Raw genomic sequence first — 212944 nt, 5'->3', positions numbered from 1 at the left:
TGCACCCCCAGAGCCCGCTGGCACCCGCTGCCTCCGAGCCCTGGCAGCACCCAGCGAGCTGCGTGTCCCCACGCAGGGCCCTGCAGCGGCCCCGGGGGGCCGCCCTGCCAGCATCCCCCCGCCCAAGGTGGCCTTGTTTTGCTCAGTAAAGGTGGATGGGAGCCACCATCTTCCAAGCAAAGAGCATTTTTAATCTCCTGCTCCCGCTCCGTGCAATTAACTTGATTCCCTCCCCTCGTTTCCTGCAGAGGTTTAATTAAAATGCATTGTTCGCCTCGCCAATTATTTGCTCTGTCCCCCGGATAACCTCTGTGCAGCGGCAGGGCTGTTGGGGCTTTTTTTTTTCCTTTCTTTCTCTTTTTTCCCCCCTTGTTATTGAGGTTTCTCTCCGCTCCCCCCTCGGCAGCTCCTGCAGAGTTTACCTGCCCGGGAGAGCGGGATGGGGGAAGTATGCGAAGCACGGCAGCCCTGCATGCACAGGGGCGAGCGGGGGGCTGCAGCATCCCCGCGGTGCTGGGGAGGGGGAGGCACATGGAGCTCTGTGCCCCCGAGCAGCTGAAACAACAAGACCTTGTTGACTTGCCTTTGAGTTCCCCAGCACTTGGCAGCTGCTGCTCCAGCAGGTGATAATTGAAACCGGGAGCAAACCTGGATGGCGTCAGGGGTTGAGATGTAGTTCAGGCTTCATCTCCCCCCCGCCTCCCCCCCCCGCCACCACTCCACTGCCACCACGGTGCAGTGAAGCTTCTGTCACCGGGACCCCGGGGGAGATGGATGGGTGACACTCTGCTCCCCTCCCCAAGGAGAGGGGCGGTGGGACTGGGAGCCGAGCGGCTGCAGCACCGCAAGGTCATACCTCAAGGAGTGATTTCGGAGAAGGGGTGTTCAGCGCTTTCTAAAAATAACCCCGGCACAGGACCGAAATAACAAGCTGCTCTCAACCAGTGCTGTGCTTGAACCTGGGCCAAGGCAGCTGCTGCCGGGCCGGCGGTGGCCCCTCGGTGTGCCGCGCAGCTGGCCGTGGCGGGGGGGTGCCTGCCGGTAGTCGCCCCCACCGGCAAGGGCTGGGGAAAGGCCAGATTGGGGGCGAGCGTCAGCCGTGGGATGGCTTTGAGAGATGCTGTTGGTCAGCCCTAAAGTGCATTATAGGAGCCTGGAGGAAGGGCAGGCGTCTGCTCTTGCAAAGGTCCCTTGGGAAGCAGGGGTTGATCCCCGCCCCGAGGAGCCAGGTTTTGGGAGGAGGGCACAGCCACGTGGTTTCCCGCTTTCCAAATGGGTCCAGTTTGGAAAGCAGGACCCACGCCTTGTCTGGGTCTGTTGGAAGACGCCAACCTCACGGGGTGTCTGTGGGTCGTTAGTGTCATCTCCTCCTGCAAAGTCTTGCTAATGCATCCCCAAAGGCTTCTCTGCTCCTCTCCCAGCAGCGTTCCCCTTCTCGCCTTTCACAGTTCCCTCTCCAGTTCTTGGCTTTCCTTGCCGGGGTTCTGATGAATGTCATCTTTGTGGTGGTCCCACGAACTGGGATTTACTGGCTCACTGGTTTCAAGGTATGGGTCCGGGCTTGGGGCGTGTTTCATCAGGCTCCATGCAGCTCCAGGCTGCAAACTCTGCTCCCATCCCCCCAGGGGCTCCCTAGTCCGGCACCCTGGAGGGATATCTGGGGTTGTTTCACATGTGAAATCCCAAGGGAAGGCATGTGCTGTGCCCTGGTCTGTGATGATGTGCTGGGAAGTCCATCCCTAACTATGGGGTGGCATCCTCTTCGGCGACGATGCGTGCTTCTCCCCTGCCACCCGCTAAGGCAGCGCCTGGCTCCATCCTGGGATGCCTCGCTGCAGGCAGGGTGGTGGAGAAGGGAGTTTTGCACCTCTGGAGCAGCTGGAGAGGCGCCCAGGCTCCTTGTGCTGCAGCCCTGGGGTGAGCTGGCTCCAAGCCCCCAGCTCCCGCATCTCGCCATCTCTTCCCCAGGAGCGGGAGGAGATGAGGAACGACAGAGGATGAACCCAAATCTGCTCCTGCCACGAAGCACATCGGTGGCCCCCCAGCCTGGCTCCAGCTGGGTACCACCGTGGTGCTGCCCTCCCACGCGGTGATGGGCAAAGCCCCTGCTTGCTTTGATTTCAGGCTCAGGACCTGCTGCGTGTCACCATCACCCAGTTGACAGCCTCTGTCTCCCTGATGGACTGTGAGAAGCCTGAATGGTGTGGGTGGGTGATCCTGTCAGCTTCTGGGTGCTTTGGGAGACACCCCAGCACACTAATGCCATGCTGCCATAAAGACACCCACAAGGCACAGGAGCCATTTCCCTGCGGAGGACAGGATTGCACCCTCTGCTCGAGGTCGTGTCGTGGCTGCCAGAGCTAATTACCGCTCGGTGACGAGTCTCAGCCCTGGGGTAGTTCTGGGAAATCAGCGCCAGTCGGTGCTTCATCCTGAGACCAATAGATTAACTTCAGCTTCGCGCTCTGCCGACAGCCAGCGCGGTGCTCGAGGATGGAGCAAATTGAACGCAGCGTGGCGTTTCCCCCGCAGGAGACCTTCCTCTGGCAGCACCAGGAGAACCATCCTGAATGCCAGCGAGCGGGGCTAAATCTGGCCTCACCGGAGACTGCTCCTGGAGGTGATGGGGAGCTGTGGCTGTCGCGGTTATTCAATAAATATCTCCTGTGGCCAGCTGGAAGGTTTTACTTTGCACATGCAATTGCCTCCTCCAGAGCGTCGTGCTCCCACACCGTGCTTGTCGTGCGGCGCTGGGCTCTGGTGGGAAAGCTGGATGAAAATTTGGTGCAGGTGAGCCTTGGCGCAGGGGCCGGGGATGCACAACAGGGAGGATGAGAGGGACAAACTGGGAATAAACCTGCCACGGTGCCAGGCTGGTGGGGAGAGCGGGCTTGGAGAGGATGCTGATGCTGTGGTGAGATGCCAGAGGGAGGAAGGCCAGGCTGTGTTTTTATGCTCCCTGGGGTGATTTTGGGAGCTAACGCTGCTCTTCCTGCAGGTGGTGGGGTCTGTTGGCATCTACAAGGGTTTGGTGGGGGGACAGGATTCAGCTGTTTGCGGACCTCTGCTCCTTGAGGTTCCAACCCAGCAACCTGGTTGAATCTCAAGGAGGCATCCCTGATAGATGTAGGTTGAAGCTACTCTTAAATGGTGTGGGGGTGAGCTGCTCTTGGGGCTCCAGGGTGAGCAAGCATCCCTCCCGGGGCCTTTGCTGGGCCCAGCAGTGCTGAGCTCCCTGTTCTCCCACTTGCCTTTCCAAGTCTGCTGATGAAACTTGGAGCAGTTTCCAGTCTAGTTGCAGCCCCAGAGTGGGAGTCCCCAGCCCTGCAAGGAGGATAAATGTTCTTTTATCCCTCTGGAAGAGAGTATAGCAATAGCCTGGGGACCGCAGCCCCGCTCCACGCATCCTCCCTGGGCATCCTTTGAGGGAAGGGTCCAAACCTGCACCACATTCCAGCTTAAAGCCTGGCCTTAAGTTCAGCCTTGGAACCTCCCCAGGCAAGACCTACAGGGCTGATTCTAGGTGAGGGAAGGGCCAAGCTCCATGTCACAAGCTGTTGGCATTGAAGTCAGACCAAGCACGTGCACAGTCCTCGTGGTCCTCTGTGGTCCAGCGGGGACGTGGCTGGCCCCACTCCACCTAGCCAGGCAGCAGACAGTCTTTCCAGGGACAGTGTGTGCTTCTGAGTGTCCCTTATTTGGTTTTGTAGGGTTTTTTTTCTATTTTTTAGGCTTAAAATCCATATACCTGGCTGTTACTGCATTTATATGTATGTGCTTTATAATTGAAAACTCTCAGCTGTGCGCTTCTCCCATGCAAAGCGAAGGCTTCAAAGCAGCAGGTGGAAATTGAGCTGATATCTCTGCTGCCAAAGTGAAAATTTGAATGAAAATTTAATTTTTCCTCCTCAAAGCGGGGAACTGGGTTCCTAGGGCCCCGGCCAAAAGCCTGCCGTGACCTGGCCTTGCAGGGGCTGCGACACCGTGGGAGCAAGCCCCGGCTCTGCTTCAGGTATGGAGAGATGTGGGTGATGCGGTGAAGGAGAAGGTCTTGCTGGACAATGTCTTGGCCATGGAGTTTCAGATGCTGTATAACGGCAATGTGACTTCCCGATGAGTTTCTGGGTTCAGGAGGGGACTGAGCATCGCCGGGGCTTTGAGCATCACCAGCAAGGCTCTGTCCACCCCGCAAGGAGGCTCGGCAGCCTCGGGGCAAGGTGTGGGCCCACTGATGGCATTGAGTGGTGCTCCACGCTCAGCGAGCCAGACGTCCGTGTGTCCTTCAGCTAGGCGCTTTTCTGCAGCATCGAGCTGCCCTTGATCCTCGTCAGCACGCTGCTCTTTGCTGCCATCAACCTGGTGGCCCAGGACTTCATGCTGGCCGCCCTTGTCACCTGCAGAAGGTAACGATGACATTGGTGTCATGCAGAAGGTAAAACACTGCCATGAGCATCTGCTCCTGGGTTGGGGCTTTTGGGCACCCAAAGGGTCCCTGGGGCTCCCAAGGGCTGGTTCCCCCACGCAGGGTGTGGGGCAGGAGCTCCCAGTCCCCCTGCCCTCGCTCAGGGGGACCCCTTGAGGGCATGAGTGGAGGGAAGCGAGAAGAAACCTGGCTGTGAAACCACTGCTGGAGAGATGCTACCTGAGCCAGAGCCGTGCCGCTGCCGGCTGTGCGAAGGAGGAGTGTTCCCCCCAGAGGGGCTGGGGCTTTTGGGGGACACATGGCCCCTCGGGAGCATTTTCTCGCCTCCCACACAGACTTGATTTCACAGCCCACGGATTCCTTTCCGCTGAGCAAAGCCCACGGAGCCGCCTGCATGAAGGAGCCGTGCGGCCGCAGCAGGCGGGTTCCTCTCGTATATTATTTTTTGTTTGTTTTTAATTGAAAGACAAAAGACCGCGTGCTGGAGGGAGCCTGCCTTTCTCGGAGCGGCTTTGTCTTATGTCTTCATGGGAAGAGGAGAAAGATGTGAAGGGAGCAGGGCAGCCCCCGGGCCACCGATCACCGCCCATCCCTGGGGCCACCGTCCCCCATTCCCACGGGACCAGACCCCACCAAGCACCAGCTGCCCCTTTCCTGGAGAACCGGCTTGAGACGGGGGCGAAGGGGGAGCAGCTGTGGGGCACAGGGTTACGCCACAGGCAGGTGTGCCTATCACTTGTGCTCTCCTGAGCTTTATTTCTCTCTTTTCTTTTTTTTTAATCCCCTCGAAACAAAGGAAAAAGGGCAGCTGCACCCTGCAGAGCATCCCGCAGCAGCCTGTGGCCGCCCGGGCAGGACTGAGGCTTCGCTCACGCGCCGGATCTCAGCTTTGCAGGTGATTCCTGCCCCATCTCTTTGCGAAAGCAAACCCTCTCACTGGCTGGGGGGTTTCCAGGCAGGTCGGGGCATTAGCCGGAGTAGGGATGTTTTTGGGAGCAGCCGCCAAGCTGAGGAAAGCAGCCCACCCCGCAGCGCCTGGGGCCGCCCAGCAAAGGGGTGGCTATTTATGGGCTGAAAAAGGAAAACTGTCCAACTGCCGAAATTGGCAGCGAATCCCATGACTATAATAAACAGCTTCCCGGCCAAGGGCCCTGGCTATTTTCTCTCTGTTTTGGCTCAGGGAGGAAGATTTATTTTGTTTGCCGCTTGGAATTCTTTTCCCCTCTCTTTTTTTCTTTTAATTCTTCCTTGGGGGTATTTAAAGACAAGGAACCCCCCCGAGCTCGGGCTGGGGTCGCTGCTCTCCTGTCCGTCTCTGAGTCCATGGAGGTGTCACTGCCACCCGTGGCACTTGAAGTAGAGCCTTTTGGGGCGAATCCAAAGCCCACCCCTTACAGACCTGCAGGGCATTTCTACCCTCCAGATGAGCCTTGATAGTTAAGAAAAAGGTTAAAAAAACCCCAAAACACAGAGCAGAAAAGCCCCCACAGGGCTCCAGGAAGCGTTTTCCTGGCTGTGAGGCTGACCGATGGGGCAGGAGGGTGGATTCTCTGTGCAGCCCTTTCCTTCCCCATTTTCCCCAGGGAGGCGTGGGCTGACAAAACCCAGTTTGGGAGCCCCCATGTTGCTGCGGTGTCCCTGGGTGCCCCTTTCCCCATCCTGCAGAAATGCCCCCAGCTGCCGCATCCCATTCCCATGGGATGCAAAAGGCATCAAGCCGGAGAAATCAGGCGTAAGTGGCGGGTGCATGTGCAGCATCTTGGTGAGGTGACGGCTCCGGTGGTGCAAGGGACCCTCAGCATCCCAACCCCCGTGCTTGCAGCGGGCTGGAGCGGCAGGGGTGAGTTATTAGGAGTTGAAAGCCATGTTTTAGGGCAGCCCTTGCTCTGCACATGCGATGCAGCAGCCACGGCAAGGGACCACCAGCACCCAAAGCTGGTGAAACTGGGGCAGCTCCTGGCTCAGAACTCTCCTCGCAGCCAGAGTGGGAGGATGCGGTTTGCAGCTTGTCATGGCAGAGGCTGCTCCCCTCTGTTTGTTGACGTTAAAGCTGGGTTTACTCTCTTGGAATGACTTTTTTTCCCTCCAGCTAATAGTTCCTGTCAGGTTTCCTGCAGCCCTGCATGGTTTGCTCTCCGGCCGGGGGAGCAGGATAAGGTCCAGCTGTGTTTTACTTTATACCAAGCCCTCGAGGTGCTCCCAAGGACAGATTCTCACCAGGTGAACATGAGGGTGGCCACAGATGGGCAGGGACAGGCCAAAGGCACTGGGGAAAGCCAGAAAAACGAATGCAGCCTATAGCTTTACTGCCTGAATATCAGTGGTACCTGACTTCAAAGCATCCCTGGCCAGCTCCCTAGGAAACCTTGCACCCCTGCAAAGTTTTAAACCCACCTTTGCACGACCAAAAGCAGCACAAATGTGGTTCGGGGGCAGCCATGCTGTGGGGTAACGAGGTTTTGGGCAGAGTGGCGTTGCAGGGTACGATGCTGCAGCCACCCCTGGTCCCACGAAGCCACCACCTGCGGCAGAGGGGACCCCCTGGGGGATCCCTTGGGATTTTGCATGGGATTTCTTTCTTTTCCCACAGGAGCCAAGCTTGCCAACTGGCTGTTGTTATGCCAAGCGTGGACATCTCCAGGGTCTCTTCCTGATGGAGGAGCCGCATTTGCCCATAAATTTCCCTGCTCCAGGGCCATTCCGAATTGTCCGAGCTGGTGCATCCTTGAGTTAATAGGGGTCAGTTCTGGTTGGAGGTGAAGGACTGGCCATGCCAAAGCAGGATGGGGCAGCTGGGGTCGGCAGCATTTCTGCAGGGGTAGCACCTCCCTGCAGAGAGCCCTGCGGGGCACGAGGTGCGTACATGGCGGGATGCATCAGCACGACCCTCATCTGGTCGGCATTTCTGCGAGCGCTGAAAGCCAGTTGGGAGGCACGGAGCACTCCCAACCCCATCGAGCAGCTGTGGTCCCTGCACTGGGAACGGGGCCGGGCTGAAGCTGTGCAGAGCACGTGCAATGAGGAGGCCAGGTCTCAGCACAGTGATGGGAAAGGCTTGTGGGGGCTGGCGTTTTGCTGAGCTGGCTGTGCTCAGAGCTCTGTTTTCGCCTCTGCTGCAAGTGGATACGGTGCATTTATATTGGCAGCTCATCTCTTGGCACCCCAAAGGCATATCTGCCCCCCCTATAGCTGCCAGCATCGAGAAGCGGATGGCATCTCAGCGTGACAGCAAAACGGGACCCCACTCCTGAAGGCAGGAGGGTGAGAGCTGGGGCTCAGATGAGCCCTGGCTGCCTTTCCCCCATGAAAGGGGGGTGCAGTTCCATCCTGACCCCCCCCCACAGAGGGACTGGAGGCTTTTGCACAGCGCACACCTGCAGCCCAGCCTGCGCTGCAGGATCAGCCCTTCCTCGGGTCTCCCCGGACCCAGAGCCATGCCGAGCCCCGCAGGATTTGCAGCACCTCTCCGGCACGCTGCAGCCCCCGGGGAGCCGGTGCTGACACGAGCCAGATTTCGGAGCACTGCGCAGGAGGCTGGCGAGGGCTCGCCTTGGCAGAGTGGCGAGGGGAACAGCTTGCGGCAGCCTCTCTCCCCCTCCGAGCGCCTGCTGGGGTGCGTTCCCTAACCTTTCCTGCCTCCATTCCACTCCTGTGTTTCTCTCTCTCTCCTCTTTTTTTTTTTTTTCCTTTTCCTTAACTGTAAATGCGCCATAAAAATGGATCAAATTGCTTAAATCACTGTCATTAAATCAGTGTGAGTCCCCCCTCCGCCCCTGTGCTCGAAGCCTGGCAGAGAACATTTGTTCCAAAGGCTGAACAGCCGTCTTATTGCTCTGAAAGCATATTTGCTGCTTGATGGAAGGAGGAGAGGGGGAGAAAAACAGCCTGCAAGGGAAGGAGGAGGGGGGTGAAACCACCGGGGGCTGTTTCTGTTTGGACACGGGGGGGGCCTGAGGGCCCTATCCTGCAGGCTGGGTCCTCCCTGCTGCAGGGTGGGGAGCTGCTCAGCTGTCTGTCACTGGCAGGTGATGGGGTGGCAGGGCTCAGGGGACTGGGGACACCCCTGGGGTTTGGCTTTGATGCTGGAGTGTGGGAATTTCATGCTATAGGGGATGCTGGAGCGGGGTCATGGGGAAGAGGGCAGTGGCAGCACAGACCCGACTGGGAGCCTGCAATCCTGCAGACGCTGGTGTAACCGCTCTCCATTCCGACTGGATTGAAACCCAGCAGCGAGCTGGGGCATGCTGGCCGGCGGGCTTGCTGCGGCAAAACCCCTCAAGCTTTGGAGTGGCAGGGGGGAGTTTGCTGGGGCTGGACGTGCTGTCATACGGCTCAGTCTGGTGCATGCATGGGAGGGAAATGTATTCCTGGTAAACAAGGCAGGTCAAGCTGGTGAAGCTTTCTGAGCCCCTGGGTTGATTAAGCCCTGCCGGTCCCAGCTAAAGAGCGGCTTTAGACCTGCTGGTGTTTGCAGGTCTGAATAAAAGCATTTGGAAGCCCTCACCATGGGCCCCGCTGGAGCCAGCAGCTCAGAAGAGCTGGGGAAAAGCAATTGCTCTGGAAATGCAGCTTATTTTACAGGCCTGGTTTGGCATGGGAGAGCAAGTCAGCGATGGAGGCAGAGACAAGGCTGACTCCAGGAGCTGCCGTGCATTCCCACGCCGACATCGGGCCGCATGGGGGAATGCAGAAATGCTTCTACCCAGGTGGTCTGGAAAATCCCTACAGAGAGAAACCCAGGCAGCAAACGCTGGGGAGAGCTGGGAGCTGGAGGCGGATCAAAGGCCAGGGCTGGGGAAGGGGCTGCTGCAGGTGGCAGGAGCCGGCACGGCGAGCATGTCTCAAAGGCATTGCCGAGCACATCTCAAAGGCACTATTACGCTGAGCCCTCCTGTTTTTACAGAGCTCCAGGCCAGCATCTTGCAAAGCTGTTGCCCTCACTAGCGACTTTCTGGATTGGTGCTGAAAGCAGTTTTGTCCCCAGGAAGGTCTCCTTGAGGATGCATGTTCCCTCCCCATCCATCATCCTCTACCCTGCTGAGCTGGGATGTTGCCTCCTTCCCTGGGAACTGCCTCCTGGGCTTTGCCTAAGCAATAAGGATGGGACTGGGGTTTTCCTCCAAGACAAAAATATGACCTTGGAGATGCTGTGCAATGGGGGCTGCCCATGGACTGCAGCAGGATGGATGATGGGCTGGTGGAGCAGAGCGGCCGTGGATCGTAGTCTCCTGATGCTGCACAGATCTTTGCTCAAAAGCCCTAAGAAAGGTTAGATGTGCTGGTACAGAGTCCTGCGTGTGGGGCAGAGCCGGTGGGGACAGGCAGCCTTGATCCTGCCTCTGCCCTGGATGCAGTAGCTAAAAGCCAGCCGAGCCTAAATGCAAAACAGCTCAGAGGGCTGGAGAGCTGCCCGAAGTTCTACCGCGCCAGATTAAAAACGCACCAGCTTGCAAAGGCTGCCCGGAGGCTGGGGGGGGGCTCAGCCTTCCCGAGGCACCGCACGCTCCGGCTGCCCGCCGAGATGGCCGGCATGGGGCTCAGCTTGCCTCCGGGTATTGCTTCTGGGGAGCCAAGGTGGTCCTCCCCATGCCCTTGAAGACCCCGTACGTGGCAAGTGGGGAGCCCCCTGCCAAGAGAGAGGGGCTTGCTTTCAAAGGTCCGCCTTGGCAGAAGGAGCGTGGAGAGGGCAATGCAGCCATTCTCTTCTCGAGGGCTTGGCAGATTAATTATTCCCAGGGTAAAGAGCTGCTTAATGACTCTCCCCCTCCTCCCCCTTCCCATGGGAAACTGCAGGGACAGCTTCTCCTTGTCCCTCAGGGGCGATGCATGTCAGTCTTAATCCCTGAGCATCCTGCTGCTCACTAGGGACGCTCAGAGCTGATCCTTGGCCCTGGTGTAAATCAGGAATGACTCCATTAAAGGCAGTGGCAGTGAGTTAGCCTCTCCCAGCGCTGTGGCACATGAATGCTCCATGGGGGACCATGTGGGAAAGCAGGGCTGATAGGAATAATCAGGTTTTGTTTAACCATATTGAACTTCGGGGAGAGGGGCAACCCCCCTCTTCCAGGCTTTTGGTCTTTACTTTGGTTTCTGAAATGCCTGCGGGCAGCAGATCTGTCTCGCCAAAAGCGCTAATGGAAAAAAATGGTTATTTATTCAGGGGAAGTGCTTTCAGGCAGGGAATCACCTCTGTAACGACCGTGAAGGTACGGGAGCCATTCAGCTCAAAGCAGGACCGGCAGTTTTCCCTCTGGCTGCATCCTGGACCACGAGGATGCTGAGGGACAAAGCTCATTTCAGGCCTGTCCCCTCTGTCCTGGTCTCATCCATGCCCTTCCCAGACCAGCTTCCCACCGTGTGGAGCTGTCTCCTAGCGGGGCTGGGCAAAGCAGCTTACACCAGGGCTTCCCCGGGTATGCTTCAGACAGGTGCTGTAGATCTTCAGGGGCTCAACACTCTCCATGTCCAGCCTCTCCATCTACAAGGAAAGGGGATGTTGGTCTGCCAGGTAAAAAGGTAGAACAAGCACGGACAGCCAACATGGTTGGCCAACAGCCCGCATGGTTGGCCCAGATCCAGACCTGGAGGTGTCCCAGCTGGTGATGCCAGCCAGAGCATCTAAAAGACCCACTTACTTCCAGGTACCATGTACCACGAGGCAGTACAGGGGAGAGGGTCGAATATCCTCCCTTTCTACCCCAAAATGCTCTGAGAAGCAGAGATGGGCCATCACCTCAGGCAAGGTCCAACTCTTGGCTTGATTTCTCCCCAGTGGGCTGAAGGACCCAGCCAGGCATCACACGAATGGGCATTTCTGCCCATGGATGGTGAGGGCAGGAGGGAGCGTGTTCCTCCCCAGCGAAGGCAGTTGCTACGGTGCTGCAGAGTACTTGCAACTCGCTTTACTGCGGGTGTGTGTTTATTGCTTCCTGATGGGAAGGCCCACATCTGGGACCTATTTGCTTAGGACCTTGTTAGGGGGTTGTGGTCTCGACCCCTCTTTACCTCGGCCTGCCTGTAATCCCGCACTTTGCCTAACTCCCTGGCACAGCCCTCCGCGGCACGAGGCTCACGGTGTTGGTGCAGTCTGCAAGCTGCTTCACCAGCAGGTCCATCTCGTTGAGGAGGTTGAACACCTTCTGTGTGTAGGAAGCCGTCAGGGTGCAGAACCAGCCAAGGACCCCTCTGTGTTGGCCACCGTCCTCTCCATGAGCTTCACCCAGCTGTCCCTGGCGGGGGGACACACATAGGGGGTGGCTGGGATTGCTAGCAACACCGGTCTGGGCTGGGAATTTGAGCCACGATGTTCCACAGTGCAGCCAAGGAGCTCTCTTTTGCACGTCCTCAATGGCTGGGCTGCCATTCTCCTTGACCACTCACTTCCCAAGCAGCGATGTCCGTCCATCAGACAGACTGCTGAAGCTGTAAAGCCAAGAGTCCAGCAGACACACGCCTGGCCGAGGCTGGCAGGAGCTGTGCTCACTCCTCCAGGCTCCCCATTGCTCCTGCCTTCCCCCAGTGCACAGCGCTGGTGGTGCTGGTGGCTGTCGACTAACAGGATCTTAAATTTCCCAGGTTCTGGAGCTCCAGTGAACTGCTGCTCCCCTCTCCCTGCTTTCAGTGACCCTCTGCCAAAAATAAAGCATTTGCAAGCCACGCTGGTTCTCGGGTGGGCGGTAGTGCCCTAAGCAATATGGGGTCATGCCCAGTTGCCTGGATGAGCTGGTGACCAGTGAGAAGAGGGAACCGGGACCAATAAGGGAGAGGGGGGAAGAGCTGAAATGCAAGTGGAGGGTAAGGAAAAGCTCATGAGGCTGAGGGAAGGTCTGGGGGATGCTCTTGTCTCCAGAGACAAGGAATGTTCTTGCAATAGCAAGATGCTGAGCGGCTTGGGTGCTGATGGGAGGCACTGCTTGAAGCCATGATCTCTCGGGACCACCACCACAGCCAGACCTAGCAGCTCTCCTTCTCACCACAGCTACCTGCTAGGCAGCAGGGTGGTGGGGATGAAAAGGCCCTCTCTGCCGGGAGGAAGACCTGGGGGAGGAAGGAGGCTGCAGCCTGGTTGTAGCTGCCTGGGAACCTCTCGGACTCTGGTGCTTTTTCCTGATGAGGCCCCGTGAATCCCACAGCGAGACCTTGGCTCGAGTTGCACAGCGTAACGTATGGATCCAATATAGCGCAAGCCATCTTTGTCAGAGCAGCCTCTGAGCTCCAGCAGATGCAAAGTTTTTAGGAAACTGTGGTTTTTGCATGGGTCTTTAACTGCCGAACCCAAACAGGGTGTTTCTCCTTCACCTCTCGCTCTTGCTGGGAGGTAGCAGGACAGCATGCTGCTTCCCTCTCTGCTTTCCTCCCTTGAAAGGGATGCAGGAGGGGCTGCATTTCCAAACACATGGCTTTCCTCGGGAGGGTGTGCTGCCACTTATGCTGGTGGGAGAAAAAAAACCAGCTCGTGTATTTGGGGAGCGAAGCCGTAGGACAGCCATCGTGGCAGCCAGCTCGCAGGTAGCTGCGGACAGGCATGATTGCTGTGCTCGTTTCCAATTAAAAGCTGATTTGCTACAGACCTCTCCTGACCTTCAGCCTGGCAGACTGCTGTTTTGCAGGGGAAAACAGCCCCACTCTCTACCTCCCTCCCTCCAAGCTCTCGTTTCCTTCCACCGTGCCTGAGATAACACCCTGTCTTGCTCTGTCATCATGTCTTTATCTTAACCCTACAGATTTTTTCCTTCCCTAGTGAGCTGGATGCTTTCTTAATGCTTATTGACAGGGTTTCGCAAGCACGATATAGGACCTGGGTGTAGGACGTGCAGGAACCCAGGTGGTGGTCCTTGCTCCCATCTCGGGGAAGGGAAAGCTATTTGGGGCGGCTCCCTGTAGGGTTGGCCCTGGGGGGTTCCTGGAGCTCAGCACAGCCCTGTGCTGAGGTACTGTGGCAGGAGGTACCATGCACATACAAGACCCTTGGCTCACCTAACTGCAACCCACGGGTACGCCCATCCCCAACCCCTGCAGCTGCTGCCGCTGCCAGTGTTGCTGCCACATAACCAGGGTCCAAAGAGATTCCCCTTTCCTGGGGGTCCTGAGGCATCTCCCATCCCCACTGCTCCCAAAGCATCCCTCTTCCCTGTGTGCTTCGGAGATTTTGAGGCCGTTGCATGGCCAGGAGCCAGGAATTGCCGGGCAGGGTCTGGCTCAGCGTCCCCAGTGCTGAGCCTGGGGACCCGCAGGCAGGGCAGCTTCGGCTGGGCCCTCTGCCAGCACTGTGACTGCAATGACAGCTTTGAATTTAGCAAGCTGTGGACTTTGCCTTCTGGTCGCCAGCCTCTGAGTACCTCCTATTGATTTGTTTGTGAGAAGGAAAAAATATTGAGCTTGGAGAAAGGGAAGGAGGAGAGAGTTACCTGTCGGGATGGAGAGCTACTGCTTGGGGGGGGGGATAGAGATGGAGGGGTGGGAGGCAGGGGTGTCCCAGGGGCCCTGCAGCAGAGGAGGTAGGTTGCAATCCCCTGGGGATAGAATTTTTATTTATTTCCCGGAGATTTGATTTATTTCCCACGTGAGACCTGTCCCCCAGCTCAGCTGAGTGTCTCTGCTGGTTCAGCCCACAGCGGTGCCTGCAAGAAAAAGCTTTACATGAGAGCAAGGCAGCTCGAACAACATGAGCTTGCCGAGGCAGTGGCAGCCTGGCTGAGCACGGATGCATTCAGTGCACATGTGACAGCAAGGGACAGCAGGGTCCCTGCCGGCAGGGAAGCCAGGCCTGGGGTGCGAGCCGGGCTGTCCCTGCTCTCCCAGCCCCTGGGCCAGCAGAGGGCAACAGTGAACTTTGCAACCGGCTGTCCCCAAAAAAACTCACCCTCCCTGCACAGGGGCGGCTTGGCCGGTGCATCCCGGCTGCAGGGGACAGCGGGGTCCCGGGGTGTCCCATGACAGCAGGTGGGTGCACTGGTCCTTCCCTGCAAAACATGGGTTTTCCTCATCTTCTGCTGTCAAAGTGGTGGGGTGCATGCTTGACCTGGCATGGTAACCCCATCAGTGGCATGATAATTCCCACCTTAGAGCTCATTAAGGGGCTCACCTCATTGATAGGCTCCAAGGTGGGGATCGTTACCCCATCATCAGGCTCCCGGTGGGCTATATAGCAGGGAGAGCTGCTCTGTGCCTAAGTCTTGGGCCTAAGTAGGGCTGGCCTTGCTCCTGGTACTGCCTTGGAGAGTGATGGTGTTACTGCTAGCAGCACCACTGTGCTTCCTACACCGTGCATCCTCCAGATGGATGGGATTTCAAGTAAGCGCCACTATAATACTCCTAAAAGAAGTTTGAATGCTTCCTTGAAGCCTGAGTTGCAGCTATCTTGGGAGGTTTGTGGGTGCCAATCTGTGTGGGGATGGGCAGTGGGTTATGGAGGAGGTGGTGGGTGGTGGAGCAGCCCTTGCATGGGTGCTGGAGGAGGGTTGGGATGGGGGAGATGGTCACAGCCAGACCCAGCTCAGCTGTATTTTGGAGGCTGGAGCAGAATGTGCGCTGAGGAACCTGAAACCCGGAGTGGATGTGAACCAGCAACCCCAGTTCTCAATTACCAACTGCTCTGCAGTTAGTCTCCTGAACCAGTCAGCAGGCTGAAGTTGCAATTTTCCTGATGAAATAGCTCAGTACCTCGGCCTGCATGAAGGTCAAACCCAGAGCGGTCATTAGCCATCGCATCGACTTCCCATTAACGCCCCTGAGCTGCTGGGAGGGAGAGTCTGGCAGCCGCTGTCCTGCCACCCTGGCCAGCCGGAGGGGCGGGCGTGGGGGCCCCTTCGATCTTCCCGCAGATGTGGGAGTCCAATCCATTTGCTGAAATGAATGGGAAATGGTTGAAAGGCTAAACCTCAAATTAGGTATTGACTATCTGCCGAGCCGGGCAGCGCTACCTGCTGTAAACCGAGTCATGCTTCCCATTGCTGTGCACACACACGTGTGCCTGGGGTGGCTGGACCCCCTGGCCATGCCAAGGGGATGCTGGCATCTCATCTCGTGGCTCAAAGGGATGCTGGAGCTGGCTGGGCTTGGTATCAGGTTTTACCCTGCCCGCTAGATGAGCTCGCTAGGGAGCCGGAGCCCTCGGCGAGGCTGTGCGCTCCGAGGCGAGACAGTTGGGCTGAAATCCTGCCGTCACGCTTCGGTTAATATTAAACCATTAAATGTGCTCAGCTCTTAATAGAGGGGCTGGTTGGAGCCTTAACCCTGTGCTCACTGGCAGTTGGTGATCATCTGTCTCTCCTCTTGTGGGGATGGCAGTCCTGGCCCTGGTTTGCACATCCTTGCTGCTAAGGCCTGTTTGCTCTGCAGGCAATCTCCATCTCTGCCCCCCCCCCAAAAAAAAAAAAGATATTCGCCTGCCTCCTTCCCTGGTCATAAATTGAAGGCCACCCCACAAAAATATGTTTTTTAAAACCCTATTCATTCAAAATCCCGTGATACTTTGCAAAAATGATGTTTGAACAAACTCTAAATTGTACTTTAAAGAAAACACAGCTGTTTAATTACAGCTTGAATGCAAAGCAGCCTCCATCATGTGAGTGGTAGGAGCTGGGTGCTGACTGTGTGTTTGGCCTCTGATCCCCTTTAATCTCTGCAGTCAAAGGATTTTGGTTTGATTTCCTTTTATTTCCCCACCCAGCTTGGAATCTGCAACCAATTTGTTGTTGTTGTTTGGGAAATAAACCCCAGGGAAAAGGTCTGGATCCGGCGCAGCCGGGCTTGCACCGGCTCTGCCGTGCTGCCTCCTGGTTACCCCAGCGCCAAAAAAAAAGTAAAATCAATCTGTTTTCCCTTTGCCTATCCCACTCTGGGTTTTTTTGGCCTTTCTCTGCCCCTCCCCAAAGGAGCCGATGACTTTAGCATCTGCTGCTGCATCTGTTTTACCCATTGGGTCCAAGCACGGAGATAACTTCAGCTGGGAATGGGAGTCTGCAGGCGAGCCAGGGCTGGGGGTGGGGTGGGGGGGAAATTTCCTCTGAGCCCATTGCTCTGGGAGGAATTAAGTGCGAAGAAATGTGGGGGTATGTGAGCAGCTGGGCACCCTGCCAGGGGCTCGGGCCCCTTCGGAGGTGATAAATCCAACCTGGGATTTTAGGATTTGATGAGGATGCTGGTTGCACTGAGCCAGGCTCCTTCCAGAGCATCAATTTTTTTTGGATGGGGAGCACTTGGTGAGGCTGCCGGGCTGCTTGGCTCACGAGGACACGGTGATGCATGTGGCCCCAGGTTCATCCCTGGTACAAACCCATTGCTTCCAGGCCTGGGCTCTGCCTCCGCCGCGGCTCTTGCCCGAGGGGGATCCAATAGCAGTTAGCAAAAAGGCAAATAAACCCCTGGCCCTGGATTAAAGCACAAAGCTCCCAGGCAGGTCCTGGGTTTGCATCACTGGTGGCGTGGCTGGGGGCTGTCCCTGAGCCGCAGGGGCTGGTGTCCCAGGGGATTGCTGGCTCTAGACCAGGACCCCCCAAGGCAGCAGGATGAGCTCCCTCGGATCTAGCAGCTGGTTGCTTTACCACAAGATGTGGTAAAGGTGGGAGGGCTGAGCATTCCCATGATGTCTGGGGATGCCAGCCGTTGGGGGCAGTGGGTTATGTCTCCCTCTGGCTGCCTGGGCTCCCTGGGGGGAGTTTTTGCTGCTGCATTAAGCCAAGGGTGGCTTTGGCCGGGCTCTCCTGTGGCTGTGGTGCTTCAAGCAATGCAAACCTTTCCCTTTGCCTCTCCTTGTCCTGCTGAGCTTTACCCTGCACCTCCAGCCTGGTCGGCTCCAGGCCGGTCCTGTCCAGACCCTGCATCCCTCCATGGGCTCTGAGCTGTGCTCAGCTCCAGTCACTGCCTTTGATTTCTCCTTGGAGGCTGCACCGGCCTTTCATTTTGCTCTCCTTCCCGTGCACAGTGCCTGTGCCATAAGCCTTTTCAGGCGAACATTAAAGCCTTTGTCTGGTTGGGAGCACGGAGCAGACCATTTAGGAGGAATTAGTGGTTACATTGAAAGGGGAAAATAAGGGCTTCTGGGTTAAATGCACTTTAAATGTCTTAATAATTGCAATTGGCCAACTTGTTCCTCCCCGGAGCCAAAAGCCTGTAATATGGGAAGCTTTTCTCTAATCAAGAGCAGTACTGATACCTTATGTAGGAAGCCACATAGGATGGAGAGAATTATTTCTCAGAGCTCAGCTAGCAGAGCTGCCTGCCTGTCTGTCATCCCCCAGCCGCCCGCCAGCCCCTCCAAACCCACCAGTCACCAGTGCAGCCGGGATGGGGCTTGGGATGGCTGCGTGTCACCTTCATCCCAGGTGATGTGTCCCCATGGGACCCTGACCCAGCTCTCTGCTCTGAGCGAGGGTGGCCCTTCCTTTCCTGGTGCAAACCCTCCCCAGGGACCCCCAGTTGCCCCCCGTGCCTGGGAAGCACCGCGGAGCCCCGGCAGCCGCCGTGTTGCTGGCGGGGAGCCTGTTAGTGCCATCCAGGTGGCTGGCTGAGCCCCTGTGCAGACACATCCCGGCTCTCTGGCTCCAGCCACTGTGCGGCCACGTCATCCATCAGCGATGACAAGCTCCTTTTGCAAGGAGCCTTTGTTGGCACCCTGTGCCGAGCTGGGGAGGGGGGGAGGAAAACAGGCTCACTGGCTTGCGGCAGACCTCCAAGGTGAGAGCATCGGCCCCGGCAAGGAGCAGCCCCCTTCCTGCCAGCAGCCCAGGGAGGGAGGTTAAAAGGTGCAGCTTGGAGGAGCTTAAAAGCAAAGCAGCTTTTAATTTATAACGTGGCCGAAAGAGAAATTGTAGCCAAAAAAGATAAAGATGTTGGAATAGCTGGAATTCTCCAGCCGCTGTGACTCCGAAGGGTAAAGCCGCTGGAATGCATGTGTGTCGGGGTGGGAGGGTTCTGCTCTGTCCCCCCTGGGGTCTCCCCCACGTCCCCTCTGCAAGAGGAGGCGGCTGCCTGGGGGTGCGGCAGGAGGGATGGAGGCAGCGATGCCCGGGGATGCATATGCACCCGCACAGCTGCAGCAGGGATGGGTCTGCGGGGGTGCAAGCCTGCCCTTGCCCTCCCCCCAGCTGCTTTCCGTGCTGATCCGGGACCTGCTGCTGCGCTGGCTGGGCGAGGGCAGGCTCGGAGGCGCTCACAGGGAAGGGATGGGGGCCAAAGCGCCTCCGTATTTGGGCTCACAGCTTGGCCTGGGGTTTCTGTGAAGTGCAGGCAAAATTGAACAACTGCCCAGGGAGGATGGACCAGGCAGCTCCTGCCCTGGAAAGCAAAGAGCAGGGGCTGCTGCCCAGTCTTCACCCCACCAGGCTCCTGGGGCACCCCCACTGGCAAAGTGGGTGGCAAAGGAGCGCAAGCCCAAGGGGAGGTCTGCTCCTTTAGTGGTGGTGAGGGGCTGTGAGGCTGGGTCTACCCTTTTGCAAGGTCTTTTGCATCTCAGGTTTCTCTGATCTGGGTAACCTTCAAGCAAGGCTGGCCTTTAGCACCTGGCTGTATCGCTCAGGGCTTGGGCCACCAGCCTGCGATGAGGATGAGCCCGTTCCCCATCTGCTCCCTTCCCTCTCCCTGATCTGGTTACAATAGCCCATTCACAAAACCTTCCCAGGAAATATCCCACAAAACCGTCCTCTCATGGAAGAGAGGAGGAGGGAAAGAGCCATCAAACCCCCTATAGATGGGGAAAACCTGTAGGAAAATGGGTGGAAGCACTCTGTCCCCTCAACGCCACGCTTGCATCCCTGCTTGGGGGCTGAAATGCCTCCAGTGGGGAGGCTTGAGATGGAGCTGGTGCTGCCTGTGCCGCCTCCCTGCTCCATGCCATCTGCTCTGCGCTGGGAAAGCCGTCTGGAGCCTTTGCAGGGGTTTGGGGACCAAAGGAGGACAGAGGCCCCCAGCACACCATGTGTGCGCCGGCATGCGCGCAGCAGCGCTGCCCCGAGGATGCTTGGTGGGAGCCGTTTGTGCCCTGGCTCCGTGCTGGAGCATCTGTGGGTCTCCCTGGACCCGGCAGCATCAGCAGACATGGGTTGGGGGAGAAAAAGCTGTTGGAGCTGTGCAAAGTGCAAGGCCTGGGTGGGGATTTATCTCCTGGCGCCTGGCAGAACAAGGAGTCCCTGTCTGCTGCTGGCAGCGCCGAGCTGGGGCAGGCGGCTCAGCTAGAGGCGCTGGTTATTTTTTTTTCTGTAAGCAGCTTCAATCTGCTCTCCTGGGGTGAGCTGGGGAGGATGTCCGTGCCCAGGCTGGTGGACCGGGGCTTGGGCAGGTCCGAGCCTCCTGCCCCAGCCTTGCCAGCTCTGCCTGCACGGATGGATGCCCTGACCCAGTTATTGGCTCTTTGATATTGCAAACTCCAGCCAGGCATGAAAGCCAGAGCTGGGGCTGCCTTGACAGAAACACGGGAGCTTTGGGGTTTTGTTTTCCATACAGAGCTGGAGCGAGGTCAGCCCCATAGCTGGAGGCAGAGCCAGTCCTGCCCAGCCCGTTCCCTCCCAGTACGGTACAAAATCACCCAGGGCATCCCGGGTGGTGCCGACCTGCCCAGAGCTGATCTGGGTTGCTGCCACTTATTTCAACGCCCTGATTTCTCCTTTTCACAGTTTGCTTCCCTTCATCTGGGAGACAGGACAAAAAGCTTCCTTGATTATTTTTTTTTTTCCATGGTGTTTGTAACAGCAAATCTTGCACCTGTGGCTGCTTAATGGGAATGGTGTTGGAGCAATGGCGTTTATTTGTTGCTGCACCTCCAGGCTGCCTGGCATCCCCTCCCCAGCGGGGTTAGAAGCAAAATCTAGGTTGGCAGCCAAATTATCCGTGCTCTGTTTGTGTGATGGGCAGCAGCCCCCAGGATGACACAACCCTGCTGTCGGGGCAGAGAAGCCTGGGATGCCTCCTTTTGTGATGTGGGTTTTGCAGGAGGAAAAAAAAAAAAAACACAAATATTTTCTGCTTTATGCTCCAGAGTTTTGCTCCCAGCCTGCATACTGGGAGGAGCAGTGCTGGTGAAAGTGGGCAGCCCCTTATTCCTGTGGGTGTTCAGGGAGCAGAGATGCTGCTCAGGGCTTCTGGGTCTGGGTGGCAGCTCCCAAAAGGCACTTTTCTCCCCGAGCTGCTCCCAGGGCTCAGAGACAGACCCCAGTAGGCATTTGGCATCACGGTTGGGTCTGAATGCGGTTTTGTACAGCATGACAGAACTCCTGGGGTGGAGGAGACCCTGCTATTAAATTCAGGGAGGAGGGAGTGAGATTATATCCCCCTCTAGGGAGAAAAATTCTCATTTTTTCCACTGCCTACAGTGGAATGTGAAAGAGGGGGTATGTATTTCTCCCCCTCCCCACCACACTTGCACAGTCCCAGCTTCCAGCATCCTCCCAGCCACCAAGGAGCCTCTTCCCCTGCCTCCCCTCCAGATCAAAGCTGAGGTCTGCATGGGCTGTGTTCATCTCAGGCCTGGCTTTAATACAAATAAGATCATTACCAGGAGCTAATGGGGCATGTGTGCCATGACTTCCTTGCTCCGTTGCTGCACCTTCCGTATTTACTTTGAGTTATTTAGGAGGAAAAAGAAGTAAAACAAGGGCCAAGCCCTCCCCCATTGCCAGGGCTGTGTAATTAGTGTTACAGCAAAACCGCTAATATCATCGCTGGAACAGGAACTCCTCCAGCTGCTGGCCTGCGAAACAAAAGGGATTTTTTTTTCCCCCCATGGCTTTATTGTTGTGGGAATACCCAGTGCCCCAGCTCAAAGCTCTGTCAGGCAGATGTCGTTGGCCTGCCTAGGTCCTGGCTCCTGAAATCCCATTCCTCTTGCTCCCAGGCTTCCCTACTCTTCCCTTCCTCTCCCTGCGATGGAGGTTTGCCCCTGGTTGGCAGGATGAGGATGCAGCTCCTTCCCCCTGCACCCATCCCCAGCGGCTGCTGGTCCTCAGTAGCCTGAACTGGAGCAGACGCCAGAGGAAATCTCCGCGGAGAAGTGGTGATGGGGAGGGTTGCTTTCCCTGCTAGAGGCTTGTTTTGCCGCTGAAAAAGTGGCATTATTTTACCTGGGGTAAGTAACACCCGAGAGCTTTTCTGCAGCAAAACTCTGGTTGCACCAAACCCAGCAGGTCCAGCCCTGGGAGGATGCCTGTGGCCTGTCACAGGGAGTTATTTCATGATAAAATGAAAGCAACTCATCTCTGCTCTGTTTTCACCCTGTGAGGGCTCACAGGCACTGCTGAGCTTTTTCCCAGCTTTTTAAGCTCAAGTCTAAGCTTTGAAATGGCAGCGCTGTCCCTGCGCTGGGACACCGGGTAAAAATAATGCTGGGGAGATGAAAGGGGATTTGCCATTTTTAGTTTAACTGCTGGAAGTTCTGCTTTTTGGCATGTTGTCAGGGCGTTGCAAGAGGGGGGTCAGTTCCCGTTATTCCCCCCGGCACGGGCTGTTGGCTTTGGCGTGGTGTAGGCATCGTGCATGTGGAGCTGCCTTAGCAAAAGCGAGTGGTTTTGCCAGATGGGAAACGTGTTGTTTCGCAGCCTATGTTAAATAATTTCTAATCTATAATCTGTTAACAAATAAGAGCTCTGTGGTATAGGGTAAGGCGATGCTCTGGGTGCTGCATCAGGAACCGCCTGGGTGCTGCCCTGCTGAGCATCGCTCGTGCATTGCAGCGTGCCCATGGGCTGCAAAAACCTGCTCTGAGGCTCCTCTCTTCTTACCAAATTGAGCAAACCCGCTGGTTTTTTTCCAGTGGTTGGGTATCAGGATGGCAGCAGGGAAAACTTACCTTCAGGTCTGACTGGATTATGGTTCTACAGCCTGAGATTTCCTCTTACGTCTGTGCTTTTTATCACAATAAATGTACCCGTTGATGCTCTCGCTGTCCATATAACTGCCTAATAGATATTTATTTGTTGAGAAAGGAATTAGTCCATGACTTTAATCCCATTGAGCTTCTAGCTTTGCAGCTCTACAGTGGTGAGGAGTCCCTCAGGTTAGCACTGAGCTTGGTTTGGGGGACAAAAGGGAAGTAATTTTCTTTCTGTGGGCTGGCTCCCCCTGCTTAATATTTCCTCCGCTGCTTTTCTGGTTGTCTTTAACCCCATCACCAAAGGGTTTCCTTTCCTTTATTTTCCCTGCTCTTGCATTTCAGCACTTGGCTTTGCACGAAGGAGCAGCCGGCAGTGTTGGGCGCAGAGCTGCCTGCTCTGCCCGCTACCCTCTGCCTGCTCCAGCCCCTCCTCCTCCTCCTCCATCGCCTTCGCTTCCTTTCTGGTTATGCCTCTCCCCGCTGGCGTGCAGCAAGCCGAGTGGTTTGCATTGATCCGTCTGCCGCCACACTCAGATCTCCTTCCCGAGGGATTTTGCCTTGTTTCGAGCCCGGCAGCGTGCAGGAATTGCTCGCTCCATCTTTGATGTGCCTTCCTCGATGCTGAAACTCATCTGCTGCTGGCTCACCCAAGGGCCTTCCCCAAAACCCCACAAACCTGCTCGGTGCCGGCCCCACAGCCCCTTCCAGCATGCTCCTGTGTGCTTGGCTGGATCAGGCCTCCATTCTTTCCCGCTGGAGCTATTTGCAGCCCTCCCGATGTCGCTGACCTCCGTGGAGGCTGTGGCAGCATCTGGCAGTGCTCTGCATCCTTTTCCCCCCGCTGCCCGCCTTGCAGCCTCCCACCTCTGTGCCCCCTGCCATGCACCGGCTGCGGCATCTCCCTCCGTGCACGCATCCTGCTCAGCCCCTGGCGTGCTCCTGTGCCAGAAGCCGTTAGTGGGAATATCTTGGCTTGGCCAACCTCTCTAATGCGAAGGTTTGCATCCAACACGCCCGTGTTGGCGCCCAGCGCTGCGTCTGGGCTGCTGCGTGGGTGGTGGGGAGCAGGTTCAGATAGTTTCCCTTTATGGGGAGGGGAAAAAAAAAGCTTTCCTGGGGATTTTTCAGCCATAAAGCTGCTATTTCTTTTCCATGCACTCTCCAGCACTTACAGAGCCTGGGACATCCTGCTCTAGTACAGCAGCAGTGAGTGATGGGAGAGAGTGGGGCCCCCAGAGCATCCCCCTTTCTGCAGCCTCCCAAGCACCCTCTCCCAGCTGGTGATGGTGGCCTGAGGTCCCTAAACTGGGGAGGGGGATCCTGGACCATGTCTATCCCGGTGTTTCCAAAACATGGAGGGTTTGTCTACGCATCCCAGCTTCCTTCCCCGGGTGTGCTGCTGCCTCCTCCTCCCTCTCCGCGAGTGCTTGTGCTGGGGGGGATGCTGGTTTCCCAGCAGGAAGGGGTGGCTTGAGGTCTGGGGGTCCCCTCTGCCCTGGTTGTGGGGAGACCCTGGGAGGGTCTGGGCTGATATTTATAGGAACTGGCTGTCTCAGCACTGGTTTGAAAAACCCCACGTAGCGCTGCGTTGGATCCGTGTTCTCTGGGACTTTCCCTCCTGCATTTGTCAGTGTCAGCAGCAGTAATTTCATAAATATGCTGGGAGCAGGGGTGGGGACTTCACCCAGACTTTACGTCAATGTAAACAGCCCTAATTGGTGCTGGAGCCTCATAATTCCAGGATTTCCCCCCCTCCTTGCCCGCATGCATCGAGGAAATTTGCAGTGCCAAGGCGAAGCGTGTTTTCATTCATAAATCCTGGGGGTGGGGGGAGCAGGGGCTCACTGGTGTTTCTTGCCTGGGGGTGCTTTTTATTTCCCCGCCCCTCACCCTCCCAAATCTGACTTATCACTTTCTTAAAGCGGTGGCGGAAATGCGTACATGTTAATGGTGCGAGTGCTGGGAAGAGAATATAGCCATTTACTGCTCAAAGGCCGCTCCGGGGGCTGCCTTACGGCCCCTGGGAGTCTTCCTGCCTTCTCACAGTTAGTCATTTGATGGCGTACAAGCTGGTTGTATGACTGTAACCATATGGTCTTTGTTGGGAGGCGGACCCGCCTGCCTGCACCCAGCCTGGGGGCTGCGATTGCTGCAGGTCACTCCCCGGGACAGGGCAATGAGTCCTGGCGAGCATCGCCCAGGGGGCTGTTTGTATTTGCAGTGAGGAGGGCTTAATGCATCCTGTGCTGGGAACCAGCTGGGGTGGGGGTGAGGTTGGTGGCTGCGTCTAGCAGGGTGTCACAGATCTGGGAGCACCCGCCTGCCACCCGTGTCCCAATTTCTCTGCCCTGGCATGAAGGTGAAGCCACCCATGTCGTCTGCACCCGTGCATGGGCTTGGAAAGTCAGGTCAAGGCTGTGCGGGGGTGTCTGCCTTGCAGGGCACTGTCCAGCCATGGCTGGAGCTGCGTGGCAGGGTGCTGGGCTTGCTGGTGAGAGCAGAGCTGAGAGTGATGCTGCTGTCCCCTTACCAAGCATCTTGCAGCATCTTTGAGCTCCTGAGCGCCAAACCAGGCAAGGCTGGGCAGGTCCTGGCATGAGCTCAAGCAGACATCAACTGCCCACTCCTCCTCCCCACCTGGGAGGGTGTGGGGATGCGATTTGCCTGCGATTCCTGTGGGATCCAGCTTTTCCCATGTGTGGGGTTTTTTTTGTTGTTTTTCCAAAGGGCTTGGAGGAGGAACTGGTTGGCTGGGCAGTCTCCCCGCTTGCCTTTCTCGGCCTCCACTGTGCAGGATTTGCAACCTGGCTGAGCTGGGGAGCTGAAGCAGATAAAGCATAGCTGGGGGGGCTCCTCCTTGGCAGCCCCCAGCACAGCGTTCCCAGGAGCTGGCTGTCAATCATCCACTTGCATTAAAGGCTCTTTCCTTCCTATGAAATTAGGCTCATAAAAGCAAGAACTTGGCAGCAGCCAGGACAGAGTTACGCTCAGCTGCAATTGCACCCGGCGGCTGCCACGTCCCCCTGACCCACAGCGAAGGTCAGCAGCCTCGGGATGTGGCTCTGGTATGATGCTGCCTGGCTGTTCTGCTGAACCGGGAGTGGGTGTGAGTGTGGTTTTTGGGGGTCCCATGGATGGCAGCATCGCCCCCGCTTCTCCTTTTGAGGCTCAGAGACTGGCTTGGCAGGCGCGGGGTGGTGTGTGGGAGGGGTTGTGGTCCCTTTGGTCCCTTTTCTGTGCTGCTGTTTCACTTCTGGTGCCTAGAAATAGACTTAAATCCTTCCCCCTGCTGCACCCCCCCCACACCCCAAAGCGCTGAAGTGAAATCCAGAGGAAATCAGCCATCGTGGCCGCATCTGTGGTCCCATGCTGGGGGCTGCTGCTGCCACCCTCCATCACAGCTGCCCTGCTGGCATGGGGTGAGCCATGGGGATGCAATGCAGGGAGGGATGTGGAGCAGGGGAATACACCCCAAAACCCCCCATGGGGATTTTTGCTCTGGGTGCATGCCCAACTTTCAGTATCTCTTAATACTGGGGCACAGATGGGCTTTGCTCCCTGTCCCTCCTTCATCCCGGGGTGAAGGACCTGCCCGCTTATGCAGAGCGGGAGCAGACTGCCCCCTCCGGGGTCTCTTCTGGCTTTTGCAGGCTGAACAGCCCCCTGCTCGCATGTACCAGGGGAGCTCCGGGTCTCCTGTAGCGCACCACGGGGCCACCTTTCCCTCTGGGTGCCAAGAGGAGAAATGCTGGCTCTGCCAAGGAGTCCGTGAATGGATCAAGGTGTTAATGACACTGTAGAAGTTGAAGATTTCATCTCGCAGACCAGGAGTGGTCCTGGCAGGGCTGCACCAATGCTGCAGGCACCTCGTAGCCTGGTGGGATGCTGCTTAGGAGGCAGTTGTGTCCAAGCCGTTTTGCTGAGGATGTGTAGGAGGGATGAAGCTTGCAGTCCTGGGATCGTGTGTGTGTGGTGGGAGCTGGCTGCATGTCTGGACACAAGATCCCTCAGCCCACTGGGACCAGAGTTGTCCTTAGCTCTGCCTGGAGTGTGATGGGGTCCGGAGGAGCGCACGCTCGGGCTACAGCCATGCCTTGTACAAGGTGCTTGCGTGCACCGTTAGCAATGGAGATGGTAGTGCCTTTGCACAGCTGGCAGTCAGGCCCAAAATGCTGTCCCCAGCCTGGGACACCAGCACCTTTGTCCTGGTGTGTTGTTTCTAGCAATAGCCAGGACCTACCTGCACAGAAAAATCCCATTTCCATAGTGGGGTTTGCTGTTTGCTCCCCAAGGTGGTGGCTTCCGTGGAGCCAGGGGTCTGTCCATCTCACAGCTCCGTTGCTGGTGTGAAGTGATGCCGCTCACCCCCCTTATCCAAGTCCCCAGGGGCTGTAATGGGTGGTAAAACCATGCAGCCAAGGTGGGGGAACCCAGCTGGCCCTGGGGGGCTGCGTGTGGGTCAGACCCCTCCACTGGCAGCACTTGCCTGGAGCCAGTGCCAGGAGGGTGTGGGTGCAGCTGAGATGTTTCTGACCTGCTCTCAACACCTGGGATGCTGCCATGGGTGTTGGATTTGGCTGGGGTGGGAGGGCTCAGTGGAGCAGGGGCTGGGGGCTGCTGGGTACGCTCCCACCCGCGCTCCAGGCTTGCCGGGGTAAATCCAGCATTGAACAGAGCTGGGCTCCATCCGCTCGTAACTGGCTCTGGTGGGAAAAGCAGCCTGTTCATTTAAAGCATGTTTTAGTACCTCTGGGCTCTGCCACTGGAGGGGGAAGCCCCAGGAAGGACAGTGGGAAGGATCCAGGTGTCCTCGAGTGGGACCGGCTGCTCCACGGCCAGAGGCTCCTGCCCCGGCTTGGCCGGCGCCGGGCACAGGGACGTGCTGGGGCTCGTGTCGCCCTGCCCTCCAGCACAACGCCTATTTACGCCTTCGTCCCTCTCGCTGACTTTGACGTATTGCAGATGTTTTCTTTTCAGGCTGGTCAGTGGAAGAGGAATGGCTTCGTATACATCGGAAGCACCGTAAATCACTGCGATGGGTTTCTCAGAAGGGCTTCCAGCCAGGGCCATAAATGTATTGCCTTCGGCCAATATGACATCCGTGGAGCTCCCTGGCCGTCCACCCGGCCGGCGTGCAGCTCAACGGCGCTCTCGCATCCAGCTAGCACTCAACAGCTGATAACTCCCCCCCCCCCCCCTTTTCTTCCAAGAGTTGAGCTGTTCTTCGAACTAAAAAGCTCAAAAGGGCCTCCAGCCAACAGCTTAAAGCCCAAGACGTAGGTTTTGTGAGCTGGGTGGTTTAGTGGTTACAGAACATATGTGTTGGCGTTCAGGTTGCTCTGGGACCCCCATCATGGGCCAGGTTACCCTGAGCAGGAGCTCGGTCCTTCCCCAGTGAGCAAAAGGTCTGGTAACTCTGGAAAAGGTAATTTATTTCTACTGGCCACAACTCCCGCTTCTTTGGGGGAAAAGGTTAAAAAAAAAAATAAAGAAAAGGAAAATCTTTGTGCACAATTAAATTTTTTTTAAAACCATAGTCCTCCCCCTCTGTTCTTCACAGTGTTTTCCCACCAGCAGGATTAGGAAATCGTGTTTCATGTCACTTTGGCTGCCGACCCTTGTGAGAGGTGCTGGATTTTAGACAAAAGAGCTGGAAGGGGTCTTCTGAGCTCACCTCAGCCTAGAGGAGGGGAAGTCCTTTCATAAAGAGGTTTAGTAAGCAGCTTGGTCTAAAGAAAATGGCATGGAAAAAAATCCTGGGCAATGGATGTCCCGGTTATGTTGTGGAATATGAAGCGTTCTGCTGGGGAGAAGGTGCTTCCCTGTGAGTGCTGCTGCTCTGCGTTTTGGGGACACTGGGTCCTTCGGGACCCTCGGGGAAGGGTTGCCCTTTCCAAAAGTTTGCAGCGGATGGGGTCCGATGTGGGGGGAAAAAAGCAAATTGGGGATTTTAAATTAAACTCATCAATGTTTAATCACTGCAAAGGTGGTGTTTTCATGCACAGGTTGCAGCAGCCTCAGCAGGATGGCCGGGGGGCACAGGGGATGTGATAGGGCTGGGACCACCGTGGGAGCAAAAGGGTTTTCCATCCCCCATTTTCTGGGTGTCTTTGAGCCCTGCTGGTGTTTGTAGTAGGGTCTGGCTGGGATTTTATCCTGGCTTCCCAGTGGGTCTTTCCATATGTGTGGCTGCTTGGCATAAGCCCCTGTGCACAGGGGAGCTGCCCGCCCTCGGGATGCTTGTAAGAGCCGTAGCTTGGCCCCTAGACAGGTATTTGCTGCCCTTTAAAGGCAAGATACTGGCTTTGATGCTGTGTCCCTCTACCCTGCAGCTTCTCTGTGTGTGCTGACCTGCGGGGTTTGAGGACCTTTCCATGCCCAGGGGTTCTGGCTGGCAGGCGTTGCACGCAGCATCCTCACCGCGGCTGCCGGCAGCCCGGACCACCGCTGGCGCAGGTGAGCTGCTGGCGGCAGAGCAAGCCAGGAGCTGCTCCCCCCTCCTGCTCTCTCTCCCTCTCTCTTTCCCCGTGGAGCATTTGGACAAATAAAGTTCGGAAAAAATCCGAGCTGGAGCTGCTGACTCCTTGTGCAAGCGGTTTAAAATAGGCCACGCTGTTCCAGCCCGGCAGCAGCCAGCTGGCCCCACGGCCTCCCCGCTGGAAAACAACCGGGAACAATAACACGGGAGCCCCGCACCGAGGCTGTCACCGCGGCACAGGCAGCGCTGGGACGTGACCCGCTCCCACCCTGCCTCCCTGCATGGCCTCCTGCCCAAACGCAGGTCCCTGGGGGCATCGCGGGGCTGGCAGGAGCAGAAGGGCTGGTGGTGGTGGGGAGGAGGGCAGTTTCGTGACATTAATGAGTCATTTCCCTTTGCTGTGCAGGTGGGATGTCACCGGGAAGGGGAACCGAGGCACCGGCATTGGGGGTGTGGGGCACACAGAGGAGCATCTCCCCTGCAATAGCATCTCCCCTGACCTCGCACCAGCTGTGCCTGAGTGTCTGCCTCCGAGGGGGTCCTGGGCAAATCAACCCTCTGCTCCTATTCCTGTATTTTTAATACAAAGTGGCGCTGCTGGCCGGGAGCCCGGGGGGAAGCGGGCCCCAGGTGGGCTGGACAGCGAGGTGCCGTGGGGTAGGACCGCGTTCCCCCCGGGGCCGGCTGGTGCCGTCAGCCCGCGGTGCCTTTTCCGTGCTCGGCGGTCCTTCGGGGACAGGAAGGGCTGCATTGTAAGATGGCCTTCCAGGATTTCCTCCAGCAGCCCTCGGAGCAGGATGCGGCCACACACTGGCTTCCAGGGGAACCTGCAGCCTGCGTGGGTGCTGGGGTAGCCTGGGGACCCTCTGCTGCTCCTTTCCAAGCTAGCCCTGGGGCAAGCCCAGGTCCTTGTGGTCCTGGTCCTGTGATCCCTGCAAAGCATCAGTCAGTTCCCAAGGCACGAAGGAGGGCTGGGAGCTGGCAAAGAGGTGGGAGCCCCATCAGCCCTGGCCTGATCCAGCACAGCTAACAGGCTCATTCACCACCCTGGCCCAAAAGTGTTGTGTAAAGGAGGCAACAGGGTCCCCGGTGCAGGCAGTTTAGCTCATGTCTGCTCCTAAAGATGATCCTTGAGCACCCTTGGCAGTCTTGTGGACTGGCGTGCCAGCAAGGGCTCAGCCAGACATGGAGCAAGAGTATGGTCCCCCCAGGGTAGATCCCAAAGTGCAGGCACTGCGGTGCAGCTTATGAGGATGTGAGCAATGCACCGGTGCTCCCAGGGGTCCGGGGCCATCACCCCATCCCAAGCCTGCATGCAAACACAGGGAGCACCCCATCACTGTCCCTGGCTTATTTCCTTGTCCCTGGCTGCCACTGCTGGCATCTGCTTTGCTTCCCATCATCGTGGTGCTTTCTGATCTTCCTTCCAATGTGGTCTGGGAAAACCCATCTGTGGGGACACAGTGGCCAGAGCCATCTGCTCTGGCAGCATCACACCAGCCCAGAGTCAGGGCATCAACTGAAACCTGAGGGGTGCAGCATCCCCCCTGCCACTGGCGCCGGCTGTGCATGACATTGGCGGTGCCGCTCATCCTCTTGCGCCTGCTCCCTCTGTACCGGCTGCTCCAAGAAGGACAATTCCTTGTTGCGAGGATTAATGGTTGTGTGCAACTTGCCTTGAAGAGCTCAGCACCTTGGCTGGAGAGAGGAGGAGGATTTGGCAGCCAAGAGCAGGGGGATTAGCAGAGATTTGTTGGATCTCAAGGGGAGAGGTGCCAAGTTTTATTTGCCGGAGTAGAAGTCCCGCAGCAGGGGACCCCGAAGGATGCTGCATGTCCCTATCAGCTCGCTGCAGCACTCGGGGCCTGCCGAGGGGGACCGGGGCTTTCTGTGTCGGGGAGCCCATGTGCCAGCGCCGCAGGGAGATGCCACGGAGCCAGCTTTTTGGCTTGTGTGGTGCTGAACAGGTACCACAGGCGCCTCGCTGGCACGGCCAGGGTCATGGGGGTGTCCGTGTGCCTGGAGGATGGAGCTCTCTGGGGCAGCATGAGATGGATCAAACGCAACGCTCCTTGGGATGTGCAGGAGGTTAAAACCAGCTTGTGTTTAAGCCGAGCCCACGTGGTGCTGGTGCTAAAATACCTTTGGGAGTTCAGCCCCACGCTGGCGGGGAAGGGGGTGAGCTCGTACCGCCAGCGCTTCGCTGGGCAGCACGGCGAGCCTGCAACATCTTGTGTAACAAGGAGCGAGCATCAAAGGGAAATGCCTGAGCGAAGCAATAACCCACGCTAACAACAACAACAAAAAAAAACCCCTCTCCCCTTTCATTTCCCTCCCTCCCCTCTTGACCTTGAAGAATGGTGGAAGGTGTCATGTCATCAGCATTTCCCAGCCGCTGGGAGCTGGAGGGGGGGGGATTTTTTTCTTCCTTCGGGGCACCCTGCCAAGAATAACAGCCGACTCCAGCAGGTCGGCACAGGAAGGGAACGGCTGGAACCTGATTTGCAGTCAGACGCTCAGAGAGGCAGAACGCGTTTTATTGAAGAGGTCTCCAGGGAGGCATAAACCTTTCCCCCCCGCAAAAAAAAAAAAGAAAGAAAGTTAAAAAAAAAGCCTTTCCGATGAAGCTGTATTTTTTGTTAATATGTATTTTAAAAAGCCTTTAAGATAAACTTGCTTTTAGTTCATGTTGCTGGTGTTGATGTACTGCAGGGGTGGGAGTGGGGAGGAATGAGGAGAGGTCAGGACGGGGACCCCATCCCTGGTGCACCCTGATTTGGGGCTGGGCGTGCGTGGAGTCCCCTCGGATGACTGTGGTTTGGCCCGGTGGGATCAGCCTTCATCTCTGGTGGCAGGGCGAGCACATCCCTTGGGATGGATGCGTTTAGCAGAAGTCAGAGGGAGACACAGAGGCGCAATTCCTCCCAGGAAGGGGATGTTGCTTGCCTTGGATACAACCTGGGCACAGGTCAAGAGGTTCAGTGTCCCCATCGTAACCAGTGCTCCTGAGTCTGACTGTGCTTAAACACCCTGCGGCTGGAGGCGTGGGAAGGTCCCCAGGGCAGGGACCGCTGGGCTCTGAGAGCCTCTGCATGGCTGGAGGGGGCAAATCCCTGCTGGAAGCCCACATTTGGTTGCGAAAGCAATTAGAAGGACACAGGGACGTGCTTTAACTGGACAGACCGGACAGGAGCTGGCAAAGGGGGAGGTGCCCGGCCCACGTGGAAGCTGCAGGAGGATGGAGGGCTTCACGGCCGCAGAGGTACCTGCCAAGCTGGGGAGGGGGCTCTGGGGACTGGTGATGCCTCTTGACAGGCATGGGGGGAGAAGGACTCCATACAGGGAAGGGATGAACTGGTGGCTATGGGAATTTGGGAGGTGTGGGCTCACACTCCTGCAGATTTGCCCCTTTGCCTCAGTTTCCCCAGGCGTGACGGCTGCATCTTGAGTCTGAAGGGATGTCTGTCGCGGCTGATGGGCTCCAGTGGCAGGCAGGGAAGGTGAGCCCACAGCGGCAGGAATGAGTGGCTGCTTCAGCTGCACGGCCAGCACCTTTCCCGTGCATCGGTGCTTTCCACAGCGGGGCCGGACCCTGCATGGGCTGTGCTTGCCGCTGTGGGGCTGCGGGCTTCTGCCCCATTATTGCCAAGAAAAATCTTGCCCATAAAGTAGTTTCTCTTCTCACCCTTTGGCTGCAGAAGGGACAATTGATTCCTGATTCGCTCCAGCCTGGTTTTACCAACCTGTTTTCAAAAAAGAAAGAAAACAAACCCCGTCCACTGCTTGGCCATACGAAGGCACAGGAGAACCTCCCAAACAAGCACTTCCACCAATTCTTAGAGTGAAGACACCAGCAGCAGCCCTTGATCTGCAGCCCCTGCAGATCAAACCTGCTGAGCTCCTGGCCCTTGGTCTGCTAATCTCGTGCCACAGCTCGCTAAATCCTGCAAGATGTTCCCAATAACAAGCACAGGCTGGACTTGGTTTGTTTGCAGAGCTTCATCCTTGGGGACGTCTAGTACCCTTGGCTCCCTTGAGCTTCAGATAAGCAACAATCGGCTTTGTGGGAGCCTGGACCGTGGGTGTTCGCACCTCGGTGAGACATCCTGGGGTGATGTTTGGGCCAGGGTAACAGTCACCAGTGCCGGGATCTCAGGGTGCTGCTGGCCGGGTGCTGTGCTGACAGCTCGGCTTCTCCTGGCTGATCCGCATCCCTCTACCGGGAAGCACCGGGGAGGAGCGGGGTCCTTGCTGCCGGCTCGCAGCCGGGGCCGTGGGATGTGGTGAAGCCGTGCAGCTCTCCAGCTCCCTTTTAATTCTTTTCCCAGCTGCGTTGCCTCATCGCCATGACCAGGCTGTAACCGGAGCGGGTCAGCGTTTTGCTGATGGAATGTTTTTCCATCGGGAAATACCAATTTCTGTGGGAACATCTCCATTTTGACCAATTTTTTTTTTTTTTTTTTTTTCGGGGGAGAGAGAATACTTAAAAACCTGGCCTTTCAAGGAGGTTTGCTTTCCTCCTAACACTGCTTTTGAGGCAAGCCCAGAAGGGCGGGGTGTGGAGGGCGCAGGGTGCGTGCTGATGTGGGAGTAAAATCAGGGCTGAGCAAAGCCCGAGGATTGCTTCAGAAGGAGTACGCTGGAATATTTTTTAAAAAGTCAAAATGGAGTAAACTGGCGTATTAACCTCAGAAAGACTTTCAATCTGCGTTTTGGAGCAAGATTCAGTCTTTCTTTACCGCTCCCTCTGTATTTGCCTTTTCTCATGCTCTGCTACTTGGGCATCCCAGGCACCGCTCCATCCGCTTGGGTTTGACATCCCGGGTACCAGATGTCGGCAGGGGGAGAGGCAACACCAAGGGGGATTTTCAGCTGGGTAGGAGCTGTAACCTCCACCTGCTTCCCAGGAGGACGAGGGTGCCTAACTCTCTTGGGATCTTTTGGAGCTCCACCAGCTGCGGACCCGGCCCCAGCTCCCCGTGGCTGCCCAGCAGGGCAGATGGCATCTTCAACTGGTGAATAACGGGCTGGGAATAGAAAGCTGAAACAAGAGACTGCGTCTTCCCGTTGCATCTTCAGCGTCATGTGAGAGGCTCCTTCCCTCCCATCCTGCTCGGCAGCGGCCAGGGATTGCCTAGAAATAGCTCCTGGCACTCACGCGGCAGGACCTCGACCTGCCCTGCCGCGTGCCGGGGAGCCGATGCCATGCACAGCCCCACCGCAGCTCCCTGCGTCGGGGCCCGGTGGCCAAGCAGGAGCAGAGGGGGCTGGGAAAACACTTTGAGCTTGGAAAACACTTTGTGCTGCCCACAGCGGGGATGCCAAGTTGCTGGGATGGGTTTGTTCCCTGGGCTGCTGGGCCCCGAGCAGGACACGGGGTGCAGAGTCCCTGCTTGGTGCAAGCCCCCAGGGGCACTGCGGGGCTCAGCTGCTGCTACCGAATTTTTACTGCTGTGCAAACTGTTACTATTTGCACTGACAAACCTTTTCTTCCTTTCTCCCCCACCCCGCCTCTCCTCTCCACCCTTTTTTAATAGCAGCCTCTAACAGCCACACTCATTCTTCTATGTTGACACGGCCCTTTGGCATCAGCGCTTGGCATTTGCAGAGCAGCTCGTTCTGGAAAGGAAGAGAAAAAAAAAATTTAAAAAAAAAAGTGCAACTCGGCCCTTATGCCTTGCAGGGGACGTGGCTCCCTCCTGCCTCGCAGGGCACGGTGCCACCGGGTGAATCAGCGCCCAGCCCCGCCGGGGGTGAGCCGGGAGGTGCGGTACGAGGTTAACGCCACCAGATGCCCATGCAGGGACTCGGAGCAAGGGCTGAGGGTGCTGGGTCTTCACTTTGCTTCCACGTGTGTTGGTGCACTCCCACAGGTGTGTGCACACTCATGTGTACCCCCAGGCTGGCCCCGGGACCCAGCCACCGGCGGCCACCGGGCCAGGCGCCGAACGCGTCCCCGCGATGGCTTTGTCCTCTGGCTGTCACAGGAGCAGCAATTCCTTTGCCGCAGCATCTCCGAAAGCAGTTGGCGGAGCGGAGCAGCTCTGGCTCAGCCGCAGCATGTCCCTGCAGGGCTGCGGTGGCTCTCGGTGGCCCCTTCCTCTCCCAAAAGTCATCTTTCTCCATCCTGCCTCGTGGGGACCGTCCCAGCAGCATCCCTCCCTGCCAGGCACGGACCACCCTGCATTATCCCTCACTGCAGACCCCATGCTCCAGTCCACGGCTGCGGTTTCAGCACAGGGCGGCTGCCTCTCCATCCCCTCCGCTCGCCCCACAGCTCCCGCTCGCCCGCACGCAGCTTCTTTTGGGTCATCTTTTTTTTTTTATTTCAGGTTCCAAGCCACGCAGAGGCAGATGTTCCTGCTCGCACCAGCCGCGATCTTGGCTGAGAGCATCCTTGAATCACCTGCACGGCCACGCGAAGGACTGGGGGAAATAGTTTACAAGCAGGAGAAAACCTGTCTGGGCTTTTCCAGCAAAAGGAATAGAAGGGAAAAAAATCAATTATGAAAGTAAAAAAAATTCAAAGAAAGGTTAAAGCAGCAGATAAAGGATATATCCTGACTATTTCCATGAACCAGCCCTATCTTTTCCATCTGAAAGTGCAGCACCAACCAAGTGCAGAGATCAGCCCTTTTTTTAAAAAAAAAAAAGAAAAAAAAAAAGCTTGCAGAGACAAATACAGCTGTTGAGTGCAGAGTTCAAGGTCGTCGAACGCCAGGCCAGTGCCCCGGTGTCCCGCGGCCGTGTCCTGCTGGCCTTGCCCCGTGCAGGTGACACCGTGGTGCTCAGCCTGGCTGCCCCGTGCCTCAGTTTCCCCAGGGGATCGCCACCCGTGCCTGCGCGTGGTGGCTTTTATAGGTCTCTTGAATTTTGAAGAGGGATGACAGCGGCGCTGGGCTGCCCGGCACGGTGCCCTTCCCCGCCTGGGTTCGCGCTCCGGCAGGACGCCGGGAGCCCACGGGCAGAGGTGGGAGCCTGGTCAGGCGCCACGGCCAAGCTGTTCCGCCTCCCTGGCTGCGCACGGCTGGGAATCGCCTCCTTGGAGAAATATTCCCTTTTCAAACACCAGACCCCGTGGAGGATTATCTAGAGGGGGTGGCTGGGGGAGCAGTCACGCTGTCTCGAAGGCACTGTGTTGTTTGAAATGCTCTTTAAGGCACTTGATGACTCACAGCAACAGCTGGAAGGAATAAGCAGTTGGTAATTTCCATATTAACCTCCCAGTCCTGGGGACTGGGGGGATCTGCAGCACGTGCCTGCTCATGAGGGTGCAGCGGCACCTCGCCGGCGTGCTGTGGAGTGGGTGCTGCTGGGCACCGTCCCGCAGTGCCCGAGGGGCTGCGGGGATGGGGATGAGGATGACCCCAGCACCGGGCAGGCCGGTGGCGTACCCATCCTGAGCCCCTGCCCAGTGCAAGCCTGGGGAGCGCCGTGCTGCGAGTCTGCCCGTGGCTGGCTGTACAGCACCTTGCACAACCAGCACTGAGTCCTGATGCAATAGGGTCACGCAGCAGCTGTCTGGCCCCTGCCTTGTAGGGGACATCTGTCCCTGGGGCTTGCCTTTGTGCAAGGGGATGATCCTGCACTGCAAGCCAGCGAGGAGGTCTAAGATGGGTGCAGCGAGGACGTTTACCTCCTGAACCCGGACTGAGAGAGGAGCAGAGGAGCCATCCTGCACCGCGTCCCGCTCCGTCTGCATTGCATCCTGCTACCCCCACGGCACTGGGCTCGGAGGAACGGACCTGGCTGTCACCATCCCCAACCCTCGGGTCTCTTTAAAACGCCAACTCCAGCAGGAGGGCTGCGCGCCGGCGGGAGCCGCGGTGGAAAATCCTGTGCTAGGCTTGCCTTGAACCCCGCGCGCCCCGGGGGACGCGTTTGCCGCCAGGGCATATGTTTTCAGTTCTTGCCGAGGCCGACTTGAGAAATTTTCTCTCCCTCCCAGCTTCTCTGTTGCAAACAGCAACCGCAGGGCCGGGGCGGCACAGGATGATAAATGAGCTGCTCTGTCCGTGTGCAGCCAAGGCCCGGGAAGCTGCACCGAGGCAGGCTGCATCCCGACGGAGCATGGGGGGAGACGGGGGGCTTGTGGCGCCTCCGGAGAGGCTGGGGAGCTGAGCGGAGGGTTGGTGTTTTGGGGCAGGGTGAGGAGGGGGGGTCTGGCCCTGCTGAGCTCTGGTCCTTGAATGCAGCACGTTGTTTTCTCGCCCATCTGTGGAGCAGGCGGGAGAGCATCTGTTGGCCGTGCTCGAAGGGTGGGCTGAGCCGGCGGCTGCATCTCCCCTGGGGAGCTCAGGCTGGGCAACCGGGGGCAGCCCGAGCCCCTGCTCCCCAGGGAAAACTCAGAAGCAGCAAAGGATGCACGGATGTGGTGAAGCATTCCCTGACCCGGTGCTGGCACCCGGGGTCACGGACCCCATCCTGCCCAGATGTCCCCTTCCCACCTGGGAAAAGGGGTGACACTGAGAGGCCACATGCACCTTTAAAGAACATCTGAGTCATGTCCACTGCGACACGCTCAGCCCTCCCAACGCCCTCGGTGCATAGAGCAGCCGCCACATCAGGCCTATAAATAAATAAAATATAACGAGGCCCTGCTGTCTTCTGGAAACCCCTGAAAAAAAGCCCTGCGGAGCCAGTTCTCCCAAGGTATCGTGTTCCCCGCTTTGTGGGTCGCCTCCCACCTCCCCCCCTTGCTTCTTTATTGCCGGAGCCATCTGCATGGAAACTAGAGCCGGGTCCCCGAAGAGCCCTCCTGCCCCCTGCCCGCGCTCCAGCTGATGTCACACAATCTGTTTGATCTCACGGCCAGTTGCTGGGGAGCGCCGGACGCTGTCACCCTGCGGTCTGGGTGGGAGATGACATCAAGTGTTGGTCAACCCAAGGCGGGGGGGATGCAGCTGGGGTGCCCCGAGGGCCAGCATCGTGCTCGCACCCCCTGATGATGAGGAACGGGGATGGTGTGGCTTCTCCGCATCAGCCGGGTGGCCCGACACGTGGCTCGGGTGTTCAGCCCGCGGTCCCTCTGTCCCCCTGTCCCCGTGTCCTATTGCAGTTACCAACCTTGCCTCTTTGGCTTTGAACCTGTGCAGCACCCTCCTTCAGCTGGGCAGGCTCAGGCTTTGCAAGGACAGGACCGAGGATGTTGCAGTGGCTTGTGACGAACTCAAACTCACCAGTACTGCCGGGCGCAGGCTTCCTCCTAAAATGACCACTTGAAAAATATCCCTACAGCTACTAATATATATTTTTTTAATCGGGAGAGCTGTGCTGCGCTGGTGGGCATGCTGACTAGATGCTCGGGCGGTTAATAAGTCAGGTTTAATTGTGGCTGGACCTCGGTACAGTTTGCACTTCCGCGGTGCCTATTGTCCAAGGACAGCAAAGTGCTTTACAAGCATTAAATCTTATCGCAGGCTGCAAGGCAGGTAAGGATATACCGGGATTATTGCATGCGTCGCTGAAACGCGGCCAACTCCGGCTGGGAACACATCAGCTATTTACCAGTGAGTGGCAAAACGATGCAGCATTTTAGGACCGAGCGGGAAATAGAATCTGGTATTGAACTGGAACAGCAGCAGGACTTTTAAAATGTGAAATAAATTACAGGGGCTGATCGTGGGTCGGGACACTGAGTTAAGGGCTGGTGGGCAACGCTGTGAAGGGCAGGGACGTGGCCGGTGCTTTCGGGGAAGCGCCGTGGGATCTGTCCCGCCGGCGTTTACACGGACACGGTGGTGGCTTTTCCATGCTGCTTTGGGGAGGGGGAGCCGCACAAAGGGCACGCCGTGGCGTGGGGAGGGGGCCGCGGGTGGAAGAGCGGTGATGGAGGGGGAGGGAACAACGCGTGGAGGCCCTTTGGGGGGGTTGGGGTGCGAATCCCCGCGTGGGGCCGGTTCTAAACCACCCTCCCGGGGTGGGTTTGTAAATCCCTTCCCCCCCCCACCCCCACCCCCGCGTGGGGTCCCGTCGCACCCCCCCCCGCCGCGGCTGCCGCCGTTCCCAGCCGGGCTGGCGGCGGGCGGGCGGCCGGGTGGGGGGGGGGGGGGGGCGGCAGGGACTCGTTCCTCCCCCCGGCTCCCCCCTCGCAGGCAGGTCGCGGCGGGGGGGCCGGGGAGGAGCCGGGCCGGGGGCGCCGGGGCCGGGAGGCGGCGGGCAGCCGCCCTTCCTCCGCGCCGCCAGCGGGACCCAAACTTTCGCACCGAACTTTTTATTATTCTTTTTTTTTTTTAAAAAATTATTCTTTGGGGATATTTTTGGTTGGGTTTGGGGTTTGTTGTGGTTTTTTTTTTTTTTTTTTTTCCTTCTCTCCTTGCCTTCTCGGCGGCGGGAGGAGGCGGGCGGCAGCGGCGGGGGGGGGGGAGAAGGGGGGGGAAGCGCTTTGCAAACCCGCCCCCCGAGCCTGCGTGTCCGGCGGAGCCGCGGGATGAGCCGGGGGCGGCGATGAGCTCGGCGGGGCCGGGGGCGGCGGCGGCGGCGGCGGCGGCGCCGCTCCTCTCCCGCAAACAGCGGCTGATGGCCGCGCTGGCGGCCGGCGAACCGGCGGTGGCGGGTGGTCCCGGGGCTCCGCAACCCCCGGCCCCTCCGCTTTGCTGTTTTATTTGCGGCGGCGGCATCAGTCGCGGTAAAGAGCTAAAGCTTCAAGTGCGACCCCCCCGCGACCACCGACCCTTCTTCCCTTTCCTCCAGCACCAGGAACCGGCGCCCGGCGCCCGCGCCGTCTCGGCGGAGGGCTGCGCCCTGGTCTGCGCCGTCTGCCGCTGCTTCCTGGGCGAGCAGTGGGACTCCTTCGAGCGCAGCCGCACGCCGGTGGAGAAGCGCATGTACTGGCTCAAACGGCCCCATCAGTGCGAGGCGGCGGCGGCGGCGGCGGCGGCGGCGGCGGCGGCGGCGGGGGGAACCGGGCTGCGCAGGGGGGCCACGGGCTGGGACCCCGCCGCGCCGCCCCGCCGCCCCGCCGGCCACGAGGAGGAGGAGGAGGAGGAGGAGGAGGAGGAGGTGGAGGAGGAGGAGGAGGAGGAGGAGGAAGAAGGGCCGGCAGCCGGTTCTGACCTCTCCGAGCTCTCCGACGCCGAACCCCTTTCGGAGCCCGAAGGGGCGGGGGGCGCGGCGCGGACCCCCCCGGTGGCGGCGGGGGGCAAGAGGGGGCCGCCCTGCTGCTCCTCGGAGGACAGCGAGATCAACATCACCAGCGAGGAGGAGGAGGAGGAGGAGGAAGGCAGCGAGCGGCCCGCTTGGGCATCGGGCACCGCTTGCTACATCTGCGGCAGCCCCTTGTCACCCACCACCCAACACCGCGTCCACGTGCAGAAGCAGGAGAAGACCTCACCGGCACCCTTCTTCCCCTTCCTCTGGCTGCACAGCCCCCCGCCGGGTGCCCAGCCCCTCTCGCCCACCGGCAGCACCCTGGTGTGTCCCTGCTGCTTCGCCTCCCTCATGCAGCAGTGGCAAAGCTTCGAGCTGGCCAACGTGCCCGTGCTGCAGCGGCTCTACGTGGTGCCCCTCAACGCCGGTGCCATGCCCGCCAAGGGCCGGCGAGGGATGAAGGAGGATGGAGCGGGCGCCCCGCCGGCACCCGAGGCTTGCTACCTCTGTGGGGAGGAGTGCGGCAAGGAGGCGAGGCCGGTGGCGGCCAAGATCACCAACGGCAACGCGAAGAGCACCATGCATTTCCCCTTCCTCAGCCTCCTGCCTTGCCCGCCCAGCGCCAAGGGGCTGAACAAGCACTGGGAGGTGAGCAGCTGCCGCAAGTGCTTCGGGGTCTTGCAGGACCTGTGGGCCATGTACAGGGCCTGCCACAACGAGGAGCTCATCACCTCGGTGCAGAGCTTCCTGGGGAGGTACCACCAGGTCTTCTCTGCCGGTGACCCCGGCGGCCTGGCCGGCCACCCTGCTGTCAAGCCCGGTCCCACCTCCGTCTGCTACATCTGTGGGGCCGAGCTGGGAGCCGGCAAAGAGTTCCAGCTTAATGTCAACCCGCCGGGACGATTTGGGGAGAAGGAACCTTTTTTCCCCTTCCTGACGGTCTACCCGCCTGCCCCGCGGGCCAGACCGGCCGACTCGACTGGGCTGGTGGCCACCTGTGTCCTCTGCTACCATGACCTGCTGGGACAGTGGCTGCAGCATGAGGGCAGGAACTCCCACCACCCTAGCAGCGCCTGGTCCCGGCAATACAAAGTGGAGACCTTCGTCTGCTTCTTCTGCCGGCAGGAGAAGAAGCGATGCCTTGGATTAAAAGCGGTTCAAGTGGCCAGGCTCCCCGTCTTCCTCTACACCCTCCGCGTGGCCAACAGCTTGCTGGTGGATGACGGGAAGCAGCTGACCATCGGCGCCTGTGCCGAGTGCGGTGCCGTGGTCCTGGCTGGCAAGAGCATGACCCCGCCGGAGCTGCTGGCGGCAGCACCCCCGGCTCTCCTCCCCAAGGTAAGGCGTTTGGCCTGGACCCCACCCCTCCCCTCCTGGCGTTTCCCACTTCTGGCGTCAAGGAGGAGGAGGAGCGGTGACATAGATGGATGCTCTCCTTTTGGGTCTGGTCCCTGGGGGTGAACATTAATGGATGGGGTGCCTTTAGCAATGAACTTTTGGAGCTGTCAAGCCGCAAAGGAAAGGATGAAAATCCTTCCAAGAGGTGGGGAGAGCCAAGACCTGTCCCGTTGCAGAAGCGTGTATCTGTGTTATTGGTGCCTGCTGGCTCGCAGCCCTGCGTGAGGGAGGTGGGGGCCAGCACGGAGGAAATCCTGATCCCGTACCGCTCGCCGTCAAGGGTGATCAGAGGTGCCAAAGGGGAGGGAGGGCTGCCTGGCCTGCCCACCGCAGCAGCATCCTCGGGAAGCTCGAAGGAGCGCGTGGCCTCTGCTGCCATGGGAAACTTCCCAAGTTATCTCTGGTTTTATAAGGTGCTTTAATCAAATGATTTCCCCTTGGAGAAACCCCAGCCCTTCCCACAGCCAGGGGGCTGATGTGTAGGCTCGGGGCTGGGTGCCCCCCACCTGCGCTGCTCTGGTTATCCTGTGGCAAGGGTCCCCCGGGCAGCGTCGTCCCCCGCCTCCAGCCCCCTGCGCCCCCCAGGCCGCTGCGATGGAGCCCTGCAGCCCCGAAGGGTGTCGTGGGTGTCATCGCCCAGGTGCTGCCAGTTTCCCGGGTTGCTCTTTTCTGCACCTCCTGCCGGGGTTACGCAGGGTGCTTCAGGGGCATCACCTAGAAAGCAGCACGGCAGAGCCAAGGTTTAGTCGTCACAAGCTCGCTTTTCTCATGGGATGGGGAAATAACTGCTTTTACCCCCCAATTTCCAGCTTGCAGGGAGCGTGCTGGAGAGCCGCCGCTCTGTATCTGCAAACCAGGCCCCAGGCTGGGCTCTGTAAAATGCCGGCACCCTAAATCCCCGAGTTCATTTTCAAAGCCTTTTGGCTCCGTTTGTAGCCAGAACCCTGCGGCTCTCCGAAGCGCTGGCATTTTCTTTAGAAATGTAAACCAGCCCTTCCAAGACAGCGCTCCTTTTCTCTCCGTTTGCTCTCCCTTGGCTGGTTACAAATATAATTTTCCATTCAGCCGTGCCGGCTCCTGAGCTGGGTGGGGGGGACACGACGCTGCTTGGAAAGCCACCAGGCGGGAGCTGCACGCACCGGAGGGTCGGTGCGCAGCGCCGGTGCGGAGAGTGCCAGGATGGCACGGGAGGTTGGGTTGGCACCGGTGATGGGAATCCTCTGGAAGCCATTGCTTTTGGGCGGTTTCCCCCAGGCTCTGTCGGGCCGAGCCGGATGGTCCCGACATCGTTGCAGGTCATTCGTGGATGCAGATGATTTATTTTCAGGCTCGCCTACACGGGAGCCTGCTTCCAGCCAACACAACTTGCTGCGTGCGGAGGGGTCTGAGGCGGTGGAGACTTACTGGGTGTTGGACCTGGTGCGGGGCTGCATGGGTTGCGGTGCCCATGTGGTCACAGCTATGCTGTCCGTCTGTCTGTCCCCTTGGTCTGTTGGCATTTGCAAGGTGCTGGAGCCCTTAGCGACTGGTGTCCGCAGAGGAATCGAGAGGCAGGCGAGCATCCTCCGGTGCTAACGCAGGGGTTGATGCTGTGGTGATGCTCCAGCAGAGCCCGGATGGGTGCAGCTGGTGAGGAGGGTGGCATCCGCGAGCCCACAGCCAGTGTTTCATACCTCTGCCCTGTTAGTGTCCCCTGGCCATGCCAATGGGACGTTATAGACAGCAATTCTATCCCAGCTCGGATGCCAGTGTTGGGTGCTCGGGGGTGCTTCCTGCAGGGTTTGTTAGTGCCCCCCAGAGCCTGGCATTTCTCAGGCACGGCAGTCCTCATCCCCGCTGGCCCCAGCCCCAAACTCCCACTTGGGCTCTTGCCTGCAGCCCTGTCTCTCACCCGAACAGCTCTGAAAAGCTTTTGTGTGGGGCTATGAAAGGCAGAGGGGGAGGAGGAGGACGTGGAGGGTGTCCCGGGGAAGGGATGCTATTCAGTTCCTCCCTCTTGTTCCCGGGTTTGCTAATGAGCAAATTAAGCTGCTACAACGGGCAGGGTGGCAGAGGCAAGGCAGAGCTCTTGCACCGGGGAGCTGTCTGGGGAGACCACGGCCGGCCTAGGGAGCATTGTGCTTTGCTGGGCTCTGCCATGTCCTGGTGGTGACTCTGCCTGGCCAGAAGGTCCTCTTGCCTTTTTCCTCCCCATCTCCACACACTTCCCATCAGGCTGGGATCTCAAAGACGTCAAGGTTATTTAAAACATGGCTTAATCCTTGGGTAGGGTGCTCGGCTAATTTAACTGTACCCTCATTGAGCCGCGCTGCCTGCTGGAAGTCACCCCGGATGAGCCTTTCACCCTTGTGTGACACCCAGGTCCCTGTTCAAATGGGACCAGGCAGGAGGGAGTAAGCCCGAGGGGTTAAAACCATCTCCCCATTCCTCCTTGCAGCTCTGCAACTTCATTTTTTGAATGTACGTGCTTTTCCACACACCCAGGATTGACACACACCCTCCCCCCCCCCCACCCCGCATGTAGGGCTGGTGATTTGTTGCTGTCCTGCCTGCAGGTGTTTGACCCAGATGGCTCAAAGTTTGAGGCACCAGGTAAATGCACAAAATTCCACCAGACACCCCCACATCCCCCTCTCTTAGCAGGGCAACAACAGCAGGAGGGGCTTATGCCCTCTCTATAACAGCTTGGAGGTGCTAATGAGGGAATCCCACATCTGAGGCTCATCAGGAGGGTGGAAGCTCCCGTATTTTGGGTGGGGTGGTGCCTCTGCTGCTGGTTTCGTTTGGGGAGTGGTGGGGTAGGTGATGCTCTGTGGGGGTGTGGTGCTGCCTGTGGTCCTGCCTGCTGCAGGAGGGTCTCCTGGAGGTGAGCTCTGTAGGCAGAGGGGCTGCTGCAGAAACGCCACTGTTGTTGGCTTGTGTGGGGTTTGTGTTCTCCCACCAAGAAAAAATGGCACTGCTGAGCTTTGGTAAGGGTACCCTGGCATGGCTGTCCTTTGGCTTGTCCCCCTTGGTCCCCTCCAAGGCATGCAGGTGTGCACCATGTGTGTTTTCTTTCCAGCTGTGTTGCTTGCAAAGGGGACCTGTGCCGATCTAAGCACCCGTCAGTGCAGGGCTCCTGAGTTTGGGGTGGCTGCTGCCACCAGGTATGATGTCTTGTCCTCTTGATCTGGTGAAACCCGCTGCATCCCAGCGTTGAGCCCCTGCTGCCGGCCGGGAGGAGCTGGCTCCCTGGGGCACTGCGGGACAGGCGGCTGCTGCGAGCGGAGCAGGTGTTGAGGCTGATTGCTTTGAATAAACCATAAAACGCCCAAGCTTGGCCTGTGTCCAGAGGCGATGCTGACCCGCGTCGCCGGCCGGCCGTGCCTGCTGAAGGGGCCTCTGGGGCCACCCCTTGAGCCCTCCTGCCCTCTCTAAAGAGGCAAAGCGCCGCGTTGCTGGCAGTCCCAGGTCAAGGGCTGCTTGTGCTTGACCTAGCTGGGGTTTTCTGTGCTTGCTCCGATCCTTTCTCTCTGCCAGCACTGGGAAGAGCGTCCCCTGCCTTTCCGACTTTTCCCATCTTCGCCTGCCACTGCTCTCGCTGCAGTTATGTCCCTGTAAAAGTGAGCTCTGTTGGTTTTGGTTTTTTCCGCCCCACCCACCCCGGCATGCAACTTTCTGCAGATACATTCAGATTTCTGGGAAGCTCTCAAATCCCTCCGTAACTCGAGCAAAGCTGTTCAAGTTTCCTTTGGGTGCCCCACGGCACCGTGTAGAATTTGCAGCTGGTGCCATCCCGCTCCTTGGGAGGGCTGAGCACTTGCTGCCGTGTCTCCAGCCCTGTCCTCAGGCTGGTTCCTGAGCATCGCCCAGTGTTTTCCATGTCCCGTTCCTGCTTTGTGGGGGTCCCTTGGGTCTCACTGCACGGGGCTGTGTCTGGCGGGGCGCAGTCAGACTCATGGGACCGAGTCCGCTGCATTTATTGCTTGGCAGTGGCGGTGTTAGCTCAGCTGGGGATTTGGCCCCTTTTTTTCAGGTTACAAGCTCCAAAGGTCACGCTGCATTTCCAAAACGCTGCGTTGAGCTTACAGCTGTTGTTGGGCATTTTCTCTTTGCCTTTTGAAAAAGGTTTTGGGCAAACATCAAAGAGTTCTTGTGCTCTTGACTAAACCTTGTCCCACTGATGCTGAGCAGCCGCAGAAACTCCGGGATGCCACAAAAGCAAACCCAGGAGGTGGAGGGTGGTGCCTGACCCTCTTCCTGCATTGCACCGGGCCATATTCCTGGTATGGGTATGGATATTTGGGTGTATCGCAGCATGAGACATAAGAAGCCTGTGCAGGAAGGGTCCCAGGTCATGGCTGGACAGGCAGGACCTCTGTCTTGTTTGCATCTTTTATTAATTTTGAAGAAAACAGAAAACCTTCTGGCGACTGGCAGTGTTTTGGGTGGTTGCACTTTCTCTGCCAAGCTGATGGCTCCTCCATGCATCCCAAGCCCAGGCTTCATGTGTGGGCTCCGGAGGGGTGGCATGAGCTGCATCAGGCTTCTGCTTGTCCCTTAGACATGAGGGAGGAGCAGTGTCTGTCTCACTCATCTCAAGTTTTCAGCTTCCAGCTCGGGTAGGCTTTGGTGGTAATATCTGTGCTTGTGCCAATTTTTGCCATCGCTAATTCTAGCAGATGTAGAGCAAAATCAGGCCAGGGTATTTTAAGCCAACTTCATTGGGATAAACCTGGTTTGTTTGCAGCATATGTCTATGTAAAGATGTTTTTAGCGAGGCTTACATTGCCTTTCAGTAAAGCAGCTTCCTCCGCAGCGCCTGCTGCGGCTAACACCGACTGGGTCTGGCATTTTTCGGATGAGATCTCAATCCCGGCACGGAGGTGGCAATATAATCATGATATGACTTCATGTCTTGGGGCACGGCATCCCGTAGGATCGTGTTCCCAGATGGCAAACAAAGAAACAACACGAGAAAAATGTGCCGCTTACTTTTTCCTGCCGATGAGGTCAGGGTGGGTTTGGTATGTACCCAGCCAGGCTGGAAACCTGCACCCCTCCATCCCTCCTCATCCTCATCTGCCACTTAGGTTGTTTAAAAGTCACCCCATGGGCTGGTGGCTCTTCCCCCCGGGGTCTCCGGCCAGGGGTGCATGTCCTTCAACTGTGGCGGAGGGGGGAACAGCAAAGGGGCCTTTTGCTTTGGCCAGGCTGACCTTGCTGTACCAGCTGTCCAAAATACCAGGGCTCCCGCGCCGCTGCCAGCCGCCGTGTCCTCCAGACCTTGTGCTGACTCCACAGCTCACCAGCTGGCTGCTATATATTTATTTTTTACCCACCCCCCGCCTCTTGCCTTTTCTCTGCCTTTCCCAAAAGCAGCAGCGGAGGACAGGCAGCCCAAGTGCTGCCTCTCTTCTGCAGGCACCTGCCAAAAACACTGGCCTGAAATGTGTGCTGCCCAGGAAACCCTGCCTGCACCCCCTACCCCCCGAAATATCCCCCACAGCCTCCCTGGGGAGAGGAACTGGCTCCGCTCAGGACCCCTGCAGTGAAAATGCTTTCGCAACCACTGGAGCATCTTGCAGCAGCCTCCCTGTCGGCGCCTCGTACGAAGCTACGGCCAAGTCGGGAGGTGGGGTAGAGGGACGGACGGCTCTGGCTGTTGCGGACAGACAGATGTTTTGTCCAGATACTTGGCCTTTCTCAGCTGTCCGGGAAGCACGGTCACAGAGGGCAGCCCAGGATGCTCGTCGGACGCTTCCCAGCGAGGAGGAACCTCCCCGCAGTAGCAGTGTGGGTGCCTGATTTTGCAACCGTGCCAGTGATGGCAGGAGCTGGCTTTTCACTGACCTCTGCCCCTCGGTGCTCAAGCTAGGTCCTGTGCCAACACCCCCGCTGTCATCGTCCTTGGGTGCTGAGCCGGGGCCGAGGAGATGTCTTAATCTCCTGAGCAGGTTTTGGGGACCTGGGAGGTTTTGGGACTGCCTGGGCACAGAGCACAGCTGGTTTGCTGGGAGCCTTGTTGGCTGCGATGGGTGTCCACTGTGCCCTGGGTCTGTCCCCGTGCTGGTTTTGGGTGGGGGGGGATCTGTTTGCTCCCTGCCGGCATGCACTGCTCAGAGAAGGGTGCTCCCTGGCTCCCCAGAAAGGGCTGTTGTCCAAACAGCTCCTGTGCTGCTGGGCAGCATCTGGCCAGATGTTGTTCTTCCTCCCTGCAGCAAAAGGCCTGTGCTGCACGCTGGCATCCTGGGCTTGAAGGGGTGGTATGGAAATGTCCCTCTGTTGGGGGGGACGCTGCCCTTCTTGGGGACTGCGAGTTTGGCGGCTTGGGAGGGACTTTGCAGGGGTAAATCCAGGAGGATGGTGGGGCAGGAGCACCCTGTTGCGTGGGGAGCAGGGTGGGAGCTTGAGAAGGAGCCACCAGAGCTTGGCTGGTGGTGGCAGGTTCCCAGCCACGCTGGGCTTTCCCCCGACGTGAGCAGCTGGTGATGGGAGCCCTTCCAGCGGCACAATCCTCCCGGGCCCCGGCCCAGGGCTCTGACAGCTCCGGGTACCCCGCCGCCAAGGCGGGCAGCAGCAGCACCTCGAGCGTGCCTTGGCTCCTTGCAGAGCCGATGCTGCACGTTGGCAGGTGCTAGCCCAGCTTTCAGGGATGTGGTGCTGCTTCTTACTTGTACCCCTGTTTGCAAAAAGCATTGCTCCCGGCCATCAGAGCATGGTTTCCCTCCCTGTGCTGTGGAGAGGATGCCGGAGCCCTGGTGCCAGCCAGTTTGCTCCCAGTGCTGGGTGAGCAGCTGCTCTGGTGTGGTGCCGGTGGCCCCGCCAGCCTCTCCCCCCTCTCCAGCCACTCCAGCACATGCGAGCCTTGCTGCGGCATGGCTGGATAAACAGCCTCGTGCAGCTGGCCTGGCCTTGGCATGATGTTTTTCTCCCCCCGCATCTTGAGAAGCTGAGTCGGGAGGAAGGCGACAGCTCTGGGAGGGAGTTTTGGCTGGGCTGGGCGGAGAAGGACATTACCTGGGTGCACTTTGCAGCCTGGCATGAATATGATGCTGCTTCTTTATTTTCCTTATTTTCCTCCCCTCCTTCCACGTTAGTGCAAGTGCTGCCGGGCTTTAGTAGCTCTCGGGAGACTGAAGTCATCTGTTTACCCGTGGAGCTGGCGTGCTCGGAGCAGCAGCTGCCCCGGCTTTCCTCCTCTAACCTGCTGGCCCGCGGCGAGGTGCCTGTGCCGAGCGTGCTGTGACCTGCACCGGGGCAGAGCGAGCGCGGCGGCTGCCCCGGGCTGCCTCCCATCGCACGCCGGCCGGCGGCACAGGCGCAACGGGGCTGCCTTGCCGCAGGTGTGGGAGCTCCCTCCAGCCGGAGAACTGACAAGACTCTCTGTTTCGGTGCCTATATACAGGCACCAGTGCTGGATGGGCCATTCCCAGTTGCATCGGGGACCCACTGCAGGATTTACCAGGGCTTATTCAAGCCCTTGCACACAAACTCAACTGTCTGGCCCGCTGCTGCCTCTTCCCGCTGGGTTCTGGCATCGCCCGTCCCAGTACCTGGGGAGAGGCAGGTGCTGTCATGGCTGGCAGGGGTATTTCAACCAGGGGTGCATGGGGAGGGTCCTGGCACCCCCCCTGAGGGATGTGGAGTGGGGCAGGAGGGCTTGCAGGGGCTGGTGTGCACCCCATACTCTCTCCCAGCTCTTCCTGGTGATCTTTTGGCTTCTAGTTTAGAGCTAAAACAAGGCTGAGACCCAGCTTGGATGCAAAGGAGGGTCATATGGGGAGATGGGTGGTGCTCCCTGCAGCCAGGAGCATCCCCTTTTTGCTGCAGGGATGGGGGGCTGCCTGCTGGGGCTGGAGGGCAGGAGCGCGGTGGTGTTTTCCAGCCAGGGAGGATGCCGGGGCTGACTTAGCACAGAGCTTAGGCTGCCTCCAGGGCTGCCTGCCCCTCTGTGACCCCACTTGAGGCTGTGTCCTGGCATGCTGGCACCCGATGCGTCCCCATCTCCTGCTGCTTTTGGGGCTGGCGACTTCCATCGTGAGGGCATTTTGTTCTTTCAAGCCCCAGCTGGGGCTAAGTGCCTTTCCCTGCAGGACCCACTGCACCCCAAGGCACAGCCCGGGCTCTGTTGCAACCCCGTGCAGGGTGGTTTCCACCACTGACTCTCCAAAATGGTTTTGATCGTCCCTCCCTGGCCTTCCCCCCCGCTGAAGGGGGGAGCTTATCAGCTGATGGCTCCAGAGGGTCACCAGCAGCCGTGTCGGTCCCTGGAGAGCCAGACACAAGGACACTGTGGTCGCTGGAAGGGACCTTGGAGCTGGGAATGTTTTGGCGACAGCCGAGGCGTCAGCCTCTCGCTCAGCAGTTTGCAGCCACGGCAGGGTGGACAGACCCAGGGAGGGAGGGACGGACGGACAGGCAGACAGCTGTGCAAGGCGTCTCGGGGGCCGCGTGCGGGGTGTTGGGCGAGGAGCAAATTGCCACCGTCGCCTCCCATCTGCCTGCAGCATGTTTCTGGAAGCGGGCTGACTTCAGTCGGCCGTGAAGCTTTTCATCGAGTGATGATCAAGTGCTAGTGATTTCAGTTATTACCCTGGCCAGAAATAAATATATAGATATGTATGTATGTCTCCTGCCCTCCCTCCTTGTCTTCACTGCTAAAACAGCTGCATTTTCTTCCCTCCATCTCTTCTCCCCCCTCCTTGGAGCAGGCAGCATGAGTTATCCTGAAGTGAAAACACAGTGAAGACAAGGCCCTTCAGTTTTCCCGGGAGGTAACCGTGCCAAGGTCAACCCGGCGCAGGGACGGGGCCCTGGCTGCCGCCCTGGCTCTCGGGCGTGGGTGGCACCCCGGGGGGCTCAGTGTACCCTGGCCGTCCCCGGTGTGGAGGACTCCCCCGGGGAGCTGGGGGGACGCCGCTTCTGCCTGCAGACAGAGTCCAGATGCCCTGGCTGCGGCATCTCTGGAGGGGGAGATGAATTCGCTCCTGCCGTCTTCTGTTTTCAGTCCAGAACATCTGCACAGTAACTGGGAAATCTGGGCTTTCTCCTGCTTCTCGGCCAGGTCCTGTCAGCCCTTTCCTCTTCCAAAAAGGGGTTTGGTGGGTGTTTTTTTTTCCCCTTTCCCTCTGTTGCTTGTGCTGTGTAACCTGCTCCCTGTTGTGTATCCTGTTGGGGCTGTGCCTGGATTTTACTCTGTGCAGCTGCTGCAAAGCAGGGGAGGCTTTTGGGGGACCCCCTGCCTCTGCTACCCCCCAAGCAGCCGGTTTGCTCCCCTGTGAGCAGTTTTTCCCATGGGACTGTCCCCAGCGTGGGTGACTGGTGGCATGGGGATGCAATGGGGTTGCCCAAGCTGCTACATCACTTATTTATTCCAGCTGGTTTTCCTTTGCTGATTCCCCCATCCTCATGCTTTCGGGCCTGATGCTGCATCCCCAGAGCCCGGGCACTGCTTGCAGTGTGTGTGGGGCTGTTTAACCCCTTTGCACCCGTGTCTCCCTCCCAAGAGCTTGCACTGGGAAGCACGGAGGGCTGCAACAGGGTGGGGGCCACCCTGGTCCCAAACCAACCCCCCTGGCTCCCTGGTATTTCCAGCAGCGAGTGGCTTGGCGAGCCTGGCCCTGGGCTGGCCAGGCTGGCTCTTGGCTTGGCAGCATCCCGCATGGGTGAGGTTTCTCCTGCAGCCCTGCTGCTGGCTCGGGCTCTTGGCAGGGCTGTGCATGGGTGCTGGGTACCTCCTCTTCCTCACTGCTGCTTCCACAATGCCATGATATGGGGACCCTCGGCAATGCGTTGCCCCAATATTTGCAGCCCTCAAGGAAGTAAGTCCTGCTGCATCTCGCCTCCTTCCTCCTCTCCCTGTGCACGGGCAACCCCTGCCCTCAGCATCCAGACCTTCTGCACCCGAGCTGCTGGGGTCTGGCGAGCCCTAACCCTGCTCCATCCTTTATTGTATCTCCTTCTCCTTCATGCACAACGTTTTCCTCCCTCTCTGCTTGCCTCTTTGTCCCTTTGCTGTGTTCCCTCCGCCTCGCTGCCCTATTTCTGGCCGCACTGGCCCCGTGCCCAGCGCCCTCAGCTCGGAGCGGAAGGAAGGACTCCGGGGGAAGGAGGGCAAAGCCTGGGTGAATCCAGCAGGGGTTTGACCCTGGCTTGGAGAATGGACCGACTGCTCAGAAGGTGTTTGGGGCCACAGATATTGTGGGTGCCATCTCTCTCATGGGTACCCATGTGCAGAGCCGGCGGCTGGGTTGCAGCCAGGGCAGCCCAGGGCGAGCTGGGGTCTTGCAGCACCCAAAGAGACAGGGGAGGAGGGTGATGCCACCCCTCTTTTGGCACTTTGGGGACCTTGGGGCAAGCGCCTGAATATGCAAGTGGCGCTGCCTACTCTTGGGTTTCCTGCTCCTGGAGGAGGGGGCACCCCTCGGGACAGGGTGGTTTTGGGTGGGCTTGAGGGCTAGCATGTTCCTGGAGGAGATGGCCGGGCAGGGTGGCTTGGGACTGGGGCACCCCTGGGCACCTGGAAGTGACGTGCACCCGATGTCCTTGTCCTGGGGACAGCTGTGCAGCGCTGGCTTCACAGCTGCTATTTCTGGCCAGTCCGTGGCCTCTGTGCCACGGTCTCCAGCACCGGGGCAGGCAGGGTCTTGCTGCCGGCAGCTGCTGCCCGTTTCCTTTTCATTCCCTCAGACCCGTGGGATGGATGGGGACAGGATGAGGAATCCCCCCTGGCGTGGGCAGCGATGGAGAAGCTTGAGACCTCTTGGGATCTACCCCCCCCCCCCCCCCAGCCCTGTTTCCCTCCCATTTAAACCCGGCATACGTCTCTGTTTGGTGGGCGGCTGTAAAAATAGCACTTGGTTTGAGTTAGGAGGGTGGCGGGGAAGGGCTGGGAGGGGGCCGCGGTGTTGGGGGGAGGTCCGGTTTCTCCCTTTCCTGGAGGAATTAGGGAGGCCACATGCTGCCAGGAGTGTTTGGCTGGTAGAGGCAAGCGGAGGCTCCGAGGAGGCGAGCAGGCGTCCGCACAGATGGAAATTTGATCACCCACGGCTCAACAGATTGTTTGATTTATTTTAAAATCAAGCAGATGGCTGCAACAGGAGTTTGTTTAAGTTCAGCTCCGAGCTGGGCCAACGGCCAGGATACTCGGGGGTAGGCGTGCCAAAAAATGTTCAATGACTTTGGTCATCACCCACCTCTCCTCCTCCTCCTCCCCTCTCCCTCACTCCAGCGCACACACCCCGGCTCCCCCTCTTATCGCATCCTCGCCTTCATCTCTTGGCTCTAGCATTTTGCTTTGTCTCTCCCGGGGCGGGAGCACACACTTGCCCTCCACTTTTCCTCCCCATCAACTCACTCAGGAGGGTTTAACTCTTCCCCATCCACCCCCTTGCCCTGGCTTTCTTGTGTTGTGGGGGTGCAGGGAGGGCCCCCCCAATGGAGAGAGGGAGCAGCCCCTTCTCTGGGCTCCCTCCTCATCTCCTTCTTCTCTGGGTCTGGCTTGGGGTGTGGTGCTGGCGGGAATGGAGGGGTAGGGGTCCTGGCTGGGTGCCCAGAGGGATGCCCTGACCCCCCCACGGTCATCCCTCCATGGTGGGGAGGGGATGGATGGGTCCTGGTGTCCCCCCCACCCTGCCCTGAATCGGTAGTGGCCTGAATGGAGATGGGGTCTCAGCAGCATCACGTGCTGCTGGATGGGGGGCCATTGAGCGCTTGGCCTACATCCCCCATCTTGGGGTGCAAGGGGTGACCTGGGGATGGAGAAGAGACCCTGATGCAGCACGTGGTGGTTCTGGATGTGTTTCTGGCCTCGCCACCATATGGCCGGCAGGGAAAGGGCTGGAGGAGCTGGTGGGAAGCAGCCTGGGATGTGCTGAAGTGTTGTAAACGGGACAGGGGAGGCTGTACTCAGGGCTTTAAATAGCTCTGCACCACCAGGCTGGCTCTGCGTGGGGGGTCTGGCCACCCCAGGGAGACACAGGGTCCCCAGCACATGCGGCCGTGTCCCCTCGCCCTGCCAAGAGGTGTCTCAGATGCTCTCTGTCGCAGCAGCAAGGAGCTCTGCATCTCCTGGGGCGAGCAAGCGGGATGCTCCAGGAGCACCAGGTGTCCTGCTCCTTGGTGGCCTCGGCATGTCCCTTTGCCCTGCGCCAGCCCCGCGCACCTCCCGGCACCGCGGCAGGTTCGGCGCACAGCCGGCACGTCCTCTCGCTGTGGGTTTTCTCACCGGGGAATTGCCCGTCATCCCATTTCTAGGAGCAGGGAGGCTGGGCGGTGGGATGAGGCTTTTCCCTGGCACCCAACCCCTCTCTGCGGTGGGGCTGGGGGCTGCAGGTCCCACTGGGGAGAGGGGCTGGGGCTGGAAGGGGTTAAGGAAGGCGAAGGAAAACAAGAGTGCTGCAGGGCCTGGGTGGCTGACAAGCCAAACAACTGTTTTTGACTCACTGTTGCTGCCTTGCCAAGTGCAATTGCTTCCACATTCTCATCCCCTGGCTGGAGGGGCGCGGGGAGACATTGGCTTTTCGCGGTTGGGAGGGGAAGGGGGATGCCGGGGGGAGCGGCAGTGGGAAGGGCTGGCTCCACACTGCTTTTTCTCGGCTCTTCTCTCTTTTATTCCCCTCCCTGTCGAGCGGCAGGAAGGGGCAGGGGGTGATGCTGCTGGGGGATGATGCTACCAGTGTCACTCGTGCCAGCTCCTGGTGGAGCATCCCTTCCGCCGAGCCCCAGAGGTGCGAGAGGGAATGGAGGGGGGCTGAAATGCACCCCCAGGGTTGGGCTGCCTTCCCTTCTCTTGCTAGTTGTCTGCAGGGGGGACCCCGAAAGGCAGCTCCTTCCCTGCCAGGGGATGCTGAAGGGTGCTGGGTGTGCGGCAGCATCCCTTTGCCCTCTCTCCAGCTCCTGTTCCCCCTCGCCCTGTGGCAGCCGGGGATGGAGCCCCGCATCCTCGATGTCCCTATTGCAGACACATATAGGGATAGAGAGTGACCCCGTTGCAACTCTGCTCGGAGATGTGGGGTCTCATGTGGGGCCAGGCCCCCCCAGTGCCTGGCCGAGGCAGCGAATGGAGTGTGCTGGAGGGGGGCAAATCTGCCAGTAGGGTTTTGGGGGGGATGTTAATAAAATCCCCAGGACTCCGAGTGCTGGTGCCGTTGTGTTGCAGACAGCAAGAAATAAGCCCTTGGAGAAGAGGCTTGGTAGTTGCAGCGAAGATTTGAGCTACTCGGGGTCGCTGCTTTGTGGAGTTAATTATCATCTGAGTCTGGGTTTTTGGTCGGTTTTTTTTTTTTTTTTTGTTCCTAGGGATTATTTCTTGGCAAACGAGGCGTCATTTTAAAGCACTGAGCTCTGCTCCCTCTGAACTCCTGGCTGCTAAGTGGTATGTAGGAGATCCTGGTCTTAAAAAAAAAAAACACAAAACCAACAAAAAACCAAATGAAAACCCCCAAAAACACACCCTCAAAAAAAACCCTGCTGCCTTTGCACTGCAAATATGAGGTCTGGGGCAGCTCAGGAAGATTTTGTATGTGTTCCTGGAGCTGTTACCTCAGGGGAGCTGGAGCAGCAACCTCCCTCGGGGAGTCCTGGTGCAGCGCATCCCTCCTGGGCGGCACTGGAGCGGAGCGTGGTGCTTCCCTGGGAGCACCACGCAGCACTGGGCCGGCTGGGAGCGACTGCGCTGCCGAGGGGCTGGCGGCAGGGGAGGATGCAGAGGTCCCCTGGGAGCGGTGTCTGGGGAGGTGTTTGGTCCCTGCAGGGCTGGGGGCTGTTTGGTCCCCCACACAAAGTCGAGCCTGGGTTAGGGTGCCTGGAGGGAAACCCCCAGCCTTCGGGAAAGCGTGAGGGTCATGCTGCGAGCTGGCCCTTGGACAAGGAGGGGGATGCCTGGGGCATCTTGGCTGGCAGCCATTTCCCCTGTTGGGATGCTGCAGGGTTGGGACATTGCTCTGGCATCGCATACCCCTGGCCTGATGGCTCCTGGGGCTCTGCATCCGCCTCTTGCTGCTTTGTAGAGGTTGTTTCCCCGCTCCCGGCTGCGGTGAGGGGCCATGTGTGCTGGGGGAGCCGGGGTTGCGGTGCAGGGGAGCTGGCCTGGATGCTGTCAGCCGCGTGGGATAGACGCGGTCCCCTGACGGGAGGGAAGGCAAATGCATGCCTGGCTCCCGCTCTGCCCCCAGAGCCACTCCTGCGGGGTGCGACACTTCGGAAGGACTCCTCTCCCTTCTGCCACTGGTACCTGTTTAATCTCAGCCTTGCGTGCTGAAACTTGGGGGATTGGATGCAGCAGCAGCCTTTGGGTGTTGCAGAGCAGGAGCTGGCAGCGATGGAGGTCAGGAAGAATATCCCTTCCTTGTTAATGCTGCAAGAAGGACTTGCAGAGCTTTGCCTGAAACATCCTGCGTCTGCCAGGGATGCGGGAGAGCAGCTCATGCTCTGGTCCAGCAGCTGTGATGTTACACCACTGGAATAGACCCACTGTCCATCATCCTTGCACCAGGAGGGCTGCCTGGCCAACCTCTTCCCGTACCCCACGTGCATCTGCACCATCCCGTGGGGTTCATCCCCACTGCGCCCATCACCCTGGCGTCACGTCACCCCAGGCAAATCCTCCAAACTCCATGCTGGGGGCTTTGCAAGGGAAGCAAAAGGCCCTCCTGGTGCTCCCCCAACCACAAGTGACAGGGGATGCCCGCAACCCCCTTGTCGGACACCTTGTTGGCTCCTAATCCGGACATGAGAAGGCAATTAAGGCCCGGGATCCCCTTTCCGAGGCAGCAGATGGGGTGCGGCGACGTGCCGTGGGGCTGGGGAGCAGCGGCGGAGGGGCCGGCGCGCAGCGGCTCTGCCTCCTAATGTGTTTGCAAATCCTCACCAGCTGAGGGGATTAAAGCCGGCATCTGGCTCGCTTTATAATATTAAAACAAAGGGAGTTGTAGGCGCCATGATCGGGGGCAGGCGAGGGAGGGAAGGGGCCGCTGCTCTGCTTGCTGTGCTGGGAAAGTCTGCAGGAATCCCCCCCCCAAGGCCTTCCTGGGAGGTTTTCCCCGGGGAATAAAACAACCGGGTGGGGGTTTCCTCGCCCCACCGGGCTACACAACTCTTCTTGCAGCAGGGTGCAGGAGCCAGCCCCCCAGAACGAAGGGCAGTGCTGGGGATGCTGGAGGCGGGTGGGCTGCGGGGGCTTTTTGGAGGGGGGGTGGGGGGCAGTTTAGATCTGCTTTTTTCCACCCCGTTGCGCCGCTCTGGAAGCAGCAAGAATTCAGGAAGCCGGCGCGCGGTGAGTGCCAAGTCAGGCTGTACCGCAGCCAAGCCCCTGCTTGTTTTCTCGTCTTGCTGGAGCCAGTAAGTGACCTTATTAGCTTAGGGGGCAGCTGCCTTATTAACACACATCTGGCGGCGAGGAGGCCGCATAGTCCCTATATTGTCTCCCTGCTTGCTCCTAACCCAGCGGTACGTTGCTGGGGGGGCTCACCCCCCGCCCCCCACCCTGGTAGCAGGGCTGGCACCCAGGCAGTCCTGCTCCCGCCATAAACCCAGTGGGGTTTGTACTGGGCGGGGGGGCAGGATTAGGCAGATGGGGTTTTGGGTCTGTTGAAGATTATAATATAAGATTATAATCTCTGCAAGGTTATAATTTGTGGTGGAGAGGATAGGGAGCCCCCCCCGTCCAGCATAGGGACTGTGCTGCTGACTTTCCCATGGATGCCATGCCATCTCCCACAGTCCTTTCTTCTTTCCTACAGGGCAGGCTCTCCTTTTTGGGGTGCAGCATCACCCCTCGGGACAAGGGATTACTCCGGGGGGCTAGACCACCCATGCAGCGTCCTCGCCTCCCTGCCAGCAGCTGGGGTGGGCACTAGGATTCCCCTCTGGCACATGGCAGGGATCAGCATCGGAACATCCCTCACCAAGGAGAGCTTCCGACCCGCTGGCTTCGGGGATTTTCCAGCAGATTTGGCCCTTGAAGGGGGCAGGTTCCTGAGTGGGCGTGAGCTTGGCCAGGATGGGGAGCTGGGGGCTTCGCCACATGCCAAATCACCCCGGGCTTTGCTCTGGGCTGCCCGGCGGGTGCACATCCCACCCGCAGCCACCCATCATCCCCGTTTGGGACCTGCCTGGGGAGCCATCACCAGCCCCATGCCTGGCACCACCGTGCTTCCTCTCCCTGGCTATAATTAGAGCCGAGCTGGAGGGGGGCCCCGGTGCCGCATCGCCCTGGTGCTGCGCATCCCGGGGGACGGAGGGTGAGCCGGGGTGGGGGGGAGCCAGGGCGCTGGGTGCCTGCCCACGCCTCCGCTGCGCAGGGATGCCCTTTGTCCCTCTTGGCGTGTGGGGGAACTCGGCAGCTCTTGGCTTCTCCCTCCTGTTTTGGAAATTCAAAACATTTACAGGGCGGCCCACTCGCGCCCTGCCTGCCACGGAGCGAGGCACTTGGCTGACTCCTCTGCTTTCCTTGGCCGCTTCTCCCTCGCCTTCAGGCTCGGGGGGGGGGCTTTTCTCCACCCCCTCCCCCCCTTTTTTTTTTCCTTTTATTTTTTTCCTATACTATAAGCTTGAAAAAACACCACCATCCTGCAGGAAGGACCATCGAGGGGGGACGGGAGGCAGAACCCGGGGCGAGTGCGGTGGCGATGCCGGTGCCGGACGGCCCCTCGTGCTGACCTTGCTCTCCGCCGGGAAGGGCGGCTGTGCCGGGCAGCCAGAGCAGCCCTGTGCTGCACCAGTGCTAATGAGCTCTGCCTGAGCAGAAGGATTAATTAGCTGCTGGGAGGGGGAGGGCATCCTGCTGCAGTGACTCCGGTGCCGCTGGGTGCAGCGGCGGAGCCTGGCACATGGTGCCTGGTGCTGCTGTACCGGTGGTGCTTTTGCTCAGGGCTGGGGGCTGCTGGGGGGATGCTCTGAAAGGAGCCGCGGTTCTTCCCAGAGCAAATGCCATGGGTCAGGCAGGGAGAGGAAATCCCTGAGTGAGCCAGCGCTGGGAAGCTGCGGGAGCTGCCGCTTGCCTGCCCTCTTTTTTCCAGGTTTTTTTTTTCCAAAAAAAGCCGTGCAGGGTTTTTTCTCCATGGTTGTTCCTGTGCTGTTGTCCGCCTGGGAACAGGCACCGAGGTTGGGACCTGGACGTGGCAGGAGTGCTTAAATATGTCCTGTGAGGTCTAAAATGACCCTAAAGGGACGAGGTGGCAGCTGGCCTGGAGTTGTGCATGGGCAGCGTCCAGCTATGTGCTGCGGCTCGGTCCTGGCCTCGATTCTGCTGCGGCTGGGCTCAGGGATGCTCAGGAGCATTGTGCTGGGGACTGTCACCCTCCTGTCCCTGGGAGGGGGACACCAGGCTTGGCTTGGGGCTTTTGGTGTCCTGTTTAGCTGGGGGTCTTTCTGGGGGGCCTGTGGGGCTGCTCGGTGCCCATCTTCCCACCGGGTGAGGATGGGGTACCCCTCTCCCCTCCGGCAAGCAGGAGAGCCAGGCACAGGGGGGACATTGAGGGGGGCCCAGAGAGACGAGCAGGGACATCATGTGGAGGCCGGGAAGGTCGTGAGGACACAGAGCTTGAACTTGAAGTAGATGGTAATTGCGACATGCCTAATTACAGGGAAAGAGCAAATCACTCCGGTGCTTCATAAAGTGCCTGACATGGAATGACGAGGATAATTAGCAATCAGATGGGAAGCTGCTACCTCCCTGCTTGCGTGCTGTCCCCTGAAAGCCTCGGGGAGCCCTGCTCCCCCTCCTGCCTCGCAGGTCCCACTCTGCAAAGCATCTGCCCCCGTACAGGGTGGTGACATCGCTTTTGCCCCTTCCCAGTGTGGGACATGTGCCCCCTCCGCCCCCCCCCCCGGCGTGGGACATCTGCCCTGCAAAGCCACCCGTGCAGGGATGGGGTGCAGCCGCTGGCCGTGTCCCCCTCCAAGGGGGTCCGGTGGCCGTGCCAGGCATCCCCGCATGCGTCCGTGTCCAGCAGTGCTGCTGCACGGCGCTGGCAATGCATTAATGCTGGCTGACGCTAGAGCGCACCAGAAGCATGCCGTGGCATCCTCCCGGGGACACGGCACCCAGCGGGGCCACCTGCCCCGGCCACCTGCCCAAGGGCACCCTGGAGTGGCCCTAGAGGCACCCACTGCCACCCTACTGGGGACCCCGGCAGCCCTCGGTGGCTGCAGAGGATGTCATCGTTAGTGGATGTCAGGGCTGTGATTGATGCTGCCTAATTGCACGTGGGGCTTCACCCCTTGGAGAAGCCGGGAGCAGTGGAAGGACATGGCACTCTGAAAAACACCCCTGCCCTCCCAGCTCGGCCAGTGTCACCCGCAGGGGACCAGGAGGAGGACGAGGAGTGTCCAGCTCCCAATTAACTGCACCTTTTAATGATGCTGTAGTTGGCTTAGAGAGTGCATCCCCCTCAGGGAGGCTGTGCTGTGCTAGGGGGCTCATCCCAAACCTTGTGTCCCCCCATCCCAGAGCAGGGGGGCTGGAGGAATATCTGCCAGACAGCATTGCCCCAGGTGGGGGCTGATGCCACAGCTTCCAGGCACCCCCAAGCATCCCCTGCCTGCTCCCCCCATGTGAGACCTGTCCACTCCTGCCACCCAGGGAGGACTTGCTGCCCTTGGGCAGGTGACAGGCACCCGAAGGCTGAGGAATAACCGCCCTCCCAGGCACAAGGGGACCTTCCAGCCCCAATATGCCCCCCATTCAGGGGGTGCTAGGCTGCTTCGGTGGCTTTGCTCCAGCTCCTGCTTTCCCTGGAGGTCCTGCAGCCACCTCGCTCCTGTCCCCAGCCGCAGCACGGATTGTCACCCCCAGGGACCATCCCTCTGCCCTCTTCCTGGCACCTCTCAGGAAGCCCGCAGCGGATCCCAGCACCGTTTTCAGACTGGTCCCACCACCGGGATTGCAGAGAGGGCTGGGCACGCCGGCGGAACCGCAGGGATGGGTGCGGGTGTCCCTGGGTGCCGGGGCAGGGTGGAGGTCACCCTTCCCAGCCTGTCCTCCTACGTGCTCATCTCCTTGCCATCTCTCCTCCTGTTCCCCCCCTCTCTTTGAGCAGCTGTTCTCTAATAAGCTGTTAATGATGATACAGTAAGTAGAAGCGGAGAGTCCTGCGGGAGCTGCCACGATTTGTGTAATTGGTCTCGGAGGAGGCAAAAGTATCTAATATTTACATGCCGGTATTAGTCCCCTGGGAGCGCTGTCTGGGCTGGCACAGGGAAGGCAGCTCCCAGCCTCAACCTGTCTGCTCCCAGCTGATGGATCGTCAGATCTCTAATGTATGGAAATTGCTGCGCGGGTGGTGAGGGGGGGGACCCTGTGCCATGCCGTCAGCCGGGGATGGAGGACCCCCCCGCCCCCCGAGAGGTCAGGGACAGCCGAGCATCCCTGTGGCATGGCACCCAGCCTGTTTGTGGGAGCAATGGGGTTTGGCTGAGCTGCTTCCAGAGGGCAGAGGGAGGATGCTTTGGTGCGGGGAGCCCTGCGCTGGTGCGGGATGGAGGCAGGAACCAGCCTCCGCCTGGGTCAGGGCTCCCCAGGGTGGGTTTATGAGGGCTTTGGCCAGGCTCATGAGGTGTTGGTGGCCGATGCCTGGAGCGAGGAGTGGGAGAGGGGTGCTTGCAGTCCCTCTCCCTTGTGCCAATAGGTGGGGTGGCTCGGCCGGGTCTGCCAGGAGCTGTGCTGGAGCTCCTGGATGGGCAGGTTCGAAGGCAGCACTGGCGTCTTGCTCCCAGCTGGCCAGGTGAGCCGTGGGGCTGGGCAGCTGCTGGTAAAACGGCCTGTAGTGTTCCTGCCTGCAGTTGGTAAGGCCTTAATGGCAGGGGAAACCGAGGCACGGCAGGGCTGGGGAGCAGCCTGCCCTCCCTTCTGGCAACCCTGACCCTGCTGGGGCCCTACCCTGGGCCCCATCCTGCACTATCACACGGGCAAGGTGCCCACTGAGGCTTTCCCGCTTCCCCTGGTACCCCGAGCCCCTGAATGCGGAGTGTCCCCAAGGCTTTGGGGTTGTCCCCTCTTGCCGGGAGTCAGACACTGGCTGGGTTTGCCTCGGTGTCACTGCCACTGAGACGAGCTGTCCTGGGATGCCGAGGCTGCATTTGCTCTGTACCCACATTCCTGCACCCCCACACCTGCCAGCGCTCCCCCCACCCCGAGGGAGAGATGTCAGCGGGAGGGGGGTGGCATGGAGGCACCCAGCCACAAGCAGAGGGGCCACCGTGGATGTAGAGGTGGGTGCGTCCTTATTCCCTGCCTGGGGCAGAAGATGGGGGGGGATGGGTGCCACAGCACCCCGACCTGCCTCCTGTTGCACACTGGGGCTCTGGAGGGGGGGCCCCGAGCACCATGCTGTGCTCCCGCATCCCTGCGGGATCGCATCCCCCCTCCTTTTCCACCTAGATTCCTGCTTTCCCATTGCCGTGGCAACCTCAGGCATGGTAACAGAGCCTCCTGCAAGGGGATGTCTCACATGTGCCCTACGCATCCCTGGGGTCCCCCCCTGAGGGGGGGGCGAGGGGGGCTGGTGCGGGTGGCTGGGGGAGGGGGTTAGTTTGCAGGGTGCCAGGCTGGGCATCGCTGTTTGCCCTGAGCCGCCCCGCCGCCCGCAGAATCAAAGGCGCAGTGTTTTTGCAACAGCTTAAAAGGAGAGCGGGCAGGTTTGCTTTGGAGGCTGCTGGCCTCATCCTGCCCGCTGGGGCCGGGCTGGGTGCTGCCAGGACCTGGCAGCTGCGGCTGGGGTTATCCGGGGGCTCCAGGGGGGGCTGTGGTGGGAAACGGCTGTGAGGTGAAGGTCGCTGAGCCCTGCCGAACTCGTGGCAGGGGTGGAGGTGCTCAGGTGGAGTGTCATGGGGTACACACTGGTGTCACAGTGATGAGAAGCCGTTGGCTCCTGTCCATCCAGCAGGCCCTCCATCCCTTTTCGGTTGTCCTCTCTGCTCTTGGTCCGAGATGCTCCAGCCTCTCCGTCCTTGGCCTCCTGCCAGCCTTTTCCCACAGTCCCTAATCCCAGGCTCCAGTCTGGGCTGTTGATGCCACCTCCCAAGCGCTGGGAGCAGCTGCTTAAATATCCCCCAGCCGGGGAAAGCGGGACCTGGCCCCTGACCTCCTGGAGAAGGGGGCGGTGGGTGCTGTGCAGGGGTGGTGGGTTTGGCATGGGGACAGCATGCAGCCTGGGTGTCCCCAAGTCCCCTGAACCCCGTCCGGGGCAGGATGGGTGGACTTCATGTTTGCAAAGGGTTTGGTGCACACTGGCTGCATCCTGAATGCTCTGCACCCTCTGGGTGTTTTTCAATTGTTTTTTTTTCAATTTTTTTGATTTTCCTAATGGATTTGGCCCCAAATTTCCAGCAAATCATATTGTGGGTGTGCTGTGTGGTGCACATGGGGAGCAGGGCAGCATCCCCAGCCTCTCATGGCTTTTGGGGTGTGTGTGTGTGTTTTTTGCCCTCCCCATGCCCCTGCTGTGTGTGTTTGGGGGGGAGAACCCCCCGCCCCCCTTCCCTCCCTCCCTCCTTATCTGTTAAATCTGCTAAGCAGGGGAATCGGTGCAGTCGCCATCTGTGAGCCTCCCAATAATGGGATTAACTCTTTCCCCTGGCCGGGGCTGAGCCTTGCGGCGTTTCTGGCACCCCTTTCCCGGGGTACCCCCTTTCCCCCCCAACTCCTGTCTCCCCAGGAAGAGCCAGCCTCACGGGAGATGCCAGCCGTGATGTCCTGGGGTCGTGAGGACATCATGTCCCATGGGGAGATGGTGTCCCCATCCAGATCTGAGCCACTGGCGTGGACTCAGTCCCCGCCTGCCTCAGTTTCCCCGCCTGCCAGGCAGGGGGGTTTTGGCCATTGCAAAGGGCTCTGGCAGCACAGGAGCCACTTTTCCTGCGTGGGGGGGGACGCACATGGTCAGGGGGGGCCATGCTAAGCCGTGCTGCCTGGCTGTGGGCTCCGGTCCTCGGGGCGGTGGGAAGAAGGGATGCCCACCCCATGCCCTCCAGGGATGCTGGGTGTCCTCTGCCCGGGCCTGGGGCAGAGGTGGGACACCACGAGGGGGGGACACCCCCTCCCCAGCCCTGCAGCTTCAGGCCTGTATCCCGGGGGAGGGGGGGCGGGAGTCGGGAGCCGCCCCCGTTAATCCTCTTAGGCGCTGGCGGTCCGTGCGCCCCGGAGCAGCTGGCGAGGCTGGATCCGGCCGCTGCCCATCCTCCCCTCCCAACAGGTGCCCCCCCGACCCCCCCCCCCCGGCCCCCCTGCGCTCCCGGGGCCGTGTCACCACCCCCACCCCCCCTTTCCCCGTCGGGCCAAGGGCTCCCCGCAGCAGGCAGCCCCCTCCCCCCGAGGCCGGCCCGGGAGCGCTCATTAATTATCTAATCTTCCCTTTATGTTTAATTTACAGCCCCGCGCGGCTCTGGCCATATGCTGCTTTTGTTGTGTCTGGCTCTTTGTTGTGGCAGGCAGCGGGGGCTGGCGAGACCCCCCCACCCCCCAGCCTTTGATCCCCCCCATCCTCCCCAGCGCCACCCTCCAGCCACCCCCGCGGCACGGGGGCGAGCCCCGGGGAGGGGGTAAGTGCCTTTTTCTCGGTTATTAATTTCCCTGACCCCCCCCCCATCTTTAACCGCCCCATCCCCTTCCCCACCGTGCCCCCCCCCGCCCCCGCCGCCTCTCGCCCGGCGGCTCGGGATTTGATCGTGCGTGTGCGTGTGCGCGGCGCTGCCTCCTCCCGCTCGCTGCCGCCGGCGGGGCTGCGTGGGGTCACCGCTCCTGCCCGCACCCCGCCACCGCGCCCGCCGCTGCCGCACAGGTAGGTGCAGGGCAGGCAGCTGCCTGTACCTCCCCCCCACCCCCCATCCCTGTATGGGGGGGGTACCGCGCCAGCCCGGGGGGGTCCTTGCTGGGGGGGTGCGGGGTGGTGTGGGAGGGTCTAACCCCCTCCCTGGACTTGTTGCGTGCCCCCCCCTTCCCACCCCACAGCGAGGTTTTGGGTGGGTGAGGGTCCCGAGGTGCGGGGGGGTGGCCGGGGGGCTGCCCCTGCTGCGGGGGGGTGTGAGCACATGATGGGGGGGGTGTGCTCAGCGGTGGGACCCCCGCGGTACCCTGACCTGCCGTGAGCACCCCGGGGGGGGGCTTCCACGCAACTTGCTGCAAACTTTGCTCAGTGCTGGTGGGCCGGGCTCCCTCCGCTGATGGAGTTTATTTTATATTTAAAAAAAAAAAGGCAAAATGGTCTTTCTGCACCCCAGTAGGCCCGTGCGCAGCTCTCCGGGGGTGCACGGGGGGGGTGGGCACCCCAACTGAGGGGCTGCCCCATGGCTATAGCACATGCGCTCATCCTCGGGGGAGTCGGGTCTGGCTTCTTGGGGGGCAGCGGTGCTTGGGAGGGGGGTGAAGGGGTTTGGTCCACATGGCTGCTGCCTCCCTGGCAGCTCTGCGAGGCTCTGTTTGTGGGTGATGGGGGACAAATTTCCTCCCCCACTCTGACCCCCAGGGTGCTCGGCTGGGTGCGCTGAGGTTGGAGCCGTCTGTCCCCGAGGGATGCTCGGAGCTGGGTGGCCCTGGGAGCAGGCAGCGCCAGGCAGCATCCCTGCAGGGCTGCCTGCACCCAGGCTTTGCCAGGTCCTGGCATGGGCAGGGGATGCCCAAACCTCCACCCCGGGGCTTGGGGCAGCGCGCGTAGGGGTCTGTGGTCTTGCTGTCTGTCTGTCTGCACCTCCTAGGGGTGCTGCCCGCCTCCCTGCCAGCCCCGGGGGGAGAGGAGGGCGGATGCGGGGTGGGAGCTGCGGGCAGGCGGCAGGCAGGGTGGGTGCCAAGCCGCCAGCCTGCCTTGGCTGCAGAAGCCGTGTGCCGGGCCAAGCGCTGGGCTGGCGGCAGAGCACGGGCTCTCTCTGCAGCGACACGTAAGGTCACCGCGACCGCTGGGGAGGTGGCCCTGCCAGGGTGTGCTGGCTCCAGTAGCGGCTCCTGCGTGCCGGGAGCCACGAGGTGGTGGCAGGGGCTGGCCCCGAGGGCCACCGAGCCGCTCGCCAGGTGAACAAACTCCCTTTCATGCTTGCCGGAGGTAGCTGGCTCGGCACGTGTCCTGCTGCGGGGTATCCCAAGTGTGGTGCCTGCTCTGGGGGTCTCTGGGGGCGGACAAGGGACACCTCGTCCCCGGGGGCTGCAAGGGGATGCAGAGGCTGGGGGACCCCCATGCCCTGGGGTGGGATGTGGCACCGGGGGACAGTGCCAGCTGCTGGCGTGGCCTCAGCAGGGTCAGTGGCACGGGGGCAGTGACCACTGACCCACGCACGCGTCCTGGCAGCGAGGTGACACCCCTGCTGGGGAGGGTGGGACAGGGTGGACACCAGTCCACTGACACCCCACGTCCTTGCATTTGGGGCTGGCTGTCCCCACGCAGCCCGCTGTGCCACCGGGGTGGCCTGTTGGCCTTTTTCGGGGTTGTTTTCCACCCGCCGGCTGTGGGGAACAGAGGAGGGGCCGTGCCACCGCGGCGGCTCGCGGCAGGTGGCCGCTGCCGCTGTCTCGCCGGGGCCCATCCTCATACAAAGCCCCCGCTCTCTCCCTCCCTCCTGGCCCCACGCCGCGGGGCCGCTTGCCAAACGAGACGCCGAGGCTTCGCGCCGCGGCGGGTTTGCACCGCGTGTCGCAAGAAGGAGCCGGGACACGGTGCTGGGCTCGCCCCCGCCATGGCTGCCCGCCCCCTGCCCGTGTCCCTGGCATCCCTGGGGACTCCTGGGTGCTGGGGAAACTGAGGCAGCGGGGCAGGAGGCAGCTTGCCCAAGGGAGCCAGTGCCGGGGCTGGGGAGGGAAAGCAGGATTCTTGGCACAGGCTGGCGTTGCCACGCTCTCTGCCCGCAGGCGAGGGTTGCTCTTTGCCGGGTGTTGTAGGCTAGCTCTCCCTGCCGGCGCTGCGGCGAGGCTCGCTGCTGCTCTGAGCCCCTGCTTTTGCGGGGCTGCCCTGCACGGGGGGCACCCTGGGGACCGTGGCTCCGTCCCTGCAGGTGACACCCCCCCCCTCCTCAGCGCTGGTGAAAGAGGAGATTGTTCCCTCCCCCACCCCGGGGGTGGCTGGCTGGCCCCCGGCGCTGTGTGTGGCGGGGCTGGCGCGGGCAGCGGGTTGGCCTTGGCCCCCTGCCCGCCGCCGTGCCCTTTTTCCAGAGGCAGCTGCCTGTGGGCACGGCTTGGCAGCCGTCCTGCCTGCAGGCTCGGCCGGGGCAGGACCCGTGCTCCCCTGGGCCTCCAGATCACCTCTGCGCGGGGTTGCAACACCCTGGGGCTGCAACACCCGGGGCTGGTGCCACAGCTGTCACGAGTTTGCAGTTCTCAGCCCAGCGGTGGCTTTTCTCTGCACCAACTCCAACCCTAAATCAGAGCCTGACCAGAGCAGGCTTGGATGGGATGAGCAGGGAGCCGGTTCTCCCTGTCCTGCCAAAAAGTCCCTCTGGAGAGGTGCCTGGTGGCTTCACCCCTGCAGAAGTGATGTGTCAGCTCTGAAAGCCCCTGATTTTCCATCCTGGAGCTGTGTGTGGGAGCGGACTGTTCTGCCCCTGCTTCCTGGGCACACTGGAGCTCTTGGGAGACCACAGTGTCTCTCCCAGGGGGTTTGTGGGCATCCTGCAGCATGTAGGCTGGTGAGATTCCCCAGTCCACGCTCAGCTCCCCCCGCCGCGCATCCCTCCCCTCCCAGCTCACTTGTCAGCTAATGGCGCAGCTTATTCCTATGGCTTTTTAAGTGCTTAATGGCGCGCGGGGCTAATGATGCGGCTCCCTCTGTTCGTGCTGCCCGGGTAGATGGATGGTGTCAGGGTTTGGCGCTGCCCGAACCTGCGGGGATGGGGACAGGGACAAGAAGGGGCCCCGCTGGTGCCCCACGGAGCTGGGGGCTGCAAGCGGGCGTCCGCCTGCCCGCCTCTCCTCCCTCCTCCGCATGGCTGCTCCAAGCAGTAATGTCACCGTAAACGATATTTATCACGAGGTGATAAAAATCTATTTCCAGCGACCTCTTGGAAATGGCCCTCGTAAAACCAGGCAGCAGACGGAGGCAGGAGGCAGACAGCGGGGAGGGGGAACGGGCAGGGAAATGGCTGTAATCAGCCGCAGAGCAGGGGCTGGCTCTGCCGGGGAGCCAGCCCTGCCGCTCCCAACCCTGGTAAATCGATGGCAGCCGCGAAGGCCCGAGGGCTGCCCGGGCACGGCTGGATGGATGCTTGGGCATCCCGGGGCTTGAGCATCATGAGGATGCAGCACCTCTCTCCAGGCTGTGAAGGGAGGACCAGAGTGACGTTTGTGTTTAAGTGAGCGGAATGGGGATGGGGGGGCTTTTGCGTGCCATAGCTGCATCCCGGGGCTGTTTGCTGGAGCGTTCCCAAAGTGACACCTCGAGGGACCGACTCAGAGATGAGATGCTGGGCCAGAGCTGGTCCCAGAGGAGCAGCTCAGGGATGGGATGCTGCTGTCAGTCCCACAGCCCCCCTCAGCTCAGGGCTGCGTGATCCCCCCACCTCCAGCTCCATCCCTTTGGTGCTGACTGTTGGGTGCTGATTCAGCCATTTCCCTCCCGGCACTAATTACTCAGCCCGTCGTGGAGTCCTGGCCGTAAATTCTCCAGCAGGAGCAGGCCAGGAGGCGGAAAGCCTCCTTGGCTCCTTTCCCCGCTGACCTGAGCAGGGACCTGTAATCCGGTGTAATTCATCGGCGCGCTGAGTCGGCAGGCGGCTGCCCCGTCCTCCTCCACTTGCCTTTGGGGTGCGTTGTCCCCTGCCAGCATCCCTCCTCCCTGCTGAGTGGTACCCGACATCCCTCCCATCTCCACCGGATGCTCAGCCTAGCTCTGTCCCCCCCATCACTAGGGGCAGCCCCACATCCCTGCAGTGCCCTGGGTGATGCTGCTGGCCTGGGCATCCCTGGGGGCTTTGCCAAGCTGGAGGGGGCAGAGGGCACCTGGGCCAACTTTGTGGGGTTGGAGAGGTGGGATTTGCTCCTAAAAATGGGGACAGGGCAGGATCCCCCCTGCCATGCTGTCTGCTGGGGGAGGAGGGAGGGCTGTGGGGGAAGACAGCTCCTGGCTGCAGGGTCTAATCCGCTGTCCTGATGAAGTAACTCGTAATCACTTAAAGTAATTAACCAGGTGGGAACACCCTGAGCGCCTGGGTGTCCCCTGCCTGGGGGCGGCTGCCCCAGGGGGGACACAGGGGCTGGTGAGTAGGGGGCTGGTTGGGGCTGCAGCTCCAACCGCAGCCAGATGTGGGTCGTTGTGGGGCTGTGGCGGGAGGGGACAGCGGGGAGGATGGGGACATCCAGCCTGGGTACCACTCGCACATGCAAAGCCCTCGAAATCCCCGCTGAGGAGCATCGTGCCGCTAAGGGACTTCGTGCCACGGAGGGGCTTTGTGCCCACCCGCCTGGCATGCCCGGGGCGCGCGGTGACACGGCAGCCTGTGTGCGGCAGGTATTATCCTGCATTAAAGTTTCCCCTTGCAGATGGTGCGCGTTTAATCTGCGGCTTAACGAAGCGCCGGACCTGGTGGTAAGTCCGTCTTTAGATGGCAGGCAGGAGCTGAGAACCGGCACGCTAAGCTGCCCGGCTGGATAAAGAAGGGGGACACGGGGTGGGGGGGGGAGGGATGATTGAGGCTTTAATGCCACTGCGTCGCAAGCTGATTGCCTGGCCGGCGTGTGGCACTCGCCGGGACCCGTGCTGAAGCAGGCGAGGGCTTTTGCCATGCATGTGATTGCCGTAACATGCCCCTCCTTGAGTTGGATGGGGTCCTCTCACACGGTGCCATCCCCCTGCTCAGCCTTGCACTGTCCTGGCTGCTCTTCCCTGCCTCAGTTTGCCCCGTGCACGCCATGGGGCTTTGCACTTGTCGGAATGCCCCGAAAACATGAGCCGCTGTGGGGCGGGTGGGATTTTCCAGAGTGAAAAGCCCCTTGGGGCAGTCACCTCTCCCTGCAGCAGGTATTTAGGGTGGCGGGGAGAGGACGCAAGGATTTAGGGTGGCAGGGAGGGGACTGCGGCCGCAGACTGCCTGGCAGCTCCGGAGCTGGAGGTGGGTGTGCTGGGCACCGTGACAGCTTGCAGGGTCATGGTATCCCCAAGATGGGGAGTGTGGGGGACGGAGCAGGGTCCCGGGGCTGAGCAGCAGCATGTCCCGTGTGGTCTCTGCAGAATTTAGGTCCAGGTCCTGCTCTGCAGTTGGCTGCATCCCTCCCCTCCTGGCCTGGGGCCCCCTACTCCTGGGGAGACACAGGCAGCGGTGGTCTGGAGCCGGGGCTGTGGTGTGGAGGGAGATGGGAGCTGCAGGGACAGCCCAGGCCAGAGGGTCACTGCTCTGGCCAGGGTAGTTTGTCTCAGTGTGGAATGGCACTATTTCAGCTGTTTACTCTGGAGTCTAATGATGGTGGTGTTGGCACTGTGCTGCGCAGTCTTGGGGAAATCCTTGCGGATTTGAGAGGGCTGGTGGTTCTCTGCAGGGCCAGCTCCCCTTTCAGTGCCAGCAGTGGAGGTGCTGCTGCCAGCCCTGCTCTCCGTGCACGGGCAGGATGCTCACATCCTTCCCTGCCTCAGTTTCCCTGCCTTGAAAGCAGTGTGGGGGGAACATTTTCCACCCTGGCAGGGACCGGCAGGTGTAGGCAAGGGCTGTGTGTCCCCACAGTGGGATGGGGGCTGCTCTGACACTGAGCAGGGCGCGGGTCCCGTCCTGCTCAGCCCAGCCTGGCTCTGGGGTGACAGGGTGGCAAGCACGGGGTTGGTCTCGGTGTGGAAGCGGGGTGGCACAGGACCCAGCACCGCCCGGGTGGTGGGGTGGAGGTGCTGGCATCCCCCAGGGCCTCATGCATCGCCACCAGCCATGGCTCATCCCACAACTTGGGGCAACTGAGGCACGGAGGGGGACGCGGTGCGGCCGGGGCTGCTGGAGCAGCGAGCGGCTGCCAATCCCCACGCCCAGAGCCCCGGAGGAGTTGAGGAAAGCCGGGAGCGAGCGGCTGCGCGGCCCCCGCCTCCCCCTCCATCACCTCCCCGCTTGCTGGCGAACAAATGTCTGTTCTTGCAAAAAAAAGAAGTGACAGGGGTCGGCGCAGCGCTTTCCACATGACCTGCCCGGGAACAGAGGACGTCTTTGTTAATCCAGCGAGCTGTCAGTTCAGCCTCTTCACAAAAGGCATAAACCACTTATTGCTGCTCTCACCCCTGACCCCGGATCCGCCTGCGCGCCCTCCATTGTGCCGTCTCGAGGAAGCTGGCAAACAATTTCGGCTCCGGCTCCCCTCCCCGCCGGCGGCTGCGCGCGGGGGCCGCCTCTCGCCCTGCTGGCGTGGGGAGCCGCAGTGGGGGACACCCCCACCCCCCCCCATCCCACCCCGCCACCCCTCCCGGCCGCATCTGCGTGCTCGCCGCCTCGCCTGGCAGCTGCTGCGAGGGGACGGGGGCTGCCACAAAGGGATGGGGGCCGGCGGCAGGACCACCTCCCTCCTTCCATCCATCCCTCCCTCCCCGGGCTGCCGGAGCAGCTGGCCGGAGCCTGCGGGCTGCAGTGAGGGGGTGCCGGGTGCTGCACCCCATGGCCCCCCGGCTGAAACCCCTTAATGAGAGGGGACAAAAGCTCCTTAGGGCCCCTGGCTGGGACGGGCTGGGACGGCAGCTTTAGCCAAAGCCGCTTATGGCCCGGCACAAAGCCAGCAAGAACAGCCCTGCTTCCTGGGGCCAGCGTGGGATGGGGCGATGCTCTCGCCCTGCCAGCCTCGGGGGGCCCGGTGGGTCACGTGGGGTGACGGCCGGCGTGGGGGGACAGAGCACGTGCCGCCTGCCCCATGCCTCTGTGCCCAGCACCCAGACCCCGCGGCGGGGCCGGTGCGTGCTGGAGCAATTAGATGCAGTCACTTTGGGGCTATATATAACCCAAATTGCTGCCTGCAGCTCGTTAGCTGGCTGTCAGAGCCGCTGCGGCCGCAGCGGGTGAGATGGTGTCGCTTGGGGGGGGGGGGGGGGGGCGGAGGGTGGGTGACGCAGGGACCTGCTGCTCCCTGGGAATGGGGGCACAAGGGGGGGGATGTGGCCACGCTGGGGTAGCGGCAGGGTCAGGCCCTTGCTGGGGACGGGGTCCTGGAGGCCGCCGTGCTCCACCCCAAAAGCAGCAGTGAGTGGGGCGGTGCTGCACCCGCTTCCGCCGGGAGCTTCCTCCGCCATGCCGGTGGTGGGTGGTTGCAAACCTGCTTTGCCGGCGCAGTGCAGGGGGGGCTGTGGTGACACAGGGGTCAGGGTCAGGCCTTTCCCCCTGCCTGGTGTCCCCCAGGCTCGTAGCACAGCCTGGCCCCTGGGTCAGGGCGCTCGGGCACGGGACGGGGGGGGGGTTGCGGGTGCATCTTTTCGTGGTGCCGGCGGCGTTTCCAGCATCATCTACCCATGTGGCATCCAGCTTGACCGCAGTCTCTGGCGCTGCCTGTCCAGCCCCCTCCATCCCTGCCTGCCCCGCTGCCGGTCCCCGCCTGGGCTCGCCGGCGCGTCGTGGCTCTGCCGGCACACACCGGCCCCCGCGCCGGGGAGGAGCGCGGCACCTCGGGCTGTCTGGGGGCAGCTGCGAGATGAGTGCGAACATATTGTGTGGGCTCCTGCAGCAGGCGTCACGGTGTCGCTGCTGGAGAGCGAGCAGGAACCGCAGCCTCGCCGTGACAAACGGCTCCGGCACAGCCGCAGCCGTGCCCACGCGGGCGCCGCCGGCGGGCTGGGCCATGCCGCGGCACAGCCAGCTTCGCCGCTGCACCGGGACCCGGAGGGGGGATCTGGTTGAGCAGCGGTACCCACGGCTGTGGGGATGGACTGACCCCCGGCACACAGTGTCACCGCCAGCTTCCCGCCACCGTGCAACGCGTCCCCACGACCGTATTAATTTGCCGGAGGGGACCACCTGGGCTGGGCACATCCCTGGCTTGGGAAGGGTTAACGGCGCTGTGTCTCTCTCTGGAGCCTTTTGTTTCTTTCCCATTTTTTTTCTCCCCCCCTTCCCCTTTTTAATGAGGGGTTAGCACAGCTGTAATTGCAGGTTCCAACTTTCCGCCAGCAAACACGGCTGAGAAACTTTAAACACGGTGGCGGCGGGGATGTGCGGATCCAGCCACCGCCCCTCCTGTGGGCACCCAACGGGGTGGCAGGGACCCACAGGGCGCTGAGCCGTGCCGCCGGCGGGGACCCCTGCCGCACCGGGTCTCCAGGCACAGCCTGCTTGTGTGGGGGAAAACCCTCTGGTTTCAGGACTCGAGGAGGAGGAGGAGGAAGATGATGGAGAAGGCAAAGGCTTCCTGGAGGGAAGAGCAGCTGAAACTGCCTGGGTGAACATGCTGCAGGGGCTGTGCCTGTGGCGGAGGCGATAAAGCCCCAGCGTGAGTCGGGGGGCTTGGCAGCCTCACTGACAAAGGGAGCTGCGGGAAGCCTGCTTGCCGCAGCCCTAAACACTCCAAAACCACCTTTTATTTTGAGGGCTGCCTCGCAGGCCCGGGGGGAAGCAGGGCGATGGGAAGTGGCGGGGTCTTGTCCCCCTCCAGCCTTGCAGTTGGGTGCTGGGGTGCGCTGCTCCCCCCATGCCAAGGCTCCTCCTGCAGCCAGCTCTCTGCAATCCCCCGGGAGGTGCAGGATGCGGCCCCTCGGGCCGAGCATCCTCCCCACCTCGGCCCTCGCTCGCTCACAGGAGCTTGCACGCAGGCTGTGCCAAAAACCATTGCTGGTGCAGCTGTGCCGGTGCTTGCCGGGCTCCGTGCCCGCCGCCCTGCCGTGGTGGTGCCAGCCAAGAGGCAAAGCACCGTCACCCCATCCACCCCCGGTGCCCTGGCTGCCGGGAGCATGGGGACTTTCCAGGGTGCTGCCACCCGGGAGGGTGGAGGCTGGGGCTGTGCGGGTGCGATGCTCCCGGGGTGGGGTGGGCTTTGCTGTGCCCATGGCACGCCGTGGGCGGCATCGCCGCTGCAGGTGCTGCAGCCCGCCCCGGCGGCAGGCGAGGCACAGGGGAGGTGGAACGGGGAAGCCGCGTTTTCTGGTGTCCCGAAGGCACAGGAAACGCGCCGGTGACGCCGCCTGCGTGCCGGATCCCTCACCAGAGAGCCACTGCGGCCCTTTGCTTTCCCGCTCCGTCACCGCCGTCCTGAAGCCGGGGCCGGGGGGAGAGCCGAGTGCCGTGGCAGGTATTTATCCCCGTGACAGGAGCAGGAGGAATGTGCCCTTGGCGGGGAGAGACGGACGCAGGGACACTGCTCCCTGCCCTTGCTGCCATCGTGTGCCCTGGCTGCGAAGCTGCCTGCCCTGGGCACCGAGCCGAGGGCCGGTGGGGCACCGTGGTGCTGCCATGCCCGTGGTGGGGAACACGGGTGACACAGGGTCTAGCAGTGCCTTTCTGTGCCTGTCCCTCGAGGCCACCAGCTGTGTTTTGACCCTGCTTGAGCTCGCCTTTGTACCGGGGACCTACAGAGACAGAGGCAGATGCCACACGGGGTTTTGTGGGAGCACCGTGCCGTGGGGCCATCTGTGCCAGCTCCTGTTGGAACCTTTTCTCCCCTGGTTTTGTCACCTGTGGAGCTGCCCTGCCATCCCTGCCCACCTCCCCTGGCTTGCAGCCCTTGCCTGCGTGCAAGCTCAATTTTTCCCATGTTAATAACATCGCGTAATGATGTGACATTGATGTCACCTTGTTGCACAGCTACCTTGGACCCAGACACTGCCCAGGGTGATGCCCTGTGGCCCTGGTTCCCCGCTGGGGCTGGGCACAGCCGGTGTGTGCTGCAGAGCTGTTGCAGTCCCTGAGTTCCTCTGTCCATGTGCATGCTGCCTCGGTGCGTTTCTGCAGGCAGCCACTCATGCAATGAGCGGGCCGGCCTCAGCTCAGCACCATTTGGCAGGTGCAGCCAGCTGGTCCCCTCTCTTCACCCGTGGGGACGTGCATCTCCCCGAGCCCCAGGCTGGGCCAGGCTGAGCATCGCCGTGGTGGGGTGTGGGGGGGGATGTCAGCCCTCCCCTTGAATTTTGGCACTTGGTGACAGAGCACCCTTCCTTCCTGGCGTCTGCCTGAGCGCCTTGGGGTGCTGCTGAGCAAATTAGCACCCAAATCAACCCACTCGCCTCTAATTGGGGGTGAGTCTTTGAGGACGTGGTTGGGGAGGAAGGCCCCCCCCCCCTCTGAGGGGCTGCCTCGATGCTTTATCTGGGTGGACAGATCCCTCCTAATTGAGCAGATATTCCGTGTTCGCAAACAGATGGCTCCTTTGCATCAATTATTCCTTATCTGTGTAACCGGGGATGATTTGCTGACAGATAGCGCTGGGTGAAGTTAAAGCAAGGAGGCGGCCGGTGCTCCGTGCTGGCTCCGGCTGCTGCCTGGGGGGTCCCAGGGGGCATGGGCAGGGATGGGGGATGGATCCTGGCTGCCCCTTGGGCAGGTGGGACCCGCCTCTGGTGCTTTTGCATCTCAGCATCCCCTGGCAGGAAAATGAAAGTGGTGGGGGCTGTGGGCTGCCACCGGCGTGGGGCTGATGGTGGGTTGGGGTCTGGGGTGCTGCTGGGGCTCCCTGGGGAGCAGGAGGGTGCCAGCCTTGACCTGTCAACCGCTGCCAAAATCCACCTTCCCCGCCGCGACCCCGGCCCAACTCGCCGCTCCCTGACTACATCTTGCCCAATGCTGCTGTGACGAGTGACGGGGGATGATTAATGCTAATTAATGATTAGTTGCTCCGGGTATCAAAGTGTGCCCCAGCCCTTTCCCATGCCCACAGGTAGGGGATTGCTGCCTGCTGCTGCCTGTGGCATTGCCCTGGGAGGAGGAGCAGGGCATGGCATCTGTCCTGGGACCCCAGAGGGATATCCCTGCCATCTCCAGGGATCCTGCGCCGAGCTTTTGGGGAGGGGGACTGGTCCCTGGGCTTGTCCCCTGCCCACTGTGAACATCATCTTCTGTTAATCATTGGGAAAGAGAAGAGCATCCCGCCATTGCCGGGGCAGCCGGTGGCACCCCGCCAGTTGGAGCCGGTACGTGGTGGCACTCGAGGACTCTCAGGATATGCCGAGCACTCGCGGTTGTGCGGCGCTGCCATATGGATTCCATAAATTAAACCTTTCCAGGAAGCGAACGGTAAATTTATATGTCCGCTCGCGTGCGTGGCTCATTGAGTCTAAGGGCTTCCCAGCAAAAAACTCACCTACCATCCATCTCGCTTTGGCTCTCCATGTTTATAGGGCTAATGCTGAGAAAAATGGGATCAGCTTAAAATCCTCGCTGTGCTGGAACCCTGACCCTCATGTCCCCAAACTGGGAGCCGGGTGTCCCTATGGGTGTCCTCTATGGCAGGAGTGGACGTCACCTGCATCCTGCCATGCCTGGGGTGGGTGCAGCATCCCGGGAACCAGCTTGGACCCAGGGCTGGGTTGTCCGTGTGCCTGTCCCAGAGCAGCGTGGCGGTGCCGGGATGTGTGCGACGTCGCTGGCTGTCGCTTCATTAAAGATAAATAGAAGCGGCGACAGCCCAAGCTGTGTGCCTGGGCATGCCTGACGCAGGAGGGTGACAGCTACAACAAACACGGGGGCCACAGCAGCACCCAGGGACACCCGGGGTCAGGGTCCCCAAACCGAGCGAGAAACAGCGGCAACGCCGTCCCCATCCCTGTGGCATGTTCGCCTTGCCCGCCAGGCAGGGATGGCGATGGGGGGGTTGTTGATCTCGAGTAAACACTGCCCGGTTGAGTAATCAGGAGCTGCCTAACCGGCCAGCTGCCGCCAGCGAGCAAGGGGACGCCGCTTTGATTCATGTCCTCTCCCCCCCCTCCAGCCTTTCTTGTCTGGCCACGCTGGGAGCCATCGGCCAGATCCAGCTGTAGCCCCGTGGTGCGGGCTGGCGTGCGGCTCCCCGCGCCGGCCACGTGCACCGGCCGGCAGGAAAACAAAAGCATCCTGTGTCTGTGCGCCCTGGTTCCCACCCCCGTGCCCCCCACCCGTGCCGGTGGTGCTCCGGTCCTGCCGCGCTCAGGCTGGGGAAGGGAAAAGCGCTGAGTCTCTGTCCTGCTTCTCTTCCAGGCGTCCTCTTCGACCGTCGAGACAGCCGCCACCAAGCCTGCTGCCGGCGAGCACCGGCACCGGGCGGCCAGTGCCGGGGAGAGCCCAGGGACGGGCGGCAGCGCTGCCCCAGACATCGGCCAGCGGACGGCTTTGGATGCGGAGGGTGCGGACGCTGGAGCCACAAGTAGGTGATGCCAGGGGATGCTGGGGGGTGTGGGGATGCCGCCCCCGAGGACCGTCCCCTGCCCTGCTGCGGGGTGCACCGCCAGCCTGGCGTGCCGCCACGGTTTGGGTCTCCCGGCGAAGGTTTGCGCCCAGCGGTTTGGGGTTGGGGCTCTGAAACCCGCAGCGCTGCCGGGGAGGTGACCCTGATGGCACCTCGGTCCCTGCTTGCCATCCCTGAGGCCGTGAGTCAGGCCACGGGCGCCAGGGAGAGCCGAGGCGTTGGGCTGGCTGTGTTGGGGAGCTGGGGGGGGCCCCCGGGGCTGGGCCAGGCCGCGGCTCCCAGGACTCGGCCGCCCCGTCCGTCAGGAGCGGCAGCATTTTTGGGAGAGGTATCATGCGTGCTTCCCGCCTGCCGCCTCCCTGGACCGGCTTGTTTGCCAGCCCTTCCCGGCGGGCGCGCCGTGCCGCGCCGTGCTGTGCCGTGCCACGCCAGGCTGCTTTGATCTGGCAGCAACCGCCGATGCCGGTTCCTGGCGCTGGGCTGGGGAGAGCCGGGAACCGCAAGGTGCAGCGGCGCAGGGAGCTGGAGCGGGCAGGGAGCTGGGGCAGGTAGCGCTGCCTCCATGGGGCGAGGGGGCTGCTTGCCGCAGGGGGGGGTTGGGTTGTGACCCCCCCCGCCGTGTCGCCGAGGAAGGGTGCTTCCCGGGGACATGGTGGCCCACGTCAGCTGTCAATCAGCCCCGTGGGGGTTTGGGCTGGGTTTGGGACCCCGCAAAGTGCTGTGTCCCCCGGGGTAGGGGGGCTGTGAGGCATTTGCAAGCTGCTCACAGCCCAGCCAGCAGCGGCACGGAGGCAAGCTGGGAGCCGTGGCCTGGAACGGGCCCGCTGGAGTCAGCTCGGGATTTATTACCCTGCCAGTGGCTGCCGGGCAAAGGTGACAGTGACTAATGGCTTGTTACACGCCTGCCACATCTCATCTGCGCACTGCGGCCGGCTGCTGGCGCTCCCAGCCCTGGTGTGCGGGCAGCCTGCGCCCTCTCCCTTCCCCGGGGGGGGGGAAGAGGTGAACCCCACTGTGCCCCCGTGGGGACCTCGGCCAGAGCGGGTGACGGTGACAGCTGGCCGGCTTGGCACAGGAACCCATCCCCATGCAGAGGATGGGGAGCCGCTCCGGCAGCATCCCCGCAGCACTTGCCGCCTGCGCCGCGGCCGGGCAGAGCCGGGCTGGCATCCCCAGGGGTACCACCAGATTTTGGGGCTTCCCATCCGGTGGTACATCCCAGGATGTCCTCGTGTGACACACAGGACTTTCCGGCATGTGAAACTCTTCCGTGGTTGCAAAACCATGAGCTGTGCTTGCTACTGCTCTGCCGGCACCGTGGCAATCCCATGCCGGGGTTGCCGGGCTGGGACGCGGAGGGGCGCGGGCGCGTGCGTGCGCGGATGGATGCTGACAAAGCCACAAATGCATTCACTAGGAAAATTAAAAAATTAACAGGCATTGGCTCGCTCTAGATTAGTAAAGGCAGGGAGATAAAAGCGGCTCTTTATACCTTGTGAGAATTGCTGATAAGGGCATTTGTTCCTCTGTATTCTTTAAAAAGAATGCAATAAAAATTTAAAATAGAACGGGAAAAGGGAGACGGAGGGGAGAAAGGACTGGTGCTGCTGGCGAGAAGGGCTGGGGGAGGCCGCAGGCAGCGCCGGCGTGGTGGGCAGCTGGGCCCGCTGGAGGAAGAGGAGGAGGATGGAGGGGGAGCGGAGGTGAGGGGGAGCCGCGAAGGGGCTCGGGTGGGTGGGTGTGTGTCGCGGCGTGGCAGCTTGCTTGGGGATGGCTGGATGTCCTCGACGCGGCCTGCATGTCCTCCAGCAGAGCTGCAAGTTCATGGCTGGCAGAACCAGGACTGAATTCCTCACCGGAGCCTCCCTTCTGCCCCGGGAAGGCCGGGGTCCTGCCTTTTGGAGCCTGCCGAGCCTGTCCGGCGTGCGGAGCTGACCGGCATGGCTTGTAATGGCCGGTAAACGATTGGCAACTTCCTCCGCTTGCGAGCGGCCGAGCCCTACCCCGCTCGTTTCACTGGTGTCTCCAAACTCAGCTGCGGGCAGAGCCCGCAGGGTGACGGTGAGGTGGCACAGGGGTGACCACCACTGTCCCTGTCTGGTGGGGACGGTGCTGGCCCCAGTCCCACACCCAGCGCAGGGGGCGCAGGGGGCATCGGGGTGCACGGAGGGGGCCGTGGTGGGAGCACCCCTTGTCTCCGCAGGGCCCAGACTCAGGACTGCCCTGGGCGCTCGCCGCGACGGGTCAGGATATGGGTCAGGCTGGCACCTCTGACCTCAGGGGTGTCCCAGAGCCCGTTTGGAGGTCCAAGCAATTTTGGGGGGTTGGGTCACCCCAACCTACAGTGCGCCCCTCGCCCTCCACTCCGTCACCCCCCAAATGCAGTGCTGGGGCGGGGTGGGGGGAGTCAGGGCTGTCACCTCCCCATCACCCTAATTCTTGGGGGCGGGCACCTTTCCCGCTGGTGCCCCGTGACCCCCATGGGACGGGGGTGGGGTGTTCTCCATCTGAAAGGAGCATCCCTTTTGGGGGACCCCCCCCCTCGGCCCCTCCCTTCCCCGGGGGGAAGGTGCCAGCCCCGGCCCCCCCCCACCCCCCCGCCCCGTCGGGGCCCTGCCCTGCCCGGCCCGGCCCCCGGTGAGTCACGCTCCAGCCGTGCGGCTCCCGGGGCGGCGGGCGGGCGCCGAGGGAAGCAGGAAGCAGCGGGGGGGAAGGCTCGGCTCGGCTCGGCTCGGCTCAGCTCAGCTCGGCTCGGCTCGGCTCGGCTCCCTCCAGCGCTCAGCCCATGGACGAGCGCAGCCCCCGCTGGACGGCGCGGCCGACGGGTGAGTGCTGCCACCCCCGGCCCAAACCACCGCCCCCCTCCCGGGACCACCCCCCCCCACCAGCGCCGGGGGGAGCGGGACATGGGGACTGCCGGTGACCGGCTGAGCTGGAGGGGTGGGATGGGTCCGGTGTGCCCCCCCTCGCCCCGCCTCAGCCCCTTTGCCTCTGCTGCTGGTTGGGGGGGGGCTCCGGCACGGGGGACAGAGGTGGCCCTGGGGCTGGGTGGATGGAGGGCACCCTGGGTTTGGGGGACCCCGTGGCGTGGGGGAAAGAGGTCACCCTGGGGTTGAGAGACCCCATGGTGTGGGGGATGGAGGTCACCCTGGAGTTGGGGGACCCTGTGGTATTGAGAGCAAAGGTCACCCTGGGCTTGGGGGACACTGCTGTTTGTGGGATGGAGGTTACCCTGGCCTTGGGGGACCCCATGGTGTGGGGGACAGAGATCGCCTTGGAGTTGAGGGAACCTGTAGTATGGGGGATGAAGGTCACCCTCGAGTTGGGGGAACCCCATCATGTGGGGAGCAAAGGTTACCCTGGGCCTGGGGGAACCCACGGTGTGCGGGACAAAAGTCAGCCTGGGGTTGAGAGACCCCAAGGTGTGGAGGATGCAGGTCACCCCGGGGTTTAGGGGTCCCTGTGATGTGGGGGATGGAGGTCACCCTGGTGTTGTGGGACCCCATGGCACAGGGGGCCCCGGAGGGCGCCCTGGGCTTGAGCAATACTGTTTTTCGGGGGATGGAGGTGACCCTGAGGTTGGGGGACCCTGTGGTGTGGGAGATGGAGGTTGCTTTTGGCTTGGGGGATCCCATTGTGTGAGGGGTGGAGGTCGCCCTAGGCTTGGGGGACCCCTATCATGTGGGGGAAAGGGGTCGCCCTGGGCTTAGGGGACCCTGTTGTGTGGGGTTTGGGGGACCCCACGGCGTGAGGGTTGAAGGATGCCCAGGAGCCGGGGGATGCTGGGGGGCGATGAGACCCGCCGGGTGCTGTGGGCTCCGGGTCCGGTGTTGGCCGAGGCGCTCGGTCCCCGTGTCCCACACGGCCACAGAGGCCCTTTGGGTTGTTTCCCCTGGGGGGGAGCCCGGCCGGCGGGCTGGCAGCGCACGGGGGTGCGCAGGGCCGTGCTGGGGCTCAGCCAGCAGCACCGACCTTGGCATGTCCCCTTGCCTTGCTGCCTGTACGCTTCCTGAGCCGAGTGCACGGGCCGTGCCTCAGTTTACCCACGCACCGCTCCACCTGAGCCTTGTATTATCCGCATTTCTGGACGCCTGGAACCGCCGGAGCTGGGGAGGGAGGGTGTTGCCAAACAAACCGCGCAGCTTGACGCGGGGAGGCTGGGCACCGCACGCCGCATCGGGGTGATACCGCAGCCCCGGCGTCTCGCCTGGCCCATCATCACACCGCTGTGTTTATTGCTGTGTTCCATCCTTGCTCTTCCACCCCTGCCTGCGCCGCCCGCCTTGCCCTTCGCCCCCGGGGCCCGGCGGTTCGCTGCGCTGTGCTTGCGCCCTGTGTTGTGCTACGTCCCAGCGACTACTTTGCACGGTGGAACCGGTGCCAGCGCCCGGCTGCTGTGCCCGAACCCCGGGCAAGTGCCTGCTGCCAGCCCTTGGAGCAGCAGGGCGAGCGCCGGGCTTTCTTCCTCCTCCTCCTCCTCCTCCTCCTCCTCCTCCTCCTCCTCCAGCGCTGAGCCGCAGCAGCGGGCACGATGGTGGGGTGGGTGCCAGGGTGCCGGGTGGGTGCCGGGGTGCCATGTGGGTGCCCGTCGGGCCACGAGCGGGAGCCACGGAGGGAGTTAATGGAGGGAAAAAGGCAGCGGGAAGCCAGCGCCTCTTCCTGCAAGCACGCGCGTGCGCGCCGGCCCCCCGTGCGAGCATCGGGGTGAGCCGTGTGGTTTGTGGGTGTGCCCCCGCGGGGCCGCGCGCGGGCGAGGTGAGCGTGCGCCAGGCTGCGTGTGCGCTTGGCAGCCTGTTTGTGTAACCTGGTGGGGAGGTGTTGGGTGTTGACGACGACGGCGAGCGGCGGCGGGGCTGGCCGGCCAAGGCCAGCGGCTCCTGTGGGGCTGGCGGGGGGAGGCGAGGCGAGGCGTGCGTGGCGGAGCTGCCTGCGCACACGCGCGTGCATGTGTTGCACGACCCGAAGGTGTGCCGGCAGCTGCTGGTGCACCTTGTTGGGTGCACGCCGGGGTGTGCGTGCACGCGAGCGCGTGCGTGCACGCCCCTGTGTGCCTGCGCTCGCCTGGGGCCTTTTTTGGGTGGTGGGGCATTTGGGGGTGTGTGTGTGTGTGTGTGTTGGCTGCAGGGCAGCTAAGACAGTGGCTTTGGTGGGGGGCCAGGCTGCTGGGGGGGATGTGGGGGGGTGCCAGAGGACAGTTTATCGCGTCCTGATGTGCCAGTGCCCGGGATGGGACTGCAGGTTTTGGGGCAGCTCAAGGGAGGGGACGTTATTTTTAATTTCCACTGTCCTGCTCCTTCCTCTGGCCCCCCAGCCCTCTCCCCCAGGCACTGCCCCTCACCGTGGTGTCTGGCAGCGACCCATGGGAGGTTAGGGTCTGGGTGGGCTGTGCTTGGGGGGTTTCTGCTTGCGCCGGCCGTGCTCCAGCTGGGTGCAAGGTGGTGGTGCTCCCACCCCGCATCGGAGGGGGCGCAGTGCCATGGGTCACACCCCTGTCCCCGAGCCCCAACACTGATGCCAGTCCTGGGTGCAAGGTTTGGCATCACAGCGTGGGCAGGGGGAAATGGCCTTTGCCTGCCTCTGCCATCGCGCGTCCCTGTGGGCAGACCCAACCCAGACTCCTGCGTGCTGGCGTTGCTCGAGTGCATCATCTGGCAGCAGGGTGGTGGGTGTCCCCGGGGGGCCACAGGGGAGCACCACCGAGCCCCAGCTCCCCCGTCCAGGAAGGGGCAGCTGGGACGGAGCTTGGCACGCCACAGCCGCCCGGGCAGGCTGCCAGGGGGATTGCCCTTGAAATAGCCCTTGCTGTGACTCCTGCCTCGGCTGCCCTGGCTGCTCGGCCACGGGGCCGCTCCATGTCCCCGCAACCCCCCGCCCCCTGCTCCCGGCACCCCACTGCCTGCCGGCGGTTGCAATGCGGCGCGGGAGGAAGCGTGCCCTGGCACTCCCGCGCCGATAACGGCGGCCGCCTTATCGCGGGGCCTTCTGCAAGGGCGGGTGGCACGGCCCCCCATGGCCCTTATCTGCCTCGGCCGTTGGCCCTGGCTCGGCTCGCAGCCCCCCCTTCGGCACCCGAAACACCCGGCGTAGCGCCTGCGGGGTCGTCCCTTCGGGGGCGGCCGCTTGGCAGCCTGCCTCCTCTATCCTTTTTGAAGTTTAAAATCCATTTAAGTCAAGAGGAGGGAAAGTTATTGCCTCTAAAGCCCCTTGCGTTGAGCAGTAAATCCTCTTTGCTGTGCTGACTCCACCTCATAGCATCCATGGAACTGGGGGTGACTCCTGGCGGGGGGGCCAGGCTGTGTGTCCCTTTCCCCCAGCCCTGGCATCCTGCAGCTGGGTGCTGTGGGTGCTTTTACAGCTGGGAGAGAGCGGGGAGCCCCAAGTGCCCCCTCTAAAGCATGGCCAGCATGGGGTTGGGGTCCCTTTGATGCCCCCCAGCCTCTCTGAGCTGGCAGGAGCATCCCTGCTGCTTGCTTGGTGCTTGTGCTTGTGCAACGGGGTGCTCGCTTGCCACTCGTTTGCTGCTCGCTCACCATTTGCTCACCACCTCCTTGCTCATCACATTGATTCAGCCCAGAAAGGGGGTTCTCCTCGTAGCATCGATGCCCTCGTGTCCCCCACAGTGTAGCATGGCACGGGAGCCTGCCCCCCCTCCCCGCTGCTGTGCACCTGGAGGGTTTTGAGGCTGGTGGAGCGGGAGCTTGATGCACTGCTGGCACGCCAGCGTTTTTATTTGATTTCCCTTCTCCAGAGCTGGCAATATTTAAATATTAATGCCTGCCTCTAATTGCTGTGTCAGAGGAGGGGGTCGGTGTGGGAGTGGGTGCAGGGGCGGCAGCGCCGGCTAATTTTGTTGTCTCGGGGAGTGTTTGCCGAGGAGAAATGTTTGTGCACACGCACACACATGTGGATTTTTACTCCCTTGGGATTTGCTTGGCCCTGGCAGCGACGTGCGGCAGCGGTGCCACCAGGGTGGAGTGGTCTCAGGGCCTGACGCCCCCCACCCCCTCTCCCATTTTGCAGCCGGGTTTGCAATGGGGTGCCCCCAGCATCCGGGCACCCCTCTCCCACGCCTGGGGCGGGAGGGTTAATGGCAAGAGAGGGGGGTTTTCTTTGGGCAGAGCGGCGTCAGATGCTTGCATGCTCGCTTCCTGTAATAAAGCGACCGCCGGCGCGCTTGTCACCTGCTCTCTGTTGTGCTGCCAAGCGGCAGACATGCCGCTTCTTGCTGCGGGCCCTGGCGCGCTCCCCACCGCCGCCGCTCCTCCTGCCCGCCCCGGGCGCTCGCCCTGTGCCAGCGCGGCATTAGCAGGTGTTTCGGGGAGGGTGCGACGGTGCCTGTTGCCGCACGCCCTGTGCGGGTGGGGGCCCCGCCTCCCCCGGGGCGTAGCGGCGATGCTGGAGCTTGGCATTTGGGTGCTCGCACCCCGGGTCCCCGTGCCGCCTCCTCTCCTCTGGGACCCGCCGCCGGGGTGCCGCGTCCTCCCTGCGGCACCCTGGCTCCGTGGCCCTGCTGCTCCCCAGCATTTGGGGTGCGGAGCCCCGCTGGGAGTTGGCAGAGCCCCGTGGCAGAGCTAGCTAAGCTACAGGCAGGTGTCTCCGGTTGTCTGCGGCTGTGCCGTGCTGTGCCGCACAGTTGGATCAAGGGGGTGCACGCAACATGTGCCGTGCAAGCTGCTTGGTGCTGCTGCTGCCTGCTGTGCTGGGCCGTGCAACCCCCTCGGACGCACGGCCCTGGTGCCAGCATCTTCCCACGCTTTCCAGCCCTGTGGGGGGGATTTTTCCCCATTGGGGGTTAGCTTTGCTCGCCCTGATGCCCTCTGGATCCCCAGCCGTTGCTCCCTGCCTGCTCCCGCCGAGGTGCCAGCTGTGCAATCTCCTTCCTCCCACCCGGCACAGCACGGCGGCGGCACCTCCGTCCCCATTAACCCTGCGGCGAGGTGCTGCATTTACTGGGGTCCTGCTCCCGTTAGCCCCAGCTGCAGGGGACTGGCACCACCGTGACCTGGCAGGGAGGCTCACTGGAAGGAGCTAACGTCAGATCTGCTCCCAAGGGACAGCCGGTGCCTCTCCCCAGCCACTCGCTGCCTGGAGCATGGTGGGTGTGGGGGGCAGGGAGGTCTGGGGGTGAACTGCACCCGAATATCCCCCGTGGAGGAGGCAGGATGGGTTTTGCTCCTTCCTGCCCCGGTCCAGCCCCAGCTCCTGGCACCGGCTTTGTTTCCGCCGTATAACAAGATGATGGGTTAGGGTCAAGCTGTGGGTTCATAACTTGTTGGAAGACTTTGCCGAACAATAAAGGTGTCTGGCTTTATATCTGCTCGTATTTTATCCGCGCCACGGCCTTTCCCCAGTGCCGGCCGGGATTTACGGCGGGGGATATTTGAACGTGTCGAGGCGAGCTGGGGAAGCCGAGGCCGACCCCCCCCTCCCCTGCCTTTGCATTCAGTGCCTGTGCGCTGAAATATTTACCTTCCAGCTCCTCTGACAGTTCAAGCCGTCTCGTGAAGCAAAGGTTATTGAACTGCGAATGTTATGACATTACATTTTTGTGTCTGCACTTTCAAGATGCGTGATGCAGCCTGAATGATAAGTGATCTTGGGGTTAAGGGTGGGGTGGTTTTTTTCCTTCTCCTTTCCCTCCCTCCTGCTCTCCTCCCCGCCTCGGCGCGGGCTGTCTGCTCTGCTGGGGCTTGATAACGCTCCCTTTTATTGCCCTGCCTTTGCATTCCTGCAGCTGGCCTCCCTGCAGTTGGGGTGGGTGCTGGGGAGGCTTCTAGGAGGTGGGAGAGGGACATTCCCAGCACAGAAGCTGGTCACACGGGTGCATGCCTCAGTTTCCTCAGCCCTGGGCTCATCCCTCATGCTGTGGGGCACGCCATGGTGGGCAGACCCCTGCGCAGGAGGGCGACGGTGACACCCATGCCACCCATATCTGAGGATACTAATGCCGACTCGGGTACCCCGACCCCTCCCGCATCCCGACGCGGAGGGAAACGCGGCATCCCGCATCCTACCGGGACTGTGCCGCGGGGCAGAGGAGGTGATGTGCCAGGCTGTGCCCCAGTGCCGACCTTGCGGCTCCATTAGCGGGGTTTTGGGGAGCTGGCGGGACTCCAGGCTGGGGACCCCAGCCGTCTGGACTTTGAGCATCTCAGCAGCCAGCCTCGCTTGAGGCACAGCATCCTGCGTGGCCCTGGGGACATGCGGGGAGGGGGACAAGTGACAGCGGGTCTGGCCTGGCTTGTACACACTAGAGGGCAGCAACAAACTGGATCAGCGGGCTCTGTTGGGTCCCCGGGGGCGTTGAGGGGTCTGACCCCCCAGCTTTGCCCTTGCACGGCGGGTTTGCAGCGGGGGAGCTGCTTGTTTTTAAGGGATGCTTAAACAAACCCATTTGCAAACCGAATTCAGTCGAGCAGCAGGACGAGGGCCCTCAAACCAGTCCGACCCGTGGTGTCATGTCATTCCGGGAGCAAATTAATTAAGTCATTCCATAAATTTGGCCGAGTTCGCTGCCAGTGAATCACATCTGCCCCCTGCTCCCTCCTTCCTTCCCGGGGGTCCCCCTCCCCGCTCCGTCTCGGCTGCCTGCTAGAGTCAACATCTCACCCCGCAGCGCCTGGAGATTTCTATCGGCTCGGGGCCGGCCGAGCATCCCGAGCATCCCGGGTCGGGGCTGGCCGCCAGCGCTAACAGAAACCAGCTGTGCGGGAGGGCAGGCAGGGGGGGCCGCCGGGGAGGGAGGAAGGGAAAAAAAAAGAGGTCAGGGCCTGGGAAATTAAATGTTCATAAACGTAGGCCCGAGCGCTTAAAAAGTAGGGCAGTGCCATTAAATCTCATTAAAGTTTAATACCTATCAGTGCCACTTCAGGCAGCCCTTGGACATTGCTTTAATTTGATGGGTGTTAAGGGAGAATTATCAAATAATTGTGCTGGCTGGGGACTTGCTTTTATCATGTTACATGGAAAGCTCTCCCGGCTTTGTGCCGCACATCAAAACAGCTGCGGATAGGTATTGTTCTGAGAAGGGGCTGGGGGGAGTCTGCAGGGGGGGTCCCTGCCATCCCCATCGCCCTCGGCGGTGGCAGGAGGGATGAGGGACACCGGATCAGGTTGTCACAGGGATTAGCAGCCCTGTGGGTCTGTTTTTTTCTGGCCCAATTTAACCCATCTGCCTGCGGGAGTGGTGGTGGGGGATCTGCTGCCCCCGAGCCAGCATCCCTGGGGGTGGCATGGGGACAGCGAGCATCCTGCCACCATCCCCATGGGTCCTGCCGGTGTCCCCGTGTCCCAGCAGGGTCGTGCCGCCCTTCCTGCACTCGCTGCCTCGGGATGCTGCTGCAGACCTGTGGGTGCTGCTAATTAATACTAATTTTTGGAGAGGCTCTGGGGGCCGGAGGGAATTGCCGATGGGAAGCGCTGAGCACGCTGGGGATCACCGGCTCCGTGCGGAGGTGAGCACATGAGCCCGTGCATTTTTTATAGGGTGCACCCAGGGTTATTTTTATTTCTTTCTATTTCCTCCCTCCTCCCCTTGCTGTTAAAGTCCCGGTTGATAAAGAATTAGTGCCAGGTCGTTAGTCCCGGTTTTTATGAGATAAACCCGGGCGCAAGGTGCTGTTGTGTAAATGCCGGGGCCAGGGGAGCACAGGGATGGGGAGAGCGGAGCTGCTGCCATGAATTATTCAGCAGCGCCTGATTTCACATTATTCTCACTGATACTTTTACAACCTGTCAGTAAATAAAAAGATTCTACATTATTTATAGAAATGGACCCGAATTGGTTAGGAGAATTTACTGTTGCTATTATTAGGGGCTGCTCAGAACCGTGTTAATGAGAGCCGGGTGATGGCAAATGCTGCTTCCCGCCGGCTTGGCGTCCCCGACGCCCTCCTGGGCTGCCGCCTTGCTCCCCAAGGCTGGCTGCGTCCCCGTGGCCTTCACCGCTGCCGGCTGCCTTGGCTGGAGCCCGGTCATGCGTCCCCAGCTGCAGGCTGGGCACGGAGGGATGAGGGTCTCCCTGGTTTTGGGCTGCTTGAACCAGGGATGTCTCCTTCCCGGGGACATCTTCTTCCTGGGGACATCATCTTCCCAGGGACATCTCCCTGCAGCTGATGCCTGCCCAGGGACATCTTGATGAAGATGTCTCCTTCCTGGGGGTGACATCTTCCCAGGGATGCCTCCTTCCCGGGGATGTCTCCTTCCCAAAGATATCTGCTTCCTGGGGACATCTTCCTGGGAACATCTCCCTCCTGGGGACCACATGTTCCTCCCAGGGATGTCTCCTTCCTAGGGACACCTCCTTCCCAGGTGCCAGCCCTGGGACACACGCCTCTGCCGGAGGGGGATGCTTTCCAGGCATGGTGCAGTTAGCCTTTCTACCCCCCCGGTGAAGCAACCCCCCCATGCATGTGCCCTCCTGGCTCTGCATCCCAGCACAGCGCAGGAGTCCGGGGGCTCCAGCGCTTGCCTGTCTCCCGAGCAGGAGCCATCCCACCCACGCACCCACCAGCCCCCTGGATCCCATCTGGGCTTCCCGCATCCCTGATGTGACAGCTCCGGAGAGGTGGAAAAGCATCGCACGGGTTTGGAAAGCCCCAGGGAGGGGGGGGCTTGGCTGGGGTTAAACTGAGGCATGGCAGCGATGCGCCGCACGGACAAACGGATGGAAAAACCAAGAGGAAACCCAAGAGCGTAATGGTTTGTCTGTGGTGTCCTAAGGTGGCTGCTCCCAGCCTGCCGGTGACAGGTTTATTGGCAGGCAGGCCGGGCTGGAAGGATTGTCGGCTATTTACAGTGCTGGGGCCGTGACTTTGCGAGCAGACAGTTAACATAAATTCACATGATGGATCAGTTATCACTTCATTGAACTTGTGGCGGATCCATTGAAGGCTGTGCAGTAACATACTGTTTCCTGGCTCTGCGCAGCGCTGGGATACATTAAATACACTTTATTTATAGCTTACCATTGCTGCACTGTGGGCAGGAGAATGCAGCTTTTGCAACTATCATCTAATTTTATGATGAGCATTAAAGCAAGGCCTATAATTTGCACCTTTTTATTCATTAGACACTGGTGCAGCCATAAGTCAAGAATGCCCAGGGATTTAGATGCAGATCCAGAAGATAAACTATTGACAAGCCAGATGTATTTTTACATTAGTGTGCCTTTACAATAGTTTATGTTGAGAGTGGAATATAAATTGCATTATTAAATACGAACCACTCTTGTAACCGTGGCTCTGCCTGCTTCTGTGCAGGCAGGGCAGGATTCGGAGCCGCAGAGCAAGGAGGCTTTGCCTCAAGGCTCGAGGTTGGGTGGGGGATTTTTGTTTTGGCTCTATTTTAGCCCTGGATGCGCCCACGCAGCGGAGCAGGGGTCTGTCCCGGGGCTGTCCCTGGGAAGAGGCGGTGGACCTGCGGGATGTCCCCATTCGGAGCAAAGCCATAGCAGCCACGTGCCCCCGCCGGAGACCTCCGCTCGGCCGCTGCCACCCGGCCAGCAGCGAGTTAAATCCTTTTGTTTCCGAGGCAATACAGTTTATATTATGAGCATGAATAAAAGATGGTTGTGCTAGGGGTAGCTGTCAGGATCTTCGCCGCCTATAAAGGCTTCTACTGTAGCTTGACAGTAAAAGACTGTGTTTGGGGACTGATGTGGTTTCTCAAAGGAGCTAAATAAATAAGGGACGCTTATTTTTACACCAGTAAAGGCTGCTGGAAATTTAAAGCCCTGTTTATCTCGCTGAAATCACGGTGTTTATTGTTATCTCATGGAGGGGGAATTTGCATGTTCGCTAATAATTAACCGAACCCAGTGCTTCTCCCTCCTGTACGTGCTGCGGCCCTGCTGTTATCTGGGGGGAGGAAACGCTTGCAAATCAAATGCAAATATTGACCATGCCTGGGCCAGGCGCGCTGCGATGGCCGGGTGCCCCCTGGTACCCCGTCCCGTGGCCGCTTCGGGGGGCGGGGGGCCAGGACAGAGGGGCTGGGTGCTTGTGTGCAGCACGAGGGCGCTGATGGGAGCCGTCCCCATGGCCACCCCGTCCTCATTTCCACCCCTTCCTCATTTCCACCCCATCGCCACCCCATCCTTATTTCTGCCCTGTCCCTGTTTCCACCCAGTCCTTATTTCCACCACACTGCAATGCTGTCGCCGTGGCCACCCCATCCTTATTTCTACCCTGTCCCCTTTGCCACCCTGTCCTCGTTTCCAACCCATCGCCACCCCGTCACCATTGCCACCCCATTGTCACCCCATCCCCACCCCATCCTTATTTCTCCCCTGTCCCCATCGCCACCCCATCCCCATCACCACCCCGTCCCCATCGCCACCCCGTCTTTGTGCCCGGCGCTAACAGGCGTCCCGTCCCGGTTGCCGGTCCCTGTGCCACCAGATGCTGCCGCTCCGTGTCACACCATCATGTCACTAGCGGAGTGTAACGGGGAGAGCAGTCGGTGCCTTTGTTTCTCCTGCTCTCCGCACAGCTGTCACTTCCAGTGATCAGTAGAAAAATCATCACCCCACCGGATCATACATATGGAACGGTGTCTGTGCGGAATATTTATTGTAACATGTGTCGGGGCCGCGCTGGTCACAAGCCCCGGGCTTGGCTCGTGCTGCGCCAGCCCTGGAAGGATGCTCTGGTCCCCCAGGGCTCTGCCTGCCGGGGAGGTGCACGTGTCCCCGCGGCCGTGTCACCGTGGTGGCGTCCCCGTTGTGGCTGGGGGACTCCGGGCTAATTGCGCTCGGTGGCCTCGGGCTGTGCAGCATCCTTGTGGGGGGGCGGGGAAAGCCCTCCTTCTCCCAGCCTGTCCCCAAGCCGGGGGGGTGGCTGAGACATGGGGGTGTGCAGAGCCCCAGTGGTGAAGCTGCAGGCTCCTTCCTTGGGGAGCAGAAGCCCAGGGGCTGCCCCTTGCTGGGGTCACCTATCAGGTGGCCTTTGGGGTCTCCAAGGGCAGGAGGCGAAGGCGCTCGGGAGCCTTGGCCTCATCAGTGTCTCGGGGAGCTCTCTCCCGTCTCCGGAGCTGTCAGCTCGGCACCTTTCATGTGTGATGGGTAAACAGCGCGGCGCGCCCGCCGGGGAAGGCTGTTGGATCCCTGCTGGTGCTAAAACGGCGTCTGGCAGGGATGGGGAATGTGCCGTCGCCTGCGCGAGGCACGGCGGACGTGACGCCCCACTGGGGCTCCTTGCGGCTTTCCCAATGGGGGGGAGAGACCGAGCCACCCCAGTGCCGGGAGTGGGGCGAAGCAGTATCCCCTGGAGACACGGGTGCCAGCGTGGCAGCCCCGGCAAAGCGGCTCCCATCACCTCCCGTCGCCAAAAAATGGTACCCGCATCCCCATCCCATCCACTGGTCGTTGCGGGGGGCACGGAGCTCCCCCGTGCCCCATCGCTGTGTGTTTTCCCTTGCTGGGGCAGACAGATGCCACGCGGGCAGCGGGCGGTCACCGGGTCCCCCCAGCACATGGCTGGGGGAAGGTGTTGCCGTCGCCTTTTGGCACCCGCCGCCACACGAGCGCGCTCCTCTGACAGCTTTATCAAGCCTCCAGACTTCCCAATTCCATTGTTCCTGACATCTGTTTCGGTAAGTGATTAATTGCAATTAGTGAACGGTTTGAAAGCCCGTGGAAGAATATTCAGCAGAAAACTCGTCAAGATTAATGAGTGGTGGCAGTTGTCAGAAGGGCTGCTGCCTTGCCGGGATGTGGCGGTGGCGGGGAGGTGCGGGAGGCTGGGCGAGCGAAGTGCCCCCCTCCCCGTGCCCGTGTCCCCCCCCCCCCCCCCGTGTCCCCCCTCCCGGAGAATAACACAGGCTGATTTTTCATCCGAATGCATGAATTATCTGCTAATGCGCTATTAATAAAGCGCTGTGGAGTTTCACCGAGATTAGGTCCTAAATCATGCAGAATGAATTTTAATCAGACCGAAAGACACTGGTGTTAGCCACTCCCGGGGACCTGTGGGAAACCAGGCTGAATCCAGCCGGGATCTGCTGCCTGCACCTTTGCTCCTGTGCCCTGCCGTGCCGTGCCCTGCCGTGCGTGTGCGGCGGCAGAGCCGGGCTGCCGTTGTGGGGTGCTTTCAGGGCCAGGGGGGGTTTGCAGGGCATGAGCTCTGCCGGCTCTCCGAACCCCACCGCCTGCGCTGGCGGGACAGCCGGCGTGCCTCGCAGCAGCGCCGACGGGCACCCTGCCCAGCCGGCTGCGCGGGACGGCCGTGGCTGCCGTGCCTGGGGTGCTGGGGGGGGGACCAGGGATCCTCTGCGCTGCCGCCCCATGTCCGAATTCCCAAAGGAACCCCATCTTGGCGGGGGTGTCACTCCTGCAGTGAGTTTCCCAGGTCTTTGCAATGCGCCTTTGCTCTCAGCCTGGTTTTGCCCCCAGCTCGGTGCGAGGGTCCACCCTGAGGTGCCGGGGGCTCGCAGCGGTGCCGAGCCGCAGGGGTGATACACCCATGGCCCCGGGGGAGGGAGGGTGCAACATCTGCTCCTGCAAACTGTTTGCCACGCTGAGGTCAGGGCAGCTCGACAGCCCCGGGTCCTGTGAGCAGATGGCTCCGGCACACTCCCCAGCCAGGCTCCGTGGTACCGCACCCATGAAATTCCCCATTAATAGGCTGTGACCGGAGGGTGTGGTGGGGGAAGAAGCATCTTTCACCCCCCTGCCTGATCGTGCTCAGCCTGGGAGCGTGCACGGGCTGCGCCGGGGAGGGGGGATGCCCACCCATGCTTTGCACAGCCTTGCCGATTTGGGGGGAAGGGCTGCAGAGCAGTCGGGGTTCACCGCTTGGGTGCAGGGGGTGCACCTACGTGTTGGTGGCGGAGGGAGTCCCCATCCCCGCCTGCCAGCCCGTCCCCATCTCATCCCTTTGATTTATTGCTCTTTTGGCAGAGGGGCTGGCGGAGGGCAGGGGGTGGCAGGGGTCAGCAGGGGCTGGCAGGGGTCGGGAGGTCCCGCCGTCGGCCGCCCTTTGTTGGTGTCCGGCACAATGACCCGGCGCAGGCTGTTTGCTCGGCGTGGCGGGTAATTACCGTGCTGGGGGAGGATGGGGGGTGTCAGGGCTGGCGGAGCTGTCGCGACCCGCCGCCGGCGAGGTCCTGGTGTGGCAGTGGCTTGTCCTTCCCCTGGCACCATCTGCTCGGAGGCGGCCGCTCCGAGTGGCGGGGCTGTGGCTTCGGCGGCGGCGCTCAGACGGACGGACAGATGGTGGTGGGTTTGAAGAGGTAGAGTGTGTACTTTGTTCTGGAGAGCTTTGATAAGAAAAAAAAAAAAAAAAGGAGGAAAAAAAAGAGAAGGAGAGGAGAGGGAGGGGACATCTTCCTGCCCTGTCCCCCCTCCCCCAACCTGCCACCGTCCCCCACGTCGTAGAGGCAAGCTGGGGATTGTCACTGTGCCAGGGACGGGGCTGTGGATGCTGGCACCTGCAGCGTGCCAGGGTTTGAAACGGTGGTGAGCGGGGATGGGTCCTGGTGGCTGCTTGCACGGAGTCATCACCTGTCCTGAGCGTCCCCAGCCCGTGCTGCCTCGTGCCACCGTCCCCAGGGGATGCGGGGGTCCCTGCGGAGTGGTGCCAGGGATACCCTTAAACCCGCTGCGTCTCTCCCAGGGTCCGGCGCCGGCGTGCTCCCTGCCTCCTGCCTGCCGGCACGGCACGTACCTACCTGCAAGCGGTGCCAGCTGGGCCGGAGCTGATGCAAGCGGCGTTCCCGGGCAAGCCCGGCCGCTTCCCAACCGGCTGGGGCGGCCGGACGGGGGAAAAGGCGCGGGCGTGGGGTCCCTGCAGCGGTGCTGCGGACGCCGGGTGGCAGGCGCAGGCGGGGCGACGCGGCGTTCGGCGGCTCCCCGGGGCCCTCCCGACCCGCTGGACCCGCTCGGGGAGCGGTGGCGTGGGTTGGCGGTTTTGGCTTTGGTGCAAAAGGTGGGGCCGGCCACCTCCGCCGCCCCGCAGACGCCTTTTCCAGCGGCGCCTGCCCTCCGCGTCCCGGCATCGCCTCCCGCCGCTCAGCGGACCTCTTTCGACGCCCATGCAACGGTGCCTCCCCAGCGCCCACGGCCAGGGCGGGGCGCGCCGGCATCGCACCCAAGCACCCGGTTCGGCCCCAGGCTTTACCGGAGCACGCCGGCGCCGTGCCAGCAGCGGAGGGGTGGCAAAAGGGTTTGCTGCGAGCTTGCGGGGGCCTGGGGCCGCGGCGCGTGGGCCAACGTCCCGGCGCGGGGATGCGAGCGCCCCGTCTCGGGGGGCTCGCCAAGGTGGGTTTCCCAGGGGAGCCAGGCCTGCGTTTGGGTTGCCCGACGGCAGCGTGGGCACCCCGGCCCGCGGCCGTTGCAATCCTGGCTTTGCCATCTCTTAATTACCACCCGCGCCAGGCCTGGCCCCGCGTTACACTTCATTACGTGATTGTGATCGGGGCCGCTCCTCCCTCCTGTCCGACTCCGGCTGGATAATTAGGTGTGTTTTCTCCCGTGTGCAGACAGACACTTACTACGGCTTTAATCACCTGCTCCGGCGGCTCCCACCCACTGCCCTGCGCCCGCGCCGCTGCGCTGCTGCTGCCCACAGACCGCACGGATCGGGGGTAATTACAGGCTGCAGATGCCCGGTGCAAACGCCCTGCGCAAATACCCGGTGCGGATGCAGGCTGCAAACGCCCCATGCAAATGCCTGGTGCAGATGCCCAGCGCAAACACCCCATGCAAATACCCCGTGCGATTGCCCGGCGCAAAGACCCTGTGCAAACGCCCGGTGGAGATGCACGGTACGAACACCCCGTGCAAACACCCCATGCAAATGCCTGGTGCGGATAAACGGTGCAAGCATCAACACCCGGTGCAAGCACCGCCCGGGCTGGGATTCGGCTCGTAAAGGGGCGTTGTGGTGCTGGCAGGCGGTGGTGCCCGGCTCACCGGCCGGCAGAGCCGGAGCAGGCGGCCCGGCGGCTCCTCGCAGGTGTAAGCACAGACTCTGCGGCGTTCGAGCTTCTGTGTGGCAGGCGCGTGCCAGCACACTGCTGTGCCTTGCGAAGGTAGCAGCCATCTGCACTGTGATAAAAAGCCCTGAGGATGATAAATAGACAAGTAGCACTTTTATTGGATTGCCGTTTCGAAGCAGCCACTTTGGGTTTGGCACGGCGCTAACGACAGACTCGCCGCACGCTGCGCCCAGCCGCCCCGGCCGGGGGAAAGGGGCTGCCCGGCAGCAAAGCCGGCACCCAACCGGGCACCTCGGCTGCATCCCGGAGCGCTCCCGGCTGCCTCTTCCCCCCCCCCCACTCCATTTTTTAGCGGTGACATCTCTGGATGCGCGCGACCCGGAGCGGGCTCGATGCCAAAGCGATTCGGGGTGCAGCGGATGGAAAGGGCATCGCTGGCGGCACCGCGCCGGGGGGCAGGAGGGGCCGAGCAGGGCAGGCCAGCTGGCACGGCACGGGGCCGGTGTGTGCGCCGGTGCCCCAGCTGCTGCGCTGGCCTCGCCATCACCTGCGCGAAGCAGCTTGTTTGTCAATAATGGAGCAGAGAAAATTGCAGCCGAAACGCCTCTCGGTTCTGCTTTGTGTTGCCTTAATGCATCCACCCCGGAGGTGCCGGCTCGGAGGCGGCACAAAGGCTGCCGGGAGGGGAGGAAGGGGCGGGGGGGGCTTGGCGAGGCTCTGCGGGGGCTTTGCGTCCCCCTGCCCCAGGCAGACCCCCAGTGCTGGGGTGAGAGGGCAGAGACGGGCTCTGAGCCCTGCGGTTGGCACCGTCACGCTACCACGGCTTGGCCGTGCCCCATGCCAGGGACATCAGCCCAGTGGGATCGGTCCCAGAGGGCCGTGCATTTTGGGGGTACCTTTGGGTTGGGCAGCATCGCATGGCGCCTGCCCAAAACACTTGCCGCTGCTGGTGGGGAGCTGGCTGCTGGCTTAGGGGTGAGCGGTGGGGGGCTGCCGGGGTGGTTTCTGGCCGGGTGGAGAGCTGGGGTGAGCATCCCCACCTCGCCACGCCGGGACATTGGCCTCGGGGCCGTGTTTTCCAGTGAGTTCCCTTTGCATGAGTCACGGCTGCGCTCGCTGTCCCACCCCAGCCTGTCCCACCAGAGCCCTGCTGTGGAGGTGACGCCGGCTTTAGGGGGGGCAGGCGGTGACCCCCTGCTCACTGGTTTGGGTGGGGAGACATTGGGGTGGGTGGCTCTTGCGGGTGAGCGTTGGGGTGGTTGTGAGCATCCCCGTCCCTGTCCGTGTCCCCCTGCGGTGGCGGCTTGTGCCCGGCACAGGGCATGGTTTGGGGGTGCTGTGGGATGGGGCAGGTTGGGGACATCAGTTCAGGGGTGCTGTGGGATGGGGCAGGTCGGGGACATCGTTTCAGGGGTGCTGTGGGATGGGGCAGGTCGGGGACATCGTTTCAGGGGTGCTGTGGGATGGGGCAGGTCGGGGACATCAGTTCAGGGGTGCTGTGGGATGGGGCAGGTCGGGGACATCGTTTCAGGGGTGCTGTGGGATGGGGCAGGTCAGGGACATCGGTTCAGGGGTGCTGTGGGATGGGGCAGGTCAGGGACATCGGTTCAGGGGTGCTGTGGGATGGGGCAGGTCAGGGACATCGTTTCAGGGGTGCTGTGGGATGGGGCAGGTCGGGGGCATCAGTTCAGGGGTGCTGTGGGATGGGGCAGGTCGGGGACATCAGTTCAGGGGTGCTGTGGGATGGGGCAGGTCAGGGACATCGTTTCAGGGGTGCTGTGGGATGGGGCAGGTCGGGGACATCGGTTCAGGGGTGCTGTGGGATGGGGCAGGTCGGGGGCATCAGTTCAGGGGTGCTGTGGGATGGGGCAGGTCGGGGGCATCAGTTCAGGGGTGCTGTGGGATGGGGCAGGTCAGGGACATCAGTTCAGGGGTGCTGTGGGATGGGGCAGGTCGGGGACATCAGTTCAGGGGTGCTGTGGGATGGGGCAGGTGGGGGACATCGGTTCAGGGGTGCTGTGGGATGGGGCAGGTCGGGGGTGCCATTTCAAGCAGCAGTCCCCATGGCAGGGGGTGCCAAGGGGAGGCTGGATTGGCGGCGTGGGGACTCGGGGTGCCCGGGGGGCTGTCCCCACACCCTGCCAGCCCCCCACCTGCGGGGCAGGGGCCATGCGCAGCTGCCTGCCCGGGCGTGCATCCCAGGAATTTGGCAGCGCGGGGGGGCCGGCTGCTTCCCCTGCCCTCTGACCCGCTGGGATGATACAAGCCCTCTTCTGTTTCTCCTCAGCCCGCCGGCAGGGTCAGGACGACGGCTGGCGCTGGCTCCCTCGCCGCGATAAAACAGCTCGTCTGTCACGACACAATAGATCCGTCAGGCTGCTGGCACGGCCAGGGGGGCACGGCTGGGGGGGACACACGGTGCTGGGCTGCTCTTGCAACCCCAGCGTGACCGCGCTGCAGCTTTCTGGCGTGCACACAAGTGTCATGATTTCTGCAAGGACTCAGCAGGGGGGTGGCCAGGGCTGTGCGCGGGGACAGGACCCAGATGTCCGGGCCGATACCCTGCACCCGTGCCCGAGCCAGTCCCCGCTCTGCTGCTGGGAGATACAGCCATGTGTCTTGGCTCCCTGCCGTGCCCGCTGCCCTCACTCCTCCTCACCATCCAAAAATACATCAGAAGGCACCGGCGTGAGGTGCCCCCCACCCTTCCCAGCCTGGGGACGCTCCTGGGGGGAATCGCTTGCCTCTTTCATCCCCCTCCTGACTTTCCTCCTGACTTCAGGGCCTTTTTATCCCGTTGTGCATCACCTTTGCAATAATTTCTGCCCGCACGTGGGAGCCCAGCGGCCAGGGCACCAGTGGGTGCGGGCAGGACGCTGCATCCCCCTGCACCAGCACCACCCAGGATGGGTGCAAACCCCCCGCCCCCCCACCCCCCAGACCCTCCAACCCTGACATGGCGGCTATTGAGAAATAAAAAGCGTCTCCAATTAGAAGCGGCGGTGCTGCAAACTGGCGGCGAGGCACTTGAACTGTCACTGTGCAGCCTTAATTAGCAGCGGCGGGGCAGGGGTCAGCAGCAACTCAGCAGTCTTGACAAGGCTGCTATCAAGTGCAAGGAGGGAGGAGGAGGGAAGGGAGGGAAAAGCAAAGCTCCCCGAACTCAGGACCAGCCCTGGGCGACGGGGAGGGGGAGGACGAGTGCGCCAGAGACGCAGGCAGAGTTAAAAGGGAATAAAATGGTCGCTATCTCCCACCGGCGGCTCATCGCCGGTGCTGTGCATCCCAGAGCGAGAGGCCAGTCACGGGCTCCGCCGGCAGCCTGAGCTCCGGGGTGGGGAGGGGGCCTTGGGACCCCCGCGATGCTGGAGATGAAGAGCTGGTCATCTTTGCTGCAGAGCCTCAGTAAGTGATGGGGGCTGCGAGGCTGGGGGCTGTGGGGATACCCCCACCCCCAGCGCGGTCCCCACCAGCCGCCCCCACCCCCGGTCCCATCGTGCAAGGGGAATCGGGTGGGTGGCATGGCTGGGGCAAGGGTCCCGCACCCCCTGGCCCCGCGTGCCGCCCCGTCCCCTCCCTGGCGTCCCCCTCCTCGGGGTCAGTGCCCGACCGCAGCCAGGCTTAACCTCTTGCCCTTTCCCTCCTGACCTCCAGCCCTGTTAAAAAGGGTTTAAATGCAAAGTTATTTGATAGCTAATCCTGGCCCAGGGCCAGGGGCAGCCCTGGGCTTTGGCGCTGGGAATCGCCCCGAGCCGGGACCCTCCGGCGTCACCGCCGGCATGGACGTGGTTTCACCAGGGTGGAGGTCAGGCAAACGCGACGATTAAAGGCCGGCGGGTGAAAAGAGCTTAAACAAATCCCAAATCCCTCAGCTGCCAGATGAGGCTGTTGGAAATTTGCTCAGGAGCTGCTGCAGGGAGGGGGAGAGATGCTGAAACCCCCCGGAGCTGCATTGCCATCCCTGTGGGATGTAGTGGGGCCGCTGAACTGGGAGCACTGGGAGGGCTGGAGCTGCGTGGGTGCTAGGAGGGCTTGGGGCTGGGCAGGGTGCTCGGTTGATGTTATGGGGGCCAGGTCTGCGTTTGGGGGGCCCTGTGTGCCTTCCTGCCCTACAGCTGCTGGGCCAGGAGGGACCAGCATCAGGGAAGCCCCCGTTTCACCATCATCTCCCAATTTTTGCCCACACCCCTCCTCCCAAATGCCAGTTTTGGGGTGCCAAGGGGAGACCCTGGGTGTGTGTCCCCACTGCCGAGCAGTCACCCCCCAAGCTGCTTGTTTGGGAGCAGAAAATTCTTGATTTTTTTCCCCTTCCAGGCATTGTGCCGCAGGGATGCTCGCTCGTTCCCAGGGCTGTGCTGCTCCCGTGCCGCAGAGCAGGTCATGAGCCCCCAGTTTGCTGCGTCCCCTCACCTCCTGGTTGGGTATGGGGGTGCTGGGGGGGTGCTGGGCTGCAGCGTCATCCCCAGGGCCAGCAGAATGGGGACCGAGCTGTCCCCGGGGAGCCAGACCCTGCCGTTGCCATTGCAATGGCATTAGGGAAACTGAGGCAGATGCAACCAGGAGGTGCCGGGACCTGCTGCGTGGGGTGGGATGGCTGGGATGGGGCCCGTGGGTGGGAGGCAGCTGGGTGCCGAGGGCAGGAGGAACAGGGGGGGCTGGAGGTGCCCGGACAGGCTCTGCCCCCTCGGTCCTTACCCATCCCCCTTGGTAATGAGTCCCCAAACGGCTGGCCAGGCCAGCTGAACCCCAGCCCTGGGACAAGTGGGGAGAGGCTGGGGCGAAGGTCATCGGTGGTGTGGCTGCGTGGAGCCGCACAGGCCTGTTAGCCCTTTAACTGGGGAGGATGGATGGGCTACAGGAGGGGCTGGGGACCTGCTGCCCTCCCTGGCCGGCCACCGTGGGGTGCCCTGCTTTCCCGTGCCAGCCTCTCCCACACGTTTGCACGCTCCGTCATCACGCCCACGCCGTCGTGCAAGCTCCATCATCGTGCACGCTCTGTCTTCGTGCACGCTCCGTCACTTTGCATGCTCCATTTTTTTGTGTGTGCTCCAGCGTTGCCCACGCTCCGTCGCCTTGCACGCTCCCTCTTCGTGCACACTCCATCACTGTGCACACCCGTGCAAGCTCCATCATTGTGCACACTCTTGTCTTCACATGCATCATGCGCGCTCCATCTCTGTGCACGCTCCGTCTTCGTGCGTGCTCTGTCGTGCGTGCTCCCGTCGTGCGTGCTCCGCTGTCGTGCACGCTCCATCGTTGTGCGCGCGCTCCTTCATCACACCCACGTGTGGCCACCGAGGAAAACCCTGAATTTAGGCAGCCGGTGGCAGGGTGGGCTCTGCGTGGGGACCCATGCCCATCGCTGGGGCACGGTCTCCATCCCCCCAGCCGCTGCCTCCCACACATCCCTGGCCAGCAAGGGTTAACACCGGGGAGGGGAAGGATGCCTGCGAGCCCTCGTGCCAGTTCAGAAATGAATGTTGCCTTTAATATACCATCCTTCAATCCTTATCTCTCCTAATTTATTGGACATAACTGGTTGCGCTGATGGATTCGTGGCTTAGACCTTGGCTTCTAAATTTCAGCATTAATAATCTGCCCCTTCATTCTGCTCTCCAGATGTCTTTCATTTATCTGCTTATTCAGTAGGGGTGCAACCTCGTGTCCTCGGTGCCAGCGCTAATGTGGCCTGGTGACAATAAATTTGGACTTGTAATAACATGGCCAGATGAATGAATTGACCTCTTGGTGACTGTCACTCCCAGCCTCCCCCCTCGTTAGGTGCCGGTGGGAACGAGCGGGCCCCTAATAACGGATGCTGGTGTCAGCCCCCTCCTCCCCACCTCCTTTTTTCTCTCTTTTTCTGCTTTTTTTTTCTTTTCTTTTTTTTTTTCAAAGGGGAAATTTGTAGCAAAGTGTAGACAAGGGAATTGCTTAATCTTTAATCAGCTTTGGAGTACAGGGCGAGAGCAGCCGTCCCCATCCCTGGGGAGAGCTCCAGCCCTAGTAACAAGGAGCCCTAATAACGCCCCCGTAACCCACCCACCCCCTCCCCCCCCGGAGGGCTGGGACCCCTTGGCCAGGCAGGGATGTGGCGCCGGCATCTGCGCCGTGCCGGGATGAACCGCGACGGGGCAGGTTGCACACCTGAGAGCGTGCCGAGGAATGTGTTTGCTTAATTAATTGGCGGCGGGAGCGCGCCGGGGGTGTAAATCTAACGTGGGCCTTGGCAGCCTGCAGTGCCGCGCACGCAAGACTAGACTTTAAATAAGGGTGCAATTATTGTTTGAATAATTGACGAACAACGGGCGCGCATCGGCGCTCAGCCTAATGGGCTTTGATCGCTCGCCAGGGCTTCCCGGCGCGCTGGCATCCCACCGGTGAAGGATGCTCGGGGTCTGGTGAGGGGCGTGGGTGGGTCAGCGGTGGAAATCGGGGTGCTGCTTCCCTCTGGGTGGGTGCTGTGGGGTCGGTGGTGGAAATTGAGGTGCTATTCCCTCCCTGGCCGACCCCGCGGCGCCGCGGAGGGGCAAAGCCCCTCCGCGGCGCCGCGGGGTCGGCCGGGGAGGGGGAGGACCCTGCGTGTAGCAATTGATTTAAATCATTTTAGAGAGGACCTATGGAAAATAAAAAGCCTTTAATCACATTTGTATCCATTTCCAGCCTCCGTAAATCAATTTGGATTGAGCTGGGTGCCACAGTTACAGCTGATTAGCGCACGGCGGATGGGGTCAAATTAATGCTAGCTCGGTTCGCTTAATGGGGTCACCATCGCTAGCTTCTCGTGAGCATCCCTCCTCAGGGGTGGTGGTGGGGGGATGAACATCTCGGTTCTACCCATACCATGGAGGGTTTATCTGGTGAGGAAGCACCAGGACTCGGGCTCTGTGCCGCTCCGTGCCTCAATTTCCCCTTGCATCAGCCATAACCATTGCAGAGGAGCTGGCGAGCAGCGTCGGGGGGCATTTGGGCTGTCCCACCTTCCTCCTCCCAATCCCACGGGGCCATGCCGGTCCTCGCCCTCATCGCCAGCATGCCAGAGAGCCGCTCACGTGTCCTCCCCACCACCCCGCGGAGGAGCCGTAAACAGGTCCCTGCGCCCCGGTGCCGGTTAATTTGTTTTCAATAGGTTCCAATCAATTAAGTGTGGTCCCGGCGAAGGGAAAAGTGCCCCGGTAATTGGTGAGAATAAATCACTCGTCACGGCCCCGGCAGAGCTGCGGTGGTGGCTGGGCTGTGTCCGTGTGGCACCGTGGGGATGGGGACACGGAGGACGGACCCCACTTTGCCTGGCTAGCATTCACATGAGGCTGGCTTGTGATCCACTGGGGATGGTGTGCTTGCAAGCTCCCGGCTCGCTTCCTAAGCATCTCCCTCCCTGCCTCGCCGGCTGCTTGCACGCGATGCCTGCCTGCACCCCGGGGCGAGGGCGATGCCTCCCTGCCCGCTCCCTGCCCGTCCCCGCAGTGGGGAGCATCCCCCTGCATCCCTTCGCCCGGGCACCGCCGCCTCCCCCAGCCCCGCTCCAACCCGGGCTGTAATTACCGCACACGGCGCTTTGATTGCTCCATTCCAATTAATTAAACCCGGCGGTGACCCAAATTATGATCCCTTGTCTTGTTGAGCGCTGTATTTTTAACCTTAACCGGCTGGGCTGTGTTTAGATTTCCAATCCGGGCAGAAATGTCACCCGGGGAGAGTGACTGGCGTTGAACCCAGCCTTCCCGTGACGAACCCCATAATTAGAAACCCTCGTGTCCCCGAGACGGGTCTTTAAAGCTGTCAGAAGCCAAGATCCAGCCATTTGATACAAGGCTATCATTAGCTGCGCCCAACCTATTAGCTGCAGGTAAATAACAGGCTGTACCAGAGCTAGGGAACAGGCGGGTTGGGGAATTGGTTGGTTCTTAATTAGGAGAAGCGGCGCAAGGGATGCTTTCCCCTCTAATTGCCTTCGTTAGGAGCCCTGGGTGTGTGTCCCCATGCCTGTATCCCCTTTGCCGGCGTGGCGACGGCTCCTGTGTCCCGTTTTCCCATCGCGGTGCCCATCCCACCTGCCGTGGCGATGCCGGGACAGCGGGTGGGATGGGCACCATGGTGGGAAGACAGGGACGTTAAGCAATTTACCAGGGATGGATAGGGATTGATGGTCTCCGGTCCAAGTGGAGGATAAATCTGGGCTTGCTTCAGCTTTCTGAGGGCTTGTCTGGGTGACATATTCGGTTGGTTTGAATGTCTGGATGGAAAATCAATCACCGGGGCTGTTTCCGTCCCCCCCTTTTGCACTACGTTTTAATTTGCCAGGCTGCGGGGTTCGTACATCGAGGATCCATCTATATTTGTGTCAAGTGCCGGCGTCTTTGTCTCCCTGGCGCGGCATCGTCCTTCCCAAGCCTGGCATGCTCTGTCCTGGGCACGGTGTTGGGGTGCAGATGGGCACCGGGGGGCTCTGCATCCCTTCTGGGGCTTTTTCCTGGTGCGGAGCTGCCATGGGGGGTGGTAGCGGTGCACGGGATGCCCTGTGTGGGGAAACTGAGGCACGGTGCAACGCTGTCTGCTCTGGGCTCTGCTTTCCCCGCCACCCGGATGGGGATCCCATCCTGCTCTGCCCCCCGCGACAGCGGGAGGGCCCCCATACCCCCCGTATGGGTTTGGCCAGCGCCATGGGGGGCCAGGAGAGACCCGGCGGTGCCGCGGCAGTGGTGCCGACCGCCTGGCCCTCGCCGGCCTGCCCCCGCCTGATCCCTCTCCCGCAGACGCTCTCCCTGACACCGGCTGACAAGAGCCATTTCCAAGATGGATTGATTCAATTTAGCACCGATTTTTTGCCGGGGCTGGTGACGTACGGCTCCCCAGCCGGTGCTGGGCGGCACGTGACTCCCCAGCGCCCGCCGTCATTAGAGCAGCTCAGCACCGGCTGCCGCAACCCGCCTCGCCTAATCAGCCCCGCGCGTGCCGCCGGCACGGGAGGGGGCCGCATCCTGCCCTGGCGCGGCTCCACGAGACTGCCTGTCCCCAGCATCCCCAGCAGGATCCGGCCCCCGGGGCGCTGGGGTGGTGGGAGAACCCAGGGGTGGTACCCAGGGATACTGGCGGTGGTACCTAGGGATGCGGGTGGGGTACCCGAGGATGCTGGTGGGGGTACCTGAGGATGCTGGCGGTGATACCCAGGGATGCTGGCGGTGATACCCAGGGATGATGATGGTGATACCCAGGGATGCTGGCAGTGGTACCCAGCGATGCTGACGGTGATACCCAGGGATGCTGGCAGTGGTACCCAGCAGTGCTGGAAATGCTGGTGGGGCTGTGCGGGGGGGATTTTGTTTTGTTCCCTCGCTTTCTGGGTTTTTCTCCAGGCTTGATGAGTACGTCTGGTTCTCTCTCGCTGTCTGTCTTCTCCTCTCTCCTTCCTTTCGAGGCAAATGGCTGACTGATTGCTTTTCATCTCCCGCTCTGAGGAGCTGTAAGAGCTACTTTATACAAACATCAATTACAGGCACGTAATAAATTAAGGCTCCCTTACACCGAACCCATTAGAGTCCACTCTCATATCAAAGCGCTCCCATCACACACGGATTGGGGTGGAGTGGGGGGGAGGAGGGAGAGGGAGGAAAATGTCTTATTAGCCAGCAGATTGTTAGCAGAACACTGATTTAATTGTATCCCCGCGCCCGAGCGCGGGAGGAGGACGCGGGGTGCAGAGGGGGGGCACCCGGGGCCTGCCAAAAAAGAAATGGCCGGGGATTGTTCCCTTCCCTGAGGGGCTGGGGGGCAGCCTCCCTCCCAGGCTTGTCCCCGTGCCAGCGCCGGCTGCCAGCGCTTCTCCTGGTAACGGCCAAGGGGGCTGTGTTTCAGAGGTGCCCCCAACCCCAGCTCACAGTGCCGAGCGGCAAAGCGCAAGGTTGGGTGCCTACCCTCCTCCTGCTCCCAGCTGCTTTTGGGGTGCCACCTCCAGACCCTTGGCCATGAGGCGGGCGATGCCGAGGGGTGCTGGGGATGGGGGGAGCGTGGCAGCCTTCCAGCATCCCCGCATGCCTTGTGCCAAGTCCTGCCGTGGCACGGTGAGCATCGGGGCTAGGACCCCCCAGCTGGGAACCTCCCCAGTGCCTTCCTGGGGTTCAGATGGTGCATTGGGGCACAGAGGAGGAAAGAGGGGCTGGGGGGAGATGGGGGGCAGCCGGTGGAGGCGACGAGCAAACTTCCCTGTAGGACAAAGGCGACTGCATCCGCCAGCAGCTCCCGCTGCCTCTGCCTGCGAATAAATAGCCTCCAGGCTGTCAGTCTGGCACTACCCCCGGGGCTGGAGGCTCTCGGAGAGGAACCGAGCCCAGGAACAGCAGGCATGGCTGGAGCGCTGCCCGACGGGGCTTTGCAGGCGCTGGCACGCCGCGTCGGCGCGCTTCGCCCAGGCGGGGCTTCCTCCCAAACCAGCAGCGCCCGGCCACGGCCCATGGCCTCGCCACGCGTCCCCGGGGACGCGCACGGCCCCCGGCCGGCGGGCAGCGAGCGAGGGTGGGGGGCTGCGGTGGGGTGCGCGGGGGTCCCTGTGCTGCGAGGGCTGGTGGGCGCGCGTGGGTGCACGTGGGTGCGCGTGCACTCCTCGGTGGAGGGGTAGTGCACGGATGCGTGCGCACGCACGTCAGTCTGCTGAGGTTGTCTGTCCTTCTGCAGAGGTGCTGATGGTGCATGCACGCATCCCGCTCCGCAGAGACGGCGTGTGTGCGCACGCAGGCACGCATCCCGCTCTGCATAGACCATGTGCACACCACGCTCCCCGCTGCAGCAGCTCTGGCCCAGGTGAGCGTGTGTGTGCACACGTGTGTGCCCCTGCCTCCCCGCCCCCCCCCCCCCAGCTCCTGTATACCCACGGGTGCGGGGTGGGGGTCCCGTTCACCCCCCTCCCTTTCAGGGCAGGTTTTATCTCCCCTGCACGGCTCCCGCAGCCTGCCGTTCCCTTGCTGCCCTCCCGAGCCTGACATTTACATATTAATATTTTCCAAGGGAGGCAATGCGTTGCGGTGCAAGTGTCTGCATTGTGGTTGCACATAATGTAAAGTGAGATAAAGCGCCCAGCTCCGCTATGAATAACTGCAAATGAAAACCCATGTGGCCATAAAAGCCTTCACATTTGCCCTGTCAGCATGTGGTACATCGGCTAAACAACTGATTTAGCTTTTCTTTTTTTTCAAGGTTTATCGCCACTTACAGAGGACATGCTCTTTGTGTACTGCCTGTCGCTTTCTGCTCAGCTTCCTTGTCACTTCCCCTCGGCGTCCTCCGAGCCGGGCCCCGAAACGATGGTCTGCTCCTCTAAACCGCCCTGACAGCCCCTATTAGCTCCTGGCCGAGTACAGCTTGGCGCTGCTGGGGCTATTTATCTCGCCGGCGCAGAGGGCTGTTATCACCCCCGCTCCTTACAGCCCTGCTCCTTTGCTTCTGCTGATGGTGGGGATTTGGGATGGGGTCCTGGTGGGGTCTGGGGGGAGAGAGGGGACCTGGTAACGCTTATCCCTCCTCCCAAAGGGGCCAGATCTGGTCTTCAGGCTTTGCTTTTGGCCATGGTGGCTCCTCATCCCGGTGCAGCCAAAACCGCTCGGGATAACCCCGCGCGCCATGGGGTGGGGATTATTCCTGCTCCTACGCGGCGCGGCCGGTGCCGTCCCCGTGGCGGTGGCCCCGGGCGGGGGTGATGTCCCCGCGGTACCGCTGGCTCCCGAAGGCGCCGGCTTGGGTGCCAGACCTGAAATACCGGGTGGGGAGCTCGGTGGGGTGGTGACGCCAGGGAGCGGGACAAGCAGCTCCGTGCTGTGCCAGCGGGAAGGGGGGAGGACCGGGGGTCCCCGCTCGGCGTCCGTGGAGCCTCCTGGCCCTCGGCCAAGGGCCCTGGCACCCAGCCGTCCCCCGGCACTGCTGGTAACTGGAGCTACCTCCCCTCGCTGTTATTTCAGGAGGTGGGGGCAGATCGGTTTACGTGGCCAGGCAGATGCCTATCGGTCCCCTCCTGCTGCATCGTCCCCGTGCCGCCGCCACTGCCGCAGCCGCCTTACCAGGGGTGGGCATCACCGGTGATGGCGATTGCGACCCAGTGCCCAGGTCTCCTCGCCTGGGCACGCTGCCCTCTGGGGTGTACCTGTCCCCGCCACCGGCTCGTGCTGACAGAAGGACCGCAGCGTCAGCCGGCATGGCTGGCTTTGCTCCGTGCCACCGACGGGTACCACGCCGGCTCGTCCCCTTGAGTCACGCCTGTAGCCGGGGCGGTGTGGCGGGCGCCGGCGAGGTGTTGTCCTGCGAGGCCGGCTGGGGCTGGTGCAAGCTCTGCGTCACCCCACGCCCTGCCCGGGGTGCCAGCGTCCCTGGGGGCCGGGCAGGGGCTTGGGGGGGGCCCCGTCCCCCCACCGGGGCTTGCGTCAGAGCATGGAGAGGGGGGTGTTTCACAAGCGCTTTCCTGTCTCAACCTGCCCCTGGCCGGTGCCTGGGGGGGCCGTGGGGGGCCGTGGGTGGGAATCGGGGGGCCGGGGGGAGGGTTGTTTACAGCCACAGAGCTTGTTTCCTTCCACCTGCCTCGGGGGAAGCAGTTAGCGATTTGTTAGTCAAACCAGATGAGCCTTCCTGGAGCGGCTTCCTGCCAGGCTCAGCATCGCCCCGCCGGCGGGTCCCCCCACGTCCCCCGGCTCTGCTGGGCGCCCCGGCGCAGTGCCGCGCCGGAGCCTGTGCGGGCAGGATGCGGGGAGCCTCGACGCCGTTTCCCACCGGCAGCTTCCAGGGTTTACCGGTCGGTGCGGGCACCCCGTGAGCCGGCCGGGTGGGAGCGCCGGAGCCATGCTTGAAAAACCGGGGCGGCGCTTGCTCTCAGTGCCTCTGCCCGAGTATCTACGGGGAGGTTGCGCTGGGCACGGTGGAACTCATGATGGTTTGGCAGGACGGCGGGGTTGGGGGTTGCTCTCCTGCGGTGCTCGGGCGATGGTTGGGTGCTTGGGTGATGGTTGGACGCTGCCAAGCTCGCCCTGCCACGCTGCTGGGCGCTGCCGGGAGCGTGATGCGCTGAACGCCGTGCCATGTGCACCACGCGCCAAGCACCGTGCATCGTGCACCGAGCGCCATGCGTTGTGCATCGTCCTCCATGCGCCAAGCACCAAGCACCGTGCAGGCATCCAGCACCGTTGCCCGAGGAGCACGGGCACCACCCCTGCAGAAACGGGGCCCACGCATGGACAAGGAAGTGCCAGCCCGCGCCCCCTCGCTAATCGAGTGGCGCCGGGTGATAAATAAGGAAGTTAACACCCAACCCGGGCTGCTAATTAGCTTTTAACCTGTACTAGCAGTTAACTACAAAAGGCAGTCATTTGTTCCGGGGAGCTGGTAGCGTAGAAAGAACGAAACACGGCCAATTTTGTTCAGGATGAATTAAGACTTGCAAATGTAAAATGAGTTCATCTATTTAATTAAGTAGCGGCAATATGGATGTTAAATTAAGTTAATGGCAGGCATGCCAAAACAAGGTTATAAAAATCTTGTCCTGGCGGGGTGGGTTCCGGATCTGGCCCTTGGGTGGGGGGTTACGGGGGCTCTGCCCTGCCCGCGGGTGGCCCTGGGGTGGGCTGGAGGCTGCTGGCTGGTGGCCCTGGGGACACCCCTCCGGCCACCGCAGGGATGGAGGGAGAGGGAGAAGGAGCTGGAGAGGAAAAAAAAGCAGGAGGAAAGGAAAAGCGTGTCTCACCCAGCGCCACAATCTTATCAGGGCTGAACTTTACTCTCCTGCCAAAGATATAGGATACTTTAGGGACATCGGAAAGAAATAATAACCCTCTGATTTGTAGCTCTTGGGCTCTGGCAGCCGAGGGGGAAGGAAGACTGTCTTCTGCCATTACCATTTTTTGTATGAACTATTCCCCAAAGAAATCAAACCCTTGTACAAGCCCTCCTGTGCGGCAGCCCCTGCTCCGGCGCTGACCCGAGCCGTGCGGATTATCACCGCGCATCGCAGCCGGAGACAGGAACATTCATTAAAATTTGAAACACAAATGGAAAATTGCTACTTGAAGCCTCCTTGCCGGAGAGCCAGCCGCTTGATCAGAGACCTCATTAATGTATCTAATGTGTAAGGAACAATTAGACTTTTCAAAGACATCCTTTTCCCAGCCAGGGAAAAAAAAAAGCAGCAGCTTGAACCGCCCCCCCCCCCAAACCCAAACCGGCCTCGAGGGTCCGGGGTGCACAACCCCAGCGGGAGCCTATGAGCCGCCGGAGAGTCTCGGATCCATCCCGGCACCCGAAATGCCCGTTTCTCCTTAAGTTAGATGGGGAGGAAAGTGGGCTGATTAAAAAGCTGATTTCTTTTCCCAGCGACCGGCGGGGTTTTGCCATCCTCCCGTAATTAGCCGGTTACGCGGCCGTATGTTTTATTTATGAGCCGAGGGCGGAGGGAAGGGGAAGCGGAGGAACGACCGTGCCCTATATATCTGCAAATAAAACACTTCATTTCCCTCCTGGGGAATGTCACCTCGAGAAACCATCGCTTTCCTGCTCACTGCCCCGTCCAAATCGCAGGCTGTAAATGGCTTTGTGGGCCTGGCTGGCGCTCAGATGGGTTTAAAATATGGATTTATGTCTTTATTCTGCATAGTCAAAGGTCAACAAGAGCAGGAAATCATCGCTGAGCCGCTTATTTACAGCAAGAGGCGGCCTCTCGCTCCTCTTCTTGCTCGTGCATCCCCGCCGATGGATGCTTTTGGGGTGCCAGGTTGCGGGGAGCGCGGTGGAGCCCAGCGCCGGCTGGCGGAGACCGGCCGTGCCTCAGTTTCCCCAGGGTGGGTCGCTTGGGGGTGGGCATCCCGCTGGGAACCGCAGCCTGGATATCCCCAGCACGGCTGCATCCCCTTCCTTGGGGACACCCATGGGTGGGTCGAGCATCCCCGAGGAGGTCGGGCATCCCCGTGGCGAGGGTCCTGCGTGGCCGAGCGAGCCGGGAGCGCCCCGTGCCCATCCGCCATCGCCCCGGCTCGCTCGGGCGGCGTGGGCAGGGCTGGCAGCGCGCTTGCCCGGCCGGCCCCGCGAGCTGCGCTCTCATGCTTTGCTAATCCCGCCTGGCACCTGCCCCAGCTCCCGGCGGCTTCGTGTGAGCAAGGAACCAATTAATCCTCCCGGCGCTCGGGGAAGTGGGTCAGGCTCGTCAAGCTCTCCCGCTAACGAGGGGCGAGGCGAGGTGCAGCAGAGCCGGCTGCCGGGTGGCCGGGCGGGTGTCTCACGCCGGTGCCCTGCGTCCCGTCTCCCGTGGGGGTGGTAAGTGGGTAAACTGAGGCAGGGCGATGGTCGCCGCCGGTGCGTGCATGCAATCGCCCGCAGAGCGGGGACAACCGAGGAGGAGGAGGAGGAGGAGGAGGGTGGCGGGTAAATCGGTTGGGCCGATGTCGCAAAGGGCCGGGGGTTGGTTTCCCAACGGGGCTGCCCAGCTGCCGTGCCTCGCTTTCCCCATCGCAGCGAAGCAACGAGGGCTCCCGGTTTGGGGTGCTGGCGGGGTTAGGGCTTTCTTGGCGGGGTGGGGAGCGCAGGCAGCGCAGGGCAGCGTGCCCCTTTGAAGTGCAGCCCAACTTCCAGAAGTGAAGCAATTCTCGTTTGCATAATGAACAAAGGGAGCAGGGGGGGAGGCGAAACCCCAAAGCCCGAGCTGGCAGGCAGGCCTGCCCTCCCTGCCTGCCCTCCCTGCCTGCCCTCCCTGCCTGCCTGCCCGCTCCCCCAGCCGCCTGTAATTACAGGTTTATTGCCTGTACAGCTATTGTGTAATGACATGTTTGCAAATTAATTTTTACGGCTCATGCCATGGAGGTGGGGGGGTGGGGATGGGGGAGCAAAGGAGGGGTCCCCCGGTGCTTGTGTGAGCCCAGCGAATTAAACCCCCTATAAAATTGTGGGGGCTGCGAGTGGGGTAGCGATGGGGGCCCGGGGCAATTGGGTGACATGGTGACCCCGCGGCCTTTCCAGCCCCCGGGGTATGGGGTCCCCCTTGCACCCGCACTATGGGCGAGGCATTGGGTTTGGGGCTCCCAGAGCTGTGTCACCCCATAAGTGACACTTCCTAATGCACCAGCAAGGTGTGGGGGGGGGGGGGGTTGGCTGGGGAGGGGGGAAGCAGCGACGGAGCAGCAGCACCCAGCACCCTGGGGCTGGGAGCATGGCGGCGCAGGGGAGCTGCCTTGGAGGGAGCGGGACGCGGGCGATGACTCAAGGGACAGGCCAGAAATACTCTCAGCGCCGATCTTGACAGATGTAGGTTAGGAAGGAAGAAAATACATAACAATAATCCCCCGACCTGGAATTAGAAAAGCAATATTTAACGTGGGGGACGGGGAAAAGGAGTTTTTCACCGGCTCCGTCTTTGCCAAACGGGTTCCTGGGGAGCTCGGCTGAAAGGGTGCGTGTGTGCGCGTGTTTGCACGCGTGTGTTTGCAGAGCACATGCATGCGGCTCTGCATGTGTGCATGCATGCGGGTGCACGCATACGTGAGTGTGCATGCACGCAGACGTGCAGAAGCACGCACATGTGTGCAGTTGCAGCCAGAAGACTTTTTTGCAAAGGCCCTCCCGCTCGATTGCGCCCTACACCAGGGCCACCCTCCCCGCCATGGGGCCGGATGGGCCTGGGGGAGTACCGGGACCCCCGGGGCCCCCCCCGGCCCCACGCGGGATGGGGAGCAGGCAGGGGCAGGCAGCGGGGGCCTGGGAATGCCCTGTATCTTTAAGCTGTTTGAAGGGCTGGTCATTATCATACAGGATGTGGCTTCTCTTGCAGGGGCGAGATATCACACGTCGCCTTCACGAACTTTGGTGTTAAAAGCAGCCGGCAGTTTGGGAAGAGACGGCCAGAGATTGGGGGGGGTGGGGGGTGGTGGGGTGTTTGGGGGCAGGAGGGGGGGCCGCGAAGCGCACACGCACACAGCCGTGCCCGCGCCCACAAGCGCGCACCCGTGCAAAGGCGCTCCCGTGCAAGCACGCACCCGTGCAAGCGCGCCCATGCGTGCCTGGAGCGCGCAACGCTTCCCCCCCCACCCCCCCTCCGCTTCCTTTTCCACCCCGCCTTGGCTGATCGTTTGCTTAAAGCAAATTAAGCCGGGCCCTCGTTACTATGGTGCAGCCAGGATCTCCAGCCTCCCTCGCTCTCCCCGTAATAGCATTTATTAGCCCTATTTGCCTGCAAGCATGTCTTCCCGGATCTGCTAATGCATCAGCGGAGAGGGAAAGGGGGAGATCCTATCGGGCGGCTGATTACGGCCCCATGGGGCGGGCAGGGCCAGGCAGGGGGGATTTGGGGGTGCAGGGGGTGATGGAGGGAGCTCGCCCCCAGCCCCCCGTGCAGGGGTCGGGGCAGGCAGCCTTCCTGCGCCTGCCTTTTGTGAAGCAGCGGGCAGCTCCCGGCAGGCAGGAAAGTTGGGTTATTTATTGTTTTATTTCCTAAAGCGACTGGGGGGCTTGATTTTCTATTTATTTTATTCTCCCCCCACCCCCCCTGCCACTCCTCGGCAGCTGTTTGAAAACAGCATCCCGGAAAAGACAAAAAAAAAAAAAAAAGAAAAATAAAAATAAAGAAAAATTATTCTGTCTTTAGGCGAGGAGGAGGAGGAGGAGTGGGGTTTGAGGGGGAAGGAGGCTTCTGCTGCCCTCCTGTCCCCGCTGGCGGGGTGCCCCGGGGCTCGCCTCCCCGAAAACGCTGGGGATGAAGGCTGAAGCCCAGGGGAAGCGGGGCGGCGTGACGCGGGGAGGAGGGTGCCGGGGCGAGCAGCTGCCTGCCGCTCCCCTGCCTGCTCCCCTTCATTAGGGGAGACAAATCTGCTGTCAAGTAGCCAGATTTCCAATTTACCGATAATGATTCTTGCATGAAAATTGATCGAGGGGCAAGTCTGCCGCCTCTCGCCCGCCCGGCTTGGCGCAGCCCAAGGGAGCCTGGGCTTTCTGCTCGCCTTGGGACGCACCGCTTGGACGGACGGACGGACGGACGGACGCTGGCTCGCAGCCCCGTGTGGGCCACCCACCCCACGCCACCAGCACCCTTCTCTGGTGTAGGGGGGGGACGACCCCATTGCACCATCCAGCTCAGGGGGTGCGTCCCCCCCACGCCGAGGGTCCCACCGCTGCCGCCGCCGCCTCCTCCTCCTCCTCCTCCTCCTCGCTGGCTTTTTGTGTGCCTGCGATTCGCAGCTCGGGGCTCAAGCGGCAGGAAAACCCCCGGGAAGGCGTCACGCCATGGCAGCCGGGCTCCTGCCCTGGCCCCGCTGGTGACAGCCGCCACCGCCACCCCTCCGCCAGCGCCCTGGGCTCGCTGCTATTTCAATTTTTATTTTTCCTCCTCCCCCCACGCACTTGATTCCCCCCGCTCCTCCTCCTCCTCCTCCTCCTCCTCCTCCACCTCCTCCTCCTCCTCCTCCCCGTTCCACCGTATTTTTTCGCCTCTGGTTTATTTTTCCAACCCCCTCCGTGTGGCTTGGTGCTAATTTTTTTGGTTTTTTTTTTTTTTCTTGCTTCCTGACACATCCTCTTCACCTTGGGTCTTTTATTTTTATTTTTATTTTTTTCCTGGCCGCAATGGAACTGTAACATAAATCATGTTTGGGTTGAAACCACCTCTCTATTACTTACCAGGTAAGGCACCGTGCGATGCTGCCGCCGGCCCTCCCCAACCCCTCTTCCCCCCGGGGTCTTCCTGCGGGGTCCCCCCCAGCTTGGGGACACCCCTTTGTCCGCCCTGGCCAGCAGTAGCCAAGGGGAATTTGGGGGTGAAGTTACTTTCTCCCAGCACCTAATAGGGTTTTGGGGGTCTGGCAAGCTTTATGGCGGGGGGAGCAGGCAGCCCCAGCATGGCACTGCAAGGCTCTGCAGGGTTTTGGGGTGCTTGAATCCACCCCTCTTCTCCTGCTGCTGCTCCCCTGCCGTGGGTGGGGGGTTTCTCCTTTCCCTGAGGATCCGGGAGGGTTTCTAGCCAAGGAGGGATGGGGAGAAATGCCGGGTGCGCCGTGTTTTGGGGTGGGGGTCCCCGCTCACAGCCCCGCTGCTGCCGGGGCGTGGGGACTCGGGGCACCAAAGTTTGCTGTGCTGCCGCAGCCGGCAGCACCGGCCCCCGCGGCAGCCGGCGAGGGAGGGGGGACCCCCCTCTCTCCAGGGGCGTTTGGGGTGTTTTGAGAGCATCGGTGGCGAGGGGGGCTGGGGTGCGACCTCGGGTGCGCGCTCGGGGGGGGGGGGGGGGGGCGTGCTCAGGGTGCATGTTTGGGGTGCGCGCTCGGGGTGCACACTTATGTGCGCTCAGGGTGGGAGCTCAGGCTGGGAGCCCGAGGTGCTCTTGGGGTGCAGGCTCAGGGTGTATGTTTGGGGTGGACACTTGGGGTGCACACTTGGGGTGCACGCTCGGGATACTCAGGCTGTGAGCTCAGCGTGTGACTTCAGGCTGGGAGCCCGAGGTGCTCTTGGGGTGCAGGCTCAGGGTGTATGTTTGGGGTGGACACTTGGGGTGCATACTCTGCGTGCACCCTCCGGATGCAGCCTTGGGCTGTGAGCTCAAGCTGTGAACTCGGGGTGTTCTTGGGGTGGAGGCTCAGGGTGCGCGCTTGGACTGCGAGCTTGGGGTGCTCTTGGGGTGCTCTTGGGGTGCACGCTCAGGGTGCACGTTCAGGGTGCACACTCTGGGCGCACGCTCCAGATGCGAGCCTGGGCTGTGAGCTCAAGCGGTGAGCTCGAGGTGCTCTGGGGGTGCAGTCTCGGGGTGCACGCTTGGGCTGCGAGCTCGGGGAGCGCTTGGGGGTGTGTTCGGAGAGGCGGGGGGCTGTGGCGGGGCCCCTCTCCTGGGGGGCCATGCCCCCGCACGGCGGTTTCCCCGCGGAAGGTTGTTTGTTTCAGGAAATGGCTTTTGCATGTGGCAGTTGTTAGAGGAACGAGTGGCTCTGCCCAAGCGCGCCTGCGCCGGAGCGTGCGAAGGCGAGCCGGGAAGGGCGGCAGAGGGGCGCCAGGGTTGAACTTGGGGGCCCCCCCCTCCCCCAGGAGGGGTTGCGGTGTGACATCCCCCCCCAGAGCTGTGCCACGGCGGGGATGTGGGTGACTTGCTTGTTCATGGCACCCAGGACACTGTGCCTTCCTCCCTGTCAGCTGTGGGGGTCCCGCTCCCTGTGCCCCCCCATGACACCATCCCCTTGCCTGCTCCTTGCTGGTTCTCAGCTGCTTGCAGCACCCGCGGGCAATTCCTGCTTGGCCTCCACGCCATCCCCCCGCGGCGGGGACTCCTCCAAAGGCTGCAGGTGCAGGGAGACGGGTTGGGGGTTGTATTTTTTTTTTTCCCCGTAAATTCCATATTTAGCACGCTCCGGTCGAGCGGGGGTTCCCGGCGGCGGCTCCTGTTGCGTGAAACTTCTGGCTTTGCCGTTGTTGCTAATGCATTAATTCCTGCGCCCTGGAAAACCCTGCTCTGGCCAGCTCTTTGCTTTCCAGCTGCCTCAGAGAAGAAATAAAAAAATTGGAGGAGAAAAGCAAGACAGAGAGGAGCATGGAAGTGTCAGGCTGTGAGATTTAAAGCAATTAAGGGAAATTATGTTTGAGGCGCTGGCAAGCAGAGAAATCGCCAGCGGCAGCTGCCGGGGCGTTGGGAGATGCTGGTGGGCCAGGTCGGGTGGGAGCAGATGGAGATGTGAACCTTCCCCCTCCCCGTGGGCTCGCAGGGGTTTCACGAGCGCTGGGCTGGTGGCGGTGACTCAGCGGCCCAAGTCCTCTTGGGGACTGTCACCACCTCGGGCACTGCCTGGCCGTGGCCTGTGTCACACGTTCCTCGCTGGCTTGCTTGCCCGGCTCAGCTGGCATGGGATCCGGCTGGCTCCTCTGTGTCCCCTGCGTCCCTCTGGTCACCGATGCTTCTGTCCCCTGCATCCCTCTGGTCATGGGGCTGGAGACGTGCAGCAGGGCTCAGCCGGCTGCGAGGGGACACTGGGCACGGTGGGGACGTGGCATCAAGCATAGCTGAGAACAGGGGGCCAGGGAGGGGACGCCACTCTGCTGGTACATATGGGAACCATGCTCAGTCGCAGTTGTCACCCTGCGGCTGGTGGCAGCATCCCTCGGGGACGGCAGTATCCTTTGGGGACAGCGGCACCCCTTGGGGACACAGAGCATCCCCAGAGGGCCTGGCTGCCTGCTCCAGCACGCGTGAGGGTGGCACCCAAATGCACGCAGCCTTTTGGGGTCCCCCCTCCCTATGGGTGTCCCCAAATCCCCAGCAGCCCCCCGGTGCTGGAGGGACCCCAGGGCTCCTGGCGCATCCCCTGGCGGGGTGGGACGGGGTCCTCTGTGCCTCGGCGTGCCGGGGAGGGTGGCAGCGGGTGCCGGCGGCGGATGCTGCTGACTCAGGACCTTCCCAAATGGTTCCTATTTTTACACCGGGGACAGTAATATTTAGCCCGTGGATCAAAGCAGATGGAGGGAGCTGGGTGATGCCGTGTAAACACCCGCTCGGCGGGTGCCGCTGGAGCGAGGCGTGAGTCACCGGCGGCTTTCAAGCAGCGCCGGGCGGGGACAGCCACCCCCAGGCTGGATTTGGGGTGCTCGGGGCTGAGCCCTGCTTTTGGCAACCCCACAGCTGGGCGCTGGGGTTGGGGGCTGCCCTTCCTCATCCTCGCTTGGTTTGTGGTTGAGGGGTGCTTGAGGGTGATGCTCATGGGATGCTGGGGGGGGTGCTGGGTGATGCTGGGGGGTCTATACTGGGTTGAGGTGTCAGGAAGCCCTCCTGCCTTCTTCCTTTGCCCACCCCACCATATTCCTCCTCCTCCTCCTCCTCCTCCTCTTGCCAGTCCTAAATTCGGTCGTCTTGGCAACCATGTCAACCACTTTCCAGCTTCCCCGTGATGGTTTGAGGAGGGGAGGGGAGGGAAGAGGGGAGCCAGGGGAAGGGGGGTGGCGGGTGAGGGCTGCACGCGGGGAGGGGGACTGGGCCATCGCTCCCGGATCGGGGCTTGGGGTGACGCTTCCCAGATGGTTTTTCCCCGCTGGGTTCCGTCTGGCGAGCGGGGGTCGATGCCAGCCCTGTGCGTGCCAAGGGGTCAGGGCTGGGGGTCCTGCTCTGGGGAGGGGGCCCAATCACAGCCCTCCAGCTCTGAGCAGGCAGGTGGGCACCCCCAAAATTCGGTGCCTATCTGGAGCTATCCTGCTTGCGGCAGGGCTCCAGTCGTACCCAGGACATCAGGAGCCACCCGGCTTGGAGGGGAATGAATTATTCCCAGACACCCCTTTTTTCTGCTGCTTTTCTTCCCACCCCCCCTCTCCGTAATCTCTTTATTCCTGGGCTAAGCCTAGTTCCCAACGGTTTTAAAGGCAGATTTGCCTGTAGCTATATAGGACAGGGTGTAAAGCCGGGCGGCTGCGTGGGTCGGTGTGTAACGCCAGCGCCGGCATCACCCCACGGCGGGTGGGTGCCCGGCTGCCCCCCGGGGATGGCTTCACCGGTGCAGAGCCACGGTGCTGCCAGGGGAGAGCAGGTGAGGTGTAAATTACCCCAGCAGGAGTTTGGCCCGTGATGAAAGCGGGGTACCGCTGCCGCCTCCCCATTGCCATGCAGTCGCCGTCCCCACCTCCCCTTCCTGGCGGTGCCGGACCCCGATACCCGTGGGTCCCCGGGGTGCTGCGGGCATCGCTCACCTCCAAACCCACGCCGGATTTTGGGGGGGCTGGGGGGAGCAGGTGCTTTCTTGCTTTGCGGCGTGTCCCCCCCTACTCCCTTTCCTTGGCACCGGCTGGTGGCACCTGCCAGGGACGCTCCTCCTTGGCATGGCACCGCGGCACGTGCGCGGGCACCGCCGGCGGCTGCCGCGCTCGAGGCGCCGGGGGGGGAGCGGGGCCAGCCCTGCCCTGAGCCTGGCAGTGGGGTGCATATGTGTGTTGTCCCCCCCCCAGTTTTATTATTAATTTTTAACTTTATTTCCCAAACACGGCGCTTAATTAAACGCCGCCGCCTCTTGCTGTGAGCCGACGCGGGGTATTTATTACTTCAAACGTCGATGGGAAGGATGCTCCCCCGCCACAACACCCCTCCGATGGATTATTTCACCGGCATTAAAAGGAGGGGGTGACACCCCAACCCACCCCCTCCCAGCCCCCGCAAGGGGCTTTGGGGGGGGAAGAATGCTGCGTTTCTGCATCACCGAGCTTTCTCCTTCCCCCCTTCTTTTAATAATAACGCTTTAAAGATGTTTGACATCTGTAACAAACAGCTGGCATCCTGTTATGGAAGAATGTCCTTTTATTTCCGAGCAGGTTGAACTGTCATTAATAGTATAATTAGGTGATTATCGGCGTACAGCAGAAAACTGCTTAATTGCACAGCCAGCTTTGCGAGGATCCCCGACTCCTTTATTGCTGGATTTGTTTTAGCCGCCTGAATTTTTTCGCGCTGTGTTGTTGTTTTTTTCCACGTTGATTATTATTTTTTAATGCGCGTGGCAGCTGGGGGAGCGTGGCGGCACCGGCGGCGCCGGGGAAGGGGGGGACGCGCCGGCGCTGGCACCGTGTGCGTGTCCCCCCCCCCCAAGTCCCCAGGGGATTTATTTTTAACCCTGTGCGTGCTGAAGTTGCTGAAAGGGGTCTCAGAGGTGGGGTTGGTGGGGTTTTGCTGGGTGCAGCACCCACGGGTGGGAGCACCCGTGGGTGGGAGCACCCATGGGTGGGAGCTGACCGCGTGCAGGATTATTTGAGGGGATAAAGGAGACATCTTTGTTAGCAGCTCCATGCCATCAGCGGCCGGCGGGGAACAGAGCCGCGGCACCGCTCGGCGCTGGGTAGGAGGGCACCCATCATGCCGGGGAGCCTTCACCCACCCTCACCCATCCCTGCAGGCTGGGACCCTCCTATCGGAGCACTGTGCCCCTCTCCAACCCCACGGCGCGTGGGGCACGCACGTGGCTCACTGCGGTGCTTGGGCAGCTGCGATGGAGTCGCTCCATCCCAATCCCCATCCCCAGGATGCGGCGTTTTGGGGGGTAGAGCAGATTTTTTGGCGCCCGCCAGACAATAGCGCTTTGTATCTCCCCCCGGTGCCGCCAAACACACTTGTTAGCGCCGCAGCTTTGTGCTGTAAATTTCCATGGAGTAATTACGTCTTAATTTATGATAATCCCGGGCGGGCGATGGAGGCAGGCAAGCGCCAGTCAAGTTTGGAAGTTGCCTGCCGGGGCCCGGGGTCCCCCGTGGCTCATGCCGACCATGAACTTCTCCATCCCGGTGCAAAGCCAGAGGATGGGGAAAGCGTCCCTGAGCGGGGACCGGGGCTGTCCCCAGGGGAGCGGGGGACAAGGCCACGTGGGAGTTGGGTGTCGGTCCCAGTTTGCAGAGCAGGAGCATCCCCAGCGCGGTGATGCTGCCCGTCCCACCGCCCATCCAGGACTCCATGGGTGCATGGGCTTGGGTCATCCCGGGATGATGCCGGGATGCGGTGTGTGTCCCGGTACCGGCTCCCCCAAACAGGAGGGAACCTTTCCCTTCCTTCAAGCCCCTGGCACCACTCCGGCATGGGGCCGGACCATTCCTCCTTCCCACCACTGAATGGCTCATCTCGCCTTTGTCTGGAGGGCTTATTACCGGCAAAATAGAGGCTCTTTTCCCTTGGCCTTCCTGGCGGGCAAATTAGATGCTTTGGCAATTTTCGAGGAGGATGACAGGGAGGGGAGGAAGGCTCTCATCGCTCGGCAGAGGACCCCAGTGCCAGGCAGGGTGCTGGCACTCTCCGGCAAGGATGTGGTGTGGGAAGCGAGGGTCTCCCCATGTCACCTTCAAAGCCATCGAGGCACCTCTGGGACCTGCCACAGGAATCCCGTGGGATTTGGGGAGCATTTAATGCATGCCCAATGGAGGGAGGCAGGTTTGGGGGACGCGTGCCTGGTGCCACCAAGCATCCCCTGCAGAGCTGGGAGGGTGTTGGCGCCCCTGCATCCAACCACCCATTGCTGACAGGGGCTGTGGGTGCTGTGGGCACCCTGTCCTGCACCCCAGGGTGGGTTTTGCCCCCTGGAGAGGGATGAAAGCCCAGGGCTGCGCCCACTGCACCTGCAGCCGGGTCCCCGGGGGAGGCAGTGCACACCCAGTGACATTTGCCAAGCGTAAAAATTCAATTAATTCCAGCAGGCAGATTAAATATAAGTGAATTTTAATAATTTGCTCGAAAGGCTGAGGATTACTGTAGGCGAAAAGGGAAGATGCTGCGTGCGTGGGGGCACTGGCCAGCCTTGGTGGCACCGGCACGTGGGAACGCCGGTGCTCATCGCCCTAAATGCTGGTGTGGGAAAGGGGGGTCTGCTCCCCTTGGTGCCGAACCCCCAGACCTGCATTTTGGTTGATCTCCCCCTCTGATGAAGAACATGCTGGAGCCGTCCCAGTGGTGCTGGCAGCGTGCTGTGCCAGCCTCCGGCACAGCCTGGCTCTACGGGCACCGCTGCTGCTTCAGAACCTCCTCGGTGGTGCCCATTTCTTGGGGGGCTTCACGGAAAGGGTGGGACCCATCAAGGTGATGGTGGGAGCCTGGGCTTTCCTCTGGGGACCCCATGGGATGTTGCGTGGGGCTCCAGGGTGAGGAGCAAGCCAAGGTCTTGCCAAGACCGCCGCAGCATCTTGTAAATAAAAAACCGGTGACGTGGGGCACCAATTGGTAGCAGATGGCGCCGGTATTAGGAAAATGAAAATACATGCAGTAAATTTGCCGTTTGCCAGCGTTAATTTCTTATCCCAAGGTAAAACCTTCCCTCTGGCCCGTGCCGGGCCATCTGCACGGTCATAAACCACGGTGCTGCAGCGCGTTTGGGGGGACCCCGGGAGCACGGGGGGAGACCCCCCATCCCGCCCAGCCTCCCGGCTTTGCTGGTGGCACAGTGGGATTGATGGAGATTGCCCATGACCTTTGCTAGGACACGAGGTATTACCATTAATACTTCTGTATTTCCGGAGTTCGTGCCATGCATAAATCTCATATCAAGCCGGGCGGGCAGAGTAATCTGCCAGGCGGCGTTATTAATACCTGTTATGAATACCCATTATTAATACCTGTTATTAATACCCACCGCCCCGGAGCCCTTCGTTAGCTGCTCGTGGATGAGGGGTGGGGGCTGCACTGTGTAACCCCCACACACACCTTTTTGGGGTGCAGCCAAGGCAGGTGCTGGCAAATCCCCGGTGTCGCCTGAGCCACCAGCTGCTTTCCACCGGTGGTGGGGGGTCCCCTGCGTGCACCCACCCGCATGGTGGGGGGACAGTTTTTGGCTATGGACCCCCTTGGCTCTGCCGGGGGTGGACGGCAGTGCTTCAAAGGCAGCAGGGTGGCAGGAGGCATCCCCTCGCCTTGCCCTGGCACCTCCCAACTCTGCCCCATAGCCCCCAGCTCAGCTGGGTCCTGGCCCCTGCCCCTGCCTGCAGCCCCCTGCCCTGCCCCTGCCTCCCCCTGCCCCGCCAGGACCTGCCCCATGCAAGATCCAGCCTGCGTGAAACTCTAATCTTCAATTTTATTCGCTCGGCTCCAGCCGATTTGCATAATCCACATAATCACCCTGGTTTTAATTGCCCACAACTCTGCAGAAAGATCATGTGGTTAAGTGGTAAATCATAATTAGATAAATAATTGGCTTGGCCGCAGCAAGCTGCTTTGTTATACCTGCCATCTGCTGGGCAAGGGCTTCTCGCGCCGAGAACAATGCGCCGCTGACGGCAAAGCCTGCGCTGCCCGCGGCGGGGCTGTGCCGAGCTGCCGGCGTTGGGGATGGCGTTGGGGGTGGGAGGGCAGCCTGGCTGCCCTGGTCATCGCCTGCTCCTGGCCTGTGCGATGCCCGCTAGCACCGTGCAAGGCCCAACAGCACCGTGTGATGCCCGGTTCTGACCCACGTGCTGCCCAGTAGCACCGTGCGATGCCCAGTGGTGCCGTGTGGTGCCCAACAGTGCCGTGCAATGCCCAACGGTGCCATGTGATGCCCAACGGCACCGTGTGATGCCCAACGGCGCCGTGCAATGCCCAACGGCACCGTGTGATGCCCAACAGCACCGTGCAATGCCCAACGGTGCCGTGCAATGCCACGTGGTGCCGTGCAATGCCCAACGGTGCCGTGCGATGCCCAGTGGTGCCGTGCGGTGCCCAACAGTGCCGTGCAATGCCCAACGGTGCCATGCAATGCCCAACGGCACCGTGTGATGCCCAACGGCGCTGTGCAATGCCCAACGGCACCGTGTGATGCCTGCTAGCACCGTGCAAGGCCCAACGGTGCCGTGTGATGCCCAACGGCGCTGTGCAATGCCCAACGGCACCGTGTGATGCCCAACAGCACCGTGCAATGCCCAACGGTGCCGTGCAATGCCACGTGGTGCCGTGCAATGCCCAACGGTGCCGTGCGATGCCCAGTGGTGCCGTGCGGTGCCCAACAGTGCCGTGCAATGCCCAACGGTGCCATGCAATGCCCAACGGCACCATGCAATGCCCAACGGCGCCGTGCAATGCCCAACGGCACCGTGTGATGCCACGTGGTGCCGTGCAATGCCCAACGGTGCCGTGCAATGCCACGTGGTGCCGTGCAATGCCCAACGGCACTGTGTGATGCCCAACGGCACCGTGCCATGCCCAACAGCAGCATGTGATGCCCAGTGGTGCCGTGCAATGCCCAACAGCGCTGTGCAATGCCACGCGGTGCCGTGCAATGCCCAACGGCACCGTGTGATGCCCAGTGGCGCCATGCATTGCCCAACGGTGCTGTGCAATGCCCAACAGCGCCGTGCAATGCCCATCAGAACCGTGCAATGCCCAACAGCGCCGTGCAATGCCCAACAGTGCCATGCAATGCCACGTGGTGCCGTGCAATGCCCAACGGCACCACGCAATGCTCGGCAGCACCGTGCAATGCCCAGTGGTGCCGTGCAATGCTTGGCAGCACCGTGCAGTGCCTGGCCCTGTCCCACACAATTCCCAGTGGCACCGTTCAATGCCTGGTGGCACTGTGCAATGCCCAGCAGCGTCGTGCAATGCCCGTCAGCCCCATGCAATGCCCAGCTCTCTCCCACGTGATGCCCAGCAGCCCTGTGCAGCACCCAGCCGTGTTGCATGCCAGGCACCCACCTGTGTGCCCCACATAGCCATTCACACACCCCCCAAGCAGCAGCCCATGCAAAGAGGAGGGGTGGTGGGCTGTACCCTGCTTCTCCCAAAGCAAGAGGGGGGCCTTGAGAGATGTCTGGCACCCGGATCCAGGCAGCAGGAGCTGAGAAGACCCTCCATCCCAACCTGGATGCTGCAGAGAGGGGCATGGGGGGCCAGCAGCATCCTTTGGGCACAGGCACTTTATTTTTGAAGCCCTCATCTGACTCTGCCAGGGGAGAAATGGGGAAGAAAGTTGCTTTGAAGTAAATTTTTCACTGGCATGATTTCCTACGAGCCTAAAAAGCACCTGGGGCTGGTTGGTTTGGGCATGAGAAGGCAAGGAAGGGAAAAAAATAATCTCGCGTCATGCCGGCCCTGGCCCCTTCTCGGCGCTGTGAGCTCTTATTAGTTTGCTTGTTGTCGTTTGCCAGATCAATGGTCCATGGAGGAGTGATCGATGGAGACCCAGCCGGCTAATAGTGCCACGCGCTTGGATGCTCGGGGCCGTGCCGGGCTCCCTGGGGCGCCCTGAATCCCATCCCTAGGTGGGAAGGTGCTCCTCATCCCAGGGGGACCCATCCGGACCCCTCCAGGAGTGCTGGGGAGCCGGCCAAGGTGGGGGATGCTCCCAGCATGGGTCCTGCCCTCTGCCCTGAGGACCCCAAAAATGAGCTGTGTCTGCATCTCTCCATCCCTGGGGACACTTGGGGCCACCAAGCCCGGCCACCTCCCTTCGTTTCAGCTCCGTGCTGGGCGGTGTGGAAGGAGGGCAGGAGCGCGGCCTCCGATCGATCAGTTAATTCATTAATGGAGCGTGTTGTAGGTGCGGCGGCAGAGCTGTTTTAGTGAGGGGTGGAAGATGTGCGATGGCTGGGTGGGACATCACCAGGAGAGGAGGTGGTCCCCACTGCCTGTCCCCTGCCTGCTGGCTCTCAGGCGGGTGACGGGGTGTATGGCAGGGGGATGACAGGCACGCGCTGCCCCTGGCTGCCTGCCCTCCCTCCTGCCCGCACAGGCAGCCGCCGGGGCCCTGCCTGCTGCATTCAGGCAGCGCAGGGGGGGCTTGACAATGCGAGGCCATTAGCATTGAAAATCCATGCAAAGCAGCTGTTCCCCGCTCGGAGCGTGCAGCTGGATGCGGCTCCGGAGCGGGAACAGAGGCGCCGAGAGGAGGAGAAAGGACCTCGTGCCGTGGAACATCACCCCAAATCCCTCAGGGACCCATCCAGGGCGAGCATGGAGGGACCGGGGTCCTGCGCGGTGGGTGCGGAGCCGTCCCGGGGGAGGATGCAGGATGCTCATCTCTCCCTGCTCCCTCGGCCTCCCGCCGCGCTGGGTTTTTTTCCGCTCCATTTGCCAGGGGCTGGAGCTGCTGCCTGATCGTATTTGGTAATAAATTATTAGTTCCAGCGCTCAGGAGCCCGGGAGCTCAAAATAGCTGCTTTTAAAGCGGGCGGCTGGTGCAGGTTGAGTTCAATGGCAATCTGCTCTGAAGGGCACTTCATGCTCATTAGGGGCCTTTCAAGGTGCTGGGAGGGGGGTGAGCTGGAACCAAGGTGCTAAACCTGCCTGCGCCGCATTTCCCGGCAGCTGCCTGCAGCAGGGATGGGGAGGCAAGGGAGGGCAGCCAGCAGCAGTTGCTGAGACCCCTGCCCACATGCCTTTTGCTCCGCCGGGAAGGACCCTAGGGTTTCGGGGTGCTGGGAGCCTGTGCCTGCCCCAGCACTGCCCGCTCCTGCCTGCCCACGGCGGCTGCCGGCGTGTTTATTTGTCTCCAGCCCCACCAGGCAGCCAGACTGGTTCTGCTCTCGCTGCCGGAGGAGGCTCCCGCTGCCAAAAAACCCGCCAGCGTCATCAGGAGCAGATGGAGAGAAGATGGCACGCTCCCAGCTCCCACCTCGAAGCCCTGCGCCGGGGATGTGGGGGGCCAAGGGGGTGGGAGGGGGCCGGGGGACAGGGTCATCCCCCCCCTTTTCCCCAGGAGCTTGGGGTCCTGCACCATCGGGGGTGCCAACCCCATGGCTGGTGCCATGTGCGGCACCACGGGGAGGCGTGCGGGGACGCGGGGTGGCCCAGGGAGGGGTGAAGGGGACACGGCGATGGCCCTGCCATCCCCTCCTCCTCCTCCTGCCGGGCAGGGACGTGCCCTCTCCCGCGGGCAGGCAGCCAGCAGGTACCGGGAATGCCAGACACTCCCTGCGCCGCTGTGCCCGGGAACATGCTGTGGGAGGGACGGGGACGGGGTGGCACATCGCCTGGACCACGGTCCTGACCTCCCCCGTGGCCTCAGCAGGGGACCCAGGTGCCCTGCGGCCCCCGCACCCCCCACCTTGCCTTGGCGTGGCGGGGGGGTGTACAGGCAGCAGCTGCCTGCCCGCAGGGGCGAGGGCAGCAAGCGGTGCCCGAGGGCAGGTACGTCGGGGGGTGCCAGCCCCTCTCCCTGCCCCATTTCGGGGTTCGGCTGCCCACCCCGGTGAGGCAACTGCTGGTGTGACCCCAGGCTGCTGCCAGGCTCTGAACTTGACCTGGTTTTCCGCGTGGATCTGCCTGCTGGGAAAAGCGGGGGAGGGGGGGAGGCGGGGGGGGGTGAGAGCTGACTCCTCGCCGTGGGGCGGCGCGGCGTCCCCAGCCCCTGCGGGGACGGCGGCACCCGCAGAGCTGAGTGGCACCCACGCTGCGCCGGTGACGGTATGCCGGGGGGACGCGGCGTGGTCCCCCATCCCCACGCGGATGCTTGTGCCCGGCCGTCTCTCTGCCGCAGCGTGCCTCAGTTTCCCCAGATGGCAGTTCTCCCGTGGAGCAGCCTGGGGACACCCGGACAGACGGACGCCACCTCCGTCGGGGCAAGGCGGGTGAGCGGAACTGCTCAGGCCCCAGCCTGGGTGGAGGCGCCGATTTTATCACCGGACAGGAGCGGCAAAACTGGTTTGGAGCCTGGCTGGGGCAGCGGCACAGCTCGGGTTAGCGAGCCGGCCCTGGGAGGGGAACGTGAGGTCCCCACGTGCTTCCCAGCGAGCTGCTGGCTCGGAGCGGCCCCAGGCTCTCCCAGCAAATCCCAGCAGGATCATGAGTTTGTTGGGAGGCGTTTGGGGCCGCCAAGATCAGCTGAGCATCACACGGGGGATGCTCCGCCGCCAGCCCCGTGCCCCGGCGAGCGTGCGCGAGCGTGCTAATCCCCACTGGCGGGTCAGCAAATGGTCTCCTGCCTTAGATTGGGGCTGGGGGGGGCGTTATGCCGGGGTTAATAGCTGGGGAGAAGCCGGGGGGGCACAGAGCAGTGCCCAGGGGGTGCAGGGCTGTGCCCAGGGGATGCCGTGCTGTGCCCAGGGGGATGCAGGGCTGTGCTTAGGAGATGTGGGGTTGCATCTTGGGGGTGTGGGGGTGTCCCCGGGGGGGTGTGGGGCTATGCCCAGGGCTGCAGAGCAATGCCCAGGGGATGCCAGGCTGTGCCCGGGGTGCTACAGCCCCTTCGGACGGTGCATGGGCACGTGGTGCTGCAGGCAGAGCCAGGTGCCCTGCTCTCCAGGGGGGCACCCAGATGATTATCTGGGGGTCCCCAGGCCAGTGCAAAGCCCAGGGGTGCCTGGGCCCGGCCGGCACGGCGGGTTGGCTTCCCAGCTGTTCTGGTAATGAATTTACATGAGCCGAGCGTGTCGACAAGGCGGCAGTCAATGGCTGAGAGCACCGGAGTTAATAAATGCTTGTATAATGAGGGCAGAGGGGAGCGCGCGCCGCCGCGCCGGCCGCCTCTCCTGGGGCCGGGGGGCAAAGATTAATCAACACTGAGTGGCATTCGCGGCCCCCCCGCCCTGGCTCCTGTGGCACCCGGCCACCCTCTGCCGCGGGATGCTCCGGGGTCTCCGGCATCGCCAGTGCCTCGAGTTTCCTCCAGCCCTGCTGCAAGCTGGGGGGCTGCCCCTCGGCCCCCCACCCGCCTGCCCACCAGGGAACTGGGCTAATTTTAGGCTGGTGTTAATGAAGCTGCTGGTTTGGAAGTCTATTTTAAGGACCTTGACATCAGCAGTTGCTATTTTGGGAGGTAGAGAGCCCGGGAGCGGCCGGCCGTGACAGCCGGGGTGGGGGGCACAGGGTGGGCTGCACGCTCCTGCTCAGCAGCACCCCCACCCCCACCCTTAGAGGCCACCGTGCCCTATAGCTGCTCCGTGCTTTGGGGTGCGACGATGGGGACTTGGGGATGCCATGGTGAGGATTTGAAGGTGCATTGGTGGTGAGCTGGGGGTGCCATGATGGGGATTTGGGGGTGCGATGGTGAGAATTCAAAGATGCAGTGGTGGAGATTTGGGGTTGCAGTGCTGGGGACCCAGGGATGAAATATTGGGGGTTTGAGGGTTCAGTGGCAGGGTTTTGGGGGTGCAATGGTAGCAATTAGGGGTGCAGTGGTGGTGCTTTGGGTTTTGGCAGCACCGTGTGAGTCAGGGGGCTGCCCCGCTCCCCATGGCCTCCATCAGGACGCTGAAGTCCCTGTGTGTCCGCCAAAACACCCTTCTCCCTCCTTGTGGGGCTTCACCAAGCCGCCCCGTGCTGTTATCTGGGAGCAGCCCAGGCTGTGGGGTCAGCGGGGCCGTGGGACGCCGGCAGCCGCTGCTGGCCCACGCGTCGCCTTGTTTGCCGCAGGCGAGCAGCCCGGGCACGCTCGCTTTGTTAGATAAGCTCGTGCCCACTTGCTCGCTCCCCCCCATTGCATGGGCTCGGGGTGCGTTTTGGGGTGGGGGGGATAAACTAGAGGGGAGGTCTTGCTTGTCCTGGGGGTTGTTCCTTCTCCCTGGGGGATTTGGGGGTCCGCTCTCCCCGCTGCCACCTCTGTGTCCCTGTTTAACGCGGGCTGCTCTTGTTTGCAGGCATGAGCCATGAGCCGAAGTCGCCGTCCCTAGGAATGCTCTCCACTGCCACCCGCACCACTGCCACCGTCAGCCCCCTCACCCCCTCGCCGCTCAACGGCTCCATCGTCCCCAATGGCAGCCCGGCAGCCAGCAGCACTTTGTCCGTCCAGGCAGCACCTTCCTCCAGCTTCGCCGCTGCTCTCCGCAAGCTCGCCAAGCAAGCCGAGGAGCCCAGAGGTAGGGGACAGGGGTGGGGATGGGGACAAGGGCGATGCTGAGCATCAGGGCCTTTCTGCTCTGCCACCCAGGAGCTGGCGGATGGTGTTTTCTCGCCATTTCCTGAGCTAACATCTTTCCTCGGCGTCATGTCTCGAGGGGGCATTTTAGAAATTCAATTCAGCCGGAGTAATCCAAATGCCGTATCACTCGCTGTACCCTGGGAGAAAGTCTGGGAGAGTGCAGCGTGGCGGGGGGGGGGCCCTCTCCCTCCCTCCCTGCCCCCCCAGCCCCGCTCCTTCCTGCTATGCTTCACCGAAATGCTGTTTTTTTTTCTGGAAGCTCCTCAACTCCCTTCCTCAGCTGAATTGCCTGGCTAAACAGCAAATTTAGGCGCTCCCAGGATGTCCCCATCCCTCGTCGCCCTGTGGTGGCCTGGCCACAAAATCCTCCATTGCACCCCCCCCATCTCTGCTCGGGTGCGGGGGTGCAGCTTGTGAGGGGGGCTGTGAGGTGCCGCGGTGCCGGAGCACTCCAAGGTCCCTGCCACCCTGTGGTCTTACAGGAATCACTGGGGCTGTCCTGCACGTGCAGGGGGAGGCAGCCTGTCCCTAGGCGGCAAAGCGTTTCACTAGGAGTCTGCTGGTATCCTCAGTTTGCAATGAACTAGTATTTATCCCTGGTATTTCCATTGGTGGGTGCTCCCCGTTGGGTCGTTGCCCACTGCCCAGGCGCTTTGGTCCCTGGGGAGGACGCCCGACCCTTTAGGAGGTGTTTTTTTCGCAAAGCCCTGTTTGCAAGGACTTTTTGGAAGACCCTTTTTGCAAGATCCTTCTTGGAAGACTCTTTTTGCAAGGCCCTTTTTGCAAGACCCCTTTTGCAAGGCTCTTTTTTGGAAGACCCTTTTTGCAAGCGCCAGCCGTGAAATGCCCCTGCACGGCCGTGACCCAAAGCCTCCGGCATCGGCTGCTCCCGAGGAAGCATGTGGGGACGCCAGGGGCCCGTGACATGGAGGGGACCAGGTGTCAGTGATGCTTCAGCCTCTCTGCGAGCTCCAGGCTCTCCCCAGCTGCCTGCTCTGGAGCCCATCGGCTTCCTTCAGGGCATTTGATTGGGTTTGGGGGGGGATTATTTTGCCTTTTCTTCCCCCTGCACCCCATGGCTCGTGCTCCCGCTGCGCTGCTCAGCCCATCTGAAGGGACGTCAGTGGGTTTTGGCATGGGTTTTGTGGCGCTGGAGAGAAGAAGCCGCAGTCCCTTTGGATTTCCCCTTAATTACCGCATAGTTAGTTTGCAAAAAAACCCTGTCCTTGTCCATCTGGGTGCCCGAAGTGGCTTATCCCAGAGGTTTCTAATAGGCGTGGATTTGGGTGCATGTCGGGAAGGGTGTTTCTCTCCACACCATGGTTTTTACCCCCCAGGGAAATGAATTGCTTTGCCCCCAGATCCTCACCCCCCCGCCCTTCCCACGATGGGAGATGCTCCGCCGTGGCGGATGCAGCCGACGGGGTGATGCCATCTGGGATCGGTGTCTTTCTAACCAGCTTTATGGACCGGCAGTTGTGCCACCGTGGCTGGGGCGTCCGTAGGTAGGGATGTCCCACCCAGCTGAAGGGTCTCCTCCTGACCGACTCCACCCCAGCAAAACCCTAAGAAGCCACCGAAGCCATCGCCTGGCCGGGGGCTCCTACCCAGGGCTGTCTGCAGGGTGGGTTTTATTCCCCCCACCGCCTTCCTTTCTATTCCACCCCCCCCCCTTCCTCCTTCAGGGTCTCAGCTGTTAATTACATTTGCCTGTCAGCCTGGGCTGCTAATCTGCTATCGCCGAGCGGAAAGCAGGAGGTCAGAAAACAAAGGTGACACCATCACATTGTGCCTCTTGTCATCTCCAATCCAGATTAGTTTCATTGACTAACTCCTGGCTGAATACCACCAGTTAATTATAACGATCACAAACCCTCCCGTTTAAAGCCACACAGCGAGAATTAAGGTTCTGAAGTAAGACTTTAGCTTCATTAATTGCCGGGCTCATTGTGATGGTATTGATTGTTAACGCTATCGCGTGGTGAGTAATGGCTTCCCAGCTCAGAGGGGATTAGGCTGCTAATTGTTGTTGGCCTTGCGCTGACAAGATAGACTTCAGTGGGTGTCAAATCCGTATCGGCGTCTTCCTTTGTCGCGGGCAGCCTTTCTCTTTCCCCGAGTCTTGCCGCTCTTGAAATGAAAGCGATTCGGAGCGACTCGGGAATAATTAATAAGGCAGGGCGGCCGGCAGCGGGCGGCCCTGCTTGGCCTCTCTGCTCCGCCGAGCATCCTTCCCGGGGCCTGGGGATGCTCCTGCATCCCTGCGGTGTTCCCAGCCCCCTCCCAGTGTTACCCTGGCGGTAAGCGTGGTGAGGAGCGCGTGGGGTGTTTGGAGGGGGGTGGAGATGGGTGGCAAGGAGCCGGCTTGTACGCTTAGAGGGCAAGGGGCTGGCTTGCACGCTCGGGAGCCGAGCTGCGTGCTTGCAGGGCGAGGAGCCGCCTTGCACGCTCCGGGGAGGCAAATCACACACTTGCAGGGTGAGGAGCCGGCTTTCACACACAGGAGCCAAATTGCATGCTTGCAGGGTTTGGAGCTGCTTGCACGCTCAGGGAAGCTGCCTTCCATGCTCAGGGGTACCAGCTTGCACACTTGCAGGGTGAGGAGCTGGCTTGCACACTCAGGGGAGCCAGCTTGCACACTTGCAGGCTGAGGAGCTGGCTTGCACGCTCAGGGGATGTGGCTTGCAGACTCAGGGGAGCCAGCTTGCACACTTGCAGGGCGAGGAGCTGGCTTGCACGCTCAGGGGATGTGGCTTGCAGACTCAGGGGAGCCAGCTTGCATGCTTGCAGGGCGAGGAGCTGGCTTGCACGCTCAGGGGAGCCAAGTTGCACACTTGGCAGGGCGAGGAGCTGGCTTGCACACTCAGGGGATGTGGCTTGCACGCTCAGGGGAGCCAGCTTGCACACTTGCAGGGCGAGGAGCTGGCTTGCACGCTCAGGGGATGTGGCTTGCACACTCAGTGCAGCCAGCTTGCACACTCAGTGGAGCCAGCTTGCAGACTCAGGGGAGCCAGCTTGCACACTTGCAGGCTGAGGAGCTGGCTTGCACGCTCAGGGGATGTGGCTTGCAGACTCAGGGGAGCCAGCTTGCACACTTGCAGGGCGAGGAGCTGGCTTGCACGCTCAGGGGAGCCGAGGCCTCTCTCGGTGCCAGGCTCAGCGCCGTGATGGGGGAGCATCGTCACCTCTCGGCTGGCATCCTCTGGTGACCACAGGCCACCCCTCGGCAGCCAGTAGCCGGTCCCTGATGGCGTGTTGGAAGCCTTCCCTCAGCCCAGACTCTGGGCTGGTGGGAGGAGGGTTTCGGGGGGTTGGAGCCCCCCGAGCTGCCTGGGTGGGGTTTAGGAGTGGGTGATGTGCCACGGGAGCAGATGCCGGGCGCCGTGTGCCCTAGTTAACGTTGAATTTGTCTTTCTGCTCCAGTTCTGCTTTTTCTCCCCACATTGCACTTTCTGCTTTAATTCCATTTTTATTTTTCCTTTGCAAATATCGCCAGCATCCCCGGGGTGGGTATAATTTAAAATACAGATGTATTATGCAAATAAAGCCAAAGCCTTGCCCAAGGGTTACGGGGAGTGACTCCTTCATCCCAACATCTCCGAGTGCCCTGGCTTGTGCGCGGCGACTTTTGCAGCCGGATTAAGGAGCCTGTGGGTTCAGCTTGAGAATACGTGGCTGCCCAGGGCTGGCATCGCATCGGTGTTGCTCGTGCCAGGGCGTGGGCAGGGCTTGCTGTGCCCATAAAGGGATTTATGGGAGGCTGGGGGGTTGGCAGTCCCTATTAGATGGAAGCAAGAGGGTGCCTGTCCCACTGTGTGGGGCAGAGACTTTTAACACTGGGGGGGACCTCCCTTGGGACAGGGCTCCCCGGGATCCCCTGGGATGGGAGGATGGGGGTCCAGCCTGGGGGCCAGAGGGATGCCGACCGCCCTATGCGCATCCCCATGCTCCGTTCCTGGTCCCTGCAGCAGGGCATCCCACTGGGGATGGTGTGGGATGGCTTCATCTTGTTTGGGTGGGGGGCACATTTTCAGCCGGTTAATCGTTTTCCCCGCTGATTTTAATTTCTCAGGGTCCTCGATAAGCAGCGAGTCATCCCCAGTCTCCTCGCCGGCCACCAACCACAGCTCCCCCGCCAGCACGCCCAAGCGCGGCCCCATGGGCCCCATCATCGTGCCCCCGGGGGGGCACAGCGTGCCCAGCACGCCGCCCGTCGTCACCATCGCCCCCACAAAGACGGTCAACGGGGTCTGGAGGAGCGAGGGCAGACAGGTACGGCCGTGTTTGGGGGGTGCCCGGTGACCCCGGCAAAGGATGGAGGGTGTGGGATTCCTTGCACGGCACTGATTGTGCCAACCGAGGTCCGAGGTGCCAGGAGCCGCACCGCCATGCTGCTCCCGAGGGACCGTGGGGCTGCCCCCCCCCATTTTGTCCCTTCTCCTCCCCGCCACGTCCCTGGGCTGCCACTGTCCCCAGCCTGCCACCGTCCCCGGGCTGCCATCGTTGCCAGGCTGCCATCCAGAGGGAAGTGCAAAGAAGAAGGGGGGGGGTGTTGGCTAATTAAGAAGCATCGTTAGTGGTTCTCCTCTCCTCTGCACGCTACAAGCAGATTCCCGGGGGGATTATGCCACTTGGAAAGACTAATTAAACCACAAAGCGGCGAGGCAATGGGAGGGGATGAGAAACGCCGAGGGCGGAGGGAGAAAAAGAAATTGAACGATCTCCGGGCACTCGGAGGGGTGTGTGGGGTGTCCAGGTGCTCCCCACCCCCGTGTCCCGTGCCCCCCTGCCCCCCCCCCCCGAAGTCACCCCCCTCCCCAGTGACCCCCGCAGCATGGGGGTTAACCGAGCGTGGGTTATTGTCTGGCAGAGCCGCGCTCGCAGCGTGATGCCCCCCGAGACGGGGAGGTAATTAGAGCAGAGCCTGGCACGCACAATAAGCCTTAATGCAGGCAGCGGAGGCGGTGGGGGGACGGGGGGATGCCCTTTGTGCTGGCCGAGGTGACCTTGGGACTGTCCCCTGATGGCCGGGAACCTGCAACCTGCCCGGAGGGTCTGGGTGCTGGGACTGGATGGGGAGGGGATGCACAGTGGGGGGGATGTGGGGGGCCGCCGCCATCCTCCTCCTATAGCCACTGAATGGGAAGATGCCGTGAAAAATAACCATTTTTAAACCCAACCTTGGCTTGCCGGAGGTCACCCCGTAATTACCAGACCCTGTGGGGTCCCTTGTCACACCAATGGGTCTCCCCTTGCCAGGGGTCCCTCCCCAGCCAGCGCAGGTGTGAGGAGGGAGCGACCTTCATCCTGGCGCCGGGGATGGGGAGTTGATGGGAGACGGGTGAGACCCCGTGGAGGGGCAGGGGTGCTGATGCTGGCCTGTCCGTGGGACTGGGGGGGGTGCCGGGCTGACCCCCGTTTTATGGCTGTTAGCAAAGCCCTGCTGGATTTCCATCGGCCGTGTCTGTATCCCCTCTGGATGATTAATAGCTCTGAAGAACAAAGCGGCCTGTAAACCTCCAGGGAGGTAACGTGGCCTGCCATCAGCACTGCCCTGGCTTCAGGACCCCCTCTCCTGCTGGTGCCCCCCGGAGTAGCCCCGCCCAGACCCTCACACCCCTCCAGCCCGCCCTTCGACAGCCTGCATGCAGGAGGATGCTCCGGCAGATGCATCCTCCCCTGGGTACCAGTGCCAGCCAGGGACCCCATGGGCACGCTGGGGACCCACCAAGGGTCTTGGGGTGGGGAGACAGCAGGGTCCCCCCATCCTTCATGGGGTCCCCACCATCCCTTAACACCCGGTTCTTTGCCTTCCAGCAAGAAGCAGGGTCACGAGGCAGCAGCAGCAGCAGCGGCCGTGAGCGCCTCATCTCAGAGCCCCCCCTTGTGCAGGAGAAAGCAGGGGGCCCCACCGTGCCCTCCCACCTCCTGGGAACACCCTACTCCTTTGGGCTGCCCCCCAGCTCCGTGGTCCAGGACTCTCGCTTCCCACCTCTCAAGTGAGTCCAGTGGCAGTGGATGGGGGCGGGTTGCAGGACACGGGCGTCCCCTGCGCGGTCTGGTCCCAGGGAGCATCCCGGGGCGGGGGGGGTGACATCTCCCCCAGGGGACAGGGTGGCATGGTGACCATCTCCCTGCTCCCCACCAGCTTGCAGCGGCCGGTCCACCACGTGGTGCCTCCCAGCGCCGTCACCGAGGATTACCTGCGCAGCTTCCGTCCCTACCACACCGCCGAGGACCTCCGCATGTCCTCCCTGCCGCCCCTCGGCCTGGATCCAGCCGCCGCCGCCGCTTACTACCATCCCAGCTACCTGACGCATCACCCCTTCCCGCACCCCGCCTTCAGGTGGGCATCGCCGAGCTCGGGCCTGGGGGTCCTCAGGGGATGCCGGTGGCCGGAGGATGAGCCTTGTGGACAGGGGAGGTGGGAGCTTGGTCTGGGGAGGATGGTTGGGCTGTGCTGGGGGAATTTTGGGGCACTCCAAACCCCTCTCCCAGCAGAATGCAGCCCCCATCCAGCCTGGGATCGCTCCTAGGGAGGGGAATTGGGGGTTTCTTTTCCCCCTTGAGCAGCACAAGCCACTGAGCATCCCCATCTCCCCAGGATGGACGAGTCGTACTGCCTGTCGGCGCTGCGGTCCCCCTTCTACCCGCTGCCGGCGCCGGGTTCGCTGCCGCCCCTGCACCCCTCAGCCATGCACCTGCACCTCTCGGGGGTACGGTACCCCCCCGAGCTCTCGCACTCCTCCCTCTCCGCCCTGCAGTCCGAGCGCATCTCCAGCCTCACCGCTGAGAGGTATGGGGGGACGACGGCCGGGGGTGGGGACAGACAGGGCACCCCAGGGGATGCTAACAGGCGTCTGGGGTCATTTGGGGTGGTTTTTCTTTTTTTTTGGCTTTTCTTTGCAGGCTGCAAATGGACGAGGAGCTGCGGCAGAGGGAGCGGGAGCGGGAGCGGGAGCGGGAGAAGGAGCGGGAGCGAGAAGCCGACCGGGAGCGGGAGAAGGAGCGGGAACGGGAGCGGGAACGTGAGAAGGAGCTGGAGCGGGAGCGGGAGAAGGAGCGGGAACGGGAGCTGGAGAGGCAGCGGGAGCGTGCCCGGGAGAAGGAGCTGAGCATGGTTAAAGCCATGGAAGGGCCCTTCCTCCCCGTGGCTGAGCTGCACGGGCTGCGGGGGCACCCAGCCGAGGAGCGGAGCAAGCCAGTGGAGCCGCTGGTGCCCGGCAGACCAGGTAACATCCCCACGGGTGACACTTGGGAGGGCTGCCGCCTTGGGCACAGCTTGCCATGGTTCCCTTTCCCCTCCAGATGGCAAAGCCAAGGGGGTTGGTGGCCCCGGGAGGTGGCTCGGGATGGAGCTGGGCTCTCCCGGCTGCCAGCTTGTGTTGCCAAAAGCCCAGCTGCCGCGGCTGTCGGAGAGGCAGCGCGGTGCCTGTGCCATCTGACTCGGTCCGCGGCGGCAATGCGCCCGGTGCCGCGGCACGCCTGGCAGCTGGGCTGGCAGCGAGCAGGCAGCGCCGGGCTCTGGCTGGCGGCTGCCCCGCAGCTCCGGGTGCCTCCCACCCACAGAGATGCTTGGGGAGGAGGGGGGCCCTGCGCACCCCAAAATGCCCTGATAGCCAACAGATGGCCATGGGTAGCCCTCCCTTTCCGTGCTCTGACTCTCTGGCACCCCCTTTCCAACCCAGAGAAACTCAAGGACTCGGTGTTGCCGACTCCAAAGCCCATCCAGCACCCGCTGCACCCGCCGCCGGCCTCCCATCACCCCGTGCCCAGCCTCATCCCCAACCACAACGTGTTCCCGCTGCCGGGGAGCAGCGCGGCCACGGCGCTGCTCATCCACCGCACCAACGAGGAGGAGAAGTGGCTGGCACGACAGCGCCGACTGCGCCAGGAGAAGGAAGATCGGCAGTCCCAAGTCTCAGAGTTTCGGCAACAAGTGCTGGAGCAGCACCTCGACATGGGGCGCACCCCGAGCCAGCCTGAGCCCGAGCATCGGCCTGAGCACCCCAGGTAGGGATGCTGCCAGCCCTGACCCAGGGATGGAGCTTCCCCCTATAAACCTAAAGTTGCATTTTTCCCACGTCGCAGCCATCCCTGCTATAATACCTATAGGGTTTTCCCCCATTGCCCTGTGGCTTTGCACCCCCGTTAGCTGGCTCCAGCCCCCCCGTTAGGTAGCCAGCATCCCATAGCCGTGCCCCTCACTCCTTGCACATCCCTGGGAGCAGAAGCCGCCGCGCTCGGCCGGTGCCAGCAGGTCCCTGTCGCGCGGTGCCAGCCGGGCCGGCTGCGCTGGCAGCGCCGGGCATTGCCGGTGCCCGACATCTGCGCGGCGGCAGGCGACCAGCCTGGGAGGTGGCGGGGGGCCAGCGGCGAGCGGCCAGGTGCTGCCCAGGCACCCGGCACTGCTAATTGCACCTCCCCGCCACGCAGCGGACCCAGGCGGTGGGATGCGCCGTTTTAGGGGGGCACCCACCCCAAACCCAGGTGGTTTGGTGGGGCAGAGGAGCGTGCATGCACCCCCTGATTGTCGGGGGCTTGCTCACCCCCATTGCTGAGTGCTTAAGCAGTGTGGGCTCATCCAGCCGGCTCTGCTGCCAGCTCCCTTTGTTACTTTTGGGTATCCAGGGGATTAGCGCGGCTCATCGAGGATAATAAGGAGCAGATCGTAGGGAGGCACAAAGGCGAGTGCCCGCTGCAGGCGCCCTTCGCCGTCCGCTCCTCCCACCCCAAACCAGAGAGGGGAGAGCGAGGTCACCCTGAAACACCTGCAGCTGGGGGATACCCCATCCCCATTCTCATCCCATCCCCATCCTGGCGCTGCCCACATCCAGCCAGGAGGGAGAGAAACCGATCCCCGGCAGGGCAGGTGACACTTCCCACTGGCAGTGACACCGTGCCGGGGCAGCGGATGGCGGCGCTGAGCTGAACTCGCTGCTTCGCGCACGGAGGTCCAGGGCGCTGGAGCGGAAAAGCGTTAAATGCACAGCTTGGGCACATGAAATATTTATCCTGCTAACGGGCTGGCTCCATCCCCGGCTGTTGGAGGAGGGTTGCAGTGAGATGCTGCCTTTGCTGTGGGGAGAGCAGGGCTGTGCCAGGACCGGTGGCTCTATTGTCCCCATGGTGGGCAGCCGGGGGGCTGAGGCTGGGGTCCGCTGCCCAGCGCCCGGGGATGCGGCCACATCCCTGCTCAAGCCGCCTGGAGGCAGCCTTAACTCTGCCCCCCTGTCCCTCCTGGCACAGGAGGGGATGAGCGTGGCAGCCCCACGCACACAAATCCCTCCGGGTGGTCCTAACTAGCGCATTTCTCCCCCAAAAGCAGTCCGCTGCCGGGGTGCGGCCGGCTCTCTGGCGACGTTGCAGTCCCTCACCTCTCTGGTCCTCTCCTCTCCCCGCAGGTCGGGATCGAGCCGCCACGAGCCAAGCAGCCGGGAGCCGGCGCAGCACTTCGGTGGGCCCCCACCCCTCATCTCCCCCAAGCCCCAGCACCACCCCGTCACCACGTCCCTCTGGAACCCCGTCTCGCTGATGGAGAGCCCCCCCGAGCCCCCCCGGCGCCTCCCCGAGCCCCACGCTCTCCATGGCCACCCGGCCCCTTTCGAGCCCAGCCGTCAGGGCATCCCACTGGTGAAGGTGGAGAGGGTCTTCTGCCCTGAGAAGCTGGAGGAGGGGGCAAGGAAGAGGGATGCTCTGGAGAAATACCCCCCGGGACGGGAGCCCGGCGCCCCGGAACACGGGGGCTTCACCCACGCCCCATTCCTAGCTGAGTTGGAGAAGTCCACGCAGAGCATCCTGAGCCAGCAAAGACCCCCAGCCACCCCCTTCACCGAGGCCAGCAAGCCCAGTTCACCCTACCGGCCCCCCCAACCCCGCGCCCAGGACCCCATGTACATCTACGACGAGTTCGTGCAGCAGCACCGCAGGCTGGTCAGCAAACTCGACCTGGAGGAGCGCCGGCGGCGGGAGGCCCGCGAGAAAGGTGAGATGCCGGGTTTGCACCGCGCTGGGGACCCCCACCACCAGCACCGGGAGCTGGCGGTGCTGGGGGCGGCTGGTGGGTCTCCCGGGGATGCCGGCAGCCCGCAATGGAAACGCTACCGCAAGCCGAGTGGCTCGGTAAATCCTCCACTCTAGACATGCCCAATTAATAAATGATGAACTGAGGCTAATAAGAGGGCTTTAAATATTAATGGGACTTCGCGAGCGGGGATAAGAACAGTGGTGAGAAGGAGATGGAGCGCTTGAGGGGGGGCAACAGGCGTTGCCATCCCCCCTCCAGTGGGGATGGGGGCTCAACCGCAGCCTCCCCCTGGCCATGGCCCATTAACCCGCCTGTTGAGCTCTTGCCACCCATCCCGAAGTGATGCTGAGCAGGGATGCTGGGGTGGGTGACAGCCTCCAGGGTCCCACGGCTGGCAGAGCAGCGACAGGGCTCTGTTGGGTTACACCCCCTGCCCCGCTGGGACCCACACTGGGCCCCCACTGCTTCCCAGCATCCCGCCTCGCTGCACCAGCACCCTGTCCCCAGCGAGGTCCCAGCGGGTTCCCCAGGGCATATTCCCTGGGGTCCCAGAAGGTCTCTGGAGTCCCCACGGGGTCCCCACGGTCTCCCCAGTCTCAGGCCAGCCTCTCTCCATCCCCAGGTTACTACTACGACCTGGACGACTCCTGCGACGACAGCGACGAGGAGGAGGTGCGGGCCCATCTCCGCTGCGTGGCCGAGCAGCCCCCGCTGAAGCTGGACACGTCCTCCGAGGTACGGCCGGCACTCGCCATCCCCTGTCCCCCTGTCCCCCTGGGGAGCAGCCCCTCCTCGGGCACCAGCTCCCAGTGCTCCGGTGCAGCCGCCGTCCCCAGCCGGCTGCACAGGCACCAGGGGGTCAGGGATGAGGATGAGGATGGGGATGGGGAGCGGTCTGGGGGTGACCGTGCTCTGCTCTCACCCTCGGCGCCCCAGAAGCTGGAGTTCCTGCAGCTCTTCGGCCTCACCACGCAGCAGCAGAAGGAGGAATTGCTGAGCCAGAAGCGGCGCAAGCGGCGGCGGATGCTGCGGGAGAGGAGCCCTTCGCCACCGACGGTGCAGAACAAGCGCCGCACGCCCTCCCCGCGCCTCCCGCTCTCCACCCGCTACAGCCCCGACGAGATGAACAACAGCCCCAACTTCGAGGAGAAGAAGCGCTTCCTCACCATCTTCAACCTCACGCACATCAGTGCCGAGAAGAGGAAAGGTAACAGCCATGCCCCGTGCATGCTCGGGGCCGGCCCTGGCTCGCGGGAGTCCCTGCTCCCTGGTTTGGGGGGGTGCCAGGGAGGGGTCCCGCCTGGGTCCGTGACCTTGCTCTGCTGAGCAGAGGCTACACTAAACCTCAGCTTCCCATGCCGCAGACAAGGAGAAGCTGGTGGAGATGCTCCAGGCCATGAAGCAGAAGACTACACCGGCTGCCGTGGTGGTGAAGAGCTCCCCACGGGACAGCCCCAGCGGCCCCGCTGCCGGTGAGTGCCCCTGCTCCTTCCCTGGCTCTTGGATGGCCGGGAGCATCCCCTGCCCGGCGCGACAGGGGATACGGCTTTGCCCTGTGGGGGACACGGAGCCCTGCCGGCGGCCGACTCTGCTCCTCCTCTGCCCAAAGAGCCACCGGTGCCGCCGCTCCTGCTGGATCCAGATAAACCCGTGGGCATCGCCGTCTCCGTGCCGGAGGCGCAGAAGACGGTAGAACCCAGCAGGTTAGACCAGCTGAGACCTCAGGAGCTACCAAGGGCTAAGGAGTCGGCTGCTGCACCGGTGGAAAAGCCCCGGCTGAGCGATGGGCACCCCGGGAAGAAGGCGCTGAGCATCCTCAGCTACGTCAGGGGTCCGCTGCCCAAGGACATCCCGGTGCCACTGTCCCACAGCATGAACGGCAAGAGCAAGCCTTGGGAGCCCTTCATCGCCGAGGAGTTTGCCCACCAGTTCCACGAGTCGGTACTGCAATCCACCCAGAAGGCGTTGCAGAAGCACAAAGGTACCAGCAGGGAAGCGGGGAGCAGGCTGGGTAGCATCCCTGTGGGGTGGGAGACCCACCCTCGTACCCCCCCCCCCGCCGGGGTTTGGCACCACTGAGGGCACAAAAACCACCGGCAAGCTTGTTGCTGGAGCATCCCAGGGGCTTAGTGATGAAGATAAATATAGGGTGCTGGGATAATAAGGCTCCATTCCCCCCAAACGTCTTCATTTCAATGAGGGAGGAAAATAAAGTTACTCCAGTGCATGAAAACCCACATGAGATGCTGCAGCCCCTCCCAGAGATGGGCTCTGGGGGGTGGAAATTAATACCTTGAGGGGAGTGTATGTCTCAGTGCAGCCTCAGGGAGGGCAGCGCTGGGGTAGGGACAGGGGATGCGGGCAGGGGATGCAGGGAGCGGGCAGGGGATGCGGGGAGCGGGCAGGGGATGCAGGGAGCGGGTGGGGACACGGGGAGCAGGCAGGGATGCGGGGAGCAGGCAGAGGGGCTGACGCTCGGTGCCCGCAGGGGGAACGGCAGCGCTGACGGCAGAGCAGAACCACAAGCTCGACGCCTCCATCCACTACAACATCCCTGAGCTGCAGGCGTCCAGCCGCCTGGCCGCCCCCCCGCACAACGGCACAGCCGAGGGGCCGCTGCCCCACCGGGCGCTGCCCCCACTGCCCCACGACTCGGCCTCTGAGGAAGAGGAAGAGGAGGAGGAGGAAGAGGAGGAAGACTACCCCAGGCCCAAGTGGCAAGGGATCGAGGCAATTTTTGAAGCTTACCAGGAACATATAGAAGGTAGGGGATGGGGGCGGGGGTCAGGGCAGGGGCTGGGAGGGTAAACCCCCGTGTCGTGCCTCAGTTTCCCCTGGGCAGAACCACTCTGTGCCCTGACCAGGCACCTCCAGCTCCCGCTCGGACAGGCTGGGGAAGCACTGGTGGCTTCCCAGCGCTGCAGGAGTGGCATAAAAGCAAGAGGCGCTGGTGAAAATTGATGTATATGTGAAAAATTAATGTATACACGGGTGCCCAGCGCCCTCCCAGTGGGACCTGGAGGTTCCCCACGGGCAGCGCGGGCGCCAGGGATGCTCTGGGGCGCTGGAGCCTTCGTCGCCGGCTGCGCAGAGCCTAGCGCGGGGCTGGCGTCGTCTGCGGTGGCACCGTGGTGCTCGGGCATGGTCCTGCGGCGTGCACGGAGCCGGAGGGGCTGGCACTCACCCCCCCCTCGCTCTCCTTTGGGCTTTGCAGAGCAAAACCTGGAGCGCCAAGTGCTGCAGACCCAGTGCCGGCGGCTGGAGGCCCAGCACTACAGCCTGAGCCTGACGGCAGAGCAGCTTTCGCACAGCATGGCGGTGAGTGGGGACGGGGCGCCCGGCCTCTGCCGGGCAACCAGGCCTCCCGAAGCGCGCCCGTGCACCTGCGGTGTCCCCCCTCCGTGCCCCCGCACAGGCACCCCGCGGCCCCCGTCGGGCACCCAGGCGAGCCCAGCACCCCATGAGGGACCCCAGCCTCCCATGAGGGATCCCATCACATCATGAGGGATCCCAGCCTCCCACGAGGGATCCCAGCCTCCCACGAGGGATCCCAGCTCCCCATGAGGGATCCCATCACCTCACAAGGGATGCCAGCACCCCAGGAGGGATCCCAGCCCCCCATGAGGGACCCCAGCACTTCATGAGGGATCCCAGCCCCTCCCCAAGGGATCCCAACACCCCACGAGAGATCCCAGAACCCCACAAGGGATACCAGCCCCCTATAAGGGATCCTAGCCCCCCACAAGGGATACCAACACCCTACAAGGGATCCCAGCACCCCACTAGGGACACCAGCCCCCCCATAAGGGACCCCAGCACTTCATGAGGGATCCCAGCCCCCCCATAAGGGACCCCAGCACCCCACAAGTGATCCCAGCCTCCCATAACGATGGACCCCATCACTTCACGAGGGATCCCAGCCCCGCCATGAGGGATCCCAGCCCCGCCATGAGGGATCCCAGCCCCGCCATGAGGGATCCCATCACCTCACGAGGGCTCCCAGCCCCCCACGAGGGATCCCGTCCCTGCGCCGCTGGCCCGGAGGCAGCCTGCCTGCCCTGACCGTGTCTTTCCCCTTGGCTGCCTGCAGGAATTAAGGACCCAGAAGCAGAAGATGGTCTCGGAGCGCGAGCGCCTGCAAGCCGAGCTGGATCACCTGCGGAAGTGCCTTGCCTTGCCTGCAATGCAGTGGTCTAGGGGTTATTTCAAGGGGTATCCCAGGTGACGCTCCTTGGGCTAGGCCGAACATATAGTCTAGAAATAATAATCTATTTTATTACCTTGAATATTTAATATTTTTCACTGGGAGGTTTGAAGCTAAAAAAATAAAATTAAAAAAAAAAAATAAAAAAAATAAACGGAGAATGTGCCATGCATGAAGCAAAGGAGCACGGGAGCCGGGAGCCCACCCGACGGCGAGCAGACCCCCGTCCCGTCCCGTCCCGCGCCACCGGCCCTCTGCAAGCAACCGCCAGCCCGGCTCGGGCTCTCCTCCCGGGGGGGACAGGGCGCTGCAGCCCCCCCCCCCACCCACCCACACTTTATAGTGCTCAATTTCTGTTGGTTTTGGTTGGTTTTTTTTTTTTAAAAAAAAAAAAAAGAATTACAGTTAAAGACTCCACCGACAACACTAAAGCCGGAGGAGCCCCGCGGGGCCGGGTGCGGGACGGCCGGCCGGCAGCCGCCAAGCCCCCCCGCCTTCCCGGCACGGCACCGGGAGCCTCCCCCCCACCCCAACCCCGGGGCTTTCCACTGGAAATGCACTTCGCTATAAAACAATAAAGTCAATAAACTGGTTGAAGGTACCTTTTTGTTCCTGTTTGGCGGGGAAGGGGCACAGACACGCGCCGGCGGTGGGCACCCGGCGGCGTTACCTTATCGGAGCCAGTCGCCGTGGTTTTGTGATTTAAGAGTCAAAAAAAAGGTGCTTCAGCCTTGTACTGTGTATATATATTAAAAAAAAAAGTTTTGTATGTTTTTATTACTTTAATTATTGTTATAAAAAGCTTGCCTTTTTTTTTAATACGTTTCTGCTTTTTTTTTGCCTTTTTTTCCTTCCCCCTCCCCTTTTTTATTTCCTTTTTTGTTGTTTTTTTTTTTTTTGGCAAAAGGATTAACTTGCTTTTAGTGTTTGTACTGCTGCTGGTCAGGACAGAAAAGATATTGAATTGTTTAAAAAAACCCACAACCTTAAAAACAGGAAAAATGAATCCCCTTTTCCAACGGGGCAGGTGCTGTCGCACCGCCAGTCCCTCAGGAACCCAGAGCTGAGCCCTTCCACCACCCTCAACCTCCCGGGTTGTGTTGTTTTTTTTTTCCTTTTTACCCTTTTTCTTTGGTTTCTGAGTCTTTTTCTGGTCCCTCTGGGCAGCTGTGGGTGTTGCGGTGCCGGGCAGTTTCTCAGCCTTGCGCGGGCTCCAAATTAAAAATATAAAAGCAATTGCGCCGAGAGGGCTGGAGGGTTTGGGGACGGGTGGCACCGGGGTCTCCTCGTCCCCCCAAACTACCGAGACAATCAGAGGGGTGCTAAGGCAGTTGGGGCAGGGGGAGCCGGGGTTCGCCCGCAGGCGGCACGGGGCTGGTGGCACGAAGGGGACAAGCCGTGCGGAGCTCTTCCTGCCCGTACCTCGTGCCCGCCGGCGGGCAGGAGCTGCCTGCGGCTCGCTGCCGGCACCGCCGCGGTGAAGCGCGATGGCAGCGCCGGGCCCGGGTTCAGGCTTGGCACCACGCGCTGCCCTCTGTAGCCACTTTCTAATCACCGCCCGCTCCGACTCCCCAGGGAGGCTCTCTTTTTTTTTTTTCCCCTTTAAATTTTAAATTATTTATTAATTTTTTTTTTTGTTCACCACGAGACAAGCTCACGTCTATGGGAAAAGGTGACCTCTGCTTTCTGCTTTAAATTCCCTTGTTGCACTCGCAAAGAAAGCATTAACCCCCCCTACAACCCCTTCCCCGCTCCCTGGTCTCCCATTGGCTTCACCAAAAAAAAAAAAAAAAAAAAAAAAAAAAAAGCCATGCAAGATTAAAAAGCAAAATGCCCTTGTGACAGAAATTAGTTTAATCTTTTTTAAATCCCCAATTGCATCGCCAGCCTCTGGCCTAGCCGCTGCCAACTCCGGGCTTCACAATGAATTTTAACACGGCAAAACACGCTCGCTGCTCGACTCGCTTTTTCCCCTTCCCATGTGCTGTGGGGGTGGGGGAAGAAGCTGGGGATGGAAAAATCATCCGCAATTTATCCCTCGCCGCCGCCGCGCCACGGTGAGGCCGTGGGCAGGAGCCTGGCTGGGATGTAGCCTCGCTTTGTAGCAGCTCCCGCACTGAGACTTTTCCCCCCCTGCCCTCACCAGCCCGTAATTGGGAATTTTGGACCTATTCTCAGATTTATTCCTGCCGGGGCTGTGGCGAGCGGTCGTGTCTGCACGTACGCCCCCCGTGGAATCGCTCGAGCAGCTACGCCAGAGCCTGGGAGGGCTGTGAGGATGGGAAGGCAAGGCAGAGCCCGCTGGGGGCAGTTTAGATGCTGTGAAAGAAAACAAAAACCCAAAAAAGGAGAAAAAAAAAACCCCTAAACATGTTCTAAGTGTACTTGTTTGAATTAATTGTAATGTAATATATTATTTGTTGAATGTAGTAATTAGGTATTTATGAATATATTGCTGTAATTTCTGAAAACACCCAAGAAAAAATAAACTCTTCCACAATGATGGCAAAGGATTCTTTCTCCCCCAGCGGCGATGGGAAAGCAGCCCCGCTCCGAGCATCCCCCAGCCTCCCCGGGGGGCAGCTCCTGCCGTCGCCCCCTTGGCAGAGCCCTTCGCCTGCGGGCAGCGCCGGGGGAAGCAGCCGAGGCAGGCAGGGCACAGATGGCAGGCAGGAGCTGCGCGGAGGCTGGCCCAGATGCTCCGGGAAGGGCACCGCTCGCGGCTTGCCACCCTTGGGTTCGAGCCGGCGCTTCCCCCTCGCCCGTAATCATTACATCTGCCATCAACGCAGCCCGACGCCGGCGAGGATCCTGCCCTCGCCTGTCGGTCTGCCGCAGGGGAACGGGGCCGGAGCCAAAGGAGGAGAGCTGCGGGTTTTTCCGAGCATTGTTTAACCCACGTACGCTTGATGCGCACCGTGCAACAAAACACAGGGGCTAATTTTGATGCTGTTCATTCAGCTGCAATTATTTTTTTTTTTAATATTTTTATACACAGTTTCAGATAAAAAAAAAAGAGGCAGATGTGTGATATTACAAGACAGCCTGGCTTTGGAGAGGAAAAGCCATTTTCTTTTGTCCTTCTCCAAAGAGCAGATGGATCTGCTTCCCAGCTGATCTCCCCAGCAGAGTAGCAGACACCTCTCATTGCCGGCACATCTCCCTTTTCAAGGCTCTGAGAAAAATTCATGGCGAAGCACCGCCTATAAATTTATTGCTTTCAAGCCAGTGTGTGGCCCGTGCTGCCCTCAGAAGTTCCCTCTATGAAGTACACCCACACTCTCCAGGGCAGAGAGATCCGCCTGACATCATTAGACAAGAGCCAGGTGCTGGCAAGCCACCACCTGCACCAAGCAGATCTCTGAACCCGAGAGGGAGGCCCACCTTCGCAAAGAGGGAGCGTGGAGGAGCTACCGTGCAGGGATGCTCCCGTGCCATCGGCAGCTCTGGACCGATTCCCGGCCTGCCACGAGGCTGCCGGCTCTCGCGGCTTTGGGAGATCGGTGCAGGGAGGCGGAGGCTGGCCAGATGAAGGTCCAGGGGCGAGGAGCAGAGCCTGCTCCCTTCCACTGCCCTCTCCTGGGAGGTTTGAGGGCTAGCGTGGCTAGTACCTCAGAAATCCTGGGAGTGGGCACTCTCGCCAGGCTGAAGGTTAGTCCGGAGCTTGTACATGTGATCTAAGGCTTGAGTAAGGAAAGTCCCCGTCGTGTTGATCTCCATCAAGGTTAAGTTATCCAGCTAAAAGAGAAAAGAGCAGAACGTGGGGAACCGGCCCTACCGCAGCAGGGGACAAGGAACTTGGGAAGCAGCTCTGCAGCACACGTTTTCCCTTCGGTGACACAAGGGACTGACCCAGCTGCCACCCCCGGTCAAGAGAAGCACACAAGCAACCAGAGCACTATTTCCACAATGCACAGGGAGCTGCAAGCAGCCCATAAAGCGAGGTTTTCAGCATATGGCTTTAGTTCCCAACTGACGTACTCACAACCCAGGAAAAACATGCCCCAACCAGCATTTTCACGAGCAGCTCTCATCAGTCACAAGCCCACGCAATCACACGGCATCTGGAATCCTCCCAGCACAGAGCTGGCAAGCCTCTCCCCGCGCGTCCCCGCCGCACCTTGGCGTGAGCCTCCTGCTGCCTGACGAAGCTGTCCGCAGACAGCCGCAGCTTGGCTATCCGGGTGTCCCAGGTATCCTTCACCAGCGTTCGAATCTCATCGGCTTTGGGGATGTTGTCTGAGGCGCTAGAGGAGGAGAGAGTGGATCAGAACAGGCTGCAAGGGACTCGTATGTTATGTCACCGGCTTAAGTAATGTTGGCAGTTCTTCAGCCCTCTGAGGCATAAGCAGAGCAGTTTGCTATAGAGAAAAAAACCTGCAACTCAACATTAAAATCCAGCGTGGTACTTCTGCTGCTGGGATTTTTGGGATAGTTTATTTACCCAGGAATGCTCAGCTTTGATGCAGCATCTGGTTCTCGCTAGAATCCTTCTGCTCTTTAATTGCCCAGCTGGTACGAGGTACACAGAGGGCCAATAACCCGGCCAAAGTCACAGGCAGCCAGGGAATTGAAAGGACGCGGCTGCGATTAGAGCCCCGGCTCTGTGCTCTCGTGGCTCTATCAGAGAGTATTAAGTTGAAAGGACTGTATGAGTTGTGCCACATCCTCCCATTAAGGCAATTCAGTGCTGCCATAAGGACCTTGAGAGATCAGATCAATTCACATGGACAGAGCTATCACGGTTATTCTAGCGTGAGGGAAGGAGCCGCACGCCAAGAGCATCATCTCCAGAGGAAAAGCCAGCACTTAAATGACCGCCCTGCCGTAATCGAGGGCTTAAAGTCAGAAGAGTCCGTGCTGAGAAAAATACCAGCCAGCACATTTCACAAGTGAAATGCCTCAGCAGGCAGGAGTTCAGACTCGGAATATCCCTGGTCTCCTGCTTCTCAGGCCGAGGGAAGAGGAGCTTTTCTCCTGAAGGAGAGCCAAGGAAGAAGCCTGGAGGGTTTAGGCTGCTGAACAGATTGCAGCCATGGAACGCGTTGCTGATCCTCAAGGCCTCTACGCTTAGCTGCTGCTCAATAAAGCGGCACAGCCCCAATTATCAGGCCGCAGAACAAGCAATCCCCAAGTTACTGAAATGCAAAGTTACCATGAGAAAACTGCTGCAACGAGATCTTGGCACGCTGTGAAATAAACCTCCATTAACTCTCACTTTCCCACCGCCCTCTGGGGTTGCTGCCAATGAAAGCTTGAAAAATTGTCTATGCAAGCATGTACTCTGGCGGAAACTGTTACAATACGTTTCCTACTTACTAGTTTAACAGCAGCTTTGTAAGTTCCATATAATAGGGACTGGGCATTGGAGTGAAGGTGTCCTCTTTACGTTCCTGGTCCCGGATTTCCTCCAGTTTTTCTAAAACACAACCAGGAATGGTCAGGCATCGCCAGACTCTCAACACTCCAGGCACATTTTTTACCCCCTAGGAAAACCCACATGCTATTTCTGGAGGACAAGCTCTACATCCAAGCTTGAATCAATGTGCGGACAGAGAAAACGTTTCCGTAACGAAGCACACAAGGATGCTGAGAGGGACATCGAAGCCGCGCTTAGCACACCACGCCGGGAGGCTGGATCTGCACCACCTTGATCCCCAAACCGGTCGCCTGTTGGGAGATGGTCCCTTCACTCACAAAGCACTCGCGCTAATTAGTGTTTATGGCCTTGAATGAATAAAGCAGGAAGGCTTGGTGCGGGTCTCCCTCTTACTGCAGCTCCATTAGTGTTTACTTCTTCTCCCTCTCCATTCCCTTTGAGATGACAAAAGGGAGGGTGTCGTGATTCTCACTTTTTACAGTGAGATGACCTCCCATTTCCTATGCCCTTGAGGAAAACGATTCCACAGAGTGAATGAACCAGCGATCAACATAAATATACGCTCTCCAAGGTCTCCCTCCTCACAGAGTGTCACCCGAGTTGCCCAAAGCTCTTGCTGAACAAGCCTTGCAAGAGATGCAAGTGCTGCTCAGAAGGGCCAGCAGCCGCTGCTGAAGACAAATGTCAGGGCTGGGGATTCAATCTAACCCTCGTCCTTCCTCCTCCTCAGAGGAAGAGAAGTTAAATACCTGAGTTAACTGGGAAGATTACATCTCCTGTAAATATAAAGAATTACCATGGTGGAACATTAAATCCTTCTCTCAGAGTTACTTTGTGTTTGTTGAATTAAGTTTCCCACTAATGGTAAAAACCAGAGATCATTTTTTTTTTTTAATTTCATGTTTCTCCTGCGCCCTCTGAAGCCCAGGGCCGACGCCGCCATCCTTACCAACGTCCATCCATTCTGGAGGAATCAGGCGACACTTCTGCCTCTGCTTCAGATTAATGGCCAACCAGACAGGCACTTCCACCGGCAAGCCGGGATTGAAAGGACCCAGATCTCCCTGGAAGACGAATTGAAGACGAGAGTCAGGCAGCAGCGAGGGCTGAGACACTGCAGTACTCATCTGCTAATTTGGCCTCGGCCATCTCTAGAGAGCATGAGCTTCCAGGGGATTTTGAAAAGCCCAAGTCAAATAGCATCTGAATTTTCTCCTCTCGTTTCCATAATGCTTGCTCTCAGACTTCTCCTCTCCCTTGAGAAGTAATAACTAACGTCTCCAATGCATTTTCTATTTCAAAGCATTTCACAGAAGTTGTAGCCAGAAATTACATCTCTCCTGGAAACGCAGCTGCCCAGGCTCAGGCCAAGGTGCTGTCGGAGGAGCACAGCTCGCACCACCGGCGCTGCCAGAGCTGGGGCTCAGTGGGCAGCCCTTCACCCCCCTCCAGCCCTCAACCAAGGCTCAGCTGCGCGGGACAAAGGCAATGGAGAGGTGGGGGACAGCGCTGCCCCCTCCGAAACCTCCTGGGGGGCTGCCCTGCCCCCTCCCAGCCTGCTTCCCCTCTCTGCCCCTGTCCCCCATCCATCCTGCCAGACCCCCGAGCCCTCCTGCTCCATCCCCACACCCCCCAGACCCCCTCCCCAATCCCAAACGCTCCAGCCCATCCCCAACCCCCTTAGCCCCAATCCCCCAATCTCCCCAGCTCCTGCCCCTCGATCCCAATCCCCCCTGCCCCGAGGCCTATCCATAAGCCCCCCAGACCCTGTCCTCAATCTCCCCAGGCTCTGGCCCCCAAGACCACCAGCTCTTGACCCCCAAACACTGTCCCAAAGCCCCCCAGGCACTGACCTAGATTTCCTAGAGCCCTTGACCCCCCAGGCCGTGTCCCCAAGACCCCCAGGCCTAGACTCCCAAACCCTGTCCCGAAGCCCCCCAGGCCCTCCCCAGGCCGCGTCCCCGAGACTCCAAGGCCTGATCCCCCAGCTCCTGAGCCTCAAACCCAGTCCCCAAGCCCCCACGCCCCCCAGGCCCAGCCCTTGATCTCCTAGAGCCCCTGACGATCCCCAGGCCGTGTCCACAAGTCCCCCAGACCCTGTCCTCGCTCTCCCCAGGCTCTGGCCCCCCAGACCCCCAGCTCTTGACCCCCACACCCTGTCCCCAGGCTCCCCGAGCCACCCAGACCCCGTCCCCCAGACCCCCCCCGGGCCTGTCGCCGCCCCTCGGCCCCGCCGACCCCGATGAGGTGGATCCGGTCGAGGCTGAAGTTGGGTACGATCGTCACCAGCTCCTTCTCAGCCAGGAACTCCGCCTCGGCCGGCTCCATGATGGCGGGGACGGGTGGACCCGGGCCGGCACCGAACCGGGACCGGGACCGGAACCGGAACCGGCATCGGGCCCGGGCCCGCCCTCCCCATTGGCTGCGCTGCGGCGAGGCCCCGCCCACAGGGCCCCGCTTCCCGGCGCCAGGCGCGTTTTCGCGGTCTCGGCGTGGGGGCGGGGTCTGGGCCAGCTCGGAGCACTCTGACTGGTTCCCTACGAGCGGCGCTGTCCGGCCATTGGTTATCATGGCGCACCCTTTTCTGATTGGCTGTGTGTGTGGCGCCGCGCTCCGGCGGTGGCCCCCGCGGGCAGGCCCGGCGGGGGGCGGTGTCCGGAGGTCGCAGAGGGACCAATCACGATGTCCCCCCGGGGGCACTCGACCAATCAACGCTCAGCACTTGTTGCCGGGCTCCGCCGTCGCCCCAGCACACCCGTCCTCTGCGCATGTGCGCGGCGCCCACCGGCGCCTCCTGGCGGCCGGGAGGGGCAGCTCCCCGCGGGGATCCCGGGGCCGTGGGTTGCGGGGGTGGACGGGTGGGGGGGTTCTCGGGGCCTGCCCCGGGCCCGGGGGACCCTGGCGCGGCCCAGCCCCACCTGTGCACCCTCCCTGCTCCACATGGAGCAGCACTAGCCATCCGTCTGTCCGTGCAGTTGTCTCCATGCGCCCACCCATGCTGAGGCACCCACCGTCACCCATCCATCCCTTCCCTCCATCCATCCCTTCCCTCCATCCATCAGCCCGTCATCCATCCATCCATCCATCCATCCATCCATCCATCCATCCATCCATCCATCCATCCATCCATCCATCCATCCACCCACCCATCAATCCATCCCTCTGTCCCTGCCGTCATCCACCCATCCAGTGACCCACCTGTGCCTCCACTCACCCACCCACTCACCCACCTGTCCATACCTCCATCCATCCACCCACCCACCCACACCTCCATCCACCCACTCACCCATGCCTCCATCCATCCAGTGACCCACCCATGCCTCCATCCACTCACCCATGCCTCCACCCACTCACCCACCTGTCCACGGCTCCATCCATCCACCCACCCACCCACGCCTCCATCTACCCACCCACACATCCATCCTCCACCCACTCATCTATACCTCAGAGCAGCACTCAGCCCTCATCTTGCTGTCTGTCTGTGCACCACATCATCCCCACCTCGAGCCATCCCTCATCCATCCATCCATCCCTCATCCCTCCCTTCATCCCTCATCCCGCCATCCATTCATGCCCAGCCCACCCGAGCGGCCGAAGACACTTGTCCCTGCCACTCTGGGTGATTTGGGGCTGGGGGGGGGCTGCAGCCTGGCTTGCAGGTTGCCATGGAAACAGAAACCCCCCCAGACTATGCCTGCTCTCCCCAATCCCCCTCCTCAACCACCTCAGGCACCCATGGGAGCGCCCCCGACCCATGGGGTGAGTGTTGCCCCAGGGGCACCCCTGGGCTGGAGGGCCAACCCCTGGGTCCCCCCCATCCACCCGCCGCCGGGGGCTGTAGGAGGAGTCTCCCACCGCCACCCTCCTTCCATTAACCGAGCGGCCCCCGCCGCGCCGCCGGCACACGCCGCGGCTCCACCAGTCGCTCTATAAACGGCTCCTTCCATGCTGCGATTCCACTTGCGTGTCTTTTGCCATCTGCTGCTGTCATTAAAAAATTAAATTTCCATCTGCTTTCACACTCCCGCCGGCTTCTGGTGCCGCCGCTCCCCGGGAAGCGTCGCCCCCGGCTCCCTCCCCAGGACGCGGCTGATCCCACGGGGCCACGACAGTGGGTTGCAGGCGACACCGAGTTCATTTTTCCGGTGCCATTTGCAACCGGTTTCTTCAGTCCGGGCAGAAAGGTGGGATTGGAGTGTGAGGGTGTGTGTACCCCACTTTTGGCCCCCCCATCCGGCACAGGGCTAGCTTTGGGGGGTTTTTTTTTAGGGGGGGGACACAGCCCACCCACTGCCCCGCCAACACAGCCTGAGGGAGGCGGTGGGTGCCAAGCCAGGGGGAGCGACGCCCCAGGGGCTTTATTCACCGGGGAGGAGCTGTGCACTGCTACCCCCTCCCCAGCATTTTTAGGAAAAAAGAGAAAAACCAGTCACTGGTGTCCAAACCCACCCGTGTGGTGGGTGCTCCGCGTGTCCCCACAGAGCTCCTGGGGTGCTGGATCTGGCCAGTTCGCATCCCGGTGGCTGCGGCTCCATCCCGGTGGAGCGGGGAGAGATCCTGCTGGGCTGGCGTCCCCCCTCCCCGGTCCCTGAGCTTCAGCACTGGCTGCACGGCAGCGGCCCCCCCACCCGCCGGGCCTCGCGGGACAGCATGGTCCCTGTGGGCGTGGGCGGCGTGACGATGATGGAGGGCACGTGGAGGTGCTTCTCGCCCTGGGATGCCGCCGGGGTCCTGTCGCTGCCGTTCCCGCTGCTCACACACGTCTTCAAGCCTGCAGAAGTTGGGGAGGGGGTCACCAAGGGGAAGAGGAGGTCAGGCACGGTGCTACGGTATCCCCTACCTCCCTGCCCTTTTGCATGCCCAACTCAATGCCTTATGAGCCACTAGAGAATCCACAGCCACCTCCGCAGCCAGGTGCAGCCTCGCACCCCCTCCCCACCCTGGATTTTGGAGTGTTCGATAGAGGCAGAGACCGCAGCCACCCCCCAACCGCCTGCCCGCCCCCCCCCGGGGAGCAGATCGCTTTAATCTGCTTTTTTAATCAGAAGAAAAGCCCTGCGCGGCACAGGCAGCAGCCAGGGAGGTTTCAGCTCTTCCCAAGCAGGAAAATGCCCGGAGGGGATAGACACTGATATTTTTAATCTCTTTTTAATTAAGGATAAAGCCTTGCCTTACGTAAGGGGGCTGGAAGAGGGGGGGATCTTTTATTTTATTGCAGACTCCAAGCCCGTCTGAGGGGTTTGGAGGAGCGGGGGGATATTTTGGGCTCTGCCTTGGATTTGGGGCAGGACAAGGACTCCCTGAGTGCCTCAGTTTCCCCTCTTAGCCACCCTGTGTTGGGCTGGGGGCAGTCTATGAGTCCCTCAAATGCCCCAGACCCCACATCACCAGCATCCCTGACACGGGGAGGGGGCAGACAGGCGCAGAGCTCAGTTTTGGGTGACACATTCAAAGCCATGCCCATCACAGCCAGCATCTCATGTAGCGTTTGTGCTTGGGAAAAGCCAGGAAAGAAGCAGCTCTGTGTCTTAGAGAGGCATGCTCGTTAGCTCCCATCCTTAACGACTCCAAGGATGATTAATACGAGCTGCTCAGGGGTCAGTGCTGGGATACGGAGCTAATGGGAGATGTGATATCCAGCCTTTGCCCCGCTCACCCGATGCAGTGAGGCCAGGAGCATTAAAAGCTCCTGCTTTTCTCTCCCGGCAGACAGCGCTGCCGCCATCCCCAGCCTAACTCCATTAAGAAAATTGAAGTTTGGGAGAAAGCAGAAGGATAGAAAGCTCCTGGGTTGGAATATCCCTGGGGGAAGCAGAGCAATGAAGGATGATGGGAGGCTCCCAGCCTCCGGGCTGGCCCCGAGCACCCCATCCGTACCCCGGGCATGACATCCATGCTGGCTCTTTCCCACCTGATTTCTTGACGGATACCATCAGCCCAAGGATGCTCAGAGCAAAGGATACAGGAATGACAAGCGGAGGACCAGACCCTTCTATTTTTTTATAGGGTAGGGGATGGGGAAAGCAGCTCTGGGGCGATGCACGAGCAACGTGTCACACATGGGACTTGCTTAAATGCCACCAGGACACCAAACCACACCAGTCCTGCCCTCGGCAGAAATACCTAAGGCTCTTCCATGTATAACCACCCCCAGATGCCTTCACGGAGCAGGAGAAACCCCATCATCCCCCCAAACCTACCTTTCAGGCAGGATAACTTGAGCCCCATGTTTTCATCCTCTTAGCAGGACCCAGCTCCCCAGCTGTGCCGCCGGTCCTCGCCGCTGGCGCTGCAAAAGAGAGGCGAGGGTTGTGGGAAGCGATGCCGGGAAGAAGGAGAGCAAACTTGATTGCTTGCTAAAAGCACGCACCTATGCGTACATATATATATATGTATATCTGTGGGAGCACTGGGCATAACAGGAAGCACGGCTGCTCGCTAGCAAAAACCGCTAGTGATGTCACGGTGTTTTAGTGACTCAATCTCGGCCACCGAGTTTCAGGAGGAACTTTTTGGGAGGGTGGAGAAGGAGCCTGTGGCTGGGTGGGGAGTCCCATCCCAGCTTCTCTGCTCCCAAACATTTGCAAGCGAGAAGGTCGTGAGCAGGAGGAACCAGGTTGTTATTTATGAAGGCGAATGGTGTTTGCAGAGAAAAGCCTGAGCCGACGCGCAGGAAGTAGAGGGATGCTCGGCTGCAGCCTCGTGCCCGGGGCCGCCTCCCTCGGGGCCGAGCCGGAGCAGCCGCTGGCAGTCGGGGGTGTGCTGCCAGGGAGCACACGGTCCTGCTCCGTTTGGACATCCCTGATGACCTGAGGACTTTTGGGTGGATGATTCCCATTGCGGGACATTGGTTTTTTGGTTTTTTTTTTCTTTTAAGATACTGAAAATTATTCTGGGCAAAAATCCTTTTGCTGGGAAATCTGCATCCGTCCTGCCCACAGCTGCTGGGAAAAGCTTATTGGGATGAGGGTCAGTGACTCATTTTGGCTCTTCCAAGCTCGGGGCCCACAGAGAGCCAAGTAAATCCTCCACCCCCTCCCCAACCCCCCCGCATGACCTCCGCCGTGGCTTTACTTTGCCTTTCCAAGCAGCCCTGAAGTGGCCCAGCAGCAGCTGGCAAGGGGAAGCGGGAACTTGCCATTGCTGGTTTTAATTCTGCATTTTTTTTTTTTATCAGCTCCCCACAGGCACCCTGAGCTGTGACACCCCCGCAGTCGGGGAGCCGTGCCAGGGCTAGGAGCAGACCCCCCCCGGGACCCCCTCTTTGCAGCTATCGTGGCAGCTGCCCAAATATCAAGAAACCTGTTTTGAGGCGAGTTCTCTGGTTTTTGGCACCTGCTGGTGGGTCACACCACCAGCCACCCGGGGCCGGAGGAGGGTTGGTCAGGGCAAACCCAGTCCCAGGGCACAGGGAAGGTCTTCTATAGGACCAGACCCCTGTGACCAAGCCCTTGCAGGACACAGCAGCCCCCTCCCCACCGCCACTGGCTTTTAGCCCCACGTCCTCACCACGGCCAAACACCAGCACCCCTTGCTCGCACTGTTGGGAGAGAAACCCCCCCCCATCAGTATTTCAGCAGGACTTCTGGTGGTGCGTGCTAGGGCTTCAACTTTGCTCCCACGCCGGCACCAGGCCAAGAAGCATTTGCATTCCCGACGAGTTCACGCTCCAAAAACCCCCAGACGCTCATCGCAAGCGTCACTAGAGCGGCGGCCGTGCTGCCCAGGCGGCCGAAGGGGGATGCTCGGCCGGCGTGCGGGGCTGGGGGTGTGCCAGGGAGGGGGAGTGGGGCCGAAGCCGGCCGCGGTGCTCTGAGGGGGTGACACTTACCCGGTCCCGGGAGCCGGAGGCGCGATGCCTGCCGTTGCATCCCACCTCCCCACCATACCTGGCTGCTCTGGGATGCGGGAGGGGAGCGGGGGCGTGAGGCTGGGGGGGCGGGGGTCCCACTCAGGACCAGCCGTACCCTGGGAGGGCAGGAGGAGGTTGCAGCGAGACGGCTTGGATTTTTGCAAGGCTGGGTTTTAACCTGGTTAATCAGGTTAGTGGAGTCCCGGCTCCTCCCATCCATCTCCCCCTCCAGCCCCATCCAAGCCCAGCAAAGCCCTTGGGGGATGAAGAAACGCTGCTTTACTCTCACCCCGCTGCACAATCCAGCCTGGTGCTTAGAGAGAGAGGAGCAGGAGTGCCCCTGGCCTGCAGCTGAAGCCACTGGACCACCGAGCATCCCTACACACGGTCAGATAGGCTACCGAGTGCCTAGAAAGGCAAGTACTGGTTTGGTATGGGTGTATTACACCCAGCTCCAGCAGGACCCATCAGCAGCCCTGAGGTCCTAATGTCTAGAGAGCAGCAATGCTCCCAGCCTCTGGGAGCATCTTCCATCTTCTCCAGCTCCCAGAAACAGGTCTTTCTCCCCTCCCACCAGCCCTAAAACCAGCCTGGCAGCAGGAACAGCACCAGGCAGAGGGTTTCTCACCACCCCCAGGATGAGAGCTCTGGGTCAGGTACCACCCTGCTGTGAGGATGCCTGGGCGAAGGCTCTGCCTCCAGAGCAGCCGCCTTTGCCTGCATTAAGCGCAGCCAGAGTCTTTTTCATGTTCACCTCCTCCACAATTAGGAGGCAAGGCCCTGAGACGGCTCCTTTTCAGACAGAGCTGAAAAGCAGCGGTTCACATCCAGGGCGCCAGCGTGCAGGGAATGCTGCCTGCACATTAAACACCCCGTGGCTGCAGGCAGGAAGGAAGGGAAAGCTTTGAACTTCGCCTGGGGATTTGGAGCAAGCTGATCCCAGGAGCTTGGGAGGTCTCCGGTGAGATCAGAGTCCCACACACGAGACCAAGCCCTGCTGGGATGGGCATAAAGGGGAACAGGGAGGGGAAACGGGTGGTTTTGCTCCAGTTTCTGCTGGCCGGGTCCTGCCATGCTCGGTGAAAATCACAAATATAGAAAGGGCTGATCTCCTCCCCCAGCTGGCTCCTCCAATTTCTCAAAGAAGTGAGTTATTGCAAAGTTTCAGACTCAAGAGCCAGGCAGGCAGCACGGGGGAAAGGCCACCACCCTGGCTGCAGGCACCGGTCCTGGATAAAGGGCCAGAGCAGAGATGTTTCCAACCCATGGCTCCAGTTTTGCCCCAGAAAAACAGACAAATGAACTGGTTCATGCGGGTTTTTTTTCCCCTGTTCAGCTGCAGACTCCAAGAGCTGGAGGACAAGCTCTGAGCCAGAGCCTGGCAAGCCCAGTCTTCCCAGATCCAGTCCCAACCTCAGTGCATGCAGCATCCCCTGGGGCCGGGGACCCCTCACCGACAGCCCTGACACTGCAGCACAAATCCAGTCTAAGCTGCAGAAATCCTCCCCCTTCACATTTGATACGTCTCTTTCCAAAACTACCTGTTTGCTGCTGTTGGGTGAGAACAAACAGCCCCAAACCCAAGAGGGCTGGAATTAGCCTGTCCTGGAGCAGCGGCTGTTGCTAAAATAGCGAGCAACCGAGAGCGATGGCTTGCTGCAGCAGGGAGGTAAACATAAACATCAGCCTGCTAAAATAACTGTGGTTAGCTCTGCGGGCTGCAGCACTGCTCCAGCTGGTGTGGCGACACCCGATAGGCACAAACACAGCATCGCACACCCCTTCCTCTCCTCCCCGTGGGCTGGGAAGCGAAGACAGCCTCGGGCAAGCTCACTGGGTAGGGGCTGGCCACCTCAAGGAGGCTGGGTATGGCGTGGGGACTCTCTGCTGGAGAAGGCCCCTGGATGGCCAGGGTTAGGCAGAGCTGGGACCCGAGCATGGGAACAGCCCCACGGGCCAGATATCCCCTTTCCACAGGCACCGTGAGACCCTCATGCAGCCTGCCTCTGCTCCGGGTCCCTCCCAGGAGCTCCTGCTGCCCGTGGCAGGGCTGTGACATGCCAAGCAACACGTTAGGACAACCAGCCAAATCCCACCAAGAGCCAGCAGGCCAGGGGAAAGAAGAAGGTGGGCTCATAAAGCTTCCTTGGTGGGTCGGTATGGAGCTGGCTGACCTCTCCAGGTGAAGACATGTCGCTACAGCCCAGGGAAACACCCTGGGCAGTCCTCTGGTGTGGCTGGTGACTGGTTTCCAGTTCTGGCCGTGACCTTTTGGCAGCCAGGCTGCTCCTCTCCCCAGGCTCAGCACTCCCCAACCAACCGGCCCCATCCTGCCTGGGTGCAGAGGAGGTGGAAAGGGCTGAAGCACCAACAAGAGGGTGAGGACAGAGGGCAACCTCATAACTTTGATGGAAGGGAAAGGGCCGGGTGAGCTCACAGCTTCCCAGACGCCAGAGGAACCGCAGGGAGAGGGACGTGTTTTGCAAATACCGGCCACAAGAAAAGCTTCAGCTTGAGAGTCTGGCAGAGCAGAGCCCAGAGAGCCCACCACAGAGCTGCTCTGCCGGCTCCCTTCGAAGGGGCTGCTCCTGCAAACACCCGCTGGGCTTGTTTTAGAAAGGAGGGATGAGAAGCAGCTTTCTGGGTCACAGAGTCTCAGGGTCTGCTAACGCAGGCAACACGTCACCCTGGCTCTGTGCTAACAGGCCAACGAGGCTGCCTGCTCCCCTCTCTGCCCCAGGTCTCTTCTGGCCCAAGCAGGGGAAAGAGGTGGTCCCAGCCTGGCTCAGAAATTGCCCTAGAAGCGGGGCTGCAGGGCTGTTGCATGGGACTTGCTGAAGCTGGAGGTGGCAACGAGGTGCTGGGAGGGGAAAAGAAACCCCCTCCCGGAGCCCCTGTGCTGGGAAGAGGCTCGCAGCCATCCAGGGCAGGCGAGCGGTACCCGGAGGGGATGCCAGGCGTGGGAAGGGAGGAGGATGTCACGAGGAAGCAACTGAAGATGTAGGCTCCAGGGAAACTGGAGCAGCTCCAGCATTCCCCAAGCACAGGCTCTTGGCAGGGCCAGCAGACTGAACAACCGTCAGGAACCGTGCAGGCAGAAAACACCCCCGAAGAAAATCCACCGGGCCACGGCAGCAGCCCTCACGAGCAAGCCAGGAGCTGCCGTGGCGGGGGATAAGGAAGCAAAGCAGAAAGCGAGCACGTACCTGAAGTACAAAACCAGAGCGTGCTGGGCTCTCCTGCCAGACCTGCATCCAGGGCAAGCCGCCTCCCTGTCGGGCATGGATTCGGCGGGCGGCTGGGAGGCCGTGGCTGGGAATTGGCTTAGGGACCTGGCCACGGCTGCCGCGCTCCTCGGCTCACTGAGCTCCAGGTTAATCTTGCTTCAGCTTTCCCTTTTATCCCCTGGTACAACCACGATACATTTTTTCAATTAGGTCCATCTTTTAAGCTCTGGAGCACATTTCTAGGAAGGGCTGCGTTGTTTCTCGTGGCCCTTATGGGCTGATGCTGCGCAGACCAGGACATCCCTGGCACCGGTCCTGCCCGCATCCAGCTAAAGTGCTGCCACGCTGCAGCCAGTGCGGCGCTGCCTGGAAGCACTCAAGGAGTTACCCGTTACCCCCACCAGCCCACCTACCGGGTATTTTTAAGAGCACCGTTCCCTGTCTGCCTCATCCCAGCTCCGGCAGACTGCGAAGCGCCAAGCTCGCCACGCAGGAGCACGGACCGCTTTCACCTTTCACGCGGTCCCGTGTATTGGAAACCCTGGCCAGCAACCTGCCTCCGTCCTCTCCGAAATCCGTGTCTGCCGCCTTTCACAGGGCGACGGCTGAAAAACTGAAGGAAAATAAGCATCTAGGGTGTACTTTTGGATGAGAAGGCTGGGTGAAAATGTGGTCTAAAAGCGACAGTAAAAAAAAAAAAACAACCAGAAATCGATAAAGTCCTCAGCGGATACTTTGGCAGAGGGAAATCGCTGCCTGCTGCGGGAGGGCTAGTTGCAGGGCGACGGGTAAAGCAAACGAGGGGGTTTGCAGCGCAGGAGTACGACGTGTTGAGATGTTTAACTCTAGTCGGGAGTAACGGAGCCTGGGCAGGACGGGAAGGAAGCAGCTTGCCCAGCCTGCTCTGTCCGATCCCGACCAGCTCACTACAGTTCCTACAGGCAAGGGTGGGCGACCCAGCTCCGCTGCAGCTGAATTAAAACACAAACTAGAAGAGCAGCTCACAAATGCACGCTGAGCGCATTTCCCCTTGAGGCCATTTTCCAAGCTGCAGTCAACCGCAAGTCCACCCCACTAACAGCCTCCTCCATTAGCATTCGCGTGCTCTTTCCGTATCAGTAATGCCCTCCACCAGAGCATCTTGAGACGTTTTACAAATAGCAGCAGCAGCAAAGTGCAGCGATTAGGCCTCTAGCCAGGGAGCAGAGAGACCCAGGTTTGCTTCCTGCATCTGTCACTGTCACCTCTCTTCGGTGGCGTGCGTCTCTTCCGCTTAGATAAGAAATTCTTGGGGGCAGGGGGCCGCCCCTCGCGGTGCGGCTCCGCAGCACCATGCGGAGCGGGGCTGGGCTCTGCACAGCACTCTGCCCCCGGCTCCAGCTGTGTCAGGCAAAGAGGTTGCGGCTCCTCTGTCCTGTCAGCTGAACCACTCGGCTGCTTCCCGCACCCACGTCAGCTCTAATGAGCTGAAACAGGTTACGCGGTAGGTCTTTGCTTGTTTTCACGCTGACATAGGCTAGGAAACATCCCACGAGCAGCTCAGCTGGCAGATGGGAGGGAGGAAAAACTCCAGCGGCAGGCTGCTTCGCCTGCTGAATGAAGAAAAGAACCCCAAAGCCCTCATATCCGCACAGAGCGGCGAGCTCAGAGAGAACATGGCACCGGTGCGTTCCCTAGGAACACGTGTCTCGCTTATGTGCGTGAGCAGTTGATCAAAGACACATCTTGGCTCTTGCCACCCATCTGCTCTCCCCACTCGTGACACCGCATGAGCCAGGAGGAGCAGGCACCGTTCCCACCGTGCACCTAGCCCCAACCAGCCACTGATTCTCCGAGCAATTTTAAGGCAGTCTCATTTCTTGGTGAAAACAATGCCTACGGGCCCCCCAAACTCTCCGCTCCCTTCTGGGTTTCTCAAGCTGAATCTGTACGTGGAGTTTCTGACCACAGCTGTAAGTGCCCTGGGCCATCAGCTGGCGGCACACCAGGGAACACTGCCTCGTGGTGTGCCTGGCTGCGCCTCAGGTCACTCTGATCCTTGATTTCAAACCGAATGGGTGCTTAAAGCTACGTGTGCTCAAGGCTCTTCCTTCTCCCCCTTGTGACTAAAGGATTCAAGGCGAACACTCGCGTGGAGCCAGCAAAGAGTAGCGTGCATCCTCCCCCTCAGAAACCCAAGCACTTTGTACTGGTATTTTCAGATACTTGCGGGGTCTGTTTATTACTGTTTTGAAATATTAGGGTTGAGAGTGAAAAAAAAAAAGAATCCCACACGGGAATAATTTTGCATTTCTAAGTGCCTGAGATCCTATGGATGAGGTAAAGAGCTGGTTAAACATCTGGGCAGGCACAAATGCCACATCTCTGAATCTTGGTGAATACTGGGGGGGGGGGGGTGAGGAATAAATAACCTTGCATGTGATTAATTGCTAACAAAACAGAGTAAGACGCCCATTCCCAGTGCCACGAGGGCTCCAGCAACAGAGTTTCAACCACCTTCCCCAAGATTTCCTCCCCAAAAGTTTCAAAAGGAGTTACCTTGAATGCCTCCGATGAATCCAGCTGATCCACCAGCCAGGAAAGCAGCATGTGCTCCTGCAGGTAGGCTTGGTACATCAGCAGGAAAGGGGAACACAGCCTTCGCTGAGCCCAGCAGCTTCCTCATTCTTTCACAAGAGCCACCATGGCTGCAGGCTGCCTTGCCTTTATGAAATTGCTGCCTTTTGTCCAGCCTTCAATGCAAATAGGACAGGTGAGATAAGATCTGAGCACCACGGTGCTTGTCCTTTTTGCTTAAAGCCAGCCTGGGTTTCTACTGAGGGCAAAACACTCCCAGGACCTCTTTTAAAGCAAACAGAAGACAAAAAAAAAACCAAAACCACCACAGGGAAAGACAAAGCATTAAAAGCTGCTCCCCTTCCTGCAAGGTGTCTCAACGGTTAGTCACAGGGAGCGTTTCCATCAGGTTACAGACTGATGATACACATTTTGCTTTGTCTTACATGGGTGAGGGGGGAAATATGTGCAAGGAGAGATTAGACTGTATTAACATATAGACGATCAAAGCTTGATTATGACATCTAGTTACAAAGAGTAAGAAATACATTTCCTGTGGCTCAGGAGACGTACCAGTTTATATGCTGACAATCTCGCATAACGAACGCAACATGTCTTGCTCAGATAACATCTGCCTCTGGAACAATGGGTTACATTTCACGAGGCGTTTGTACAAAGTAAGACAACAGTCCTCTTCCTGCGGCGTGCGCGCGATTTGCAGACTCTGCTCGGGAACATGTTGCCGGAGCGCTGCCGTTTCCAGGGTATCTTTTCATACAGCTGTGGATGTGTAGGAAAACAGCCGCTGGAATGTGTTTATCTTGCTGCTTGCGAGCTAGGTGCATGTTTTTATTGAACAAGTGAAAACATTTTCCTTTCCTGCAAGTGTATCTGACTCATGCTTAGGAAAGGCTATTGACTTAAGTGCCAACCCCTTTTGCAAGGCCCATCATGCCTTACTGTGGCATAGTAGGGAGCCAAACCGTTGGCCACAAACTGTCATCGCCTCCTTGGACCGGGAGCTGAACCTCACACCTTGCCTCGTGGCTTTGGGGAATCTGAACTGCAGGACCCGACTGGAGCATCCCGGTTCTATTTGCTGCTTCAGGATGGGGTTTTAGCCTTATCCCGTCCCTCACTAAGACTGAGAGGAAAACTTGTGCTTATAGAAACGGAGGTAGACCAAGAGGTTTTGACAATCCCACCCCTTGTGTTTTAGAAGTAAGAATGCTAAGGAAAAAGCAGGAACTTGGAGAGAGGCCGATCATTTGGTGGACATTTGGATCTCCCTTGTAAAAACATTTTTGGGTAGGATGAAATGAAATCTAGAGAAACCATTGCAGCCTGAGGCTACGTTTAACTACAGTTTGACAAACCACCACAACAGGTAAGGCAACAAGACCTGTGAAGAACTGGACTAGTCTGATGTAAAGCTTCACCATCCAGTAAACTTATTCTTAGAAACGAGCATTAATTAGAAGGACAGACAGAAGCTAGGCTAGACTGTATCTAGGCTCCTTGATTCAAGGTCCTCAGATTGCTTGCCTTCAACTTGGAGGGACATATTTTAGACCTACTTAAATGGACAACATATGAACCAGTTGAAAACGAGACCTCTTTATAAAACCCAAAAAAGACTGCAAAAAATTAATAAGGTATTTCACTCTCCTCCTTCTGTAGGCTCAAACCGTTTTAGCACTGTCATCCAAACTCATTAGTGCCCTTCCAGTCCCTTGTACAAACCATTACGTGGATATTTGTTTTTACCTTGGGTTTAACGTTTTCAAGCAATGACTGTGGCCGCGTGCCCGCGGAGAGCGGGAATCACCGCAGCGTTTGGGAACGCTGCTTTAACACGTTCTCTGGAGCTGCGTCACGCTACACCACTGCAAAACAGGTGACACACGAGCACGTACATCGTCCTCAGCAGTTCGCATTTTACTGTGCCAACAGAATGACATTTCCAAACCAGGCCAAAAGAAACAGTTAACCTTACATTTTATGTATTTGCCCTTAAAACGCCTCATCTGAGAACAAGACTGATTTTTGTGAAAGGTATTTCCATAAATCGTTAAAAAGTAATCACTCTAAAGATTAGAAAAGCTTAGTCAAAAATCTGTAATATGAACAGTAGGGACAAGCAGGAGTAGTTCTGGTTTTGAAGGAACAGCAACATTCACTACAACTGGGACGGCGTCCACGAGGACAGATGTAACTGACAGTTTGCAGCTCTTCCAAGGAATCTCACAAAAAAAGATTCAACGGCTTATGGACACATCACTCTGCAGTGTGACATGCCACTCCTTTTTAATCAGTCGGGTCTCCACACAAGGTACTGAATATTATTCTATTTACATTCAAAAATAGCATTTTTTTCTCTCTCTTCAGTACATAGTGGGAACGCCTGTAAATTAGTCAGTAGAAAGCCCTCTAGCACAGGTGGAGGACAGCTTTGTTGATCTCTGGGTTTGTCCAGTCGTTTCTGATATCATCCAGGTGATTATCAAAATCTACAAGCGTCTCGTAGGACTTGCTGTCCAAGAGAGATGCAGCGATTCTCTGAGCTTCGGCCCAATCTTCACAAAAATCACTAGGATGTAAAATAACCAGGAATTAAAAGTAATCGCAAAGAAAATCACCACCACCTCATCTACTCTGGAAATTAAGCCACACTCTCTGCAGCGTGGTCACGGTGGTCATACGCTGCCTGGCTGCAGACGCTGGCTGTTCCCTCTTACTACGGCAAAGAACAGCTCTAAAAGCACTGCCAGCCACACCCACCGCCCTACAGCGTCACTCACCACAGCCAAGGCTTTGCCCTTCGCCAGGGAACCTGTTTTTCCCTCGCTGCCCGAACACAAATAAACACTGAAGTTTACTCACACATGCGGGTCCTTGCACCTCCACTTGTTCTCATGAAGCTCATACACGTGGATGGCAGGCTCTACACACTCCATTGTAAACTTGGTGTTATCGACCTGTTGTGCAACAGAAAAACACCACCTTAGTCTCCTCCTCAAGATTCCAAGTAGAGAGATTAAACAAACAAAGTCAGTTTTTACAAACAGGGCACCTGACACTAACTCATCCGCTGTTCTACCTTCAAATGAGCCAAATCTTACATGCTTAAACTGCCAGCATCCTTTGTCACTGCAGCAAGGATGCAAAGCATTGTTTGCTTCATATAAGACATGAGTTTAAGTCGCAGAAGGGGGTCTGAAGTCATAAATACACTGCTCAATCAGTGAAAACTAACTTCGAAATCAAGCGAATCAAGCGAAATCAAACACTTTGCTCAAGCCTCACAAGCAGAGAAGGCCTCCGCTTCCTTTGAGACAGCAGAGCGCTAACCACAGTCCTTCTGTAGACTTACTAAGACCTTCGTTGGCTACAGGTCATTGCATCACTTCCCCAGAGCATTTGGAGGGAAAGAGAAAATTAGTTATTTCACTATTAAAAGAGCTGGAGAATGGCATTTAAATGGCTAGTCCAACACCTCAGCCATAATATTAACAATACAGAAGGGGGGGGACAAAACAAAGTAATTTACCATTATGAGCGCTGTATCGTTAAAGCCCTCTGCAATTCTGGAGGCCACCTTTTCCGCAACCTGGTTTGGACTGCAGCAGAAGGTAAAAGTAACTGTGTTATCTGAACCATGACATTTCAGCTGAAACCAGCAGGAAATATGCTTAAGGAGATGTGAAAATCACACTGCGTGCTTACAAACAGGAACAAGATATCAAGCTGATGCTAGACTCGATTGAAGTCAGAAAGCCAAGAAAACCCCAGCTCCTCTCTCCAGCGCACGATCTGGATCTTAGCTATGCTCAGGCAATGGCTTTTTGAGCAGCAAAATGCTCACTGCAGACTTCATGTGGGACCAACATTTTGCAGCCTCCTACCTTCTTCCGCCTGACCAAAGAGCTCAGCCACCTTTGCCCCAGCAGGCATTTGAAAAAGAAACCAAGTTTCCTCCCCGGTCTGCATTTGAACCTGCTCACTGCCCAGCTTCTCTACCAAAACCAGATTATCTTTTAAAGGAAAACCTTTACCATGTTTCAAAGATGACAATCTCTACATGGTGCCAGTTATCTTCAGAAATGAAATCAGTTTAAAAAACAAAACAAAACAAACAACAAACAAGCCTGTGATATTCTTTCAAACCTCAAAGAGAACAGACAAACTGTATCTCCTCCATAAAAAGGGCTCCAGCAGATTTATTTCCCTTGTAAGGCAAGGACAAACAATGCCCTTCTCCTTGCTAGATACCTCAGCGGTCACAAGTATTCCTTAAAAAACACACTTGAGACTGAAGGATGTACATTAACAAGATAACTGAGGAACAGCATCATACTTTAAACAAGCTGTTTGTATTTATTTTAAGTGCAAGAATGACATACTCTCATTAGTCCCTATACTGGGTTTGTCTAACAGTTACGGGGAAAATATTTGACACACATATCTACAACTATATCGTGGCTCCACAGGAAGGCCCCCTTATTGCTTGCTGTGTAATTTGAGTTAGATGGCAGGGGAAAAAAATAAAAAAAAAGACTAATCCTGAGGAAAATAAGCAGAAAAAGATACCTCTGCTTGACTGACATCATCTTCCATTTCAAGAGCGTCCCTTTACCATGTAAGAAAACGCTTCAGTAAAACTTGGGGACAGTTAAGTAGTTTCAGAAATGACCCAATTCTTGCTAAAGACTTTCCAAAAGATACTCGGAGTCATTTGGGTTTACAAGACATGTACTGCACAAGCAAACACGCCTGCAAATTTTGGCTATTTCCCTGACAACTGTAATTAAACTGGTTGGCAGTCATTCAAATACTGGCCTTTTATAGTATCCACTAAAGAGGAGTGATTCTGGAAAGACTGGGGTTTCTGCACCTGAACAAAGGGCATATCCACCAGCCCCACGAAGACAATGTGAAACCAGATGACAGTTGTCAAAGTTAATCAACACGCACGATTTATGTCGATGATTTTTGTTGGCAGAGTACAAAGTACAACATAAAAGAGCAAACAGAAGGAAATATTGCACCAACACACCTGGCATCTTTCACGCGTTCATTTGCCTGGTAATATCCAGCTATCACGTAGCTATTCTCTTTGCACCAAGAGTCAATCTGAAAGAGTAATTGGAACAATTAAGCTCAGAAAAAAAAAAGAAAAAGAAAAAAAACCCTACAGAATTAAAGAAATCCCATGTCTGTCCTGTAAATAAAACCACAGTTGAAGCATTACAACACTTTTGCCAATTGCTTCTTTAAATATATACATATTTATACGTATTTACGTGCGCACTCGCACACAGAGTTTGGCTAATTTAACTAGCACAGAGAAACCGAACTGAACGTTCTTAGAATGCTGGAAAACATTAATCAAATGGAGCAAAAGAGGAAGACGTTATCTCAGTCAAAGCCTGGCCTAAATTTGAGTGACAGGACTTGTAAAGAGCTTCAGCAACGCTGCCTGGGAGAGGAGACTCGCTCGTACCTATCGCCGTTTGCAGCTATTTTCGGTTAGTGTTCGTTTGACAGACGATAGAAAGCGTTCCCCACGTGGATGTGTGACTGTGCTGCCATTTCAAAAAGAGCCTGTGGATTTTATTTCTAACCTAACATTTCTAGGCTGAAGTGGAAGCATTTTTAACCTTAATAAGCAAATAAATCTTGATGTGAAAGGTAAACGTGAGGCAGAAAAGGTTTGTCCCGATACCATTACTTCAACCCACCCTGTTACAAAAAGGTTTTTGCGATGAAATAGTTTTTCTTTGAGAGTTCACCTGCATGGGTTACTAACTGCTGGAGCAACTTATCAAACAACGTGGGCGGATTCTCCACTCTAAAATCTTTCAGTCAAAACTGAACCCTTTTCTAAAAATACTCTCCAGCTCAGCCAGAAGATAAAGGCTTGATGAAAGAACTATTGGCATAAATTCTCTCATTTCTGTTACAGACACGGTCAGACCAGGCAGCTCCTCCTTAGTTAACACCTGTATGTAAATACTTCAATATATGCATTTATTTGCGTACGATTTACACAACTTTTGAGTTACACAAGTACAGAAGTCTATGTAGTTTTGGTTTATTTGCAAGTGCAGTTTCAGCATGCGCACGCTGCTGTTCTTTCTGCTGGCTCTGAATTCCTCCTGCTGAGTCTGTCTTGCTTTGAAAATACATACATACATATATATATATATATATATATGATGTTTCTCCCTATAATTGAGGATATCGAGTCAGCATAATACAGAGCCCTGAAAAACAGAAGTGGAGAAAGCAGCTAGAATTTTCCTTTGCAGTCCCTAGAGAGCGTGCATCAAAAAAACCTCAACAACGATATTAAAACGGAGCCCAAAAATAAATCTGATGCTGACCTGTCACATCCTGCAAGTCAGATCAATCTCATTTTTAGCAATAATTATAGTATTAGACTGCATAAACAAAGCCATGCAAATAATCCCTCCTCTACAAGGGATGACATGGATTTACGTGGTTTAAAAAGAACCAAAAAGCCACGTAGCCCCACTGTAGAGCTGAGGGCCAACTGCTGTTTCAATTACAAACCCATTTTGAGGGCTTGGGACTAGGGTTTTAATTGTTAGTGGCTTGAAAGCTTGGCATTAAAGCCAGAAGCCGAGACACTAAAATTAATAATAATTAGAAAAAAAAAAAAGAGTCCATCAATTTAAAAATTAAAAACCTTAGTTCTAAATCAATTTTTGTTGCGTACTGAAATGGTCTTTTAAAAAAAAGGAGTATGATTTTTAAGTTCTCAGTTTCCTAAGTGGTAATTAAAAACTGCTTCTGTTAAAAAAAACCCAACAATCTTTTTGGAACTACAGCCGTTTCCACCTGCAATTTCCAAACACTCTCTAACCACGGCACTGTCACCACAGGCAGCCTTAGCATCAATTAGCCCCCGCTATTTTTAGTCACGTCCAGCCCTGATGAGGCCAAGCCAATGAGGGACAAATTACGTCTCGCTTCCACACGGCGCGTGTCGCCCCTGAAAAATCAAAAGCGGCGTTCCCTCCGATCTGCTTCTGCAAGAGGAGCCACCGAAGGCAGGTGGCGGCGGGGTTCGGAGGAGCCCTGGGAGGAGGAAGGCTCTAACCTGCTGCTGGCTGACCGCTCTCCCAGGCGGAGGGGAGCCAGTCATGCCAACGGAGGGGGAAGTGCTGCTTGGTGTGTTGGTTTTCCTTTTTTTTTTTTGAGAAGATGCGGTTGCAAAACCACATCAATTAGCTGAGAAACTCAAAGGCACACACAGAAAAACAAACCCAAAACAAAACAACCCAACCAAAAAACCCATGTGAAACTTAATTTGCCTTTTCTTTAATGACTCCGTTTTTGAAAGGGATTTCAAACGGACAAGGCAATGTGCAAATTAAACGCACGCGCTTCTGCTCTCTCCTCCAGAGCTAAACACCTGCAAGCTCTGCTGCGTGTTTAATAATAAAACCTAGTTTCGTTCATTCCTTGCACCCAGGCTGCTGCTAAAGCACCGCTAATTTTTAGAAGTTACCGCACGGACGCGTCCGTTTGAAAGCGTACCCTCTGTTTTCAGATTACTTCTGGAGACTATCGCTCCTGTTTCATGTTCTGGGATAACTCAGCTCAGAGAAGAGGAGGTGAAACTCATGGGGCTGGGTCTAGAAAACCCTCACGCGTGTGACCAGGCCACGGGCTTGGCCAAGAATCAGCCGTAATTGAACTGGAAGAGAAACAGATCCCTTTGAAACCTGCCAAAGCCTCAAAATCCTTTAGGAATGGAGGCGCTTCGCTACAAAACCGCTCCATTCTGTGAAACGTTGAGTTTCAGCCATGCTCGTCTTGCTGATTTATTCTGTAGCCACGCGTTGTATTGTACAGAACAGGCGAGAGCGCCCTCCTTTTAAACGCTGCACCAATAAAATCCAATTTTCATAGCTACCGTGCCAGTGTTTATTGACACCTTTGCCTTTGTTAAAACAAACAAACAAAAAAACTAGAGCAAAAGGCCCTGGGCTCTTGTCAAACACTGTGTTTTAAAGCTGCCAAGTATCACAGGAGTCATCAAATGTGACTGAAAACCACAATGCATCTTAGCAAGTCCTAATTAACGTGGGAAATGCCAGGGCTTTCCAACCTTTAACATTTTGTATCAAAAACCAAGAGCAAATACGCAAGACAGTGCCATTTCTTTGGCTCCATAACAATCTGCTTACTGTAGATGTGGTAAGATAATTCAGATGTTGCAAGAAACAGGATTTATTTCCTAATAATACAATCCTGTAGCAAGATCTGCACCAGAAAACAACACTGAAGGCCTAAAGTTCACAAAAATTCACCACCACTGACCCTGAAAACAGACGTCTAATTCTGATTTAAAGACAAACCCTACACTAAATGTACTATATATGTTATTTTTCACTTCACTAGCAACTTCCAGTTACTCATTCCCAGAGGAAAAACAAATTACTGTTGTTCAAATAGGTAAAGTCAAGCCCTGCGTACATTAAAGCGATTATAAACAGTATTGTTACATTTCCCCAAGCAGTAACATGAGGAAAACCGTAAGCAGGAAATTATTATGCTAGTAGCACACATATCTGTGTAACTCCTACACTGTTACGCTGGTGTAAGTATATTTCAGACTGACAAATCTTGCTCCACAGCAATATGGCAAACCTGAATGGGCAGGGCTCAGGCTCAGCCCCCATTCCTGTGCCTCTGGCTGCGTTTAATCATACCCAGGCTTCAGAAAGATCTCAACATCACCTCAGCCGGAGAAAACAGGAATTTGTTTACAAATAACTATTTTTTGATGAAGTAATCTATTAAATGAAGGGAAATATTTAGGGCAAGAAGTCTGCAACAATCAGAAACGAGCTGGTTTTTTTTACAGGTACCAAAACCAGATGGATTTTCTTCTGTTGATAATGACAAGTCTTTAAAGAGATAGAAAAGTCCACAGCTCGGATCACACCCAGGTCTCACTTTAGCAGCAGCCATGTCTACTGTGACGGTGCCAAAGCACTTTGCCTCCTGGTTTGCACCAGCCCACCCCAACTCCCCATTACAATAAAATCTGAGCATGTTTCACTCCCTCCATCTTCTGGTTTTGCCAAAGGGGCTCTCCCCAAACACCAGGTAGAAGGGAGCGGCGCCCCACTGCTCCTGGTTCATGACCAGGGAGGTGAGACTAGAAAATGTCAGCTCTATGGTCCTGACACCGTTCTCACCCTGCCTATGCAATGACAGGGGTGACCATGGATTATCCCATGACGACTTACTGCAAGACTCTTCTGCAGCGGTGTGCGAGGGATGGAATATTGTCACGCTGAGTGCTCAGCTGCCCCCGGTTTGCTAACCAACAGGGAGCTTGTGGCACACCGAGTGAGATTTCAAACCCAAGCCAGACCTGCACTATGAAGAGACTGTTTTTTTTTTTCCTATTTAGGCTAACGGTTTCAATAAATCGGGAAAGTACACCAAGATGGATTAAGAAATATGTACTTATAGGCATCTATACACTCAACCTTGGAGACAAGCCTGCCCTTTGCCAAGTAGCTGATACTGCTTTTAAGTGCCCTAAATCGAAGACTGAGGGGGGATCTCATCAATGCTTATAAATATCTGAAGGGTGGATGTCAGGAGGATGGGACCAGAGTCTTTTCAGTGGTGCCCAACAACAGGACAAGGGTCAACAGGCACTAGTTGGAACATGGGAAGTTCCACCTAAACATGAAGAAAAACCCCTTCCCTGTGCGGGTGCCAGAGCAGGGGCACAGGCTGCCCAGAGAGGCTGTGGGGTCCCTTCCCTGGGAACATTCACACCCTGCCTGGACGCGGCCCTGTGCCCCTGATCTGGGGGTGCCTGCTCACGCAGGGGGTGGGATGGGATGAGCTCCAGAGGTCCCTTCCAACTGCCACCATTCTGTGATTCTGTAAAGGTAAGCTGGGAAAAGCTCTCCTGTCAAATAAGTGCATTCCCTCTGGGAGTTATTCAGGGATAATGACACCAATATGACTAGCAGTTTCACCCCACTGAAAAATAAATTAGACAAAACTACACAGCTCTGTAGTTTTCTGCAGCAGAAATCCCTACAGCAGACAGGTCTCGGGGGGCAGGAGTGGGGGGATTCCCACTCTGGAAAGACTCTGCTCACCCCACAGACTCAGCTACCGCTACTGCTAGTGCAGGGCTGTCAGGGCTACACCCTGCAGTGACCACAGCGCCCCCGGTCCCCCCCAACCCGGCCGCTCCCCCGAGCCCAGCCGGGGCCTGGAGCCCAGTCTCCCCCTGCCCAGTCCTCGACCCCCGGCCCAAGGAAAGGCCCGCGGCCTTACCAGGGTGAGGGCCACCTCCAGCATGGGCGCCAGGGCCAGGGTGCCGTGGAACAGCGGGATGCAGTCCACGAAGAGCGAGGGGGGGCCGGCCTGGTCGCGGCGTGGGGCACCCGACGGCCTTTCAGCCACCAGCAGCCCGTTCACGGCGCAGTGCGGATATTTAGCGCCGTGTAACACCATCTTACAGTAGGCCTGGGTGGTCAGCTTCATCCTGCCGCGGCAGGGCCCCGCTCCCGGTCCCGGTGCCGGCCCCGCTCCCGGTCCCGGTGCCGGTGCCGCCGCCTCCCCTCAGGCCGCCCGGCCGCCAACTGTCGCTAAACGCCGCCAAGCGCTGCCGCCACTGTCGTAAAAAGCAAAGGAGAGACCGTCCGACCACATCCCATCAGCCCCTTCGGGGAGGGCGGGAGGAGGCGCTCCTTTACGGCTTCTTGCTCTCCCTGCGTATCCCGGCGTGCACCGCGCTTCCGGTTGGCGGCTCCTTCCGGTCGCAGCCCGGCGTAGAGGACGGTCGCCAGGTCGTTGGGCCGCGGAAGCCGGGAGGGGGGCGAGGGGACATGGGGGGCGCAGGGACCCTCCCGCCGCGGCCCGGGGGGCGGCCCGGGTCGGTGCGGGAGCGCTGCGACAGCGCTACGGCCTTTTCCCTTCCCCTCGAAGGGGGCCTCGGCGCTGTCCCGCATCGGTTTGGCGTCATATCGCCGGTGTGACGTCACGCCTGGCGGGTGCGAGGCGCCACCGCCGAGGGTAGCACCTTGTGTGTGTGGGGAGGCTCCACGCCAAGGTCAGGCATGGGCCGCGGGCTCCGCGCTCGCCTTGGGGCGGGGCGGGGAGGTGTGGTGTGGTTAGTCGAGATCAAGGTTTTTAAGCTGAGCTTAGGGGCCTGTGAGAAACCCGTGTCCTGGTGCTGATGTGCCGCTCCCGCGAGCCTTGGCGTGGGCACACGGGTCTGCGGGAGAAGCTGTTAGCTGGGTGTCAGCCCTTCCCTCTGAGCTGCGGGTGTCTTTCATCACTGGAACGTCTCTTCAGCAGATGCAAGATGTGCTTAGGCTCGGCTTGCCTGGGTCTCCTGCCCCAGGAACGACTTATTACTGAGCAAAAGCATCCTGGAAGGCTGACTTGAACATGAGAGTGCCTTTGGGCTAAAATACAGGAGGCTGTGGGAAGAAAGCAGGGAGAGGAAAGCTCGCCCAAGTAGCTGTAGTGGGAAGATGCCCCTAAAACGGCCGGAGCAGTTCCGTGTGATGTGCTGCTCTTCAGAGAAGGGACAAGAAACCTCTAGGCTGTCTTTTTTAACACAGACAAGCAGAAAAATGGTGTTATTTCACCTTTGTACATTTGATGTCTTCACCTGACACTGGCTTACCTGCTGCTGTTTTGTCCCAGCAGGATGTTGGCTTCAAGGGCATTCAGCCTCATTGGGAAGAGAGCCATTTCCACCTCCATCTGCCTGAGAGCGCATGGACACGGTAGGTGGCAGCTGCTTTGGTTTTTTTAGTAAGGACGGTAAAATGAGTGCGTGAGAGGAAGAACACAAAAAGCTGCTGCTGGGTAAGGAAAGAACTGGGAGAGAGGGGGTTTGGCGAGGCTGGTGCCATGCCCGGTGGCAGGAGAGGTGTTGGAGCGGCCTGTGCCAGCAGGTGGCATCGCGGAGGAGCAGGCAGGGGAGGCGGCAGGAGCCGAGGCCCAGGCAGAAACAAGGTGGGGAAATGTATAGAGGCCTTCCAGGTGTTTGGTAGGGGAGGTGATCGGTGTGACAGCCAGAAAGAGATGGCCGAGACATTAATAAAGTAACTTTGGGTGTTACCTTTCATGTAGATCCTCCTCCTGCGTTGTTCTTACGATCTTAAAATAGCACCCTCATTAAGTATTCTCTCTCTCTCTCGCCCCCTGATGAATGCTTTATCTGGAAGCCTTTTCCTTCCAGGATTTCTTAACCATCATCACGTTTTTGACTGAGCTGTTGGGTTTTTTTGTATTGTAACCAGTAGGGGGTTTTTGTGCAGGAGTCGCAAGCTTGAACGGCTGTCTCTTGTGTTCCCTTGTGCAGCTGGTGTTGTCAAAGCAGAGGATTTCAGCCTCCCAGCCTACGTCGACCGCCGTGATGTTCCCCTGCCTGAAGTGGCCTTTGTAAGGGATCTCTCTGCTCAGCAGAAGGCGCTGAAAGAGAAGGAAAAGGCGTCTTGGACTGCTCTGTCCGTTGATGAGAAAGTTGAATGTAGGTAACGGGGCCTTTAAGTAACCCTACAACTAGATACAGTGCGGTCCGATCCGTTCCGCGTTCGTTATTCATGACTTTTACTAGAAAGATGGCCGCGAGTGGTGGCTGCTGAGGCAGCTGTTAAACCCTGCTCGTTCCAGCGGTTCTGCGAGCGGAGCCGTGAAGGAGCTTTGTTAATCACGAGGGAGCTCCTTGTGCGGACACAAGTGGAGATGGGTGGTTTGTGCTCTTGGGATCCTTGGTGCTGTTTCAGAAAGGTAGAAGCACCTGCCATGGTGTCTGTTAGGTGCCTGAGGTCAAGGTCAGCAATTTTTAACTCTTCTAGAAAACAAATAATAATTACATTTAATATGTTTCCTGATTCCCATCTGCTTTCAACAAGCCAGAAGAAAACCTCTTTGTCACAACGACATGCAGTTGTTGGTCCAGCTGAGTAAAACAAGCCCCGTGTATTTGAACGTTAATGACCACTGACTTTGGCATTACCAAATTTCAGCGAATTGAAGTGCCGGGCGCGTGTTCCGACTTGCGAATAAAGCTGCGTCGTCTTCTCTAACTGCCCTCGTGGACGCAAGTGCGAACCTGAGCGGGGGACGGTGCTCTGTCCGCCCGTGTCAAACGGAGAAGGCTTAAGCTTCTTCTGGGTACTGCTCAAATATTCATAAGGACTCTCCAAATGCAGTTCTGAACCTCAGGATCCCGTGGGCCTCAGTGGCAAAGCTGAGGGAAAAGCTTTTTGAGCCACCAGTGTTCCCATTGAAATGGCTTGTGCCAGGAAGGTTTATGGTCAATAACTGCGTTGGGAATTGGAGGGAAGGAGGGAGAGCTCCCTTTCTCCTCCTGTAATGCACCTTTTGCGCAAGTTTACAATAAGCTATAAAATGGAGACTAAAGCTGACCTGGTGGGGGGTGAAACACGTGTGGGGATGGTGAAACGCGACTCATTGACTTTGGCACAAGTGCCTTGGTCTTGGCATGGGCGAGGCCGGCGAGTTCAGAAGCTCTTTTAACATCTTGTCCCCTTTGGTCAGCTTTAGGCTTTGGTCGCCTCCCTCTGGAGGGCGGCGTGTTACCCGTGAGTTGCAGGAAAAGTAAAAGGAAATGATTTGATGCTTTTAAAACTTTTTTTTTCTCCAGTGTACCGTATCAAATTTAACGAGACCTATGCAGAAATGAACAGAGGATCGAACGAATGGAAGACCGTCCTCGGTGGAGTGCTGTTCTTTCTTGGCGTAACCGGTATCATCCTCATTTGGCAGAAACGTTATAGTAAGTAAATGCCGTACGGTGTTACCTCTTGACTGAAGAGCAAGATCGATTGATACCTGATGGGAAATTGGAGAAGTCTCTGCTCCAGGGGGTCGGAATGGTATATGGAACAGCCGTGCCGGTGACCTCCTGGCAGGTGCTGTTGGTTAGTCTCTGAAAACTCAATTCTGGAGTTGTAACTTCACATAGATCAGCGGGTACGTAGCATAAATATTCAGGAAGCTGCCTTGTAGGAAGGTGAAGGTGGTGGAGAGAGCTTTGCCGGGAGGGAAGGAAAGGAAGGGGAAAGAGTAGTGATAATGCTAATGATCCCAGAGCTTCCCCTCCCTGTGAAACCTGCTGTCGCAAAGGCTTATTGCCGCCTTGGTGGTAAAGGCTTGGGTTTCTGCCGCGTTTGGCTGCCTTCCCCGTGAACGATCCGACCTCGAGGGAGCCCTCTGGCTGCCGTGAGGCTGAGCTCGCAGTTACACGGGCTGCCCTCCGTCTTGAGGCTTCCCCTGCTCGCGGCGAGAGCAGGACAGGCTGTTGTCTCGGTACGCGCCTCTGCTGGTGAACGAAACGGGTAGAGAATTGATGTGGGAATCTGGGCTGAGCTGAACGCTTAGAAATGGATGTAGGGAACGGAGGGTCGAAGGGATGATGGTGAAGCTGGTGGCTTCGGGGCGGGGGGGAAAAGCTTTTCCTTAGTGAAGCTTGTACCTCGGTTCCCAACTTGCTCGTTCTGTATCGCGACGTAATTCCGCCTGCCGTTGCATTGCAGTGTACGGCCCTATTCCGCACACCTTCTCTGACGAGTGGCTGTCGATGCAGACCAAGAGAATGTTGGACATGCGGATTAATCCCGTGGAGGGCATCTCTTCCCAGTGGGATTTTGAGAAGAACGAATGGAAGAAATGAAGCAACTCAGTGGAACCTGCTCTGCTTGAATATGAAATGATTCCATCACCTGTGTGTGACCTCGTTGCTTATGTACTGGAACAACCTCTCCACCTACATAGATGCTAATAAATGTCTGGTTAACTTGAAAGTTGCCTTTTATTGGTCTTCAAATGCCTTTTGTTGTGATGGTAGTGCAGGTTGACGGCCAGAGCTTTCCCAGATAGTCTTGGTGTGTTGACAGCGTTATTTGCTTAAAGGCAACGTTTCTGGGGCGCAGCCGGCAGATCCCGTGGCGCAGAGGTCTGAGCTACACGTAAGGTAAACAGATCCCAGCTCCTGCGGAGGCTTGGCGTCCCATAACTGCTCCAAAAATAGCACGTGGGCGCTCCAAAAGGCAGCGGCGCAAGTCAAACTGCGCAGGTTGTGCGGCGGGGATCAGCGCTGCTCCGTCCGTCTGTCCTTGTGAAGGGAACGTGCTCTCAGCAGCACGGGCAGGCTGCAGACCTCGCTCCAGTGTCCTGTGCAGGCTCGAGGGAGGCAGAGGGAGAATTAACAGATCTAGTTCAGGCAAGAATAGGTTCAGATGAAACCCCAGTGCGTGTTTCGTGCCTTGCCTCTTGCGTGAGGTGACCTGTCACAGGATTGCCGCAGCTGGAGGAGGGAAAGAAATGCTGCATTTAGTGGGAGCATCTCAGCTTTTATTAAATGTCCCGGTCTGAACAAGTTCTGGTTTGTGGCTTAAGTTTTCAGGGCCTGAACTAAGCAAGCTGGTGCCTTTGCTTTGCCCTGCCTGTAGGTGCTGAAGTTCTTCCTTCGGCTATCTCCTGGTGTGTCCCCGAGGCTTTCTGCAGGCAAACCTCTGCCTCTGGTTTAAAAACACCCCTCCGAAGACCAAAACTACTCAAAAGTTTCAACTTCGGTTTGCTTTTTTTCCTGAGTACAGAACTGTCACAGTTTTAAATCCATGCCTGTATTTGGCAGCCGTGGTGGGAAGCCTGGGGAGCCTCAGCTGCCTGTGATGGCTCAGTGTGCGCGGAGTGGCCGGCCTTTCCCTTCCAGTCAGAGAAGTGTGGGGAAGGTATTTAAGGGGAGATGATTTGGTGGGAGTTAAGCAATGAGCTCCCCTTCCTGTGCCTGAAAGGTCCCTTAGGTGAAATGTTTGTCTCTGGGGTACTGAGAAGGATGATAGGAGGACGACAGAGCTGCAGACCGGTGACGGCTGCGGGGTTTTTGCTATGCTCGCAGTTTGCTTTTCTCTGCTCTTCATATAGCTCGTGTCTCTGGCAGGCTGGTAGCGCTGCTCTGGAAGGGGGCCGGTGAGCTGCCAGGCGTATCTGCTTTGAAAAATCGATGTTTTGAAGCGTGTGCTGGAATTGTGCTGCTTTACAGCTCCTTCCTGCAGGGAGGGGGAGGTGGGGTTATCCTCAATGCTCCATTAGCCGCACGTCACTCGTGCCACGCTCTGGTTTTTGAGGTTAAGTGCCTTATTCTGAATTCTGCTCTCGTCCCTGTGATTGGGAGGAGTTAACGTGACTGGGAGAGAAAATCTGCTGAGTGCAGGGCTTGTAGCAGCCTGTAGCATCCCAGAATGAAGCCTGGTGAGCACCGCTGGGACGAGGGAGTTGATCTTCCCAGGCGTCCTCCTCTTCACCCTCCCCAAAAGGCTGTGAGAGCCCCAGGGAGCCCAGGAGAGAAACCTGAGCCTCATTGCGGCCCCAGATCTTTATTTCATTCTTCCCCGCCCTCCTTATTTCTTCCTCCCCTGCTCAGCACCAGCCACTCTCCTTGGTCCCCTTCATCTGCCAGAGCAACCCACAGTTGGTAAGCGAGCTGAATTTGCCGGGGCTCTGCAAGTCCCCCCTCCTTCTGCTTGCAGCCCTGGGACATGCTTTTGGAGGGGGGCAGATCTCTCCATGTGGGATTTTCGGGTACTTATTTACAGATAGCCTTGGAGGACAAGAAGCCACCTGAATCCTGACCCTGGGGAGAGAAAAAACCATGGGGAGTGGAATGAGCAAGGTACTGAGGGGCCAGCGGGACGGTGGCCAGCGTGTCCTCCTTGGGGGGGGACCTTTCTCCTGCAGCCCAGTGGGATGCTTGTTCCCAGGCTGCCACGATGCCCTAAATACAACTGTTTGCATCTTCCCTTTCTCATTCCCCTTTGAAACTTCAAGGACATAAAAAGGGGAATTAAGAAAGCGAACAGTGATCCCTGGGTTTACATCCGAGGTGATGAGCGAGGTGTCTGCGGGCGTTAGAAAAGTGACAGCTGGCTTTAGATGCTCGTCCCTTGGGCAGTAAGGCCACAGCATTAAAATCCTCAGTGCTGACGGGGGTCCCTGCGGGGAAATTTCCTCCCCTTGCCATCCCCGGGATGTGTCTGTGCCTGGCAGGTGTGTGCTGCAAAGGGGGAAGTGGGGTTTTACCGCTCCTTGTTTCTCAGCTGAACTCCAGGGCTGGCAGAGGGGATTGATTTCTGTCTGTATCCTTAAATAACTGCTTGCTATGTGCGTTATCCAGTTTAAAATTAGACTCTGGGACAACAACAGAGAGACCAGATCAGGACAAACTCTCTCTGCATGGCTCTGGTGTGATTTAACACCGGGCTTTCACCCCCTGCAGACGCAGCCTGACCTGCAAAGCGGCTTTTACAGCTCCCTGGAGCCACCAAACCCTCTTGGGGAGCCCGGGCTGCCTTTGCTGGCGGCTGGGTTGGTGCAGACACATTTGTGTTGCAAGATCCGGCTTTGGCTTGATGAGACACGGGGCTTGGTGTCCCCCTTCTAGTGGTAACTACTTGTGCCGTGCTGGGTGCAGATGTTTGCTGAATCCAGGTGTTTGGACCCCAGAGGTGGGCTGGGGTTCAGGTGAATGGTAGAGGTGGGCTGGATGTGACCCGGAGATGTTGAAAACCCTTCCTACAGCCTCTCAAACCAGGTGTTTTCTTCCAGGTGGGTGCAAATGAGTCCATATGTTAATCAGCTCTTCCTTTCAGGGCCCCTGGAAACTGCTCTGGCAAGCTCTTACACCCTTTCAATACTCTGAGCTGCCCCTTTTTCTCCTCCGTAACCCTGCAGCAGTGAGTTGGAGACCAAATTTGCATACTTGATGGCACTTACTGCAACATCCTGGCCAGAAAAGTGTTATAAATAGCCTGTGCCTTTGCCTGTCTATCCCCAGCTGGCAGAGGCAATCTTTGAAACTATTTGCGAGGGGTGGTTGCTATAGAAGAGCAAAACAAAACCCAGCCTCAGCAAGCTGGCCTGCCTCCGGGAGTCAGGGCGATGGGGGGGTCCCTGCAGGAGCCCCACCTTGAAGGAGGAGGCTGGGGAGCCATCTGGGGAATCCAGCCCCCAGCCCTGCCTTTCTGACTGCAATAGGACCAAATGCAAGCCCCCTCTGTTTATATGTGCTGAGTTTTTCGGTGCTCCTGGAGGGCTTTGGGCTGGTGGTTTGAGCAGGGTCAGCCTTTGATGTTCATTAATGAAGGTGGTTCACTGATTAGGTGCTTGGTTTATCGTTGCCTGGGGCGTTTGCTGCCAGATCCCTGGTCCTGCCGGTCCCACCATGCAGCTCGTTGCTCCCACCACCTCGGGTGCACGTTGTGCCCGGCACCATCTAAAATCTCTCTCCTTTTTGTCACCTCCCAGGTCGTCAAAGGCCTCTACCTCGGGAACATCCGTGGTGAGTGCCTTTCCCTGCTCTGCCTCCATGGATGGGGATCCTTGGGCAGCTGGCGGGGCCAGAGGAGCTCCCTGTCCCTGCTCCTGGCTGGGGACCTCAGCATCTCCCAGAGATCCAAAGCCCCAGCAAAGCCCCATCCCAATTGCAAGTGGCCCCGTGCAGCTCTAGCCCATGAAAGGGCCGTCTGGGGGAGCTGCGGTCACCGGCCGTGCCGGAGCACCGGGGAAGCCCTGGCGTGGCTGGAAACCTCCCCATGTTTGCTGAGACAATATCTGCAGTGGGCCAATGCCTGGCTTTCTCACTTTCTCCGGCTTTCACTGGCCCCGTGGGGAGCAGGGCGAAGCTTGGGTTTCACCCAAGAGGAAAGACACAACAGCCTTTTCCAAATTAGCAGTAAAATTTCTGATTCTGGGGGTGGTTTTAGGAGCCTGCTGGATACCCAGTGCATCCCAGGGGGATTTTGCTTTGAAGAAGGTGCATCGCCATGCCCGCTCTCCGTTCCTGCATCGTGCGGGGTGAGAGGCAGCGGGAAAGGGCTGGCACAGGGGTCGTGGGGCCGGGGGTGATGGATAAAGGTTGCTGGTGGGCGCTTGATCCAGCGGATCTCCCAGGAGGGCAGGCGACTCACGTGTCGCTTTTGCTTCCAGACTCTGAAGACCGGGAAAACCTGCTGAGGAACGGGGTGACGCACATCCTTTCCGTCCACAACGGCGCCAAGCCGGTGCTGGAGGTGAGTGCCTGGGTGGGGGTCTCGGGGGGCCACCCCGGGGGAGCAGGGAGTGCGAAGGTGCAGATGGGACACATGCTCATGTGGTGTGGGGCAGAGAGGGGAGAAGCGATGCTGGTTTCTCACTAATTTGCACCGCGCAATGTTGAATTGCACCCAAAGAGGCTCAGCGTGCCTTCGACGGGGTGGGGAGTGGGGTGTTTTGGGACGCACGGTCACCCCCCTCGATGGTTTTTAGGGTGAAAGCGTGCAGCAGCAGCCGCGCCGGCGGGACCGGGACCGGGACCCGGCGGGGTGCCCGGTGCTGCCGCGGGGAGAACCGCGAGAGGGCGGCGGCGCCCCGCGGATGGCAGCACCGGGGCCGCATCCAGCCCCGACCGGGACGGGGGGCACGGCGGGGCCCGGAGACCCCCCTCCGCCTCCAGGACAGGGGGTTTGGGCAGCCCTGGCTTTGCCTGCCCCCCCCCACCCCCCACCCTGAGGACCCCGGGGTGGTACGGACCCCTCGGGCTGTGGGTGGGGGAAACTGAGGCAGGATGGAGTTGCCCGAAGGGTTGATGCCAGAGGTGCCGGCCAGGGCTTTCACACACAAATCCTGCCTGCACGGACCCGTGGGCCGTGGTGGAGCCTGCAGCAGGAGGAACAGCCCCGCGGGGGGTCCGGGGGCCGTGGGGATGCTCTGGCCATGCTGCCCATGTCGCGGCGGGTGGCACCGCCATGCGACTTGTGCTTCATCCCGGTGTCGGACCCGCCACCAGCTCCCAAATCCTGGGAGGCTGCAGAAGGCGAAGGGGACCCCTCATCCTTTGGGCCCACGATGGGCAGGGAGCCCCAGCAAAAGACCAGCTCGTGCTTTTTCCACACTAAGGCATTGAGTAATGTGGAGAGGGGAGAGAGAGAAGGAAAGAGGCTGCATAAAATTGGTGCAGAGAGTGGCTGGAGAAGGGGCAGCAGCTGGGGCTAGCAGGGCTCGGGGCATGGCCAGACGGGTAGCAAACCGCACGGCGAGCTTACAACACGGAGCAAGCCGCTGGGCTGGTGGAAAGGGGAACCAGGAAGGCATGGTGGGTTGAGCAATGTGTCAATCACGGCCTCGGATCGGGAACCGCAAACCCCAGCACCGTTCCCATGTGTGGCTCAGCTCCCCGAGGCGGGATGGAGGCACCCGGCCCCATGGGGAAGGGGAAGCCGCTGGGAGCCTGGCAGTTAATCTGGGATCAGGGTGCAGGTTGGGGTTTGGGGAGGAGTGGCGTCGCTTTGGCTGCTCCGCTGGTTGGCGTGGTGGCTTTGCCAGCACGGTGGCTCTCCTCACCGCAGGGAGGTTGGGCTGGTGCCAGGCATGGTGGGGCACAGCCAGGTCATGGCTCATCCCACAAAACCTGCCGGCGTTTGCTTGCTGGTCCTCATGCCCCTGCCTTGATGCATGGTCCTCTTCCACCCACCAAGCTCCTGCCTGCATCTGCCATCCCCTGCATGCCGGGGAGCTGCAGTTTGGCCGGGGATGCAGATGAGGAACATGCCGGCTCTGTTTTTCCCCACAGTACCCCGGCCTCTCCGGCAGCCTCTCCCGGTGGGGAGCAGCCAGCTGGCACGCCATGGGGAGCCAGCAAGCGGCACATCGCTGCGGCACCTCGTCCCTGTTGCACGAGAGGCTGTGGGATGGTGGGGGCAGGCGCGGGACGGGGCTGGGGAGGATGCCTGGGATGGAGAGGAGATGCATGGGAAAGCCCGCCTGCACTCATCCTCATAAAGTGGGTCTTTCCAGTGCAGAAATATTCCTGTGCTTGTCCCACTCTGCCCCTTCCCTCCTTAAATGATCGGCTTTTTCCAGCCTCCCAGTTTGCCCTGGGCTGGAGGGAAGCGAGGGTCGCCTGTGGGTTCGAGCTGCATCAGCCCAAGGGGGACCTTTCGGCAGTGATGCCACAGGGAGCTGATGAAGATGAGGCAATCCGTGGTGCTGGCAGGATTTCCACCCATTTCGCTAAAAAAGTTTTTAAAAAAAAATTCAGATGAAAAGGATCTAATTTTAGCTCAGAACAGGGAGGATCGAGGAAGCGATGTTTTAAAGAAAGGAAAGTAATCTGACCTACGCCAACATGTGGCAGGATGATTTATTGTGTATTAAAAAGACCAGGAGGAAATAACTCATTGATGAGAGTGACATCATCAGTGCGTGTTCACACATGTCTTCCTGACTGGGGTCACCAGTCGGGGCCCCGGTGAAGGGATGGCTCAGTTTTGGGGGGCTCCTGAGCATCACAGTTGTTCCCTCCAACCTGGCCTCTCCTCTGGGCTGAAATGGGGGGGAAATAGCCTGGGGTGGGATGGACATGACCTTCATGGTTCTCTCTACCATTGGGGAGTGGGGTGATGGCACCTGAAAGCAGATTTCAGCTTTCCCATCACCGAAGGGTCAGCTGAGGAGAGGGAAAGAGACAAATGGGGAATTTTGTGTTTCTTGGAAGTGTCTTACTACCGCAACCACCTTTGTGTTGCAGGACATGACCTATCTCTGTATCTCAGCCTCGGATTCATCCAGTCAAAACCTGTAAGTCATTTGCCATCCTTTTGCCTCCCGAGGTTTTTGGTAGTTATCAGTCAATAAATGTTCAAATTCTGCAGGGTGAAGGTCCAGTTCACTCGTGCTGCAAAAACTTGGTATCACCGCTGAGCTTGACAAAAGCTGCAGTTCATTTTCAGGCAGTTAATAGCATTTGTAGAGCTTCAAATCTCTTTCTATGTGTGTTTACAGTCAGTAAATTTAATTTTCCATCAAATTTCAAAATTATTCTACTTGGCAGGGTTGAAAATTGGAGCATTTTTGTTGGTTTAGAAAACCAATGATTTGGGTTGGTCTTTCAGATATTCTCCTTGGAAAGAGAAATAAAGTATTTATTAAAATGAATAGTTTTTTCCCCACCCAAAGCATAGATACTCATAAGTCCTTTAATGATGTTCTCGAGATGAAGCGGGCGAGCGGTGCTGCAAGGAAGCCCCAGGCTTTCACGGACACGGTGCTGGGGTGCGATGGGGTGCGATGGGGCGCAGGCGCTGCTGGCACCAGCGGGTTGCAGCACCCCGCTGCTGCTTTGGGCGACGGGCATCCCTAAACCATCCCTTGCAACCAGAAAATGGGTGACTCCAAGGGTTTTTTTCTCACCAGTCAAACCCTAAAAAGGAACAAATCTTCATGCACAGTGACCAGAGTGAAGCCCGCTTGTGGAGTTGCTGCTTTTCCAGCATCCTTGGGAGCAGCCGTGCCTGGGGTTGTGATTCTGCTTGCTCATGCTCCCACTGAGCGGAAAGAGAAGCTTTACAAGAAAGCCCTGCCTCAGCAAGAACAGGGTTTTTTGGTTGTTATTTTTTTTCTCTCTCTCACTTCTTTGCATTTGTGGCATGTCTACTGAAAGGAGAAAAAAAAAAAAAAAAGATAAGACTGGCTGCCGGAAGGAAGACTTATTCAAGGAGCTATTTTCTGCTTGTCAGTTTATGCCTTGGATTTCACAATCCTGGTGAACTTCTTGTCCTGCAGAGGAGATGCTTGTGACTCAGGACCTCAGTGGCTCTCAGCATTACCAGGGTCCATGCCCCGATCCCACGCTTCAAGGCTGGAAAAGCATGGGCAGAGCTTTCCTCTGCCTGGCCACCTGGGAGGAAAAAACCCCTGTGGAGTGGGTGAGGGTGGATGGGGTGGCTGAAGTGCTCACCTGCCTCCCTCTGGGATGGGCTGGGAGAGCGACGCTGTGTGCGTGGAGCAGGCTGGAGGCTGGCGGCGAGCGTGTCGAGGGAGCTGGAGGCAAAAGCATCGTGTCCTTGCAAGCAAGGTGCATCCCTGCTGGTCCCAGCCAAGGGGCTGCAGGGGAGGTCTGGGATCTGGAGAGCTCGGACTTGTGTAGGCAATATGTGCAGGCCCTGGGGGATGCTGTCTGCTCTGTGAAGATAAGCAGGACAAGGAGAAATCCCCCAGGACAAGCTTTAGGCAGGGAAAAGCTCCCCAGAGTGATGCTCCTTTTGCTACTCTGGTCAAGGAGGAGGCACATCTGTAGCCCACAAGGAGCAATGGATTTACATTTCCTTCCAGGGCCAAGAGGCTCAATATTTTTAGTATGACCACATATTCAGAGACTCCCCCATTTCTCCTTCTCGAGCAGCAGAACTATTTTTGAATATCTCCTTGGCTGGTTTCTTAGAAGGCACATGAGCCCTGCCCTTCCAGGGCAGTGTGAAGAGAAGCATCCCCTTCAATTCCCCCTTCCAGGGCAGCGTGAAGAGCATCCCCTTTGATGGGCTGGCAGGGATGGGGGAGGTTTGGGAGGGTTCTGTCTCGCCCCTGCAAGGAAGCTGTCTCTGAGCTCTGAGGGGCTCTCAGGGAGCATGCACTGGGAGCGAGCCCTCGGTGAGGGGCAGGGGGGGAGTAACTCTGTGGTAGTTTGTGCATTGGCTTCTGAGAAATCAGGGAGGCTGTGCAGACGCACGCCCACCCCATCACGCGGAGGCAGAGGAAGTCTGGCACCAGCGCAGAGGCGCTGCTGGGTGGCTCTGGCTTGGCTGCACCAAAGGGACCCTCTTCTCCTCCTGAAAAAGCTGGGGCTGTGTGGTCAGGGAGTCTACCAGCAGCCCAAGTTACCCAGAACCAGGTTTTCTGCCTCAAAACTCCCCCAGGGCTTAGCGGGATGGTGAGGATGAGCAGAGGTGGGCAGCATTTATCGCAAATACATGCCAAGAAGCCAAATTCCTGGCTCGTCGTGGGCTCTCAGAGATGCCCGCTGTCTGTGGGAGGGATTGGCAGTGGCTTCCAGCATCCCACACAGTGATGAGTGGGAGGGACGCGTCTCACTGGAACCTGCATAACCCTCCCATGAACAGTCACCTCTATCTCATCAGTATATATGGAGTTATTTATCCTGTTTTCTAGGTCTCCATGCCTTCAAAAATATGGGTGCTGCTCATGTTGCTGAGCATCCAGGCCAGCGGGAGAGAAGCACCATAGCACGTTGCAGCTGAGCTGCCAGAAAGCCCTGGCTCGCTGACCTGCCCGGTTTTGCTGCGAAACAGGCTGTTTGGGGTTAACGTGCTCCCTCTGCCTTGCCCACAGTTACTGGTTATGCTTTCAGGAATGCAGGCAGCTATATGGGGACAAGCCTGTGTTGTTGCTGGCAGCTCTACCTCCCTGGTGCAGGCACCTCTCTGTGCTCTCCCTTGGGTGGGAAGGGGCCAGAGGGGCTGCTTGGGGTGAGGAGGGGAAGGGAGTTGCACCATTTTGGGACCTGCAGGCAAAACATCTTGGGATTCACCTTCTCCCTACCTTCTTCCCTGCTGGCATCTTTCCCTTGGAGGGAACAGGGTGTTTTTGGCATCATTTGGGAATTAGGGGTGGGCTGATGGCTCAGGACCACCTCTGACATGGGGATGTGCATGTCCCTTGGGCACAGGATGACACCCTGCCCTGGAGGCTGTGTCCCTGGAGTCCTCCCTGAGCTGGTTTGGCTGATGGCATCACCCTACTCCTATCCCAATGCCTTGGGAAGCAGGAAATCCCCCGGAAAGTCTCCCAGGTCATTTCCTTCCTGGCAGATGAAGATCAGCTCCTCTGCCTTTGCCTGGCAGAGGAAGGATCTCTGCTCCCACCCCACGCCGGTGGTCCCAGGGTGGCGGGAAGTCCTGTGCAGGGGACACAACTGCTGCTGCTGGTGTGGCCAGGCACCTTGCAGGGGTGGGCAGCCCTCCCGTCCTCACCTCCCTGCCTCTCTCCTTGCAGGCTGCAGCATTTTAAGGAGTGCATCAAGTTCATCCATGAATGCCGGCTCGGTGGGGGAGGCTGCCTCGTCCATTGGTGAGAGCTTCTGTCACTGCCTCGCATCCCTGGTTTGCATCCTTCCTGTGGGAGGTGGGGATGGGCTCCCAAAAAGAGTCCTCGATGTCAAATGTCATTCGTGGTGGGGAGGAAGAAGAGGAGAAGGCAGGGAATGGAGGGAGGGCAACAGGGGAAGATCTCCACTGCCAAGACCCATGGGGATGGGTGGTCCATACACTGAAAGCCTGAGCATCCAAAGAGGTGGGACACGGGGAAGCCACCTGCCTGGAGCCACCAGCAGTGGCTCCCTGTCCCTGAGGCTCCCTATCCCTCCCCAACCCATGGCCGGGGAACCCTGCTAGCACCCCAGCGGGCGGGGGTGCCCATGGGAAGACGCATCCCATGGGTGTCCCTTGCTGTGGGGCTGCCTCAGCCTCCGCGGTGGGAGCACCTCTCCCTGACGCTGCTCCCTCGCGCCGTGCCAGCCTGGCTGGGATCTCCCGCAGCACCACCATCCTGGTGGCTTACCTCATGACGGTGACCGAGCTCGGCTGGGAGGGCTGCCTGGCCGCCACCAAGGCCGTGCGGTCCTACGTCAGCCCCAACTTTGGCTTCCAGCAGCAGCTTCAGGAGTACGAGGTGACCTTGCTGCAGGAGGTACGTCTCGCGGTGGCGTCCCCTTATATAGGTGTCTGCAGAGTTTGCAAGCAGGCACGGCTCTTTTGCATGCAGCTCTCTGCGGGGGCCAGCTGTTTGCCCAAGCTGGCCTTTGTGCATGCTATTTATTACCTGGGGAATTTGGGTTTTGCGTGCAAAAAAAAAGAAAAGAAAAAAAAAGAAAATAATAAAAAAAAGAAGTCCCTAGGCATTATGCGAGTGCACTTTAAAAAGCTCTTTAAAACCTCAGTGCTTTTCTCGAGAGTTCACTTAGGACACGGCGGGAGGGACGGGTGAGCATCAAGTCCCCCAGGAGCCCCAGAAAGGACGCTGGGCTGGTTCCCAGGAATGCAGCACAGCGGGAGCCGGAGGCGGAAAGGGGGAGAGGAGAGGGAGGAAGGCTCTTGAGAGCAGCTTTGGGATGTCTGGGCGTGCTTGAATCTGGCAGGACTTCCTCTGACAGCAAGTCCTCTGCTTCTAGAGGCAGGCGATAGAAAGAAGCAAGTGTCGATGGAGAAATTCTCCTCTCCCCTCCCCAAAATGACTCAGAGCAGCAGGTTTCAGGAGAGCAGAAGCCCTGGCTGGGTAGGTTCCTGTCCCATGCAAGGGAGGGATGTTGTAGCTGAGCTGAGCTGGATGCCGCCAGTTTACTTGGGAGAGCAGTAGTTGCAGAGATCAGAGCTGCACTTTCAACCTGGAAAGCCTTCAAAAGCGAAGGGAAAGGCCTTCAAAAGCACAGCTCCTGGCTGGCTTGCCAGCTGCCCTCTGGCCTCCCACGCTGGACCTTGCTCCTCCACCCAGCCCTGGGCTCCGCAGCAAAGGATGAGTCCAAAACTGCCCTGGGAGGGCACAGATGAACCTCTGCGAGGAAAAAGTAACGCACAACGTGACATGTACAAGGCATTTCACCGCTCATGTCACCCTTAAACTTGGTCTTAACCCTGGAGGCAAAGTCCCCCCATCTGCCATAGCCATGAGCATCGTGCAATGGCCCCATGGCAAACGGCAGCAGAGACCCGGCGGTCCCTCTGGCCACACTGAGCAGTTCAAGGGGATTTCTCCCCTCCCAGGAGACAGGCAGGGACAGCATGTGACATTGGCACAAATGTCAGCCCCTTCCCTGCCGCTGAGTTCCCTTCCCTGGGTGTCGGAGGGAGTGGGCAGGCGCTGTCACATGAGGGACGCAGTCCTGCCCCGTTATCACCAGCTTCAAAAACACCCATGGTGGAGGACAGAAAATGGTCCAAGGGATTACAAAACACCCACGGTGCTGGAGATTCCCTTCAGGGCTTCCCCCGGCCAGGCCAGCTCCCCCTAACTCTTCCCACGCTCTGGCTGTGTCCCAGCACAGATAGTGATGTGGGGCTTGCTGTGCTCCCTGCTCCATCTGAGCTATGCCTCCTGCTCCCCAAAATCCCAGCTGGGCTTAGCAGACGATGGACTTTCCCTTTCCCTTAGATGCTGCTTTTTCTTCTCCTTGAAGTTTTCCTGGGGTCTTTGCAAGCATTTCCCTGAAAATACCAAAGGCAGAGCCAAGGGTGGAGGCACTTGGATGGGTTGTTCTGAGCCGCGGGGTTTAGCAAGAGCTGCCTTTTACTCGAAACACCCCGCATTCCCCACAATCACAGCATCGGGGAGGGAAGCTGCGGATGGCCCTCGTGGGCGGACTGCTGTTAGCATGGCCCCAGGGGTGAAGACTGGGTGCTGGAGATGGCACTGCTCTGGTATTACTCACCCGCAGCTGCATTTGAAGAAGGGGAAGAGCCGGATGGATGCTCCAACCCGACAGGCGATGCCCTGCTCCGAGCTCACCCCTGCGCCCTCCACCTTTGCAAGAGGAAGGGACTTGCAGGCGGCGTGGGCAGGTCAGCCAAGGCGGATGGCTGGGTGTCTCATGGGGTGGTGGGCGCCGTGGGCATTCACTGGCATGGCCGGGAGCCCATGGGACCCGAGGCCATGTGGGTCCTGTGCCTCGCTTCATGCCAAGCAGCAGTCGGCTTGCTTACCTCGGCTGCGGGAGGTCACACCTTGTTCCTGTTTGTGGCTTTGGGGTGTTTTTTTATGTGTGTAGGTAGGATGCAGGAGCAAGGGTGTCGTGACCAGAGCTTCAGATATCCCTGAGGATAGAAAAGATGTTAAATTTCCCTATTTAGCCCAGCTGTCATCCCGGCAGGCAGCATTTTTGAAGTGCAGTGGCTGGGAGCAGACGCAGATAAGGGCTAGGCAGGCTGTTCAGGAAGAAAATCCTCATTTCTTGTTGGTTAAAGCCTGCAAAAACCAGGTCAGTCTCCTGGAGACCTCCTCCCTAGGGCTGTGGGCGAGCATCCCTCGGTGCCTCGGTTTCCTCGACCTGGAGCAGGAACCCCAGATGGGACCCCGGGAGGTAGAAATGGGGAAGATGTTCTCTGGGACTGGCCAGCTGGCCCCTCGCCGCAGGAAGCAAGCCTTGAGCGTGCAGTTGTGGTTTTAAGATGGCAAATGATGCTTATCAGGGCTAGATGGATAAAGAAGGAAGGAAGGGACCAAGAGCAGCAGCAGGATGACGGGTAAGGCTAGAAAAGGAAGTAAGCAAGTGCAGAGAAGACATTGTGGATGTGAGAGAGGGGCATAGATGGGCATTTGGGTGATGGACCTATCCCCCCCCACCCCACGGTCCCCTTGTGGTGCTGGCACACTGTGGCAGGGCTGCCTTTCCCTCCCCGGTGCCGTCCCAGATGGGATGGGTGCCCCGGGCCCTAGGAGAGAGGAGGAGGAGGGCACTGGGTTAGTGGTCAGTGCTGGAGGAAATGGGTTGTAACCACTTCTTGCTCTGGCTTTAAAAGGAAATGCCTGGCAGCAGCAGGGTGGTTCCCCCAGCCTCCCACTGGCTCCTTCCCTCCTTCGCTGGATGGTGGGAGCCAGCTCCGAGGCTGGGCAGTGGGTGCTGAGCCTCGGTGGGTGGCGAGCTGTGGTGGCCAGGCTGGTCTCCCTGCAGAGGCTTCATCCATCCATTTGCACAGGAGGGATATTCCTCCTGTGACCAGGAAGCATGGATGCTTGCCCCAAGTTCTGTCCCAAATCCTTTGGGAGTCACTTCCAGGGGTTCTAGCAAGGAAATCATGCCTGGCTCTCCTGTTGTCACCCCAAACAAAGGTTCTTCCTGCTTGCAGGCAGCAAGCATGCAGCAGCTGTGGTGAATCCCACTGTTCGAGAGAGTGGATTTGGGAAATCCAGACATTCCCAGTGGAAATCCCCTCTGCCTGAGCTGACTTTTCCTGGCTGCAGGAAGGGGCGATGCTGCCTGGGTTAGTCTCAGACTTTATCCTGTTGTGGGTCATGGTCCCCGTGCCTGTGGCAGCCCTGGCAGGACAGTGCTGAGCTGCCCGTCCGTCTGTCCTGCATCCTGCACCTTTGCCGTGAGCTTGGTGGCTCCTGACTGTGGGGTGCTGCTGTAGCACCCTGGAAAGCTGGAACCATTGTGGGGACATCTTACCCTGGGGGTGCTGAGGCTAGGCAGCTCATGGGGCTGCCTGCCCTCTCCCTCTGGTTCCCCTGGCTGCACCCCATGCCTGCCCCACAGCCACCCCACACTGGGGCTCTGATGCTCGGTCCCTCTCTGGACCCTTTGCACCCACAGGCTTCGCATTCACGACTCTGTGCCCTCCATCCTTTTTGTAAGGTGTTTAGTGTTGCTGGCCATGCTCCTACCACCCATCCCAGTAAGTCCTGCTTGCTGGAGCAGCTGGTTCCCAGCCACTTAGGAAGGCAGTGGAGCCCTGCTCGCCTCCCGCAAGCACCAGGCAGCTGGCACGGCAGGTCCCAGCAGAGCTGCCCATTCCTGCCCGCACTCTCGGGCACTGCAGTCCGGGCCCATCTGACTGTTTCTCATCCCAGCAGTAGTGGGAAGCATTTCTACGGACCGTCTCTCACTTCCCGGCCACCTCCGGACCTCAGCCTGCTGCCAGCTGGCCCCCGGCCACTGGCACGCTCCTGCTGCCGGAGCAGCATTTGCAGCTGGCTGCAGCGAAGTGGGGGACCAGAGGCAACCCCCAACAGCCCAGCAACGGGCAAGAGGCTCTGCAAACAAACCTGCCTCAGCATGCAAGAGCCGACTTGGCCGTGCGGCTTGTGGCAGCGAGTGCAGCCTGCCCCCACGCTGCCACGGCGGGGAGAAAATGTGGGGAAGCTTTTCTTACAGGAATCTGGGCACACAAGGAACAGCAGCAGCCTCTTGGCAATGAAAAGTAAATAAAGCTGCTGTCCCGATGGCAGACTGCATGAAAAGCTGAGGATATTGCCAGCTCTCTGGCTCCATCTGTGCTGGCCTGGGGATGCGGGGAGCACTTGGTCGGGGGGAACCGTCGCATCTTTCATACGATGCAGTCGTGTTGTGTGGCATGCAAGCTCCTGAGAAACTGGGACCTTTCTGCTTGCTGGCTGTGGCTGGGGAACCCCTGGCCTCATCTGAGGCTGGGGCTGGGATGCAGCGTGCACCGCGCCTGCTTGGCTCGCTGCTTTCCACTGGGACTGTTGCAAGCCCTGGCTCTCGAGCTGGGGGCTTCTCAGCCCCCAGTGACCCTGACAGCCTGTTCTGGCTTTGTCCTGGCAGTACCGTGCCTGGATCCGCTGCAGCTACGGCAGGAACCCATTCAAGGACCAGGAGGAGCTGCAGCGTTTGCTGGCCCAGCAGGAGCAGAGTCAGAAGGAGCAGCAGCTGGAGAGCAGGGAGAGCTCCTGGCTCCGCTCTCCAGCTCCCACCTACCCGCTCCCCTACCACGCAGGTGGCACCAGCAGAAGCAGATGGATGAACAGATAAGCAGCCGGCTGCTCAAAGGCAGACATTGGCCCTGGGGCTTGAAAAACTCTGTATTTCCTTTGCCAAAAGCCTGCAGGGGGTTCATGTCTAGGGCAGCAAGCAGCCAGCGCCAGCCTCAGCCACGGGCTTGAGGATTGGTGGGAGGGGTCAGGACTTGCAGACCCTCCCCTTGGCTGCTGGCTCCATGTATACCTCTGAGCAAGCCAGTTAATTGATGCCAGTGTCTTGCTCTATCCTGTTCCCCCATTCCCCAGTGGATTGCGGCCACTTTTCCATCACCCGTAGCAGCAGCAATCCCTGTCCCTCTCTCCAGCAGCACGGTACCCGGGCGCTCCTCCGGCAGGGCACAGGGATGCTAACGCAGACCTTGGAAAGCCCAGAGCAGGGTGAGATGTGGAGAGGCCACCTTGCCTTCTGCTTTGCAGCGGAGCTGGGAGCCGATGCAGCCTGTGAGGCTGCCCCAGGGAGGGAGGGATGGCTCCTGGGGTGTGGGTGTGCTGCCAAGCCCGGCTGTCACCCCGTGGGATGGGGAGAGCGGCCAGAGGCCGAGCTGCTCCCGGGACTACAGATGCCCCTTGACGCATTGGACTTTCCTGGTCCTGCCTGGTCTTGGCAGATGTCTGTCTGGCATTTTTCTTAACCCACCCCAGGGGAGGGGGAAATCCAGCAGTGCCAGAGGCTGCCTGTCCCCACTGCCTCCATCCCCGGAGCCGAAGCGGTTTTGGGTTTCCCCTGCCGCCCAATCTGAATGTCCCCGGTTGCAAAAGAAGCCAATTGTTAGACTGGACTCGGTTGACTCGCAGAGCAACTTAATGCTGTCCCTCTCCAACAGCCTTTTTAATACTGAAAGACCATGACTGTGTCCCTTTTTTCATCCCAAACTCATACACCGTGTTTCCAAACCATGGCCTCGCTGCCTTCCTTTGCCAGGACTCCCTCCATCTGTCTTACAAGGGGGGTGCCAACCCTTCGAGGCAGTCCTTCTACATTCAGACCTTCAAATCTTTCATGCCAGCTTGCTTTTTTGCTATAAATACCTTCTCTGGCTTCTCAAAAAATATCGGTTCTGGAATCCATTCTCAGAAAAGAAAAAAATATCCTTAAAATATTTCTAGGAATTGCCTTAATGAAAATTTCTGCGTACTCTGAGTGTGACAGCGCTGGGGGTGACTCGCTCAATTCCTAATAAAGAGTGATTAAAACCATAGGGATGGCTGGTCTTGATTTGCAGTGTTCCTGGTGGGAATGGAGGGATGAACTGACAAGACCGCTCTGCCACTGTGTCCTGTTTCCTATTTTCTTGACGAGAACCGCCGACTACATTAGAAGTTCTAAAAGCTCAAGGTTTAGCCATAGCGGATAGGGTTCTGGGAGAAAAATTATGGGGGCTTTTCTCTGTCTTTTTATGTTGAAAAAAGAATCTCTCTGCTGTCTGTTATTCTACGTGGAGGTACACCATGGTTCGTGCCTGCAACACACACTGTGTGGGAAAGAGCCCTGAGCAATTAATGGGATGAAGGGCCATAAATGTTGTTGATGGAGTGGACTGAAGGGAAGCTGAGCAAACCAGGTCGATATTGTATTTAATGCCCCCCTTATCATTTTAGGAAGCAGAAAAATGGAACTTGTGCGCAGGAAAAAAAAGAGAAGAAAGTTGGTTTCTGGTGTTAATAGGAAGTCATCAGAGATATGTGATAAGCAGAGATTGGGTTTGCAGTAGGTGTGATAACCTCTGTGGAGCGCTGCCGTCCCGTCACCTGCGCCAGCCTGCATGGCCGTGCCCCTTTCCTGTCCCACAACCGGGCGTCCCAGGACTCACATTCCCCAAGGAACTGTGGCACCAAAGCAGCTGTTACCCCTGGAAAAATCCCCCTGATCTTGGGAATCGCAAGTGATGCTCCCTGTAAGCTGCAGCATCACCCACGCTCGGCATCACAGCAACTACTGTTGCCCAAATAGCATCTCCTAAGCCCAATTTCCCTTGAATTTGAGGGGTGTCCCAAGCAAATATATATATTTTTCCACTCTGGCCTAAATCAGTGGGATCTGTGGTGGCTTTAGCACTTCTAGGCATTGGAAGCCAAGCCCTGAAGCAGGTAAAATCGAGCTGATTTCCACTTCTTTCTACATCGCTAAGAGCTCTGCACACTTCGCTGCTCAGCTCTCCCGTGCTGCATCAGCCCTCCAGAAAGCCTAGTGCCTCTGGCGCAGGGAAAATCGCACTGCTGAAGTGTGAACGAGCTTTCCAGGGCATTACTTGCACGCAGGGAACTACTTCGCAAGAAATTCCCGGCTGTGCTGCCTGACCCAGCGTGTGTTTTACATTTTCCCTTGCCAGCCACTGGCAGGGCTGCGGGGCATCTCGCTCCCTTCCAGCCCGCTGCTGCCAGCACCATAAGCGGTTGAAAAACCCATTTTAAGGGGGGTTTTATTTTATCGTCCTCCCGCCAGGATCCCCCTCGTCCCAGGGAATTGAGATTTTTGCCTTGTCAGGCTGCCCGTGAAGTTGTGAAGCCAAAATGAAGCCAGAGAGGATGGAATGACCGCGCTGGTAGTGGGGTCACAATTAATCTCCATCTCGTTGGGCTTCAGAGGGGACAAGAGGATGGAGAGGCTTGGTTATACAAAGCCCCTTTAAAATATCCCAAATTTTCCAGAACTTTTGCAAAACAAACAATTATTTTCTGGGGGGGGGGGTGTCTCTGGCTGGTGTGGAGAGGCAGGACCGGTGCTGTGGGGGTTGGTTATGCAAACCCCCCCTCCCTGCCGCAAAGTTTAACTTGTTTCTCAGTAGAAAAAAAAACAAACAACCCTCCTAACCGCATCTGATTGCAAAAGATGGTTTTGGCTCTCCCCAGATCTCACAGGGGGGATCTGATTAGGATCAGTCGGGTGTTTAAAAACAAGGGCTATTACAGCATTATTTATTATAAATGACAGTAAAGGTTGTGTACCTTAGATCATTATTTTTATTATACCATCTGTGCAGCTCCATACATTTCCCATTTCTCTGTATTACCCACATGGGAGTAATTATGGTTTTCTTCCAAGAAATGCGTGTGTAATCTGGTAATCCCAAAAAAAACCCCCTCTGAAGTCAGGCTGCAGATGGTTCTTTACACTCCGCTATGGCCCGCGGCCCCGGCTGGGTACATCCAGGCTGGGCTGGGGCTGCTGGGCACTGCCGGGGCACCGATCCTGGCTGGGGGAAGGGAGGGAGGGATGGATCCAGCACCAGTGGCTGATCTGCAAGGGAGCAGTGACTGGGCTGGGGCTAGGGCTGGACCAGTCTGGGAGTGGGGAGACTGGTCTGGGACTGGGGATGGATTGGTTTGGGACAGGGGATGGACCAATCAGGACTGGGGACACTGGTCTGGGGCTGGAGGTGGACCAGTCTGGGACTGGGGACACTGGTCTGGGACTGGGGATGGACCAGTCTGGGACTCGGGACACTGGTCTGGGACTGGATTGGTTTGAGACTGGAGATGGACCAGTCTGGGAGTGGGGACACTGGTCTGGGACTGGGAATAGACTGATCTTGGATAGAGGACACTGGCCTGGGACTGGGGATGGACCAGTCTGGGAGTGGGGAGAGTGCTCCGGGGTGGGAGATGGACTGATCTGGGACTGAGGAGACTGGTCTGGGAGTGGGGATAGACCAGTCTGGGAGTGGGGACACTGGTGTGGGACTGGGGATGGACCGGCCTTGGGAGGCTGAGCTCAGCCCGGGACTGACCCGCCGTGGGCAGCAGGCGGGTGGGAGTCGGGGCACCCCCGGGGGGGCGGTCCCGCCACCCTCGCCCCGCCCCCGCCCCGCCCCCGCCCCGCCCTCGCCCCTCCCCTCCCCGCGGGCTGATTTCCCGGAACGGCGCGCGCCCTTCAGAGAAAGCGCCGCCGGCCGCGCGCGCCCACCAGGCGCCTCCCCAGTGGGCCTCCGGAGGCAGGGACGGCTCCCCATTGGGCGGAGCGGATACGGGAGAGGCTGCCTATTGGCGGAGCGGCGCGGGGGCGTGGGCGTTCGCGGGCCCGCCCTCGGGGTCGCTATAAAATGGCGGGCGCGGTAGGCGGTGCGGGCAGTGGCGCGGAGCGGTGCGGAGGGCAGGTACCGGCAGCGGCCCCGCATGGCCGCGGGTGCGGGATACTGGGGGCACTGGGGCAAGCCCAGCATGGTACCCACGGCCTCGTGTGGGGGCGCCGGGGTCGTGGGAGGCGCTGCTGCCTGCGTTGCTTTGAGGCAAAGTGTGGGATGGGAAGAGCTTGGAGGTGGCTTGGGGCTGGTGTGGGGAAGGCAGTGGGTTTTGGGGTGATGGTGTGGGGCTGCCAGCCAGGTTTTCTGGCTGCTTTCCCACCCCGCCCCCGGCGTGGGGTCAAGCTTGCTGCGTGGGAAGGGCTCTGTGTCCTGTACATGCTGGCTCATGTCGCTGGTGGTGGTGGCCTGAAGAGCTTGCTCAGCTTTTTGTGGAGGGGAAATGGAAGCTCCAGCCTCTGCTAGTGATGGGAACAAATTTTTTAGAAAGTGGGCTTAGGAGAGAGTCCCACTTCAGCAAGCATTTCTGGGGCTCTTCATCTTGGCATAACTCAGGGTGTTTGGTGCAGGAGCCTGCAGAGAGGCTCCGTGTGTCCCTGTCCTTCAGGGGATGAGCTGTGGCGTGTGCTTTGGGGCAGCTGGGATCCGGAGCTGTGCCCCTGGTGTTGTCTTGGCTGGTGGTGTTAGCTGTCTCCGTCCCTAAAAACAGAGGCTGTGCTGCAGATAGGCAGAGAGGTCTGTCTGTCCTACTGTGGGCCAGTGGAGAAAGGGACAGAAGTTGGTGGCATCGAGCTGGTGGCAAATCAGGGACCACCAGGAGCATCCTTGTCTTTTCTCCCCAAAAGCTTCCCATGGGGCAGCAAATAAAAAAAGAACGAGGGAGAGGCAGCTCTCTAAAATCTGGAGGAGGGCTGTGGGTCCTGGAGGGCTGGTCCTGGAGCTGTTGGTCACTTCTGCCAGGCCACCAGCTCCTGAATTCCCTGTGGGTCCTGCCACGGAGGTGACAGGCGATGCTGGGGGATGGTTGAACCTGGCACTTTGCTTCCAGCCGGGTGGGAGAAGCTTTCTGCTGGCTCCTCCGTGAAGTCACCCAGTGGTTTTGGCTGAAAAGAACCTGTGGTCCCCAGCAAGGGTGGCTTGATGTCACCCCGCTCCTTCCACATGCCGGTCTCTTGTTCGAGAGGGTTGGTTGTACAGCCCCGGTCGCTGGGGTGACTCTGGGTGCTGCCTGGAGCCAGTGCCTGCTCCCCAGATAGGCAGTGCCTGGCGAGAGGGGCTGCCGTCTGCTCCGGGGCAGACCCTCGTGCCAGGAGCAGCCAGGGACAGCGCTTGGCTCCCGTCTCCTGCAGATGCTAAAGGGTGTCTGCCCTGGGGTGGCCTGTCCCAGTGTCACTTGCTCAGGTGACAGCACAACTGGGTGCTTTAATCCCTGCCCATCTGCTTCTTATGGGACTTACCCTGCACCAAAACAGGAGTAAGCAGAGCACCAAGTCAGCCAGTTTCTGTGAGCAGAGCTTTGACTGATAGAGCTGGAGGAAGGATTTGCAGTAATTCAGAGGAAATGCCTTGACTTTTTGCATTATAAAAGAAGCGGCGGGGGGGATGACACTGTACATTTTAATGTACAAATGTTGGCATGTGGGACTTGCAGAGCTGCCGAGAGCTGCTTGTCTCTGCGGGCAGTGCCGCTACTAGCTGTGCTCTGGTGTGCCACACGCATGGCACGATCTCTTGTTACCCCAGTTGTGGTGGGACGGTGCTGGGGGAGCTAACAGGGCCTGGACCTCTTGCTCCATCCAGGATGTGCGACCGCAACGGTGGCCGGCGGCTCCGGCAGTGGCTGATCGAGCAGATCGACAGCGAGCTGTACCCTGGGCTCATCTGGGAGAATGAGGAGAAAACCATGTTCCGCATCCCATGGAAACATGCTGGGAAGCAGGACTACAACCAGGAGGTGGACGCCTCTATTTTCAAGGTAGGGACAGATGGTTAACGCCTTTTCTCCGTGGTACCTGGGTTCAGCAATGCTGTTTTTCCTTGCTGACAGTCCTGCTGGCGGGAGGGGTCCTTGTTGTCTGTGGCTTTTGCATCTCTAATCCCTGCAGGAGGTGCTTCACCCCGCCATTGGTGTCTCCGGCTCTTTTGGGTGTATTTGTTCCGCTTTGCCAAATGCTGGTGCCAAGTTTAGGTTTGTTTTCAGCATGTTTCAATCTTGGTCTGACGTGAGAAGGAGCTTGATGTGTTCCTTTTGACCTGCTCTAACCTTCTTATCAGGCTATTCTTGATAAAAGGCTGGTAAAAAAAGGGAGGGAAGGAGGTTTTGGATTTCACTGAAGGGGGGAATTTCCAGTTTTGGGGAAAAACTGGAAAATTCCATCCTAAACCAAAAAGGTCAGGCTCTTCCCCAGGAATTCCCTTCCCTCTGCCCCCACTTCCAAATATTTGTACTGATGAGAGAGTTTGCTTTTGGGGCAGTGACAGCTGGTTGGTGGCTGCTTCGGGAGCACTGAGTTTTGAGGATGGCAGTGAATTCAGCCATCTGAAAATGTATAAATATAGAATAAATATATATTCTAAAAATTATACATATTTTGGAATCTCCTTTCAGTGGTAAAATGTATTCTCCCACCAAAAGCACAAATGATGCTCTGATTTAAAGAAACCAGCTTTCAGTTATTAGTCAGGAGCTGGAGAATGAGGCTGGCTTTGATTTTTTTTTTGAGGTGTTACTGAGTAATTAGGAGCACTACTGCTTCAGCAGTGATTCCTCACGACCCCAGCAGCTCCTGACCTGCCAGTGCAGGGATGAAGTCACATGTTATGATCTTGATCTCTGCTTTAAAAACCTGGGTGCTGCAGCCCTTCCTGCACCCGGCTGCATCGCTGGGGCAGGTGGTGTTGCTCTGCACCCAGATACCCGTCCCCACCTGCAGCAACTGTGCACGTGTCCGCAGTCTAGGAGTGAAACGGCACATATGCATGGGATGGTTGAGAGGGTGCAAGGGGCGGAGAGAGGCAGGGAGAGCGAAATGCAAAATGCTCTCTGCAGCCCCAGCTCCTTTGCCGTGGGGGCTGAGGGGATTTGCAGAGCTCACATGGAGGATTTTTTTGCTGTTGCTTTGTTTTAGGCCTGGGCTGTCTTTAAAGGCAAGTTCAAGGAAGGCGACAAAGCGGAGCCGGCCACGTGGAAGACACGACTGCGCTGCGCCTTGAACAAGAGCCCTGACTTTGAGGAGGTGACAGACAGGTCCCAGCTGGACATCTCTGAGCCCTACAAGGTCTACAGGATCGTGCCAGAGGAGGAACAGAAGTGTGAGTGCCCCGATAAGTGACTGACCCCCAGGTGCAGGTCGGTCCTGCAAGTAACCACAGGCTTGTGCCACTGACCTACATCTGAGCAGAGCTTCCTGGCCAGATACTGCTCTTATGCCATGATGCTTTGCTTGTTCTGCTTTGCAGATGATGTCCCCTGTGTCACTGTAGTGGCAGGGAAGGGAGGAGGAAGGACAGACTTTTTTTTCCTACCCCCCAAAATAGCTGCTCAGGAAATAGGGGATAACTGCAGCATTGCATGAGCTTCCATCCCATTAAGGATGTTGTAGGGGCCAATCCAAAATCCATTCCCCTTTGGTGGGGTACTTGAGCCCCAACCTTTTAGCTCCCTGCCCAGGGCGGGCATTGGGAAGACACAAATCCCTTCTCTCTTGCCAGCAGTGATTAGAGTAGCAGTAATTTCACAGAGAGCAGTTGCTGCTGCGATGTCCGGTGTGGCGCAGGTTGTGCTAAGTATATCTCTATTTGTGGTTAGGTGTGTGTGCAGTTTTTCCTTTTTTTAAAAAAATATAAAACTTGCAGTGGGGGGGACGTAAATCTCTCTGTCAGGAAATCTGCCTTTAGCATCTTGGTCTCCTCCAGCCACGTTCACACGGGGGACACGCCGCTGCTATGCAAATGGCACTGCAGGTTCCCACCAGCAGCATGACTGCGCTCGGGGTGGCTGGCAGAAAAAGGAGAAGCAGCAGCAGCCCTGGTCTCTGGGGTCCTTAGAAAAAAAAAAAAACCAAACCCATCTTCTGTTCTAGCAGTCTCTGCTACTGGCTGGATTTTTGATTTGCCTTGTGGCTGGTCACCGTGCACAGGGAAGATGGGTTGTGAACTGGTTTTTTAGGTCTGAAAAGCAGCTCTGAGTGGAGCTGGAGGGGGCTGTGAGCCCCTGCCCTCAGGTGCTGTGACATGGCTCTGCTGTGGTTCTCGGTTTCATAACTTTCACAGGGTGAAGGGTTTCTAAAACTCAGCGGTGACGTGAGCTACGGCAGGGGGGTGGGTGTGCTCACATCATCCCGGCCTCTTCTTCCAGGCAAAGCGGGCATTGCCAACGGGAGCAGCCTGAATGATGTCACGGAGATGGACTGCAGCTCCTCTGCAATCGATGACCTCATTAAAGAGGTAAGCCCTCACCACGACTGCAGGTCGCCTTGGCTGGAGGCGGATGGATGGCAGGCAGTTGCCTGACAGTGTTGCCTTCCTAAAATTTAATCTTCAAAGCTTTGGGAGTCAGCCTGGCGAGTGATGCCGGGTGTTGCAGCTCGTTCATGTGAGCCAGTGCTGGGACACAATTGCTGATGAATAGCTTGTGCTTGCGATTTGCATCCGGGCAAGTGAGCGAGACCTTTGGGGGATGGAGGCTGTTTCTCAGTTTTGTTCCTCTTCTCAGCTGTGTCCCCTTGGGCTGCTTCTGCTCAGTAGCTCTTGAGGGTGTTATTTGAGTGTATGGCCTGGGGAATGCCAAACTTGCTCCTTCTAATCAAAAAAGTTCATTGGCATCCCAAATGGTGTTACTGTTTGGGCCCTCTCTGAGCACTGCAAGTCTCTCTGTGCAGGGCAGGGGCTGCCCAAGGCATCAAACCTGCTCTGATCTCAGTGTCTGGTCTCACACAGCCCTCCCATGTAGACGAATACCTGGGGATCATCAAGAGAAGCCCCTCACCCCCCCAGGAGACCTGCAGAAACCCCCTGATACCTGACTGGTGGGTGCAGCAACCCAGCCCTGGTAAGTAGTGACAGTGTGTGCAATATTTAATGGGACTGAGCTGTTTGTCCAGGGCAGAAAAAACTTCCTGTACAGCAGTGGGTAATGGACAACAGTTGTATTATCTTCCTTATTAAGAATGCTTAATTTTGAACACTGGCTGGTTGCAAGCACCCAATTGCACAAGATTAAATCCACCTGGGAGTACTTGCTGGCATCTCCTCTGTGTGTGCTGGGAAGCCTGATGTGCCTGGGAGAGAAAACCAGGGGGCTGGTGGAGGGGAGAGGCTGGGGATTGGGGTCTGGGAGCTGGGCATGCAGGCACAACTTGGCTTTCTCTGCCCACAGTGTTGCCCCTGATGAATGGATACTCCGGCTATGAGCAGCATCATTCAGGTAAGGCAGCTTCCCTGCTTGGAGAGGCTTTTGATGACCACAACCGGGGCTTGGGCTTGTGCATGTGGTGGCAGAAGGTGTCTCTGACTTGCCTCCCTGCCTTGGGGGAGGGTTTGCTCTGGGTTTGGGAGGTCCCGTGTCCTCCCTGAGTATCCCCAGGGTTTGCATGCTGAGCAGGGATGCATCCTGCCTCTTGTCCTGTGGCTGTGACCCTGGCTTGGGAAGCTGCCCCAGGATGCTGGGATCAGTTGTGCCTTTAGTGTGGGGAGATCTGCCTGCAGGAGGAAGGGGGGTCAGTATTGGGGGCTCTTGCTTGCTGATCAGTGCTGCTATCAGGCTGAGTGCTGGAGGACGTGCCCTCTAGCAAGTAGGTCTCCTCCATCAAGTGAGACTTGCTCCCAGGAAACTTTGCTGCTCTCATGGAGTTTTGGCATTGCAGTGAAGAGCAGGCAGGGTTTGTCATCTTCTGATGGGTGGTATATGTGCCCTGCCAGGTTACTCCCAGATGGTGATCAGCTTCTACTACGGGGGGAGGCTGGTGGGCCACTTCACCACCTCGTGCACTGAGGGCTGCCGGATCTCGGTCAGCCAGCCCTCCAGCCACGGCGAGAAGCTGTATGCCCCAGATGCCCTGGAGCACGTGCAGTTCCCCTCGGCCGATGCCATCCAGAATGACCGCCAGAAGCAGATCACCAGAAAGCTCTTTGGGCACCTGGAGAGGGGCGTCCTGCTGCACAGCAACAAGCAGGGCATCTTCATCAAGAGGTTATGCCAAGGCAGGGTTTTCTGGAGCGGGAACACCATGGTCTACAAGGACAGGGCCAACAAACTGGACCGCGATGAGGTGGTGAAGATATTTGACACCAACTTGTTCTTCAGAGGTTTGTAGGAGCATTTCCCTCTTTCTTTGCCCGCTTGGTGGGTTGAAAGGGTGGAGCCCTTGGTCTTGGAGCACTTTGGAGTCATCACTGATGGGTTACTCAAGTGCTCTGGATGAATAGCTGATGCTACCGGATCTAGGAAGGAGTAACCTGGTCTCTTGTGTCACTAGCAAATGCCTCCCAGTTAGAGGCTTTGTGCAGCAAAGCTGGCTTCTCTTGTCCCGCAGCTTTCTTCCATGGTGGCGTGCTTGGTTCTGAAGCCGTGTAGCAAACGCTGGCAGCTTGTGGCAGGCAGCTTCCAACTGTTCCCCTCTCCTTGCAGAGCTGCAGCAGTTTTACAACAGCCAGGGCCGCTTCCCGGAGAGCAGAGTCATGCTGTGCTTTGGAGAGGAGTTCCCAGACGCTGTGCCCCTGCGGTGTAAGCTCATCCTTGTCGAGGTATGGAGGGCTGCCCTTTAGAGCTCTACTACTCAATTTTTTCCCCTTGTCTGGACCACATCACCCTTTTTCCCCCATACAAGCAGGGCTCTAGCTTCAACCCCTTGAGCCACAGACCATTGGGGTGCCTGAACTTGTTGGGTGGCAGGCGTGGCATGAGTATTGGCTTATCCACAGCCTCCTGAGAGGTGCTTGAGCTGTTGCTTTTCAGAGGTTCCTTGATCTGGGTAGATCATGTTTGCAAACAAAGCTCCCAAATAGCAAAAGCTTTTTCTAAACTGCTAGGAAATCTGTTTTCCTCCTGTTCCCACCTCTTGGTACTGGGAGCTCTGCCTTCTCTTGTGGGAAATGGGGGAGTCAATCCCTGGAATGGTTAAGGGACAGCCTCAAGCCAAGCAGCCAACAGATGTGGTGAACAACCACAGCAGCAGGGAAACGCTTGGGAGGGTGAAGGAGGGGATGGGATGAGAGGGGTAGTTCCCATGGCTCTGGCTGGAAACTTCTCCCTAGAAAAGCTGAAGCAATTCTGGAATCTCAAAGCCTTGGGGCAACGTGTAGTGTTTCTGGAGCCTGCACCCTGTGTGGGACCCCCTTGGGTGAGCAAGGCTGTGGCAGCAGGGCTGTGGCATGGAGGGTACAGGGGAGGGTGTTGCATCCACCCTTGAAGAGACCCACCAAGTCTGTGAGGTCCTGGAGAGGACTTTACAAGTTGAGACTGGTCCTATGTCTCCCTGCACAACTTTCTGACCTGGTCACCTGCTTGCCTTGGGTGTCTGGACATGGGGATCACTCTGCATGTGCTGGGATGTACCCCAGCTTGTCCTTACCTCCCTAAAGGTCTGCTGGGAGAGGAGCTCCTGTGACTGCTCCTTTTCTCCTAGAGGTCCTTTGCCAAGGTGGCTTGCGGAGCTGGACCTGTTGGCCTGGCTGGACGCGGCCACCTGGGGCTGTTGGGCATAACTGCTCTGCTGTGTGTCTCCCACCCCATACCCTGCTGCCTGGGCTGGTGGGGGTGGATGGCAGCAGTGGGAGATGCCCAAAGGGGTTCCTCTTCATTCAGTGTCTTCATGGCTTTCCTTCTTGCGTAGGTGGAGCAGCTGTGTGTCAGGCAGGTGGTGGAGGAGGCTGGGAAGACCTGCAGCAGCAGCCCCATGCTCCCTGTAGCTGATGAGACGCAGCATGACCAGGTGTACAGGATCTTCCAGGACATCTGTGCAACGCACCAGCGGCCGCTCTTCAGAGAAAACCAACAGATTGCTGTCTGAGCCTCCCTCTCCGCAGACATAGTGTGGTGGTTTGGGTTGATTTAGACCCAGTTTGGTCCCATTAGTGCCTAAATTCCCATTTTGGACAGTTGGGTTTTGTTCTTTGCTGTTTCCAGTCCAGAGTCTGTGTAAATACAGCAGTAAAAAGTGCCATGAGAAAGTAGGTCAGATGCTCAGTGTCTGTCCCATAGAACCTTTACTGATTAAAAATGACTTTTGTACCAGGCAGGGTAGTGCCGGTACTGTTGTCTTTAGCTAATGGCAGGGGGAGGAGGGAGCATTTGAGCTGTGCGGGAAGGTCAGGGCTGAGAGTGCTTTGTGTTGCCTTTGTTAGCAGCCAGTCAAGCAGAACTGAAAATCAACAGCTATAACAACCTGCCCAGCAGTCTGCAACTTGGACCTTGCTGAGAATAGTGACTTGGTAGGAGGTTGCTCTTGGAAAAGCCTTAAAATGCATAAATGTAGGAAATTACTTGCAGAAATCAGGTTCTCCCCCAAAAAGTCCGGCTGATGCAGGATAGGGTATTCCTTCCAAGGAGAACCTTTTCAAATTCCTCTTTATTTTTGCTATAATGTTTATATGTTTATCTACCAAAGGGTTTTGAAACTTGGAAACAGATGTGGAGATTATATATGTAAATGTTGAATATATGAACTTAGGAATCTTAATTTTTCCTAAATAGAGACAGAGTTTATATAAATATCTTTAATTTTAAAGATAGCAGCATAGTGTGAATAGGTTGGCTTCACCCTCCCAAATGCATGTGTTGGTCTTTCCCAAGCGTGACCAGGCAGTGGCATCCATGTGTAAATCCTCATTAACATGCTTTGTGTGTGCACCCAGGAGCTGCTTGGCCGTGGGGCTTGTGCCTTGCAGCTGACACAAACCAGGACTGCACGTGTGTGCGTGCTACTAAGCTGCCTATTTATTTTATGCCTGAAGTTTATGGGTTTTTTTGTAATTTTTTTTTATTTTCCAGCAAATAAAGTGCTATATTTTGTATTCCTCTTGCAATGTCGTTTTTTTGATGCGATGAGTGGGGTATCATATCTCTGGTGGGGAGAGCCTGGTACCTCTGGTTTGCTTCTGCCCTGGTCTTCCCTGCAGCGAGGTGTGTGTTAAGCCTCTGCTGTTGCCTCTTTCCTTGCTCTGTAACTGCCTGGCTTCTTCTCTGGAGCAGGAGAGGGATGAGCCAAAATGCTGTAATGCAATGGAGGGAGGAAGAGGGTATCACTCTGAGGGCCTTCATATCAGGGAGCATGGAGATAGGTCCCTGCCCATCTGTCACGGCACTGACCATGGTGCCCTTAGCTCTCTGACCTGGGCTGTGATGCTCCAAGATCATGGGATGGGGGTGCAGTTATTTATGGTCCTGCTCAAAGGCATCTTCCTGTCCCTTCCCCATTATTGCCTGGTGGAGCCTTTTCCTGCTGTCTTCTCTGTCCACCTTTTTCCTGGGGCCTGGTCTAGTGAAGGTGGTTGGGGACAACCAAGGGGAAAAACAGGAGCATCTGCCTTGGTTAAAGGCAATGCTGTAGCAGGGGAGGCTGAGCATCTGCCCCCTCACCTGCCTTTGCTTTAGCTCTCTGGGGCAGCACCTCCAGGGCTTCTGGAAGGGTGTGAAGACTGATCTACCACCTTGCCCCCTGTGAAGGACAACTACCACCACCTCCTTCCCTGTAGCAGGCTGCCATGTGTTCTGGGTCATCCCTGCCAAAGGGTGCAGGCAGGGAAGCACTGGTCCTCATGGGGTGACCCTGGTACCCAAGTTACAGGGGGATGCAGGTACTTTTGGAGGGGATGCTTTGAGATCCAGGCACCTGGAGGCTGAGTCTCCTGACATGATGTGTGGAAAACTGCCTTCCCTGCTTGAGTATCAAAGCAGATCGGTCCTTTTTTTGCTGCTCTGCCTTTTTCTGTTAACAATAGAGACCTTCACAAGCATAAGTATGTGGTCGGGGCACAGTTAAGATGTGAGGGCCCTGACACAGGGTGAGTTGGCTACAGCTCAGCTCTGCCAGGAAGCTGTTCTGTGTGCAGGATTGCTAGGAATTTTGGGGTGGACAACTCAGCCTTCCCAATGAAACCTCCCTAAAATAACTAAGTGTTCAGCTCTTGTGGGACTTGAAGCTGACCCCCCCTGCATCCTTCCAGGGTAAGAAGTTACAGCCTTTGTCCCAAAGCAGTGGGTGCAGAGCAGACAACACACAACTAATAGCACCCAAAAAGTGCTCTGAGATGGGAAACCCAGCTGAAACTTTGTGGTTATACGCTAGGATTAAGGGAGGCCCTGCATCCCAAGCTATTTATGCGATGAGCACCCCACTCTATGGCTGAGTTGTTCTCCATGCCTGAACCGTGTTGGTGGGACACCTGTGCCATTGTGCATGTCCCTTGCAGGTGTTACAGCATATGGCTTTGGTGCCTGTGAGCAGAAATGGCTGCAGACCAAGAGTTTTGAGGCTGCACCAGGATCCGAAGAACAATGAAGTCCCCAACTCCTGTAAGCTCTTACGGGATGCTTGGTCACGCAGGCGGGGATTGCACCTCGTAGGTGCACCATCAGCATTCATCCCCAGCCTTTCCCTGCTCCTCCTGAGGGCCATTGCAGTGCTCCCCACAGGGTTTGATACTGTCTTTTGTGCTCTTTCAGAGCATGAGGAAGACTCACATCCCTGTGGGTGAGGTGCCTGGCGGGGGGTAGGTGGGAGCGAGGCAGCCGCTGCGGTCTGCACTGGAACATGTGCCCACTTGAGAAACACATGATGGGCTGCAGGCTGGGGCACCATAAACACCACTTGCGGTTTCCCCAGATGTCCTGGTGCAAGTCCTTCCTCAGAAACCACCATCTTGTGCTCGCCTGGAGCCATCTGCTACATATTCAGGGCTCTTTCAATTTCCACCCCAAGACCGCGGAAGAGTGGTGGGGAGCAGAGGTACCTTTTATTGGACCCGGCTGCACTGTTTATTTTTAGTGTTACCATCATGCCTCAGGGCCCAGAGCTCGGTTTGGGACGGTGCTGCGCCTCACTCCATAAAACCAGCAGTACAGCTCCTGGCCTGGCTGGCTTCTAAGCCATATCCAAGAAGGGACAACTGGTGGGTGTGGAGGGGCCGGGAAGGAAACCGTGGGACAGGGTCTTATGGCAGAGGTGGGATGCAAGAAGGATAATGCAGCAGGGTGCATGACTGCTGGCAAGGGTCCCCTTTTTGCTCAAGGCTCAGGTAGGACTCGCAGTTGGGTTTGTGCCTAATGTGTGGCCCAAGGTGGACTTCTCCAGCTCTGTCCCACCCCCAAAATTCAACACGAGAGAAGCCTCCAAGGCTGATGCTCGCTCAACAGACCAAAGACCAGATGCTCTGACAGACAGGTTTTGAGGTAACCGTGCCAGATTGCACTAAGGGATGCTCTGGCCCAGACTCACGGCAGCCTTTATAAAAGCCAGGAGGAAAATTTCTGCACATCTCATACTTTTCCTGCAAACCTCTTGGCCAGGCAGCCAAGGTGCTGCCGTCCCCACCGCCCTGGCTGGGAGGCTGGTGCTGTTCAGGAGGGCCCTGACCCAGAGGCAGCACCTGCATCCCGGCCGCCCATCCCTGCACCTCGCCTGGCCCCTGGCAGCTCCACTGAGCTGCTTGGTGCAGCTGTGCCAAATCTTAGTGGTTTTGGGCAACCAGGGACTCAAATACTTTCGTTGGTTTCTGTTCACTTGGGTTCTTCTCTATGGCCTCACTGAAGTGAAACCTCGGTGCCTGGTGTTGGCTCTTCTTTGTCAATGGCTCATCTGTTGGCGAGTCCCAACAGTGGCCCATGGCTTCAGCTGAGGGTCCCGTCCCCAAATCCTGGGGATGCAGTACCCACTGCATATAGCATCCGTGGCACAGGCTGCAGCCACTCCAGCGAATGATCCTCACTGGTGTGGCAGGATTGTGGGTAGCATGAATGAGAAGCTCAAAGGCTGTCCTCCCCAGAATGCTTGCTGCTTGTCCAAATGTGGTTTCCTACACCTGGAGAAGTGGTTGACTTGGAGCAGTAATGCCATCAAACTCCTACCCGATGTGGAAATATTTCTTTGCTTCCCAGGAACGCCAACCCAGGTACCGGCTCCTGCTGCTCCTCCAGAGAGGGCTGCAATCTCTGTGGGCACGGGAAGATACTTTCTGGGAGGTGCCCATGCTAAACTCCTGCCTTCAGGAGCAGAAGGGCAGAGTGAAAATTTCACATGGGAAGGAGAGAGTAGCTTGAGTTCAATGGAGGAAGACTGACCTTTCCTTGCAGGAGATACGTGGTTCTCCTCAAGCGTGTTTGGGAAGCAGCAGTGTGCTCACCCAATCATACTGGCCAGGGCAGGCAATGAGGGGGAATTTTCTATAGACCCCTTCTCTAAGGTTTTCCAACTTAAAAACATCTACTCCATGGTGTAGAGTGGAGCACTTTGATTTCTGGGTGCTGCAAAGGACCTGATAAACACTGCAGCCCCTTCCCGATGTTTTGCTCTCTGACTTGGGGTGTTACTTGGGTTGAAAGCCAACCTTACTCTTGAGATTTTTCATGGCTGGAAGGCAGCTGTGCTACTGGGAAGCATTTTCCTTGGGAGAAAATGAACCTGGTTATACCCTGCAGCGTTATCAGTCTTGTTCCTCAGTGTGCTTTGGGGGTTTCCCATTACGTGTCCTTCAACAAGTGCAAAAAGGACCACTGCATGTGGCTTCAGGAGCAGAATTCAGTGTTTATGAGGAAAACGAGCTTCTACCCATCCCTCCTACACACTTGAAATACATTATGAGGAGCTACCTGGTGACAAACCTCCCGCATGGAGAACAGGCTTGCTAGCCTGGGGAGAAGGAAGGTGAGGTTTGGATCCAGAGCTCCAGCCCAGCTAAAGCTCCTGAGATTTAGCCCATCTTGACCCGGAGAAACGGGAGAAGCTCTGCAGTCATCTCCATCCAGCTCTGGAGGCCAAGTGCTCTGCGCAGAGAGACGACCACAATTCAATCGCAGGTCCCAGCTCACAGTTGAACTGCTCAGGAATACAACATAAACCAGCTACAGCTGCTTCCTCCAACCTGCTGCTGCTTGCCGTGGGCCCCCACCGGCCCCCATAGGCGTTAGAAAACAAACAGTCACTTTTTATTTCTAGACACCAGGGTTTCCAACTGGTTTGATTGCTCAATGCCCCGTTTCAGCACAGCAGCCTGTCCACGACGACCATCTCTGGGCTCTTCCTGCGAGCGTGTTGTAATATGGGAAGCACCCTCCTTCGCATGGTCACCAGCGGCAGGACATCTCCTCCCTGCCTTCAGGAAGGCAGGAGAGCTGCATGGGGGCTCACACCTCCCTTTCCAAGTGGTTTGTAACCCCTTGGCTGGTCTTAACACCAAGGACACCTCCGTGATGCCTTGTGAAGGAAGCCTGGCAGAACAACGCACCTAGAGTTGTCTTTGGTGGAGCTCAAAGGACTTACACCGTTGTTTGAGGTGTGACTGTTCAGTGCTCAAACCGGTGTTATGAGGCGCTTCCAACTCGTGCTTGCTTTGGACGGTCACCCTGAAGGGACTTGGTTCATGCATCAAACCACACTTCTCGTAAAGTCAGACCTGTTCAGGGAATGGGAGGGGTGGGACCGTCTGCAAGCATCTTATCAGCTCTGGGCATCTCAGCTCTGTCAGGGCTGGCTGAGAAGAAGGGAGATGGGGCTGAAGTTGCAGGATCTGAGCCTGGGGAGGCAGCCAGCCTGCTGCTTTCCTCAAGCTAGACTTGGCTGCAGAAAGCTCTCATGCAGAGGAAACGAGATCCCAAACTCCAGCGAGCATGACCAACACTTATTTTTCTGAATCCATTTTTGACAGATGACCTCTTCCTCCTTCGAGTCTGTGCCGTAACACCAGATACAATGTCATGAAAACAGGCTCCACCCAAGCCACAGCTGCAAAAATACACAGGGTCGAGAAGAAATACGGCGATACTTGTTTTGGTTTGTCAGACCTTTGGGTCTATTATGAGACCAAGTCTGTGAAACCAAAGTCCAGGCTGAAATCCCCTCCCTTCCCCCTGAGTTTGCATGCGCCTAGACGATGGGCCCTGCTCTCAGCCTATATTTGGTGCATGCAATTTGCTTGCAATAACACAAACACCCTGATGCATCAAAGTGGCTGGAACCATAAAATACAGTCAGATAGCTTTCTGTGTGAGTCACAAGGCACTCAGGTACCAGGTAACCTGGGCTGCTGTTGCTCTTCGGAAGAGTAACGTGGAAGAACTTTGACTCAGCCCTAAAACACTCCTGAAAATAGGAAGAAGCAAAAGGGCTTTTCAGACTGTTGCACAGAGAGATCTTTGTAACGTGGCAATTAAAAAAACACTCCGAGTTGGAGAAACATTCCTTTTCCTTCTTTTTTCCCTCCAGTGCGGGAGAGCAGCTGGGTGTTCAGAAGAGTTGCTCCAGTTCTCGCTGAGAGTAAAATTCACATGGCTCGTGTAAAGCTTCCTTATTTGTGCTGGGCGTTTTACAGAGAACTACAAATAATAACATGATTTTGACTTCTGGAGCAAGTAGGCTGTGGATTGCAGTAATATTGATCGCCAGCATGCTACGGTTCCTGGTTCTTCTTCCGATGGGCTTCAAAGGGAGATTTGCCCCAGTTCACCTCCTGCATCTCCCCAGGAAGAGGTGCTGGAGGACGATGCATGGGTGTGTGAGCTGCTGCCAAGGAATCCCACGCTGTTTTCACGAATCTACCGCTTTTAGCCGCAAGACTGGGTACTGCTGAGCCAAACTGTGAGCTCAGCTGCCTTAAGAAAAAAAAAAACCACGTAGCCTGTACCTTGTAACTCGAGGCTGAGGGAGAGCAGATGGCAGCGACAGCCCCCATCGCACTGAAGAGCAAAGTGTGTGGACGGAACTCCTCCCGTCTGCCCTCACCAGCAAGCTGAGCGCCGCCAGAGGCAGCGGTGCCACGCAGATGCTTGCAGGGCTGTTGTATTTGGGCAGGGAGAGTTGTGTGGAGCAATCCCTGTCACCCAGCTGGAGGGTGAGGTCAATGGTGTCCCTTAAACGTCAGTCGCGTGGCAGCCTGCAGCTGATCTGAATGTGACGCTGATGTGGCTGTGATCGGGGATTTCATCTGCCTCTTAGCTTGGTGCTGAGCTCCAGATCACAAACAGGAGTTGTAATTCAGTAATAACCTGTTTGCTTACTGGGGCCATAAAGGAAACGCACATTTCCTTGACATCAGATGCCTCAGTGCGCTGGAGCCAGGGCTCCAACCACGCTGCAGTGGTCACATCCAGAGGCCACCAAGCATCACCTTGGTCTCTCCGTGCCAGCAAAGTCACCTGCACTGGTTAATCCAAGGATGCTCTTCTTCTCATTCAACCCTGGACTCCTCCCACACCAAACAGCCCCATTCCCTGCCTAACCTTGCACCTTAGGGCCACGCCGTGCAAATCCACCCTGGGACACGAAACTTCTTGAGGCTCCCGGTGAGGTTCCTACCAAAATCAGCGTTTCCCCATTTTTTGCACAGCGATGGCAGAGCGGGTCCCTGTCAGACAGGCACTGCAGCCCCTGGGAGAGGCGTGGGGTGGGGGGACCGAGGTATGTGGAAGCAGTACGGTGGTTCGAAACAAGTGATTCCCTCGCCTGGATCTTTCTGTTCTGTATTTCTCTTGAGAAGTAACCACTTCTCCCCAAGATAAATCTGGCTCATGGACACATCCGCAGGGCTCAAAAGGCAGTGTGTCTGCAGGTTGGTCTTCCCAGCGAGCACAGCTACAAAACAGAGAGAGGGATCAGTCTAGGGAATGTTTTTACACCTCTGTCCCAGAAAAAAATAGTCTGTTTTGTTTTGGAGGAGGAGGGTCTGGACACTTCTTTGTAAAAATCCCAAATATTTAGAATTTGCTGTTTTGCTTTGCTGTTTCCACCCAAGTTTCTGGTCTGGGGTTTTCTCTCTTTGCTCCTAAACACTCACCACCACTGCAACCTCCCGTCCTATCCTGGGGTGCCGCTGGCGCCTGGAGGGGACCCGCTCCATGAAGAGATGAGCAAAGCCTCGCAGGTCTGTCTCCTGAGGCAGCGAGTTTTCAGGTGGAGAAGGGAAAGGACGACTTGATTGCACTTCATGCAAGGGAAAAAAAGGCAATGGAAGTGTTTCCCTGTGGTGTTGCCAGCAAGGGCAAGGAGAGCCTGGAGGAAGGAGTCTCGTGGTTGGGAAGCTGAGGAAGGTGGGCTGTGGTATTCGCCACCAAGCAGGAGATCGAAAAGGTGGGGGAAGGCGAGGGATGAGGGTGGATGGAGGGAAAGATTCATTGCTGATGGAGTGAAGGAGGAGCTGGTGGAAGGAAGTCAACAGAGGAGGGTAAACATCTGCCGTACCAAGGCCCACCAAACGTTCACCCGGCCCAGGTCCTACACCCAACATCAGTCAGTAGATCTCTGGAAGAGGAAGGAGCAAGTCTGGCAGATCAGTCTTGCTGTGCTGAACCCAAAAGGTGGGTTATAGGGAGAGAGGAGGGGAGAGGAGAGAGGGAGTTATCCCTATCGGGCAGGATACAGCAGTGGTCACTCCTGGAAAAGAGGGAATCTCCTGGGTTCCTCCTGATGAGCCCAAGAGCATCTCTGGTGCACAGCGTTGCCTCGGTTCCTCTTTTCTGGCCGCAGCAAGCGATGGTCCTGAGCGTCCTTTCGTGGGGCTGAGATGAGGCAGGAGGTCAGCATCAGGCCAAGCACGGGGGCGAAAATGAACCCATTGTGCCCAGACTGTATGGCTCTGCCCTTGGGGTGGATGTGGGAAACTCTCGGTCTTTATAAGAGACTGGAAATTCTGGTATAATTATAGCCTCGCTGTGGGTTGTGAGAAACCAAGGGGCTTTACAGGTTGCCGTGCCGGGCAGTCGAAGTCACGGTATGCAACTCCCGCAGGAGAAACACCGAGCCCCAGCTGAGCTGTGGCGAGGAGCCCTCCGGGACAGCGCTCAGCCACCCCCTGGAAACCGCTTTCTCTGGCTGTGCAGCCTTTCTGCCTGGGGGCTGTGTCCTCTGATGCAACGTATAGCAGCGAGGGCTCAGGGGAAACTGGTTTTCAAGGAAGGCAATGGCTTGGGGGGTTTAGAAAAAGCACTGGAAGATGTGCTCCAGGGTGGTTGTGAAGGGGGGAGCCCATCTTTGCCATTTTCCCGCTTTCAGCTTTCCTGGGTGAGGCTTCTTCTCACCCCGAGGATGAGCCACGAAGCCAAGACATGTCATTGCAGAAGGGTGCTGAGTAGCCGGCAGGCAGGCGTCTGTCTGGGCTGGTTTGCTAGTGCCCATCCTAACCTGGAGCAATTCTGGCTGAGTCTGAAACTGCATTTCAATGTAGGGGTCTAACACTGCAGGTTTGCAGCCCTCGGCATGAAAGCAGGAGCGTGAAAGCAAAACCTTGCCTTGGTTTTACCTTGTTCAGAAATTTTTTTGTATTTCTAGTAAAGTGGCAACATAAGTTAAAGCTGCTGGAGGAAAAGGGGTTGCCATTTTTGTCGCTGCATGGGCTGCCATGACTTTTCTGGTCCTCCCTCCTGAGTTTGGCTCTCGAGCAGTTTAAACGCTTAAGCACAGTAGCAGAAAACTGAGGAATTCACCCTAATTTTTATGAAGATGATATCGTTTATACCAGCCTATTTCTAAAGCGGGAAATGATAGAAATGATAGCAATGATCACTG

At 59.1% G+C, this 212944-nt stretch overlaps 6 protein-coding genes and 2 long non-coding RNA genes across 14 annotated transcripts; 4 read left to right on the top strand and 4 right to left on the bottom strand.

Moving 5' to 3' along the window:
• Window positions 1–39094: 39094 nt before the first annotated feature.
• GSE1 (Gse1 coiled-coil protein) lies at window positions 39095–144331 on the top strand. Of its 6 annotated transcripts, none has more exons than XM_064459704.1 (17): window positions 39095–41130; window positions 76195–76360; window positions 127316–127534; window positions 131669–131868; window positions 133414–133595; window positions 133745–133942; window positions 134201–134392; window positions 134506–134828; window positions 135285–135609; window positions 137001–137581; window positions 138246–138358; window positions 138560–138830; window positions 138973–139095; window positions 139233–139604; window positions 140112–140387; window positions 140838–140941; window positions 141714–144331. In XM_064459704.1, the coding sequence occupies exons 1-17, from the start codon at window positions 39151–39153 to the stop codon at window positions 141846–141848; spliced, it is 5760 nt and encodes a 1919-aa protein (XP_064315774.1). In that variant the 5' UTR covers window positions 39095–39150; the 3' UTR covers window positions 141849–144331. The 6 variants fall into 6 exon arrangements, with proteins under 6 accessions (XP_064315774.1, XP_064315775.1, XP_064315779.1 ...); XM_064459705.1 differs by having other exon boundaries at window positions 40023–41130; window positions 138988–139095; XM_064459709.1 differs by lacking the exon at window positions 39095–41130.
• Window positions 144332–144783: 452 nt separating this feature from the next.
• GINS2 (GINS complex subunit 2) lies at window positions 144784–149684 on the bottom strand. The gene is made up of 5 exons (XM_064459710.1): window positions 149446–149684; window positions 148157–148271; window positions 147147–147246; window positions 145948–146074; window positions 144784–145565 (listed from the first exon to the last, which is right to left on the bottom strand). Exons 1-5 carry the CDS (start codon window positions 149533–149535, stop codon window positions 145440–145442), a joined length of 558 nt encoding a protein of 185 aa, XP_064315780.1. The 5' UTR covers window positions 149536–149684; the 3' UTR covers window positions 144784–145439.
• Window positions 149685–151229: 1545 nt separating this feature from the next.
• On the bottom strand, window positions 151230–155775 carry LOC135314814 (uncharacterized). The gene is made up of 3 exons (XR_010374314.1): window positions 155039–155775; window positions 153408–153496; window positions 151230–151978 (listed from the first exon to the last, which is right to left on the bottom strand). It is a non-coding gene; the product is annotated as an uncharacterized LOC135314814 (long non-coding RNA).
• A 6984-nt stretch (window positions 155776–162759) lies between these two features.
• Window positions 162760–171561, bottom strand: EMC8 (ER membrane protein complex subunit 8). The gene is made up of 5 exons (XM_064459701.1): window positions 171187–171561; window positions 165899–165975; window positions 164393–164462; window positions 163726–163820; window positions 162760–163432 (listed from the first exon to the last, which is right to left on the bottom strand). Exons 1-5 carry the CDS (start codon window positions 171394–171396, stop codon window positions 163273–163275), a joined length of 612 nt encoding a protein of 203 aa, XP_064315771.1. The 5' UTR covers window positions 171397–171561; the 3' UTR covers window positions 162760–163272.
• LOC104045199 (cytochrome c oxidase subunit 4 isoform 1, mitochondrial) lies at window positions 171558–175697 on the top strand. The gene is made up of 5 exons (XM_064459702.1): window positions 171558–171701; window positions 172570–172649; window positions 173231–173398; window positions 174539–174670; window positions 175431–175697. The coding sequence occupies exons 2-5, from the start codon at window positions 172571–172573 to the stop codon at window positions 175565–175567; spliced, it is 516 nt and encodes a 171-aa protein (XP_064315772.1). The 5' UTR covers window positions 171558–171701; window position 172570; the 3' UTR covers window positions 175568–175697.
• Window positions 175698–179798: 4101 nt separating this feature from the next.
• On the top strand, window positions 179799–192392 carry LOC104049851 (dual specificity protein phosphatase 22-A). Its single transcript, XM_064459700.1, has 5 exons — window positions 179799–179963; window positions 182459–182508; window positions 185719–185793; window positions 186240–186411; window positions 191000–192392. Exons 1-5 carry the CDS (start codon window positions 179799–179801, stop codon window positions 191204–191206), a joined length of 669 nt encoding a protein of 222 aa, XP_064315770.1. The 3' UTR covers window positions 191207–192392.
• Window positions 182043–186371, bottom strand: LOC135314813 (uncharacterized). Of its 2 annotated transcripts, none has more exons than XR_010374312.1 (4): window positions 186283–186371; window positions 185697–185873; window positions 183668–183891; window positions 182043–183363 (listed from the first exon to the last, which is right to left on the bottom strand). It is a non-coding gene; the product is annotated as an uncharacterized LOC135314813 (long non-coding RNA). The 2 variants fall into 2 exon arrangements; XR_010374313.1 differs by having other exon boundaries at window positions 182043–183360.
• A 2892-nt stretch (window positions 192393–195284) lies between the features above and the next one.
• IRF8 (interferon regulatory factor 8) lies at window positions 195285–204245 on the top strand. The gene is made up of 9 exons (XM_064459699.1): window positions 195285–195308; window positions 197034–197208; window positions 198362–198545; window positions 199591–199679; window positions 200172–200283; window positions 200611–200658; window positions 201153–201539; window positions 201862–201977; window positions 203066–204245. Exons 2-9 carry the CDS (start codon window positions 197035–197037, stop codon window positions 203240–203242), a joined length of 1287 nt encoding a protein of 428 aa, XP_064315769.1. The 5' UTR covers window positions 195285–195308; window position 197034; the 3' UTR covers window positions 203243–204245.
• The last annotated feature ends 8699 nt before the right edge of the window (window positions 204246–212944 follow it).

This window comes from Phalacrocorax carbo, chromosome 8 (assembly GCF_963921805.1).
Source record: "Phalacrocorax carbo chromosome 8, bPhaCar2.1, whole genome shotgun sequence".
NCBI classification, from domain to species: Eukaryota; Metazoa; Chordata; class Aves; order Suliformes; family Phalacrocoracidae; genus Phalacrocorax; species Phalacrocorax carbo.
Note: the sequence above shows the minus strand (reverse complement) of the source record. Positions and strands in the feature narration are given on the sequence as shown.

Coding starts and splice junctions, on each gene's coding strand:
- IRF8 (XM_064459699.1), top strand. CDS start 197,035: ATGTGCGACCGCAACGGTGGCCGGCGGCTCCGGCAGTGGCTGATCGAG. Junction 201,540..201,861: donor CACCAACTTGTTCTTCAGAG/GTTTGTAGGAGC, acceptor CTCTCCTTGCAG/AGCTGCAGCAGTTTTACAAC. Junction 201,978..203,065: donor GTAAGCTCATCCTTGTCGAG/GTATGGAGGGCT, acceptor CTTCTTGCGTAG/GTGGAGCAGCTGTGTGTCAG.
- LOC104045199 (XM_064459702.1), top strand. CDS start 172,571: ATGTTGGCTTCAAGGGCATTCAGCCTCATTGGGAAGAGAGCCATTTCC. Junction 172,650..173,230: donor CCTGAGAGCGCATGGACACG/GTAGGTGGCAGC, acceptor TCCCTTGTGCAG/CTGGTGTTGTCAAAGCAGAG. Junction 173,399..174,538: donor CGTTGATGAGAAAGTTGAAT/GTAGGTAACGGG, acceptor TTTTTTCTCCAG/TGTACCGTATCAAATTTAAC.
- GINS2 (XM_064459710.1), bottom strand. CDS start 149,535: ATGGAGCCGGCCGAGGCGGAGTTCCTGGCTGAGAAGGAGCTGGTGACG. Junction 147,247..148,156: donor TCCAGAATGGATGGACGTTG/GTAAGGATGGCG, acceptor GTTGTGTTTTAG/AAAAACTGGAGGAAATCCGG. Junction 145,566..145,947: donor AGCAGGAGGCTCACGCCAAG/GTGCGGCGGGGA, acceptor TTTCTCTTTTAG/CTGGATAACTTAACCTTGAT.
- GSE1 (XM_064459704.1), top strand. CDS start 39,151: ATGAGCTCGGCGGGGCCGGGGGCGGCGGCGGCGGCGGCGGCGGCGCCG. Junction 134,393..134,505: donor TCCAGCCTCACCGCTGAGAG/GTATGGGGGGAC, acceptor TTTTCTTTGCAG/GCTGCAAATGGACGAGGAGC. Junction 139,605..140,111: donor GGCGTTGCAGAAGCACAAAG/GTACCAGCAGGG, acceptor CGGTGCCCGCAG/GGGGAACGGCAGCGCTGACG.
- LOC104049851 (XM_064459700.1), top strand. CDS start 179,799: ATGGATAAAGGTTGCTGGTGGGCGCTTGATCCAGCGGATCTCCCAGGA. Junction 179,964..182,458: donor GCGCCAAGCCGGTGCTGGAG/GTGAGTGCCTGG, acceptor TTTGTGTTGCAG/GACATGACCTATCTCTGTAT. Junction 185,794..186,239: donor GGAGGCTGCCTCGTCCATTG/GTGAGAGCTTCT, acceptor GCGCCGTGCCAG/CCTGGCTGGGATCTCCCGCA.
- EMC8 (XM_064459701.1), bottom strand. CDS start 171,396: ATGAAGCTGACCACCCAGGCCTACTGTAAGATGGTGTTACACGGCGCT. Junction 165,976..171,186: donor TGGAGGTGGCCCTCACCCTG/GTAAGGCCGCGG, acceptor TTACTCTTTCAG/ATTGACTCTTGGTGCAAAGA. Junction 163,433..163,725: donor AGGTGCAAGGACCCGCATGT/GTGAGTAAACTT, acceptor TTTACATCCTAG/TGATTTTTGTGAAGATTGGG.